General features: G+C 42.1%; 1 protein-coding gene across 1 annotated transcript; it reads left to right on the plus strand.

Annotated features, from left to right (window-relative positions):
- The first annotated feature begins 88,074 nt into the window (after positions 1–88,074).
- Positions 88,075–214,935, plus strand: SGCD (sarcoglycan delta). The gene is made up of 8 exons (XM_088536964.1): positions 88,075–88,168; positions 98,030–98,215; positions 147,318–147,419; positions 166,034–166,121; positions 168,858–168,977; positions 182,297–182,369; positions 213,173–213,296; positions 214,749–214,935. The coding sequence occupies exons 2-8, from the start codon at positions 98,030–98,032 to the stop codon at positions 214,920–214,922; spliced, it is 867 nt and encodes a 288-aa protein (XP_088393090.1). The 5' UTR covers positions 88,075–88,168; the 3' UTR covers positions 214,923–214,935.
- The last annotated feature ends 49,101 nt before the right edge of the window (positions 214,936–264,036 follow it).

Consider the following 264,036-nt stretch of genomic DNA (forward strand, 5'->3'; position numbering starts at 1 on the left):
AATGCTGAAAGTCAGCTCTGTAACATAAGTTTTATTATAGCTTGTATCTGTGGCTTGACTTCACTAAAACAATTCACATTTTGAAAATAAAGTGTGTACCTGAGCTGGTTACTGGATACAAGCTGCACAGTTTCTGAGCATGTGAGGTGCTGATTTTTAATGGTCGTGCTTGTGAAGCCAGGTAAAATCCCAGTCTATGTGGGAGGCATTAAAAGGGTTTATATGGCTGTCCAAACAGAACATTTATGCAGGGAATGAATGAAAAGGAAAAATAAAAAAGAGCACTTCAGGACAGGACCCAAAGCTGACACTGAAGTGAGAAGTGAGGATCTTGAGAACAAGACAAATGAAAATCTCAGTAAAGACCTACATTCCTCCTCTTTTGTTTTTTTGGTCAAAAACCTCAGTTTTGGACCAATTATGAGCTTGATTTAGTTGATTAGTGCTATTATATTATACGCTAGCAATTTTCCTTTCTGTTGTGATGGCCAAAAGCGTGTATGTGCTGTTGATTCCTCTCTCACAACTGGAAGGGATGGTGCTCATGGCGCACACTGCTCAAGTGCTGTTCTGCTGCTGCCCCGTCACCAGGAGGTGTTTCCTTTCCTATAGAAATGCAGAGCTGCCCTCAGGTGCACACGGACGTGCTCATGCTCTTAGTCCCGCAGGTCCTAGCTAGTATAAATCCGTATAGTTCCATTACTATCAGGGGATTACAAAATCTGTATCAGCTGAGATCTAGCCCTTAAGGTCATCTTAAAATGGTAAAATAATCTGAGTGTAACTTTCTACCCAATGACAGGTAATGTCAAAATTCAGTTGTTTTTCTCTGTTTTATTCCCATATTCTTGAAATTCAATTGTATGTGAGTAAACATATCAGAATGAATCCCACAATGTTGATCCTTTTCAGAAAGGGATGCTATAACTTGTCTGAAAGAAAATAATTATTAAATAGCTTCATAAATACAGTAAAACTCAGAATAAAATTAATAGAGCCGCAAACACAATTCTTAAAACAAGGCTAATACCTGAGATTCATAAGTGGAATGGAAACTGAAATTATGTAGAAGCGTATGAGGCTATGGAAGGCTGATGTGTGATGAGCCCCCTTGGTGAAGTCACCAGGATGGGTTTTTCTTTTTATGGGGCTGATTTGTTGTCTCGCTCCGACCTTTTGCACAAGCGAAAACCGAAAATGCATTTTGAACACCATTTGTGGAATAGCTTTCTAGCTGGTAAAGACAAGCCAAAGAGAGGTTTATATATATATAATGTATATATTATATACACACTATATATACATATATATTTTAAGAAGGGGCCAGAGAAGCTTATAGAAACAGTGTATGTTACAGGTAGCAAGTGACAGGGGTTTGGAGGGTCGTTGTGTCTCTTACTGCATGTGGCATTGGGCTTTGTGCTGGTTGTGTGTCCCGTGGTGCCTCGGGTCCTTTGCTGGTTTTCTTGCATTAATGCGTAGCTCTGATTCAGCCTGTTCTGTAACGTGATTTGGAATCATCATGTCTTTAACAAGAGCACCTGGCAAGATGATGCCTTATATTTGGAACTGCTCCTGGTTCTGCTGGAGATCTTAGCTGCCTGGCAAAGGCTGCGCTGGGAGGTTACCCAGAATTAATTTATTTGCCAGATTTTAGGAGAGGAAGGAATTTTTCTTCAAGGTCAGAGTCAGGAACTGTTCATGGATTTTTCTTGGCATTCCTCTCCTGAGTAGGATCTGCTGCCAGTCTGGGATCATCTGAGTATCTTCATCCAACTTTTTCCTTCTGTATGCTCATGTCTGTCCCTGTCCTCTTTGGGCCCATTCTGTACTTTGGTCCTTGGTACTTGCTTGCAACCTGTTGTTGGGAATGTTACGTGGCTGGGAAATGGGCAATAAATAGTGCGTGTTCTGGGACTGCTGCGTGACTTTTTGTTTTGTAGTTGCTTGGGGTTGCAGGGGACCCGCTGGAGTCCGTTCCGGTCTTGTGTTTCTGCATTTACCTTTAAGCATGGTAAGGTGCAATTGACAGCTAAGTTATTTTAAAAACATGACTCTATCCTATCTCTCACCATGAAATTTGGTGGCTGGCATAATTATATTAAAATGTAGGAATTTGATGGTGGGAATAGCATCTATAAATTTTTATTTCTCTGACAGGAGCATTGAAAAGGCTTGACAGTGCAATGGTAATCATCATATACATTTAATAAAAGCAGTTGTATGCTAAGTGTCGACTGAGTATTAAAATCATATTATTAAATACAGGTCAGAATGTAATCTTTGGGTGACTGCTAAATGTTCTTTTGATCGCTTTGTATAAACATAATACATCTCAGTTGTATTGATGCAAATCAGTTTAACAGTTAATCTCCACGTAATTAAAGGGCAGTTCTGCGAGCTCCCCTTGAGCGGTTTCTGCAGGTGCTGCGGTTACTCGCGGTGTGCAGGGCTGACCGGGACACGGATCTCCCTGCTCAGAACCGGGGCGCTCTGTCCTGCCGGCCCCTCCGCTCACGGGGTGTCCCTGTCCCGGGGCCCTCGGGGTCGGGTCTGTGGTTGCTGCTGGCACTGGGTCCCCCCAGGTGGCTCTGGGCACTGGGGTTCAGCTGTCGGGTTTGAAGTTTTATGTGTGCTAATTAGATGATATTTAAAGATGCTGCAGATGCAGGTGCTGGTGCTTAGTGAGTTTTTTGAGGATGTTTTTAAGGGAAGCACCTGTTCAGGTGAAAGCTGAAGAAATTGCTGTTTGAAGTATGCGTAGGTACAACATTGACCCCAACAGCTGATCTGTTTTTGAAAGCATTCTGCTGAGTCCCAAGTACATATGTATCTTTAATTTCACTCTTTGAAATTCATTATTATGTGGTTAATGGGGGCTGTGTGACAAACATGCATATTCATAATGCCTAGAGAATACGTACTGAGCTACAGAGATGAAGAAAGCTTTATTAATCCCATGTGTTAGCCCTTCAGTCTAATTGATTTTTGACATGGCTACTGGAAAACCACTAGCTTTTCCCAAAGGAACATTCCTTTTTTTCTAAAGCAATGCACAGAGCACTGAAAGTGCGAGCTGCTTTTATGTGAGAGACTAAGACCGTAACTCTGCAGGAGGAATTTAGTGAGCATTAAAGAAACAGTCATTTAAATTATGGAGAAGAGGCAGTAAATCACTGTGCCCTGCATTCGTTCTGAACTTCATCTCATTTAGAGACTTTTTCTGTGTTGACAGAATTAAAATATTAATTTGGTTTTCAGTGAATCTCTTTCAGCTTCACTTTATGTTTCTGCCTGAGGTTTTTATGGATTTTGTCACTTTTAAAAATGTATTACTAAAGGCAGGATTTTAATTATCTGATTTCCTTTTCCATTTTAACTTCCAAACTGAGTTCCACTGAAAGATAGTATCTGCAAAGTATTTGATTATTGGATGCAGATCAGTCATCTGGAAATATCTATATCATCTATATCATCCGTCACGTATGTTGGAGAACGAAGTTCAGAAATGAATTGCTACTGCCACTCATTTTGAGCTCTTCCATTTGAATGCAGTAAAACTCAAGCAAGCAGATCGTGTCTGGGTGCAGCACTGCATGTGCAAGGTGCTCCCGCACGGAGCAGAGAGCGGCTGGAGCTCCAGCACTGCCGGGCAGAATCGGCTCCCGTGGATTTAAGAAAGACTAAACAGGGTGAAACATTTCCAACTCTGGAGTCTCCAAAAACAAAATGTACACCCCTAAGTACATGCTGCACTGCAGTAGGAAAGGAAGCAGGATTTCACTTCGCAAAGAGCTTGCCCAAACCATTGCTCGTTCGGTACTTGATGTTTGTTTCCTTGTAAGCTATAAAATGACGAAATATTTTCAGCGCAGTCAGAGAAACGGCAAGGTTTGATGGGAAATAAAGACTGACGTGGTCTTTCCTGTGCAGATCATTGACATGCCTTTGGTCTTGTATAGCTGTGAGTAACCTCTTTGTAGAAATGGGATTTTTGAACAGTTGATGCCATTTCTTGCTGGTTGTGAAATTTTCTTGAGCATTTATATGTATATTGCCATTGTCACTGTGGCAATGTATATTGCCACAGAAGTCAGGGTGATCTGATGGGTCAATGCAATGACCTATAGCATGCTATAGAAGTGATTGCAAAATGATGCTAAAATAATTGTCTTCACATTCTAGGCTTGTTCATGCTGTTTTGATAACCTCCAAGGCTTTAATTTCAGCATATGGGGAAACTGGAGCTATGGCCACTTGTGTGTGAAGTAACAGCTGTAGATGATCTCCTTGCAGCTGCTGAGCCTGATGCATTGGAAATGGCAAAAGAGAAGGTTGAGGGGAGGAAGTCCAAGCAGAATCAGTTGAGACAAACTGAAGTTGACAGGTAGAACAGTGAAAACTTTTTTTTTTCTTTTTTTTTCTTTCTTTTTTTTTTTCTGAATATAAATATACAAGCTGCAAATATTTCAGTTGCCACCAGGCTACCCTGCTGTTGAGGACAGTTTATGGTCACATATGGTGCCAGGGTAGAGCAGGGCGCACATGCAGGGTGCATGATCCATGCCCCTCACCCTAATTTCACACATAACAAAAGCCTCTTAATTAGGCCTGTTCCACAGGGGCACTTACTCTCCACTTAGGTAATGAACTTTCTGTAAGTAAAAGTGTAGTGCAGTAATCATGACGCATGATGGGCATGTTTAGATAACCCTCCTATTATTTTAGGAAGTGGAGCACTTCAAAGAAAACTTATCCCAAGGTGTCCCTTAAACTTTTCTTTTGTATTACCCTCTGGATTACTCTCCTATCTACTCTCCTTTGATATGTTAATTCAGTCTTTTCCCCTATCAGGGCTCATTGCTCCTGCATTTTACTTTTCTTTTTTTTATGTAATTTAATTTTGTGGAGAGCTAATGCTTATCAGTCTTGTTTTACTATTGGAAAATTTTGTGACCATTTTTCTTTGAAATGAAGGTCCAGATGCTTTCCTGCCTGATTTCTTTTGTGTTTACTGATACTTCGTATTACCATTTTTTAACAGGCCTTTTCTATTATTCTTCATTCTTCCAAAAACAATGGCACTGATTTTGCTTTACTTAGGGTTGTTTGACTTTTAGAATGTTTTAGCACATTTAAGAAATGGATCTGAAAACTCATTAGCAAGTTTTGTTATACTCTTTTCCAGGCACATACTGTTCACTTTGAAACTTTAACCAACATTAGCCATGTTTAACCCCAAGTCCTGAAGGTTTTACTCTTGAAGGAAAAAAAAGAACTTTTGAAAACGTGAGCATGGTCACAAAAGAAGCACCTAAAGGTGTGCTCATGTCTCTTGGCAAGAGCATCATCCATCAGATTTCACTGACAGTTGCATAGTACATGGGATCTGACTTTTTTTTCTCCTGCATCTCTATAGTGAATGGTAGTTAGTTGATTTATTTAAGCACTTGGAGCAATAGCTTCAAATATCCACCTGCTGTTATTTCAAAGGGTGGATATCCCAGCGTGCGGCCCTGGCACAGGCTGCTGCTTATTCTGCAGGGCTGGGCTGCCTCGTAGTAAGTTATAACAACCTGTCTCCTTTCTTGCTCACCATAAAGCTGATGAAACAGTTTTGTCGCTTGTGCTTCAAATTTTGCAGAAGTCATAGTGGTTTAATGGGAGCTCGATTATATTTACTGTGGAGGTCAGGCAGCTCTTGCCGCTGTCCTCATGGCAGCGCCGCAGCACGCGGGCTGGAAGCTGGAACGCCGCCGCTCAGCTCCGTCCCAGCAGACAGGGCCCTTCGAGGCCTGCGCAGACGCACTAACGTGGCAGAAATTCAGGGACAGAAAAAGGAGGGAGGGAAAGGCCACATTTAGAAGCTCATTGACGTGTGCCCCTTTTTGTCACTGCAGGGACCGCAGGGAGATCTATTAGTGCTATTAGGAGACTCAGAGGGTCGGTTTACACTGTGGTCACAGCAGGGATCGAAGTGCAGCATAGAGAGAGCTACAAAGGACAGGGTTTATGTCAGATTTTGTGGATTCCTGGACCAGCCTGTCGATGCTAACACAAAACTCAGCATGGAGCCGTTTCCCTTGGTTCTTTATGGGGCTGCTGTCACTGCATTGTGGCATTTGTCTTTCTCTCTGCAGAACCGTTGCAGTTAAAAAATATTTTTTTGGTTTGTTAAAAGTGTCCTGCATCTTTGCCTCCGGGTGCTCAAATAGCAATTAACAGTTTCAGTGTGTAATGAGGTGCCATGTAGAGAAGTTGAAAGAGAAAGTCCTTTTTCTCTGTGTCTATCAAACATCAAATGAAATTCAAACCCCTTGAGTTTTTCCATCCTTGAGCTTTGTGTTGGTGTTGTGTTTTCTGTTGATCGTGCCTAGGGATTACCATTCCTACTAGTGGAACCGGGTGTTGTGGTCTGTCAGCACTGGAATTCTCAGCCAAATGTGTCTTTGCATGGGTGGTGCCGAACGAGAAGTCAGAGTTGGGCAAGTTCTGAACTTTGGGGGTTCCTTGACCTGGTTGAACCACATCTCCTTGGTGGCCTGAAGCTAGATCCAAGAGCCAGGTATTCCTGGTAGGTTTGACCCTGGAGATAAGGTTTAGAGCCTTATTTCTTCTCGGCGTGGGTTTCTTGCTTTTGTTTTTTCCTGGCTCCTCCATGAGCGACCCTGTATGTGTGGTTGACAGGCAAGACAGAGATTTTGTAATTAGGAGCCTTCCATCATATGCTGTTCCTGCTGTGCCTCATCCCCAGCTGTCTTCCTGGGGCTGGGGAAGCTCTGCTTTTGCCATGCTTCACACAGCACTAAACTGTGTAGAAAAGGCTAAATATCGTAGGCCAGATGCTGCTTTCCCTTTGCCTTTTATCAGCCTGGAGAGTCATTTCCCGCCTGGGATGGCACTTTGCTGCTGTCAGCTGGTGCATGACTGCAAAGGGCTCCGGTTCCTCCGCGGTCCTGCGCCCGCTGGCGCGCAGAGCGGTGTTCGCGCGGGACCGACTGTGTGGGACCACTTTTCCTTTTTCATTTTAGGATTATTCCGGTGGTTTTCATTCTGGATGCACACTAATTAAGACAGAAGGTGAACTATTTTTTTTTTCTTTTTTAAAGAAACTTTTAAAATGTGAATGAAAACGAGATCTCATTCATCAACATGTTCTTTGAGTGGGTCCAGTCTCCCTAATGATCAATGTGATAAAAGCAGACGTTTTCTGCAGTATGCACAACACCAAGAGGTGGTCTTTGGAGACATCCCCCTACCCAGCTCCTTTCTGCATTTCTGTTTGCAGAGATGCTTCTTACCCCTTCTTTCATCCCACGAGAGAGGAATTTTCTGAGTCTGAAATCAAGCAGCAGCCCCCAAGGGTACTTTAATACGGAGAGGTTACAACTCGGGCAATAATTTGGGTCACTTGAAATGGCATGTGGGTGTGGGTTTAAATAAATAGCTTTAACCTTTAGCTTACTGATGGAACTGAAAATAGATATAGGGTTGGGCGCACTGGAAGAGCTGCTTGGGAAATGTATACCACTGCTGCCAGCATTACTTTGAATAAATAGATCACTCTTCAGGCCCGTCAAGGTAGCGCCTCCACAAGAAGAGGAAATGAGATTTCTTTTTTTTATCCACCAGCCAGATCTGTCTTTTTTTTTCTTTTTCTTTTGTCTTTTTCTTTTTTCTTTTTTTCATTCTAGATGGCTTTGCATTCACCAGGAAGTGCTTAGCAATGTGCTTCTATCAATTAGACTTTTAATAGCATTCACAGGGCTTTCTGATTATGTAACTGCATGGTTAAATCTGTATGCAGGCTCTACCTAACCTATAATGTCCTAAAGGCAAGAATTAAAGTATGTTGATCATTACTGAAATATATTATTAGCTTGTTTTAGCCAGGAGCAGTGTTCATGTACTCTGTGCTCTTTTTTCAATTATTTGTGGCTCAGAAACTAGTGAAAAGCTCTTTTGAAATTACTTGTTTACTTGACAGGGCAAAGCGGCGAGTGTGCCACGGTTCCGTCGTAGTCTTCTCCAGTCTGAGCTCCATCGCTGCAGTTAGTAGATGGTAGGTGTGGGAGAGATGCCCCCCTGTAGGCTGCGTTTTTCTCCAATAGATGCACAGAAGGAGAACCGAGTGTAGGAGGAACAGCAGGAGCCTTGCCCGAGCAGACAAGTGTGTATCTGATGGGATCAGGGAGCTTCCTTGTGAATTCAAGCTCCTGTGAATATGAAAATCCTGTCTAGAGTGACCTAATGAAAAGTGGCTATGTGGTAGCTGCTCAAAATGTTCCAAAAAGGTCTTGATTTAAAGTCATAATTTCCAGTTAGTTGATGGAAGGGGAAGACCAAATCCTCTCTTTTCCGAGAGGAGTGAAAATCAGGTTTAGAAAATATTTTTTTTTAGAAATAATGGCAATATTTTGTTAAGACTTGAAAATGTAGCTGAACCCAAACTCGGTCCTGATTCAGTTGTATCTCCCCATGCCCTGCAGCTTTCAGGCCCCAGTCACCTACTTGGTCAGCAGCCTGCACAGACATCAGAAGCCCTGGTAATAGCCTATGTAATATTGGATTCTACCATTGGATTCTCCTTTCATGTCAGCAAGTATGAAAGCTCTGAGTACTGCAATAGATGATAGATTTTCAGGTCTCTGTTTTGGAAATGGAAAGCTATGATCTGTCTGTCTGCCAAAAACAGCCTGTAATTCCTGGGGCTTCTTGTGTTCTTTGCAGCCCGGTTGATGGGAGTAGCTGGAGCTGGATACAATAACCTGTTGTGTAGCTTGGTGGCAGCCAGCAGCAGGAGGAGAGAGGAGGCAGCCTTGGGTATCAAAGGCGCAGGGAAACACGGTCTCTGGTTCAACCTCTCCTCTTGTACCGGCTGCTTGGAGGCCGAAGGCTGTGTGTGAATGTGAGGAAGGAGCCACATCTGTGGCCTCTGGTTTATGCCGCTGAGTTGAGATGTTGGCACTAAATTGCATGATCTTGTAAACATTCATCAGCACTAAACCAGTGAAACTGCACAGATAATGCCGAGTTTTCTCCCTCTTCAAAGCCAAAGCTGAGTTTTCTTTGCAAAGACGAGTTCAACAGCAGTATACCTAGCCCAACCTTGGGAATGATGGAGCTCCACAGCACAGGAATTGCTTAGATAAATAGGAGATTCTCTTGATAAAGTACTACCAGTTTAAGATTTTGCAGAGGCAAAGAGGATTTCTTGGATGAAAGCAAGGTTATTTTCATCATCTGATTTGTTCCTGTGGCATACATGTAAGTGTGATGAAATATGCAGATAATGTTTCATAGTAACCATCTTCTGACAGATAATAATAGCAAAGAAAAGCAGAACTGCAAGTTTGGCGTGGGCTGCTGTTTGTTTAGTCCCATTTCCTTCTGTAGGTTGTTACTACTGCTATATCTGTTGAATAGCATTTATGTAATTAACAGGCATACCAAGGACAAATAAACTCATTTTCACCCTTCATGCTTGCATAGATCGTTACCTCATTGCAACATGTCACAGTCTTGTGCTCTGTGAAATGTCCTGTAGTCCAGACCCTGTGTGACTGTGTCATACCTTGACAGGATGAAGCTCTGGGGGAAGATGTGCTGGCATGCATTTCCATAATGAAATACCTTAAATTTGCATATGCAAAATGTATTTGAGGTGATTCACTAGCATATGAGCAAATTTTGCAAGGAACCTATTACAAGAACAGCGCGCTGGTGATTTTGTATTTTGTGGGTGTGAGGAGGACTGTGGAATTGTTGGGGCTGGGGAACAGATTGCAATAAGGTGCCACTGTAGGTAAAAGCTCAAGAGTTGAAGTCCAAAGGGTTGGACTTCATTTCACAGCAGTAAGACTGTGCAACATCCTAATGGAAAGAATTAGGAGATGCTTGGGAGACGCAGAGAAATTCTTCAGGGCATCTGCCAGCTCTCTGGTTAATGAAGATCAGAAGGAAAATAGCCTAAGCAGTTAGTTGTTCTGTAACTGTTTGCAGGGTTTTCTCAAACCCTTCCCTGCAGCATTTACATTTTTCTACTGTCAGAAACAGGTTTCTGGTCTAAACAGAGCTCTGGTCTAATCTGTTATGGCAGATTCCAAATTCTAAATAATCGTACAGCATAATCCAAAGGACAGGGAGATATCCCCTATAACGTGTTTATCTTCTGTGCCCTGGGCATTTGTGCGACTTCTCATTCGTCCCTTGGAGGCTTCTGCTCTGCTTGTCAGTGCAGGATTTGGCGATCTGTGCAGCTAATGAATGTCAGCCGCAGCAGGACCCAAGGCAAGTCGGTGTGTTATCTTCATCTGTAATTCTGTAATGAAAAGGGACTATGGTCAGCCCTGGTAGCCGAAATGCTAAGCATGTCCATACATCCCCATGTGTGTGGAGCAGTCAACCATTCCATTCTGTGCGAGTTTGCATGTGCGCATGTGTGTGGACAGATGGAAGGCAGCTCTTCCTGGTATATAACATGGGCGGGTGTGAATTCTTGGTTATTTTCAGGGAATATAAAGCTATGTGCCTGTATGTGTGTGATGATAAAGCACAAATATCACAGAGACAGGTGCTGCAGTATGAGCTGGTGTGGAGTGGGGCACCCTGCACCCCAAGGCCTGTCTGGCCCCGTCCCTTGCTGGAAATCAGAAATCAGAGACCTGCACGGGGGCACCGAGCGCTCCGGCCCAGCAGGTTGTTCGTGTTACAGGTTGCATGAAATGGGCACTCTCTGGTTATTGCTTTTGATCTTCCTAGACATCCTGATTACAGATACATCCTTAACAAGGATGATAAAGGGCCTCAGGGGGTTATAAACTATGAGGAGAGGTTATGAAAATTATGTTTGTAGCCATTAGAATGGAAGAGATTAAGAGGAGTCGTGACCAAGGTGTATGAAATCTAAAAGGTATTGAGGGAAAATTGATGCTACCAGTATATTCAAGAGAGTCAAGTCTCAGAAACTGTACATCTCTCTATGACAAAAGTGGGTTATGCTGATTAGTGGACTAAAGTAAGCTAGCTTAGGACACAATTAAAGCTCAAAAGTGCAGGATACTTTGCGTAACTTGACTTCGAAGTGCCTGGTTTTGGGCAAAGGGTAATGAATTACAAAAGCTTTTCAGCTTATTTTGAACCTAAGTTGAGATGTAAGTTGTCAGGAGGTAGGAGGAAAAAAAAAAACGGATTAAAGAAAAAAAAGCAGCAGCTTGCATGTGGAGGTTATTCCTGCACAAACTTAATCAAGTATCACTGTAAAGCTGGGACAGTTGGGCACTCTGCTGCGTACAGGGTAGGAAGGAAGCAGGTCCACTTCCCAAGCTTCTTTTAATAAATAGCCTATATGTGACTCCCCAGAATTTCATTCCAGATTTAAAGCCAAAACTTTGCTAACCAATAAAATGATGCAACATCTGTAGCATTTTGATTAGTTCAGCTGAACATGAAATGAGTTGCTAGTTCTCAGCTCTGTTAAATGACCGTGGTCCTAGAAGCGAATGCAGTTATTTTCAGACCGTGTGTGTTGAACCTGAAGATCTTTGGTGAAGGAAAGTGCAGTGATCATTTGAGAACATGCATTTAGCTAAGGACCAGGAAATCAGCAAACTCCTGCCAAACTCCTCCTGGCTTTGGAGATTCAGCTTGAGGTTTGCTAGAGTTGGTATCACTAAGCAGTGTGTGGCGGGAGGTTGCAAGTCATCCTGGCCGTGTTTGCAGGGACCTCGGGTCTGTGGGGTCCACCCTGTCCTTTGGTTGTGTGTGCAGTAATTGCCTGGCAGAGCGGATAGCAGCCGTCTGGATCTGCCGCATCCCCTCTGATCCCGGTGTACGGAGAGGACTAGGTCAGCAGTGAAACACGAGGAAGGCTCTTTGTGCCGGCGCTCTGCCTGCGCTGGTTGATGCGGCTCGTTCCCCGTGCGAGGACGCGTTGCCGTAGCAGGACGGCTCCTCTGTGCTCCAGCAGCGCGGGCAGGACACGAGCTGCGGCTTCCAGAGCTGTTCTGCCTGCACATGTAGCCAAGGACCTTGTGAGGTCGGTATTACCTAAACCTACCATCGGCCTGGTACTCAGAGAGTGCCATCAGAAACGAATCCAGCTACATCAGGAGCTTTTCAGCAGCGTGAATCTGCGAAACAGGGAGACAAGACACATGGTAAAGAACATCAAAGAACTGTGCAAACGTAGGGCCAGAATCAGAGACAAAAGCAGTTACAGCTGTAAAGGGTTATAAAAACCTAAAGACTCCCAGACAGAAATACCAAATGCCATTATTCTGTATTGTTCTTCATGGAAATGTTAATAATTGTGCCAGATCCATAACACTGTTTCCTGTAATAAGGGTTATGTGCAAAGGCAAGAGCAAGGTAAGGAGTATTTAGATAAACTTGAGATATTTGGGTCAGCATGGCCTTCTCAAATGTACCCACAAAGACTTAAGTATTTACAATTACTCTCAGAAGCTTATGGCAAATACAGCAACTATCAGAAGTCTAGAGGAAGGCAAACATAGTACCTGTCATTGTACAGGGAGTTACAAGGGAAATAGAGGTTAGTAAATATTCCCAAAGATACCAGAACAAATTACAGAACTGTAGCTGCCTGTGAGCAGAGAATGATATCCAACATATTTTATTAAGCTCAGATTAATCTAATTTTCTTCTTTGACTGGATAACTAATCCAAAACCTATAGAAAACAGAAGCACATTGCCTTTAGCCCAGCATCTGATTCTCTCTTAAGCCTCATCTTCACATAAACAACAGAAAGTTTAGTTCAAGATTTCAGCATTTGGGTTTTTGATCTGTGACTCTACAGAAGCTTTTGCAGACAAGCTCATTTCCAAACAGCAAGGAATTTACTGTCCAATAACTGTTTTTGATTAAAACAAACAAAAAACAAACAACAAAGTTTGTGTCATTTGTTAATTATTAACTCAAAGAACCATGGACATTTTGGCTGTTAGGTCTGAGAAGGATCTGTCTTAATCATTTTCATTGACGGCTTGGATGAGGAATCAGAAAGTGCATTTCCCAAGCGTGCATGAGAGCAGATCTCTAGAGGTTTCAATGTTACAGATGACAGAGCTGGAACTGGAAGAGATCTTAATGAATCAACAAGATGAAACTCACCTGCCACAGGTGCCTATTGCCCTGTTAAAATGAGAAACCAATTGCAGAGATGCAAAACAAGCGCTGCAGAGGGAGCACTGCTTTGGAAATCACCATGGATGTCCCTGTAGCACTAGGGCCATGGGATGGTGGGAGCTGCTGCGAGAGAAGCTTGCACTTTACATTAAAAAATGAGAAAAGGTGTTGTAAATGTAGAATTGTAAACTACCTACTCAGAGAAAATGCTCTTCCTTCCCTGAAGAAGGGAGGTAACGGGGGAATTTTGAGGGGGGGCAGTAGTGATTTGAGACTATATTAGAGCAGCTGCTGGAGTCAGAGCGATGGCCTCTCGTTAGCAAGTTCCAAGTGTTTAAACGAGCATAAGGCTGACCTGGCTAATGGAAGCAAAATCTCAAACCTTGTGCACGTGAATGTGTGAGACAGAGGGATTTCTGCACTCGTAAATCCTGTTATGGTTCTGATTTAGGAAAACACTGAAGCATCTGCTTTACTTTTTCTCAAACAGGTTTTAAGCAGGTGTTAAGCGTTCTTTCCTGAATGAATTGCTCTTCTGAACTGAGACCCAAACAAACATATGCTTGCATTAGGAAAAGATGTGCTGCAGCATAAATTCATGAAAAGGGGGGGAGGGAGTATGTATCAAAATATTTTAAAATTTCTCTTTTCATAAATGCGTTGCCTTTCTCTTAATGGGAATTGCTGTGTAAAGCAGTATTCTCTTCCATCCCTTTTCGCCCGGGTATTTTCCATGAAAGGGTTTTGCCTTGGGCAACAGCCTGTACTGCAGCGGAGCATCACATACAGAAAGCTTATCTAATATCACACAAAATTGCAATAGGTGGGTGGAGGATGGGAATTCAGAGGTAAGCCTTTAAAAAGTTGCCTTAAAGATAGTTCTTTTTAAACATTCTTTTGCAAGCTTTTGCATAAACACTGCAGACTCAGCATTCTAGCATCTTACAGGAGCACTGAATTTATGTTCTGTAATAAACGTACCCACAGGGTGCTGCATTGTTGTGATGATAGTGAATTATAGTAAAATTAGGAGAGTTAATAATGACCCAGCTGGAATAATTTAGTGCTGTGATAACTAAACTCGAACGTAATACTCTGTATCCACGGCTCTATTTATAAAGAGCATTGAATGTGAGTGTCTAAGGGGAATCTTATACAGAAAACAAAATGCAACACTAATCATAAACAAATGCCGTAGCGTATCATTAAGAGGATTAAGTGGCTTGAAATTGATGTCTAAGGCATTTTGGTTGATTGTTGCTAAAAATAACACATGCTTGACAATTCTCTTCTGTTTGCCATCCTCTCTTGTGCTAGTTGTCTGTCATGCCGGTTATCCTGATTCCTAGGACCGCCTCATCCTTGTTGTTTATTTGTGCTGTTTGCTGCTTCGTGCCAGAGCTCATCTGGATTTGGCAGTCTGATGTTTTGGCACCGGTCAGTGCCACGTCAGTCACACCTTCATAACAGCAAGAGAGAGGCCAGGTCAGCAAAACCCAGCCAGAAACCAAACCAGAACAGCGCAAGATTTCTGCAGTTTATTGAAGTTGGTGGCTTTCGAAGTGTTTTAAATTAAAGACATTTTTTTCGAAATAGATTTTAAGAAATTTATTTACGTTATAGTAAAGAAAGTTTTTAAATAGGAAGGCGTTGGAATGTCAATGAAACATGAGACAATTAAATGAGTTTTATATTGGTTTACCTCATAATAGCATAATTAAGAGTTCTGAGACTTTGAATTTTAGTCTACTTAAGAACCTTTAAAGTAACAAATTTTCACAAATTGAAAAATTCCCTGCGTATTCTCCCCTACTTGGTAATTTTTGCTGCTCTTGCACTGGGCTCCGCTTCGCTACAAGCGAGAGGCTGCGGTGGTAGCTCGGGCAGCCGGACGTTTCTGACACGGGGCTTTCGGAGCAGAGTCATCACGTCTCTGTCGCATGCGGATCGCCGACCAGTCTGTTCAGCCTCTCGCTAAAAGCCCATGGAGAAGCGGGTTGCACCAGCCGAGCCAAACGTCTGGGTATACGAGGACACGGACCAAGAGATAGGGCTGCTTCCTGGCCCTTTAACATGCACGAGTTTGCTGTAGCCGCGAGGCAGGACGAGCGCGGCAACGAGGAGTTAAAGCGTTCAGTACCTAGGGGGGAGACTTGCAGTGACGGCAGCGGCCTTCGGATGAGGCTAGATTAGGAAGGTTGCAAACAGCTGCTCTTGCAGGAGGGCGCAGGGAAGCTCTGTGGTGGCAGTGGTGCAAAGGGCAGGGTGACACGTTGGTGGCACCAGCAGTGCCAGCAGCTGGTCCCCGCTGCCCTTCTGCCCCCATGTGCCCAGCCTGTCGGGGACTGCTTGGTGGTTTTGGACGTGAGTCTGCAATAGCTCTAGTTTTGGTTCAGTTTGACATAGTCACTCACTATATCCCCTCTTGTAATTTTTCTGGGTATTTAATTATATGGTCAAAAAAAAAAAAAAAAACCCAAAATGAAAAAAGTATTTAGCGTCACAAGTTGGATTTTGCTGTTAAAGTAATTCTTCTGGCTCTTTCCAGTTCCCAACAGTTCTGTGCAGGAGCTTTTCTTGGGCTAGTGTGGCTGTGATGTGCTGAGCTCCATTACATTAGTATTAAATGTTTGGCCTTGAGAGATGCCATCCGCTCGGGCGCTGGAAGGATCAACGTCCTGCACAACTACAGAAAAGCAAAGCAAGCACAGAGTGAGCCCGTGCTCCTGGCTGGGGGCTGGAAGCGAATGCTTGGACAAAGAACATCCACATCTTCAGTTTAGTTTTTTTTTCTTTTTTTTTTTTTTTAATATCTGTTTTATCATCAAAAAGAAGGCATGCTCTAAATCCAGCTGCTTGGTCATCCTAGGCACTGGTAGCTCAATGCAGATGATTGAGGGGACAGAGGCTTCCCATGGCCTGTTCCACCGCCTGCACTGTTGGGAGCAGGAAGAAACGGGGGACAGGGATGATTCAAAGGGTGATTCTCCCCATTCCTGCTCGCCTGGGTGGTAATGCCACCTCCGCAGGCCTCTGGCTTCTCTTGGTGGAAGCTTCCGTGCTTCCTCTGAAACACAATTACACCCTGCTGGAAATTTAGACCGTAATTTAGACCTCCCCATTCCGCTGTGAGGACACCCACGTAAATAAGTGTTGGACTTTCTAGCTATGGTCTCGGCAAGGGCTGCCTTTACTCGGTTTATCGTCCGCACCAGGCAGACTGGTTATCCCTGCGCTTCGGTCAGAGATGAATTTCACAGAAACCTAAGCAAAAATGACGCTCTCAGCAGTCCTCTCTGTTTCATGCTGATGGCTGTGTCACCACAGCTTTTTAGTAATCCACTCACCCTCTGGGAAAGTCACATATTTAAGGAACATAAGCAGAAAGAGGAAGGTATCTGCTTTGTGCCAGGCTTACAAGATGTTGCCAAGTGGAACTACAATTTCCTTGTAGAGAGCAATCAAAATAAGCTTTTCTCATGCATTATTACAACCTCAAATTGTTCTGTAACCATTAGTAACTTAATTGTGTTATTTTGAGGGTACATGCATAAATAAGTGTTGAATTTAGTTGTCTTGCAGATAGCAAGTGAAAATAAAATATTACTGAGGATGAAATCCTTGTCTCTTAACAGCCCTGGCATTCTTGCTGTGGGTTATTTTGAGCTTTCTTGGTTAGATTTAACCCACTGTAGTCCTACATTCACTTAGCCTCTAAGTGGCCAGGCAAGATGCAGTATTTGAAAGTTGACGCAGAGAAGTGCACATCACGCTGCATATGGGATTTTGCATATGTATTTTCTAGAACCATAGTTGACATCTTTCTCAAGGAGAAAAAAAAAAAAAAGCTGCATGTAACAGACAAAAAAATGAAAGAAATGTATTTGTGTATCAGTGCAAGCCATTAAACATCCACAACCTTCTGAGAGATATCGCAGTGTCGTTCCAGTATAAATCAGTTCATAAACTCATTTTTAATTTTTTGGCAGACTTATGAAGCCAATTAGCTTAGTCATAAATATTCAACTTTAATGGGCAAGTAAATAATTAATGTTATTGCCTTTGTAAATTTAGCTTTTCAGTTATAAATTAACATAATTAAAAGAGTAATGTTTCACTATGCATTTTACCAGCCAGATCTAAATCAAGCAATTAAACTGTAGGTTTTTCACATCAAATGAGTTGAGTTTATAATGATACAAACTGCAGACATAAATTTGTTTTTCATGGTCAGATTCATTACAAAAACATGAAGGAAAATATTTTGCACTAGATGTAATCAAGTATGTTATCTTTAGCATCATTAATGTATATTTTAACTACTTTTTGGTGCTCTTTCTCCATGCAGTAGGAAGGCCGGGGCGGCACGCTGCCCATTGGCCTTGCAGTGTTGCTGTAATGGTCACTGTAAAGCGCTTATTGCTGGATAATGGTGCTCACACCTCTGTGTTGGTTTGACTGCGAAATCACAATGAGGGAATGGATCTGAAAATATAAAAATTGCCCTCTAGTTGCTACCATCAAAAGCTCCAGACTGATTTACACCAGCTGAGAATTTGATTATGCTTTATTTAATTTTCTTTCCTGCTGCCACTTGCCCCGTGCGTTCTGTGACGCGCCAGCGTCCCACGTCATGCCACGAACGTGGTCGGCGGTCCAAGCTGTGGTGTTTGTCTTGCAGAGAGGCATTAATGGGGATGTGTGACTCTTTCTAACCTGAACGCAAGGCAGAGAGTGCAAAACGTTGACCTTTCAGTAGCTTTTGTGGAAGGGCAGAGCGTGTACCTGTAACTTCAGAACATTACCATTTCCTTGGGTAGCATCAATTTATGCAGTTTGTTGTTGTTGTTTTTATTTTTAATAGTGCTTTCAGGTGAAAACAGAAAGAATCCAAAAGAAGCACTGTAAAGTGTATACATATGTGCAGACACATGCATATATGGATCTGTGAAGACCTGAGGCTTCAAAATGTTCCCTGTGTCAGCCAAGGCTTGAGAGCCCCTACTGAAAAACAAAAAAAACCTGAAGCCATAGACATTTCTAATCTTGTAGACTTCTCAGATTGTTACTTATCATGGACCGAGTAGTCTGTTTATAACACTTCAAAATGTTTCCAAGAGCAGCATTTTGCAACTGCCAAAGGTTTGCAGATCTGTAATGAGCAGAGTTTCCCAATGCACAGGCTTGCCCCCGTCCAAACCTGCTTGCTGACATTTCTGAGAGCTGTGATTTCATAGTCGTTTTCTGTTCCAGAACCCAGTGGGCAAATTTATCCCTGGCAAAAGCCCACTGAAGTCAATGAAGTTATACCAGAGATGAATTCGGGTCAGCGAACTTTATTTTAGTGTTGTTTGAAACGCTTGCCGCGCTATGCGGATAGATAGCTGCAGGCTTTTTTTTGCAGTGTCCAGTTGTTTAAGGGTGAATGAAGAAAATTGCCCTTGAGAGGACTTGGTGCTAATTGACTTAAATACATGCAGAACTACAGCGCAGTTTCAACACTGAGATTATTTCAGGTTTTGGAAAGACTTTAAAAAAAGGCAAAGCTCAATCAACTCTCTCACCTATTAGCTAATGGGTCATATTTTCAAAAGAATTTTTAATTCAGCAGTTACTTGTCCACGTGATGAGCTGTGGGTGCAAGAGAGAGCTCGGGAATCGAACCACCTGATGACACGTAAGTAGCTTAAACTGTGCCTAAAGCTACTGTTAACTGTATATGGAAATGCACATCTAAACGAGGAAAGCTTGTATCGGTGACAAGATTTGGGTCTCAAACATTGTACAGGGATGAATAATTTTTCATCTGTATTTCATAATTATGCACTGGTCATGTCTAAAATTAGATATGGGTTCAGGTGCATTGTATGATTTCTTCGCAGAGAACAGCTTAATAAGTCTCCTCTTCTCATGCCTGGCTCTACCTGGATTTAGTGACATATTTCTGGCTGAAGTCTACTAATCACAGACTTCAAACGGAGTCAGCAGTCTTGAGCTGTGTCTGAAGAAAATTCAGCATATTTTATAACAAGGTTATTTTAAACTCCCCTACATTTGATACTCTACTTTTAGCTGCTTTGGTTTTCAGCACAAATCAAAAGATTGCTCTGAGACTGCTAAGTGCCTAATGAGATTGAGGGTGGTTCAGCTGCTTGCTGCTGGGGATGGCTCAGCCATGCAGTCTCCAGGTGCTGCATTTCTGCTCCATTTGTTAGATTTTCATTGCGCCAAAGAAAGCAGCCTTTATCCACTGAAGCAGCCTGCCACTGCCTCGGTTTATGGGAGAATGAGAGTTTTTCAGATTGTTTGGAGTCTTGTTGTCCATCTAACCTAGTTTGCTGTCTCCAAGAGCATGCAAGAGTAGGTATTTGCATGAGTTAACTCCAAAGATTATTGCTCGTGTGGCGGCTGAGTCAGGGTGTTTCTGCACGAGTACTGGGTTTTCTCCACGGTTGTCAAAACTTTCCTGGAGTTGAATATGCTCAGTCAGAGAGCGTAGACGTGGAAAGGGGAGCAGCCTCGAAGTGATCGCTGCTGTGCGATTGCAAACATGGTGGTGACTGTCCAGGTCTGGAGCCTGGAGCTGCTCCTGCTTCTGTACAGTCCTGCTTATCTTAAATGAACTCGATTCTTGCGCGTCTTCCCCATGAGAGCTCTGCTGCTGTCTAGGACGCTCTGGCCTTGGCTCTCAGGTGCCCCCGGGCACGCCGGCCCCGTAAAGTCTGCCCAAGGATCTGCTCCTTCTTTCCTTGGGCCAGACCTGCTCCTCGCTGCTGTGTGTCCTTCCCGCGCTGTCCTTTTTGTAGCAGTTGCTTTGGGGATTTACTGAGCTTTAATACTGGTTTACCAGCTTCAGTTGAGCTTTCTTTTTTTTCTTTCTTTTTTTTTTTTCCTTATAAATATTTTTTTCCAAATCCACCTCCTCAAAAGCTCCATTTCAGAAGTATGGTGTTTTTCAAGTACCAGTGAGTTTGGTATCCTTTTCAGATCTGTGCACTGAGCAAGGCCAACCTTGTGTGTTGTTCATGGACTTGGTTGACTCTTACCTTTCCCCTGGGCTGCAACATAAAACTGCAGCAATAGGTGGGACTTCAGAGTGACAGTGTATTGTATATAACTAATTTAGCAGACAAAACTTTTTAGAGTTTGAAATATGATTTAAAAACTTTTTTTTTGATAATACAACTATATGAGGTTTAGTATACCAAAGGAGAGCCACATCTTAGATTCTTGACAAATGCATCAGATGTTCATGTTATGTGTGCTTTTTAATATCAAACCATTGAGAACAGTAATCTGAATTAATAACTGAAAACTCTGCTCAGATTCCATTTTGAAAACTGACAGTTGTGTATGTCCTTTGTGTGCCATAGAATCCAATATACTTCTATTTTCTGTAACATTTGGCATACCAGCTTATTCCAATATGTTTCACAGAGATAAACAATGTAGTTAGTTATTTATATGACTTCAGAGATAAGTAACCTTAGCAAGGGACAAAAGGTTTGCTTAGCACTGACATTTAACAGTAGATGGAGATATGCATTTATTTATTTATTCATTTTCCAACAAAAAACCAGGAAAGAAATGGCAATAACAAGATGCAGAAATCTCTGAAGACTGACATATTTGGAGTACAGCAGAGACAGTATTTTCTTATGAACACCCTTAGTGTGGGTCTGTAATAAATCTCCCCAATTTCAGTGAGAGCAGAAGCTAGTGCCAGAATTATTGAGAAATTTCATCTGCAGCATGTAAAATGGAGCTCCCAGACCAGAAAATGGAAAAAAGAAAGCAAAAGAAAAGGGAAAATGTGTCTGAATGAGATGTAGAAATAATTTGTCAATTTTGTGTGGCAAAATGCAACCGCATCGAGTTCAAATGCGAGTAAAGTTAATAGTGGTCAAGCTAATACCTTTGATAAAGAGAAAGAGAAATGCAGTATGTTTATAAAAGGCTTATGCTTTAATGCCCTGATCCTGTAATACCATCCACTTATTATGGTATCAGCTGTGGTAAAGAGATCCAAGGTATTGAACGTTCTCGTAATAAACATGTTCCTCTTCCTGGCATATAACTGCATTACAGAATAGAAAAGACAAGAGCGTGTTTCTGTCTCTCTGAAATCACTATTTGCCAGGGCATGTGCACTGCCATCACTTTATCCTTGCTTTCAACTGAACAGACAGAAGAAGCAACAGTCTCACCAAAGAGCTGCAGAACAAGGGCAGATGTTCATGTCTGTGGCTGCAAGAACTTTCCTGCGTTGGGGGCCCAAGAGAACTTACTTTGTATGTGACCAGACTGTAGTAGTAATAGTAAGAACAGTGATACTAGCTAGGCAGGTCAACCGCGTAGCAACTTGGTATGTTTGGACTTGAGAAGCAGCCCTCGTTAATGTAAGTTCTTGTCTTTGAGATGTATATTTTATTTCAAACTGGAAATATTTCCACTGTGTGAGTTGGGTTCCATTTTCAGAAATTGTTTACTGTTAGGCAGCGACAAGACACGTGCCGTGCGTTAGCATTTCGTCGTCTAAGGCATTGATCGTACTTTTGTGCTGTGTAACATTCGGTTAACACTTCTGTGACGGGAACAGTGCACAAGACAAGCATGGTTACCTCCTGCGCTCACGCTCCTTTTCCTGGATACTCTTGGGTTGCTCTTAAGACACCCCCTCCCCCCAAAAAAAAGAAAAAAAAAAAGAAAAAAAAGGAAGCGTTATTGTTCAACGATGTCATAGTATTCCATTATATTCCTATTAGGTGACATATTCTCCATTTTGTTATTACCTTGCATTATTTAATTGAATATGTTTCCTGGGTGAGTTCATCAGACCCTAGCTCCACCAAATTCATCAGACTTGCAGTGCTGCTTCCACTATTTGTTTTGTTGGCAGGGAAGGAGAAAAGTCTCAAAACAGCTGAGTGTCAGTATTGCTGGTGACTTCTGCTTTATTTATATTTTTTACTCAGCTATTGTGAATGACAAAGTATGCCTGGGACACAGTTGTGGGCAATGCTGTAAGTGTTACAGTTGGAAAGGTGCCAAAGTTCAATCGCTACCAATTTTTTAACATTAGCTTCCTGGAAGGAGGCATTCAAAGTCTCATTTTATTTTCCTGTTCCATGGTGTCACCTTTACACTAAATTGATGTAAAATCTTTAAGAGAGATGAAACTGGCAGGATGAGCTGTTGATCCTGCAGCTTCCTCGACGCAGCAGGAGCAGAGGAAAAAAAAATCCTGTAAAATGTAGAAGCCAATTGCCTTTAGGATTTGAGCCATCAAGAGTCAGGAGCGTCCCCAGAGGTAGCTGAATATGTTTGCTTTTGCCTGAAACTGTTGGGTGTGATGGGACCCTTTTAAGCACCACTATCCTGAAGACCTCTCTCTCTCGCTCTCCTTTTTTTTAAAAAAAAAAACTCAATCCTGAGTGTTATGGTAAAATGTAGCGGTTTACTTGCTATGAGGAGTATGAGGACTAGAGTATGAGGACTCATGCACAAGGTCTAATTTGAGATATGTTCACTAATCCCTTACTGTGTTCAGAGCATGTTCCAGGATCCCTGTCTCGTTCTTGCACTGTAAGTTGTGCTTGTCTGCATGTTTGCACCACAGAGTTTTGAATTCTTAGTGGCTATACTCGCAGTAAAATTAAAAGAACTTTAATATTTAGGCAAGAGATATTGTTTCTGTTATTTCTAAGCCACCAGACCCCTTAAATAATGAATCCTTTCTATGCCCAACTCTCTTCTCCACTTGCAGTTAGATAGGTTTAATTTTTCACAAGGCTGATACTCATGTGCGTTCCCACTATTTGCAATGTGTGCTTGCAAGTTGAATGTTCGGTTTCCAGATAGGTCTTTTCATCTAGTATGAATTCACAAATACTCACTGATGTGGTCATTACTAGCCACAAGGACCAAGCTGCGTCTTGAGCTCTGGACAGCAGGACGCAAACTGGCTGCACGGGCTCAGGTAGGGATGCAGCTGGGTGGTGGTCTTTGCCTGTCAGTCGTCAACAGCAGATGCCTAAGGAAGAATGTAGGAGCAGGGCAAAGGCATGACAAGGCTTCCTTTGAGATATTCTCCTTGTCTTCATAGATTTGTGGTTTGGGGACATCTTGAGATGGAAGTGGTGTCTTTGAACTTAATCTTTGATTGGTTTGGTTATGTATAATGTGTATAGTTACTTTGGACAGCTCATACTTGCTCTTAGAGTAAGCTTGTGCATTCTCCACTGGAAATACTGAAATTGTGGGATTTCTAGTTCACGGGACATTTCTGTATGTCCAGTTTGGGGTTTGTTTCAAATAGGAGCAATGCCAAGTTTTCCCTAATCTCCTCCGAGTCACTTACCAGCCGCTCTGCCTATAGACATTTACATGCATGTTTGTGTGATGCGCATGCTCTGAGGAGAGAGGAGGCAGGTTGAATTCAGGCTGGAGCTTTTGCATATTGCTGCTTACAGGAACCCTGCTCACAGGTTGTACTTAATTACCGTGTACCTGGAGTTGAATGACGTCTGCAACGAGCACTTGCACTGGAGCAGGGATGTGCTGCCCAGTCATTCAATTTTCTTGCTTTACCCTGCATGTCCACACGTCCCCCTGCACCTGGGTAGGATGACATCAGGGAGGGAAGGATTGCTCGGCTATTCTGAGCCTGGCTCAGGCAGCTGCTTGTGTGGGATTTGCAGCAACCTCCTCCAGCTCTCTGATGCTGTGCTCACATTCCCGTAATGGTAGTGGTTAGTAGTGAGGGAAGCTTTATTCTGTCTTTGCCAAGAGCTGGAAGTGCACTCTTCTGCCTGCACTGTAATTTATGATCCACCCAGTGCAGGAATTCAGACGCTGCAGGAACTCGAAGTGCATGCATAGCAGTGTATTAAGGCAATGTGCCTACTTCTCCTCACTAAAGAGATTTGCTTCAGAGAAGCACAGACAAGCTGTGCTAAATAAAAGCTTTCAAAAACATATCTCTTCCAACCTTAGACCAGATTCCTACACTAAGCTTGAAATGATGGTCTAGTCTCATTACTGTTCCTTCTGCTCTTCAGTTCAATTGATACTGCAGCTAATACACAAAAATGTACAACTGATTTTCTTCCTCACTTTTTTTTTTCTTTTGCATTGCAACCTTAAGAGGAAAATGGAAAAAGTAATTGTAACTCTGGTCCCCAGAGATAGAAATCCCTTAAAAGCAGTAGAGTTAGGTTGCTTTTGCCTGCAAACTACTGCAGCATCAGCCATTCCTCTACCCATAAGTCACTCAGCAGCCATTTCAGTTGGCAGTCTGATTTTTCATCTGCTATTTGAAATGAAGGACATTATCATTAGGATGGAGGAGGGTACCAACTATAAAGGTCTACTTTTGTCCTTCATGACTGAGTCTGAGAGATGCAGGCAGTCTGAAATACGAAAAATGTGGTCTCAACACTTTTTCAGGTCACTTCCATGCAAGCAAATGTGTGCCAAGAAACGTAAGCGTGGGCTCTGCCATCCTGATGCTCCTGTACGTATCTCACAAGCAATTCCACTTGTGGAGCCTTTAGGCATGATAGATAGCATAAACCACTTATGCAAGGCCCGGTGAAGTGATTTGGGTAGTGATTCACTGAAAAGAGTGAATACAGTTGGTTATTCTGGTTTGTGGTGACTGATTGCTATTGCAGACTTTTGGTAAAAACAGAGGAAAAAATGGAAGTAATATAACTTGTGATGTGAATGGTTTCACTCACTGATTGCTGAAGTCTTCCTTCTTTCAAGCCCAAAAGGTAACCAGGTTTTCCTGGTACTGTCAATCTGCGCATGGATTTGGGACTTTGTAAAGCCATAGTGGGATTTTGTGGTATTTAGACCTGCCATTGACTTTTTCCTGCATAGGAGACCTCTGAGGAATAAATATATCTGTGTATTCTGTTTTTGTGTTTCTAGACAAAATCAGAATCCTTCTGTGCACAATTCATTACACAAGGGCGCATGAGAGGAGGCACAAGGACAGTGTCTGCCTCGCGCCGTCTCCGTGGTGCCGGCCGGTGCGCGGCCGCGCGGCTGGTTCCATGAGGCGCCATGAGGCCCTGAGGCGCCTCTGCCTGTGCTGCGGCAGCTGAGGAGAAACACGAGCTTGAAGCGTGGTGGTGCGCGCCTCCCAGCCTCCCCGAAAGCCTCAGGCCATTTACCTGTCTCTAACGATTGATTTAGGGACAGAACTTCAGGAACCTGTCGTTGAATATCGGGTAGCAGTCAACACTTGCCATTAGCCATAACGCCTAATGTAATTGCTTACTTAGGAGCTTTGAACTCCCTGAATGAGGGATGCTTTAAGAGTGCAAAGTATTAAGACTGAGGCTATGTCTGTGCTTTTAATATGAAAGCCCTGTTATTTTGCAGGAATGTCGTAATGAATTAAAATATTCCCTGTGGAGAAGTGTACTACTTACTTTTTTAGTATGATCTCAGACTGGAATAAAATGCATCCAGGCTGGCATTCATTTTCTGGTGCTGGGACACTATTAAAGCATTGTAAAACAGGAATAGCTTTGGACCACAGTTCTTGAATTCAAAGATTGCCCTCAGAAGGTGCCACATATGATGGATTGTCACAGACTCTGTGTCCTGGTTTGACATTTCATTCCTATCAGATGTCGCCTTATGTTCTGCTCCAAGTCTGCCAAATAACTGACCCTAGAATTTAATGCCACACCTTCTTCTCTTTTCATTTTTTCAACAGCATCTTTTGCAGCTGAGGCTCTAAAGTGCTGGAGGACTCTGCATCTTCCTCAGGGACAAGGGTGAGCTGGAGCCTCTGGAGAGCTTAGAAAGGAATTGCCTTTGGTGGTCACCTGAGGAACTTACTGTCACACCAATGTTACTCTGAAACGAGCTGTCCAACATAACTATCAGGTTTGGTAAGGTGTGTGATTTTGCCTCTGCTTTTGTCTTTTTCTATTTTTTTAGTATCTGAATATGGGGAAAATAGAATAACTACCAGCCTTGATGTTTGTTGTAATGTACATGCCGTACTCATGCTGCCTCGGTAAATAGTCTTTACTCTTTCTGGGTTTGCATAATATTCATCAAGTATGATGTGTTTTCAAAGTCTCAGGCTTTTTATCTAGGGTTTTATTGAATAAAATGCTCATTGATGGTGTTGTTTTGCTGCTGTTGATGTAGACTTGTTGATAGACATCTGCATTTTGAAAGTCTAACTTGTTGCATTTCACTAATGACCGCATTTCAGCGGGCCAGAGAGGAAAGAAAAACAAAGCAACTGATTTGTAATAGAGCCTTGTGTTTTCCCTAATGATTTGTATAGTCTTGTTATTTGCCAAGGATAGGAAAAATACCAGTTTCTGCGTTATCTTACATGCTCCCTTTGCTGTGTGGCACTTAACATTTTTGCATGCATGGAGGCTCTTATACAGAAATACTTCCTTGCTTTTGTGTAAGAAAATATACAATGCTACTTTAGCAAGAAGTTGAGGCTCAGGATTTGAGAAATGCCCTGTGGAAAGAGCCTCTGCTGTGAGGAGCATTTACAGTAATGTTGCCTTTGGTACTATGGCTTCTTTTATATAGGCCAATTGTTTCTTTCAAGGGAAAGTTTGCTTTTAAAGAAATGAATTTTAAAGTATTACTTCTTAGGTCTCAGTAGAATGATGTCAGATGATGCTATACGTATTTTAACACATGTGTATTGGCTTCTTCTCATTACTGAACCAGCAGTAGAGTCTTGTTGAGGAAAGTGCAGCAACAATATAACACTCATGCACGGTGTTGGGGGAGGAAACAAACGAGACAAAAACCAACAAACAAAATTCCCGTGCTTCAGCACAGCGCTGCAGGAGGCTCTGGGCACAGCGTACTGTTGCACAGTGCCATAGCGGATAGGAACTTTCCAACTTAAATTAGCCATCTGTGTTTTAGGTATTAATTGTGCTCCATAGGTAGTCAGTGAGGCATTTCTAGGAGGAGGCTTGGGCCGGACATCTCATGGGTCTCCTGCACAATGGTTTCTGGAGGCACCTGCCCATCCCCTTGGCTGCAGGGGAAGTTGGTGGAAATAACTTCAGTGACCTGCTCAGCTTGGAGATGGTGAGGGTCAGGACAAGTTTGTTCCAGCCATGTCATAGGTTATTAATTTTTCCAGACATTTTAAAAGAAAAGAAGGCCTGTGTCAGGGACTGGAGAGTCCTACCATTGCTAGCACTGCAGTACTTCTTCCTTATCTATCCGCTTCAGCAGCATCTGTTTTATAAACAGAGCAGTTAAACATCACTCAGGATTTTGTTGCCATCTTCCAGGCTACTGCTCTTGTGGTTGTAATACCTAGAGGGGGAAGGCTGTAGGAGGAGTATTTCATACTCAAGAGGACTTCTTGGCTCATGTGCAGAAATACTTTTGCTCTGTTATGAGGTAGAAATACTAACAGCTTGTTTTGTTCTGTGTTTCTGTTTGAGATTTAGGAGCAAAAGGATGTAAATTTTCCTTCTACTCCTTCTGAGTGTGTGTGTTTTGCTTGTTGCCTTGCCATTTGCAAGTGATGGGGGCTCTTACCAGATTTGGGTGACTGCTGGATGATTTTTGTGCTGTTGCAGCTTGAAGGGAGGGGGGGACAAACTAAGGAGAGCTGTAGTGTCCTAGCTACAGTGAGCGTTAATCTGAGTTGGAGGTTGCACAGAACGGTGCAGAACTTCCCAGCTGCATTTCCTCCATTTTTGGCTTACTCAATATTTAGGCATCAGACTCTAGGTCGAGCTTTGGTTCCATTTTCTTACTTTTAGTGACCATTTGGGCTAAAAACTTGCTGTTAATGACCTTATTTCAGGTATTTATGGCAACTCTTGATCTTTAAGAAAAATATTGCAGACTGTGAAGCTCTCGCTGACATTTCAAGAGTTGGCAATGCCTCTGTTGTTCAGTAGATGAGTTAAGATCCGTTTTCATTCTTCCTCTCTGTCTTTGGAGCTCCTGCAAACTTACTGGCATCACTGACCACCAGTGTCTTTAATTTGTCTGTTTTCATGACACTGTTCTATCAGAGAGAAGTGCTGCTTGTCCCCATTTTAAAGAGAGACACTAAGGACGCAGTCACTTTTGGGTCACGTCTAAGGAGCCAGCATCGATATCTCTGAAATGTGTGTGGTAGCCTAAGTGCAATGTGTGCGTTGGGATGCCCACAGCTGGACCTTGGCTGAGTTGCTGGAGAGCCTGCGGGACAGAGCACGGAGTTGGACATGGATCTCCTTGACTGAGGCCACCAGTCTGATCCAGATCAGTTCTTGGTGTCTTTTTGTCATAGGGGAGTTTTAGTTCAGTGATTGCAGCAGCACCAGAAGACAGAGACCCGCATTTTCAGCACAACACCTCTGACTGTGCATTTCTGCTGGAAATGGCAAGCTGGGTCCAAATAACACTTGTCTAAGCACATTCGTCTTTGCAACATAATGTTGTTTGCTTATGTGAAATAAGGTGTTTCTCTTTTAACAGCACTTATGCGATTGTGGTGATGGTAATCTTACTGTGTAAGGCATTATTTTTAACTGAATTGGAGATAACATGAATGGTAGTATTTTTTCTTAAATTGCTCGTTTTTAGATTAGTAGAATCCTGTTACTAAAACTCAATGTCCTGCTGAAAAAGCACATTTAATAGATATATCAGAAAAAAATTATAAGTAGCATTAAACATAGTTAATAAATTTTTTCGTATAAGTAGAAGTGAAAAAAGAAATCTTCGCTTGTTTAATGTGTTTTATAGATCTCATAGCAATTAATTGTCTTTATTACATGGGTATAAATTCCCAAGATACTTTACCTTTTTCCTGTGAGTTGCTTTGAGACTTTTTCCTTTGCTTTGTTTAAACTGTGATTTTATTTGTATTTTCGGAAAGCTTAATCGCAGTCTCACTTTTTTCTTTTCTTTTTTTTTTCTTTTTTTTTTCTTTTTTTTTAATTTCCTATTCCTAACTTGGGAATCCTCCTGAGTTAAAAAGATCCCCTTGTGTAACTGCGGTGTAACTGGTCCCATATCCACAAAGCAAGGTTTCTATGAGGAGAGGATATCACCTGTCAAAGCAAACCCTTCTTGCCCTAAAGCAGGGCAGGGTACAAGTGTCCTTTTGTCACTCCCTATATTAGATGATTCTCTCTTCATATCTTTCTTGCTTTTTATCTGACTTATTAAATGATTTTACATGCCTTACAGTTTGGGTGGCAAAAATAAGACCTTAATGTGACTTTCCACTGCCTTGAAAAGAGGTGTAGGTCTATTCTTGTATTTGAAAAATCTATTAATAAGATTCTCCTCCTGCATTAGAAAGTAAAAGTTTAATTGGAGTGTCCAGGGATATCTGCTTGATTCACATTGTAAACCTTTTACTGAATTAACTCTATATTCTTCTTGACTGAATTTTTGCATACCAGAATCCTAGGAAAATTCGACTGTGTGTAGGATCACTTCTTACATATGTTTTTCATCAGTGAGTGCATGGTACATCAGTAAAGCAGACTGAGCTTGTTTGTATGACTAATATTCTAGTGTTTTTCTGACCTATTTTGCCAAGGTGAGGAAATGTAATGGCTATTGTTTTGCATATTTTGTTGCAAGATCAGCAGTCTCGCTTTTAAGCTACAAGTTATGTTGATGACAGCACTTCTGCAACCCTGTACACCCGACTTCCCTTGATAGCATTTTTATTGAATTTATAAACCTGGCATATATCAAAGTACAATTTCTGATAGCAAGCATCTTGATACAGAGTGAATTAAAAACTGTTATCACTATCAGAACTGAATTGAATTTCTCAAAGAAAATAAGGAACTCCAAACCTGGAGCTCTTAAGATATCAGTACTGAAACAGTAGTAAAGTAGTCCTATACTCTTGAAATACTGAGAAGTCAATGGATCTGCCCAAAGTCATACAGATAGGTTCATTCCTCAGCTGTCAGCTTGGTACTTTGCCTCCCAGCCTGTGAAGTTTGAGTGCTGCTTCAGAGAGCAATGTTGAGGAGGGTTTATTTTCTTTTGGCGAACTTTCTTCTGCAGGGGCTGAATATCTTCTTGTCATTACTTAGTACTCCAGTAATAGAGAAGAAGTGATAAACACTAAACAAAGTCTGACCAAGTAGAGCTTCTTCCTCTGAGAGATGAAGCAGTTACCTGCCAGGGCTTGTTGTCCTCCCAAAAGCCGTTGCTGCTGGACATCCCATGGAGGCAGGCTCATGCTGGGGTGGAGAAGGGGGGTTTCTTTGGGGTCGGGTCTGCAGACATTTTGAAATTGCCTGGCTCTCAATCCAGGAGGGTTCCACCTTCTGCGAGATGCTTTCATCATCCTCATCTTGTTTTTGTCTCCCTTTCATTTTTGCACTTCTTGGATGATAAGCAGCTTCAGGCAGGGCTGTCTTCGCTTTGGTACTGCTCTCCTTGCACCTCAGCTTCGTTGCATCTTATTTTTGGCTAGTTTATTACTGTAAAGTATTAAATAATAATCCAATGCTTCTTGCTCTGTGCCATGCTTACTCTTGGAGAAGTGTCCCCGGGCAATTTGTAGCTTAGCAGAGAGGAAGAGGAGGATGGCCAGCAGTTCATATGGAAAATTAATTGTGAATTACCATTCTTCTGCCATGCAGTTAAGGCACTCTTTATTTTCCAAACTTAGAACATCACATAAAAAGATGAGAATACTGCATTTCCTTTTGGGAATAGTGGGAATTTTACCAGGACAAAGTCTCGGAGGGAAGGACACACCTGGGATGCTCTAGGGCCTTCACTACTCTGTCTGCAGCTGTGACCCTGTCCAGGGTGATGGTTAGATTAAGCACACATCCCAGCTGATAAAGGTCAATGTTTATGACAGGGAAGTCACACGTGAGCAGTAAGAAGTCAGTGTGAAATCTCTTTTGTTTCTTTGTAGTGATAACTAGCTCATGTTCAAGTTCAGACAAGCTACAGCTTGTTATGTTTTCTGCATTTGAGAGTGACTAAGGAAACTGCCATCAGGATGACATATTTATTTCATAATGATCCACAAAGCTGACCTATGAGGTAGAGGTTGAAAACAAAGTTTTGACAAGCACCATGTAGCCCTGGGGATATAATTACCCAAAGGACAGCTCTGTCCCTGAACAATCTCTGTCTTAATGGTCACAGAAATAATTGCTGGAAACCTCAATGCCATGTGTGTTTTGGGTGCTATTCTGGTGTCACATTTGCTTGCTGGGTCCTGGTGGCTTGAATTGAGCACTGCAGAACCAACACGGCACACTTCAAATAAAGTGCAAAGATGTCTTTTCCTACCTAAGTCTGTGGAATCCAAGAAAGAGCCTAAAAGAGTAAAAGAGTTAGTATTTGGGGAATCCCTGACAACTTCTGTAAATGCCTGTTTGGGGCTTAGCTAAAAAAAAAAAAAAAAAGAACGTTTGTTGTAACTTTCTTCAATGAAGTCTATGCTTAGCCTGGAAGGATTCTGGTGTGTATGATGGCAACAGCCTTGTAAAGCTGCAATGTTAGCTGGTGTGAAGTGTTATGAAACTATTTTGCTGTGTTAAGAGTCTCTTTTTAGACCAGAATGATTCTTCAGACTGTTCAAGCTTTCATTTCAGGCTGCCCGAAAGCTTTTGCAGATTTTTATGGCAAGAAATGCTTATGGCTCTTGACTAACTTGGCTGTTCACTAAGGAATATTATGCCCTAAGAAATACCTAGGATTTTGCAAGAGATCAAATCCTTACATAGTAAAAGTCATTAGCTTAAATCATCATGATGTGGCTTTGAGATTTGCCTTCCTGAGCTCTACCTGCACATCAACAGAAACTTGTTTCTAGTGCTATGATGCTGATTTTTAAAAATTTTTATTTTTTAAGTGCTTTTTCAGCCTGGGTCCTGTTTTTGGAAGTGCAACATATTGCATCAATTCTTCAGATATACAGTAAATAATTACAAATACGTTTAATGAAGGGAAGCTGAAACATCCTGAGAACATTTGGAAATAAGAGGGAATGCTGCAGCTGAGCATTAGCTGTGAATGGAGAGTTCTCCTTGGCATCACTTAATGGGAGCTATCCAGCTTGTTGTTTCTGCATTGAATGTGTAGAGAAAGATAAATCAATAAAAAGCAAAGAGACAGACTCTCTGGAGGTGAATGGGAAGAGGAATGGCTGAGGTTGCTTCTCCTACTTGGGAGAAGCAAGAAGATCCAAAGGGAACACCGTGTTTCTGCTTCTCTGCATAGTGCACAGGCAGGCCACCAGGCACAAGAACCCCCAAAGCAAGACATCTTTTTTTTCCTTCTTCACAACAAATCTGGTCTATAATCCTCTCCTGCCTAGTCATCGGATGAGAGAGAAGTTCCTTTTTTTGTTTCTTTGTAAGTTGCCTAATAGCTCCTTTTGTATCACAGCAGACAAGCTTAGGGGCTGTGGGTGTTAGTGGGCCTTTGCCTTTTCCCCAACTTGAGGAGCTGGTCCCCAACTTCTTAGGATACTTGTACCTTTCTTACAAATGCTCTTGTGTTTTCTTCCTTTAATGTCACATGGGAAGGGACTCATAATTTTGCATGAGATGTCATGCAAGATGTCATGTCATCAGATGCATGCTGCTCCAGCTGTGTCACGGTGAGCCCATAGTCCACGCAGATGGCAAAGTTAATGCCAGGAACATTCATGGTAAAGGCTGAAGAGGGCAAATAATGCAAGGCCTGCGAGCACGCCGTTACCTGGCGGACGTGATGCCCCTCTCGGCACAGGAGGTTTTCAGCTTCTGTCCTTCGCCTGGCAAAACCCTGGAGGGGCTGTGTCAGCATACCGGAATAGAGTAAATATAAGTAAAATATAGAGAATTCAGGATGTCTCTCACAGCTTTCTCTTTTTTTCTTCCTTGCAGAGTTGAGTGTGGAAAGTGATGCTCACTGCCACTGCAGCTTTGAGGACCTTCCCAAGTGTTACCGTGTTTACGCCTGAAGTAAGGAGGTTGTAAATGATTCTGCACACGGTTGTACCTTGCTGGGGTGCCGTGACCAGAGAGGAGGCCTGTCCTGGGCCTGTGCTTGGGCTTGGGCCTCGGTCCTTGCTGGCTTCTTTCCTGAGATTTTGACTCTCTCTTGTGCTGTGTATCAGTGTGGCCCGCTGCCCTGTGAGCAGTGACAGCCGCCGAGGGAGCTCAGCGAGCTGCTTGCCAGCTGGATGTGGCCCTCATTTCCCTTGCCGGGTGGTCCAAGTGGGGGCTGCTCCTTGCGTAGTTTAGTACTAAAAAAAGCTCCTCCGGTTTGGGATGAGTCCATGTGAGCGTGTAGCGATAGCGGCCAGGCCGGGCACGCTGCGTAGCGGCTGCTGAGGATGGGGCCATTGCCCAGCAGAGCAGGGTGGGAGAGCTGCGTGCTGGACCTGTCCTTCTGGGGAAGGCAGATCCCGTGGGAGGCTTTAATTGGGACTAGGGAAGCTCCGTAGCGTCAGTGATGGAGTCTGTGCTCATGCATGACCCCGGCCACCCACCCGGCGTGGAGGCAGATAGCTCCTGGTGGAGCTGGTGCCGGGAAGGACGGTCAGGGAGGCTGGGGGGAACGGGGTCATACGCACACGGCAGCCTGCACCAGCTAGTGTGTGTGTGCCGCTCCTTTGGGGAGCACTCCAAGTCTCCCTCGCGATGCTCTTAAAAGAAAAGGTGGCAGCTCTGAACAAGCTGCTCGTGAGGAAGCTGGCGGCTCCCTCTCCACGGCACCGGAGCGGGTGGACGGGGAAGCACACGCCTGCTCCTTGCTGCCTGGGAGGAACTTCTCCTTGTCCATGATTAATTCCAATGTTGCCTGTCAGGAGTGCGGTGTGCGCAGTGATAAATCTGTGCCGGGTTAGAGGTTGGGCTGGCTCAGTGCTGACAATTAGTTGGAGCCACGGGCTTTGCTTTCATTGGCATTTTCACAGCATTAACCCAGACCTTGTCAATTAAAATCCAGACACGTTTTGATGAGACACATCTTCTAACGATAATTGTAATAATATCAGTTTTATTCATTTAAGACCTGTCAGGCAGACCGTGTTTCCTGGAAAATAACTGCCCAAGTTTCCCATTGCCAAAATAATGAGGAAGTACCTTTGAGTTTCTAAGGTGACATTTCATTAAAATAAGTAATAGAAAATGATGCTGTAACTGCTCATCAGTGAATATTTACCAACTTCAGTCAGGGTAATCTGGTTTTACTTACTTGTTTTCTCCACTTTGGAGGCTAATAAGCATTTGATGATGGGGGTTTATGCTGTCTATTAGCGGCTTTCCAGCATAGCCCCAGAGAGTGACCTAGGTGCCTAGCTGTTTATGCACTTGTTCATTGGGTGGAGGAGGAGAGCTGGGTAAGGATTGAATAACTTGTCTGAGTGCACACAAAAAGTCTTCAGGAGAACAAAATCCAGAGATCTTGTCTCTGTTCTAGTACATTAACCAGAGGTGGGTTTGTGCCTGCAAATATGGTTATGTTTAGAATAACCATAAAAATGAATGTTTAATAGTTGGAATGGGAGCTATGTAGCTGATATCAATCAAAAAACCCATTGAGAATTTATTTTAGCATAACATGAAAAATAACAAAATGAAAATCATGCTTAATTTTGCTTAGAAAAATACTTTTCATTTCTCTGAGAGGTGTTTCGTAAGTGAAACTCGTTATGAAAAGCTGGGGTAAGGAAACAAGAACTTGTACCAGGTAAGACTGCGCACGAGTCTCCCTGTGTGTTAGGTCTGTGCGTGTCTGCGTGGGTGGAGAATGCTGCAACTCTTAGATATTCTCTTATTTCCCTGCTAAGCAGTGGATCGCTGGTCTTCAGCCTCATCATGTATTTTTATTTCCTGTATTTGTCATCCCATTCCTTTAAAGCCTGGCTTCTTCAAAGAGTGCTTCTTTATTTAATAACCTCATCGGTGTTACAGATCTCATGGTCCCTCTCTGAAAGGTGTAGGAGAAGGAACTCTGCTTAATTGAGAGCAGTTTACATGATGCCGTAACAACTAGAATAATGTCACCAGCAGTTCAAAATTCAGGGCAAAGCATGAACTCTGAGTAGGAAATCCAGTCACAAAATACTGCAGTAAGAAAAAGAGTTGTGGAATAATAACTAAGAAGTAAATGGGCTTGTATGTTGTGAATGTATTCTGGAAGTTAATATTTGTCCACAAATACTAATCCACCTCCATCCTGGTAAAGTGGTGATGGTCTCTATTTATTTATTTATTTCTAAAATGAATTGGCGAGCATATGCAATCCAGTGAATATATAAGTTGCACAAAGAACAGTGTAGATTGAAGGCTGTAAATGTTGTCACATTTTTTTTTTTTTTTAGTGAGCCTTTACAAACTGTGCTGTGTATTTATGTCTCTCATTATTCTCAGTTTAAGAGCACTTTTACAAGCATTAGAGGTGATCAATAAAACCTGACCTACTTTTGCAAGTTAAATAAGCTTGATTTGAAACTACCAGACATAGGGATTCAGATTTACTAATGGTGATTTAAGAGCAAGCGTGGTCCATTTGCATGCTATTTTTTTTTCCTGATCATGCCAATAAGGGAACTGCCTTATTACCTTGCAATTTGCTACAAATCTTACTGTGGAAGTAATATAATTAGTAGATATGAAACATACCTAACTGTTCAGGGCACATTCTCCTTAACATTTGACTCTAAGAAATACTGTCTTTTGGTGGCTTTTGGTCTGAGAAGCATCAAAGGAAAAAAACAATGAGTATAAAATTTAGAAAACAACAATAATAAATACATTGAAGACTTTGAGAAGAGCTGAATTCCAGCCAGCAAATTCCAGTGTTATTGCTCACATATTGATGGATAACTCCAAGATCTGACACTTTTTTGTATTTGGTAATTCTAGGTCCAGTCCTGTGTGCATGTAGGCATACTCTGTTGAGCAGCTTATTAAGAAACATCATTATGAAGAAGCCATTTTATTATCTTTACGTGTGTGTGTGTGTATATATATATAGGTGCACACATTATGTATTTGATATTATATATATATATATATATATATATAAAAGTATAATTTATCTGCCTGTAAGACCAATTTGCACATTACTCCGCTGGGTGCTGCAGAGAGAGGTCAGGCCTGTTGATCCTTGGCCGTTTGGTGTCTGCATGCTAAAAGCAACGATGCACAAGTGGGTGAAGGGGGCAGTTTTCCAGGCAGCGGTCGGTGCCCGCGGCAGGAGCTGCAGGGCCGGGGGCAGCGCGGCCACCCCGGGCGCCGCTCGTCCTCGTCCTCGTCCTCGTCGCGGTGCCTGTACCGGGCTGGGTTTGCTGAGACTCACTCTGCCTTGTTAACTAGCACTTCTTGATTATTTCTGTCTCTATCCATCTGCTGCCTCTATTCTGCTACGGCAGCAAATTCCTTAGGGTTCTGATAGCTTGTTGTCTTGTGTTTGTGCAGTACCTAAATTCAGCGGAGTCCTGGTCCGGTCGTTAGCAGTGGCATTGAAACATGAAAATAAGGCTTTGAGAGAGCAACTATTTGCACACTCTGTTTATACTTATTAGCATTCTGATATCAGCTGAATTTTTCAGGGAGAAAAATTAAGTAAATTGTATGTGATTAAAACGATTCTAATAACCTTCTTTAGCACAAAAGGTTTCTTGCAAATACTGCATTCGTGTGGTTACTTATAAATGCAAGAGTTTGCTTGGTAAATAGATAATATCCCGCAGCATGCTGGCTGTCGCTGTTCTAGGGAGTTATTCATATTTAATATAACTCTCTCACATATTTGCGTACACAAATACACAGTTGTGTTTAACACCTGTTGGCATCCTTTAATTGCATACTGACCTCGCGGCTGTTGGCGCGGGGCTGCGCAGCGTTCCAGACCGCGGCGCGTTCCGTGCTGCGCTTCGTGCTCCCGAGACTGTTCCGCGCTGCCCTGCCGGCCGAAACGCGCCCTGCCGGCACCGCGCCGCAGCTCGGGGCCTTGCAGTGAGTTCCCAGCTATCATCCCGAGCTGATTTCTCGGATGCAATTCACTGGCACGCTTATCATATCAAAAGGGAGTGATTTACATTTCCTGCACGTCTCGGTGTTGCCGGCCCCTGAGAATGCTGAAGAGAGAAAGTTAACACAATTTGATAAAATAACTCAAATGAGCCTATTTACAGTGTTGCATCTTGCACTGTGGAGGAATTTAATGCAGACACAAGCCTGGCACTAGATACAAATTTAGGCTGTGCACTGAGGCTGATTTTAGAACTGTTTTGGCTCCTAGAAAAAAATGGGAAGCTTGTTCTTGAAGGCTGAATGTGAAGAGCGCTGTGTGTTTTCCTTTGTGTGCCTTCCCTCCTCATTTCGCATCTTGTGTCCCTTACGTCTCTTTTCTCTAGATTTTCAGCCAGAGTACTGTTTATATAGTATCTATTATCTTTGTTTTTATCCAATCCCCTTTGCTCTCTGCAGCTTTTTCCCAGGAGTGACATTAACAGTCATGCCAGCATCACTTATGCAGTGTGAAAAACTTTATATTGTGATATTTAAAGCACGTCCATATTGGAGACGCCATGGGAATGTCTGAGCTGCAGTATTTGCTGCTGGTTCTCGTGCAGCTGCCTGTGTTTGTATGTGAAGCCAAAGTGACTGAAAGCTCCCCGTTCATTTCCCATGCATCAGTTACTTATCAGGTATATGCAAACACAGTTAAAAAATCCAAGGCAGATCCGGCTCTACCTGGTGTCTCCAAGGGTACGTAGTGCTATATCAAGTCAAAAGATCCCTTTTCAAAGTTTGCATGGGCTAGGCTAACTGCCAGTGTTGCTTGTCTCAGAGCCAGATTCCTGCAGGCTTCTGTAACTTCAGCTTCATTTTATCTGAGTTTTGCGAGCATCTTTTTTGCTCCAGCTTAGTATTTGTGTCACAAACAGTGTTTGTGTAAAAGGGAAATTCAAAGAAATCATACTATGCAGAGATCTCATTTTAATTTATCCTTCCATGTGAGGTTTTGATGTTACTCATTTGCAACTGCAATTGTGAAAACATCTGTTGATATCATAAGACCCTCGTGCCTGGCAGCTACTCTGCAGGGTTTTCTGTCCTCCCAAGTAGGATTTTTGAGGCATTTGGGAGTAGAGGTGACATACCACCAAAACTTCCTTTTGGACCTCTTTAGAAGAGGTGTTATTTCCTCTCCCGTTCTGATTCTCCTCTTTGGAAGATCTACATTCTTGACTGCATTTTACCTGGTGGTGAATAAGCATGAGGCTTTTCTCAGTTCACTCTTTAAATTTAGCAGATCCTTTGAAAGGAGATGAGAGGTTGGCCGCATAAGGAAATCCCACTGTCACACTCAGGTTTGAGTGCCCAACCTTCTTTTCCTTCCAACTTTGACTACTGCTTTTTGTCATGTTTGATTTCATTTTTTCTTCTCTGCTTTTCCTTTACTGTCTATGAAGATTTGTACTGCCTGAAAGGATCATCTCATCACGCTGCTTGAATCTTAATGCAAGTGCCCTGGGAAGGGATTGCACTTACCCCTTCAAATCGGTATGTCTCTCTTAATGTATGATATCCAAAAGAGAAGACCCTTTCTAATTCTGGATCCTGGAAATTGAAGGCAATGTGCTTGCATGTGGCTTTATTCTGAGGCAGTGTAAACTTAGTGGAACCAACAGCAGCAGTGGTACTCTCATCTTGCCTGGCATACAGCTAGCTCATAAAGGCACTTTTCTGCATAACCTCACCCCTGATGAAAAGGGATGCTCTGCATCTTTCTTCTTCACTTTCTCTTTTGTTCCTTTGCTTTCTTTTTTTCTTCTTTGCTTTCTTTTCTATGTTTTTTAAGAAGTGATTTCCTTAGGGAGTTGTTTATGTTCAGGACTTTTTTTTTTCATGACATTTTGGACAATGATGTGACAACACAAGTGCATCTATTACTCTTCTGCTGGAAGCTGACTAAAGCAAAGGAGTTGATGGATAATGGCCACATTTTCCAGCAGCGCCTGGTGTACATGTGAGAAGAATGACTGAGTGACCTGCATATAAAACCAGCCTATGTTGCACATAAGGTCTGTGTGCAGAACTGGGAGGGGAAGGTGTGGAAAGGCAGCCTTTCATCCCGAATTCCTCAGTTTGCTTCTCTCCCCTCTCGCTGTTGGTGGAAGGCCAGCACCTTCTGTGTAACGTGGGAATGTAGCATCTCTTTCATGGGAAGAGACACGGGTCAATACGCTGGCTCGGACGCTGCGGCTCCAGGGCTGCCCTGCTCTGCGGCGGGGCAGCCGTTTCTGCCCGGGTTGGGACGGGTTTTTCTTCACATTCTGCAGTGTAGACAGGCTAGAGTTATTGTGGGCTTCTCGTGCAGCCAGAGGGAGCAGGAAGGAGGGGATCGCCAAGAGGAGGGAGCTCCCTTCTTGTCCCCCAGCACGCAGCTCCATGACCACCAGCGTATGTCCCGTTCTGCTTCCTCTCTCCACTCACCCATTGTGAGGAATGATCCAGGAATCTGAGTCCTCAGCCTGGAGATGGAAAAGCTGAAGAGCACTCGCATTAGAAGTGTAGGAAAGACTAGCTGTATTTTGCAAGTAGAGAATCAAGACATAGGGAAATGTTTGGTGGCAAATCTAGCCTCAGTTGTATCTTTCTTGCAGGTGAGGACATAAGCAGTTTCTGGCAGCACAAGCATTCCCAACTCTTTTTTTTTTTTTTTTGAATTACTTTTGGAATACCCTGAAAATGCACATTTTTTACAATGAGTTATTAGGTGAGCTTTAGGATCAAGGCATAACTGACAGGGGCAACTTTCCCCTAAACTGCAGACTTTGCATTTGGAGAAAAAGGTGCCCTGAGCAGACCTTAAATGTTCAAATTTCACAAGGAAGCACTTAAAAATGTTTGTGAACAAATGGGGAATTATGGTGTACTTTATAAGTAAGTAACAGAATGGAAAAACAGAGCCCAGGGTCAGTACTGGTTTCTGGAACACATTTTCTGTGAAAAATTGAGCTGTCTTCTCTGCACTTTGCATTTTCCATCTTTCCCTAACCCTTACCGGAGATTTTATGAAGATGAGTAACTGGCCTGATGTGAAGTGGCCAGGTGCTACCCTGCATATTCCTAAATCAGGCATGGATGTACCTGGAAAAATCAAATGCCCTCTGTAAGCACTACCTGATGTCATGCTTGTTCTTCAGGTTGTATAAAACAGCAATGGCAGCAAAACTTCCCTTTCCCTAGCTGTAACCATTGTAACCATAATGATGTTTACTCTGGCTGAACAGGGTGCTGTACTTGTGAGTGGTGCCACAAATCTACAAGTAATTCCTTGCATGGTGTCAAAAAAACAAAAAAATCCCCCAAAATACCTGCAAGGAAACAATGATGTCTCTTTGCCTTATTATAAAACATTTTACTGAGAAACTAGGGGCCGTAACTAGGAGATTGGTCTCATCCCCACTGTCACAGCATTAAAACCTAATTGCCCCCAGCTTTCTTGATCATCTCCAGCACAGCTGTCCTGTTGTCACTTTCAAAGAACAAGCGGACATCACATGCCCAAACTTCAAAAAGTGTGTGTTTTTTTTTTTCTGTAGACAGGCAAAATTGTTATCAAGCTGTCTCTAGTGTGTTTACCAAACTTACCGGAATATCACACTGAATTGGGCCCCTGTTGCTTCTCTGTCCCAAGCTAGGGTATTGCTCGGGTTTCCTGTCACCCTTGTGCATTGCTGCGCTGCAGCCGCTTCCAGGATTTTGCGCTCGTGGCCTGCGGGAGTTAAGGGGATTATTTAACCGTGGAGGCTGGAATAGGGTCCACAGCCGTGTTCTTGTCTGGTACTGCACGAGGGGTGTCATCAGAGCCCTCAGTGCCTCCCGTTGTGCCACCTGAGAAATGGGAATGGTAATGCCGTCCTTTTCGTATTATACCTGCTGATCGTTCAAAATAGGCCCATTTTCCAGGGCCGGAGAAAAAGTAATTCAAGAATTGTGCAAACAGCTTATTTTTCTAGCATCTTACAGAGAGGAGCTCTCTTCCTAAATAACCAAATCTAGTTTTCCCTTTAATTGGAGGTATTTCCAACCCATCTTGTTCCTTAGAATAGCCCCTGATTGATGAGGAGGATTTTCAACACTGTTAAGCACCCAACTCCCCATGGCTTTCGGTAGGGGTTTAGCAGCTGATTTCCCTTTGTGGCTTAACTATTAATCTCCCGGTGGCCTCATCTCCGGAGCAGACACAGCCCGTGCACATGGAGGCTCCTCCTGGCTCCAGAGGCGTCTTTATGCGACACCCTGCGTAGCCCCAGTCAGGCACCAGGGCAGTTTTGTGGCTCAGTGAATCGTGCTGGGCTGAGCAGGACTGTTAGGCTTGAGCTTTTGTAGTGGCCCAGGGAGAAAACGACTTGATTTTAGGTTCCAGTTTTCAGCTTACACTCCTGTGAGTATTAAAAACTGATTTTTGCAATGGCCAAAACACATGTGAAGAAAGAAAAAAGGAAATTCAGAATGTTGGAAAAGCTTTGCAAGGCCGTGCGGTTGGCCAAATGCTTTCTGGGCTACCTTATGCTTTAGCATGAAGGGGGTGCTGCTGTCGGGATGGGATCAGCACAGGGCTGGGGGTGGCACTGGAGGGGCCTCCTCCTTCCTGGCCTGTCCCAGCGCGGGTGGAGATGAGGGCCTGGGGGAACATTTCCCCTCTTTCAGAGCAGAAAGCCAAGCAAGCAGCCAAACCCAGCGCAGCAAGCACAGGCAGCGATGCCCAGCCTGCTCCAGAGGGCTCCGAGCACAGAGCAGCAAGTGGTTTTGTTTAGGTAAATGAATTATTAAAAAAGAAATAAAGCTCGTACGCTTTTCAAAGTCATGCCGAGGCTTGAAGCAGCCAAGGAGGCATGGAGAAAAGTACCTCCAGAGTCATTAGCATGAAAATAGTGCAGTATTCCTTATCTTTTCAGGAGTTGTCTGGAGTAGAGGGCATTAGTCACTGCTGCAATGAATTAATGGCCTCTTTTGTGCATGGTGTGGAGGTGGAGGGGATGGCACTGCTGTGAGGGCAGAATGCACCAGGCTGGCTGCTGGAAGCTGTGCTTTAGAATGGCTGGAATTCTGTAAATGCAAATGCTGGCGAGCAAGAAAAGATGCAAGTGTGTATGTGCTTGTAGGATCCTCGTATCGTGTTATCTTGGATCATTAGGGACTCATGCACGCAGAGTAAACACACACACACTATGTACAAATAATGTGTGACAGAGGGCCTTGTGAATGTAATTTCCATCTTTAGCTAAAAACCTGCTACTTAGGCAAATTATTATGATTCCAATGACACTGACTAATCTGCCAGTAATTAGGTTGGGAAATGGGAATATATTGCATGAAAATGATCTTGGTATTTCACTAGTCTAATTGTACCGTAGTCTTCTCAAAGAATGAACTGTCATTTGCCCAGAGTTTTTTGGGAGGTTATAATTTAACTGATTTAAAAAATCCCTTAGAGAACACCATATTGGGTTGGCAGCACTGCTATTAAGAACACTGTGAACTAAGTTTAGAATAATATAATTAGCAATGTTTCAGCTGCAGTATCTTGTCTTAGTATTGCTGATTATGTAAATAGTCGTAATAATTCCCTCTTTTGCTAGTATCTGTGGCGTCCTGTTGCTTCAGCCCTTCTCAAGGCTCAGTGAAACCACGTGGCCTATAAATTACCATATGTTATTTTGCTGCTCATTTGAAGAGCTCTTCTCTCTCAAGGCACAGGCATTTCTTGGATTTTAAAGAGAGAATATTTAGCAGATAGCTAATAGCAGACAGTGTGCAGCCTGCTTCTGTATGCTCATACATGTTGGACAAATGCACTGTTTTGAGAAGAAAAACACATTTGAATGTATTTCTACTTTATTTCACAAGTGGTGGCAATACACTTGAATTAAAAAATACCCTCACTTATGTAATTAAAAATAATACTTAGACAATATCCTCATATTTTTCTCATTAAAATAGTCCTTTGAGCCTTATGGTGTTGAGTCTGTTAGAACAACCCGAAGAGTAAACCTTTAAATTACACTTGTGCAAATACTGAGGTGCTGCACTTGGAATATAAAGTCACCGGTGGTGTCCCAGAATACCCTGAATCTGTGGCTTTAAGTATATATGATTTGGCAAAACATCAATGAAGGCGTGTTAAGAGAAATGGCTTGGAGATGAATAGATGGCTCAGAAGGGTTGAAATGAAATGCATTGATTAAAACTAAGCAAGGTAGGAAAAGAACAGGAAAAACAAAATCAGAGAATAACAGCGAGGAGCAAGATCTAGAAGCAGCACATGAGAAAAGAAGTGGCCTTCCAGATGCTGGGAGGGTTTAACTTTGCCCCAGCCCGATCTGCTGACCCTCTACCTGGGACTGTTAATTATTTATCTGTTTCTAAAAATGCTAGGGAAAGTCTAGGGAAATGCACTTCACAAGGCCAGGATCAGCATTTTGAACGGAACCTGCTAATCGAGTCAGCCTGTTCCTTGTCTTTGCTCCCTGCAGGGAGTAAATTAAATTCCCCAGACATATTTCACTTGTAGCCCAAAACAGATCTGAGTATCGTTTTTGGAGGAGTAAGGCAAATACAATTCCTGTGTTACATGGTGTGTCCCATTGAGGCTGGCCATTGCCACTGAAAAAATTTCTTGCTAACCTTTAAAAATGTTTTTTCTTTATTTCCAGTTCTGCTGAAGGGTAAAGCTGTGCACAGTAATTGAATCAGTGGTGCATGCAGACTGAAATTTTGCAGGATTAAATTATGGGGCTATAATGGCTTGTCTCCGTATTTCTTTCTTATTTTTTCTTTTTCTTCTCTTCTGTGTGCTTTGCTTTTCTTGTTTCTTTCTTTTTTTCCCTCTTTCCCTTCATGCCTGCGCTGGAGTGTCCAGAGGAGTCATCAGCCGTGCGCGCAGCGGAGCCGCCGACCCCGACGGCGCGGGGGCTTCGCCGGTGGTGCTGTCGGCAGCAAGGACAAATTCTCCTGTTTAAAAATCAGGAGCGAGAATGTGCACGGCCACTTGTTCCTGCCCAGATTTCAAAAATGTGTGCTTTGGACTGCTATAATGTACAGGTTGTTCAGGCTCTCATTTTAAGATGCATTCAGTCTTGATAAGGTTCCCAATTACAACATCGGTTTCAGCAGCCAAAACTGGTTGACAGTTTTAGCTTTAATTCAGGGAAGTTTGCTAAAGGATCCAAGCTGGGCCTGTAGCAGATGTTGTCTCAGTCAGATTTCCCTTACTAGAGTATGGGAATGTCTCCTAGAGCTTTTTAGCTTTTACATGAATTATTTCAAATGAGCTGTTCAAAGATTCCCCTTGATAGGACCTCAGGGAAAAGTGCCATTGAACAAAGCTGTTTGTTCCTTTTTATTTGGCTGTTTATTCAGGTATTTCAAAACTCTGACATTCACACAAGCCAACCCCCCACCCAACTGTGTTGCGCCAGACCTGATGTTACTGCCCAAGAGAGTCCCCACGAAACTCATGGGCATGGGGGCTAGTTCCCAGGCAGCACAGAATTAACTCCTCATTTATTTAACAACTGTTAAAACAATGGAAAATGCTTTCTAAATGCTGGAGGAACTGTGAAGGCTAGAATAGGAAATGGAGCTGTATGTTGGCTTGTCTGGGGGAAATGAGAATCCCGGCACCAACAACGTAGAGTCCTCAAACAGAGCAGCATTCAAGAAAGCCCTGGAAAAAACTCCTTTTGGCAGAGCCCAGAGAGCGTGGCTTAGGAGTGTGAGCAAGGCAACAACTTTCTGTCAAGTATTCTTTGTATTTTCAGAAAAAATAAATCTACACTATATTTATTGATCGTAAACCAACAGGATTATACTAAAAACATCTAATTCTGACATCATATCTTCTGATAGAGGACATAACACAGAAAAGCCCTGAATATTGGCTAACTGTGCGAAGGAAGAGAGGAAGCAATAGCACTTGTTTGTTCCCTGTTGATACTCACTGAACTGCATCTCTTGACATTTTGACTTCTCACAACGCTCACTTGGCACCCTCTGAAATCTCTTGTCTGCATGCTTGGAGAAATGTTCTGCATCAGCCCCTTTTGCCATCGGTCTACTTGCCATTGCACTGAATTGAACCAGTCTTTCCACAGTTGATCTTTTGCTGACACTTAATAATATCTCCCAGTGTATTGGCCAGAAAAGTTGCTGCTTACACAGGGCTTAAATTCAATTCTGTTATGAAAAGCAAATTTAGCCAAGAAATCTTTGTTTCCAGTATGTGCTTGTAGACTGAAATAGGAATTAGATGTAAAGCTGGAAGTCTTGGATCCAGATGACTGGCTATCTTTCCTTTTGTTAGCAGATATCTTTAAAATATATAAATAAATAAATGATCCCTCCTGTTAGTGTTTCTGCCTCATATGCCTATGTCATAGTCTTTTTTCCTTGTAATTAATCAACCTATATCTCACATGCAGCTCTGCTTGTCACCAGGATTAAAGTCTGACAGTATTTAATCATCTTGTTAGTTCATAGGACACTAACCATCTCCCTTCGCTTTCTCTTCCCTCCTTTCCCTTTCTTTTCCTCGTCTTTTTGGGGATGTAGCAGAGCGTCTGCTCTGATTTTCTAAGTTATTGTACAGGGAGTGACTGCTATAAAATGCCTTTCTTGGCTCTTTCCTTCTGCGACCCATGTCACGAGATCACTAGCTGTGACATTGTGGGTGTACCGTGGCCTGCCCTGTTAGCACAGAGCTCCACCATGAGCTGGGTCTGTAGCAGTATGGACTGAATCATGTTTTACTGTATCATTTGCAGCAAATACCCTACAGCTGATGCCACGTGGATTGAATAACTAGACCAATTAGGCTGTTTTGTGTTCTGGGGCTATTTAACAGCTTCGATTGTTTGTAATATACGTGATTGACTTTGACGCCAGGAATGGGATTCATTTTATCCTGATTTAGAAGTCTCATATGCGTATGCGTCTCTTCCTCTGATGTGCTCATTGAGATCCCCTGCATAATCAAGGGGGAGAAACAGATTCTTACTTGAAGCTCAAACTTTCTATTAAAGATGTACAACTAAATGGGTCGGATGATTCATATCCTAGAAGGGCTTCTTTGTCTCCATCACCTGCAAAGGAAATTTGGATAATTCATTCAAATAGCGATATTTTCGTTACGGATGTAAAGCGGGATGAATCCCACATGCGTTGACAGCTTCGTGCGTGGCTGGTGCCACCAAGCCATTTCCCTGCACTGCACTGTGGTGCGTCGTAGGGGGCTTGGGGAGCAGCAGGAGCTGGGGCTGAACGAGGCTGAGCTTCTGCAGGAGGTGTGCGGCATCCTGCACGCGCCGGCAGACGGGCACACGGTGTCCGGGGGAGCCGTGGCTGCTTCCTAGCCAGGCTCCATCCTCAAGCCAGGCCTTTCCTGTTGTTGAAGATAGAATTTTCAGGGAAAGATTGAAGACTGAAAATTGAGATTGAAGATGAGTCTGTAATCTAGGTGGTGGTTGCTTCATCCGATACAGGATTAATCCTCTGTCTTTTAGCTTTCATTGTCGTTTTTACAGAGAGTATAGATTGCTAATTTTTCAAAGTTAAGCCAAAGCAATCACTATCTTAATTAAATTAGACACCCTTATTAGCATAGATGATGTCAGATGCTGTAAGGTCTGCAGATCGAAGGGATCGAATGTGTTCGGTTTTGTTTGAATTTGTAGGTTAAGTAGTGTCAACCGTGTCTAGCTTTTACAGGGGAGCTTGCCAAGAAATCACTGGTACTGTAGATGCACACGGGGAGTTCTGCTCATCTCTGGCCCTACCAAATATCACACTCTTAAAATGCATTTGCTATCATCCGTTTTGCCGTCATTGCAGTATTAATGGATGAAAATTGAGAGAAGGAAAGGAAAAGGAGAACAAACTTGAACAAAATTTGCTTTTTTATTGTTTTATGTTCTGGGCACATGTTTTCTTCCTGCAGAGCTGGATAGCCCCATTTGTAACAGGGTTACAGTGGTGAGATAAGGTGCAGTTAATATATAACTTTGGATCTTATTGAACTTATTCCTTCTTCATTTAAGAATACTTAAACTTAGTAACTTGTGCTGTATGAGGCAATTTACTGTCTTTGGCCCCATTTAAAACTAGACATTGGATGAAGCTTTTGGTTACAGTTCTGGTAACAAAAGGAAAACCATCCACAGGCATTGCTTTATGTAATGTGATAATAATAAAAAGAATAAAGCAGGAAACATTGAATCAATAATATTTGTTTGTTAAAATTTGTGTTAATTCCAACACAGAAAAATTCAGATCAGTCTTAAGACTGCAGATGGAAAATGCATGTCTAAAAGCAGAAAGTAGCTCTTAAATGAAATCAGCACCTGCAGGATTTCTAGAAAGAAGCATTTGCTTAGGGCTGTACAAGGTGTCAAACTAAATGATCAGAACAGAACTTTTTGGTCTCGGAGTTGTTGTTTTTTATCAATAGAATAACCTTCATTTTCATTCAGGAGCTGAACTGAATGCATGTTTGCATTTTCTGGGAAGTAACAAAACCTGCAGGTTAAGGTCCGCACGAGGAAGATGAAATGAAAGGCTGATGCTTTTTTTACAAAGGAGGATTCACTGTGTTTAAGTGTTGGTTTGTAAAATAAATAGCAAGAGTGGTGGGTTTGGAGGCTGTTTGCCAAGCACAAAGAGCTAGAAAGATGTGAAATAAAAATTAGGAAATGAGGAATGCAGAGATCGCTTAATTAGAACATGAATTCTACAGACAAAGTGACAAAGAAAGGGAACATCCATTTCCTAGGAAGGGGCAGTGCGGCTAAGGACATTTGTCAACTCAGATGACAATTAGACGCATTTCCAAACAGCAGGAACAGAGCAGGGCGAAGCAGGTAAAAATATATGAGAAGAAAATGAAGCAAAAAAAAAAAAGGAAGGAATATAGAGCAGGCTATTACAGGTCAGTTGACCTGGTTTATACTTTCATGCCCTTCTTAGCATCCAAACATCCCTGAAATGGAGAGGTGGTTTTGCTCTCATTATTGCACCGTGCTCGGAGCACCGTGTTAGGTAAAACCTCTCGTAAGCAGAACATGAAACCAGCTGTGTCCAGGGCAAAGGTGCTTGGGCAGCCGAAAGGTGAAGCTGCCTGTCCCCTGCCGTCCCCTGCCGTCCCCTGCTGTCCCCTGCCGTCCCCTGCCGCTGTCCGGAGGGCTGCAGAGCAGGGGGACAGGGCTGCACGGAGTCTGCTCCGCTTGGAGCTCGGGGTTCATGCACCCTACTGAGGTCTGTAGTGCAAAACTTGTTGGTTTCCCCCATAGCTCCTGCTGATCCGTTCACTGCGATTTGCCCTAAGGATTGAGGCTCTTAAACAGACATGTGGATGAAGATAAGTAAATAATCCTCAATTAATATTGCTTCTGCTAGGGGCAGTTCTTTCTTAACTATTTCCTCCCTTTTGCAGAAGTCATGTTTGGTAATACACACTGTGGTACAGTGTGGCAGGTTTTGTATTTTCCCCAAAGGTCCAAGGGTATTGGCTGCTGTAATTTAAGTTTGGGCTAAATTGTTTTTGGCTTTATGGGTTTACAGGTCACAAGGAATTGGCCCTGTGCTTTGCGTTTGTGATTTATTCCTTCTAGCCTGAGTGTTCTGTCAACCATCAGCTGACACGGCTATTTGAAACCAAAGGTTTGGGCAGGTTATGCAGATTGTCTGTTGATGCAGCTCAGATGCTCATGGTGGATCTACCCATTAAAGGGCCTTTATAAGTCTCTGCTTCCATCATGCCTTGAGTATGAAGCCACTGTATCGTGCCTTGGCCCCGGGAAAGGGGAGAGGGCGGTTGCTGCCTCTCATGGTGGTGGTTTCCAGCCTTCTGTGTCAGCAACCAGGTAATTTCCTTTCCGGTGGCTGGGCTCTAAGGACTAGCCCACACCAGCAGCTCTTCTGCATACAGCTCCCATGCTGGAAATTTTCTGGACTTTTGTTAGTAAAGAGTAATTCAAGCCCATTCTGGGGTGGGAGCTCCCGTTTCAGTGAGAACCTGCCAGCCAGTCTCCATTGCCGCTCGGAGGAGCGTCTGGCCGGTGATCAGAAACCCGAGCCAGACCCGCGGAGCTCTGTGCGTCACGGACGCGGGCAGCACGGCAGGTACGATGAGCCGGGAGCGGAAGGGGTCCCGGCGCTCCCGTTCCGTCAGCGGCACCGCGCTGGGGCGGTCCAGGAGCTGGTGGTGCAGCGCGAGGTCTTGCAGAACCTTCGATGCCTGCGGCTCGGGGGGAAGGTGGTGAGAAGTGCCGAAATGCCCCGCGGTTCCCAGTCCTTTCGTTGCTGCCGAGGGGGTGTCCGGGGTGCTCCCCGTTAGGGGTGGTAGTTCATTCTCTGCACCCTCGGGGGCTGGGGACCCACTCAAAGCACTCATACTACTAACTACTCAATGTACTAGTCTGTGCACATACTGAAAGTACTAATTGGGATGCATTATACTTCAGGCTACCCCCACTCCTCTAAAAGTTCCCAAAAGTAAGTCTTTAGGTGGCCTGTAGAAAATAGGGATTGCCTGATCAAGCAGTTCTGTTTTCTAGAATCTCAGTCTTCTTGAAGGTTTTACTAGTGCAAGTAAGCAACCTTGGAATTGGAATTTTCCTTTTTGTTTTGTTTTGTTGGGTTTTTTTTTGTTTTGTTTCATAAAGAGAGTAACCTGCTAATGAGTCACTCATTTAGAACCCTTTCAGTTGGCAAAATCTGGCAGAAGCTGAATGCTCTGCAAGCCTTGTAAAGCCCTCAGTACTGCAAGTCGTGGAATTTCCCCTTGTTCTAGTATTAATGTGGTTATGTTTGTGATGTTGGAAAGAGTTGTTCAGTGTTTAGTTCTTTTCCTTTTCTTTTATTGTATTCATGTTATATATTAAAAAAAAATTGCCTTAGAGATATAAAATAGTAGGGCACATTCAGCAGTGTAGTCAGGAAATGCCTGTTGTGATTATATTGTCTATGCAGGTTACACAGAAGACGTGTGTAGTGAAGTCCATTTTTTCTGCTGTGAGAGCTTGGGAGCACGTGAGAACTTCATGGTCTTGGCTCTGCCTAATGAATGTCATAAAGAGTCTGCTTTTTTATCCATTATGCTAGGTGATCTCTCTGTGATGCACACCAGAGGTAACAATTTTATGGTCTGTGGCTCTGCTCTTTCAATCCTGTTTATACATCATTTATTTCAAATTAGTGAGACTTAGTGGGGGTCCAGAAACTTGCATCTGTACCAGGATCAGGGCCAGCATACACAAAAATGTTGAAGAAGCACAAGGGCTGCTAATGATCTGGATAGGACTGCTGTTCTTAAAATGCTAAATGACAATTCTGCACTTATGTAATACTTCTGTCTCTGCTTTTCTATTAGCCATATCAAGCCATACAATAAGACATACAGAACATGCAGTTAGAATGTGTTAACATGGAATTTACTTTAATTTGGGGCAGAGGAGAGAACACTTTGCTGCGCATGGCTGTATCTGTCTGGAGCTGTGCTGGGTTACACCACCCAAGGATCTCCTTACTGCTGTTGTGTGTCATGCCAAGGACAGCCTGAACACTGGTAACTGTATTTTCCTGTGCATTTCTGATTCAGATGGACACGTTAGCTTAATCTTTCCATTTGATTATGAAATTTGCTAAATGAAATACTGCATGCACTTGATCCACTTGTCCTTAATGTCCGTCCTGACTGTCTAGTGCATCGATAAATGCTACAAGCAAAATTATGTTGCCTAGTTAAAGTCTTACTTTGTATTTGTATTTATTCTAATTGCCAGTGTTGCTATTTCAAAAGTTGCTAACCCTTTGGTTAATATTGTGTTTTAATCCTTTTTGTTGTTCCCTAGCAAGCACCAAGTTGTCTGTTTTACAAACGTATTAACAGTGTCTCTATAGAAGAAACGATTCATTAGGGCTGGCACGTGCTTCCATATGGTGCACATTGATCATTATTAAGCTATGTAAACAAACAGAAAAGCGTTTTATTCTACATACAGTTGCCGAGTTTAGATTGAATGAAGGATTTCATTTAATTCATACAAACACACCTGAGGCTGTGAAAACAATGTAATGTGGTTCTCTTCTATAGAATGCATCAGTTTGCTAATTAAAAGTCTGTTCTCATGTGTAATGATCGTTACTTTTTATAAAGCCCTGGAATGCTATTAAGCATGTTTGGGATGGTGGTGTGTGGTTGATGGTTTTTTTAAATTGTTTCTTGCCTATTTTGTCTGTGATTTTATTGTTAGTCTGTGCTTTTCCGTTATGGTTTTCATAGAGCAAATCTGCAAATATTGTTTATAGTTGAAATGTTCTCTATTGCGTATTTTTGAACAGCTTGGATTTAATAGCTGTTTTGTGTTTGAAATGAGCAAGGAAAAAAGTAAAGGGCTATGAATCAACAAAAGAAAAATAAAAACTGAAGTCCTTAGTGAAATAAGTAGCAAGACTGTATAATACCCAGCAACTTCAAGCCGCTCCTGTCCATGTATATGTTACTGGTGCTATTTTGCTTTGATTCGCATGTGCTTCAGGGATTCTGTCATGCTAACTCTAGATAATAATTTTCAACAGAGACTATTAAAGTAAGAGAGATGAAACACTGCCAGGACTCAAAATACTGTATTTTTATATATATATATATATATATATATATACAGTATCACAAATAGTGTTTTTGAGAGCTGTGCATGTCACTTGAGCCATAAAGTTGTCCACATTCAAGAAAAGCTGGGTACTAATATACACTAAAAGAACATCCAGGGTTACAAAGATTTAATATATAAACAGCAACCTAGAAAAGTGAGAAGAGTAGAAGTCTTCCGGATGGGGAGAATTACACAACCTTTAATAGTGGGAGTTCGGAGGAGGCTTTCCCAGTGCTTTGATCCCCTTTGGCTACCTGCTGCAGCCTTTCCTGCATCGGTGTCTGACCCGGGGCTCTTGTAGCTGGCTGGGATGCTCATGCACTCGCTCGATCCTGCCGTGGGGTTTTGTGCTTCTCTGTGGCAGAAAACAACAACTGACAGGTCTTTCTATACTCAAATGTTTTATGCAGTTTGCCATAACCAAGGGAGACTCCTTTATACTATATTCTCAATTTCCTAAACTCTCTTTTTTCCCCTCCAGTCACTTAATAACAATTCTTAAGTGCAATCATACAAGAAGCCTGGTTTTGATCAATAGTTTTTATGGCAAAATCCATAAAACAAAGCAGTCTCTTCACAGAACTCAGAACAAATAATATAGCCTACAAGCCCTGGTGCCACTTGTGTTGAGGTGGGCTGGAAGATGTTGCTCTCATGTGTAGAGTTGTGTCATGTTGACATTTAACTGTAATCATTGGAGTAGATGGTTGAGAGCCCAAAATGAGGAAAAGGGAGAAAAAATAAAGTCACAGGAAACGGGGAAGATTCCTGGCAGCAGAGGAAGGGCTGCAGCATTTGCAAATGAGACCTGTCCGGGCGCTAATGTGATTAGTGTTTCTAAGAGCAAAGCACGTTGCAGAAAGCAGGTGAAGCCGGGAGTGGGGGCAGGGGAATCCCGTCATTTTTCAGTTTCCTCGGCTTGTGCTGGGGGTGTGTGAGGGTTATTATGAGGTTTGAAAGAAAGCTGGAATTTTGATCTTGGCACAATGGAAGTGCTTTACCAAGGTCAGAGCTGGCGCGTGGCAGGCTGGGCCGCTGCTCCGCTGCATTGCTCAGGTCCAGGCAGCGCAGCCGCGGGTGCACGGGCTGCAGAGCGCCAAGAGGGTTATGCAGAATGTTTAGTGGCAAACAACCTTAAAATAACATTATTTTGCACTGCTTTAACATTTGGGAGTCTCCATCAGCTGCCTTTGACAGGTAGAAGTTGTGCATTGTTGAGTGGAGAGATGGAAGGTTGCCCATTGGTGTCTTTCTCCAGAGGTGCTGCACATGGTGTGTCCAGACTTCTCCAGGGTTGGATTAAGACCCCAAAAGTGCTTTGCAAGGGCCGTGGCCATGTGGACAGTGCTCCTGGGCTGCTCACTTGGTGTTGTGAACAGTTTCCACCAAGATAAGCCAAGTGAACAACATTGCATCAGGAGATGTCTCACTGGAGAAGTCAAGCATCTGAAGTCAGATGAGATGAGTTTTTTTTCCACCTCTTTTTTTTGGAAGTCTCGCAGACAGATGCAACTTTTTAACTTCTCACTAAGCTGTGTGCTCTTTTAAAAACAGCATCTATGAATTTTCACAATCTGTTTAGGAAGAACAGAAGACTTGTTAGAGGAGACTGTGTGAGCTGCCGGGCACTTGCTTGAGTAACTGGTTTATGTGGCAAAGCTAGTCTGCAAAACTATTTGTTGAGGACTGTAACTTTTTTCTATGTAGCCAAGTATTAATGACTCATTTTGAAATTCGAGATTGGAAGACAGAAAAGCCACCAGGAGTAGCCTGATCTAGCCGAGTCCTGGAGGCCGTATCTTGGAAGACAAATGGTCTATCAGAGTTCAGAAAAACTGTCCATGTGCTTTTTATCTGTATAATGGATGGTGTGCTGAGGTATGTCCAGTGACTACATCCCTGTAAGGAGGACAGGGCATTACTCAAACCTCTGCTAGGTTTTACTGCCTAACTCTAGTTTTCCTGATTTTGAGCTCAGAAGAAAACACCTGTATGTGAAGGGAAAATAAAGGGGCTTTGGATACTGAAAATTCAGATTTATAGTGTACATAAGGCTGCACCATCTGGACCTGGAAGGTTAAATAGTATGGTTAAATAGTGTGTTAAAGTAGATGGGGTAGCTTTGAGGTCTGCCAATGTATTAGTGCAATACAGGTGGCACAATTTGCTTTTTATTTCTGATCTTCAGATTAGGATAAGATTTTTTTTTTCTAAAGCACCCTGATGATCAGAATGGCCCCTTTCCTGCTTGGAAATTGAATGCTCACGTTCCTTGAGGGGTCTTTGGAAATGGCATAGACCAAACAGAAGCTTTATTAGCAGTATGTAGAAAACTCTCTTACTAAGCTGCATTTTCCTCCAAGAGAAAATAGGACTTTGTAAAGTGCTTGCTGTGCAAGGTAGAGGGGTATTTGCTGTATTTTCAAAATGGAGTTTTTTTGTTTTGTTTTGTTTTAAGGAAAAAGCAACACAAAATGGTTGAAAGACTCCTGTAGGAACTTGGGGAAGTGATGGTGGCCGTGTAATGTCTTGGTCTATTCAGAAATTGAGAGAGCTGAAAGGGATTCAATCACTGTCCCTGTCTTGTATGTTTATAGGTAAAGGAGCATGAAAGCAATGCTGTGTGATTTATTTTTCACTACAAAATGGATCTTTGATCCAAAGGAATAAATAGTAAGAGAGGAAGCAGCAAAGAATCAAAAATTGCAGTAGCCTATGTTAAAACAAAATTTGAGATTTCTGTTGGGAATTTTTGTATAAAGAATCTCAGATGCATCAAATACTTGCAGCGTGATATTCTTAACAATTGTAAGTCCAAATTGTGCAATTACTGACAGCAGGACTTCTGTCAAGAATGATTGCACCAACTTTAATTTAATGTACTCAGCCTTGTAATTGGTGTTTTTTTTTTCTTTTTATCTTTCTATGCCAATGAAAGCATTTTCTCTGCATAGATTTTATGTTTTATTTCTTCCACAAATCACAAATTTAAGGCAGTTTTGTTTTGCGACATCTCATAAAACTGGCTTATTAGCAAATAAGTCCATGCCAAATCATTTTAATATTGATAGACTATATCAACAGCTGAGAAAGAAAGATACATTCTGTGTGCTATTTTGTCAAGATTTAGTCGAACTAAATCACAAAACACTTCTGTGTTTGGAAATTGAATCAAAGAAGGACCATCTACTGTAAGATTACTTGTTTAGGGAGAGCTCTTTCAAAATTTGGAAGGTTTTGGTTGGTTTCCCTTGTAGTTTGGGTTCTGGAACAGTGCTGGACAAACTTGACATGATTCAGTGCTCACAGTCCTCAGTGCTTTGCTGAACTGAGATTTTCTCTTTTTTTTAATAATGGTTTCATCTTCAGTTCCCAAAACTCTGTCTTGGTCATAGAGAGGTGAGAGTAAGCCAAGTTTGAATTCAGAGGTGTATGTAAAATTAATTTCCTATATAAAATAACCAGGAACTTTTAGATCTGCTGATGACAAATGAAGCCTGTGTCTATATGTCCTTTCAGCCTGTACATGATTATAAGGAGTAGTCTTACAAATAGTTTTTTTGCCTTTCTTTTGTTTTGTCCTCAAATACTTGCATGTGTATTCATAGTATTGCTTCTTTCTGGCATTTTTAATATGAAACTTGCCAGACTTTTATCCTGGGTTTGATAAATGGTTATGTATGGGGAATATACAGGCAACGTGCCGTGTTTCTGGGTTTTGTGCTGAAAGTGTCTTTAAACCTGTTTAAACCTGTTTTACCTAGATCTCCAGCAGCTCCTGTATTCCTGTGTTTTCCCTGTATTTCTAGTCTCTATAAAAACCAGCAGAATAAAAAAGGGGTGAAGAGTCGGTTTTACTGTGATGAAAAATGCAATAACATCTCATGGAATCTGGAATAAGAAGAAATATAGTTTGTCATTCCTCGTAGGTTGTCTTTCAGAATTTAGGAAGAAAATGGTTCATTGTTTTTCATGCTATATCAAACTTCTCGTAGTTAGTCCTTAATATCTCCTGGCAATATTTCACATTCAAGAAGGCCTGTATGCCTAGGGGAAAAAAATGCAGTGATATAGGTTAAACTAATAAGGGCTATGATTTAGAGAAGGTGTGCAGGTGTATTTACTTTTCCCATGGTTTAGTGATTGTTGTCTGGATTGTGGCCAACTGGATCAATTTTTCAGCGGTTTTCCAGGAGCACATCCCTGGATCTGCAGGCACTATCTCTACCTGATGTGTGCACGTAGATGTTGAAACATCCTGCAGATGCTGTCTTGGTGTAACTGCCAGGAAAACCTGTGATCTGCTCAGATCTGTTGGATCTGTTGGCAAACACATGTATTTTTAAGCTACCTGTGACTGAAGCCAATACTTTGGATTTCTCCCCCAACCCTGCTCTTTCTAAGGGTATAAACTGTTGGGTGCCTTGCCACAGCTTCACCTTCAATATGGAAAACCCCCGTGTGCTTGCTCTGTGCCATCCCCATGCAGCAGGTCCCCATGCAGCAGGTCCCCATGCAGCAACCAGCAGGTAATACCCACAAACTGTGGAGACCTCGTGCTCCAAAGCAGGTTGTTCAGTATATCCAGCCTGGATGCTGCCTCCTTGCAGCTCCAGGTGCTGCTCAGGTGGGCACGAACAGGTCAGTCCTTGCCTGAAACTCCCTGCAAAGGGTTTGCGCCTTCCTTTCTGTTTTCCTAGAGGTCTGTTTTTAAATCCTGGATTTCTTGGACGAAACCTGCTGGATAAAGTTCTGTCCTCTTTTTCCTTTCCCTTTAAGCCAGGTAGGCTAGTGTGCTTTCTAGCTCATCAGCTCGTCCGCGCTTCATTTGGAGTCAAGCACTAAAGTTAATGATGCTCCTTCGTCTATTGAGTGCTTGCTGGGCCTGAGCCTGGTTTGAGGGTGGTGGGATTCATATGTTTATGAAGAAATATAAATTCATATGTTTACTAGAGCTGTATTCAGAGGACTGATCTTAAACACTAGAATTTGTTGGATGATAACAACAGGAGAATATCAAAAACTTCAGAGTTTGGCCATCTGTTCTTTTAAAAATTGTCTATTTTTGGCAAAAGCAAAGTGTTTTTATCATAAGAAAAATGTTAGCAGTCTTATAGTAATTACAGTGTTAAAGCACATGCATTGATTTCATAAATGTAGACAATGTCTAACTTGATTGATTCCCTCCATTGGGAATGGAAATTGTAAATGGACAGATTTTTGGAATCTACAGAGTCAGATTGTGTTTTGGCTGTATCCAGTCGTGGTGTTTGCTTTCAGAGTTAGGACTTAGCTGCTACCAGTTCTTAGTTATTATGTGTCCTTGTTATTATAGTGAGAGAAGAGCAGCCTTTTACACTCAGATAGGAAACTCTCCGAGAAACACTGTTGTACTTTTTATAAGCTGTGAGTGTCCCTTGTACCTCCCCATACATGAGCTACAATAAAAAAGGTAGGAATTCTTTGTGCTTTGCTACCTTTTGCTGACAGCCTTTGACTTTTTCACAAATATTTTAGCTTCACACGTACTGTAGCTGTCAGTGTGATTCAAAGTCTTTGGAAAGGGAGCCTCCTCTCTTGTTTGTTATTTGCTTAGCAAAGCTTTGACTTTATGGCCACGTATTTCAGAATCTCTTCTGCTATGGAATCATTTATATTTCAGAGATATGGGAAGGCACCTTGGAGTTTGCTACAGGTCTTGATTGTTTTTTTTTAACCTTAACCCAGCGTGCTATTCATGCTAAAGAATATTCTCCTTTAATCCTGTAGGGAAGGATAAAGACAACACAGTTGCCTGGCATTAATACCGTAAATCAGAAGTACATATTGGCATGTTTGAGAGATGTACTAAAAATAGTAAGGCAGGATTGTTTCTGAGGAGTAAATACTATTAAATTCTGCTTTGGGTGTTGAAATCCATCCGAAATCTGTACCTGCTACCCACAGCTGTGTGTCAAGGGCCTACTTGTTTTGTACTTCAGAAGAAGGGGCTTCATTTTACACCCTAGTCCAGTTCTCCTTGGAGAAGTTGGTAAATCATGGTCAGGCTATGGGAAGGTCTTCCAAGAACCTGAAGGGAAACGATATGGAGAACGTGGCCTGTGCTGCCATGGGTAGAAAAGCAGTGACAGGGAGGAGCGTGGCCCTTCTCACAAGGCCGTCACAGGCTCGAAGCGGTCAGGAATGTCCCCTCCAACACGGCTGCTGTGCAGGGAGGCTGCGCCAGGCCTCGCTGTGCTCCAGGGCGCTGGAGGAGGGAAATGTGGGCCCGATTGGTGGGGCCTGATTCACTTTTCTGTTCACAGGCTTGGAAGAGGAAATGTTTCCATTAAGAGCTTTTAAAAGTTTGGAACTTATTGGGTTGAGAAGTTGCCCAGGAAATCTCATAATCTCATTAAAAAGCTGTCCTGGGATTGTTGGACTGGTAACCAGAAGTTCACTTCAGGGAACCGTGGCCGCGTTCCCCTAACCTTCCTGTGCAGGACACTGCGGCCTGGCAGCTGCCCCGAGCCCGCACACCGTCCTGCAGCACCGCAGCTGCCCCGAGCCCGCACACCGTCCTGCAGCACCGCAGCTGCCCCGAACCCGCACACCGTCCTGCAGCACCGCAGCTGCCCCGAGCCCACACACCGTCCTGCAGCACCGCAGCTGCCCCGAGCCCGCGCACCGTCCTGCAGCACCGCAGCTGCCCCGAACCCGCACACCGTCCTGCAGCACCGCAGCTGCCCCGCGGCGCGCGCGGGCTCGGCCGTGGCGGGCAGGGGATGGCGGCTGCCGCGGGGCCCTGGCAGCCTGCGAGCGGCACAGCTGGAGATGGCATCTGCTGCAGAAAGCTGCCGTAAACTCGTCGGACGGGATGAAGCCGCGTGGGGCAGACAGAATCCGACGGGGGTCGTCTGGCTCGTCGCAGCCGTGTGGAGAAAGCTGCTGCAGAGTAATCACTTGGAGCATCTCAGATGTTGTGTCAGATGGGTAGTTAGGTGTGCAAGTGTCAGGTCTGCTTTCCTCTTCCTCAGGCTGCTGGGGAGGAAAGCTGCTCCAGCACATGTCAGAGCCGGGCTAACCTGGCTTCAGCCCAGGCTTAACCCAGGCCTTTGACCACCAACCTATTCATCTGGCTCTTCCAAGTCACCCTGCAAGCGGTGATGGCTTAACAAATGTTTCTGAAGTATCTGCCTGTCTATTTTAGCATCTGGCTTTATGGTCTGATGGACTGAAACCTGGAGGCAGGGTGGGGTGGACTTGTAGGGGTGGCAGGTCCATGCGTGAATCTGGTCTGTGGATGCAGGTGCCACAGGTGCTGCAGAGCCTGGACAGCCTGTGCGGCCCTGGCTCGCGGACGGTTTCTGGTGGCTAATGCACCTTATTTCCACATGAACATTATTAGAAGATGGGCACAAAAGGTGAATTGCCTTAGTTCACCCAGGAAATGGGGTAGCAAATGCTGAGTACTGAACAGTTCGTGCACGGGCTGCTGGAGAGGGGCTTCCCGACAGAGCTGCTTGGGGCATGGAGGCTGTAGTTGCCAGCTCAGAGCTGATGATTCACGGGCTCCTCTCTTTCCTTTCCCCTTTCTTCTACAGATTTGTGCTTCTTTCTGAATGTCCTGTTGACACCTGAAGCTCAACAGCTCATAAAGTGAGCTCTTTAGCTATCCTTGAAAATCCACCCAGACCCTCCTTTTCTTACTCCTGTTGACCCCTGCGCTGCCGCCCAGTGTCCTACCGACTCGCTACTCTGGTGTCACCTGTCACTCCTTCCCCATCTACAAGTTTTCCTGAAATCCTTCTCCTTTTCTCCATGCAACATTACCTGGGTGTATCTTCTTTCCTCCATTTCTGCCAATTGCATTTGTTTGTGTCCTTGCACTCACTGTAGTATCCATCTTTGGGGCGTTTCTAACTTTTTCCACCATCTCTCCATACATAAACTCAGCAGGAGCTGCTACACTACTCTAGCATTTTTCCCTGCTTTCCACGCTCGTGCCTGCACACACGTTCAGCAATGCTCTGGTTTCGGAGAAGGGTCAAAAAAAGAAATAAGAAAGTGATTTTAACTTTGGAGGGCCACAATGGTCTTGTTTTTATGCTCAGCAGCAACTAGTCTTTCATATTAATCCAAACCTAAAATTTCTTGAGTTCATACTTCTCTACAATGACATATACCAGTAATTTTTTTAGTACAATACAGGTGAACTAGGAGTCACATGTGTCACTGAATTCCACAAATGTATATTACCGTCTGCTCAAAATTATCTCATTAGGGGAATGAAAATTTTGTAGGAAGTAATTAATCTTTAGATACTTAAGTAAAAGAAAAAAATACTGGGAATATTTTTGCCCTCAGTTGTGTGTATGAGGCTTATTCAAATAGTTTTAGCATAATCAAATTCCACCTTATTCCTTCAGCCTTAGGCCACTGTATTTATGTGAAGGATTTCCCAGAGCGGAATATGCAGCCACGCTCAGTGTAATGTATGCAGAGGAAAGGCAGTGTTTCTGGGAAGCATTTATTTGCAACCTTTGGTCAACCATAATTTGCATAATGGCAACAGTATTACACTCTTTCATTGTTTTTTCATTAGATACCAGGTGTTGTTTATTTAGAAGTATACAAATACATTTCTTCACATAAAAGAAAGGCACAGAGAAAAGCTCTTTGTATTTCATAGTGTTGCCAGGGTAGCAGTAGCAAAATATAGCAAATCAGCAGTGAGATCTGCAGGAATGAATAGAGGCTCTGCCCAGAGGCTATGGAAGGCACCAAGACATATTTCAGGGTTTATCGGGAATGAGGGAAACATTTGCATGGCCCTGAAAGAGCTTCTGGCTTCACAATGAATTGCTATAAAATGGCATAATTAAAAGTTACATCCTGTTTGAGGCTTTTCGAACATTCAGTAATCAAACATCGTAATCAAAATATGTTGTATTTCTGTTCTGCCGTCCAGTGAGAAAGAGGCATTGCTTAGTTTACAGCATCATCTTGATTTATTAGGGCTAATATCAGAGATTGTCATAAAACGGAAATCAGATTTCCAAGGAACCTGTTGAATATCTGCAGTGGTACCTTTAGCATACAGGATTTTTTCAAATGCCTGCAGCACGAAGGTTGTTTTTTAAATCTGGTTTGTGTGTGCGGACAAATTGAAGGTTAAGCCCACAAAAGGTTGATCAAGATGCAGAAATGCACATCTAATGGAGCTGCCAGCCTCACCTCTGGCTGTGACCTCAGGTGCTGTGAATGAAACCACAGCATTAGAAAGAAGGCACATGCTGTGCTGCCCGGTGTAACAAGAGGGAGAAGTGGAAGCAGCATTCCTACTCAGGGTGTCAAAATGGACCCTCGAAGGATAGCATTGCTTGTTGATTGCAAATAGTGGAGTTACAAGTCTGCATGGGAACATATTGTTTGGCTGTATTGAGAACTGTGTTCCTTATCAATTTCAGCATACATCTGGGATGTGATGGCCATGAATTATTTAACTTGGTATAGGTGTAAGTTCTCTGCGAAACAAACAAACAAACAAAAGCATAAAACAGAAATAGAAATCTAAAGCTAATATTTTGATTAAATATTGTGACTTACAAGAAAAAATATGATGTGTCTCATCTAGCAAACTTCTGCTGCCCCATCAGTCCAACTGTGCCCTTTCTGAAGGACGGGCTGTGATGTGAACTGGCACTCATCAGTATTCAGAAGATGTACGAAGGTGGAGGCAGTGGTCTGTTTCCCTGAGCTTTTCAGTAGATACGTGACATTCAAATTCAAATTGAAATAAACCATTTGGAAAAGTAGAAATGTGCTGCAACTCCTGGAAATGTGTGGCAGTAATAGTCTACAGCATGCAATTCAAATAGTTGTCAAACTTAACTTAATATCAGGCTATTACTGGTGCTTTGATGCCTGACAGTTGCCAAGTTCTTTGAGCAAGGGTCCATTTTCCACCAAAGTCAGCAACAACTTTGGGAAGGTTGTTCAATTCGATCCTGAATTTTCTTAAAGCAGCATGGAAGATGAAATTCGTACCTCAAAATCTAAAACCTGAGATTGGATCCAAGTATTGGGACCCCTGTAGAGAAAAGGGAGACTTTAAAGCGGATATAGAGCCATTACTTTGGATGGATCTTCCCTCTCCATATTCCTCCCTCGGGACCAGGAGCAGCCAGGCCGTGGTCTTTGTCTGCAGCTCCATGCAGGGCGCTGTGGCCGTGCCTGCTTCTCGGACCAGATTAGCACACTAGATTCCTCCTGCATTTAGAAATGGGCACCCGCCTGGCTTCTGCTGCTGCCTCCTGTGCAGGCGGCGCTGCTCGTTCTGCTGAGGTCCTTCCTCGCCTCCCCTGCCCGCTCTGCCTCGTGCAGCCGGACGCCCAGGGTCCCCTGGGGAGTTTTAGCCGTGCAGGCCGTTTCGAGGAGCTTCAGAGGAGAGCTGCTGTATGCCTCATCCCAGGGGACTGTGACTCATTTACAGCCAAGTTTCTATCAACTGGAAAATTCCTTAACTCTTCCCACCTCGTTCAGTGCCCATGTAGCTGGTCCCCTGCCAACACTTCAAACACTGGAGCCTGGCGAGCACATCCCACTTCTTAAAGTGCAGGCCTTAGAGGCAAAAGTTTTTGAAACTAGCAGGTGCCTCTGAAGTTTCATTTAAACTCTTGAATGTAACCTGGGCTTTGACAGATGGGTAATGTAATACCAACCTGGTAGGAGCTTTTCAAGATGTGCTGCTATTAGCATTTACTCTGAGCACGTTTTAAAGAGAACACAAGACTAACAATTTAATGTCTGTTAGTCATCTCACACCAGAGAACTCCTGCCAAAAGAGGTAAAATGCCTGACTAAATTTATGAGGCAGAGGATTGGTAATAAGGAAAAAGCAAAGGGAGAAGTACCAAAGATGAGCAATAGTTTTGGACAGAGGAAAAAGTGAGTCAGTGCCCCAGACAAGAAAGAGTAGAAGCAAAAAGAGAGATTGGCAAAGTCAGAATTCATTGACATGGGGTACTTCAATCAAAGCTACCCTTCTTAAGGCACGAGCTGGGATAAAACACATGTAACATCAACTTTACAGGCTGTTGCATTAGCTTAAGGTGTATAGCATATGGTGAAGTGAAGGGAATTACATTTCTTAAAGTGACTTTTAAAGTTGCCGGGGCAGATGCACACAGTGCATCCTGCCCCTGGATGGCAGCTTAAGTTATACTGGAACTGAATTTTACATATTCTTCAATATAGTATTTTTACAAGGGCTCAGAGTGCAATACTTCAGCGTGCTCTTGTACCCTTATTCCATAATTAATGAAATGTCAATGAAGTCTAAGGCCTTGTCTTGCAGGGGGGAGCCTTTCCACAAGGCGGGATGTTCTAGTTCTGTTGAACTGCACTGTATTTACCGTCCGTGGCAGCTGTTAAAATCTGGCCTGAAACAAGCCATGTAACGTCTCTTGTGCCAATCTGTGTATATCAGTGATAACATAAAGCTCCTTGTGCCACAGAGAGCTGTGCCCAGGTATGTGTGAGGGAACAAGCCAACAGATTTATACTGTTTCATGTCCTCTTTTCCCCCCCCCCCCCTTGAAAAACTTGTGTTGCCTGTTTTCCACAGGAAATGGAAGGGAAGAGGTTGTCTTAGAGGGATGTTCAATGCTAAATTGTTTGCTCCTTTTTTCCCCAAACTGCCAAAGATCTGTCAGCAAACCCTTCAAGAATTGGTGCTGCTCAAAGCACCGTTGGCTCTCACTGCCCGCTCCGTGATTATCCCTCCCGTGCGGCTCCGGAGGTGCCTGTGCAGCTCGTGGTGCTGCCGCTGGCTCGGGGCAAGGCTGGAGCACGAAGGGGAGCTCTGAGCGGCGGGGACGCGAAAACAGAAACATCCTCTGGGTTTAGTTCAGCCTCTGACTGCTCATGAATGACCATCTGGGTCCTCGGTCCCCAGCTTAGTGAATAAGCACACAGGCTGAATTTCCTTCCCCCAACCCTGCCCCAAACAGGCTTTTTTGCCCTTAAGGAAATCCAAAGAAAGAATCAACTAAAATAATTCTGAACAAGATGCACACGCACTTCAATTCATTTCTCCCTTAGTTTTTCCTGACAGCTAACAGTGTATTTTCCAACAGCCTGTCTGTCAAAAAATAATAGCTCAACATGCGGAAACCTTTGTGACCTGGGAGAAGCTTTGAAGGTCGCAGAGTTGGACTTTTTGTGGATATCAGCATAATTCAAAACCACTGACATCAACAGATTAATTGCCCTTTTATTGATTCTGAATTGGCTTCCTTAATTAAGGAGAGTGTCAGTTGGTTGCATGGTTGGTTTTGCCATTTTTCAGATTATTAAAGCAAAAGCTTGGGGTTGAAATCCTTTGTCATATATAGAACCTTATTTGCAAAATATTTTAATGCATTTAACCGATTGCCCTATCTACTATTTAAATTTCTCTACGCAATAGGTTAATTAACGTGATTATTCTGGTATAGAAAGCAATGAGGATTGAGGAAATGCAGTTATTGGGGTCTGAAAGGCAGCAAGGGGTTCCATCTGTGTGTGTAGCCACACCGTGGCAGAGATGCCTTCTTCAAGTGGACCAACATAACTGACAACTTGAAGAGAAATATTCCCTTTTCACACAGCTTTTCCATATATTAAGTGCTCAGGAGATGGGGCTTTTGTGATTCTGCAGCAATCATCTTATGCACTTTAAGAGCTGCAACAGTCCTGTTTTCAGATGTTTTAGGCAGTGGTCATACTTTAGATGGTGAACCCGGTGTTGATTGGATAATGCCAAAGCATTTTCCTTGGTTAACCAACCAAGGGTCAGCCCTCCCTTCAAACTGTTCTTTGTTATGTAGTTGCGTTTTTGTTTAGATTGTAGACATAGAGACTTTGGGAGGAGAAGACTAAATCCAAAAGTGAAGATTAAAAAAATTCCAACATAATTTCTCCCTGTTCAATGCTATTTTGCACATTGAATTCGAGGTGGTAATTTGGTGTGCTTCATGTGATAAGATTTACCGCTTTCCCACTTGATCTAGCACACGAGGAAATGAGTGACACCAAAAGGAGCGCTGTGGAACACAACATGCCCATGTGGTCGTTTGTTCCTTTGAAAGATTTTGATAGAAATGGAAGAGGGAAAATAGGAATATTCCTGGAATGCTGTCATTTACTGACTTTTCTCCTGCTAATTTAATCATGTTATTGAAATGGCTGTTTTGTCATCTGTGTAGGGCATGTTCCTGGGGAAAGGCTTCATTCTTTGGGGAAGTAACAGCCTGCCCAAAACCCAATGAAAATGCAGTCACTGCATTTCCCTTCCTGGCATTCCTGAGCATGTGGTTTCCCCAGCATCTCTGGTTCATGTGGGGTAAAACTTTCTTTTGCTTCTTTTGCTCTTGTGCTTCTTTGACCGTGATGCTCAGATGGGCTGGCACTACTCGATATAAATTAAAGGTATTGGAATAATGTGTAGTAGAATAAAGCTGACCGGCATCACCTTCCAATATATTCTGGTTGCCTTAGATACTGTAACTAGGGAGAGTGGGTTGTGGTTATGCACTTAGCTTAAGTTGCTGCCTGCACTGAATGTAGGACAACATAGGACAAGTTGGACATACGAGTTAACCGGTAAGTTTTAGGGGGACCATCACCACAGATGAGGTGAAATTGGCTGTTTTATTTGTTCTTCTCATCTGCAGGTTTAAGACAGAACAGTGATTTACTCTCTGGAGGCTGGTCAGGTGCAATCATGGCTCCTTATTCTCAGTCCAAAATGTAATACACCATTCCCACCATTGACCCAGCTTTTAAAATAAAAAACAGCCTGCAAATGCATTATTCATTTTTGAGATAAATGTTAGAGCTAGGGAAATAATTGTAGTCTAAAGAGTTTCAAGTACATTTCCCTACATAATAGCTTCTTGAGTTAATATATATGCTACAGTTAATATATATTACATTTTAAAATAGTTTTGTTTAGTTATATGTATTTAAGCATTTAAAAGTGGCAAACAGATTACTTTCATTATTGAAGCCATGATGGAAAGAAGCAATGCAATCACAATGTGCATTGGAGAAAGGGAGCAGAACAGGTTTTTCCAAACTTTCTTCCAAAACCCCAGTAGTTCACACAAACACTAGTTTTAGTGGGAGCTGTGCAAACCCCAGCAGATCTGGTTCGCACCAGTCTAAAATCAAATGTAGTGGAGTTTGATGAAAGGAGAGGTTGATTTACATTGAAACAACAGTAATTAAACTAGAGGTACAATTTACTCTATAACGAGACTGAGCCAAGGCCTCATGTCAGCACGTTAGACTTCTAGTTCACATGTAACCATAAATCTACAGTATGAAGGTTATAAAACTCTTTTCACCAATATTTGTCTGCCTGAAAAATCTATGAAGCATTAGCAGCAGCTTGAAGCTATGAAGAGGAACCATTCAGCTTAATTTACATGTAAAATATATACAGTACAAGCCACAAAAAAATTATCTCTCGATGCTTTCCCAAGATATAAGTATTTGATGTTGTTTAGATTTTTTCCTGTTCTCTTATGGAAGGTTTTCTAGTCAATTAGAGGTGGGTGGAAACACGTTTTCTGCCCAGCACTATACCAGAGCCGTAGAAAGTGATCAAGTTGAACAGATTTAAAAACTAAATTTATTATTGAAAATGAGATTTATAGACATTTTTTGTTAGAGTAATATGTTGTGTTATTGATTTCCTCAAAATAGAATATACTGGTATGGACTATTAGAAGCTGTAAGGATGTAAATTCCTGAAGATTTTATTATTCCATCACTTTGAAAGGGATTTATTCAGCTAATTCATGCTTATGCTGATTGGAAGGAAATATGAAAGTCTCTGTATGCTGATAGGGAGAACTGACCTCTTAATTCTTTGCACTATAGCATTATAGGCTGATATTCTCTGGTACGAAATGCTCTCTGGGGATTTTTTTTTTTAAATGGAAAAGCTATCTTGGATCTACCTGATTCTTCAATATTGAAAAACAACCCTGCTGGGTCCAACAATGTGGCTCTCTTTAGACCTTCCTTTAGACCTTCCATAGTTGATGCAGTGCTTTTGGGCCCAACTGTGTAGACGTATCTCCTGTAAGACTATATCTGATTTTATTTCATATGGGAGCCAGTCAAGAGAATGAAACTCAGTGAACTCAGTGACAATATACCTTGCCATGAAATTCAGTCGAAAAAGAACTGAAGGGCTGTGTGGTGCAATCCTGCTCACCTTGCTCATGCCAGAATTGCAGAGCTCGACAGAAGTACTCGTATAACTTCAGTGAGTAAAATTGTCTGGTTTATTGCAATTAAGTTGAAGTATTTTTATCTTTTAATGGAGGTAGAATTGCATAATCATTGCCTGATAAAAACCCCTACATCCCTTAGTCATGATCATAACTTGACAAAATTTTAGAGATGTTGTATTTACATAAGGTAAGGACGAAAGAAATTCTTAGATACATGGTGCAGTCAAAATCATCTATGCGACAGAGCCGTTCACGTTAGCAAAAGCTTCTGAATGTTCTTGTGATTTTTTTCAGTAGACTCCAGAAAAAAATCCCATTGCGAAGAAATGCAAATACAAACAGGAACCATGGAAATCACCAGGGTCTACCACGTATACTTAATAGTGTCGTTCTCATAGCAAACACATAACTAAACTTCTGGCACCAGCATTTTAACTTATGCAAAGTAAAATTTTAATAGCCCTTGTAGTCAGTATATGCAGCAGAACAGAAATTCAGCTTAGTACTACTTAACATGATTTTCTTTTTGCTTACAGTGATTCATAAATAACTTTAGGAAGTGAATCTGATGATGATAATAATTATACTAGTGCTGTATTGCATCTAAAGACTTCTTCCAGAATAACAAATAACCTGCTAGAAAATCTCTGAGAGCTCTCTATGCCTGCCTACACTAATAATACAGTGCAGCTTTGTGTATACATAGCGTTTTTAAAGGTACTTTTATGTTAATTATCTAATTAAGCCTTACAGTTCTCTTTGGAAGTAAGTAGGTATTATTATACCATTTTATGGAGGTGGAAACTGAAAAGTAGACCTTGATGTCATGACATCTAATGTTACGCGTTTTGCTGGAGTGTTAGGTGGGAGCACAGGCACCCTAAATACCCTTTAGAAAGCAGAGGGAAGGTCGACTGTCATTGCAGGTGACTTTTAGGGATTTAGAAATTCTCCTGTGCTCAGCGTAGTACCCAAGATTTTCCACAGTCTTGCGGCAGAGATCCACTGGGTTTGGCTACCGCATTCTGAGATGAGTCCTTACATACAGAGTAAATAAAATATGGTGGGGGAAAAAAAAATGAAGATTTCTTTATCTTGTGCTTGTGAGAGTTTCAGCAGCTCAGTGTTCATCCCTTCCCTGCAGGATCTGACTGCGGATTAAAAGGAATCCGTCCAAAGGGCACAGGGCATGTTTGTGCTGCAGCCAGGACAGGCAGTGCTAATTGTCATCTCAGCCAGTGCTCCCGTACAAACTTGGCAGGGTGAACAATCTTACCTTCCTCCTCTCAGCGGCCTTCACCTTCACGGTGAGCCACATCCAACCTAGCGAGCTTGCTGCATTGCTTGCAGCGTTTGCAACAACTCTGTGCAAACATCTCTGAAACTGCTAGCAGACATGTTTAACATAGGAAAGGGAATTTATTTTGTGGGAGTCGGCTGGTATTGATGGCTCTCTAATGGAGTGATCCTCCTGTGGAGAAAAGACATGATACTTAATGAGCAGCACGCTGCAGGCTGTGTCAGTCTTTGCTCTGCTTACTCGTTTTGGTTGTAACTTTTTAATTTCCCATGGCTGCAAGCAGCACTGGAAGATCTTAACAGGCAAATGCTGCTCATAAGGCACAGGTTAGGGGTTGCTGCTTTAATATATCTTATTTCTTCTGACTTTCCTGCACAAATTCAATAAATAATTCATTACATGATTTGGCTGATAGAGAGGGCTTTCTTCTGTGCTTGCAATGATTCAGTCATCGCTTTTATCTTTCCTTAGTCCTTATGCAGAGTTACTGAGTGACTTTGCTTGCCCAACGGGAGCCATAGTGCTGGAAATATAAGGCCTGGCTACTTTAGAAAAAATTATAATCAACTTAATTATGCTGTGATTAGCACAAGAAAATGCTATGATAAAGGAGATTAAGAGCTACATCCATGCTCAGCCACTGTAACTGGAAATAATTCCCCCTGCATTGAAAAGTGGGGCTGTGAGCCAGCTCCATGGGGCTGTCCCTGCCAGGGCAGCTAAACCCACCTGCGCGATGGATCCGCGCCCTGGCTTGGACCCGCTGCTCCAGCGGTGCCGCAGCGCGGCGGGTCGCCTGCTCAGGCGCATTATAGCAGGAAACGGGTCACTTAATGGCACCACTTGAACCTGCCAAGAAACCTCTTTTTCCTCACATTGACATATTTCCAATAGAGAAAGAGAGAACATTATCATGCTCCTATTTTTCAGGAAAAAAAACAGGTGGATCTTAAAGGACAGACCTGTTACCGTGGTTGTGAGTATTTGTCATTCCCCTGAAGACTTCAAGGAAAGTATGTGCAAGGCTGAAAAGATAGTAGAGCATTTCTGCTTCCTTTCAAGTGCTTGCTGCAGGGGAAACCACGTGCACTTCCTTCTCATGTTCACTGCCGTAATGATGTGTCATGGCATTGAGCTTCCAGGCCTGGCTGACATGGATCAATTATTGGAATTTGGTGGGCCACCTGCTCAGGATACTTTTGTAGTATTTCTGAAAGAGCTGTCCCTGATGTGCTGACAGGAGATACTTTTATTTTTCCTCCTATGGAAGTGTCGTCCACGTTGAATTATAAAATGAAACATTGCCATGCTGGCAATGGGATATCAGGTGTGTTTTTGAATAGCACAGGATGCCTCTCAGTGTGAGAAGTACAGAGTAAATAGTTTGGCTCAAAGTATATGCTGAAACATGAGAACAAAGTTATATTTTCACATATAAGGGCTCCTTTGTGCTTGAAACAATCACGTATGTGCAAATAAGGGCTAATTCACATAGCTTACTGCAGGTCTCGTAGAGTTTAGGGGTGATGGGCCGCTGCAAGTGGCATTAGTGTCTTTGCAATGTCTCCACAGCACATTCCCACCCGCAGCGCTGTTGCTGCTTCTCAGCAGCGGGTTAATTTGCTCCTGGGTTGATTTGCAAGGGGGAAGCGCTGGGCTCGTGTAGCTGCCCTGCACGGTGGCAGGTTTTCCTCTGCCAGAAGGGAAACGTCAGGAAGGGCTGTACGTTGAAGATGTATTAACTTCTCCCACCCCGGAATTCTCCAGCACTGTTCTCATTATGGGGAGGGCTTGTTTGTCATCCTTTTCCCACTGGATGCAGTTTTACTGACAGTGACATGCTGATATTTTAAATATCGCTTTAGAAACATCTGGCTATTTCAACCAAGACATCCACTAGGGATTCATTTCATTAATTCAAATAGCAGCTATTGGTATTTTTTCTTCTTCTAGCCTTTTTCTTCTGCCTAGGAAAATTGTCTTAAGATATACAATCATGTTTTCTTGAATATATCAACTCTGCTCTTCATGTCCTTTCAATATTCAGCCATACAAAAGACTGTTTTCATTCATCCAAGCAGCCTTATGTGGCGAACACCCTCTTTTGCTTGGTGTTTTTCTGCACAAGGCTTAGTGGTAGTTGGGGAAAAAAGTCCTGAATGCTTCAGTTGTCTCTCATATGGGGTATTTGTACTTACAAAGTTGTGATGTGTGTAGATCAGGCTCCTTTAAAGCACAGAAAAAGTGCAACTATTTATATGGATGACTTCTTGCAGCTTGTTCAGTTCCACTTCAGACGAACTGAAGAAGTGTATATAAATGTATATATTGCTGGTTACTTGTCATTTTCCTGGGGGGAACTAAGCGTGACCAGACTGCATTTTGTCTGAGCAATGCTCAGTCAATGCAGACCTGCAACCAGGTTTGTATTCCTAACACTCCATCAAAGTACCGATTTGGCAGCTCCTGACACTTGGATCAGTGACTAAACTTGTTTCCCTGTTGATAACAAGTCATCCAGAGTTACAGCAAAACATGGCTGCTAGACCTGACAGATCTTCCTTTGCATTGAAAATAAAATACTAACCTTGCAAGGTCGTTTGAGAGCTGTCACTGAGGAAAGGGTTTTGCTCTGAACCCTTATCTGGGTCAGAACTTCTTAACATTTCTATGGTATTTATTTGAGGATCTGAAAGTGCTTTATAAATATTACGTAATATTAGATAATCTCTCTGCTCTGCTGAGATTGGTAAAATAGGATTTTTCTCATTTTGTATTTTAAAAGTTAAGTAACTTGTCTAAAGAAATCTATGGTAGGGCTAGGGATAAAAGCTGATTCCAAGTTGAAATGTGAGATAATTCCACATCGTAAACAAGCTGGAACTGACAGGAGGAGGGAAATATTATTTAAGTTGGAGAGTAGTACATTATTTTTGCCAGGATAGAGCAGAAAGGGTTAGACCTTTCAGTCGCTTCTGTTGCCGTTCTAACACTGGGGACCGAAGGGAGTCATTAGCCTGATTCTGTTCCTTAAAGGCCATTAAGGTCTATTATAATCTCTGTATAGCCAAGTTGCATCTTGCTGCACGGTGCCTGGGCCTGCCTACCTCAGACTTCTTTTGGGGAGCCTGAAGAATGACATTTCATGATTACCCTAAGCTCCTTCTATTGTACAGAGGCAGCAAAAAGATCCCGAAACATTGAACTCTGTTAACCGTGTGGTTCTAGTCTCATGTACAATCGTACCTGGCGTTACCTGTTCTCTGTTCTTCCGGCGTCCCCTTGCCCACCGTCCCCGTTGACGCCTGGTTGCCGTTCCTGTGGTGTCACGTGGGAGCTGCCTTGGTGGTCACGTGCGGACCTGAGCTGGTTTCTCCCGGGTGATGTTTTTTTGGTTGTCATGTATCCCTTTCACGTCAGTCATTCTCTACATGACCTTCTTGCTTTTGATTTCCTATTTGCAGTATCAGCTTTTTCAAGCAAAATCGATGCTGAGATGAATAATTAATTTTTACATATTTAATTAAGTTTTCAGCTGCTCCAATACTTTTCATTATCTTAGCATGGTCTCTTGCTGAAACCAAACAGTACAATGAAAAAAGCTGTGATTAAATAAAATATAGCTTAAGAAGTCCCCTACAAGTTCTTAGAGTAATTGGAAGTTCAAGGATGCAAAGCTAAGACACCCAGGTATTACACACAGAAAATAGGCTGTAAGTATGAAAGAGCTGAGAGGTTATTTTCAGAGCTGCTTTTTAGTACTGGAAATGTTTAAGAGCCAATTTTGAAGGGCTCGGGAGACTCCAACATCCTGGGCCAGGCTACATCATTGCTACGATTCCTCTTGTTTCATCTCATCCTGCTGCCGTCGCTCTGCAAGGTGGCACAGTGGGAGGGATAGAGGATGCCCGGGTGCAAGCCCGGGTTCTGAGGTAGGAGACAGATACTGCTTAACCGTTGCCTGCTTATTTATGTCCTGCAGTTCTGAGTGGCAGTGGACTGTGCATTTGAAAGATAACTGGAAATGTCTGTCAGCTGGCTTAGAAACAGGAAGAATGTCTGTCTCATGCAGTAGCTGCTTGCTATGCTGCACCTAGCCCAAGGGAAAGGCGGGGAGACGGATGGAGGGGGAAGCCGGGAGACTTTGCCCAGGTTGGGTCAGAAATGAAATGGCTAAATGTGCTCCAGCTACCCATGGCAGAGTGTGTTCCTGCTCCAGATCTGGGAGTCAGGTATGAGCAGCAGTTGTCTTATTGAAGGCATTAATTGGGATTCCTGTCGGCGTGAGTGTGTGCAAAGATTTGAGGAGGCTTTTGCTGTGTGAACTCAAGGTTCTTCTAGTGCATGTTTGGCTTTTATGTGTGGATTTCGTAACTTATGCTCAGTATTTCAGCAAATTGTGCGAGACTCCAAATCATGAAGGTAAAGGCACTTTCAGTGACTTCTTAAAAAATATAAGCAACAGTGAACACATTAAGTGGAAAGCTGAGAGCTGTAAAAAGAAAACTATTGAACATTAGTGATACTGTGTGAAGTAAGAAGCCATTAAAAATGGCCGGGAGATGATCTGTGCGGAGACGAGCCGGCGCGTGCGGAGCCGGCGTTTGCCTCCTCCTTCCGCCAGCCTCCCGGGCCGGGATGGGCCGGGATGGGCTGGGATGGGCTCAGATGGCCGGGATGGGCTCAGATGGCCGGGATGGGCCGGGATGGGCTGGGATGGGCCGGGATGGGCTCAGATGGCCGGGATGGGCCGGGATGGGCTGGGATGGGCTCAGATGGCCGGGATGGGCCGGGATGGGCTCAGATGGCCGGGATGGGCCGGGATGGGCCAGGATGTGCTGGGATGGGCCGGGATGGGCTGGGATGTGCTGGCTGCTTCCTCCCAGCGCTCGCTCTGTCTGCTCTTCACAACACCGGTGCTGTGGGGAAAAAAGCGAACAAAAAGACCAGGGTAGTGTCAACACTATAATCTTTTTGCCCGCAGTGATACATCACCACTGTTTCCTTGGCCTGGGAATTTCATCCATGTAGTTTCTGCCTGGGTGGGAGCTGGAGGTTTCTACAGTTTTCCTTCTTTTCTGGGGAGCCACCAGCCAGTGCCTGGAGAGGGAATCCCCAGAGACTGATTGGTGTGAAAACCCATGGAAATGGTGCGGGAGAGAAGGGGGAGCGCGAGCTACGGGGAGGGATGGCGCTGAGGACAGTGCCATGATGTGCAGACCAAATTACAGCTCCAGCTTTGGCTTCTTTAAATGGGTATAAAGTCCCATGTTCTTCACTCAAAAACAGGGGTTGTAGCTTGCAAAGTGATTTAAATAGCTTTCCTTTTAGAAATATCTGTGTAGCATGACTTGGGTGATTTACTTTATAATGGCTCAAAGCCAAGAGCATAATGAAATTGTGAGCAGAAAAATTACTCTAGTGCTTTTTCCATTTTGCTATCTGCTGATTTATTAGAATTGTCTTTCCTTCAAATAATTGTCCCGTTAACCCATCTGTTGCCAGTATCTTGGGAAGAGAAATAGACGGGTGAGATGGAGAAGCAGGGAGCACCATTCCGCACGGGAGCGGAGAGCCAGCAGGATTAGGCTTGGCTGCAGTTCGTATTTGCAGGAGGAAAAAAGTCAGTTTATGGAGTCTAAGGCATACCCGTTTCTATGGGGACTTGGCAAGTTAAAAGCCCAAGGGGTAGAAAAAAAAAAGAATATATCATTTTGTGGTGGCATATCTCCTACTCTGACACGGGATGTTGAACCTGTAGGCTTATAAGAATGCAGGTATTCAACCCTCATAGGGATCCACTGCCCCGTGAGGTCGTGCCTGTGAGTAAAGCGAGTCGTCCTGCCGTGGTTCGGGAACGCAGTTCTGGGTCTCCCTGCCCGGGTTTCATCAGTGGCCACATCGAGCTAGCGCAGTGCGTGTGCTCACAGTGGTGTAGAGATAATGAGATAAAATATGGGGAACCGGTGACATGTTAATATGCCCCTTGTGGTGCCTTACAGCTCTAATCTCCCAGATAGCAAAAGATAAAAGGAGGAGAGGAACTTGGTCTTGCTAGGGAGGCGTTGTGGTAAAGTCCTTGTTCCTGATCCTGCTACAAAAACCTTGCTACCTGCAGCCTTTTTTTATAGCAGGCAGAAAAAAAAATCACTGCTGTTGAACGTTGTATTTGCATTTGCAGAATATTCATCTAGGGAACAAAGAAAGCACCAGAGGAATGTGATTAAGGCTCGTTTTTCTTAATGAGCCAGTAGGAAATAATACCACAATCAGAAAAAGCGCAGGGTTTTTGACAACGTGGAAATTCCTCTTCGTGCATTGCTAGCGAACTCCAGCCTTAGGCAATTTCTCACCTTGACTCAACAGCAGCTCCTAGCTCTGCTGCAATTTCTTAATCAGTGGCTATTCAGAACGGCTTCATCTTCCCAACCTTTCCATTGTAGGGACAGAGTAAGAGCAGTCATTAAATATTTCCTGTGTCTGTCCTTCTAAAATGTCAGAGTAGGGGAGAGAGAAATAATGGGGGAGTTTGGGGGAATTTCTGGTTTAGTGTCTGGCAAGCTGCTTAACAGCAATAAAAAAATAAATAAATAAAATAGTGAAGTTGATGCAAAGAAATGTCATTGATCTGAACACATTTTTACAGCAAATTAGAGTTTCTGGAAGATTTTCCTAAAGAGAGATTACAAAATAGCAGTTTAATGTGTTATGAGAAAGATTTGGATGAGGTTACTTACCAGCGGAAACAGGCTGGTGTCTGAGATAGCAGACACGTAGATAACTGATATTGCTTTTAAAACGGAGGTGTTTTCTGTTCTCTGGAAATAGTTCAGGGCCGCCTTGTGCTCGGCAGCTTCCCGGCAGGGCTCTGGGATGTGTGCGCCCGCGGACGCATCCGCGCGCGTGTCCGTGGCACAGCGGGGCACGTTTGTTGTTGGAGCTGTTTCTTCCATTCCCACCGCTCAGGGATGGAACAGGCCCCTGCTGGGCACTACTGGTGGGTGTCCAAAAGGAAAGTTTCAGAAGACCAAAAAAAATCTGCATCACGTTCTGAAAAGTACACGGGCTATAGACAGTGTCACAGGCGGTGTTTCGTCTCAGCCACACAGGTTTTAGGGTTTTACTGTCCGTTGCTGTTTATGGTTTTCTGCAGAATAATTTGTACCTGCTGTACATTTTTTTTTTTTGGCCTTAATTATACAAAGAGTGCAGCACAAGTAGAATTTCAGTTCTCTTGCCTTCCTGTCTGCTTCCTCATATTTAAGAATCCAAAAATGTTTACATAAAATAAGTCCCAAAAGAAGACCATAAGCCTTCACAAATAGAGTTAAAATAATATTCCAACAGGGAGGAAACTTTGCAAAAGGAAGTGAATACTAAGAGAAGAGCTAGTGATTGCAGGAAGGATCCTAGTGTGAGTTAAGGTTGATCTGAAGGCAGATACCAAGTGAAGGTTTTGAAATTTTGAAAATATTTGCCACACAAGAGTGAGAAGGGGTGAGAGAGAAGCCCGACTGCCTTGGACTCGCTAACGAAGGACCTGCCAAGAAACAGACAGTGAGAAGAAGCCCAAGTACCGCCTGCAGCAAAATAGCTGTCTTTGTGCGCCTGGATTCTGTGCATTTTCTAGCACCCCTGCAAGTTACAGACAATCAGAATATGCAGATGTTCGTGCATCCTCTACAGTAATATGGGAATGCTCCCAAGAACGATGCTGCCTTTGGGGGTCGTTTGCTTTGGCTTCCTCTCTGGGCACAAATGGAGTGGCTGAGGAGGCAGCCGAGGAGGTCTATTGGAGTAACCAAAGCGGCTTCATCTTCAAAGATGGATCTCGTTTGGTGGATCTCATTTGGTGCATCTGATTCCTTGAGAAGTGACTGCTTTGATAAGGTTTGGCACAAGTCCTTGAAATGCGGTTTGAAGCCAGCTATAAATCTTAAGGCTTAAGATGAACAGAAGTAGCAACCTCTTTGGAAACTGGTGTCTGTATTCAAGTAAGCGCCGAGATCGGCTGACAGGGTAGACACAGGGTACGTTGCGCTTGGACTTGCTGGTCAAGACAGAGAAAGTAGATCTGCAAGGCGCCGAGAAAACGTGCAATTGTCACAGAAGAAGTTTTTCTTCTTTGCAACAGAGTCGCAGCTTGCGGGAGAAGAACGTCGATCATTTCAAGTCCTGTAAATACAGGTTATGCCTCAAAGTTGTATTGGTTTGAAAGTGTAAACATTCTTCCTGATATCTTGACTATTAGAAGTGAGAATACTTGCCTGTGTACTGATATTTGGTATTCCTTGCTCTGAGCGGAGCGTAAAAAAAAAAGACAGATCAAGCTTTTGGGTTTGTTGCTGGCTAAAACAGACTTGGGCCTTTGAGCCATATCTTAATTATTTCTTACCATATTCTGTTTCATCTGTTTTTTTTCTTGCTGCTTCCATTGATGCCTGGTAGATGGCATTAGCGTATTACAGATTTCTTAGCTCCATTTCTTATTGGAGGGGTTTTATTTTTCATCCATTTCACATAAGATAATGCTGTCTTATGCTGGCAAAGAATTTTTAAATCATTTTTTTCTGAATGTTTCAGTTATGTTTTGACTAAATACTCGCATCATTCAACATGTCTCGTTTCCTCCTCATTGTGCTGTGTAATTATACCACTTCTACAGGACATCAATCATCTAGAAAGAAAACAAACTTGGTATCTTAGGGCAACTTTAGATTTAGAAGCTACATTATATTGTACGTTATATTGTACACTGCTTATGTGCAGTACGTTTTATTTCGTATTCTTCAGGCTTAGGCAGAAGATAAATTTCTGAGCAAAAAGATGATCAGATACTCCGTGGTAAATGGAGGTGTTTGTGCAGTTGAAGATGCATTGGACTGCGCTGGAGAGACAGCAGAAAGGAGCTCCACAAATGTCTTTTGTCGTACAGATAAGCTTTCTTAACTAGTTCTAATGATAACTTTGTACTCCCCTGTGAAACTTGATGGCACTTCCATGGCACAAGGGCCGTTTTGCATGGGGGAAGAGGCAGCTCTTTCTGTCTCTCACCTGCTAGGGGTTTTCTGTGGCTGGACCAAGAGAGGGGACGTTGCATCCCCAGGTGAATTACAGCAGTCAGGTTTATGAGACCGCCCGGAGCTTTTGCATCGCCAGCGCTTCCTAGATAAAATGTCATTTGGGCCAAGGTGTACGTATCAATTCTTGTTTTTCACCTTCAAGAAGCAGCTAACATTTTGAACAAACTTTTTAAGTACTGACTGAAAGAAGTTGGAGTGGTGGGGCCACAATATTACTATATATTTTTATTACTATTATGTTATATGATTATATTTTTTTCCTCCATGGAAACAAGACCTCTTATTTTCTTCATAAGTAACCAGGCTTCCAACAAAAATGCCCAATTCTGTAGTGATTTTCTTCTCAAAACAGGACTAAGCCCATAATTCTCCAAGTTTTGTGTCACCATAGCAGGAGGGAAAACTGCAGGGCTAGGGACCTACTTTGAGGACAGAGCAATTATTTTAAATACTCCGTAAGAGCAATGTATGTGTTTATGAGACCATCCCTGTCAAATCAGCTGTGTTTATTAGCAGAGGAGTAAAAAAGAGAATAGATCTTTGAGGTTAATTTCGCATTAATAGTATACAGATGTTAAACATGCTAAGCACAAGGTTTTATTGAATCTTTCTAATTATGAGCAAATGAGCAGCCTAATTTTCTTGCATTTTCATTTTCTTGAGAGTGAAGTAGTTAATTATAAGGAAATGCCAGCACATAATTGTGACAAAATTTGTATTTAAGGACTCCGTGTGTTGCCAGTTCCTCTTCATATGGATTTGCAAGTAATTTAGGATGGATAAGGCTAAACTCTGACTGGAACCTGGTGTAAGGGTGTTAATTGCAGAGCTGCCAGCCCTTGCGCTTCGAGACGGATCTCAGCCTTTGTGCCTGGAGGGACGGGTGGTGTCACTGCTGCCCTCGTGCAAGGACTTCTCCTCCAGCGGGGCAGTTTGGCCCTTACCCTTCAACAGCCTTAACATGGGAAGGAAATCAGAAATCTAGGCAAACTGACTCAATTTATGAAGGAGATGATAAGATGCGGAAAGCATGATGCTGGCGGGTATCTGGTGCTTGTTTACAGGAGTCATCGGAGCAGTGTTTTCTGCACGGAGCTCGAGTCATGCCGAGCCCCTCTCGGGACACGCGCTGACACGGTGCTGCCTGGTCCTGCTGGACACGTCCAGCACCCGGGAGCCTCCCGGTGCCACCTGAGCAGTGTGGCCACCCGGGGCCCCAAGCAGAGCCGCGCTGGCCGTGCACGTGGTGCGGGTTTTGCCTCTTGGCGAGGATGAAGTATTGCTCAGGCCAGGGAGGCTGCTTAGCAGGCGCCCTTGCTCCGCTCTGTGGGCGAGCTCAGGGCGGAGGAACTGATGTGGCCTGATTTTGGACCGGTGTTTCTCCATAAGGTGCTTAGAAATCCTGTACTGGAAAGTGCAAGGCTTAAGTGTGGCTTAGGGGTTTGCTCTTCACTGCATTGCAGTAGACACAGTGCGTGTATTTTGGTAGTCATTTTTTTAAACATGTTGGTTTAAAACCATGTGCCCCAGAGAGGTCTCGGTGCATGCAAGTATTCCTTGTGGCAAAATATACAGGCAGCTTGCATGTACAGTGGATACAGAAAGTGTGGGGGTGTATTTTTATCCTTTTGCCTGCAACAACCTGTACCTTTCAGCAAAAAGATGTCATTTCTCTTAGGGAGACAGCAACAGGGCTTTCTCAAACGTATCCACAAAAGATTGACTAATTTCACATGGGGACCACCATCTGCCTGGAACACTCTCAGACCAGCTGTGCAAGACCGTACAATTTCAGAGCTTGTGACAGGATCACAAAATTTGCTCGCTGTGTAGAGGCAGCGGACGGAGGTGCCTTTGCTGGCGTTTCTCTGGATCTCCCCTGGTGTTTTTTCCCGCTCTCTCTGATCTTCCACCTTTCTGGTGATCTTCTACTGTTGTTTGCAGGCTGGCTGTCGCGCAACCATTATTGTTTCCTTTCCTTGGCCTCTGTCATATGTTACAGAGATACTGAAATACTGCTGATTGTGGATTGCTATCAGGTATAAAAATAGCCCACTTGTTGTAATGTAGAGCATTAAAATTCTTAGGCTGTAGCCGGGCTGGTTCTTGTGCTTTGTGGACAGGCCTGTTAACCTTTGAGAGATTTGCGGTGGAGGTTCCAGCTGTAGAATAATGAAAGCAGGTAAGTGAAAAAGAGCCCGACTGGGAGGCAGTTCATGGTTGGGGATGACAAACCCGTTCCAGAACACGCTCGCAGCCACATTCCCTGCAAGCAGCACATCCTGCTGCTCCTCAAAAACTGGTGGAGCCAAGGGAAATGCACTTGCCTCGCTGCTCCCTTGCAGTGAGGTTGGTTTAACCTCTGTGTGGCAGCAGGGACGGGGACATCGTTGCTCCTGATTTGCTGTGATGATGATAAATGTGGAAGGGGTGAAAAGGGAAGCTTTGCTCAGCAAGGCCACAGGAGGGTAGCGCAGTGCTGCCTCGTGCAGGGGGGTCAGCTGCTCACTTAGTAAAGAGAAACACTTAACCTTGTCACAGAGGATCTGCTGCTGCTGCAGCATTTGTGTGTAACCTCAGTGCAACAATACATGCTTGTTACTTAAATGCCATTGTATTTAAATATAAATTTCTATTTTCACACATAATGGGGAATAAATGCTCTGCACTTACTGCTCTTTTGTTGATCTTCTGTAAGGCAAGGAGGTTACAAAAGCATTAAACTGTTTATTAGATTATCTTTGTGTTTGGAAACAGATTTTGTGGAAAAAGGGTTTAATTTTTTATTTTGCACATTTCCTGACTTAGTGGAGGGAAAGTTTTTTGCAGCTGGAGCTACCTTCAGTCACAGCAGTGGAGAGGGCAGGAGATTTCTGAGTGGCCAATAAACCATGTGGGTACCTGAGGAGAAAAACAACAAGATCAAATAATCTTTTTTAACTAGTAGTTGATGATTTCATAGTTAGACTCCACTTGTAAATATAGCTCTGAGTGAGTAATAGATTGAAAACTCCGGTATTCTTTGACAAACATCTGGAGAAACTTTTGGGATGAAATCCGGGGAGGCAAAGCCCCCGGCTTTGGAGAGGATGGGCTCTGCCGCCCTCCCGGCAGCTCCTGTGCTCCAGACGTGTGCCGGGGTGTAGGGCACCCATCTCCTTGTCCTCCTGCCCCTCGTTGTTCTCTTGGGACACCGTCAGGAAGCCCAGGAGGGTATTTTTAGCCTGAAAGAATGGGGAATTTAGGGCAGGCATGATGTTAACAGTGATGAAATTTCATTCCAAAATATCCAAATGAGACAAGATTTCCCCTGTGTCCCACTAATAATAATAATTAAAAAAAAAAATGTTGTTGCTGCCAAACTGTAGGGAACGTTTGCTGCGTCGCACAGTGAATGGCTCGTTTGTTAACTGTATAGACATAAGTGTTACAAAAGGAAGGTTCTCCTGTTCCTCCAGCTGCGCGGTGGGGATTTTGCCATGTGGCGCTGCGCCGGGTTGCCCTGGGCTCACAGGTGACGTCAGGAGGCAGTTTTGATGCTGGCCCTTGGCTCTGCAGCGGAGGCCGCTGGGTCGTTTCGCTGCCCCGTGCACGTTGTTACGCGCTGCACGAGGAGGAGGCTCTGCCTCCCGCACGAGTGGAGGCTGCAGCAGCTCTTCAGGACGCTGGTGCGAGGGCCGAGCCTTCGCAGCTGGAGAGTTACATAGATACTGGCAAAAGAGCAGAGCAAGTGCAAATGGCCCCGTCAACCTTCTCAGACTTTGCAGCCATATCTGATCACATTTGTTGTACTGCCCAAGCTTCAGGGAATCAGCCAGGTACAGGAAAGCACAAGGGATCCTCTCAGAAATTGAAAAGTAGCTACAGTAATGGAAAAGAAAGGTGTTTCCCTGTTAAATGGCTTCTCCCCTTGTGGCATCTTCCCAATAACCAAACTGGAGCTGCTGCGATGAGGGGCTGTGGGCCAGATCTGTGTGGATAAGTCCGAGTCTGGAAATGGTAAACTACACCCCTACCATATTGAATTCTCTGGCAGTGTTTAAGGTCAAGCGTGATTACTCCTATGCAAACCTGTATTTATTTCTCAGGCTGTTATACCAGTTTTTTCTTCCCTCTGGCCCATACATTCCGTGCAATCTCCATTTATGTTCCTATCAACTTCCTTTTTTAAACCTTCCTCCTCATTTTCTGCTAAAACTCAAGCTATGTGAGAGTGTTTGCCTGTGTGCATTTATTTATAAGCATAGTAATTTTTCACTCTATTACATCTCCAAGTATCTCTATACTGTTATGAGCTGCTTTATGAGCAGTAAGTATCTTATTGCCTCTTGCAGGATATAGACAGAGAAAAAGAATTTGCAAAATTTGGCCAAGGTTGGATCATAATTCAGTTGCTGGGACTTGCTTTGAGTTCTGTGGGTTCTAGAGAAGCTTGGACTTGAGTTTGAGCCTGATGGCAAGTGCCCCATGGTGTCAAGAGGATGTGAAGAGTCCGCCTTTGGATCGGGTGTTCTGCTGCTTGTGTCAGGAGCCTTGTGCTCTCTCATGAAAGCCTTAGTGCCCCAGAAGACGAGGCTCAGCTCATTAAAACAGACCGTGTCCAGGGCTGCTTGGGACTGGCAGCCTGCCTTGCTAGTGTCCTGCAAGAATCTTGCTAATTGCTCTGCAAGAATACAGAGATGCTGCCTGCAAAAATTGTTCTGGAGAGCCAAATTGGAGTGCATCAGGTGGTGTGAAGCTCTCTGATGTAATAAAAGAGAAAGGACAAGCAAAGCTGCTTTCTTGACAGAATCAAAACAGGGAGGGAAAAGGAAAAGGCTGTGATTTGCACAGACTGCTAAACAGCTCTGCTTGACCAGTGGCTGCTCCCTGCATTAAATATGGGCAGCAGGACATATCTGTACTCCAAAAAAATCACAGAAGACTTGGCAGACAAACCGAACTCCCCCAGAAGAGGATTATTGCAGACCAAGGTGAAGATTTGTTTTCATTGGGGCATATATCTAAATGAAGCTTACAGAGCATCTGCGTGCCTAGAGCCTTATTTCTGAATTAACCCAGGTTGAGGCTGCTCAGATAAGAATAATAAATTTGGATACCATTAAGACTTTCATAGAAGAATAATTATTCATCTGGCAAACTGAATATTTGCTCTTACATCTGTATAAAATTGATCTTCGTTTTTTTCCCTCTCTTTCTTGTGTTTGTTGTGCCAATCCTGCAGAAAAGGGAGAGCCCAGGGGAGATGTGTCCCTTTGTGTGGGGACACTCACGCTGTTCCCTTGTCATGCTGGAAATGAAGAGGCTCCATCGTTTGTAAATGAAGACCTCTCTGATTATTGATAAATAACTCCTGCATAGGGAGAATGATACATGCTGGCTGGAAAAGCAGGATTCTGCAACTGTAGTATTGCTTTGAAATTACAGCCCACGTAGTTTGAGAATGATTCAGGATAATTGCAGTAATGTTGCCAGAGAAATGAAAAGGAAGAGTTTCCATTTTACCTATTAACAAGCTCTACTGGCCTTAAATTATTTCTGAGAAGAATCTGAAAATGGCTGAAATGATCAGAATAATTGCAGAGCAGTGGCCAGAGCTGGGAGGATGGTTGCGTGTGGCCCAGCCGGGGCTCTTTGGCTGGGTAAATGCTGCTTTCGTGGAAGTGGGAGCAGAGCACAGAGCTTTTGGCTCAGGTGAGCTGCAATCTGCAGGTGAGCTCAGGGAGTCTGTGGATCTTGGACCCTACGGACAAAATAGCTGTCAGGAATAGGTTGCTCTCGATACCCCTGTTTCAGATCAACCTGTGCAATGCAGAGCACTGGCCTGATGTTATTGTGGCACATTGAGCGCTTGAACTGAGTTTCCCTGAGCATGTGGAAGGAAAGATTGCTGCTTTCCCTGCTTTTTGTCGCCTCGGTCCTTGTCTCACAGCAGCAGCAGCAGAGACACAGAGGGGTCTTCTCCAGGCACCAACTGCGGGGACTGCGGCAGCCTCTTGAGCCTGGAGAGACAGTTTGGCCTCAATCCCTTGGCTCCTTGAACCCTCCAGCTGCACTTCTGTGGCGTTACGAGCAGGAGACCTGCCTGCTACCCGACCTAGTGTCCTCCAGACCCCCTGCAGAATGCTCCCAGAGCCGCCTTGTCTATCCTGGTCCTCTTTTAGCTGTGATGCTGTTGCTTGCTAACTCCAGGTGAGTGGAAGGGGGAAAAAATAGTTCCCAGTTCTAACCAGCTCCAAGTGCAGGTTGTATAAAGCAGGGACTCCACTTCAGGGACATCTGTGCTGTCACCAGAATTTCTCATTTGCCAGAAATTCAGCGCATCCTTGAATGCCCTGTCGGCTAGAGTGGGACCATGAAGACATTAGTTCTATGGCCTTGTCCTTCTCTTCATGCTTAGTTTAAAGAAATTAGAAGATCTTACATATTATAACCAGTCCCAGATTTTGCAATATTTGTCTTATCTGAGGAAACTAGAGCAGTAGATGGTAATGCAGACTTTGAAGGTCTCATGGATTCCAGCTCACTGTTGCACACTCAGAGTATGTTGGTTTCCAAGATCCATCTGTAATAGAGTCTTATAGCTGCACACACACACACGCACACACAGAGGTGGATTTTCACCCTCTGATGAAGCTTCTTCCCTTCTGGTGATCCTGCTAAGATCCATTCCTCTTGTGTGAGTGTTGCCATTGGCTAAATGACTTTGGGGATCCTCTTTCTCCCCTCGCTTTCTGATTGCAGCCCCCTCCTTCATGTCTGAACACAAGTAGAGGGCTGGGAGAGACCTTCTGGAGTGCTAATCCGCAGCCTCCTTTCCATTCCTGGCTCAGAACAGCTACCTTGCTGCTCCATTAGCTACCTGAGCTCTGCATTTAGGAAGTGGAACTCTGAAAAGTCTCAGCTTCTCTCTTTACACATGCATATTCAATAGATCTGTGACAAGAGTCCAGAGCTGCTGCTGATTTAAAAAACAGCAACAAATAAAAATTAGGCAGATTCCTTTCAAATTAGAGTTTTAAAAAGTTTGTGCATTTATACTGACTCCGTTGTCATATTTCAAAAGACTTAATGGAATGAAAATGCCATTTGGAGGAAAAGCTAAAGCAAGAGATTTCTTAATTATCTTACTCAGATACTAAAAAATTCATTTTGACTTCACTCTCCATTCCAGATGCTTCCGCACCTGGGCTTAAATGCAAATACTTTCTTTGTAGTTGTTTAACTCTGATTTTCTTGGGGAGAATTTGGGAATGTTTCAGGAAGTCCCCAGAAATCTGCACAGTTTGAAATTACTGTGAGCTTTTTTTATATGGTTATAGATATTATTAGTTAAACGAAATTGATTATGTATATAAGCCAAAAATAAATTCTAAGCAATCGTTTTCAACTATTTCTAGAAGATGGTGTGAGACAAAAACAGGTCAGGTATAAAAGGCAGGGCAGAAGGAAATCTCCTGCCTCCCTTATCCGGCGGGGTGGATTTCCTGCCCGATGTGACAGTCCCTACCCCTGTAACCTCTGTCTGCCAAGATGCTGAAGCTCAGGGTGTTAATTCATTCTTCTCTTTCCAAGGAGCTTTAGTTTAAAAATATATATACTTTTTTTTTATCCTCACCTTTTTTTAGCCTTGTAATCCTGCCAATACAGAGCAGTAGTAGCAGTTATGCAAGTAGTTATGTTGACATCAGCTTAAGTTTTATGTTTGCAAAATTCATATATTTTGGTAGTGTTGGCAGTAGTGCAATAATAGAAAAAAGAAGGGTCACGAAGCCACTGTTCTGTTGCTCAAAACATCTTTAAAGCCTGTACCCAAATGAGAAAGAGATAAAAACAACTTAGTCAAAATGGCTTAGCTCTAAGGAGCATTTTCTGTGTTAACTTGATGACAAAATAGTTAGACATTAATGCAGTTTACAGTAAGACACACTTAAGTTACCAGTGAGGTTGGTGTGATGCCTGACAGATTTAATGTAAATATTTATAGACTTGGCCTACTAATTATGCTAGTGGAAAAAAATGCAGTTTTAATACTGTCACCTCACCATGTCCCTACCTGCCAGGATGCGGCTAACTCGCAGAAAAATTCAGAAGTTAGAAAGTATGGCACATGGAAGAGATCATTTACATTTTTAATAGGGATTATCTCCAGCAATAGCTTCCAGTCTGTGATCTACAGATGTATTGGAGGCCTGTGGACTATTCCCAAGGGAGCTGTGAAAAATGACAGAGAGATTTGTGTAGGGTGTATGGAAATCTCTCACTGTGAAATTACTAAAGGGCTATGGTGAAATTATTAAAGGGCTATTCACCACCTTTGGCAAAGGGTTAGGAGTCCAAACAATGAGAAAAATTTGAAATCCTCTGATTTTTCATTTTGTATAAAGAACTGTGGATGATTTCCAAGTACTATGCTTCCCCACAGTCTGACTGCTAGTCCTGCCAGAGCCAGGCTGCCGTAAAAAACCACGGACCCACAAAGCACTGAAGGATGAGCTTAACTCAGAACATCCATCTATCCATTGAAGTTACAGCCTGTCACCATACTTCACTGGTTTCCTCTAAAGACCTGTGGGAAATTTAAAACAGAAGGCAAGGGCTCCTATAACACTGCATACAGCTTTGCAGATGCCAGATCATCCCCTGTGACTGAAGATCTAATTGCATGAATCTGCAGTTTCTGTTTTTCTATTTCAGTTTATTTATGGGAACAGCCTGTAACAGTTTGAGGTGCTGGTGGTCGCTGTTATTATTGACTGCAAACAAGGATGTTGTCTCTGCCGTTATAGCCTGTTTAGGAGACTTGATTTTGGTTGCATTGATGGCTCTCCTGGTCTGGGAGCCGGGAGACTGTGGTTCTTGTTCTGGCGCCAAGTGAATCCTCACAAGCTGTGCAAACAGACCCGAAATGCTGTCACCAGTGGTCACATTTATGCGGCTTGTGTGCATGCCTTTTGCTTGGCTCACTGCTTAGCAAACTGAAAACAAGGTGCTCAGGAGCTTTCCCATGGTCTTTCCTTCTGTAAAATAGCATCCCACTCCACATGTGTTTACCGAAGTCAAGGTGCTAGTCTGTGCACAGTGACAAGGTGCCTCGGTGATGTTGGCTGCTGAGTGGCTGCTTGCAGGGGTTCAAAATGGGTGTTGAGGTACCGGGACAGAGCACTCCGGTTCCCCTGGCAGCTCTCAAAGCAGGATGGACTAAGTGCTGCGGGCCCCGCGGACCTGGGAAGATCTCCCCTTCCCGCTGGCTGAGGGAGTCCTCGCTATGGACTTAATCCAAAATCCATGGAGGACAACCCGGTCTCTGCAGCCTTTGATGCACACCGGACCGGACCATACGTAAGGCTCTCAGTTATTTTTAGTTCCCAGCTGCATTTGTCTTGTGCAAACGCATCCTCTGGACTCATTGCCTTGGTAAATCACAGCCCAAAATAACCCTCTGCAAATAGGGTGCATGGTTTTGGGAAAGAGTATTAAGGGGGAAAAATGCAACTCTCTCTCTTTAAACTTTCTCTTTTCTACGTTGTTACCTTGACAACTCTGCTGCTGTGCTTCATGTTTGGTGGGACTTGGCTGTGGTGGAGTAAGGGGGACATCCACGTGCGTTTGCACGTCTGCTCCGGTTCCGCTGCGTGGACACATGTCTGGAGCAGGGCACCTCCCGCCACAGAGCCCATGTTCCTTTCCTTGACCTGAGCTGTTATTCGGAAATGATCACAGACACTAAGAACTGGGACCCATTCTGATAAAAGGTATACAACATTATGTCTTCTATTTCTTTTCCTTAAGCCAACACCAAAGCTATGTTAATTTTCTTTAAAAGCAGATATGTGGTGCCTAAAATATTTTTAAAGGTTAGGACAGCTGAAAAGCAGAGAAGGATGAAAGTATTCAAAAATAGTTGTATTATTTTTAGTATAAGCAGATACAGGAGTGTGTGTCAAGATTAGGCTACCATTCTGATGTGCTGAACTGAGCCTAGAAATGCTAAAAATATGCTTCCTTTTCCTCGCAATTTTTTAAAAGAGGCAGCAGCAAAGGTAAGAGGAGAGTGGCGGTGAACTGAAATTTTAATTGCGACATTTCGTTGCCTTTTGAGGTCGGGCTGGGCTCACTGTTAACCTCAGCGACCGCTGGCACTGGCACAACCTGAAGAGGCAGAGCCGAGGTGGTGTGTGTGGGAATGGCATCCCTCCCACCCCCTTTTCCTCTTCCCAAATGAAATCCCTACCAAAAAAAAAAAAAAAGTGTGTGTGTGTATATATATATATATATATGCATATATTTTACAGACACGGCCAGCTCTGTAGCTGCAAACGCAAGACATGCAGCCTCACAGGCTCAGTGCGGAGGGGGTTGGATGTGGCTGAATGGGTGTGCAGAGAAGGGGGCTTTTGGTGCAGAACACATGTGTTTTCAATCACTCTCTGGAGCCAGACCAGTAGCTGTAGCTTGGCCTGACAAAGCCTCATTGAAGCACAGACAGTGCGGTTTCAAAGCAGTTAGAAAAAGAAGGGGAATGCTGCTCAGGAAATTCTTCAGGCATGGGCAGGGACTTGGCTGCCGTTCTGCTGCTGGAAAATCTGACGGGGGCAGCTCGGAGCGCGGGCTGGGCCTGGTGCCGCTCGGCAAGCAGCCCCGCTCCGTCCCCGGCACGCGGCGCCGCGTCCCGTCCGGCCACCGAAAGGGAGGTAGGAGCTGGCCGCCCCGTCCCAGCCCTTGGCTTCACCGTCCCCGGGCGCAGGAGGCTCCGCGTGGTTTGCGGGAGGAACGCTGAGGGTGTCCTGCTCCTTGTGTGTGTTTGCGGGAGGAACGCTGAGGGCGTCCTGCTCCTCACTTGTGTTTGCGGGAGGAACCCTGAGGGTGTCCTGCTCCTCACTTGTGTTTGCGGGAGGAACCCTGAGGGTGCCCTGCTCCTCACGGTGTTTGCAGGAGGAACCCTGAGGGTGCCCTGCTCCTCATGGTGTTTGCGGGAGGAACCCTGAGGGTGCCCTGCTCCTCACGGTGTTTGCGGGAGGAACCCTGAGGGTGCCCTGCTCCTCACTTGTGTTTGCGGGAGGAACCCTGAGGGTGTCCTGCTCCTTGTGTGTGTTTGCGGGAGGAACCCTGAGGGTGCCCTGCTCCTCATGGTGTTTGCGGGAGGAACCCTGAGGGTGTCCTGCTCCTCACGTGTGTTTGCGGGAGGAACGCTGAGGGTGTCCTGCTCCTCACGGTGTTTGCGGGAGGAACCCTGAGGGTGCCCTGCTCCTTGTGTGTGTTTGCGGGAGGAACCCTGAGGGTGTCCTGCTCCTTGTGTGTGTTTGCGGGAGGAACCCTGAGGGTGCCCTGCTCCTCGCGTGTGTTTGCGGGAGGAACCCTGAGGGTGCCCTGCTCCTCACGCGTGTGTTTGCGGGAGGAACCCTGAGGGTGCCCTGCTCCTCGCGTGTGTTTGCGGGAGGAACCCTGAGGGTGTCCTGCTCCTCACGGTGTTTGCGGGAGGAACGCTGAGGGTGTCCTGCTCCTCACGGCGTTTGCGGGAGGAACGCTGAGGGTGCCCTGCTCCTCACGTGTGTGTTTGCGGGAGGAACCCTGAGGGTGTCCTGCTCCTCACAGTGTTTGCGGGAGGAACCCTGAGGGTGCCCTGCTCCTCACGGTGTTTGCGGGAGGAACCCTGAGGGTGTCCTGCTCCTCACGTGTGTTTGCGGGAGGAACGCTGAGGGTGTCCTGCTCCTCACGTGTGTTTGCGGGAGGAACGCTGAGGGTGTCCTGCTCCTCACGGTGTTTGCGGGAGGAACCCTGAGGGTGCCCTGCTCCTCACGTGTGTGTTTGCGGGAGGAACCCTGAGGGTGCCCTGCTCCTCACGGTGTTTGCGGGAGGAACCCTGAGGGTGCCCTGCTCCTCATGTGTGTTTGCGGGAGGAACCCTGAGGGTGCCCTGCTCCTCACTTGTGTTTGCGGGAGGAACCCTGAGGGTGTCCTGCTCCTTGTGTGTGTTTGCGGGAGGAACCCTGAGGGTGCCCTGCTCCTCATGGTGTTTGCGGGAGGAACGCTGAGGGTGTCCTGCTCGCGCGGTTTGCGGGAGGAACCCTGAGGGTGCCCTGCTCCTCATGTGTGTTTGCGGGAGGAACGCTGAGGGTGCCCTGCTCCTCACGGTGTTTGCGGGAGGAACGCTGAGGGTGTCCTGCTCCTCACGGTGTTTGCGGGAGGAACCCTGAGGGTGTCCTGCTCCTCACGGTGTTTGTGGGAGGAACGCTGAGGGTGCCCTGCTCCTCACGGTGTTTGTGGGAGGAACGCTGAGGGTGTCCTGCTCCTCACGGTGTTTGCGGGAGGAACGCTGAGGGTGCCCTGCTCCTCACGGTGTTTGTGGGAGGAACCCTGAGGGCGCCCTGCTCCTCACGGTGTTTGCGGGAGGAACGCTGAGGGTGTCCTGCTCCTCACGGTGTTTGCGGGAGGAACCCTGAGGGTGTCCTGCTCCTCACGGTGTTTGCGGGAGGAACGCTGAGGGTGTCCTGCTCCTCACGGTGTTTGCGGGAGGAACCCTGAGGGTGTCCTGCTCCTCACGGTGTTTGTGGGAGGAACGCTGAGGGTGCCCTGCTCCTCACGGTGTTTGTGGGAGGAACGCTGAGGGTGTCCTGCTCCTCACGGTGTTTGCGGGAGGAACGCTGAGGGTGTCCTGCTCCTCACGGTGTTTGCGGGAGGAACGCTGAGGGTGTCCTGCTCGCGCGGTTTGCGGGAGGGCCGGGGAAGGCTGAGGCCAGTGCAGGTCTCTGGCCAACTCCTGCTCAGCAGGAATTCCGCAGCGTGTGCTCGTGGCAGCCGACTCGTGCCCGACTCCCTCCTTCTCGGACGAAGTCTGAGTGCACTGAAAGGTTTGCTCTGGGCAGTGTGGCACATGCAGATTTTTGGAAGAATGCTATTCAGTCATAACAAATACATATATACGCAGAAATATATGCATATGGATCATTATAGTTGCTTAAGAAGTTGGAAATGTATTTGTCTGGGGGATTATTTGGGTGTTACTAATTATTTCTGCCACCTGGTACGGCTAAAGTGTTCGGGGAGGCAGGAGTTCAGTAATAATCATTGCCTTGTGATTCTCTGCATACTTTTTTTTTTTTTTCTATATTGTGTAAAGCACTGGCAAACTGCAGCAGACGGCACAGTCAGGAACCAAGTAGAGTAGATTAGAAGGAAAAATTAATTTAGTGACTGTTCTATCTGCAACTTCTGATTTGCTCTTCTTTCTCCAAATAACTTAAGATACATTTATGATAAAAAGCTCCTCTCCCTTTAGGAGCCTGCCAATTTAGGCAGTGCTCTCTCATCCTTTTCCTTGCAGCCTTTGCAGAGATATCAGCACCTTATAAGGCAGGCTGGTGTCTGGGAGTTCGGGTACAGCGTGTTTGTCAGGGCTCATGGGGTGTCAGGAGGAGCTTGCCGCTCAGAGCTTCAGAAAGTTCCCTATCTCTGCTAGTGCCTCGTCCTCAGATTCTCACAGCAGTGATATTTGATGTGTTGAAAATGCTTTTAATCTGTGTTTTCTGTTTTTTTTTTTATTCTGTTTTTTCTTTTCTAAGACGAGGAAGGATTTAAGATTGCCAAATTGTACATTGGGTCAGCACTAAACACTTCTGGCTGAACTCACCGCAGGAGCTAAACCCTGAAGTTTGCCTTGCCTCCGGCAAGATCTGTGCGCAGGACCCGAATGCTCAAGGTCTCTTTCACTTTGTGATTCGAAGCATTCGGTGACGGGGCCAGGTTGGCCGCCAAGGTTGGTTGACTCCACTATGGGACAGGGCCAGAGCTTCTCGCAGTGCTGCTAGTGAAACACGTGTGTAGGCAGCTCTGGGGGATGCTATCAGGATCAGGCAGTGAGGAAACCCGAGCTGGACACAGCAGGATTCAGTGGATTTGATGTTTACTGGAAATATTAGTGCTAGGGAGCTGAAATGGCTGGACCAAGTCAGGATTTCGTGGGTTTGGAGTGCATGAAAAGCATTCTCCCCAGGTGAGGAATGTATTGGAGTGTCTTCAGGGATGATTGGGAAAAAGGAAATAAGAGAAAGGACAGAGATGAGCTGTGGAAGAGAGAGAAGTATGGTGAAATGATGAGGATTTATAAGCTCAAAGTTTTCTTCTTGCAGAAATCGCAGCCGTGGTGAAAATGCTCAGTTAAATCTGAGTGATCTGGACTGCTTGAGCCTTTGTAGGCTGCCATCCGACCCTGCAGACTTGTAGCTGTATTGCTTGTTTCAGTAGTTGTTAAATTTAGACTCTGAGTCAACCCTCGGTGTTTTCACAGCCAGTTATGTGCTCGCAGGGGCGTGGGGGATGAAGAGCCGACGTCACGTTCCTACCGCGGAGCATGGAGCGCCCCAGCTCCCGCGCGAGGTCGCGGGTGCTGCAGACCGGGGGCACGGGCAGCCGGGAGCGCGTCGCTCCGAGCAGCAGACAGGACTCAGCCGTTCCTACCGGCTCCGGGCGCTGTCCTGCCCGAGCTCCTGGTGTGACACGAGTGTCACAAGTGTCACCAGTGTGAAACTGCCTGAGTTTCACAGCAAGCTGGAGGTCGGCGTGGGTTGCTGCAATCCTGCCTGCCCCGCCGGGACAGTGTGCGCAGGGTTATTCGGCATGCTGGCCCTGGCGGGCCCTGCACAAGGGACTCCAGGTTTATATCTATGCAGTGAAACCGGCCATTCTCATGATCTTGCAAGCATGTAGACGTGAGAACTGTAAAACCACCTTAATATGCATATGCCTCCTCATGGTCCTGCCCAAAAACGAACTGGAAACCAAGTGTGTCTGTGCAGCTGAAAAAGTGGGTAAGCACAGTATATGCACATATAAGGAAGATGGAGAGGGAGATGCAGCAAAACGAGTTTTAACTTGTGCTAGATCCAGGATGACTGTAGAGACTGTGCTCTCACTGCTGGCACGTGCTCAAGGCCCTAGCTCTCAATATTTGTCATACTTGTTGGATTATAGCCATGCTAATCCATGTTATGAATCCTCTTTGGCACATTCACACAAGCCATACTCTCTTCTGTGGTACTGTGGGACAACACGATGCCGTTTGGGGTAGAAGTCTGAAAAGTGGTGCCTTTCATAGATGGCTTTCTGATTCAAACTGCTCGTTATAGACCTCTTGCTGCTAGTGCAGCCTTCTCTAGTCAGACCTGCTGCTGGCTGTTTTATTCTAGCTCTCCTGTTTGGTCATCCCGCTTTGAGACGCTCCAGTGGGAGAGAGCATTGATAAACCTGGTACAAATGGCTGCATGATTGCTTCACATCATCTGAGGGGTGCAGAGAAACCTGTGCACAAATGCAGCACATTCGATATGTTTGCATGCACCGTGAATATATTGCAACAAATTACAGAGCATTTTGCCAAATAAATTCTTTTCAGGTTAGTTTCATGCTTAAGAGAATCCACTTTCAGAAACATTTTCTCCCTCCTTAACTTTTCTTTTGAATTCCTGCATAATTGTAGCAAAGAAAAATATCAAGACAAAGTAACTTTAAGAAAGCCATCTAAAAGTTAGAAGAAACACTTAGAAATCATTTAAGAAAACAAACCTGTTTCTCTCCTCCAGAGAGAGAAGTATGAGAGAAGTAATTTTTTTTTCTTCTCCGCATTGCCCACAGGCTCTTACAGCATGTTAGAATAAAATACCACTTTTGTTTTAGGAGATACTATTTGCAGATGGAACTGCCTGTTCTTTCATTTCATTCTAGCAAACTCTAATGTTTAGAGTTTTTGCCATAAGGGCTCCTCGAATGCAGAGCAGCAACTGGGAGAGCGGAAGTCCTGTGCTGAGCTTTCCATTTGGATCCTTGTTTATAAACAAAGACCTTTGCAATACCTGAAAGATTTTTATGGAAATTTCTTATCAGTGAGGGTGATGGAGCCCTGGCACAGGCTGCCCAGAGAGGTTGTGGAGTCTCCTTCTCTGGAGATCTTCAAACCCGTTGGACGCAGTCCTGTGCCATGTGCTCTAGGTGACCCTGCGTGTGCAGGGGGTTGGACTGGATGATCCCTAGAGGTCCCTTCCAATCTTAAGGATTCTCTGATTCTATGAAATGCTGTCATCCATAGCTTCTCAGGGAATTACATGACATCTCAAGATATTGGAGTTAGGAGGCAGCTCAAGTTGCTGGAGTTAGAGGACAGCCCTGGAGCATTCAGGGATCTGGATAAGAGATATCTACACAAAATCAGGGTGGGTGTCTGTGAACACTCTACATGTGATGGAACCAAGTCAGAAAGAACAACACATCCCATTGGAGGATGACACTTGTCTGTCCGGGCGCTTACACTTACGACATGCTGGCACACACCAGAGCAGAAGAGTGAGCTCAAGGCTTAGACCATAGAAGAGGGTTGTAAGGTTTAACTACCGCACCGAGGAGCTCACCCTTCTGTCCGGTCCCCGCTTCCCAGACCTTGCTGGCCAATCCGCGGGTCAAAAGGCATTTCGCAGGGATGGATCCTTTTATGGATGCACAAGCTGAGGTCTGACCCATGTGCGGTTCCATAAATCACTTCTGGGTCACGAAGCTGGTAGATTAACAGGCCCGGAGGTGTCAAGCTTGAAGGAGAGTTTTACAGGGATTGGAAAGGCAGCGTCTGTTGATAGATGGCTCAAAACTGTGCTTGTTCTTCATGCCGAATTTTGTTCTCAGTTGTTCTCCCAAAATGTCTGTTCTTTTGGACCTGGCAGATAATGCACACTTTAAAGTCAGAGAAATTAAAGCACGTGAATGTGCAGAGCGTCTGGAGCCCGCAGAGACCTTGCCGGGGGCGGCTGCAGCACGCTCCTCGTTTCAGCCCGCAGGGAAAGGACCTCTCAAAAAGCAAAGGGAGAAAGAGACGAGGGTGACGGTGGCCCCAGCACCCAGGGCAGGCTCAGGGAACATGGAAGTAAATGCTGCCATCCCCAGAGCTGTTGCCTTCCCACACCTGTAGCCCCAAAGGCTGTTTCTTTTTGGAAATTCAGAGCTGGTCTTGATTTGTGATGCTTTTCAGCTGACTCTGGCTGCAGCTTTACTAAAAGAAATCACCAGAGCTTTGAGCCAAAAACACTTGGTGAGCAGCCTGTGTTGGATGGAGTATGTAGGGATGTGACTCTTCAGTGACCTTAAAAAAGCAAGTAATTTCTTTTTTTTTTTTTTTTTAAATGGGCCAAATTAAAGGTGTGGTGAAGTGAAAAGATGGAAAGCTTTTCAGGCTGACTAGTTTTTGTATCAGGTCTGGTTTGCAGTGTTGAAGTATAAGGATTCTGTGTACAGCTATTGCTCAAAAACTTTATTACTTTTTTTTTTTTTTTTTCCAGCAAGAATTCCTTGGAGAATTACTGGGGTTTCAGGCTATGCTTTCCTACTCATGGTAGTGTCATGTGTGGCTAGACTCAGAAGATTTGTCATGCAGCTGAAGCATTTTTCTATTACAAATGGGCTGGTAAATGTGCTAATGGCAGTCAATGCTGTGCACATGTGTATTTAAGCCATCTCCTGGACGGCAGGCACTTTCACATCTGACTTGTGGAGGAAGTGCTTCTCTTCCAATATCTACAGGTTTTGTTTCAGTATTTTTTTTTCACCAGTCTTATGGAATTGGGTGGATATTCCTAGTGTAAAAAAGCTGTTTTTTTTTTTTTTTTTTTTTTAAAAAAGTGTTTGTGTGTATTAATATATATCCAGTATAGCAACTATTTGTCCTTTGCTTAACTTTCTGCAGTGATTGAAGAGGAAGGTACCTTGCATTGGACATACTTCCACAGTAATATATATATATTTTTTTCCTGTTGTCTAATTTGCTGCTTATTTCTTTTCCAATATTTGAGCTGGAAGAAATTTCCAAAATGTAAATTATCTTGCTTCTCCCTCCCACGCACAGACACGTATTGGAATTGGATGTAGCTTGTTCCTTTTGAAGTTGCCCAACAGACCCCCTTGTTTAACAGAGCTTAGCACTTCATGTCCATCATTCTTTCTTCCCTTCTGAGAGAACTACAGACATGAGCATTTTTTCTTTGGTATTTGCAATGCAGCAGAAAAATACTAGCTAGAAATCATATATAGATACAAGTGTAACTGTGTGAGCATGCATATATATATATATGTATAATATATATAAAGCATCCCATCTATCAATTCCACATTATTTTCTTGCTACAAATTTATGCTGTGTTACTATATTGTGTTCCCCATACATTCTGTGGTGTTTCGGTTGCTCTAGCTCTTTTACAACAACTCTCAGCTAAATATTTTATCTAAGCCAGAGAAATTCACAAAATGAGGCTGTTGTGCGGATTCAAGTTGCTTTCCGTGGTTATATCCTGCTCCTCCATAAATCATTTGGTGTCTGCAAAATTTTTGCCCTGGTTGGATATGCTGTTTTCTCCATCTTGCAAGTGCAAGTGGGAAAAAAAAATAAATGTGAGGAGGCAAAGAGAAAAAATGTGTTGTGGTTTTTTTTTTTTTTTTTTTTTTTTTTTTTTTTTTTTTCAATAAGGCGATGTTTTGAACTGGCTGTTTCAAATTGGTTCTCGATATCAGTCCTGCTTCATGATTCAAGAGCCTTGGAGATAAAGTTACTTGTCTTTGCCAGGGGAGTGACTGCATTTTATACGTGCTCTCCAAGATCCTGTTAAAATATTAGGCAATAAAATCCTTGACTGTGCACGGTAGTTGCTGTTATAATTTCCCTCAGGTAGTGGAAACCCTGTAATTTACTGTTGTTTAAGATGTCCCTTTGCAGAGTGGTTGGAGCCACACAAGGGCCTGGTCTCTCCAACTGGGCGCATTTGCTGGTGACCTGGCTCCTGTCCCCCACCACGCTCCGCACTGCAAAACCCTCCGTGGATTAAAGTTCTGACCTAACAGCTGTGAGTGAAAATACCAGTGAAGACCCAGTTGTTGTGAGCAACTTGTTTTGCTCTCGCTAGCATAAGCTAAGGGTCTGTTGGAGTTTTGGGTTGTCTTGCAGCACAGAGATACTCTAGGTTGCAGAGACGACGTGCTCCGTGGTGCTCCGCTCTGCGTGCTGCGATCTGCTCCGTGCTGCAGGCGCGCTTTCCTTCGCTCCTGCACTGCTGATTAGTTAGCTCTGTTGTGGGGACGACCCACGGCAGGAACACCCGTGTGTGCAGCGCGGCGGCTGGCTCTCGCCGGCTCGGACGGGCTGTTTTTACTAATTGGCATTGCAGATCCACACAGCCTTATCTTTAGCTGGCATAGGCTGAGGTTGCAAATGAGGCATAGTTTATGGGGGGAGGTAATATCCTTTTTTTAGACCAGCTGAGAAAACTGAAATAAATAAATAAATACCCAACATGCGAGCTTGGTAGCACACAGGGGCCTGTAATATGAAGCTGTTGGCAAATTTCTCTAAAAGCAAGAAGGGAAAAACAAAACAACAACAACAAAAATTGCAAGAAACTAACGATAAACAAACAAAAGCCACTATCGGTGACTGTCTTATTTCTATCATTTCATTGCTGCCCTTGCAGACCAGTCTCCCATGGAGAGGAACTTGCCTTGTTTCATCCTGTGATGTGAATTTGGTAACTCGCTGAGTATGAGGGCTGAGGCCGGGCGCTTGGAGGAGGAAGCCTGAATTGCAAAACATTCAGGAAACTACTTGTTATTAGACGTATTCCTGGGGAAATTCTGGTGAAATTGTTGCAAAATGAATCTGGACATTTTTGGCCAGCAGATGTTTGGATCAGCTGGTGTTTTTTCCAGTTACAGAGGGCAACCACATGGTGCACAAAATGCCCACACAAATGCAAGCCCAAGTCTGCACAACTGTTGCCCACAGCAAGGGCCCCTGGGGCCTTCTGTGCCCTGGCTCAGTGCCTTGTCCCCAGCAGCTGCAGATCTAAGGGCCTCAGGTTTCCTTGGCTAAGAAAAAATAGGGAGAATGGGGAGGAAAAGAGAAAAAAAAAAAAAAGATGCACATTTCCCCTTTGCCTTCTTTGTTTGACTGGAAGGAATGATTTTATTTGAGGGTTTTTTGTTTGTTTGTTTGTTTGTTTGTTTGAATTAAAGCCTCAGAGAAGTAACATTGCATCTTCAACACAAAGTGCTGAACTCAACTTCTTTTACCAATTGCATACAAAAATTCCCGCTTAGGATTCTTGGAGGCCCTGGAGTGCCTGCCTTGCAAAAACCTGGAGCAGAAAAGGGAGTCACAAGGGAGTGATCTCCACAGGATGCCTTAAGACAGTTTAGACAATGTGCTTATGCCTATTTATATATATATATATACATACACACACGCACACACATACAGAGAGTGAGAGAGAAAGACAGTTTGTTTTATATATATATGTGTGTGTGTGTGTGTGCATACATGCACAATTTGCTTATGGTAGGTTATAGAATATAGTAAGCAGCAAGAAAAATAATACAGAGCGAAGATATGAAATACTGCCCAGCTGGTAAATTCTGAAGTTAAAAAAAAAAAAAACACCTCCGAGAAGAATCAACAGAAGCCATTAGCAGTTCTTAGCATAGGATTTGTCTTGCCTCTTAATTCACATGGCTATTTTTATGTGATTGTTTCAGATGCCTCAGGAACAGTACGCACACAGGAGCACCATGCAGACCTCGGAAGGACCCCAGGTATACAAAGTGGGGATTTATGGCTGGAGGAAGAGATGCCTCTATTTCTTTGTGCTGCTCCTAATGATTTTAATCCTGGTGAACCTTGCTATGACCATCTGGATTCTGAAGGTCATGAACTTCACAATTGTAAGTAAAGGCTACCTGAAAAGGTGTGGGGAAGATGAGGGAGGGTGATGGGTGTTCCATTGAGCAGGTTCAGAAATTCAGATATAACTTCAATAACAGAGTGCTTTAGTTACCCTTGATAGTAGTTATTACAGGGAAGAAAAAGAAAAAAAAAATCATTCACCTAATGTTGCTCTTTTCCTCCTGGAGAAGGAGAGGAGCATAAATTCAGCACAGTCCCATGCCTTCTGCTGTTTGATGAAGGTCAGTCTCTACATGCGTGCTTGGGAAGCCAGCTCTCTGCTTCGTATCCCATACAACTTGCTCCTGATCCAATGTGTTTTGCAGCCATCTGCAGAAGTGTTATCTCCCAGGGATGCTTGCAGAAACCTCCCACTACCAGGAGCTCTCTCCTCCCCATTGGGATGTACACTGGCTTTCTGGGGGATGAGCTGATCATCTAGCTGTGGTCTGACTCAGTTTCCTTAAATAGTCACTTACCATCAATGACTCACTGGGGATTAGTAGAGGTTAAAATATATTTGTGTATGTTTTTAGTTAATTCATATGTCTTAATGTTAGCAGTGATGAACAGCTCTTGGTGATAAAGGTATTATTTATTAATACTGAATCCTGTCATGGGAACTGCTTTGTAGTTGTGGGAATAACCATACGTTTAGGATGTATTCTGTCTCTGACACAGACAATGGAAAATGAATGTAAAAACAGAGCATGAGCATGTAAACTATCATCCTTGCCCCGGTATCATCATCTGGGTCTGAAGAGTGTTCTGGTTTGTAAAGTACCATCCCAGATTTAAGGAGACTGTCACGATTCTTGCTGTGAAATTAGCTCTCTGTGTATGAACTACCTGGACTGTGCCACAGGGGTAATTAGAGAAAGGTGCAATGCAATTAATATGAGGTAATTGGGTGTTTCAGCTGACACAAGGCTTTTATTTTTATTTTTGTGATCACTCCAGAGTTGATACCTTCTGTGAGGTTTCTGGCCCAAGATAAGCCATTTTTCACCTCTCATTTTCTCTTGATTTAGGGATGAGTGATATTGAAGAGTCACATTGCATGTGTCAGGTCCTGAACTATAACACAAAAGAAATCGATTCTCATAAAATGAAAGGCTGTCTGAAGGCAGGCGTGGACCTTCCTCCTCTGCCGTGTGATCTGCTTGTCTCACTGAACGTGGAACAATACCGTGCAGCACCCAGAAGATAGATCCGCGGTGTTTTGTCTCAAGTAGAGATTTCTCATTCATGTCATACCTGGTAAAAAAGGCGATAGAGGAGATCTTTTATTAAGTGAGTTGGAATTACTTGTTTTTTGGTGGCAGGGAGCTGATGAATTTATCTCTCTAAGCACAGTCGGTCTTTGAGTAGCACGCAGCTTTGGAGTAAGCTCTGTGCCCCGCAGAGGAAGCCCTAGAGTTACCTGTTAGTGGCTGTTGTCTCTTCCAGGTGGCTGTTTTCTGATGATTGCTGGTTCCTCTAAGCTGGCATAGTAGAAAACAACCAAGTTGTACAATCAAACAACTTGTTTGGGTTTGGAACTGGTAAGACCCCACTGAAAGAGAAGGGTTCAGACAGACTCGGTGGGAGCCCAACAGGCTTGTTTAAGGCTCCTAGCTTCAAAGTTATGGCCCAATTTACTCAACTCTATTGAGCCCTAATGACCCAACCAAATGGTCAAAAGAGACAAATCAGCTCTTTCCTCAGCAGCTGGCTGGAGCGTGGTCCTACAGGGAGGAGGCAACTGAGGAGGCTGCTTTTCCATGAACTTGGCTTAGGTCTGTTGGCCGTAGAGCGTCTGGTGGCATAGCTGTGCCACGTGCATCATGAACCCCAGCCCCTAGACCAGCTTTGCATGTGAGAGAACCAGGAGAACCCATGGCTGAAATGCACATCCAGTCCAGCTGGTGCCCACAGGTGTGCAGGTCGGGTTGAGGTTGAGTTCAGGTCACTTGGACCTCTGCCTGGTCAAGCCTGGCCACGTGCAGCATTTGACTAGTGCGTACTGTGGTTTTGGCCTTTTCCCTGCAGTGTGGCCAGTTCTTTTGGATCTCTGCTCTGCGATCTATCCTGCAACTTTCCCTGAGGCTGAGAAAATCACATCAGTACGTGAATTTTGAGAGGCAGGCTTTTATCTTTAAATAACAAATATATTAAAATTCTCAAATGAGGAGATGCAAATGTGCAAAATCTTTAGTTCGTTCCTGTTTTGATAAGAGGAGCAGAGAGGCCTTTTGGGATGGGAAAATGATTTGAGTAGTAAATAACCTATAGCCAGTGCTTAACAGGTCTGACCTACCCCACCCCGTGCTTGCAGAGCAGAGGAGCAGCTTGTTCTCAGGCTGCAGCCATTCTAAAAAGGAGGAGAACGTTTTTAAATCTATTTTAGAAAATATTTTTTCCAGTATCCTCCCATCCCTGAGCTCTCCTCCAGGAACCTGAATCTGCTCAGTACAACCACACAATCCTGGCACTTAGCAGAATTTAATGAGGACTCATTATGGCCAATAAGTGCTCACTGTGCTTTAATGAACACACCAAACCTGCTCAGGAGAACCCAGGGGTTTTTTAAATGTTGATAATGGGGTTCACCGAAAGGGAGGAGTAGAGAAAGCAAAACAATCTCAGGGGGAAAAAGTCTTCTGTGAGAAATGCAGCATCTGTGACAGATTGTAGCAATATCAATGTACTCTCTTCCGCTTCAAGCCCTGAACCCCTTTCCCTCTCCATGGTACTCCCCGCTGACTCACGTCGGGAAGACAATCTCCTGTAAAATCAAAGCATAAGCTTCCTATGCATGGCTTTTGATAAGCAAATCATAACCAATTTATTTTAGGTTCCCCTTTAATACGAACATTCAAGGCTTAAGCAAATTAGCATGGGGCTATTCCTTTTTGCAAAGAGCTTTCAAACAGCAGTGTCATGTTCCAGTGGGGCCAGTTGGTGACTCTCTGGTGCAGCCCTTCAGCCCTGCTGGAGTATTTGATCCTCTGTTTTAAGAAGCTTAACAACACCCAGGCAACATGAAAAACATGGAGGGGACCTCAAGAAATTGCATCTCTCTCCTGTGGCTGATTCAGCTAATCAGGTCCATTTTAGCCTATTCATTTACGTCAGAGTGGTGCTACTCTTGGACTGTGGGAAACGCTACGAGCGCCGCTACCTCTAAACCCTACTGTGACTTTTAAGCCAAACCACAGAATGAATCTGGACCAAAGCCAGAAATTTGGGGTTGAAACCCAAATGCACCCTGAAAGTGGCTTAACCTAATTGAGGTAGAAACCACCATCTGGCGCTAAGCGTTCCAATGATCTATAGGTAAAAGGAGCTCCAGTTCATTCAGGTTTTGGACAAGCCTGGTGAAAATATGTGGTCTGTATATGCTGGGTGTGGGGAGAAAGCAGCAATGCCTGTGGGCTGCCCGGGTGGTTCAGGCTTTGCAGAGCCTGAGCGTTTCGGGCTGCATCCTGCAGCTGCATCTGTGCAGGCGCCAGATGTTGAGCTGTGCAGAGATGGACCGAGGCCAAGGCAGCCCCTCCAGGGCTCGTTTGTGGCTGTCTAATTACGAGGCTGGAACTTGCACTCTGTGACCTTCCTCTTTTTGGTCTACCTGCATTAACATCCAGCGATGTAGCTCTCTAGCAGCCCTTGCCCATGGCTGTGTATGAGCACGCACAGCTTTCATGCAGGAGAGCACTCGTTTACAATGTGCTGGGGATCCTCATTTCAGCTATTAGTAGCAAACTTAAACCATTTTTGAAAAGCTTCCCCTTGCATTAGTTTCTGAATATAACGACAGAGATGTGCTTATATAAACACACAGGAACGAATGCATTGATTTCAAGCACGTGCAGCTCCTAGCTGGCCGTGGCAGCGCGCTGACCTCGTCCCCCAGGGCTCACAAAGCGCGCGGTGCCGCCGGCAGCGTTAGCTGTGCACAGCAGTGTCCCTTAGCGCCCCTTTTGTGGAGTCTCTTGTGTAGCGGGAGGACCTCAGAACAGGAGAGCTGCACTTAAATGGCAAATGTGCACTCACTTGTCTGCTCATAAAGCCACTGAGGTCCCTTTGCAGTTTCTTTGCCCTTCCATGGTGTTTCTATCACGTCAGGTGTTTGCATGCTGGGGTTTATGCCATCTGCAGCAGATGTTGCATGTTCTAGCCTGCAGTCCTGTATGCTGGCAGGTGCTGTCAGACTATAATAATAAATTGTATTTCTTCCCTAAATCATCGTGCAAGGCTTGAAATTTCCAAAGAGATGGCTTAAACATCCCAAGCAAAAGTTCCAGAAAAGTCTTTGTAAGGATAATATCCCCCATCTTTGGTATTCAAGAGGCCTGTCAAGCCAAAATTAACATCCTGCTCTGAGCAGAGAGCCCGTGTTGCCCCCAGGGCTGTGCAAGTCCATGCAGATTCTGTGCTGAGGCATCCGTGTGCACCTCTGGAGAAAGGCAGTATAGAAATAGCCAGGCAGGGGGAAATGAGGAACCCATCTCCTCCCAAATCCCTTAGGACGTGGAGGAAAGGGGATCTCGCCTTCTTGGTATTGCCTTCCTCCCATCACCCTGGTGTATCCAACCGCAGTATGTACAAACTTGGCTTTCCCCTTCCAGAACCATGCGGTGTTTTTTGAAGGCTTGGGTCCTTTAGCTGAACTTCATCCATCTTTTATCATTTAAATGCAACATGAACAAATGGCTGCGATTAAGATTTCTCTCTCTCTCTTTTTTCTTCCTAACTGAAAGGGTTTATTTTAGCATTATTGAATGAAATGTTAGCAATTTAGAGAGACAAAATGCTCTTGTAGGTGACACAGATACTAAATATCATTATTCTCTTGGCTTGTTTATTAAAAGTTGATGAGAAAAGTGAGCTTTTAAAATTTAGTTATGAACAGTTATTTCCAATGCAATTACTCCCTCTTGTGTGTAAGCTACCTGCCACATTTTAATTACAGGAAAACAGTAGGGTAATAACACAAAAGTAAAGATGGATTAGCATTAGGAAAGCTCATCTCCCCAATAGGCAGATTTCTTTTTTTTTTTTTTTTCAATGTTTGAAAGGAATAGAGTTTGTTCTACTTTTGTATTCGAAAATTGCAGAATGAAATGACTTTGCAGTTTGTATGCTCTTTCCAAGATTTCTCTGGGGTCTTCTGGGGTATAGAAAAGAAAAAGAAAAATAGGAAAGAGATCTGGGCTGCTTTTCTGCTTTGTGGTGCAACTGTGATCAGTTAAATCAGCTGCAATTGTTAGAGTTAGATTTAACAGTGCTATATTCTCAGTGATGAAAGAGCAAAACTGCTCCCTCTCTCTTTCTTTTTCTTCCCCCCTCACACAGACACGCATACAAAATTGTACACTTTTCCATTTTAAGTCATGTTGCTCTTTTTATAAAACAAGTAATTGTTTCGAGGCTGCCTGCAGGACTCAAGAGCTTTGTGCATTTGCCAAGTTTCCTCATTGACATGAACTCCATCGCAGATGTGAAGATGTTGATCCTTGTAGGGGGTTGACAGCACCAGCAACCCTGTGAGTGAAGGGGGTATCTCTATGCCCTACAGTTCAATAGCAATTTTGGCATAGACATCATCTTCAACATAAGGGGTTTTATTTGCCACTTTTTACATTAAATTCTAATTTACTTCCTGGTTGATAGAGGGGAAAAATATTGTGCATTTCTTATGCTCTCTTTTGGAGATTTGAATTTCATTTCTACAGAGTTTCATGTTGTGATGTGTTTCAAAAGCAATCAGGATTACTTACCTTTCTAAAGACACATATAGTGCTCGTTTGCCTGCACTCCTTTGGAGCTTAGGATAAAATAGCGTTAATAGGATATTGCATGTTGTTACTACAAGGTTGATCCCTCCGTTGTTGTAAGACATTCTGTCCTGATGACTTGCTGAGTTATGGTGTACAGGTTTCTTCTAGCGCTGTGCCTTTGAAAGCTCAATCTCTGATAATATCTCATTTTTATTACCTGAATAGCACATCTTCTTGGCCAACATAAGCACATAAGGCCTTCATCTTCCTTGTTACCAAAAGCTGCTGGAAGGACTCCATATTTTTACTTTACCATCTTTACTCTGTAATGGACCCCAGGCCACAAGACATAACAGAGTCTTTCAGAGACCTGCCATGACATTAGATATACTTACATGTATGTCTTGAAAACAAACTAAATAGCAAAATAGCAAGCCTTCCTCTAAACTCACCTGGGTGTGCTACCCTGCAACCAGTTAGATAATTCTTTGTTGCACATTTTTACTCTTTGATTATTAACCAAGAAGGTCTAGGGTGTAAACGGTGTTACAGAGGCAGATGACCTTTCCCCTCAAGTATTTTGAGATGGGTTTCCTAGAGAAAGGAGGTTTAGAAACCTTTCTCACTGTGCAGGTTTACAGCTCTTGCTGTTCAATTTTTTTTAAGCCGCTGGCCACTTTTAACCTAGCTGAACAGAATTATGTGTCCAAGAGGCAGGTGTTTCTCAAACATATTTTGTTTCTGTGGGTCTCAGACTGCAGAAGGCAATCTTGTTAGCGTCCCTGCTGTGGAGGAAGCTGCTGCATGAGCTCTGCACCTACCAGCTGCCAGAAGTGGGAGATACTGTAAGTGTCCCCCTGCCAGGAAACGCTTTTGTTGGTGCTATTTTCTTATCAGACATCAGAGAATTTAGCCATGAGACCCAGAAACCCTGAAAATCCAGTGTCATATTCTTTTCCTCTTAGTACGACTTCTGATTTGAAAGAAGCTGTTTAAAAACAAATAAAAAAAGCAAAACTTTTTCTCCTCATAGATGGTTAGCATATGTACATGGCCCTAACATCACCCCCCAGACCTGCTGCATGGGCTGCGCTGTCAAGCTTGGAGAGCCAGCCCCGTGCATCTCCACAGCAAGAAAATATACTTATGGATTAAAAATGCATTATGGCTTTGTTCCCTCCAACAACAAAGGGATGAAAATGAGGTTTAGAAATCTTTCTCACTGTACAGATTTCCAGGTTCTCCGACTGTGCCAGTCGGAGAAGGGGAGGCAGAGGGATTTGGGCAGTTTGTAATGTGAGGCTGGTCTCTGGCTTAGCGCGTCATTCCCAGGCGTTTCAGCAGTGATCAGCATGAGTTCTTGCCCATGAACAGTGCTGCGGCCTGCGGCAACAAGCAGGCTCTGCTGGGCTACCTGTAGCCCTTGGCAAGCTGCATCCGCATGGTAAACATTGTTCTTCTGGGGAGCTTCCAGCAGCTGTGGCAAGATCCCACGTTAGGGATGGTGCATGTGGGCTCCCACCAGGACTCTGGGACACTGCAGGTGTGTGAACACCCCGTGCACCAGCAGCACCCCTTGTGGCCTGGCCTCACCAAGCTTGTTGGAGAACAGCTGTAGAGCGTGTCTGGTCCAGCAGTGCTTCGGAGGAGGTGCTGGGTGCTCGATCAGATGGGCAGGGGCCGCTCCGTGGAGCAGCGGGCGCGAGCTGCGCAGGGATGAGCGAGCAGGGCCCGGCTGGGCTGTGCAGGGGACGGGAGTCGTGAGCTCCACTCCAGGTCCCACCTTCTGCCGCTGCTCATGGATGTTGTTGCTCACAGCCTCTCTTTAATCAGAAGAAATAGGATGTTTCACCTTAGGATACTTGTCAGTGCCAGCAGAAGATCTTCTGACTAGCAGTTCAGAAACAGAGATTTGTCTCTGAGAGAACCCGTAAGAGGTATTATAAATGTGCAAGAGAACAAAAGCAAGAGCTGCTAAAATGCTGCTTCTCTGAATAGCTTACAGTCTGATCCCCCCTCACACTCTCAGAGTACATTAGGAGCAACCATTTAATTTGGGAATCTACACAGAAGTGATGTGCTCAGCCGATCTGTAGAATAATTTTTTGTTGCTTCTTCTGCTGTTGCTTGAGCTTCTTTTCCCTCTGAGCTTGTTGACATCCCTCCTGAACTCCTTGCATGTCAGAAAGCAATGACCTCAGTCTGAAAACGTAGCAGCCGTTGCTACAAGCAAGCTATGAGTCTTTTGAAGCATCTCTTCTGTGTAGCTGCCTCAAGGCCGAGATTCTTCTTGGAGGAGCCTCCATGCTTCTTTCAAGCTGTCCCGAAAGTGCAAAGCTGTGAGATTTTTCAGAAGGCTTCTTAAAATATTTCTTGGCAGCTGCTTTGCGGCTCGTGCTGTTACATAATCCAGGCAAAGGGGATGGAGGTGGCTTTTATTCAAGAATGTAAATTACTGTGCAAAATGCAAAGTAGTGAGCAGCAGCAAACTAGGCTCTTTGAGTGAAACACCAGGTTGTTGGCTAACTGCTGGTACTGAGCTATGATAAGCTTTTATTTGACGATGCCAGTGGAGTAGAGGAGTAAGAAAAAAGTGTCATATTCTATTTACATTTGTATTTATTTACATTTTTTTTACTTTACATAATCTTCAGAATCTGTTCTTAAGACTTACAAGAGCTCTGAGAACAAAACTACAAGCCTGTGGTTGTGTGGACTGCTGCTTTTCCCTTTCCTCCTGCAGATGCTGTTCTTTCTTCTCTACCTATATGCTACCATACCTGCTTTGATAGGTGCGTTGAAAACACTTACAGGATCTTCCAGAGATGAGTGCGTTTACACCGCTGGAATACCTCATGTTCCTTAGGTTTGGTTCACATTTTGCTGTGAGTTATTTCCACTTCAAATACATTTTTCCCATCACCCTTCCTGCCTCCACTGCAGTGGTCACCAGTAAAATGGAATGAGGTAATTATTTGTGTTGAAGCCAGAGTTTCCCTGGGATTACACTCCAGTGCACTCGCATGAAGTGCGAGTCCTGTTAACACTGGAATTATATGGTTGCCAACAGATTTATAGGAGAGGAATAGATTTATGCAGGTAGTTCAGCCTTGACCTCTTGAGTTCTCATTACTTCTCATCTGCCCACTACTACTGCTGCCCACCTCTTTCCTCTTTAAATGAGAACCAGTAACTGATAGTGAAATTACAGCAATCTGCTATATGAAATTTGTGATTATTTGCATTTAATTAAAGGCTTCTCCTGAGAAAATGAAGGACAGCTTAACCTCAGAGAAGTCTCTACGTCTCCAGTAATTGCTCCTAATTGAAGTCTTTAGATTTTCCACCCCACCACAAAAAGGAAGGGAAAAAAAAAGTCACTCCCACACATGGGTCTCTGAAAATTATTTTATTCTTAGGTAATTAAGGTGACCAAGGATGCTCATAAAAATTTCTTCAGTGTAGCTAAAATTAAAGTTTAATGAGTCAATATCAGGTTTGTGGTGTGTGCATGAAAAGTTCATGAGCGCAGTCTTCTGGTGTCAGGCATCTGGCAATGCTGTCTGCTAGTGCCCCTTCCCAAATGCAAGTCTACCCCCCTTGCCTCATGGTCATTTCATTTCTCTGAGTTCTGGTTGGTGCCATTCCTCTTGACATCCACCTGCATTGTGGCTGTTTGTTCCAGAAAAAATAGAAGTAAGAATAGAGCGTAGTGTGTCTGCAGAACTCCCAGGAGAATTGCTCCTCAAAATCCTCCAGTTGGTGTCGGTATGGTCTGTATGGACTTGGTCAAACTTTGCAAGACGCTTACCAGTGCCCTAAATCCCTGTTTTGCTCCAGTAATCCCAGTGGCATTTGCAAAGTCCCCGGGAGCTCTCCCCATCCGTGGCACGTGATGAAGGGAGGGCGCAGGGCTGCTGCTCCCTCTGAAGTGTCACCGTACAGTCTGGCAGAGTGGGGTGAGCTGGGCCTGTTGTCTGGAAAGGGCTTGATTCCAGTTTGAGGAGAGCTGGATGTGGTGAGGAACTAACATGCTTTGTGTAAATCACCACTGCAGACTCAAGCACGTTGCTCGTGAATTACGCGTTCTTCCTATTACAGCTACCAGCATTTTCGTGCCGCTTCTGGCAGCAGAGTCATTTTAATTGCACCCTTTGGCTCTATTAAAATCCCTCCTTGTATTAAGGGTCTGAAAACAGGCATGACAAAAACAAAAGTGTGTACGTTGTAGCAGGAGATATGGCCATTTTCCCGTGTGTATTCTGTGCGCTGCAGATGCGGATGTTTAGAAACATTGAGGGCGTTCTGCTTTCCTCTGGTCTTGCGTTGTTCATTAACACCGTGGATCACAGAAGTCAGCAGGAATGCACTTCTGGTTTTTTTGTTTGTTTGATTTTTTTTTTTTTTAATCATGTTGAAGGTTCTTTTTAATGTATTCTGAAATACATAATGTGTCTAGGTGGACTGAAGTCTTTCAGAGTGACCTCTGAGAAGGCTGCAAGTGAATCAGAGATGGAAAAGTCATTGTCAGCTGTAGATTTGTCTTTTTTTGTTTATTTTTGAAGTCGCAGTTACAGTTAAAACATGAAAACGTATGTGACCTTCTGCTGATATTTCTGAGGAAGCAGGTATGCTTGACAGAGTACTGCTCTTCATTTTAAAAAGCATTGCCTTAGTTCTTCACACAGTCCTGAAATACTTGAATTTAGTGTAGGTGCTTCATATAGAGGTGCATAGTGCTAATTTTGATTCAGATTGTTTTGTAGGGTGGTATTGTTTTTGACAACAAATATTTAATCTTTCAGACAAGACATTAAAATATTTTTTTCTGGGAAACTGAGAAAGCCCCTTTTGCTTTCTGAATGCCTCCTGCATGTTAGAAAGTCTGTTCCTGCTAATTATGTATTTGTGCACACATACCACTTCTGAATCAAGCAGATGTCATCAAATGAGACATGATAGGTTTGCAGCAATGCCTTAAATCTTGTGAAGTGGACAAACTTCAGCACAAGCAGCTGTTGGCAGAAATACAGGGCAATGGCTGGATCATAGCAATTGTTCTGTGGTTTTGCAGAAAGCGTTGCCTGAATAGCAGAATGATCAGCTCACCAGCACGTATAGTTTGTAAGGCAAATTTCATCTTTATTTCAAGTTACTTGTCAAGACCTATTGACCAAAGGTCTGTGTTAGTGTTATAAATGATTCAGCCTTGTGCATTGCCTAAGAAAAATCCTATATGCTAGAAGGCAGGTGTGTTTTCTTTCTTTCTTCTTCCCAATGGAGTTATTTATTGCCATTAGACCTTTCTTCTACTAAGAAGGTCTCCTGCAGAGTAGTTTGCCATGTCATTCTGTTTTTATTTTAGCTGAGAATGACAATGTTATACGTACCCAAGGCTGAAAACAGCAGATCGGGGTCGGGGCGGACTGCAGAGACCCTGCTCTGTTGAGGCAGGTAGAGCACCTTGCTGTGCTGGGTACCCTGGGCGCTCAGCAGCGCGGGCAGGAGCCTGAGCCCGTCCCAGCGGAGCGGGCGAGGGGAGGCTTCGCTCTCCGTGCGCAGCCCGTTCTGCAGCCCGTGCCCGAGCGCGGCGCTCGCAGTTAATTCTCCCTCGCCTGCGGAGTGTGCTAAACAAACACGGAGGAACCAGTTGTTTGACGAATGACTCGTTTCTCCTCTTACAGAGGTGTAAATCAGAGGCTTTGCTGCTGGCTTGCACAGGTATAAATGAGAAAGGAGTAGGCTGGCGGCGTACAGCTCTGGCAGGCAGCCTGCAAACAAAAGAGTTTTAAGCTTTGAAATATAGACGCTATCTGGGCAATTGAAAAGAGGAGTGTATCCTGTTTTTTTTTCTTTTTTTCCATAGGGAACAAAAGAGACCATTGCTTTGGGTTAGTAATAATCTATAAGGTGACATGTTAAATGGATTTCACTCACCTATTAAGTTTGTCAGCTTAGAACAAATACATAGACGCTGTGGGAATTTATGCAGCACAGACAAGGACTTGTGAGAGCTCGGTGCCCAGAAAGGGCTGAAAAAACTGCAATCTGTATTCAGAAATCCCAGAGAAGCAAGCTCCCAACAAACAGGTTTGGAAAACGTGTGTCACAGGAATCTGTAACTAACTGCTGGATAATAATGCATGAATCCCAATAAATGAGAGTAAATTCATACACTTTACTAACTTCCTCGTTATTTTTTGGTTCTTAAAAGTAATCCATTCAATAAGGGTTTTGAAGTTAAATGGCTACAGTCACTGCTTTATCTTAAAGTTTTCACTGATGCTCATTTTGGAGGAGTTGGCTAAAATGCTTGCTGAAAGCAAGAGTAGACAGATGATGAGATGCGTGAGGGGGAAATGGCCACCATTCATCCAAAATGTTTTCAGTAGTAGTACCAGGAAGGGAATACACTGGTGCAATCTGTGGTGGTTGTTTTTGTTTTAAAGGTCTCTAACGAACCATGTGTGCAATCCATTTCGCTCTGGGAAATCCCACTGAAATCTGGCACTCAGATTTCATTTCTTATGCTGCTATATTTAGTGCGGGAAGCGCATCTCCCAGCATGACTCCTTCTGGCTTTTAGAATTGTCTTAGTAATAGATGCTAATCACTTTACCAAGGCTGCCAGGCCTCATGAAAATCTTTTAGAATGTTAGAAACTGGGAGCAGCGTAGTTGCATCTAATTTCAGTCACTTGGGAGTACGTGGCTGTCGTGCCTGGACCAGAGTTGACTGACAGTTGAACGTGGTGCCATCTTCATTGCCATGGCCTGTTGCTGGATCAGTAATTTTTGTGCGTCACCTTTTAATCCTTTTTAAACCACCATTTCTAGCGGCCTCCATTGAATCTTAATGACTAGATTAAATGTTTGCAATGTTTGCTGTTGACTGTAGTCTCAGAATGTTCACCTCCTCTTCCCTTCCTCATAGTCCAGCATCGCATGGTAGTAAAAGTAGCAGGCGGACTATTTATTTTTAAGAGGCTCCCATTGTTGAACTTCCTTCTATTAAAAATAATAGCTGTGACAAGTCATTGAGGCCGCATCTGGAGTATTGTGTCCAGTTCTGGGCTCCACAGCACAAGAGGGATGTGGAGCTGCTGGAGAGAGTCCAGCGCAGGGCTACGAGGATGATCAGGGGCCTGGAACATCTGCCCTATGAGGAGAGGCTGAGGGAGCTGGGCCTGTTCAGCCTGGAGAAGAGAAGGCTGAGAGGGGACCTGAGCAGTGTCTAGAAGTACCTCAAGGGAGGCAGTGAGGAGGATGGTGCTGGCCTCTTTTCAGTGGTGGCCACCGACAGGACTAGAGGAAACAGCCGGAAACTGAAACATCAAAAATTCCACAGGAACTTAAGGAAAAATTTCTTCCCAGTGAGGGTGCCAGAGCACTGGAACAGGCTGCCCAGAGAGGTTGTGGAGTCTCCTTCTCTGGAGATCTTCCAAACCCGCTTGGACGCAGTCCTGTGCCACGTGCTCTAGGTGACCCTGCGTGTGCAGGGGTTGGACTAGATGATCTCTAGAGGTCCCTTCCAACCCTAAGCATTCTGTGATTCTATGATTAAGCACAGTCTGAACCTTCCTACCTCAGTGGAGTATTTTTCCCCAACTAGATGTCAGCATGGCCGTGACACAGCCCACTGGAAGGCAGTGCCAAGGTAACCCATGCGTTGTGTTGCAGAACCTTTGTGGCATGGGTGATTGTAAATTGTGGGAAGGGGAGAGAGCTGATACATATCCATGTTTACAGTGCGATGCGGGAATATTTGGGGTGTTTTCATGCCTAGTGCAGGCTGTTTGGATGGATAGCAAAATAATCTTTCAAACTTAAGAGCAATGAAGCCATAAGGCTCAGTAGAAATGGCATTCAAGATGTACTAAAATAAGGACAGAACATGTCTATCTGAGTGCCTTTCTGTTATCTTTCACAGTTCTTTGATAGGAATGTAATTTTCTGTAATCATTCAGGAAGATGGCTGAATATTTTTTTCTATTAAAATCTGAAGGACATAAACCTTTACTGCCTTACCTTTGTTATTTTTCATGTTTATATATGGCAGTATAATGCATCAGCATTTTATGTGTTTCAGATATAAAAGTGAGCTGTGTCTATAAAGACTGTCAGACTTTCTATTCCACAAAATAACTGGGGTGTCCTTATAAGCTGACACCAGCCTAAAAAATCACATATAGTTGCAGAATTGTCTTATTTTATGGCTGCATTGTTATTCAAAACTAAGCTGTGCCCTCTCTTAATTTACTATCCCCAGCTACAAGAGCCTCTGTGTGCAGGGATGCTGCTGCCTCCGCCGCAGGGTATTTCCTCTGCCATCGAGGTGACCTGGTTGCCCCGACTTGGGCAAAGCTGGCCCCGCTACGCTGCTCAACTAGTGAATTAGAAATGGGAAGATCAGTCTGCAGTGCTTTAAACTTCTTTCGGCAGGTCTTGCCTGCCAGGGATTGGGATATAAAATGATTACTTTTTGCTTCCTTCTCTATATTTATCCTCAGGAGGTTTCTGATAGGTTTTGGCTATTAAAGATAGCAGTAAATGCCTAACTGGAAGCTATCTGGCATTCATAACCTTAAACTATTTAGGAAACCAGAAAGGCTGAATGGATTTCTTTTCTTTTCTTTTTTTTTTTTTTTTTTTTTTTTTTTTTTTTTTTTTGAGCTACAAGAGCAAAAGGAGCTGCCTGCCTTTCAGGTGAATTCCACTCAGGATGATAAATTATGTCTGAACTGAACCAAAATGTTCCTAATGGCCCTAGTCAAAAGGCCTATTACAAGATGTCTAGCTCAGTTAAATTCCTTTCTGCTTTAAATCATTAATGATTAAGTATTTTAGGGCTAAAGTGATATGCACTTAAAGGGCACTTTTCTTAAAGGTTAGCCAAACTTAAAAATGAACACCTGAACTGAGGGATACAGGCTCCCTGGAGTGACCTTGTTCTGGCAGTGAAATCGGGATACTGTCTCCACAGGTGGATAATTTTACAAGGATGTTTTTAAGACACCAAGAAGGTTTATAGAAAAGGAAGTGGATAAACATTTTGGAGCAGAGACTAAAACACAGTGTTGGCTTTCTTCTGTGGATTGTAAATCACAGTTCTGATGCTGCAGTGATAAAGTTTTTGTTTTGCATTATGACATTTGGAAAAGTAAAGCATATGGTGACATAAGGAACATTTTCCCAAAGAAATGGCTGGTAAGCTGTAAGCCACCAGTTCTGTAATGACTTATGGCAGAAACTTGCTTTTAAGCACAAAAGTTAGCAGTCTGTGGATGCTAAGTGAGCCTGGTAATCACAAAGGTCTGGGTTCCTGTCCAGGTCTGTGCTGCTCCCTGCTCCTGCTGATGCCCTGTTAGTGTTGCTGCTTGCTCTATAAGCATGTGCATATCTTTAGCAGATAACCTGCTTATGTGGATATCAATGCCTGGAGATCCGTTTTTGCTTTTATCCAGGTTGTGCGTGAATTTATTGGCACTGGGGATTGTCATTATTAGACAACAATCCTCTAACCCTCTCGCATGAACCTGCAGAGAGAGTTGGAAGAAAAGACTGTGTATCTCAAAATATCTAAAGAGTTCCTTGTGTTGTACAAACATGTTTGCTTCATCTGGGTCTGTAACATTGCCATTTTTCATCCTCTTTATTGGGAATTAATCTTTATAAATTTCAAAGCACCCTTTTCCTTCCTTTCTTTAGCTCTTGGTGATACAAATCCGTAGTGGGGATTTTAAGCAAACATTGTCAAAGCTTGTTTGGGATGCCATTAATGTGAATTCCTGGCCTAGTGCTCTGCAAAATGTCTTGCTCCTTCAGCATATTTTTATTCCCTGCTGTGTCACATTTCCTTTGATATCTCATTGGTCAGCATGTCTTTAATTACTGTTCCTCTTAGCTGGGAGTTTTTTCTGTCAATGTATTAAATATTTGATTGTCCCAGCTCTCTAGATACAGCAGGGCCCTCATCCGAATGAATAAATGCTTGATCCAAAACTTGTTACCCCTCCAGACAGTAAAGTTGGAAGCCTGGCCCTAGGCTGTGCATGTTGCAATGCACTGTGCTCTCCACTGGGCCTTTCTGCTCTTTTTGGAAGAAACAAGGTAGATAGACCCATTGGGTTACCCTTTGCTTGGTGGGTTATGGCGTGCCTTGAGGGGCCTGGTAAGATGCTGTATAATGGCCAAAAAAACCAGCTAAAGTTAGGGTTTGCTAACTGTAAACACCTCTACTCTGGGAACCTTCCTGCTGGGGCTGTGTAGTAGCATGTAGGCTGTCACATCTTGGCACTGTATGAGCAGTCCTTCGGAAAAGCCTGAAGGACAAGGAATCTTACCAGAAGTATACAAAGGAAAACTGAGTGCACTGTGCACTTGGTGCGTGTTGCAGTTTAGTCACTTGTAGGTGGGCTCAGGAGAAGAGCCTGATCGTCACAGCAGTAGAAAAAGGATGCTGAAAGTGCCCTGCAGCCTCACTTTGTTAATCTGATTATCCTTCTCCTAATGGAAGAGAAGGTAATGCTGTAATGCAAACTGTCAAGAAATGGCATAAAAAAATCACAGACGTCTCCCTCCCACTGAGTTGAAGAGAAGCAATCTTGCTCCCATTGAAAGGATGAAATAAATGTAATAGTTGTTAGAGCAGAGCATGAACACCAGAACTATCATTTTGTAGAGCAGATCTCCTAAGCAGATCTTTAGTTTAAGAAAAATAGGTGCAGAACGAGATTCTGTCCTGAAGCAAACTTGGCAAAGCTGCAGCAGTGAAGCAGAGGAATCATATGAGTAGATAAGTGGCATTTTCCCACATTTTTCACAGTGCCCACTTGCTAAGCAACTAGAGCAGAAAGTTTCCTGTGCATGAAAAATCGTGAGAGAACATCCATCCATAAGAAGCCTTGACTTCCACCAGACCATTTATATCAGGGATGTTTATGACCTTCCACTCAGGCAAAGGAAAAAGACTTATCAGCAGTCAGGTTTTATCCAGCTAACGTTTCCAAGATTAAAGTTGTACTTGCAAACTGGCTCTGATTGCCACTTTTATGGTGAACCCTTTCTGCTGTGGCAGAATTTTCAGTGTTCAGACCACTGCTGGCTTCAAGCTCCCTATTGTAAGTTATGGCACTATAGGCAAAGAGAAAGCAAGAAATGTGAGAGAGCTGAAGTGCCTTCCTTTGGTTCAAACATAGGTTATTTATATTATGAACTATTTTCAGTAGCATGCTACTTACAAGTTTGGCCAACGTCTTCAGGAATGGAAATCATCTGCATTGTCCACTTCTGCCCGCAGTAAAAGAGGGAGCAAGAAAGCTGAGTGGCTGATGACTTTAAATACAGGCCAAAACTGCAGGCTGTTTCAGTGCTAATAGCTGCTGTTCTAGATTGGAATATAAGGGAAGGATTTTTTTTCTGTGCACAAACATCTGAGCTCTCCAGGATGGATTTGTACTGGATGTGGCTTCCAGTCACCAACTCAATGCCTATGTTACTGAAGATTTCTACAGAGGCAGTTTATCTGTCTCCTGTTGATAAAAATAATTGGAATTATTGGACCTTCAAAGCTGTAGGGAAAGTAATGAATGACCAGTTGCACTTCAAATGAAAAAGTAATCTATGGAGGAATAATTACTGCCAGTCAACCTGAGCCCAGCTGTGAAATATGAATGGGTTGCATGATCAGTCTATATAGAGTTCTCAATCATTTTCCTGAAGAGCAGCACAAATCCAGCAAATGGCTCACAGTTTGTAGTCAAGCCAGTTTACTGACAGGAACAGAATAAGATGTTGTGGTGTGATACTTAGGAGAAGTACCTGTTATTGGATCCTAAGGGTTTTTTTTTTTTTTTCCTTAATAACAAGAAAGTTCAGAGATGATCTGTCTTGCACTTCCCTTCAGGCACGCACGAGCCCAGCATGGATAAGCAGTGGCAGCCTGGTGCTCTGCAGAGCTGTGCACAGGACTGCTCTAAAAGTCAACAACGTGCAACAGTCTTGGAGAAAAAGAAAAAAAAGAACAGAGGGCTTTCTGTCCTTAACACTAACCGACCTGCCTTGGAAAACGTCTCACCAGAATGCAGGGAGCTAGGAAGGACTGACGAGAAGTGAGCTGCCGCCCCGCTCCAGCAAAGGACTTCGCTTCAGCATGTGAACAAGTCCTCTGTGCTTCAGAGAGACTTTGCATAAGCTTAAGCGCTCTGCTCAATTGAAGTCTAGCGAGGAGGAATTCTTAAGTAAAAAGAGAGCTCTGAACCAAGCTGTCTGCCTGTGCCCTTGAACGCACGGGAAGTTCAGCTTCAAAATGTGGATCTAACCAGGGAAAGACTGCAGGCTGCTTTGATTAGGAGTGCTGCGTGGATTGATCATGCCAGAAGACATGGGCCTCATGCTGCCTTTGGTCATGGGAGCGTTGGTTTCTCTGGTGCCTCTGCTCCACCTGCCTGCCCCAGGCCTCACAGCCGGGGCCTCCTCGGCCAGAACTGCCTCCATGTGTGGGGAACTTGGCAGTGCTAGACCTCAGTGAGAGGCATGGCTCGTCTGTAAAGGAAATTTCAGCTTTGGGAATGGGGTCAGCTCCCCTTTTGCCTCCCTGTTTGCCTTGTCTCAACTTGATCACCCGCTTTTGACATCTGATTTCAGACTGTTGGGGGGGACTAAGTTGTTTTCTAAGTAGTTAAAGGACAGAGAGGCTTCTTCAGAAGACAATGCAGAGTATATGTGATGCCTATGCATTGAATTGCACTTGGATGAGTCTCTCTATGTAGGAAGACCAGCCACTTAACTCAGGCGCATAAGTTAAGTCCTAAATATAGTTAGCATGAACATTCCCAATGCATCAGCTTCAGAAACTTCTTCTTAAAACTAGGGAATTCTAAACCTAAAGTTGACTCCTTTCACTGCAAGAGTTGAAGAATTTTGGTCCCTTTTGTCAGCCCATAAAGATGATTTTTGGCTACCTGAGAAGCAGCTGGTCCAGTCAGACTGAGTAATGCTGGGGTCTCCCTTCAGCTCCACCACTGACCTACTGTGGAACCTTGCATCATTTCTCTAACCATTTTATTCTCCTTCCTAATCCTTTGCTTAATGCCATTATGATTTTTTTTTTGGGGGGGGCGGGGGTTAACTTCTATATAATAATCTCGATATTTATTCTTATTCTTAGGTTTACAATTATTATTTTTGACTGTGCACATCATAAGAAAGTCAGACTTAGATTTCAGTTTTAATCAGTAGTGTCCAGCCTTATTGGTCCATTTGGTGGAGCATGGAGCAAGTAATATAGTGCATGCAGAAGCTAAGTTTGCTGTTTTGGGCAATGTGAACTCGAGGAGCAGAGTCTTCCAGTATCTTCAGGCAATGTCAGAAAGCCTGTTGAGCCGCATGTTTGAGATAGCTGCTCTAGGTATTATTGCATTATAAGTAGCAGCTAATAATAGTACCATAACAGCAAGGTTCTCAGCTGATGTAAATTGGAAACTGTAATTCCGTAGAAGCTAATGGAGCTCAACTGATTTACACTAGTTGGTTGTCTGGCCCCTGGCAAATGATTCTAAATCTGATAAAATTAAATGAGATTCACAGCTTCCTCATATAAAGAATATTAAACCCTTGCTCCGCTATCAGACTTCTGTGTGACTGTCATGCTTGGTAGCTATGGCTTTAAGATCCTCTTGTAAATTCCTGTTTTTACTATTTGATGTTTTTAACTTCTCTCTCTCTCTCTCTCTCTTTTTTTTAAAGTTCAATTAGTTACACCTTAACTTCCCAAAAAGAAAAATTACAAAAATCACCCATTTTGATGGATCATTAGGTGCCATTTGTTAGAATGTGCAAGTTGTTGACAGAAATCTTAAAGCCCCTGAGATTTGTGCCCTTTAATTTCAGTTCAGAATGCAAATAGACATGTAAAACATCTGTTCAGCATCCGCATTGGAGCAGTCTGCAGCCTCAGTGCTCTCTGGCTCTCAATAAAGTAGCGCAAATTTTACTTAATACAGCCACATCTGGCCCATATATTAAGAAGCAAGTCTTCCTGCCTGGAATTAGTTTGTAAGTTGTTTTACATGTTCGATGCAAATTGTCTTTCCTGTACTGCGTGCTCTGGGCTGGTGTGTAACGTTGGTGAATGGAGAGGATCAGGCTGTGCTCCGAGGTGCTGGGCTGGTGTAGGAGAGAATCTCCCTTCAAGGGGGTTTTCCCGGCCTCATAGCAACTAGCAGAACTGCACAAATGGTTGTTCCCTCTCATGATTCTGCCACAATGATCCAAACGGGCTTCAACACGTTTAATAACAGCAACACCTCTTAGAAAACCAGCCTGTTTTGGCAGAACTGTGTTACGGGACCGGGGGAGCTGTGCCCTGCGCAGAGGTGGGCTGAGGAGCAGCGTGGAGGGGGTGTAAAGTGGCAGGTATTTTTCCAATTCTGGTAGTGAGCTCAGAAAGATCAAAATTCTTTGAAAATATTGAGAGAATGTTGGATTTTCTGTGGCTTAAAAATACCCTCTGTGCGTCGTGCCGTAAATCAGACGTGGCCTTGCTGTGCCAGAGCGGTGCGGAAGCCGGTGCAGGAGGAGTCGAGTCCCTCTCAAGATCCTCCTAATGCTGCGGTTTGTGGTCAGCTAGGCTCATAACTGCTGCAAGGAAACCAAGAATAAGCAACAATAAAATGTGCGTCTATATAACAGAAAATTACACGCATGAGTCTAATGGAGGGTGAACTCTGTAGGGGTGTTCTGGAATTTATACATTGCTCATTTTTGTAAGGCTAAGCAAAAATGCAGCGGCACTTTGTGCTAAGATTGTTGAATTGCTTTGTATGAATTAGGGTAAAAAGATTTGGACAATCCACATCTTGAAGATGGGAGGCAGGGAAATTAATTTTCCTGGTGTGCTGCCCATAACTTCCAAACAATTCTGGGAGACTCCTGATAAGGGCCAGCGAGAGCTGTTCCGTGAGCAAAGTGATGTTAACCAATCTGCGAGTAAACTCCACTTGTCATTATTCAATCTGTCCTGAAGAATAACACAGATAAAAGGATACTCTAGTCCCCTGATGCAGGGAACTGATACACACGATGAATCATAATCAAGGTGCAGATTCATTTTTCCTTTCTCTTTTTTCAGGCAAGCAAGGCAGTTACCAGCTTTTAAAAGAAATAATACATTCTTTGCTCTCTTTTGGCAAAAATGCTCAGCTGCTTCTCGTAAAGGAAATCATTTGGGCTTTTGAAAAAAAAATATTTAAGTTTTGGTTTAGTGCTTTCTTGTTTTTTTAGTCAACCTCTAGGCCAAATGTAATTTATCTGATATTAAATCAAGGCAGACCAAAACTGTGAAATGAGTCCAAAAGCAGCCAAACTGCTTTTGCGCTAAATTATCCAATTTCTTAAAAAGTCTCTACAAACCCACAAATTTTTCTCTCTCATACTATGCTTGAGATCATGGTAAATCCAGTGTTTTGCTCTGTAAAGTAACATTTCCTTAGTCCTAAATATGCTGAATATATTCCTAAGACATTACATATACTTCCCCCATATATTTTGAGAGGTGCTTTTGTTAGATTTGCATGCAATAAAGCTATTCAGAAGAATATTTTCAGGACTTGTGTCCCTAAAGAATTTCCCCTTTTCGGAGCTGCAGGACGCAGGCTCCTTCCCCACCTACCTGGAGAGCTAAAGGAAAGGCGTAAGAGAAGCAGTAATACTTCGGGCATTATAAATCTCCTGAATACCTTTTCTTAATTTCGTTTATGAGTAAGTTTTCATGGAGAATTACTTAACTTTGTAGTCCCCTTGAACAGAGGCACCATTTAGCTTCCTTAAGTAATGGAGCTGGGCACCAGTGTGGCCTCGATCAGCAGCTCTTGCTGGTCCTCACTAGCCCTTGCCCTGAACTCATGCAGCCCGCAGATTTCTGTGCTAAACCCTAGGGAAATAAGAAACTCTGTTAAATAGAGACACTCATTAAGGAAGGCATTGCCTTCTTTTTCCTGTGATAGAGAAATTGTATATTAATTCGTCTAGACCAAAGACATCAATATTTAATTTTCTTGGAGTCACAATATCATTAACAAAAAGTATGTAGAGTTCACTTTTGTTTCATTAGTAGGAATAAGCTAACACAAGCTCAGTTCATAAATACAGTTTCTGATTCTATTGGCACAGCTTTAAAATACATTAAAACCCTAGTTACTTGAGGTCTGTAAACAAAATATATTTCTTTTATCTAATTTATGGTGTTAAGAGCAAAGTAATTTATGTAAGAGGTTTGATAGGCTATCAGGAATGGCTATACTTCTATAGAGAAAAGCCGATTAGATCTTAATCCATCTAGTAAGCATATTACTTCCACCAAAGCCAAACTGCTTTCGTATTCTGTATAAATAATTCCATTTAGTGTAATTGATTATTTTATGGCAGGAACCAAGATAGATATTGTTGGAGGAGAATCAGCCCATCAGTCATGTTTTGGAGGTTGTTCTGGAGAAGATGGATTTTGATAAGCCCAACCCGGTGCGCACGGTTTGCAGAGCAGATCACTCGCCAACTTGTCATCGTGCAGCTGCAGTTTGTGCTCACATATCCGCGGAGCTGTTGCAAGTCAGTAACAGACAACAGCCGTAGCTGCATGCAGAAATTGGCCACAGAGGGATGAGCCATACTGTCACTGCCTGCTCTGGGGCTGTGCTGGAGCTTGGAAATTGTTGGGCACTCACTGCAAAAACTCTGCAAGGGGAAGGTTGTTCTTTTCTCCCCCTGTCACACAAGCAGAATTCGTAGGTAGTGCAAAGCCCAGAATATGTCCCAGGTGTTTGCTTTTTGGTCTGCAGAGACCTGGTGGGACCCTTGGGAGCCAGCTGTTCATGTGGGGTAAAGCTGAAAGCGTTTTGGGAGGAGCTGACCAGCTCAAACGTGAGTTGGAACAGCCTTGCTGCAGTGCAGCAGAACTTCTTTTCCTTAATTTTCTTGACATAGGGAAAATGTGTGAAATATCTTTGCCTGTTTCTGACTTGCTTTTTCCTGCATATCCCTGCTTCTCTTTTTTGTTATCTGGGTATTACTTTTTTCCCTATCTTTATGATTACGTGTTGGCCTCTGCTTTCCTGCAGCAAATGGATTCACATGCTTTGTGGTGAAATGTGTCATCACCAAAGAGCGTGAAACCATGTTTTGCATGGGAAGACTCCTAAAGGTTCTGTTTAAAAGAGCATACTGTATTTGAGCCTAAGTATAATCCATGTGTGGTGACATTTCAAGGTTATGGAAGTCCAGAGTCACCTTCCCCACTCAGTATTTAAATTGGATATGGGAACCACCGTTGTCCGTGTTGTGGTGTCTGCGGCAGCAGATTCATACACCTTTAGCAAAAATAGTTGGAAAGGGTGGTGCCTTGAGGGAATGCTAAGCATGTTTTTAATTGCAGTATAACTATGCCATTGCCTTTCCAATTCAAGTTATATATGCATGGGAGGTTACAAAGTGCCAAACGGCCTGCAGGGCCTGATATATTGCACCTTGAGGCGTAGCCGAAGTGTAGATGTAACCTGCTGAAGTTACAAAGTCTGCTAACTCTGTCTTAGCAGGTGAAACATCAGAAGTTGATGCATGATGCTTCTTTATTAAAATAGTTTTTGTTTGCATAAACTTCAAATAGTTCCCAGGGTAGAATGAAAACAAATGTAGTGTCTCAAGACAATATAGGCAGAATAAAAGAAAAAAATATAATGTGGTTGAACGGTTTAAAAGAGGGTGCTTTTTTTTTTCATGTTAGTGCAGGGGGTTGTGCTGCCCACAGGCTAAACAGTGGTTGAGACTGAAATTCACACTCCAGCTGTATCCAGGTATTGGAAAGATACTCAATATGCTTCACCTGTTTCTGTAGCAGCGGTAGCTCAAAGCCTTCTTAGGAGCAAAAAGGGATTCTGGAGAAATACTCCTAAATGGCATTCATAAATACTCATTTGAATGCTAACCAGGGGTTATCTCATGAGCAGCCCTTTGGCTGTTTGCAGAACATTTTGTCAAGCCATTAGTGATGCCAAGTACGTTCATTAAAAAAGAACAAATTGTTCTCATATTTCTTGGAGAGAATTTGTCCCCCTTCCTCTTTATAGAGCATGCTGCAGACTGTGTTTTGCCATTTGAGATGCTGGCACGTGCTGAATTGTGGCAGGCTGGGCTTGAGCTGGGGCCGTGGGTTGTTCTCCACTGGAGCACAGTTGAATTGCTGGGCTGGCTTCCCACAAACCCTGGTTCCTGCTCAAATGCGGCTTGTGAAGGTTAGAAGTCCTTACTGAATTCATCACTGCTGTCTCCAAAATGCATTTGTTTGTTTTCTTTCTAAACAGAGAGAGTTAAACATCAGATATTAAAAAGAAATATAAATTCAGACCTTCAGCTAGGGAAACTGATGTGATGCTTTCTCAGTTTGTATCAGCAGCTCCAAAACATCAAGAGTTGTCTAACTATTGTTAAAATGCTTGAATGAAGGCAAATGCAATACTTTTTTGAAACTTTTTTTTTTGGATATTGCACCTAAATTTATAAAAGTTTCCTTACAGTACATCGCTAAGAAAGAAGGTAAAATTCCTCTGTGGTCAGTGTTATGTACAGCCTGTCAGTTGCACAGGCATACTTATGGCCGAAACTGAGTTTTCATGTTTCTTGGATCTTGACCTGAGACTTCCCAGAAGGGGGCAAGTTTTGCTCATTTAAGCTAAGGCTCTAATTACAGATGTGTTTTTGTATAGATGTACACATTCTTTTGCGAAATCTTAAGAAAAAAGGACCTTCATTCAATAAGAAAGGGAAGCATAGCCTGTTGGGCAGGTCAATGTAGCAGTGACTGGTTGGTAGGATGCCATAGATTGAAGTGACTTTTCCTTGACATGTTTTGGGCACCATCCTGAAGCAAAGTGAAGACCTGCCCAAGTGAAGCTGATAAACACCTGCTGTTTTATTTGAGGACACCTAACATGGATGAATTTGATTGTGGTGAATATTGACTCAGAAAGAGGGTATTGACTGACTATTGCTTCTTCTGCAAATAGATTTGTGATTTTGGCAGCTGTCAGAAGAAGTTCTGCCAGGATCAATGAGCTTACGATGTTAAAAGTCAGATATCAGCTAATTAGTCTTCATCTTTTGATATAGTCTGAAATGGTTGAGTTAAAAATGAAGAAGAAAACACAGCTTTGCCATCTTGTGTGCATGTTTACTTTTGTCATATCTTTTATTTTTACCTTCCATCCTCTTTTTTTATGATTTGTTAAAATGGATTATATGGTTTTAAATGCGGATCTCTGTCCTTATTTATTCACAGTCAGTATGTTTACTGGCTCATCCCCCTGCATGAATTGCAAAAGGATGATTTATCAGATTCCAAAAATAAGTGCAGTTTTATTATATGCAGCCTGTCATCATGCTGAGGAAGGCTTAGTCACAGAAATGGCCTGATCTCTCTGAGTAAAGTGGAGAGGACAAAAGTGAGAGGCTTGAACGGGTTAGCAGTGCAATGAGGGTCAGGTCGCAGAGGCCCTGAAGGCATTCTGCAAACTTTCAATCATTTCTGCAACTCGGAGTGCTGAAAATCCTCTGTGAATCTGCAGATGAGATCTTTTATACGCTGAGAGATGAATACACTTAATTCTAAAGGGATTAATGACTCTGGTGTGCTGAAAAGAAAGAAAGTAAAAATATTTACTTTTGGAAGTATGGGAACTTAGAAGTAGCATCACTAGGAAAGTAAAGTTCAGCAGAGGAGCTCTTTGTGAGATGAGAACATGTAAATATTATCCAGCAGCTTTATAAATGAGGGGAGTTAAACATGCCTTTGGAGATGGTAATTGTAAAATATGTTAAACTGCTTTATGAAAACCGTAGAAGGATATATTTTATTTATTTATTTATTTTTAGGAAGGAAGAAAGGATGGGAGATTTCAGAAAACTGCTTAAAAGCAAGAACTGTAGCTTCTTGTACAACTCTGCTATTTATGTGCATTAGGAAATCTTGCTTATTGCATAAGACAAAGTTTAGCCTGGGAAAACTGTCATTCTAACTAAATATGCCTATAGCCGGACTGACTAAGTTCTCAAATTTTTACACTCTAAAAGGTTGTGTTAAGCAGAGACATGGATTAATTTTTGCAGTATGTTAAATTTTTGGAATGTGAGCAAAGCTAGAGCATTTGCTCGTGCTTGCAAGCTCAGAACTGAAATGAGCATTTATTGCTCTTGGGGCCCTCCATGGGGAGCTGCCCACGTGTAGGGCTGCCCGCCCCGAAGAGCTGCCGCGCGTGGCCCCTTCGGCGTGTCTGGGGGGTCACCGTGTCTGTCACCCCCCGGTGCCAGTGACAACAAGCACTCGTTTTGGGGAGTGTTCAGCATTTAGGCACCCACGCTGATTTTCTCAAGAAATTTTGACTACAACTTCTGAACAGGAGTGGTCAGAGCTATCAATTACCTGATAAAGATAAGATTTTTGGGACAGGGAAAAAATAAAAGTAACTTCTAATGGAGTCTTGGCAGATTAAATGGACTCTGCTGATGAAATGAGATACTACACAGGAAAGAACTGTATGGGTAGCAAAAGACTTGGATGCCCTTTGTGGAGTTAGATGTCAGGCTTTCATTTTTATTTTCCATATAGTCATTCACCTCAAGCAGGCTATGAATAAGAAACCCCCAAAAAAGAATCTAATTTAAAAGTCCGAGCTATATTCTTGCTGTGACCTCAGGGTTTTCACTGCGTGTTTAAGACCTCACCACCCTTACTTAATATATTCTGGATGTAAAACTCCTCTCATAACATATTAAAAAAAAAGTTTGGAGCATTAACTCTAACCGTAGTCACTTCTAAAAGCTCATTTTTCACTAACTTTCCTTGCTACGGTCACATACATTACGCAAGTGTGAAATGAAAGTTTTTGCCCTGTGGCAGCAAAATATTGCTTTTCCTACTCTGACTCCAGAAGCCATCTACTGAGGTTAAGGGTATGGAAAAAATGCCTGCCATTTCTGTGGGCGCACAGAGCAGCCAAAATAATATTGAAGTTCTTTTTCAACATTACATATCCAACAGATATTTTGATTGCTGTGGAGCCAGCTCCTCCACAGCACACATGAGAAGTTGTGTTGACCTTAAGCTCAGCTGCTTATTGCCTATGAAAATATATATTAAAGCTTTGGGAAAAGCATGTGGGGGAGTGTGAAGATAGAGCTGACCAGCCTGGATTTATGGCATATAACCACTGTGGCCAGCAAATGTGACATTTGGCTTTGTCACCATGTGTGGCCACAGCTGGGTCCTCGTTTGCCAGCATCCTGGGCATTGGGGCCAGCCTGTCTTGGTGCGTGTCACCAGGGATTGCTCTGCTCGTCAGTGAGGAGATGTTGTCCAAGGGCCACTGGAGAGAAGAGGGCACAAAGGATTTCTGCTGACTTCATAGTATGAGAAGGAGCCTGAGTGTGAAGAAAGGCTGTGTTAAATGTGATGGCATTATTGTATTTACACTAGCACATGTAATATTTAAACTACAAGTTCTCTTTTCATATTGAATGTATTTGTTGACCTTTTTACCTTCTGTTCCTCATGTTCAAGTGAAGATAACCCCATTTCCTCTTTTGTCCCTTGCTGTTTTATGGAGTAGCTTTCTCTGCCTCTGGTAACATCTCCTGAAAGGGCAGCTAAGCCAACTCCTGTAGGGCAGGCCCTTTCGTATAGGTTTTCTAGGTGGTATTTAAAATACTTTTTGCTCTTTGGGCACTCCTCCTCAGTCATGGCAGCTATCAACACTAAGGCCAAGAGCCTGGCAGCAAGCTTGCTTTCTCAGCTGTGGTAATGTGGGAGCTCTGCTCAGTGCCACTACTTGTGCAGCTTCCCACACCCCTCCTTGCTTCGGTAGCTCTCTAGTGTGTGGCAGTTTTCTCCATAATTCATCGTTTTTTCTCTGTGGAAGATCTCCATAGCTCACGAGGACCTTGCAGGAGGACCCGGCCTGGGCCGCGGTTGGTGTCTCGTGGCTGCGTGGGCTCGGTGTGAAGGTGGACAGTGTCTGTGCGGCGGTGCGGGGCGAAGGGGAGGCTGCATGGAGGGAGGCCTCGTCCTTTTTTTAATGACACTTCCTTCATTATATGATCCATTTCTTTTGCCCTTATGCCTCATCTTATCTTACATTGATAATTTGATCATATTGATAACTAAAATCATATATTGGTCTTATATTGATAACTTCTCTTGACTTCTTGACCATAGTCATTTGTCATCTTCTGTTTTCCTGCCCAGTTGTTTAGCATGTCATTTAATTGCACCTTGTCAACTCTGCTTGCTTTTCATGTTGCTGTCCCTCCTTTTTTTCATCTTTTTCTTGTCCATTCATTAACTCTTTTCCATTGCTTCCAGTTCTTTCTTCCAGTTTTAACATCTGCATGTACATCAGGGGGTATTTAATACATGTTTCTTCCTTATTTTCAATTAGTATTTTGATATAAGAGATGCAACATCTATTTTTTTTTTTGTTTAGAGAGATTTGCATAAAATCTCCTTAAAGCTACTGCATACTTTCATCAAATTTTGGGAAACAATTTTTGCCCAATAAAATATATGTGGTATATATTACCACCTAAAAATGCTGCCCAAAACACACAGACCATAAATATAGTCAGCCTCAGCCAGTCACCTCCTTGTCTGTCAGCTTATCTATCCGAAAAGTATTCTGCCAAGTTCCCAATAAGACTAGCAAGAACCTCTGCTGTTACATTGGGGTAGATTTATAGTGCTAATGTTCTAGTTTACAATAGTCATAAACCTACAGATCTACATTGTCACTGAATTTTCTCAAACTTCACTGGTATTTGGATATTTGGTGTTACCTCACTAGGGACAAACAGAAAGGTTAAATCTAGATCCAGCCTGTTTCATAGTTTAGGAATATTTGCATCTGTAACTTTGATCACATAAAGAAGGAAAAAAAATACTGGGTAATTAGAAAGTTCAAAAGATTTAAGTGGGTTTAAGTTGTTTAAAAGGTTTAAGTTGTCAGCTGGGATTTGGTGGGCTCTTTTGAAAATCACAAGGGTAGCTACTCTTGGCTGTTTATACCACTAGAAATTTCATACGTTAGTTTCTTTGGATATTAATTCCATACTAAGGGGTTCGCTGTTGATATTGGATGAAAATCACCAGTTTATAACTAACCAGTAAGTTCATTGCAGGCTCTCAGCAAGCAGCACTGAGAAATGAAATGCAGTTTTGCCAGTTGTTCTTTCAGAGCGCAGAAAGGCATGGAGAATAGCCGTGTGAATATTATGATCCAGAAACTGTTATCGTTTTGGTGCATCTGTATCGATAAGTGGTTATTATTCTGTTCTAGCTGGCTGACATTTATGGTTCTTAGGATTTAGATTGAGATTTTTAGTTCAGTTAAATTGCATATCTGCAAATAAGCATCTGTTATGTTTAAGTTTACCAGTGCCTTTCTTTCAAACCTGTTATTTTCTCTGAGTCAAATGCTTAGTTCAGCAGAGCCTGAAAATGAAAACAAATCCTGAATGGTCTCGACCAGATATTTTGGAAAAATGTATTGGAGAAGATATGAACAAACTGAATAGAATAAAATGTATGTATCAATGTTTGTTTAGAAAAAAAAAAAAGTGATTAAGGGCTGCTAAATTATCCTGCAAACTTTAGTTCAGATTCTTCGGTAGGTAGGAGGACAAATAGTCTGAGGTAGAACCATGCTGTCACGCTTGCACATCTCCAGGTTTTTCTCACCTTGGGCTGGAGCGCCCGTCTGCAGCAGCCGTGTGGGCAAGGGGAGGCCGTCGGTCACCCTGGCGCCTGGGATCCCCTCTCAGCCCTGGTGTGCCTGCTGTTATCAAAACAGCTCATTTTCTCTTCATCTAGGAGCGTTCATGTTGCCCTCTCTCCAAAGAAAACCTTGTTAATTTTTTTTTAAGTTCACACCTTCTTTCTCCAAAGCTCTCCAGAGCTGGACTCTCTTTTCTGCTGCTGTCTTTTGGCCTCAGCAGTCCCCAATGGACTTCTTCCTGCTCATGGGAGCATCCTGTCTTGGTATATTCAGCAAAGGTCTTGGAAAAAAAAAGAAGCTGTAACCTTTTCATCTCAGTTCTACCTTGTATTGATTCAACAACTGGGATTTGGAAAAACAATAGTCCATAGTGACTCCAAAAAAAGCAAAAGGACCTTTAATAAAATGCAAAGAGGCACTCTCTCACATCCAGCTACAGGTTTGAGATCTTATAATGTCACATGTAAAATAATGTGAACATTTCTTAATATTTTGAATAGCTTCTAGAAGATGTTAAAAGGAGAGGTCTTATCATTGCAGAATGATATTTAATGATCCAAGAGTTTAGGGTCTGTGGTATTGAAACAACAAAGCAGGTAAAAGCAAGAACCCAAAAAATTCAGAGAATTTGTGATGAATATTACTCCATAGCAGCTTCACTGACAAAGGTTTTCCCAGGCCTTGCATGCCTAATTTGCAGTGCAGATGTTAATAACTCTCAGTACAAATTTATGCCGTAGCTTTTGCCCCTGCTTTTTCAGCAACCATTTGGCTTCAGCAGCATTTTTACACATTGGATGCAATGCCTGATGATCAATCAATGAGCAATCCCAGCATGTTCACTGAGCTGTTGATACTCATTCACTGTTTTTAATCTAGTTTAATCTAAAGTATATAAAATTATTATTTTAGAGATGGATGGGCATTGTTTATATGAGAAGCCAATCGTGAAAAGAGCAATCTGGTTGCACCATGCAAATAATAATCGATAAGGGTTTCTGCATTAGCAGAGTTTATTGAATTGCTTTCTCTAATTTTCTTTGCAAACTGAATTAGCAGGGTGGCTTCCCTAACTTTTTTTTAGTGGCGACTGCCTACCCAATTACATATATTCGTCAGTTCTGGTATGATTTGATTAACTAATGTGCATTAAGGGCCTATTAAGCGACTCATACTCATGTTCCTAGACAAGCAGCGATGCATCTTCTGGTGACTGTACTTACTACCTCACTGGTCTGAACAAACTGTTTTTTCTTTATATTTTCAATTTGCCATTACTGGTGAACTGTACCAGCTGAGGGCTGAATGTAAAATAGTAATTAAGCTGGTTAGGTTTAATTATTTTTTGTTTCAACTCCCTCAGAACCACAAACCTGACCAACCAGGCAAATGAGCGCTAATGAATGAAGCCACATGATTAAAACATCTGTCACTGTCCTACCGGGTCGATTAAAAGCTTGGATTGTCTGTTTGCTCCAAGTGTGGTGATTGCTGTGGAAAGCCAAATAAGCCAGAGTTAATGCTCTTCTAGTCCTTAGCCTGTTGAGTTGACAGTGATGGGTAGCAAACATGCACCAATGATCAGTAATGAAGTCACTTTTAGATTGGTTCAGCACAGGTTTTTCAGGCTAATTAGATGTTAATTTAATCAAAAGAACATGTATTCATTAAAGAAGGTATGTAAGATAAGGGAAGGAGAGAATTAACTCAGTCAAGAAGTCAGTTACAGCAGCTGACTAAATTGTCCAGATTATAAAAGAAATCATTAGTGCATATTAAAAAAATAAATAAATAAAGTACAGATGTGTGCCTTTGGGTGTGGGAGTCGCAGAGCAAACCTGTTTGTGGTTGTGCGTGGTAGCTGGGGGAGCAAGTACTCGTTGAGAGAAGCAGAGGGGGAACTAGACGCTCGTTCTGTTTTCCAGATGGCAGAATCCACATTACCACATTATTGCTCAGATGGGTCCATTAGCTCTTTACTTCATGGAACTTTACTTAGCACTAGTGTAGCACAGTTATTTGTCTGATTTTGCTCTGACTTCCTTGGAACATGACTGATGTGTGAGTCACAAATGGAACAATTTTTAGTGCTATAATCCTAATGGCGATATTTTGAATGTTTTTCTGGGGCAGATCAGGAAAAAGCAAGAAATGAAGATTTTTCGACCTTAAAACCTAAATATATAGATAGATAGATAGATAGATTTCTTGCACAATTTCTATTTTGGTGTTATACTAGAAACAAAGTCTGTTTATTTACTTACTTTTTAGTATTCTAGCTGATTGAGAGGTCTCTGCAAATAACAGTGTCTGTTAGCAGAGCTGAACCTTTTTGATGCATTCTGAATATGCTCGTGATCCTGATTCCCATGGTCTGCATTGAGATGCAAAGATGCATGCAGGCCCATAAGAAAAACAAGTGGGAATGACAGATGTAGATCTCTCAGCATCCCACGTATTGAGTTCTGTGGTACTGGCCAGGATAAATATTATTTAAACATAACTAGATTAATATATCTATTGATCTGCACAGTATTTTAAATGGAAGAATTAATATCATTTACTACTGTTGTAAGTACGTTCGTAGTGTTTGTGACACAGGCTGCGAGTTAATAGTTTTATTCCTTCTGAGAGGATGTTCAGTATCATTGGTTGGACCCCGTTTGTATATATTTCTCTATAGAATGTCTGGTTGGTTGTTTGGGAAGATGGCTGGAGAGAAGGAATATTGGTGTGTTTGGGCATACATGGATTAGTTTGTTTTATAACATAATTATCAGTGTTATGGTTAATGGGACCATTTTAAATCCTCTAATGTTTGTTGTATTTTGAAGCAAAGTTAACAATTATCCTTTTTATTGTTTGTTTGTTTTTAATCCGTGTTTTTTGGGATGGGTCTTGTAGGTTGGCAGATGGTGGAAAGGAGATAGGGGTAGAAATTAAGGTTTCTTGTTACAACTAACAGTTTTTATGATTTGTAATAGAGGTTTCATTTCTGTGGTTAAACAGTGTAAACAGTTTTCATTAGCATCTAAATTTAACATAATTTTCAGGAAGACGCAAGTTCTGGTAGCTGAAGATGATGATTGATATTGATCTAACAATGAAGGAAGAAACAATTAAAATACTGAAAGTTAAATTTGGGAGAGAGATGAAGATGAAGGTTTTTAATTTGGGGTAAATGAATCAGCAGCATGCGTGACTTTGTTTGGAAATGTACTTCTTTTTTCAACTGCTTATGAATAAATTATCATGCAGCTGTATCATGAGGTGTCAATGAAACCCGTGTAATTGAAACACCTGGGCAAGGCAGTTTGTCTGGTGGAATTCCAAGCGGGTTCTTGCTTAATGCAGTGAAATATATAGCTCTTTCCAATGGACTGTGGTATGAGGTCTTCTTGCGTTTGCCTGGTCAAGGTCAGCCATTAGGGCCTGGCTTTCAGAAGATGAGTTTTAGTGTGTTCTAAGAAACTTAAATTCTGTAAATTTTTCTTGTATGCAACTTCAGCATTTGCAGTAACGAGTCTCTGGTCATTTTTGGAAATCTTTTCAGACTAAACAACAAGAAACAGAAGTGTCATACAATGAATATCAGCTGGTAACTTGAATTTTAGTTAAAGGTACCTGCGGTAATTTTGTAAACCTGGGTGCTAGCTCCTGAGACTTTGGAAATCGATCTACATAGGCTGCATGTCGGAGTTGAACCTGGGTTTTTAGGACAACCCTCTGGTGCCTCAGTTGGGGAAGTCCATGGAAAGTTTTCCCACTAATTGCTGCACAGCGAGGCCTTTTACACTGCAGGAAAGCTGTGTTCAGCTTGGCTTTTGTGCTGTGGGAGAGGGGATTTCCACCCCCCAATTCTTTCTCAGAGTTGTAGAGACACTGGGAAGATTTTCAAGAGAAACATTTTGGGCAGTACCTGCTTCCCAAGGTGTTTTCATGGAGCACAGTGCTGCTCAGGGGGCTGTTAAAGCCTTTGAAATTTTTCAGATCTGTTATTCTGATATTAAGATCAGTGAGAACCGATCCTGATGGGAGTCTTGTGTAAAATTCATTGCGAGTTGCTGTTGCTTTTTGGCTGCTTTAGCAGTGCTAAGCATATGGTATTCAGCCCAGCACAGCTCTGATGTGGCCTCTTGTTGGCTTGGCCTTCTGGCTCGGCGCTGTGGGTTTGGAATTCGTTAGTGCACCGCGGAGGAGGAAGGGAGGAGAGAAGGCATGTGGGCGAGGAGGGAGATCAAGGATGCCAGGAAATCCGCAGGGACAGGGGATGGAGCACGCGACTCTGTCCAGCCAGCAGCTAATGCTTATCCCAGCCCTCCGGACAAAGACTTCTCCCCATCGCTGCTGTGCTGCTGCCTCCTGCAAAGCAACGTCTCTGCTGAGGAGGTGGAATAAATAGCAGCACTTCCTTCTGGGTGCAGGTTCATAACTCCCACCTAAGTGCCTAAATCTCCTTAATGTCAGCAGGAATTTAAGGAGTAGGACATATAAAGGTCTCCGTGGGTCCCTGTTCTCAGGGTTTCCCTTTTACAGTGTTTCGGTAGCACTGAACGAGCAGTGGAGCCGTTCTAACACAAAATGCCCCAAACTGAAGTTGTTTGGAAGCTCTGCCCCCTTCCCCACGGTTCCCCATGGGTGAGGGAGGACAAGGTCTGTGCACAACTGGTGATTTCTGGGTGCTCCAGTGGTGTACAGTGAGTGTTACCAGCTAGTTCCCTTTCGCATGATTTAATGAGTATTAGCAAAACAATTGACCTGCAAAAATAATAATAATAATAAATGCCATTAGTGTTCCTATATTGTTTATCTCAAATATCTTGCTATCAAAACTATCCATTTTAATGCTTTCCTTGGTGAAGATCCTATTCCTTCACTTGTTTTCTGTTCTTCCACTTCTTGTGTTGCTATTACCTGTCAAGCAGTCATTACTATGTGGAGGGACATCCAGAACTGATAATGCCACCTCTGCCTCTTTCCCAGTAACTGACACCAAGAATAGGATGTTGCTGTTTTTCTCCGACTGACAAGCTCCGTAACTAGGATAACTATGACTAGCATAACTAGTCAGGTGGGCTTCCACACACATATACGTCCAGTGAACAGTTTCTGTTTTTAAGCGAGGACTTTTTAACAGGTTTGAAGAGCTTCTCTGCTGGGATGGATGGAAAAATCCATAGGAACAAATGAGTGCATATGTTTGCTTCATTAATGCAAAGATAAAATTTTCCCCCAAAAGAGCTTTTCATGAGGTAATTGTTAGACAGGAACTGCTGGGATGGGTTTCCATCCACCCATTCCCACATTGGAAAAAAACTGTTGAGGGCATGTTGGATGTAGCAGCATTGAGAGTTCTTAATTATTCTCAGTTTTTATTCATTTGGTGTGAATGCCCAAGAGGGACTACATTAGTTTCAGGAGAACTTGGTGAATAGAAATTTATTAAAATATAATCCACCTATTTTAAATACATTTATTGATACTGCTTTGTGTTTGGTCTTAGCTTTGCCATTTTTTTTCTACATTTAATGGGGGCATTGTGTTAAATTAAAAACAATTCATTTTACATTTCTTCCTTTTTTTAAAGAAGTTACACTTTAAGGTCATTGCCTTAGCTTCTGTGCCTCCTTTTTAAATACTGTACAGTACATTTATTGATCACTTTTATTCTTTTAAATACTTTTCAATAATGAAGAGAGATGCTAGTGTATTATTCATTCTCTCCTGTGCTTTCCTATTAAAAAACTTTAGTTTCTTGCTCTGATGACTGTCTCAGATGTTTATTAATTGTTGCTAGCTACTGTTTATCAAAATTGTGGTAGTTTGTGAAAAGAAAATCTTTGTCCATGATGTTTTTCAGTTAGTGGAAACTAAAAAATCAAAAGAAGTGTTAAGTAGTAAGGTATCTTTTTGATATTTATACATTTTTTGTGGGAAAATCTGAGAAAATATTTGAAAGGAAAGAGGAAAGAAAACTAAGATTAAAAAAAAACTCTACTGTCATATATATTTCATATTCTTTTTTTCTGCAAAAAATCAGATCAAAGATACACTGTTCTTTCCATCTAACGAAAGGAGTTATACCAAAAAAAAGATGGAAGGGAATATCTTTGGCCAAGTGTAGTCATAATATTATTAATGCAAAGAGGAAATATTGTTACTCCAACTACCTATAAAGGAGATTTGGAAAAAAATCAATAGGAAACAATTTTAGTGCAAAGTTAGTATTTTAAAACTAGATATAATCAGTTGCTGACAATACAGGATATGACTTAATTAGCATTAAAAATAAATGAAATCTCTAGAGGGTCTGTATGCGCAAGTGTTTAGGGACGTACTATAACTCAAGGTAATTGAATAGCAATTAACTTGTGTTAATGAACGTGCATTCTTGGGAAGGCACACAATAGTTAATGGGTCCGCCTAGAATGACCACAATTAAGAAGACACCAGTTTATTTCACAGAACAAGCATCTCTAGGATGTCCATACTAGAATGTGCAAGGACGTTAATTAACTCGAGTTAATTCGTCTCTACTCCCCTTCCAAACAAAGTATATGCTGTAGATAATCCTAGGACAGCTGTTGATTTTTTGTGGCTAAGGCAATTACGGATATTACCTCTATTAGCCATGGCACAAGCTTCTGTCAGCTACAGAGCTTAGAGCCCTTTAAAACAACACGTGCAACGAGCAGGAATCTGAAGTATATGAACTCAAATTGAAGTTGTGTTAGTGCACTAATGTGGGCACCAGCTTTCTCCAGAATTTCAGGCAGTACAGAGGAGACAACCCACTTCAGCAATATCCTGTATACAGTCCCCTTCTGCAAAGTGTCAGATTATTGTAGAGGTAAACATAAATATATCAACATATGGTACAGTTAAGCAGTGAGTCAGGGACTTAATTTATCACCTTAAAAAGAACCTGATGGTCAAATATTTTCTTTCTATTCAGAAAATTAAAAAGCTCTCCCATGCCAAAATCCCTTGATGGATTGTAGGGACAGATAAAATGGTTCTTGGAACTTCAAGAACACAAATATTTGAACAAAGTCCCAAATCCAGCTAGAAGGCAGAACACGGAGGGCTTACGGTTTTAGATGATCCCTTTTGAAAGCACTCTCTTTCATGCCACACTGTATAAAGCAGCTGGTAGATGAAAAAGACGATGGTTTAAGGTCACTTGGCTTGTCTTTGGGATGCCCTTGACATGTCACCCTGTCCCGATAGAGCAGGAGTAAATGGCATGAAGGTAATAAATGTCCCTTGTTTTGGTTACTTGCCTGTCATTCAGGGAGCTGTCTCCAAAGAGACAAATTAATGGCTATTAAGAGTTTCATACCCTACTATTTGCTCTGGTTTTGGATGTTACTTTCCATCTCTTCTGCAGAAATACTCAGTCCAGTGTTTAACAAGTGTAGCTGTTATTATCCTAAATTACATAAGATTTTTCTTACCCTGTGACAGCAGTTTAGGAGGAAAAAAAAAAAAAAGCCCTTAAAAAAAAGAAATGCCTGTGGCAGGACTTTAACAAGCTCCCAGCACAGTTTCAGAGTGCATTTGCAAGCAGTGTGTCTATATGAACAGTGCAGGGCTGAAATGTTGTTGCTGTTGCTGATGGCTGAATTTAAATAAAACAGGTGACCGGTCCGAAGCAAAATGAAACTGTTAAGATCAGAGAAATGCTGAATGAGAGGTGGTTTGGAATCTGAGAGATCTTTTTAGCTTTCCATGGAAATATCAGTATTTCCATTGTTGAAATAATGGCCTTAAAAATACTGACAGACTTTGAAAATGCAAGTTGCTAATGAGTTTGCAGCAGAAGCCCATTTTCCTTTCTGTTTATTTTCTGGTGGTAGAAATACTCCTGGTATCTATGTAATTAGTGTTTTAATGTTTGTTTTCCTTCAGTCAAGCCAGCCTTTATACATACTCCTTTAGTTCTTTCATTGTTTTGCAGAAATTAAAATTCTGCCCAAAATAATTTTAACCTTCCTTAAGCTACATATGAAGGATTTTCAGCTCCTAAAGAGATCTCTTCAAGCTTATTTGTAAACAAAAAAGTCTTTAAAGTTGTAAAGTATCCTATTGTTATTTCTTAAGAACTGCAGAACTGCAGGCTTATTTATTTATTTATTTAGAAAGGATATAGTTGACCATTAGCACAAACTAAAATACTTTTTCATGTAATAGAAATATTCTTTCCGAGGCAACATCTTATATCTTACCAAATTCCAGGCTTGGTCTTGCAAATTTATTTATTTATTTATTTATTATTTTTCCCTATTCAGATAGTAATCATGTAAGGAATCAACATCTGTAGCATTTTCTGCTTACATTTGGTTGTAAATATTGAAGGTAAAGGTGGCAGTTGAATTTGTGCAAACTTTAAAGAATCTTTTAAGCTTACTGAAAGAATAAACATGTTTTTCTAGGGCATCTCCTACAGCCTACAGTAGTTTTGATCACAAATTGAAGTAAAACGTTCTGCCAAATTTTTCAACTAAGCAGTAAACATTCAATAGGAGTGTCTTTTCAAGAACTGGTCACCTTCCCCATACCAGGAATAATAGATACTCTAGGTTTCTAAGGGAAAGTGGAGTGTTTTGAATGGGTTATCAAGACTGTTAAGTCTTTAAGGCTCCACGCATCACTGAAAAACACAACTTTGGTGTAGCGAGGAGGTGTACATGATACATGATATAGTTTATAGGGATAAACCAGACATTTCTTGTAGAATCAGTAAAGGCAGACGTGAAATGACCAATTATAGTAATAGACTGTAACAGTTGAGTTGATAACTGTATCAGTAGCAAGGTTACCCACCGCATTTACTGTGGTCATTCTCACAAATAGCCTCCTCCTCCTCCTCCTCCTCATCCTCGTCCTCCTCCTCCGGGGCGAGAAGGGGAGAAGCAGCAGTACAGCCTGACAACAGGGTCTGCCTACAGGAATACAGCTGCTGGCCTCTGCATTTTGTTCTATGTCTCGTGTTGTTTTACGAGATAAAAATTCTTTTTCCAGTATTTTTGGTCTGTAACCAAATGCAGCACTAAGCAATTATGTGTCATTATCCTCCCGTGGTTCTTGTGGAAAGAAAAGTCATATCCAGGCGGTAACAAGCACACCAAAATGGCTGGAAATCCAGTAGGAAAACATGGGTTGCCCTCAGCGGTCTGCCTGGACAGTGGTCAGAGCTGCTGTGTCCCACTGCCTCGGAGCCAGCCCGGCTCTGGGGTCCTGATGGCTCCACACGGCACCTGGGGACCTTGGGCCTCCTGCCATGTCCCCTCCGCACGTGGTGCATCGGCCACGTGTGACTCGGTGCCCGAAGCAGCCATGTCCTGAGGAAGTTGGTGCCACCCGTCCCGCAAAGGCCGCCTTCCCCATCAGCCATGCACCAAACTTGCAGCAATTCACACGCGGGGCTTCTCATCGTGCTCCTTTTCTTTAAAAGGTGACTCAGGTTTCTACCAGAGGCCACTTCTAAATTCACAGCATCGTGCGCCGCGCGGTGCTCGCTCCTCGTCGTCCCGCCGCCCGGAGAGCGGGCGCCGCGGAGAAACAGCAGCCCAGAGCAGCCCTCCTGCTAATGCGTCCTGCCCTGGCAGGTCAGACACGCTGCACGGTGAGAGAAAGCCAGGTCTGAATCATTTACTATTTATTTTGGAAGATTTCATTATTTAGCTGACCTTGGCACTGGCTAAATAAATAAATAAATAAATAAAGCTGAGCTTACAAACCTCAGATAAATGAATAAATGAAATGCACAGATTGCAACTCAGTTTCTTCCTGTGGGTGTCATGCTTTAAGTAGGAGTCGGGCTGAAAAAGGAAGAAATGCTAATATCCCTAAATAATACTTATTTTTATACTGGAGTGACATGCACGGTTATATTCTCTAAAGGCCAATGCTCAGTAGAAACAGTCACTTTCCTATGACTTTAAGAATGTCTTTTAAAAAAGTATTAAGAGGAGGAGCTGTGTATTGCTCTTTTGTGGTTTGAATCAGAACTGATGCCAATTGTATATTTTTTGCATGTGATTCTTGGCTATTTCATGTAACCGCCTGATTTTCACGCACATAATACTGTACTCCTGACTTCCAAGAGACTTTCTTGGCTTCTGGCAAAAGTCCCTTATGACTCACTAAGAGCCCGCTCTATAAATAATTTGAAATTAAAAGACTCTACACATGGGTTTTTGATAAGAAAGGATTTTTGCCTTTATTTTCCTAAAAAAAAGTAAACAGTAGGAAAATCATCTCAGTGTCTTCCAATTACTTCACAGCTGAAAGAGTATAAACTACTGTAACGATAATTTCCAAAATTATGTCTGGCAGCATTATCTTGCAGAATGCTTTTGGACTCAGGTTGACTAGTAAGTTCCTGGTTCCCGTGGTGTGTGACAATCATTATTTTCACCCTGCTGAACATTTTGGAATGCTCACTAAAAAGCTGCTAAAAGGAGCATTGAGCATAGTGCATCTTTTAGAAATGCTATACAGATACAGGCCATGGTGGAAAAGAGAGAGTGTCTGGTGTTGGAATTGTTGGCACTTGAAAGTTAACCTGTTGTTTCTTAGAAAGATTATGTACAGGTAGTTTCTTTGAAAAGAGGTTTTATATGTACAGTTTCTTAGCCGCAGCACTGTGGTACACAGTGCTGGAAGAAGGATTCCAGCTTGTTGTGGCTGCAGGTTGATCCCTAACTGAGAAGGGACCATTTGGGGATCAGTTTCTCCGTTAGTGCTTCGGTTACTCGGTGGCTGCGGCATCCGCCAGCTCCGGCTCTGGAAAACTGCCCACGTCGGGGCAGCGACTGCCTGAGCCGCTGCAGCCCCCGCTCAGAGAGAGTTTGGCAAAACCCCTGATTTCCTTCCTCCTTGAACAGAGTGCAGACACCAGGGTGGTGTAAATTGGTCGAGTTATTTGACATTGGTGGATGAACCTCATAGATCTGATATCATTCTTTGTCCACCATATACAGTGGCAACGGACCCTAAACATACCCATATATTGTCCTCTATGAATTATTCTCTGGTATCTGTTCAAAAAGCAACAGAAGCAATATCCTTATTGCTGACTTTTGGGAGAAGCTCTTACAGTTCTGTCATTTCTCCACTGTCCCCAGAGCCTTCTTGCTAACGACAATGTTATATATACAGTGAAGATAAGTCTGGAAGGCAATTTAAATTATTTTTCAATATATTCTGATAGTGGAAGAGCTAAATCATGTATTTTTTTTCATGGCAAATACAGCTATAAAGATGCTGCAGTGGTTCCTTAGCCATAAAGGCAGCATCCTAACTAGGGGAATATGGGTTCCTCTTAATACACTGAATTTGATTTTTAAAGCAAATTTCTCTATAGTTACCTGTGCAAATAAATTGAATTTGCCCTCTCCCAGCTCTTATTGTTAGTATGAGTCTTGATTAAAAGATAGATATATATATATATATATATATATATATATATATATATATATATATATATCAGTAAAATAATCCCTGAGGCAAGTCTACTTAATTATAGTTAGAATCACATTTGGGAAGTATTTTTTCATTTCATGATATGCATTTATTATTTTGCTTGGCAACCCGTATGTTTTCTGGTTCAATGCTGTTGTACATTGCTGAAGTCTGGGTTTATCCCAGTTATCCGTCAGCACCTAAAGTGTCACCGAGGTCACCTTGGAGGAGCTCTGCGGCAAGTGGCTTGGGGGTCTTGGTGGACTGAAACGCCCCTTCCCATGGGAATGGAATGCTGTTTTCTCCTGGCAAATGAATGAGTAAATGAATGAGTAAATGAGTAAGTGAAGCAATTCAAAATGTGGATTTGCACTGTGGTTGTCCAGCCTTTGGCGGCGGATGTTTCCGTGGCAGCCAGCACGTGGTGCGGCGCTTTGGAGAAGGTCGGTGAGACGGCGACTTCCCCGCCGCGCTGGCAAATGTGTCTTGCAGGAAAGGCCACCGCGCTGCTCCGGGGGTCTTGCATTTCCGATAACCTGGATGTTGGCGTAGCTCTTGGACAGGGCGTAGAAAGCAGCGTGTGTTTGCATTAGCCTCAGCTCTTGGAGTGGGGTGGGTATTAGCTCTCGTGATGGGCAGAAGTGGTCCAGCCATTGGCCTCCTCTTCAAGAGCTCGTCTTCAGGAACTCCTCTCGAGACCTGTTACCTCTCTTCACGTTGTCACTCCTAATCTAGCTGCATCATTGCAGGTCAGTGGGAATTGCTAAACACTGGGTTACTCAGAAAATTGTATTCTAGAATGTAAATCCAAAATACAAGATGGAAAGAAAAGGACTTTCCCTTTGGAAACTCCCTCAGCAAGGTAAAAATTAGTTGGTTCAGTTTAGCCTTGGGGGAGTGATGCCAGAAAGGGTGTTTTGTCCAAGATTCTCATAGTTTTTTTGTTTGTTTTTGTTTTTTTTTCTTTCTCTTTTTCAGTAATTGATAGGTTATCATAATTCAGGAATATTAGAGCACAATATATGAAATCTGTTTCTGCAATCCCTTGGACTGTACAGGGGAAGTATGTGCTGCTTTTGTTGTTAAATTGCTGCATTATAAAAAGACTGCTTGTTCCTACTAAAATAAGAATCTTTTTTCCCCTTTGGAGTGAGCATGAATTTCTGCAAGATGGGACTTTTCCCTTCAAATTAGCATAGTTATTCTAATAAGCCCAACTAAAAAAAAAAAGGAGAGGATTCAAAGAACACATTTAGAACTTACATTGAATATAAGACGTGAAACCTCAAAATTCATGTTGGAACAAAAAAAAGGAAAAATATTAGAGAAAAAAATGGGTCATTTTGTAATGTTTCAGTGCCAAAGTGTTCTGTAACATGTGTGAATAGTAAATTTTGAACTCTTCCCTACTGTACCCATCAAAAAGGAAAGTATAACCCTAGAGAGGAATTCTGCATGTGATGGCTGTGTGTAGTAACAATGTGGGGATTCATAATTATTTTCCCAATAGGTCTGCTAATCTTTTTCCCTGTAAAAATTTTCTCTCTATTGGGGTGGCTTATTTCATAGGAGTCATGATTTTGTGGTGTTACACACCATCACACTTCGATCAAACTCATTAGGAATTTCATTTGAAAAGAGATACCCTCTGCCCAAAGGATTTATTGCATGTTTACTGCAATATGAGCTGAGTTTTCTTCGAGCACTGGCTGAATAACTTGTTTGAGAATTGTTCCAGCACTAATTTGGAATTTCTTTTAGGGATGGGATTTGGTTGTAGCCAGTTGTAGTCAGTTGTAACTTGTTATAAACAATAAATTAAAAAATCATGTTTTATCCTGACCTTCCTGCATTTTAAAACCTTTTTTTTTTTTTAACCACCTCCCATTAAAGTCAATGCGTAAGTTTCTTTTGTCTTAAGTGGAAGCTGCATAAGGATCTTAAACTCTTTCTAATAAATGGCGTAGACATCACTGAACAGTCAGTCAGTATGGAAGGACTGACAGAGGGGAGAGGTGCTACACGAGCATGACACATGTCCCTGATACCACTGTGGCATGCAGAGATGTCATGTTGTCTGGGCACTCACGATCATGTCTGTTTTCTGTCCTGTTGTATCGTTTTTTTCCTCTGTGAGTTGCTAGGGACGAGCTGATTACTGTGACACTGAGGTAGAGGGATAGACACATGTCTTACCAACCGCATGTTAATATGTGTCATATATTCCAATTTGGAGTAAGCTAGGGGAGTTATTTTAGGCGAGAGTTTCTGCGGTGGTGCTGGCAGCTCTTCGTTCCTACCCCATGCCCCATTCACATCACTGGCATGGTTTTCTTTAAGGTCTTGGAGGACATTTCCTCACTGCCCGCCCCAGTTTGCCTTGGCAAGCAGCGCGGTCTGAGTGTTGCCTTGTGAGTCTGCCGGGAATAAAGTCAAGTTCAGTGCTGGAAACTAAACATTGGAAATATTTGTTTGTTTTTGCATCCCTTGTCTTTACGCCTTTGAGCATATAGTGATTTGCTACAAGCTGGCAGGTGTTTGATATCTCTTACTCCTGTAGGGAAATTCTGCTGATGATTCATAGCTAGAGTCCTGCATTTCTGTAGATCACATCTAACAAGAAGAAACTGAGGGGAAGGGGGGTGAGCAGATCCCATTAGAGCAAGATGATGTTTGATACTATGAGGAACTGATGGTGATCCTTATCAGTATAGACCTTCCTTAAATCTGTGGAATATGGAAAACTGTCTCAAGTCAGAGATAGAAGAATGGTACAGAAATTTTCCTGGTAGAGGAAAATAAACAGAAAAAGGAAAGAGCACTTTTTTTTCCTGTTTCTTCCTTCTTCCCTAACTTTGGATGTATTGAGCAGTATAATAACTTGCCCATATCTGTGAGCAATGCAGAGCACAGCAATCAATAACAGATGCAATGACGAGCAGGTGTTGGAGCTAACTGACATGAACAGTCTCCAAAGGTAATTCTGTCACTCAGGACATTAACAAACATAAGCTCAGTTTGTTCCTGGTGAAAAAGTGAATGCTTGCTTTCCATACAGCTACAAACTCTGCCAGCAGTTCTGGTCCTGTAAATTGGAAGGGAGTGGAGGTCAAGGATGAGGGAAGGGCCCTCTGCCTTTCACAAAGCAACCCAGATCTTTGGCAGGTGAAGAAGGATGGTGATGGTCAGCAGGCGGCTGTGTTCCCCACCACCAGTGTCCCTGAAATGCCCAGTAAACTGCAAATTTGCCTTCTATGTTCAGAAACGCCACGACAAACAAGTGCAGAGCAGCTGCGAGACTGAATTTATAGCTGGTAAAGAACTGTGCATCCTGGCATGAAAGGCCACATCAGATAACTAGTGTTATCTCCACTTTTTTTTTTTTTTTTTTTCTGATTAGCTGAAGCTGTGGCACAAGCCAGCCTGGCTTTGTGCAGCGCAGTGGATGGCAGATCGCTCCCCAGCAGCAGCAGTGCCGGGCCGGAGCTGTCGCCCGTGCGTGAGCCGCAGCGCTGCGGTCGTCGCAGGGTTGTGCCTCAAGCTCTGCCCTCCCTCCGTGTGTCAGTTGGACAGTAGTCTGGGTGAGTGGGATGGTTCAGCGCTGCAGTGAGAACCTGTGGATTTACTCCTGGCTCCACCAGTGGAGAATTCTCTCGGACTCCTCTAGCACCCTCCTTGCCATCCTTATTGATGGAGCTCTGCACTGTCGCAGGAGCTAAGAGACTCACTTCCACCCTCAAGCACTTGAGGATCCGGGGGGAAAAGGTGCAGAAAAGGGGAGATCTCGTGTGCTCACATTCCTAGAAGAGTTTCTAAGAGCAGTTATTCCTGCTCTTACAGCAGGAATACATGTCTCTAGCTAGGTTGGACCTATATTACCGCGGTGTAATATTTTCTTACTCTACTAACTGAATCTCTCTGCTACTAGCTGTATAATACAAAGCAAAGTATAAAATAACAAATAGCTTTTAAAAAGGGAGGCAAAAAAGAAGATTTTCCTATGCATCCAGCTGCAATGCTAACCACAGAAGGCAGAGAGGAACCTTCGCGTTGGGATTGCAGCTCTATTGAGCTGTTCCCCTAACACTAACACCACCATTTGTACTTGGATTTTAAACTGAGTTCCTTTTCAAAAAAAAAAAAAAAAATCCTTCCTCCACTAGCTACCCCAAAATGACATTTATGTTATTGAGGGTTTTACCATTGCTGTCCCATTTTATCACAGAGCAGTCAGCAATAGCACATAAATTTTTATGCTCACCCCATTACAAGGTGTTGTATAAAAAGAAAGGTGGCTTGGATGATAAAAATTATGTGAAATTTTTCACCATGTTCTACCAAAGAGCTGAATAATTCAAAGCAGGTGGTAGTGGGAAGTTCGCTTCTATTTCTCTTTACTATGTGTGTATTTTGTTATCTTTGTATGATTCTGTGAGAAGCTGGATTCTTTTCTAATGCAAAACAATATATGAGTATGTGTTAATATTGATTGTACACCAAGGATTCCCTTTAACTTTACACTCCAGTAACAACCTTTGCATGTTTTTGCCCTGATGGCCCAGAATGTCACTACAAAAGGCTGTCATTTTTAATCAGGAGTAACACGAGCAGCAGAGAGCTAATCGTGGTCAGAGCGCATGCTAAGCATTGCCTCCTGATCTAAACACCCGGGAAGACAAGAGGTACTACCTGGTGGGCACAGGTTTTGTTGGGTTTGGCAGCCACTAGAGGAGGGAGTCAGATTATCAGAGGTTCAGATGAAGGACATGGTCAGGCATCCCTTTTTTTCTGGCCCAGTGGTTTTGTAAGAGCAAACACCTGCTCTTAAGATCACATCAAATGTTTTCCTCATGTTATGGTTGTAGAACATTATGTCTGTGTATATCATTTCAGAGACATAGGTTTTGCTGTATATGCATGATCTTTTGTATCTAAAAATTATATAGGGGCCACATGGGAGGCAGAGGATGAAAAAGAGAAAGGAAGAGAAACATGTAAGAGAAAAGTGAAGTACCATATCTATGCTGATAATCAGGATAGAAGATAATTAGGAGCCATTGAATTTGATGGCTGGTTAGCCACAGCTTCAGTGGCAACTTGGGGCACCCCGTTATGCATTGCTGCCTGTGTTACTAGTGCTTCAGCTCTGGAGTCACTCCTGGAAATCTTTAGGATTTTGTGACCCTGGAGATGGCTGCTCTTGCTGCTGTACGTTGCATATACCAGCTCCCATGACCTGCAACTATTCCTAATGAAGCCAGAGATGAATCTGCAGTGTGAAACCCCTGAGGGCTTGTAACCTTACTGAAATGTCTATTTTGGGAATGATTTTGTAGAGTTTTTTTTTAAGCTGTATAAAAGCCACGTTTTCAACATGCGAGGCTCTGCAAATAGCTGCAATAATTCCTGCTTACTCAAAATAGCAAAGCATGCCACTATCAAAATGTAATCTGAGCTCTTTGGTGCATAATCATATTTTGCTCATTTTTCTTCATGGTGTTGCTTGAAATAAATGAACCCCCTAACTGTGCCACCACCAACCCAGAATTAATAAGCCAGTATTTCATACCTGGGACAAGGAATGTAGCGACTAGCACTTCATGACCCATCTCTCATTGCTCTCCCTTCAACATTCAATAGCATTCTCAGCATATGTCTCTGTTTAAAGTTTAGCTACAGATCTCATTTCAAAATGATATGACAGCATTCATTTCATCGTCCAAAATTCCCGAGCCTGCCTTTGTTCATAAGAGGCCATAGTCTGGCAAACATTGGCAGAATCCAATACTGGGAGTGATATTTCTTGGGACTGAGACACCTTCAGTCTGTTCAGCAGCTGAGCGCTGTCACTGCTGCTGTGTGCTGTTCCTTGATTTTTGTCCCCCAGAAGTGTGTCTTTCACCACACCTTTTGGCAGTAATGCATACAAATATGCCTGGGTTACCATTCCCTGTTAGTGGCAGGGATTCTTCTTCCAGTGCTGCTTGTGCACCCATAAAGGGAGGAGGGAGCAGACAGCCACACTTAGCTTTTTGCAGTTGGATTAGAAAAATCTGAGATGTATTTCCAAATACACATGGCCTTGATGGGTTTTCTAGATCTGATCTTTATCTCTCTAGGCTTTTATCCAAGCTCAGATCTTTTTCTTCTTAAACCTCTTAAATTACTGCTGTTTAGGCTCTGAAACAGCTTCTTTGATGTGGACCTCTGTATTTAAGGACATGTGTAGCAGCACTGAGAAGGAGGCAGTGCAGAACCTCTCAGGGATCCCTAAGTTGCACAGTGAGGACCGTCTGCCATCTCCATGTCTATAGATCAATTGGTCTCCAAATTGCCATCCTGGGGCCTCAAAGCCCCTTAGTTTTGGTGTCTGTCCTGACTGCAGCTTGAATCCCGTTGCCATCAGTGCTCACGTGCATTGCTCCTCACTCACAACCCTTCTCGCGCTGAGCTTCGGCTGTTGTCAGTTCTGCGATCACTGCATCCAGCCCTGTCTTGGAAGCCCGAGGTATCATATAGCATCATCCTTCTGCCTTTGCTAGCCTAGAAGAATGGGACAAAGACAAGGATCTCGTGGGAGGGTGACATGATTACCCAATGGCTGGCCATTTCCCAGTCTTAATTTATATACATGGAGACATAGATCTTGTTAATGTCAGTCTCTGTAGTCCTGACGACTTCAATCAAACTTATGCTAAAAGGTATTCTCCAGACCTCCTGCTTTTTGGCAAACAAAGCAACCTACCTCACTCCTTGCAGCCTTTCAGAGTCATTCTGAATGTTAGATGTAACACCTTGCATTTTAATGTGTTTATTGACAATACATTTATCTTTCGCAACTTCTCCTCTAGCTTTTCTCTTCCACACGCATGCCTTTCTAAGTAATTACAGCTTAAACAAGCCTAAACCCTCATCTTAGTAAAAGTTATGACTTTCTCTCACAAGCTAAAGGTGAAATAATTTTAGTTGAGTCCTATTCTACTCTGTGCCAATGTATCCATATACCTGTCTTGTTGCATAAAGACCAAAAGAAAAATGCGTGCAAAATTTTGACATATATTTTGTTTGTTATTATAGTTTCTCAGATGTTTCATTACACCTTGGACACACATAGCTAAACAATTTCTGAAGAAAATGGACTATTTGCAGTCATCTACTGGCAGCCTGCAGCCAACACTTTGCACTATTTGTCAGAAAGATTTTTCACAGCACCATGCGGAGAGCAGGGGCACCGCGCATGTGCCCATGGAATGGGTCTGCCAAATGCAGGCGGAATGTGCCACCCTCGTGGCCAGCCGTGCTGTGCCGTGGGGCGAGGAGCAAGGCCCCGCTCCTGAGCTGCTCATCCCTGGACTTAGCCCGAGATAGAGAGCAGTCAATTGAAAGCATATTCCTACCACTTAGGTACTTACCCTACAGCAAATATTTCTTTAAACGTGGCTTCTGGTAGAGCTGTGCTGAGAACTGCAACTGCTCAGCAGTTGTCTGCATCTTTTTGCCTGCCCTATTCTTGGTGCTGGCTGATAACCCCAAAGAAGCGCCCCCGGAGTGTCCCTGTCCCTCGACTGGGCAGATTCCCCAAGGGCAGGGGTCCACTCCATGCCACATTTTATTGCAATACTCCTATTCCTTATACTCCTAACCACAGCTTTTTCTTTTTTTCTTTTTTTTTTCTTTTTTTTTTGTCAGTTCAGTAGAATTAATCACATATTCTCTATATAGATTTGTTAATATACAGCATTAATATACAGCCACACGGTGAGTATTACAGTGAATGGTTTCCTGTTAATGCAGAACATCGCTGTGTCTCTTTCAGCAGTGATGACTAGCATCTTTCATCTATGTAAATGGTTTACTGGGGGTATTGCAGATTGCTCTCAAAAGAATTTTCTCATGGATACAGAGCTAAAAGGATAACACAAGTAATTGCATTCCCTAGTGCCTCCCAGTGCTTTACATGTTCTTCTTTGCAGAGGGAAGAATCTTTCTGTTGTGAGAAGCCTGGTGTGTTCAGTAATTGTGGCTAATGGGGGTCACTTGTTTTTGTCTGTGTTTCAGGATGGAATGGGGAACCTGAGAATCACGGACAAAGGTCTAAAGCTGGAAGGAGATTCAGAATTCTTGAAACCTCTCTACGCCAAAGAAATCCGGTCCAGACCAGTGAGTTACGGGGAAAGGGGAAAGAATAATCACATTTTTTTTGTAGTCCTAATAATATTTAAATTAAAAAAAAAGAAAAAGAAAAGTTAAGTGGCAGGGTGATATGGATTTGGATAAATTATGTCATTGACTATGTACAAATGTAGCGTGGGGGACAGTGGGTGTCCTTGGGTACTTCATGTGGGTGCTATGTCCTCTGGGCAGCTGTGAGGTGGATATATGTGGGTTGTGCCTTTGTAAACCGTGGATAAAATACTTCAAAGGTGTTTGGATCCTTTCAAGATAAATCACAAATAATCGTCATTCAAAATTAGTGCTTTTTTGTGGGCATGGGAGTTGTGAAATCCAGCATGCATTTTAGTGGTGCTCTGTTTTGCAGAGAGCAGACAGGTGATATCTTACCACGATGCGCTGATCTCTCTGTTCGCACAGTAAACCCATATTTTGTTCTCACTCTTACTTCATGTTGTGTTTTAACATTATGTGCAGTTAAAATTCAAATCTGCTAGAAGGGACTGCTTGACAAGACTGGCAAGAACATTAACAACTGAAAATGAGAAGGAACCCAAGTGTGATTGAAATAGCATATTCATAGTAATACTTAATTGACTGTCAGTGCCTTTTGTTCTTTCTAATGCAATCCTGTTTGTCCTGAGCAGCTTTAAAATAGCTGAAGAAATTGCATATAGTATCCAGGATCCTTCACAGAATATTTCATCTATCTTATTTCTTGATCTGAAGTGTTAATTTGAGTCAGATACCAACCCTCCCTGTTGATAACAATGGTTTATAGCTAATTAAATAAAGTTAACATCCCTTTATCTCAGCATTTCAGTGGTCTTGAAGAAATTGGAACTTGTAGCATAATCAACACAATATCCAATATGATATCTGATTTAATTATTGAAGGTTGTAACCTCTGTAAGATCGCTATGAATTGATTTGAACAAGCATAATCATTTAGGAGGAAAAGTTAATGCGAAAGTGTTCCTATCTATAAATATTTTTATCCCTGAATTCAAAGCGAACTGTAGAACCTGGTGTGGCATATACTTTGTGGCATAAGGTGTGTGAAAAAGTGCAACCCATAGTTTGATAAATAGACTGAAGAATTGCTATTAACATTTCTTTTCTCCAGTTAGATTGTTGTAAATGATATTTAATTGCTAAGAGAACAGAGAGCTCCTTTTGTTACTGGGGTGTTTACTTCTTACGTATGGTCTTACATATTATCATCTCAATCTATGTTTTAAAATGGCGAGGTGAACAAAGCCTTTTCGCAGCTATGAAACTAGTTTCAACACAAGTGACAGTTTAACATGAACCGCAAAGTAAGGCCTGTTTTGGGCTCCTTGCTTTATCCTTCCTCTGGAGCTAGTATTATTTTCACTGTTACCCAGAAAAGGATCTAGTTGCAGGCAAGAAGGACCAAATTACAGCCTTAGGAGGCAGAGTTTCTGTTGACTTCAGTAGATGGGCCTCAAGACTGTGCTGAACTGTTTGCCTTGCATATGGATTCTCCAGCCTCTCAGTGGACTAGGGGACTGGTAGCTACATGTGCAATCCTATCAATTTTGGTGAATTTTTACTTTCTTCTTCTCTGCACAAAGTAGCTGCAGTCAGTCAAAGGGTGATGCCTGTGGAATATTGGCAAATACTATGGAATAATCAAAGCTATATTTGATTACATTTATTATAGATTTGATTGCTTTATTATAAATGATTTGATTGATTTATTATTGATTAGCAGCCTATTTGTAAGCCTCAGAGCTTGCAAATAAAAGTGACCTTGTTAGTGCAGGAGCCCTAAATGTTATCTAGAGAGTAATGAATACTAGCTAGTGGTAGCAGAGTTTGCAGCTTGTGCTCTTGTTTCAAACAAATGTGATAGTTGTGTCTACTTCTCCAAAAGCAATGAGAGCATCTTAAACTTCCAGCTGAACATATTGCACACTAAACATTATTTTCTATGCCACTTGCATGGAACATGAGCATCTTGCTGCCTTTAATTAAGAAGTTAACTGGACCATGAAGTATTGCTTGCGTAAATAAAAGTGATTTGTACTTAGTCAAGAAGGTGCATTAGGAATCCTTGCACTTCTTTACTTTGCACATAAATTATGGAGATTATTAAAAATTGGAAGGGTCATCCATAAGCCCATCTGTAGCTCAGCTGCACTGTCACTCTCAAAATGTAACTGTCTTTCTAACTGTTGTAATTTATTGTGGACAGTCCTGTGAACCATCTGCTTGCTTATAAATCAGACAAACTTTCACTGAAAGTTGCGTGCAGCAGCACAAATTGTTAATTTGATGTGCTGGAAAGCAATAGTAACAGTTTTGTGCTCTTCAGTCTTCATTGACTTAATTTGAATGGAGATTTAAAAATGGAAATTTTGCTGCCTCTGTTGAGAATAGCTTCTAACAAGTAGGCCCCTTCAAATTTACTCTAAGCACAGGTTTAGCTTTTTTCTGTGCAATTGCTTTTTGCCACATCCAAGTCTATAAGCAACATAGAAAGTAAAGAGAAGAAAAGGAACTATGTATGTTTTCTGTTCTGATAGCAATAGAAATAAAATCATGAGGTGAGCTTATACAGTAATATTATAGGAATTATTCTGTTGAGTAAGTGGGCAAAAACTGGTGAGGTGATAGTCTCAGCATTAGGACATAGAGAAAGATATTGCCTTGATAGCATCAGGATATTTTTGACCTTTCAATGTTCGTTTCAAGTGAATAGATAGGAATTAAAGCCTCAGTTTAAACATGTTTACACCTGGGCCTAAATTTTCTTACCTTATATCCTTTTAAAGCTGATGTGATCGTTCTTTAGCAAAGTAGATCTGCCCAATCAAGATACTTTGCGGTAGAAAGCTCTGGACTGGGACCGTGCCCGTCCGTCCCTTGGCAGACCACCGTAACAGTGGGCGCATCTGGGAACACCCGTTGCGTTGTGGGCACAAACCTTTCTTGCCTCTCTGAAGGATGGCAAATAGGTATAAATGATGGCAGAAGTCACTGTGCAGATTGCCCTCTAAAAAAGGAGAGATTTATTAGTTTATTGTGCCAGTTTTATCTTGAAGTTCTGCTGCTTCTTGTTTTTAGTCAACAAAAACAATTTAAAAGAGGAGTGCTGTATGTCCAAAAATCCCGTGAGGCAAAATACGGTGTCTTTTTTATTTTCCTTTTTTGGGGGTGATGTTAGAGGTCCCAGTTCTGCTCACTGTGGGAAACATGTTGGCGCTGGGTCCCGCGTGCGCCCCTGTGCTCGTTGGCTGCGCCGCTCATCTGCAGCGAGGGAAAGGGCTGGGAGTGTGGGGAGAAGGGACCGGGCCCGTCCCAGCACTCGACTGTGGTTCCACAGGGACATGCGTTCGACGTAAAAACTTCACCCTTGTAGATCAGGGCTGATATCTGCTATTGCTTTCACTGTTGTTTATTAAGTTCTCATCAGCACAAAAGCTAGACTATCTAGCATAAGATATGCTTTTCTATACTTTCCATTTTTCCCAGTCAATGTTTGAATGATGGAAAATAGAAAGGAAGGTTTTAGGACTGATAAATAATTATTTTGCTGATGTAATTGTCTCACAATGCTCAAATTTGGAAGAAGAGGGTATAATTTTAAAGCACAGAAGGAATTCTGTAATGTGGGTATTCTTCCATATTAATTGCTCTATGAGCCTACCTGCCCCAGAGCCAAAAATACATACTGAAAAACAATAAACCATGTATTTGGATTAAATAATGACATGTGCCCACATGGGGGCTACCTGCCTCATTGCCATAAATACACGTCTATAAATAATACAATACTAATTTAGATTAAAAAGCAACATTCACCCATGAAAAGAGGTAGTACAGATGGCAAGATAATTGCAACTTCATGTTATGCTCAGGCTGTGTAGTAAAAATTCAGCCGTCAGTAGAGGCTCAGCTGACACAAAAGAAGCATGGTATTTTTTGAGGAAAGGGACAGGACAATTCCTTTGCTTCCTTTGTCAGAGTTTATAGGGCAATAAAAGGATATTGAATTAATTCCTGATGATTTGGTCCAGCAAAGTGCCTAAGGATTTGAGCGCTCTCACTGAAAGCATCACAGAATGGAAGTGAAGTTCACCTCTCCCTGCTATTGTCACTTAGAAGTCCCTATGCACTTACTCTCACCAGCAATTTGGGCATTAGTCTTCCAGCATTTAGCCTCTCCTTAATCATGGACTCTCCAAAGAAGGGAGGAATCTTCTTTTATGCTCGCTGTGATATGAATGCTCTGTAAAAGCTGGCTGGGCACTCATGGTCATGGTTTCATGTTGGTGTCCTAACATTTGCGTCTGGGGTCAGCTGAGTTGCCACTTCAGGGCTGAGGCAAACTCACACTATCAGTGCTCAGCTTGTGAAGCACAGACAAAAGGATATTGAATTATTCTTTCCTCTAACAATGTTTCCATACCTTATTCATAGTTTATTCCTTCTTTTGGGACATTTTTGCCAACATACGTGAAAATGTTATTTAAAAACTCCCTCTCTCTTTTTTTTTTTTTTTTTTTTTTAAGAGCAGGGTTACTAATGATCCCATTCTAAAGGAATTCCTTCTAAAAGGAAGCTTCCTTGTCACCGTGTCTGGTTGTCTTGTGTTCCTTCTATAAAGATTACTAAGCATGCACTATGGCACCAGTTCAAACAGCTTGTCATTAGAGTTTGTGCCTCTGCTTGTTTGCAATAAAGTCTCTCCCTCTTTGATCACTTTGAGTTTTGTTTGCCCAGTAGCTATCGACGGAGAGGAGAGCTGGCAGTCAGAGGGCCAAGCAGTAAAAATACAAAGCAGCAGCAGAGCAAGTCACTAAAAAGGGCATCATTTTGGCATAAGCACTCTCAGTTGATGAGCAGATCTTATTATTATCACCATCCAGAGCAGATTCGAGTCTTTATGACAGTATGCTATGAGCATCCAGTGGGATTTATAAAATTGATATGCTCTTCTCTTAATAAATTTAATTCTCCAGTAATAAATTCCAAAAAACTTACTTCAGCCTGAACTTTGGTTGCCCCAGAGCTTTGGGGGCAGTTAGTGGCTCTGTGACATTTCCAGTTTACTGGAGAGATTTAAGTAAATTTTACAACTGTGAAAACATTTCCCTCTACCTTCATAATAACATTGGCCAGAAGTTCCTGAAGTTTGAGTTTTCAAGGAAATTTTGTAGGCTAGAACTAGGTCTTGCTTTTCATGTTCCCAATTGCTTGTCTAAGAGCTGGTGCTCTCCCTGGGAGTTGTGTGCTGCACTCTGAGCAAAACAGGCCATTTCACTGTTCTACCTGTGCAAGGTCTGTTTGCATGCCAAAAGAAAGAGAGGAAGCTCTGCAGTAAACAAACTTTCTGAAATAACTCCACAAGTTAGATTCCAAAGCAGAATCTCATTGAGGCTGCCTATGGCATTTTGAAAAGGATTTCATTAAATGTTGCTAACATGTCATAAGCTGTCTTAAATGGAAAGGTAATGGCTCATAACATTTGTAAGCTTTTTAATTTCATGCAATATGAGCAGCGTAATCAACAGCTATTAAAGTCAATCAGCTATGCCCAGTGGGCTACCTACCTCTGTTTTTGCCTATATTTTCATCATGGGCTCACCCCTAAGATAATTCTGGGAGCAATGTGTTTGCACTTCCTAATCCTAACATCAGTGGAGGTTTGGTGTCCAGAAAGCCCAGTATGGTCACTGCAGAAGTATCTGAACCCCTAAGCTAATAAATATGTGTTTTTGTTTTCTAGGAAGGGGCTTTGGGCCACTGTATTAGTGCAGGCTAGTTAACAGCCCTAAATCCAAACATCAAGGAGAAAGAGAACTTCTCCAATCATCTGCCAGTTTTGTTGACTTTTTTTACTTCCACAGATAAAAATTGTCTGCTTGAGTTGTATAAGGAAAAGGGAGGAGTTTAGATCATGAGTTTGTTCTGTTGTTTTGATCTGATTCGCTTCTTTCCATTTCAAATATTTGCAACTGAATTTTTATGGTGATAAAACAGGTGATGTGCATCACAGCTCAACGTGAGTGTCTAGGTAAGGCTGGGTGATCTCTGATCTCTCTCAGCTTTTGTATAGCATTTTACCATGCTTGCTTGCTTGCTTGCTGCTGCTACTAGTGTTTTATCTGTGGAGAAGATGATAGTAGGGCTGAGTGGTGGGTGGTTCCATGGTTGCATGTGGTTCCATGGAAGTGTTGCACATCAGTTCATAGTGTTTTCTCAAATGAGCTGTGAGCCTTGAGACAGAAGAGCAAGCATTAGAACCAAAACGGAATGAACAGTGGATTTATTTCCCTGAAAGAAAAAAGAAAAAAAAAGGAAAAGATGGGTAGTAATTGATTGAAAAGTTGGATGTAAAAATAGTTGACCTGAATGCGATTTGCAGGCAGTTTGTTGACTTCTTGGAATGTGCCCCATATTCTGGTGTCTCCTCTTTCAACTTAGGTTTGGCTTCTGGAATTAATGTGCTTTCCTTCTTTAGGATATAACTGGGAAGTTGCTGTGAAGCTCAGTTGTTTTGCTTTTCTTAATTAGTTGTATGTTATAGTCTGTCAGTATTCCTGCAGGCTTGTATGAGCTGTACATTGTCCTTTTATTTGACTGGTTAAGCTTTTATATATATATATATATTTTTTTTTTTTAAAAAAAAGGGAGGTTTACTGGGGGTGTCATGAGTGTGGGAGACACCAGTCACACATACTAATTACAGGTTTTCTGTGGCTAACTTATTTTGCCAGACAAGTATTGCTGTTAAAAGAAGCTCTGCTGGTAGTTGACTTCAGCTGACCTGAAGCAACCCATTACATTGAATGCATTTGTGCAGTAGACTTAAATTCTCAGTCCAAAACTTGATCCAAACTTAATTTTAACAAGCTGTAGGCTCAGAAAGAAATAAGTCTTATAAAGCACCTGACACTGCTCAGGGAGCAACGTGTGCAATTGTATACTGCTACATTGCCCTCTCTTGAGGGCAAAGACCTTGAGTTTAAGGATTTGCTATGTCTAGACATCACTACTGGCAGTCAGAATTCAGGTTGCTTTAGAAACACTGAAATGTAAGAACAGCTTCTTAATTCTGAATGTGAAAATGGAGCTTTGCAGTATGGCTAGACAAAAAGAAATGCTACGACATATAACAAGATCCAATTACAAAGAAACAGAATACTTTTATTTTCAGGAAGTTTCAATAACAGACTTTGATGGACAGAGCTCTGTCCATCAGAGGACAGCATTCACTTCTACAGCTCTTCTGCTGATCAAAACTATTTTGGAACCATTTTGTGATTTTTTTGTGTGTGTCGGGGGAGGAAGGTGTTGCTTTTTTGTTTGTTTTGCTTTCTGTGGTGTTGTGTTGTTTTAACAAGCAAGTATTGCTTGACAAGACAAGCTGTGCTGTCATTAGGAAGTGCAGACACATGCAACTAGAACTAGTTTACAGACAGTTTGGTTTGTGTGTTCTTTGCTTTGCAACAGGAAAGGAAAAATCAGACCTTCTAGGTTTCATTTATGAACAACATTGCCGGTGATAAGAGTTTCTCTGGTTGTTTTGTTCCTAAATGACATATTTCAGATTTGGAGAAAGAAGAATGCAGTGTAAAACAAGAACCACTTTGAACTTGCTCCTGTTTTCTTAGCGCAAATTGGTTGAAGCTCTTGGGAAAAGTAACTTGCTTCTTTTGAAAGTAAAATTTCTTTGGCCATTAACATCTCCCTGTCTGAAACATCTTTATTTTTGGCCTGTATCTGCCTAAGGCCGTGCCTGGCCATCTATTCCCATGTATACCAGCATTATTTTTAGGAAAAATACAGTTCAAGCCTAGCCAGCTTTTGTGGCATAGTGCTGGAGTGCAGCTTGCTATTGCATGCATGGGTGTTGTTTATGAATTGTGTGATTAAAAACATCTATAAATCCCATCAGAGGAGAGAGGCATCCTGACTTTTTAGTGAATCATTCATATAGGCCTTGGTGAAACCAGATATATTATTAATTTGTTCAGAGAACATAAGTTACTTTATTAATGTCAGTAAGGCCATTCACATGCATAAAGTTAGGCATACATTTGTGTTCTTTGCTGGATTAAGTCCTATAACCTCCACCTGTATTGCACATACGTAGCAGAATGAAGCCATCACCGAGAATCCATCCTGCTGGACTCAGTACAAGTATGAAGAAGGGCGCATCCCTTTCCCAAAAGGGTTTTACAGTGGAAAAAAAAAAAAAAAAAAAGTAAACAACGAGTGGAATAGGAGGTAGGAATGAGGGTAAGCCAGGCGGCTTGCTGATTTGCTCCTCCAGCAGGTAAGAAGTGATGTGAGGAGTCCTGTATTCATGTGTGGTTCTTTTTAGTGCATTACATGCCCTAAGTGTAAAGGAGCATGTTGTTAAGAGTGGGCCTGTATTTTCAAATAAAGGCTGACTTGGTTAGAAAGTATGCTGTTGTGTGTATCTGGCCACAGAGCTGAGATGCAGCTGTAAAGGCAGAGCAAGCCAGTGCGAGTGAGGAAGCTGGTCTGCCCTGGAAGGGAGTGAGCACGAGAGCAGCTTCCCTCTGAAACAGGGGCTGCTGCACGGGACACCAGGCTGGAGGCTGAGGGTGTCGTCCTTTGGAACGCACTCCAGCATGGTCTTGTTGCAAGGGAAAGTTTTCTTTAATGTGTCTATTTCAAATGCATCCATGCTAAGTTTGATTTATAAATTGCTGCCTGTTTGTAGAATGGTGAGTAATTGTGTACCAGGATTTGCATAGCATCCTGTCAGTGCAGGACATTTCACTAGATTCTTAACTTGTAGTCTACAACTGCAGGAATAAAAATGGCTTTTAAGTCACAGACTTTTTTGCTTTCTCTCTTTTTTCCTCCTACAGCTTGATTTTGTACTTCTGATTCTTTTTCTCCTTTAGCCAAACAATACACTGTTCCACAGGTTTGGCCCTTGATTTAAGCAGTGGGGATTTGTCATGGGACATTTAATGAATAAAAGTGGTTAACATTTGAGTTCTGCTTCTCTGCTAAGAAACCAGTAGCAGCTTCAGAAGGTGCCCGTGGTGCTGCGAATGTGTGGCCGCTGATAGAAGAGCGTGCTGTTCACTGGATCATCCCTGTCATTGTCTGCAGTGCCTGCAAAGGCTTCCTTTCCAAGTACTAATACAAGCTGAGCCTTCCTCTTGAATGAGATCTGACAGGACTGCAGCCCAGAGCACTACAACTGAAGAATAAGATGTGTTTCTCCAATGAGAAGTCTTCTACAGCATCTATATTTAAAAGCAGAGAAACAGAATTACAGACAATTGAGTTGACTGGGGAGACATCATCTTTCCGATAGAACAAGCATCCCTGTCCAGCTAGGCTTTCAGTTCCCTTAGCTGTTTTCTTTCTTTCAGTTAGGTTGATCTGGAAGAGTGTGAACAACTCAATACTTTTCTTAACATCATTATTTTTATAGGTATATTTTGCAATTTAGAGGTATAAAGAGGGTAAAGCTGTTCATCACCACCCAACTATTGATACTTCTCTTTCACTGATGTATGGTACATACAAGTGAAGCCACAAAGTGGATGACCACATAATCCATAATGTAAATATACAGTGGCTGCTATATAAAGTGAAGAGATTCTTTCAGATTAAGAACAGCTGTTGTATGTGATCAATCTGTGTGATCTCTCCAGAGCTGTTGTACTGATGTTGTCTCCAAAGAGCTATGGCTGTAAGTTGATGGGATGACCCTGAAGATGTTTCCTATGATGCTTCCTATGGGGTAATATCCAGGGCCTGCGTCTGTTCTCTGGTTTTGGCAGACCATCTTTGACTACTGAGGTGAAGGTCAGGGCAGGCATTGGTCACAGGAGAGTGGCAATTAGATTGTCATGTTATGTTACCAGTGCTGTTGACTTGAGGAGCACCTTTTCAATTTTAATTTTATTTCATGTGTACTCTTGCTTCAAGCCAAAATATTGTATATCTATTTGTGCTACATTCTTGGAATCCCCCGCTACTGCTGCAAGCTGACTTTGGCTGTGTGCATTTCCTTCGGATCCCAACTGTTATTATAAGTGATAAGCCTTGATGATGGTACGCAGTTGGGAAGGCAGCAGGCTTTTGTTTCTCTCCACAACATGATGTATTATGCAACAGTGTAGGAAATAGAGTAGAAGAGATGGTAACATGCAGACATGACCATTTCTGCACTTTTTTCCTGGTTGGTGCCACTGACTGGGTGTCTTCACCAATCAATTTTGTCCCCCTAGGATTTTAAAAGAATTCAAGGAATAAAATCAGCTGGCAGCAGATTTTCCTGTCTAAAAGAGGAGACAACCAAACAGACTGAGCCAACTGGTTGTGATCCACACATCTTCGGCTTTTCTATATCTTGCTGTGCTCCATTTTACCTTCGCACATCCTAATCCCTTTGGCTGCCTTTGCCATTATTCACCATTTCCCCAGACAGCATTTACTACTTCTGCCATGCATAGAAAAGCATCTGCTGATCTTCCTGCAAGTCTGATGTCTCTTGAAGCGCCACTGCCCAGGCTCACGGTGCTGTTGGTTGGGAGGTTGTTCCTGTTCATGAGCCCTGTACCATGGCAATATCTGCAGTTACCCCTGAATGTCAGTTGGATGGCAGTCACAAGATGCAGTCAGTTCTTAACACAAAACACCCTATTTTGTTCCACTGATCAGAGATTTGCTACCATTTTATTTTGGTAGGTATGCACGTTTTGTGCATCAGCATCCAGCGGGATTTAGGATCTTTCCTTTAGATCAATCCAATCTCCTGGTCATGTGTTCAGCTGCATCTGTTGTTCTGCTTTCCCAAATGTGTCACTGTGGCTGGTAGACGATCTGCCTCTCCTGGGATGAGGGTTTGGTCACTTATTTTTACTCCTTTGGGGAAGTCTGTGACTAAGGGTGAAGACTGACAAAGCATCCTTCTAAAAGCAGAATATTGATCATTTTAGCAAGAAAAAAAAGCAATTACATAAAAGGAATTCACAAGCAATCTGTCTAACCGTTTAGCATGGCCTAATAGCCCTGTACCATAACTAAATTAGTCCCAATTACTTGGTATCCTAGGCTGTGCCCATGACTGTGTCTTTCATCCATTCGGTTTTCCCAAATATGCCTCTAAAGAGTTAATTCAGTATATTTCTACAATAAATATTCCCACAACAAGCCCAAAATATGTTTTTCATCAATCATTTTGTAGCTACTTCAAACCTGTCACGCCAGCCTATTTGCTTACAGCAGCTTAGAAGAAAACAAACCACAAATAAAGGCAAGACTTTGAATGGAAAACCTGAATTTTAGATCACCAGGAATGGTCAGATCATCTTTATTTATGTCTTGTACAATGGCAAGTGCACAGACACCAATGAATAAATAATTGCAGTTCCAGAAAATCAGATTATTTTTCCCTTGAAGTTATTGAAAAGGGGTTTACCCCTTCAAACTTATTTTCTGATGCACAGACCCATACTTGCCTATGGAGCACAACAAGCTGAAGGAGACCTGTCGTAACGAAGTGCCTAATAATTGCACTAGAAACCCAGAGACAGAACTGCTTTGACTGCAGGAACATGTCAGGGCCGAACCTTGTCATTTCACGGGCTGGAGGTATCCGAGAGAGCTCCACTAGGTAATCACAGAAGTGAGGATGGCCTTCTGTGTTCCCTGCCTTCCAGCCGTAACCGTGCTGTAATATAGTTGCTTTTGCGGTGTAATTGGTTTCTCTCCAGGGCTTCTTCCTATTGATTCTGCTTGTGTGGATTTAAATTGTTTGCGGGTTGGAGCTAGACTCAAGTTGGTCGGCATTTCAGTTTTCTCATGTCCGACAGCACACGTGATATTTCTATCTAAGACTTTAATGATGTTCAGATCGCATCATTTCCTGGCCTGCACATACATACTTGATTTGAGAAGAGAGGCTGGATCAGATAAGTTCAGAACATCAATAAATACGTGCATTTTGTTTGGTGACAATTTGAATCTTTTTTCCCAGGAAGCAGCTTGTGTTGTGTCATTTTTTTCAGCATGCCGTGTAAATGCTCTACATCTGCAACTGTCGAGGATGGTGCCATCCCATAGCAATGCCATCTGCTCGTTCACAAAGTGCTTTTTGCGTAGATTAAAAAAAGAGAGGTGTTATTCATAATTAGGCAAATCACATGCTGTGATCTGTGATGGATTTGATTTCTGTTGCTGGCTACCTTGCATATGTCTATGTGTCCATAAGCATTGTCTATTTACTGGCATATGGATGCAGATGAATCAGAGACTCATGAATTCCTTTTCCCAATTTAGACAGATGGAAATGTTTTCTGTTCTTCTTATTAGCAACAGTTACGCCAGGGGCATCAGCAAGGATCTTTACTGTGTTTAGTGCTGTACATATAGGCACAAGTTGGCATGGCCAACTCTAATCTAATACGAGAAGTTAACTCAAGGCCAAGGAGAGTTATGATTCCAAAGCAGTGGTCAGAGACAGCCATGTTAGTAGAGTTCTTGGAGAAAAATATCTGGATATATAACTTGGTGTTATGCCTCACAGTAACAAAATTTCTAAAAGGTGCTGTGAACACTGGAGAAACCAAGTCTCTCGGTGAGTCAGACTTTTGGAAAGTATTACTGTTCTTTTCATAGTAATAGCAATATTTACTCTTAAATGTGTATTCAGCTGACTAACTGACTGAGATCCTACTTGTATCTGGTGTACTGTACTCCAAGTAATAGAAAATGAGTCTGAGATCACTAGTTCTCTATAATTTTAATATCATCTTCGATTGCCTTTTATTCATAGCAAACTATGATTTACCAGTAGTTCTAAAAGATGCCTAAGCCAGGCAGTAGGCATACCTGGAAGGCTATAAAATGAAAATGAATTAAAGGAGGCTGCACACCCGTCTGGAGTACAAGTTATGAGCAGTGCATAGCTATGCAGTTGGATGATTTAGAATATTTTAAACCTCAGCACCATTTTCTCCTTCTCTATCCTGTGTTCAGCAGGAGATCCGTCACCGCTGGAGTCTGACTGTAACTAGCATAACCCAAGGCGGGGACAGGCTGTAACTTAGCAGAAATCCATAGTCCTGTTGCTACAATAGCTCCTCTGTACAAGGATCAGCTACCTCTCAGTCTCCTTAGAAGCAGCTGCTGCAGTTAGTTATTTCTGAGGGAGAATATGGAATAGATTGAAAAGAACTGTAAATACCTGGTTGATATCTGCTGGAAGCTGGTGATGAACGCTCTGAGGATCTACGACTGCTAAGGAGAGTTACGGTTCCTCGAGTGCTGGTGTGAGGAAGAGCTCTTCCCTGGTGACACAAAGTTAATCATCATTACACATTTGATCGACCCTGGTACAACACCTTCATGTGAATTCTGAGTGCAGTGAAGTGCTTGAAGCATGTGCAGCATTATTTGATCCTTTTATGAGTTCTGAAGCTCTGTTCCCTTGGCTGCACATGGTGTCTACAGGTGCCTTACCAGAGGACTCCTTGGTGCTAAGCATGTTTAATGCATCTAACCCTTTAGGTTGCAGCCCAGGAAGGCAGTTAAGGCTCAGTTCAGTTCTCAGAAAGTTTAGTCAATGTGAAGCAGCTTTCAGAAGTTTCCCAACCAACTTTTGCCAGCCCTATGGATACTGCACAGAGAGCCAGCACACACTGGTTTTCGTTGCATTCTGGTTTCCTGTCTTATCAGTTTTTTTCAGGTCATCAGTTGTCATAAGCCAATTATATTATAGGTCAATTAAAATAAAAATGGCAAAGTAATGAGGCAGATGCGGTGCTGTGGAGTTTTTTTTCAGTTTTGTTTTTCATGTCGGTAGACATGTAATTTAATTTTCAGAAAAATCTCAGCTGGAAAGGAGCTGATTAGGCATCTTGAGGAGCAGCCACCCTCTCTAAGCAGTGTTCATGAAGTTACTACAGGTATTCTTCTAAATGTGGAAGCTCCTAGACTGCCAAGAATAAACCACTTTGAAGAATACAGAATCCCTCAGATAACCATTCAAAAGCAGAACCCAGTCATTTAGACCTTCCATCACAGATCTGCCTTATTTGCCCTTTTTAAAAAGCGAAGTCAGAAATGTAATGGCTTTAATGCAGCAGTGGGAAATTTTGCTTTCATTTGTTCCTAAAATAAACTTCAAGAAATTCCATGAAAGAGATTTTTGTGATAACAGACATAAAACTCCAAAATATGTTCTATCTATGCAATTCCAGTGTCAAAAGGGGTGAGAAAGCAATATTTTTACATAAGTACTCTGAGCATCATGGTACTGCAAAATGTATCTGTGTACAAAGACAGCTGCAGCTATGAACTGTTGTTTGCACAGAAGGGCCTTGTGTTTTTTGTTTTTAAGCATTTGAATACTTGACATTGAAAATAACAAATGTCAGAAGTTAGCATGTAGCCTGTTGAGTCAGCTTGTGATGTTCTGTGCTTGTGGAGCTGCTGGAGAGAGTCCAGCGCAGGGCTACGAGGATGACCAGGGGCCTGGAACATCTGCCCTATGAGGAGAGGCTGAGGTATCTAATCAGTGGCTGAGGATCTAATCAGTGTCTGTAAGTACCTCAAGGGAGGCAGTGAGGAGGATGGTGCTGGTCTCTGTTCACTGGTGGCCACTGACAGAACTAGAGGAAACGGCCACAAACTGAAGCATCAAAAGTTCCACAGGAACTTAAGGAAAAATTTCTTCCCAGTGAGGGTGCCAGAGCACTGGAACAGGCTGCCCAGAGAGGTTGTGGAGTCTCCTTCTCTGGAGATCTTCAAAACCCGCTTGGACGCAGTCCTGTGCCACGTGCTCTAGGTGACCCTGCGTGTGCAGGGGTTGGACTGGATGATCTCTAGAGGTCCCTTCCAACCTTAACGGTTCTGTGATTCTATGATTCTATGGCTTTGAGTGTTAGTTGCTGGACAGAGCTGTACCAGCTCCATTTCTGATCCACGTTACATGACTTGGGTGTGTTAAGCTTGTGGAAAGAAAAAAGGTTGTTTCCAGGAAGAAAAGGATAAAGACTACATTTTATTACCTCTTCATTGAACCTCATCACCTTCTTAAAAACAGTTGTGTTTAGACTTAAATAGACATGGACAGGGGCACTGCGTAGCATTGTTTTAATCTGGTTTTTGTCATCAATTCTGTTCACTACTTGCTTTCATTCTGCTGTGAAAAGCTTACCTTGTCAAATTAGAGTTCTGCAAGAAAAGGAACTTAGTTACATGAGCATCATATTCAACTGTCTGAAGGACGAAGTCAAGATCAGAAGAGACTTAGTGATTAAACAACAAATAATATGTTCAAATAACATTAAGGGATGTTTACAATCTAACACCTAGGAATTTAGCTGCATGACTTAAATTTGTGTGCCAGAAGGCTTATGGGCAAAATCCTGTTCTTGTTGGGAACTTTATCAGAAATAGAAGGAGGATCTATTGAATTTTTTTCTTTTGTAGAAACATTAACATTTGGCATACATGTTTGGCCTTAAGTCTGTGATTTCTTTTGTCATCAGTGAAATCCAGAGGAGATCTTAGGGACAAAGTTCACCAGATTTTCCTAAGTTTGTCTTCACAGATATGAATAGAGTGCTTTCCAGTCATGCCTATGTGCTGCCCTGCTGAGCTTTGCATTGATTCATTGCTGTGCCAGTTGGTTGATCTGCAATATCTGTAACCAGTTCTGATTGTTTTTATTTTACTTGATTGTTTCCCCATATCTTTGTGTTCTATGGGAACTGCCCTGGACTTTTCAGAGCTTCAAACAGGAAATTGCCATTTCCCCTCTTTCCATCATCTCTACTTGCATTCAATGTGCAGCATCATTAAATCCATATAGGATCCATAGGATCAGATCAAAGTGACTCCTTTCGACCTTGTGAAGTATAAAAATGTTGAGTGTGATGCATTATTTTTAAATTGCCTGTTAAAATTTAAAAAGATTCCCAAATGTATTTAATAATTCTCAAAAGCAGTCTATGGACATCTTTTAAAGCGTTAAATTTCCTTAAAGATGGCACTGGTTGAAATTGCTTCAGCTGCACATTAAGGTTGTCAGTCAAAATGTTTTTACTGTAATAGTCTTTCATCTAGGATTTTTTAGCGTTTTTTCAGGAGTGAGCCAGGGAAAGATGCCTAGTGATCTGTTAGGGTTTGTTTTGCCATGTGTTTAGCCTCGTGAACAATCAGTCGATACGTTTTGCAAAACCTCCTAAGTCCTAGCGAGTAACTGGGTGCTTAGTGAGGAAACAAACTGTTTTGACATATTTTTTCCCTTTTCAAAGGTAGCTGTGGCAGCCTTTTGTGTGTCTGTGAACATTTGCATTAGTGTTTGGCCATTAGGCTTATTAATGAAGGGCTGGAGTAACAGGCAGAATTTAGTGTTTACTAGATGGGATTTTCTACATGGGTATGGCGAACTTGTAGTGAGGTGGAAATGGATAACTAGCCTAACCAGGCCATAAACTGCCCCAGAGCTGTAACTGAAGCCCAGTGCAGAGTGGAGTGCTCAGCACATGGTCTGCCAGGAAATCATGTAGAAGGCGGAAAATTTCATCCCACTCCCACTGGTGTCTCTGCCTGAGTCTCTCCAGCAGCCCGATCAACGTAACAGTGGGAAAAAAACAATAATGTAAAATTAGAATTGGAAGGGAGGTGAACGCTGAGGGCGTTAGCAAAGTTGCATAGGAATTTTAGTGAGCGGCAGTGACTGAAGGACGTGCTATGGGATGGTTAGGTTATGTGGACTGGTAACACCACGTCATACTGAAGTTGGCCAACAGCCCTTGTGAAGTGGGCAAAGTTATAACGGTTGTGTCTGGGCACGAAGATCAAACCAACACCAACATCGGAGAAAGGTGTGGGAATACTGATGATGGAGGGGAGAAGAACAAAGATTTCACAGCACCTGGGAAAGTGAAATATGTAGGAGTAATCAGTGATTGGCAATATCAGATGAATTTTGTTTTAAACGTAATTCCAGAAGAGTTCCTGAACATTTCAGAGAGGAAGAGGTAAACAAACAGAAAAAGACTAGATTCCCAAATCCAAAAGAATACCTAATCCTGGTTTTGTTTCACTTTAGTTTTCTTTGCATCAAGTCCAAGAATGAAATGTGTTTCATGTCTTTAATATTATTTTCCTAGAAAGAATCAGAACTGGATTGCGGCATATTATACTATTATAAATATGGATATGTCTCATACAGTATTATAATTAGAGTGGATTATTTATTGCGTGGTGCCAGTATTCTGACTCCAGATCTGTTGACTTATATGATAGCTTGTTGATAATATGAGAATATTACTGTACATAATTATTTTTATTGTGGTGATGATGCCATATTGATCTAAATTTTCATTTACTCTAGTGCATCAGAATAATTAATTTTGTAATCTGATAGCAGGAAGTAGTCACAAAAGTGAAACATTTCCCCTTTCCAGTAATCACTTCTAACTTAAGATATGTTTTAAGATTTTTTTCCTTTTTTTGTGTGTGATTGAATGAAGCTGGCAGCATCACTAAGCCTGTAATGCTATGTGCGAGGTGTCTCTTTTATTACCTTTGTAAACAGAAGATGATAGATACCAAATCTACAGAATTTTCAGCAAAAGGGATTTTTTTTTTGCAGCTCTTCTTCATTTCTTAATGGAATAAGAATTATGGAAATGAGAACAGGCATTGCATTAAGTGCTTGAAATGTTCTTTCCCTGCAGACCAATAAAAACATAATTCTTCCATTAGGGAAATTCTGATTTTTTTAAAAGCTGTATGAATAAGAGCTCTGAATCAATGAATGAGATGACTCTGCTGGGGTAAATGTTTCAGCGTTTGATTATGTATTTTAAGACTTTTGTAGTTTGCTCCCACCTCTTGGCTTGTCTTGTAAAACTTCTGTAGTGCAACTTTTTCTGCAACTCTTTTTAGATTAATTGCTTGGCTTATCTTGTGGTAAAGTATCATCTTTTATTATAGATCAGTTATGTAGTTCATAAACCATCTAGACATGTAGATTTAACTTCCTTCCTTAACCTGGAGCAGAAGACTTCCTAGCCCTTTCAAAAGTTAACCCATAAAGGTGGATTACCTGAAAAGGATGATGCCAGGGTGATTCCTGTATTTTAATTGCTGCTCTAGCTTTTGTTTCTCAGAGCTATATTTTAAATATATCAATGGGTAGAAATCTGTGTGACAAAATGGGGAGTGGGGAAGACTTGATGTCTTGTGGATCTCTGTGGAGCCTGATGGGATGGGTCTGGCCTAAGGTGGTGCACACTGGCATCCCAGTTTGGATGGTGGCTGTGGTATGTGCCAGATGGTTCACTGAGAAGTATGCTGAGATGAAAAGCACTTCCTCTGTGTTTACAAGGTGTTCTTGTTTGCCTGTATTGGTGTATTGGAACCTGTATTTGTAGCCTGCTCCTTCCAGACAGGCTCATTTCTGCTCTGGATTACATCAATAACGTGCAGGGGGTAGACATGCAAAAATCAACACATAATGGCACAAAGCTCGTAGTCTCCTGCGACAGGTTTCTCACACGTATGGCTGTCATACATCCTGACACCCTTCTCATGGTCTTGTGTTCTTGTTCCAGGGCAATCCACTGTACTTCCAGTCTGCCAGAAACGTTACAGTGAACATCCTCAATGACAAGACTAAGGTCCTGACTCGTCTTGTAACAGGTAAGGAGGAGGAAAGACCGTGGGAAAGAATTAAGGAGACATGAAAGACAGTGATATATGGGGTGCTGTGCAAGCTTGAGACAGCACACAGAGGAGATCCCAGATGTCTGTAGAAGTACAAATGAAAACTTCACTCCACTTGGTCGAAACAAAGCAAGGTACATGAAAGCCACACTCCAGAGGCAGACACTGTACTTTAGAGCTTTCTAAGCCCAAAGTCCTTTTGCTGATAAAGAACTCTCTCATTCTCCCAAGTGTTAGTGTGTTTGATGGGAAAATTGGTGTTTCATAAATCCCCAGTGCACGGAGACCTTTGAATTAATGCATTCGTAATTTGAGTTGAAAGGGCCTAATGCATTATATATGTTAATATATAATGTATGTATATGAACTTTGATATATATTTATTTATTTAGGTTTACGTGGGAACTGTGAGTAGTACTGCTATGTGGATAAGCTAGTAATCCATAAACGTTGTTTCTATATGAGACTGGGTTGTCTGTCTTGCTTATATAACATCTTGGCCTCTTGTCACAGTGTTAAATAATTAAATATGCAGCTTCAGTAAGCACAATTTAAGCGGCATGCATGAAGATTGCCTTGAGGAAGGAAATAAATTCAACCCCAAGCACCCAGATTCTCGCATTCAAAATGAACTTGTTTAGTTTGTTCGTTTGCCGTATATTTTCAGCAGGATATTTGGTGTGTTTAAGAGCCTCCATTTCATGAGAGCTTGAGACAACTTAGTCTGTGGAAAAAATAACAGCACTGTATTGTGTGCACACACATGATTATATAAAGCATGTTCAGGATGAAGCACAGCCCAAGGCAGTAGTGAGATGACAAATGGCACAGCAAGTGAGTTGCTAGTGCTTTAGACCTAAATAAAGGACTTCAGGTCTCATTTTTGGAGAAGACTATATCTTTCCTGTTTTCCAGCTGCCTGTTTTGGGATTACAGGATTTCATTTAGGATGCAGTTGCCTGTAGCATGAGTGCCCAGCTGTGCTTCCCCAGAGCCATGAAAATTGCCATAAGTGCCTATTGCCTTTATTGCACTGATAAATTATGTGACATCACATAGTAAAATGGGGCGATCTTCCCTAAGAAAGAAAAAGATGACAAAACATAATGATGTCACTAATGAATGTAGTAATCCCCTGTTCACCTTTCGTCCTGCTTCTTTGTAAGCGCCTCAGACAAATAGAAAGTAAAATAGATTCCCAGGTGCATGGTCAGCACTGCAGAGTGGGAAGATGAGCTCTCCAGCCCAAGAGAAAACTCCCTGAGGGAAACCTTCCTCATCCGCAACACCTAGTCATTCCAGGTCCAATGTATTCATGGGTAATGGATAGCTTATTTTCATCTCTGCCTCTCTAGTGTTAAAACCCATGCTAAAAACTGTCTGTTTGTGTCTGCATAACATCATTGTTATTAAGCTCATTTTTGCATTCTGCAGCAGCTGTGGTTTTGGAGTGGAGTTCAGATGTAGTCCCAAGTAGAGTATACTGCAGTGGTGAGCAGGGAGGCAGTTAATTAACGAGATATAGATCAAACTTAAAAGTGTGGGATTTTCTTGGAATGGCTGCAGGATATTTAGGTGTTTAGCAGAATTAAGCATACAGAGGTCTCAGAATAGCCTTATTTTTCTGTAATTCAAACCATACACACAATTCTGCCCGGGCCCTAATGGTAATGCAGTTGACCTGTGCAGGGAAATACTGAGTGTAGAGTTAGAAACTGCCTGTAAGAAAATGCTGACTTTCATGTCCCATTTCTCTAACCTTTTGAGAAATGAGACTAGTCAGGAAGATGACAGGAATAACGTTAAGTCCAATCACCTTTCTCATGTGGTAGCATATTCCAGGGAGGCTTAGGTTTGGAATAGGCTACATAGGTCTGTTGCATGGTGATTTGTATGAAGTTTAGGCTAGATCAGGTAACAGAAGAACCCACTCTTTGTAGCCTCAGAACCACAGACCTGACAGAATTGCCATCCAGGCAGCTAATGATTATCAGGCTTTGCAACAAAATGTATTGCCAGAGGCTTTTCAACACTGGACTACTGAACAACCTGCAGGAGAAGCATAGAATTAAAATAAGAGCTAAGAAGGAGAGGTTTCCTTGATTAAAAACATTATGAAACATGAGAGACCTTGCCGTTGGCTTGTGCAGGAAAGAGGCCCATTCCCCTGTGGTGGGGAAACTTTTATCAGTGCCAAGATGAAAACCTTCAGCATTTTCCAGGGATTTCCTTCCTGGTGATGTAGGATGAGGCTTTTAAACTTGCAGTTTGGATGTAAACACTGCACCGTAAACACTAGCAAAATATGTTTAGGAAGTGGTCTGAATTCCTTTTACAGCTGTGCTAGTACTCTGAAGGCACGATGATGCCTTCACTGTTATTTCACATGTGGGTCTTTCTTTTTATCAAAAAAAAATCCATAAATATACAAAATTTAATGGTAAGGTAACAGCATACCTAGGTAAGTGTTAACAAAAATATAAGTAAAAATAGTTGAGGTGTTATTTGGGTAGGAAATACTGTCCTTTCTGAAGCAGAGATCACCCTTGAGGTGTACAGACCTCCCTGTTTGATGTGTCAGATGTAGGTTTTATCTGCACACTTATTGGACAGGATAATCTCTGCAGATGGGCTTATTAAATATACAAAGATACTTTGTGATTTTCATATACTTTTCACTAAGACTTTGTGCTAATCTCTTCTTCTCTCTAGGTCCCCAAGCAGTGGAAGCACACAGCCAAAAATTTGAGGTGAAAACCCTCTCTGGGAAATTGCTGTTTTCTGCAGATGACAACGAAGTGGTAGTTGGAGCAGAGAGGTTGAGAGTTTTAGGTAACTAAATCACTATTTTAATATGTCTCGTCAAATTTTAGAATAATTTTTGTCCAACTTTCCGTTGTGCTTATGGAAAAAATCTTTTGGTAGTAAAGCCCTTCATTGTCTTTATTGCTTTGATTCTTCTCCAAACAGTTAAGGCCAAGAATTTCTACCTAAGGGTTTTCTTAGCCTGCACTACATGTTATTTCCCCTGCAGAGAAAACTGCTCTAGAAATGGTTTGTCTAGCTCATAAAGCAGCATTAAAAACAGCTTTGGAAACTAAACTGCTTCATCACATGGTTCTGGGATGAAGGGCAGTGACAGATCACTCTAAGGGTGCTCCTATGGCTGCACATGTAGGGAAATCTTAGGGAAATATTAGGCTTCATAATTTTCATCTCAGCTCTTTCATGAGCTCTACTTTAATTCTAAAGTGAACACCTAGGAGGAGAACTGCAATGAAAAGTCAGTATGAACACATTAATTCTCTGGGCAGTTGGGTGGCCTTTATATCAGCTAATCTCTCCGTAGCCACATGTGAGAACATGCTTTGCATCTCTTGAGCCATGTCCAGCTGTTCTGTAGGTATTATCAGTGCCACTGCCACCACTCCCTGTCTTCCTTTAAAGGCAGATGGGGGCCTGGAGCTTTCCCGTGACACAGACCATTAAAGGAATTGTAGTGTCTTTCCTAATTGCATGAAGTTACCTCTTAGCGGCTCTAATTCTCTTGCTCTCCAATTCAATCCATTCTCTGTGTTTATTTTAAGCTTAGCTTGTGAATGTTTTCATGTAGGACTAGACTGAGTAGCGTTATATTGTTAATATTTAATCACATAACAGTACCAGTGGTCTCAGTGGATGTACTGATGCCTCTCTTCCAGCGGCTTGATTTGGATGCCCCTATTTGTTCCAAATGGCCCTTGCTTTTCCAGTAAACACCTAAAAACAGAAGTAAATGAAAGAGTTGAGAAGAATATATTATTATATATAGTGTATTATATATCATATATACTCTCTTTTATATTGTAAATAACATTAATACAAATAATATTACACATATATGCAATATTTTATAGTATACATGTAGTATGTAGCTTATTTTTATAATATATGACATAAAGTAGCTCAGAATTAGGGCCTCAGAATCTAATCCATCATGAATGGGACTTCAAATTCAGCCCTTAATACTTTTTGTTACCTGATGTCTTGTTTGTAGTGAGACCAACTGTAGCTCTTTTAAGTGGCCAGTTGATGTTGACATATCCTGGACAAGTTCAGTCATCGCCTATACTAAAGTTAGGGAGTTCTATAGGATAAATGTTGGACTCCACAAAATTAACAGCATCTCTTTTATTAGAAAACTTTGAAAGGGACCATTCAAAATACATGCACTGTTTCAGAGCTGAGGAGCGTTTGTCGCTACAAATCTCCCTTCACACTGCACTTTCAGAGTGATTTAACTATCTATTGTCTTTATAGGGCAGGTGATTTCAGGAGTCAAGGATTTTAGATGTTTTCCAGGAGACCTTAAATGAGAAATTTTTAGATCACTTGTTTTTTCACAAAATACAGAAACATTTTTTTCCAAGTTGTAGGTACTCCTTTTAGGATTGCATACAAAAATATTGCATGTTATTTACATTGTGCTTTGGAGAAACTAGCAATTATTTTTGATAGTTATTTTGAGATTCTGCTTTTTTTTAGTCTCCTGTGTAAATGCCCTGGAAATACTACTTACCACGAGTAGTGCACCTTTGTTTTTATTTGCAGTTGAGTGTTTCTCAGGGTTTATCAGGCTTATGCAGAACTATCAGAAAAGTCACAATGTTATCACAGATGATCTTATGTGGCAAATATTTAAACGACCTTGAGCTGAAATGCTTTCAGAGTTCATGCTTGGCTATGTTTTTTCAAGCTTTGCTCCCCCAATCTAATTATATCTCCAAAAGTAGTTGCCATGGCTGTTTGCCATGCTGGGAAGTGTGATGCCATATGTTCCTTTCAGGTTTTGTTTTCGTCTGTGCTTGAGGCTAGTCCAGCTTGTAGTGCACAGGCAAATTCTTTTGATCATTTTTCCTGTACTTGGGATCTCAGGTGCTGCTGGTACGTGTCTGCTAACACCTATCTGTGCTATGTTAAATAATCTCAACTTGTTCTTGTTATTGCTGAACACGTACTTGTTACTGAAGGAAGTGTATGTCTACAATCTGGCATGAAAGTAATATTACGTAAGTTAGAGCAGTAGATATTGGCTAGCTTTTAATCTTGTTAATGGTAATTGCTGTACACTCTTCAAAGTTGAATTTGAAAGTTGGTTCTACAAAGTAATGTTGAATCCTTCATATGAGAAAATATGTGCTTTCTTTTTTGAAATGCATTCTATGCTTTGTGCAGCTAAAGGCTTTTCCAGCATTAGGAAGGTATTTTTAAAAAAAAGGGGCGGGGGAAGGTGCACTGAATTATGAAACTGAAAAAATGGGTGCAGGTATGTTGCATTTAGTAGGGCTTCAAAAATTACACTGCCTATGTTCTGCGGATTACAGAATGAATATATGTTTTATTTCAATTGTATTTTAAGAGTCTGGTTCTGGTTTTTAACCACTAAAGGACAAAAAAAGATTGAGTTGTTCCTTTCTGCTTTTCATGCGTTGTGTAATGTGGAGTACTTCTGTGATTTTATTTGATTTAACGAATTCCATCAAGCTTAGACCTCTGAAGCAGGGCAGCGCTTTCTCCTGTTGCTGCCCTTGCGCCAGGCTCCTGCGTTACTACCATAAACCTTGAACTGTTTCCCTTTCCTCTGAACTGGGGCTCCTTTAGTTTGCTGGGACTCGATTTGCAAGGCCACCTTTTCTCCCCCTGACGAGCCCGGCCTGGCAGAGCTGTTCCGTGTGGCCCGGAGCACCGGAGCCAGCGTTCCCAGCACTTCCCTGCGCACTGTATGTTGGCAAACCCCAAGTGGATGCAAACTCATGCCTAGCAGGATACCCCCCACACGCTCATAAACTCATGTGTGCTGCCTTGTGGGAGAAGAGCGAACTGGTCTTCGTTGAATTCGCGTATTGCACATTATAGAGCAGATCCCCTTCCCCACCCCCTTCCAGGAATAAAACATGTCCCGATCATCTGAGAAATGGTGTATAAGAAATAATCCTTAGTTAAAAGAGCATTAAAAATAACTTTGATATACATTGATTACCAATCTTATTTAATGGCATGTTGAATGTTGCAACATTTATAAACAAAGGACAATCATAAAGCTTTATTCTGACTGTTAATTACTTCTATTTATTCTCCAGATTAGTTTTTAAATATGCCCTCTAGATGCTACTTGATACTAATTAGAGGAGTTATATTATTGTCTCTATACAAAAGCGTTTTTAATTAAATCTAAAGCAATTTAAATTAGCATGAATTTTTACAGCAATTAAACTCTGGTCAGATGCTTAATACAGCCCTATAAGACAACATCTGATGACATGCCAGTGTCAGTTCTCCCAAGAGCCTTGACATCTCTTTGGAGATTATATTTTGAAGCTAGTTTTCAGGGAAACTTGCCAGAATACTCTGGAAATTAATATTTATGGTGGATTTATGAACTTTTTTTTTAAGATTAAATATTGGTGAGAATCCAGATGCATCACAATGAGCTAAGATTTAAAAAGAAAAAGGAAAAAAAAAAGATGTATTTCTATAGCTTCCAAGAATTCCCTGTTTTTTGAATAGTAGAGGAAAGTTTTTGTGGGAGTTACGATTGGACGGACTGGAGGTTGTAAGCTCAATCATACTCCTTACCCACTCTTATGATTGCCACCTTTCTGAAAGACCACAAGGCCTCTTTTCTATAATAGGAGGATACAGGGATTTATTCCTAGTAAATGGCTCCCACGCTGGACTGAGTCCTTGGAAAATGTGGCTCTCACTTCGGCATATGTAGCATCAGTTCTTCTTTTGATATGACCTTAGGACTTGGCTAAAGCTTTTCTCTGTTGCAAACCCTAGCTAATGCAGTGGTATTTAGAGGGTGATAGGATGGCTTTCATCTTCCAGTACAAAGGCTACAGTAGCTATTTTGGAAGTGGTTTTTGTTCTGGTTTCTCTTCAGGAAGGTGCCTGGGAATGCACCTCAAAAGAGGAGTCAGCTGTTGAAATGTTACTGCAAATTTATTATTAAGTTTGGAGAAATTAATTTCTAGGCATATTTCTAGCATTTTGTTTAGGAAAGAAATATAGTAAGGCCTATGAAGTTTTTAGGAACAACACCAATTAAAGCAACATAGTCCAAGGTTATAATTGAAGAGATAACCTCAAAACTGATTAGTACAAAGACCTTTTTAAAAAAGTTTGGATTTTCAGTAGTTCTTGGTTGTTATCGTTGTTTCTTTAATATGTTCTGTATTTGCTACAGCTTTAGTTCACAAGTGCAAGATGTCACTACCCATGGAAGGGTGAGAAAAGTGTTTGCAGTGCCCTCAGCACTGACTCTGGGCAGGTAAAAGAGCTAATACATCTTTGTAAGCTGTACCAGCTTCTCAAAAACCTCATATCCACAAGCATTTTCAGTGAGCCTTGTGTTCACCTGATTTGGAAGGAATAAAAGAAACGTGGAAGTTTCAACCTGAAAATGAAGTTTCAATACCGGCCTGGTTAACCTACTCTGTTCACATTTCCTTAACGTTGCAATTTTAGAAGATTTCTTGGCATGTCATTTTTATCTTGTTTTGGCTGAAATATTCACAGCAGAGTAACTTTAATGAGTGTAAGACTAGTTGTAGTTAATGGAAATAACACAGACCTGTTCTATTTGACTAGAACAGACCATTTTAGAAGGTGGTATAATCCAGAAATAATAATAAAAAAAAACTTCCAGGAATTGCTGCCCATATTTGTTGCATGTATCCTTCCTCAAAAGCTATTATTTATGGTCAGGGACATGCACACTTGCCCTTTACAGCAGCCGTTACAGCTCCAAAATGGCACTTTGCTGATTTGTGTATGGCAGCCTGCATAGGTTCTGTAGCCAAGTGTTGAAGTCAGATGTGACCCAAAGACCTTTCAGGCCTTATCCTTGTGGCTGCTGCAACTTGATTCCTGGGGGTAAATGGCAAACCTGAATCTTTGTGCTGCAGATGTTATATGTGCTCCTGAAACAGTGTATGCTTACTGCAGCTGTGTATAGCTTTCTCAAAGGAGAAATGGTGCCACCAGACTCATTTTTATAGCAAATGGAAGCATTTTCTTATAATGATGCTTCTCCTATGTAAAACTAGATTAAGAGAAATTTCCATCTCACTAAAAAAATCCCATCTAACTAAAAGAGTCGGTGCTGCAGGAACATTGACCGTAGCACCTTGCTGTGTTTCTGGAAGCAAACGTTGTACCTCCAGCTTTGCACCTCATACCATTCTCAGTTTATGCTCAGGCTACTCCCAAGGCATCCGGACCTAGAAGTTGCTCCAGAGCTCCCTTCTGTGCTCTTGGAAAGAGAAACTCGTGTGTCACAACTGCATTAGCCATGCTGCTCACAGGGCTTGGACAGGTACTTGACCTTTGGTTGAAGATGTATGAACTTCTTCAGGAAGCAGCTACCGACCTTCGCTTCTCACACTCTGTGGGTGATTAAGCGGTGGTGCTAATGCAGTCCCAGAGCCATGGCCATGCTGTCATGTACTCAAAGGTCTTATGGAAGAGGGACCGGAAATGAGATAAACTAGTGAAAAGCTCTGACAAGTGTAGCTAAAAGACTTTATCACTGCCACCACCAAGACTGGAAACAGTCTCTTTTCTCTGTAGCATTCAGTCACATGACTGAAGTTTTATCAAGTTTCTTTGCAGTCTTTGCATAGATGTAGTGCTAAGAAGCATCACATTTAGCTGAAGTAAAAAGCAATGGAAAAAAAAATTCCATTTCCTGTCAAAGATTAAAGTCACAAGAAAAGGAAATTCATTTGCACTCATATATGAATTGTGCTATTGCCATATCAAACTAAGAGTCAGACATGAAGAAGTGATTTGATCAATAATCAGTAGTAATAGAGTAAGAATTCAAAAACTGTGTATGTTTGGTTTGGCTGAGGTGGGTAGGTTTTTTCCTAAAGCTTTGTTTTTTGTTTTTTTTTCTTGAATGCTTTCCTCCAAATGAAGTCTTTCGTCCGTTCTGTTAGAGCAAGCATATTATTCTTGAGTGAATGCTTCTGATTGCTTTGCTGCTTTTGAGCAGGTAGATCTAGACACTGCTCCTCATTCCTTTTAGTGGAAAATTCAAATAACTGCCCTCCTTTTTCAAAATCTGCTCACCCGGGTTGTAAACCTGTCTCAGAGAGAACAGTGGAGGGGGTGTTGCAGAAAAGATTTTCTTGTGTTCACTTTTACTTCAGAGTGCATTTCAGACAAAAGGGACAGCACTTGTGTAAAGTGTATTGGCTTCTAGTGTAAGCTGGAATATGTGTTCAGATTGTGTTTCCTTAATCCTGTTTAAGGAAAAAAAGGATCAACCAACATCAGACTAACATTGATTAAATGTCAGAAGGATTTCAATGAAACATACTTACATTTACCAAACACTGAAGTGAAGTTTTAAAGTGTTGTAGATTTTTTTTTATTAGTATTTATTTCCTAACTGCCTTCTCCCGCAACATGGTCTCTTTGAAGGCTAACGAACATTCTCCTTGATAAACCTCCTCTGTCTATTCCTATTTGAAGTGCTCTTCCCAGTTTCTCTGCAATACTAGCACTGTACACAGGAATGCCAAGAGTAACTTCAGATGGATTTAGTGATGACTTTGCTTTCGTGGAGGGGCAGAAGTTGTGTCCAAGGACCACTAACTCAGTCAAGAGGGAAATATCTAGAGGTCAGCATAAGTTGGGGCCATTTTTCTTTTTATGCCTTCTCAGTCTGGATACAAACCTTTCTATTCTTTCTGTTATTTCCTTTACATTTCACAGACATTCAGCCATTGAAGCTAGGCTGAAGTTCAACATGTGTCTATGGGCACACTTGTTAATGCCTCCCGTGCTCCTGGATGAGGCATGTCCTGTATGCAGAGGAGCCCTGACAAAAAGGGCACAGAGAGGCCAGTTCACTTTACAAGGCAGCTGTCTGCGCGGTAGGGATCCTGATGCTGAAGGATGCAGCAGAAGCGGCTATTATAGCATATCATGGCTGTCAAAGTCCTGCCAAGGGCAGGTGAGTGTGGCGGTGGATAGCAGAATCTGTCACCTTCACTGGGGATGTGCCAGCACATACGTGAAGCTCAGGTACTCGAGGGATTTTCTTGCTGGGTTGCAGAAAGGATTGGGGAGCAGTAGAAGAGTCAAATAATGCCCTGTAATGTAATGTAGGATGAGAAGAAAGAAAGGAGAGTCATATTAAGCTGGTATATTGTCTGTAGCCCAGTGAGTTTTCCCAAGTGCAAGGGCAGACTGACAAATACCTATTTCCCAGGGGGTGTAATACACTGCTAGCATTTAAGAATCTGTTCTGTACATACTGGTTATAAAAGCAAAAGTTCGTTCTATTGTCAGTAAATCATATGAGGACAGACGTGAAAGAGTAAGAGATTTTTGCTAAAAGATGTTAAATAATATATATTGAATATTTAGTTTTTCTGATTATGTATGTGCTTTTATTCAGTAAAATCATTCTAAAAGAACAGCCCTCTAACATTTTGATGACAAAGGTGTGCCTACAAAGCAATGAAACATTTTTGCACTATCCTAGAAACAAACCTAGCTTTTGTTCAGTAAACTAGTTTAACCTAGCCATGTTATTGCTGTTGGACCCTGAAATGGAACTCTTATTGATTTCAGATTCAAGGGGAGCAGTAGCAATTACTATGTTCATCCATTTAAAAATATAAATTAAGGGTGAATAAAGCTTTTAAAGCTGCGAATTAAAAGAAGCAAGCACAAATCATTGCTGACTGCATTGTACTGGATTTACTTCCTGGGAATCTGTTTGCACAGACACCTTTCTGAGACTGTCATATATTACCCTGATGAGACCTACAGAGAGGAGGACTTCTTCAGATAAGTATTTTAGCGAACAAACTGCTGAGTGAACCCTGATCAATACAGTGGGAATGGAGGAAATTTCTGGAGATCAGAACACTATGCATTGTCTCTCTATTTTATCTGGAAAGAAATCACAGCAAATCCTTCTGTTTCTCTCCTCCTTTGCACAGTACTGTACTAAAGCAGTGTGCTAAATAGAAGATACACTTTGGCCACCGGATTTCTTTAAGGGTTCTGTGCCCCCAATCTTATTATAAAGCAGTGGTGATATGCAACATTAAAGGGGTTCTACGGATCTGAATTTGTTGATTAAAGAACCTGAAGACAGGAAATAAATTGTTGTCTTAAAAGGAAAAGAAGTGGGCAATAGTTAACCAGGAGCATTTTCACCTGAACAGAGACCTGATTTCTCTCCCTTGTAGTTGTGTTCAGCCCCAAGTACTGTTCAGCTGATTGCCACCTTCTCTGGACAGCAGGAGCTTCAATCATTAGTCTCAAATAACTCTCATTGTGTGGGATTTGAGTACCTCTATCCATTCAAGCTGATAGCAATGGAAGTGTAGAGCAAGGGTTAGTGCAGAGGCACTGATCAGTGTCTCTTCACAACAGCTAGAGACTATTTATGGACAGAGGGAGAAAGGATGGTCCTTCTTGCATTAGGCATGGCAATGATGCACTATCGCACAGCTCAGACACTTTTGCATGGCACAGTGAAAGGAACAAGCAACTTGGAGAACAGAGCTGTACATGCCTATTTCCTCTGGTTGGACTTTTCACCAGTTGAGTAAATGTGTGTTCTAATTGAGATTGAGATTCTTGGGACACTCATAACTTCTTTTTTCCATACAGAATTGCTGGTGTCCAGCTAGCATTGAGATCACACCAGAGCCTTTCCCAGGGTGCATCACTAACAATCTCCTGATCTTCCTGCACAAAGCTGATGAGATTGATCAGAGAGTTTCAGCTTTAGGTGAAGAGGCTGTAGGTTCAGAGTTTGCTCTTTAATGGGAGACTAGAAGACCAACAGGCAAACACAATATGTGATACTTTTACTTTGTTTCAATGGAAAATGGAATTAAAAAGCGGCTTTGTTTTATGCTACATTTTGGGTTCATATCATGGAGCTAGGCGATGCCCAAAGCCAAGCCTGTTAGTTCTTTTTGCTGCTTCCACACTGGAAACAGTGAGAGAAGCTTGCTGGGCCAGGCACATGTTCTGCAGCCGATGAAGAACAAAATCTTCACCTGCCAGAGCAGGATCTGTTCAGAAGAGATGGAGCACCCATGGGACACTGGACTGTCCTACTGTGGGGGCTGAACGGGAAGAGAGAGGCAGGGTGCACCTCCAGCAAGTCAACCAGTCTGTCTGCTGTATGGGGCGGTAGGCCTTCAGGAAAATGCCAGTGGAAGCAAAGATGCAAACAAATTGCAATTATCTGACAAATCAGTTCTCATGCAGTCTTTTTGGGTCTCAAACAACAGAAGAAAAAGACCCTCCCCTCCCAAATTAAACAGTAAATGTTCCCTTGCCACACGACTCCTGCTTTTTGTTCTTGCATGAAGTGAACATATGCAGGGGTCCTCAACAACTGGGCTGCTGCACCTGGTGCACTAGAGGGGAAAAATAAGCTATTGAGTGAATTTTTATGGTGATTCAAAACACTTTCGGTAGATCCTGTCATATGCTCTCTAAGTTCCTGACTGATTGTCTGGAATTAAGTTATTGGTCAGAGACTCAGCTAATGGAAACACATTGATGAAATCATCTTTGAGGGACATTAAATGGAACTTAAAATAAAGCTGAAATGGCTTTATGGATTTTTCAGTCAAACTGTTTATGAACATTTATCGGCGGTAAATTACACAGTGTCAGAAGAGGTTATCAGTAGGTATGGCTTCTAATAGAAGGCTCCCTGATACAATACTATGGGAAAGAGTAATTTATTATCTAGAAGTGGACAGTACAATATGTTTAAATATAAATTATATGATTGTTTTCTCTTAACTGTCTTTGGCTGCTCATAGGTAAGCTAGCTTTAGCAGCAGCAGAGAGTCTCACAAGGTGAAAAAACGTGTTCAGCACTCTGCATTGAAATAGAAGTTTTATATTATGCATTGTAAATGTTTTAATAACAGAGCTCAGGATGCAGAAGCTATGTTATTTAATAGTAAATTTAATTTACATTTGCTTTTGCTTCATTTTCAGTAAAGGGAGAAGAGGTACTCAGTAGCTTTGACTGGGAAACAAGGCTGTAAAACCTAAGTCTTTAGCTATTGGAGTTGCACATTACTATTCTCTGACAAAAGCCCGTATTCCTAGAGAACAGTGAAAATAAGACATAGGGAGTCCCAGATTGGAAGGTAACTTTTGGTCTAGCAAATTTTGTCCTCTGTTTTTAGCAACCCAACATCTGATAGTTGTGAACTTGTCAAGTCAGCTAGGTTGCCTGTCTCATTTACTATAATGGGAAAGCAGCTCCCATCTTTGGTCTTCTGGTGGCTATAATTCATGTACTGTCCTTCCTAGATATATTTGGGACCAATGTTAACCACTTGTTCTCCTGCCAACATTGGCCGAGAGCCAGAAATTCCTTTTCCTTCGTGTTACTTATCCACCCGAAGTATTTGTACCAACATTAATATTCCTCACCTCCAATAACCACCCTAGCAATCATATTGCTAGGCTAAAAACCCAAGTCCTTCCAGGCTTCTATGTGCTAGGCTTTCTGTTGCTACAGTCATCCACTGGTTCCTCTCTGCATCTGTTTCTGTAACAAGGATTAGCTGGCAGCTGTGTGGTAGTTCAAGGATTCTCTTCTTAAAATAATGTTTGCCTTCCCTATGGCTCTGCTGGCATGAACCACGCTTAGGCCTTTTTCCACTGACATTCCCTTCCAGGTTTCCAACACAGAGCAGAAATTCTTACTCCTTTCTAAGCCCACTTTGTATTTTTAAATTTCACCTTCTGTTTGTTCTACTCTCTAAGGTCACTCAGTTACTCCTCCTTTGCATCCCAGTCTGCATCTGCATAAGTGAGCAGCCAAATTCACTATCAACGGCACATTTCCTTCTAGCTTTCCTTCCTTTTGTACCAAGGCCCTTAATGAAAATAGTGAAGGAGGTCACTTGCACCAAACTTGTGGCTTCATTTTGACCGTAGTTCAGTGTCGATGTTACTGAACTCTGGCCATGGAATCCCATAAACGATGAGGGTCAAATTTTGACCCAACTGCTTGGTGTAGTCGAATATACCCAAAACAATTGTTTTAATAATGATGCAATTCCATACAGCAGAGGTCAAGATGGATTATTCAGCATGACAGAGAGAGAGTATGAATAGGTCTGGACACATTTAAGGTATATAAAATTTTAAGTAGTGTAAAATAAAGTTTTAGAGTAGTGTAAAGGGAAAGGAAAATAAGGAGATGGATGAAAGGAATATCAGGCTTTTTTTTAGCCTTCGCAAAAACACTGCATTGGCATCATCAGTGGCTTTGTTCCCGAAATTGCTTCCTGCATTTAAATTAAGTAACAAAAGCTTCTAAAACTCCAAGTCATTAGAAATACACAGAAGTTTTTCCTTATTCTGCGGTCATTTCTTGTTACTTACAGCTTGTTATTTTGGTCTTTGCATAATACAGCTAAAATGTTCGAAAAATGAATTACAAATGCCAGCATAAACAAAGTCCCATTTTAAGCAATAAAAGTGTAAGAGGAGCAAGAATATTTATGTGTACCTCTGCAGCTGCTTTTTCTCATCTTCCTCACCTCAGAAATCATTGTTTTATTATGCAGATGTGTGCAGGCTGCTTTTTTTTGCTAAGTTTCATAGCAAAGCTAATAACCAGGGCAGTTGTGTGGATAAGCAGAGACTTAAATCATTTGGAAACCATTCAGAGAGGACAGATCAGATAATAATAACCTTCATGGTTGGCAAGTTACAGCTGCTTTTTACAACTTGTAACGATGAAAGCTTATAGTAAAGATAAGAGCTAAATATCTATATTGAGCTAGAGGATCAATTTCAATTCCCAAACTTTACACTGCTTTTATCATCTTTGAAGTAACTTTGTTTTTCTCTAGGTTGAAAAACAGGAGTTATTTTTGTGCCGTTTTTGTTAGAGTGTTTATTTTCATTCTGCATTTTTCTTAGTGCAGTAGGACAGCTTGGTTCATTTACCTGAGCGCGAACAAAGCAGAGTTTTGTTGAAGTCACAGTGTTTCTCCATTATAGCATGAATTATATAAGAGGAATGTTGTGTTTGTATGCTGTACATCATCTCAAAATACTTTCTCTTCTATACTAGTGACTTCTAGAGTGCACACAGGTAAAAAATATAATAGCACATATAAAGAGCTGTCTCAAGTAGGATAAGTAGAAGGTTCTGAGGCAATAAAAAGTCCAGAAAATCTGCCTCTCAGTGAATGATTCAGAAACCTGTTACTATTCAGCAAATCAGAGAGAAAGTTGACATGATTTGGTCACAGTCTGTAAATATTCAGAGGGTGCAGGTTTGTGTTCATGCAGGGTCTATTGTCTCGCACTCAGTGACATGGGAATACTTAGCAGATGAATTAGACAAATTCCCATTAGTTGCACATTTTTAAATTAAAACAATCAGACATTTTAAATCAGAAAGGCTTACCAGAAATTGTCATGGACTGTCTTTTGCTTAAAACAATTAAACTGGTAGAGTGTATCTTTCTGAAAAGACACAGCTTGGCTCCATCACAGTATGCACAGGACCTGGTGCAGGGATGGCTGGGTGGAAGTGCCCAGCCTGTGCTATGCGGGATTGTAGTGGCCTGGACCTCAGGGAAGCTTAGTAGTTTTGTTTGTGCAGTATTTTACAGCTAGAGATCTAACAATACTTGGCAAATGAGGGTAGTGCTGTTTCCCCACTATCTCTAAAAGAACAGCAAAATGAGGAGAAATTAAATGACTTCTGGTCACGCATCAAATCTGGCTGAGTCCAGGTTCATAAATGAGGGATATAGCCGGGTTCGGTGGATGCTTACCAAGGCGGATTTTTTGCAAGCTCCTGACATCAATTGTGTCAGCCACAACTTCCCACACAGAAAACAAGCAGCTGCTTTTACAGCCGGAGGTGTGTGCAGTTTACAGGCAAATCCCAGTTGTGATCAAGGCAGCCAATTTCAAGTGAACGAGGTCTGGCTTTTCTTGGGGACAGAAGTGGTGTGTACAAGACAGAAATGGGTCAGGTGATGGGTTAAATTGTGCCTAAGTATGATTTGACAATCACTCCCCTGATAACAGCTTATAATGTTGACAGTTTGTCTTTTGTTTTGTGATTTCAGGAGCAGAAGGCACAGTGTTCCCTAAATCTATAGAAACTCCCAATGTCAGGGCAGACCCCTTCAAGGAACTAAGGTAAACTTTGGAATATGATTTAAAGGTAACTTGGTGGCACCTTGTTGAAATTGTGCTGGAAGTCATTTCTGCATATAATATGACTGAGAAAATCATGTGTTATGAGAGCATCATTTCTCCTCTGTAACATACTCAACTTAACCTTGGGCTCAGCCTTTGAAAAGAAATAGAGAAATGTTCTGGGATCTGTGCTAAATCACAGGGAGTAGCAGCAGATGTAGGGCTAATATTCTGGCAGAATTACCTGTCTCGTGGAAATAAAACCTGTCCAGACATACACAGGGTCTAGCTGTGCATGAATGCCAGTGTGGACACTCAGAGAAATATTACTTGCTGACAGCAATGTATCAGAAGGAATAAACAGCACAGCTCTTGAGAATCAGCTTTGCTCTCAAGCTGGGCATTATATGTTTACATATATATATGTATAAATGCATATGTGTAAAACATCTTAAGTGTGGCCCTGCAAGCTGGTTTGGCTGGATAGCCTCTCAAAAAGTGAGCAGTTGCCAGTGGCCTGATAGCATGGCCTAAAATGTTATTGACTAACTGTTCTGAAATCTTCTGTCCTCAGGGTTGTAGCAGTTGCCACCAATGCTCAAATTATCCTTGCTTGAAAAGAGATGAAAGGGGGAAATGTCTCTGAAAGGACATTTTGTCACTAGGTCTTTGGTTGCAAAGACCTCTTCCTTGGAGACTGCTGAGGATGAATGTCTTAAGTCAGCTCAAGTTGTGTCTGAATGCCGCAAGTTTGCAATAGATGGACTGGGTAGGAGAGGTCCTCTCTGTTCTGGTCCTGGGGATAGTTATGGCCCAGAAAGATCATAGTGTAAAATAAAGAATGTCCTACTTGCCTTCTCTTGAGTCTGTTACTATCTCTCACTTTCTGTCCAGAAACACTCTAATCGTTTCAGTTTTGTACTCCAGGGGATCACGTTAGATAAGAAGTGGAAAGGTGTTGTGATTCAGTTTGTTATGAAAGTTTGTTCTGTTCCTGTGTGCAGTGATATTAACACCACCTTGTCTTTTTTACTGTCTTGGTATACTTTCTTTTTTTAAAAAAAAAGAAAAAAGAAAAACAGTCGTTGCTCAGCCTGCCACACGTCGTCTTATGTAGCTTCAGTTTCTCCTGTGGTGGAAAAGTCCCCCAAAAGGGAAGAGTAGAGAAGTGCAGGGCACATGCAGTCTCGTCCATACATGGCAGGCAAATGAAAAAGATTTTCAGTGGACTTGGAGATGTGGTTTGGGAGACAAAGGCTCTCTGATACAGCCCATCTTGGCTGCCAATTTAATCCAAAAAAATCTAAGTTGTGGTTAAAATATGCAATAGCATCTAATTAATTAAAAAAAAAAACAGATTCCATATTCAATAATGGTTTAAGTCCAAGTTTGAATTTACTTAGATCTTCTTTAAACATGGGTGGGGAGTTAATCCAAATAAATGTAGTGTCACATTAAAGGGGACAAATGTGAATTAAAGTGGCCTTAATGTGATTGAGTATACTTCTGTTCCAAAGAGAATTAAGCTAAATGAAATTGAGATCAATTAAAGGCAGTATCCGTACAAGAATTTTATTTGGAGTATTTAATCTGCTTTAAATTCATACTATTATTTCACTTGTTCTGTTAGAGAACTACTAGATAAATTACTTCCTCTGAAAATAGTGGACTATTTAAAAAAAAAAGCATTAAGGAATCTGGTGAGATTTTTATTCTTTTCTAAGGAGAAAGACAGTGAAAATAAATAGGATTTACTTTGCAAAAAAGGGTCTAGAAAGTCCTGAAACATTTGATGTGCTTTTGAAAACATTATCTCTTGACAAAAATAAAACGTGTCCTCCACCGTCCTGAAGAGGAAAAAAAGCACTGGTAGTACTGTGTAGAGAAAGCCAAGTTTGCCAGGAACAGCATGCTCTACTGCTCCCCAAACCAGGCAGCGTTCAACCCTGGCACTCCACACACACGCAGGTTTATTGGAGCACTGACTGCTTCTTAAGAGTGAAATGATGGTGGAATGATACCTTTTTGATGCAGTACAGAGTTCACAGAGGAAATAGTCCTACTCTGGGGAGGCATTTTCTGGCACTGTCCTGTCTTGATAGCAGTGTGTGCACATAAGGTGTCATTTTAGCCTACTTAAAAAGTTACTGCGGTAACATGGGACTGAATGAGATGACAGTTTGTGGGTCCTGAACTGCTGTGCACAAGCAGCACTATAAACATGTGCTTGGTAGCCGATTTGACTCTGAACGGTGTTTTCTGTAATAAGCCTTTCTTTTCTCTTTAGGTTGAAACTCCTACAGTGGAAAATGCACAGTCAGCTATTGCAGGCTATGGCAAGGCGCTTCCACCTTCCATCACTCTTCCTAGAACAAACGGTTGAGATTAGTTATGTGGTTTATCCATTTGCTCTTTTCAGTATCATATTGACTCTCACTTTTGCTTCAGGAGACTCAAAAAAGAGGTGACAGCAACTGTCACTACCAAAAAGAGAAGAGGCAAAACTGCTCCTGTCACCACTGGGAGTCAGACCATCTGTACGTCTTCTTTCCCTTCCTCCTCTACTTACCAGACAAGCTGATTTTCCCCTTCAAGATAGGCAATGTGCTCTAGTGCCAGCCATCTCTGTTTCTTTGCTGCTGCTTCTCCCATCTCCCAAATGCTTTCAGCCTTGCCCACGTCTCCTGAACACTGCTGTGTCCCAAGTGACAGCTCACACCGTCTCTCAGCAGATTTTCTGTCCCCTTCTAGCTGATGAATGGTCTCCAGTTCATATAGCCTAATTCATTTATTAGTAGCTGACTGCTTTACAAGTTAGTCACCTCTCTAAGGAACAGACAGGTAGCTGTCCTCTGTAGTTATCAGCAAGCTCTGTGTGGTCCTCTTTTCTGAGTGTTCTTTCTAAAAAAAAAAAAATGTGTCTGCAATCCTTAGGGGGAAAAAAAGGGGGGAAAAGTGTACCTAAGCTTTTCGTCTTAAGCACTAACCTCATCAAAAAGCCATAATGCTGCAAGAATTGGTTTGATGCTTGTTTGACACCAGTCTGGACTTTCCTGTTTATATTTTTCAAGAAGTTTTCAATGATTCTCTCCCATGCTATGCAAAGGCGTATGAGGTGCATAACTGGGCTGAAAAGAATTTTAATTATAATAAGAATGTGGAAAGGTCATTGCTGTTTTCTGTTTCGGATCTAGGATGTTCCTTACTAATGACCTATGAGCAGAAGTGGTTGAAAACCTATTTGATATGTTTTTGTGAACATGTTCAAGTTTTTACTCTTTCAAAGTAATTTCAGAGTCCTGAGAGTTTTGACAGTTTTTTACTGGGTGGGAGATTGGTCAAAAACAGCAAAACGGCAAACAAACTCAAATTATCTACAATTTTTCTTTAATTGTGTAACATTGCCATTCAGTAACATCCCAAAATAGTTCAGAGGCAGAGCTTGAGAGATGGGATAAGTTTTAAAAAATATGTGGTGATCCTCATTGACTCTTCGCAATTCTGGCTGTTGTTGTGACATAGCTTACAGTGAGTGCAAGGTGTAAAGGTAGGATCCAAGATACCCTCTTCTCTGTGTGTTCCTTTATTTTAATAGTGCCCAAGTATTTTAGTAAGTGTCTGTCTTGCAAGGCTTCCCTTCCCTTGATCCCTACAGCAATCGATGATGTGCTTTCTTCTTTTTATCTTCTTTCAAAAGGCAAGCATAGGCCAAGGAAGCTAAGAGATGCTGTCTCTCTGCCACACGCCCAGTCTCTCTTTGCTATTGACACATACATCAATGCCAGGGATAAGGGCTGGACTTGCTGAGGATGAGTGAGAAAGAAGTAAAATAATTTGGGGGGAAAAAAATAGAAAATGGGTCCAATATGAGAAATATGAGTGGGTCCTTTGCTTGCCACGTGGATATGACTTTGTGAGGTCTCAAAAACTTCAGGGCCTCTCCTGACTCCGTGGTGGTGCCGCGGGGTTCAGCTTGGACACGGAGTCGTTGGGACACAGGCTGCCTCCTTCCTCTGCTCCTACGTGCAGAGCTAGGGAAGGTACGTCCCCAGTGTCCCCTGTGCCAGGCACCATATAGATGGAAAGCTGTTTCCCTCCAAATGGGTATCTCTACAATTGCACAGTAGACTGTGTAACAATTAGCTGAATGGGTCTGGTTTAGGGCATCTGTGTCCCCAGAGTTACATAAAAAGAGATCAGATAGATAGAATGAAATTCCTTCTGTGAGGAGCAAGCACAGACTGGAAAACATTCACAATTACTGTAGGTTAAAAGAATCCAGTAGACGGCTCATCTAATGCCAAGAGACTGAGGAATGACTGTTTTTCCTGTAACATGAAAATATAGTTAAGGGAGAATTAATCTCTTGGGTTTGAAGGGGTAATTTTTGTCCAAAGTTAATTATGGAGCACTGAAAGTACCAAATGGCAGATGAAATGCACTTGCTGTTTGATTTTTATTAGTGCAATTCTATCTTACCATGTACCATACTGAACTACCCAAATAGTCCAAGTGAGACCCATTGTAGCTAAAAGCAGTTTAAATACAACGCTCAGCTAATATAACAATTCTCATTTTGTAAAATAATAACTTTTATGGAATTAAGGTTTCTTTCAATTGTGTTTCACAAGTCAGCAGAGACATTTTCAGTAAGTAGGAACATAAATAATGTTTTTATCTAAAACCCATTGCATTAATAAAGATTAACAGAACAAAAATTAGAGGAAATGCAAAAAAAGAAGGTACTGAAGAGGAAGTAATTGGTTGGTTAAGGAAGTCATTATTAAAGGTTATTTTACAATATTGAAACATAGTTTAGTTTACACTAAACACATGAGGATTCCTGTCAAGTGCCAGCAATGGGAAAATGATATGTACAGCCTTGTATCTAGCTGATGTTATTCTCTGATTGATCTGCCAGAAAAGATGTGATTCTTTTTTTGTATTGTTCCATTCGATCCCCAAAATCTTCATAGAGTCGTCCCAGCTTAAAAAATAACAGACTTTTGCCTTGAAATAAGTTTTACTTTTCACATTATAACAAACATTTGATAATTATTTTTATATGACACACACTTGGGTAGGATTTTTAGAACTATCTCCACTAAAGTCAACACAGATCAGCATAGTCAATATGGGAAAACAGGTTTCTGATTTCTAAAGTTCAAGCTAATTTAAATGGACTTTGATGAGCTGCTTTGGAATTTTCATTGTTATCTGACCATTCAAACTGAAATATAACATTTCAACAGAGATGCTAAATTCTCCAGCCCTAGGAGGGCTCTGCTTGCAGCGTCCGGGTTAGTGCAGGACAGAGCCACTCACCTCTGAGCTAGCCAGATTTCCATCCATGGAGCTGACCTCGCCGTTGGCTAAATGTTCACTCCAGTGCTGTGGGACGTGACCACTCACTATTTTGGTGTCTTTCACTCTTTCTTACAACAGCCACCACAGGACCAGACAGGCAGAGCTCCCTACTCACTGTTTTGACTAGTTCTGGATGAAAGGGAGTCTTTCCATAGGCTTCTTGTGGACAGTGTACTCAGAGTTCCTCCGACAATGTGCCAGAGAAGAGGCTTTGATTGACAAAGGAAGTTTCTTGCTGGGACTTCCCATGTATTAAAATATTCCTTTTGCAAAGGGGGATTGTTGCTCCATCTCGTTGTCATAGCAAATCTTCTCTCAATGTCCTTCACCTCTTTAACAACTCATACCCGGAAAGCGGGGGAGGATTCGCTCTTGGCTTCCTTTCTGTCCCCATTTTAGCATCCTCGATATGGATCAGATCGTTGGGTTGTCCATACCTGGCAAACAGCAGAGGCATTGGCAGAGCTTTGGTGATTTATCCTAGCTGTATAAATCATGGCACCGTCCTGTTCCCGGGGCTGCTAATGGGATCTGCACACAGACATGCAGATCCTCTTTAAGGGGAGCTAATGGACAGTGAAAGCAGGCTTGGCAGGAACAATAACTTGGCAAAGAGGTGTACTGAGTGCAGTATATTGATGGTGTAAAAAAAATAGATGGGCTCAAAATAGGAAGAAAAAAAGGCGAAAATGTGCAGTTGAGCAGCCGTCAGTCTGGTGGGTCAGTCTAGCTTTCTTCAGATGTGAGGTGTCCCCTGTGCAGCAGCAATGCGTGGGTGCATGTTCATGGATGTGAGAGCAGGCATCTTGCATCAGAGCCACGTGGACCTTCCGTGGAAGTGGAAGAGAGGCAGTAGGTAATGGGGACATTTCTAAATAAGTAAATTGCTATCAAGTGGTATAGCATATGGGATAGAGAGCAGTGAAAATCTCTCTGTTATTTGGGAGTTGGTGGGAGCATCCACGAGACTTCTTTCCTTTTGCGTACAATTAAGCAGCATAACCACAACAACTGTGTGTTTATTGCAACATTTCTCTAGAGAGGGAATAGTTTTAACTTTTCTGGGCTCCAAATCAAATACAGCAACCTGATTCTTCACTCTCTTCATTTATTCTGTAGTGGTTTCCTATTATGCAAACAAAGCCTGTTTCTGAGACGATATTAATCATCAATACGGAATATTATCTCAGTTTGAGCATCTTTCTTGTACTTGAGATCTGTTTTCTGCCTAGATGTGTTGTGCCCATGGTAGTCATTAGCTTTCAACAGCCAGGTATCACTTGGTCCATGGTCAGGGCATTCTTCTAACTATCTAGTGCAGCACACAGAGGTGTACAAGCAACAGATTCTTTGGAACTTGAGAGAAGACCTGTCCATATCAGCAATCCATGCAGGCAGGTATACACATAGATCCATTTGAGTAACACAAAGATGTAGACTTTCTGACTCTTTTTTTTCTTTTCTTTTTTTTTTTTTCACTCTCTGTGTGGCACACCACTAACCTTGAGTAGAAAATGGATGTTAATAAATGCAGGGTCTTAAAATTGTGAGTTATAGCTATTTCACACTTCATGGCAGACTTATACTGGTGAAAAGGCTTAATACTTAATTACAATACTTATCCTTCTCTGAAGTGCAGATGACATTCCTTAGATAGATTTTGCAATGACATCTGTGGAAATAAGTTGGGAAACTAATTAGTTATTCATATAATACGGTATATTGACTGTGCACTGATTAAAAGGATGTGGTGACACCCATTCTAACATGATGTATATGTCTATTAGTTTAGTCTGTTCCCTGAGGTGGTGTTTTTTGGAAGTTCTTGCATAAAATGATAAAAATAGCCTCTAGCCTCTAGAATGCAGATGTTTACAGAGTACTGCCTTTCATTTACATTTTGCTAATGATTAAGCGGGGCTACTATGTTCAGGAGTAGAATATTTTATTGCCTGTGCTCCAGGGGAATATCTGCTCTGCAGTCTCTCAGGACTATTTCTGTGGTGTTGACTATAATGGGATCTGCAGGTTAGGAGTCCTGAAATGCTGGAGGATGCTGATCCTAGCGTCCTGCTGTCCTAAAAGCAATCTTTAGACAACTACCCAGAGAGAAGGAGAGCAAACCAGCATGCTTGTTTCAGTGCCAGGTGGGCAACATGTTTCTCTTGCTGCACAGCCTTGCTAGTGATATCTTTATGTGGAGTAGTTTTGTGCTGATGCACTGTAAATCAGTTTGTGTACTGGTGTGGGAGGTGGCATTTGTAATCATCTGTGTAAGAGCTTCAGTAACAATAATTTTATCAAAATATTTGTACTTGAAAATATTTGTACCAAAGATACCAGGCATGAAATAAAGAAGTAAAAAGGGAAGCAAGGAAAACATCTTACCCACATATCACCAAGGTCCCCATCTTGTCTTTAATTCCTATGCAAATTCTGTGATATTTAGGATGTGATCATGTTCAAAATGACTGAGTAGGTTGAAAGAGAAGGACGGCATCTTTTGAATGCTGTCCCTATCTTAAAGAAATGAAAGGAATGTAATCCCCTGAGCACTGGGTTTGCTTTTAGTAGAAGAATGTGTGGTTTTCTTTAAAGTCTCTAAATCATATTTTTATCAATAAATTAGCCATGCTACTTTGTAAGAGTTGAGCCATCCCTGGAGGCTTATTTTCCCTACTGCGGATGCACATGTGGATAGGTTAAGTGGTGAGATTTGCCATGCACAGTCTCACAGGGGCCTGGCCAGCACAGGGGACATGCCATGTGGCCCAGGTGTCCTCTCAGGTGCTTCTCACCAAGCCCAGGAAATAACAGGGAAGGGGAGTATGGCAAGAGTATAGTCCTCTCCAGCCATATATCCAGTGCTTCTAAACACTGGAGTACAGATGAAAACAGGTAAAATAAAATGCCATACTCGGCATTAAGTGCTGCTTTTAAAGAAGTAAATATATCCCAGCTGAAGCTTTGCATCCCAGCCTTGGAGCACTTTCTCCGAGAGCTCTCCCGCTACCCGCAGCCATGCAAAGCTCAGCCCAGCAACTCTGGGAAGCAGCTGCCTTCCTTAAAATGGACTATTTAACACTGACTGCTCATGAACTCAGCACAAAATAGGGAAGGTCAGTTTAGACACTTTCTTGCCCAAGTTAGGAGTTTCTTGGTGTTTCATTTCCTACCACTTTCTTCATGTGTCTGAGGGCTAAACTGTATCAAGGCAATCATACTTAATATTTAGCTTGAGTGAGGTACACTGAGCTGTACAAATGCACTGTGATTAAAAAGGACACTTTTACAGACATACTAATTGTACTTTGGACTAGCCAGGAATCAATAGCTGTTGTATAACTATATTAAAGCCAGAAGAAAAATGTACCTATATCTATAATGGGATTTTTTTCTTTTGAAAGCAGTGTTTTGTATAGCATTGAGAAGAATCATAAATATTCAGCATGCCTACAGAATCATTATTCTGAATTTGTATATAACAAAGTTGTTTTCTCCAGATCAAAGGGGAGTAGCTATGTCACTTTTCATGATTTGATTTTATCCTTTTTCACACATGGTTGTTGCTGCTGTCCTTCTTTTCAGGAATATTTTGTAGTATAGATTTATCCCACCGATTCTTGTGGCACTTATATGTCTCACCTTAAGTCTGGATCCTCATACAACTCTCAGTCTCCTGCTCTCTTCTTCATCTAGGAGGATAATCAATATAGCTCGTGCATGAGCAATATTTAGACTCGGCAACAAGTGGCATCACTGGCCCAGAGATAACCAGTGCCCGACCCTGCCCCTGCTCTGTGCTTGTCTGGCATGGAGCCGGGCATGGGAGATGCAGCAGCTCCTGGAGCCCGCAGCAGCAGCCAGCTCTGCTGGGCAGAAGGCGCTGCGTGCTTCCCCTTTCATATGCCAGCCTTAGAGAAGTTGACAGACCTCAGATATATGGTTTGCAGCCATGCTGAGACTTTACATGTGACTAGCTGAAAAAATAAAAAAGAGGCGAATTTTTGTCTTGCCAAACATGGAAACCATAATACAAAAGTTGGATCATGGCCAATTTGAAATGCAAAGTTGCAGCCCCCATTTCTTCCATCACCTGAGGCGGCTGTTGTATATGACTGTTATAAGCGTGTTGCTTGGCTGTAGGGCCATGCAGGAGATCAGGAAGCAGATATTTGATTACAACGTGGTAATAGGCAAAGGAGGGCGACAGGCCCCACGAAGCCTGGGGCACCCACGCGCCACGGTCGGGCTCGTGGGACCCGGCAGCCGTTTCACCAGCCGAGACTTTCCGCCGCCTCTCGTGATGAGCTGACCTCAGTCCGTGAGTTCTCTCTTGCCTTTCACAATATAACAAGAGAAACATGTTCTCACCCTCCTCTTCCTCTGGCTTCATGTCATTAAGGAGAGTCGTGGGAAGGCTGGCTGAGGAGATGATATAAAGTGACGCTGGGGAATCATGCAGGAAGGTGAACACAAATCTCCCCCCTGCCAAACCCAGACTTAGGTCATCTAGTATCACAAAAGAGCTTGTAAAGCAGAGAGGAAACAGCTTCCTGGTGGGTTGCAGCACAGCTGAGAGGGCCAGTAATGAGGGGATGTGCTGCCGAAAGGAGATGTTCCCTGCCAGTGAACTCGATGAAAATCGGCTTATAATTGATATAATAAGGGCAGAAAGCAAGACACAACAGGCTTATGCTGCTAGTGCCAAACTGTGTGGCAATGATAAAAATATGTCACATCATTCCCGATCATGTCATGTGAAGTATTAACATTTTATAAGACAGAGTAAGAAGTAACATAATATGTCAATTTAATTTTTTTCTTAAGGATTTCTTAACTTTAATGAAGTAGTAATAAATATAAATGGATATTAATAGAAGATTATTAGAACTGTTCGTTTTCATAGAAAATATACTATATCTTCTCGTGCAGTGTCAGAGGTTAAAGATTATTACTGCTTCCTGAGGCTTCTGAAATTAAATTCTCTCTCTTACGACCCACAAGTTATGATTAAAAAAGTGCTCATGTGGATTGGAAGTCTCTGAAGAAAAACAGAGTAGCTTACATGGATTAGCTGATATCTATCTGTAAAGATGGCAGCTTTTTATAAATATGAAGAATTTCATTTTGAACCCCTAAGTAAGTGCTGCCAGGAGGATCACCTGGAAAGCACAGAGAAACTTCTGAGAAGACCCTGAGATTTCAGTCATCTGCAAAGTTTCTTGCTTAAAAAATGCTTGAATTTAACAGACCATAAGCTTTTATCTGGTTTAACACTTCTAATTAATTAAAAATAACGTTTCTGACAGATCCTTTTAGGGTATAAAAAGGAAGTCCTACATAACTGCTGTTCATTTCTAGCTAAAGCCTCCAAACCACTCAGTGCTGGATTATCAACTCTGGTTCCCATGGGGCAGAAGGAATTGTGTTGGGAACACGGCGGGGAAGGTGAATCTCAGCAATACTGTGGCAGGCAAGTTCAGGCAATACATATCTACTCTTAACCAAATCTGAAGCTACAGTTTTATGTGGGCATGGATTTAATTCACTGATACTTTCTGAAGTATGGAAATTTTAGTAATATGGGATTAACTATGTGTTTTTGGTGCTAGTATTATTAGGCTAAATCCTGCAGCAATATTTTACCTTTATTCAAAAACAATTCCCATTTGGAGTCCTCTCACAAAGATGCACTTGCAGTGCACTTTACCTCTCTCTTGATTACTTCTGTTTAATTCACTTAATGAGACCTTTTGTAAATACGCTGTATGCATTTCTGGGGGAGCTGACATCTGGATAAAACACCGGTCCTGAATTCAGGGCTTTATCTCATAGTTGCCTTATCATGAGACTCGTGAGTGTTGCAAACTTGTATAAATGCTCAGCTGTTTCTATATAGATTCAAGTTGATTGTATCTAGAGTCATTGTCCATCGATGCAGGCTGTGTTCCTGCATTTACCTGCCACAATCAGTGTCAGTTCAATGCTTAGTATTTTGCAAAAAATACCTTGCTTAAAGCACCAAGGACAGTACTGGGAACAGTACTGAGAAGGGACAATGGAACACGGACTCTGCTACTCCTTCCTTCCTCCCTTATGCCTAGCATGTCACAAATTTTCTAAAGTGCCCACTAAATATGTTGATTTTATGTGTTCTCAGATCAGCCGTGGGTTATCCTTTAATCTGTCTATCCATTAGCATTGTTCTGAGCAGGGAGAGAGGACTAAGCAATGACTTTGCCAGAATATTTTGCAGAGCTCAAATGCGTGGTATTCAAGGAACATCACGCTAGGAGTCTAAAACTATGAGTCTAGAGGCTAGTTACAGATAGAAGGAATAAATCAAGTAATAAAGGTTGCCAGTAAAAAAAAAGATGCAGTCTTTGAAATGAAGACGCTTTAGAGTTCATCATAAACCTCTGACATATATTCAGTCACTCTGCGTGCTGTCAGCTTGAAATATATTTCAAGGTGCTTGCATATTTTATGCTATGACCTCTAATGAATAGATACACATATTCAGTGATGTTACATTATACCTTGTGAATTGATGTGGCATGAAAGAGAAAGCCGTGTCAATGTAATAGAGTTTGTAGGCAAAGGTGCTCGAATACACATTAAAACGGCTTCTCTGACTTGGGCAGTATGTCAAAATGTCGGTGCCATACCAAAGGGAGTGTTGTTTTCATAAACATCTCCTTGAGGAAGCTGTCCTGTTGCTGGATGTCAGTTCCTTGTTTCTGAGTGAAGCCAAGAGCATAATGTTTCCTTGCTCTTGGCTTTCCTTGTCTAGTTTATTACAGGTTATTACAGGCTGCCAATGGGACTAAAAGATTCTACAACAATGAAAGGCTTTTTGTTTGGCATTTATTAAAGAAAAATATATATTTGGTATAAACCGAATTAACATCTTTGATTCAGTTATCTTTTCTTTAGAGCGACAAGTAGCAAAATTAATCTTTGATACTGAAATTTCAACAGAGACCACTGAATACATATATATAAGGGTTCTTTCATTCTCCAAATGGAGTGTATGACTCTTGTGAAAGACTGATTACAAGAGTTTTGTAGGACCAACCCTTAAAGCTGACAATCCTTTAATTTTCAGTAGCTGTGAGGAATTAGCAGTACAGCATTAATTTATGGAGATATCTAGGCCACTGCTGCAGAGTGTCCTTCTTTTCAGAAGTATTCCGAGTGGCTGCTGGTGCACATGTTATTCCTCAAGATCCGTCAGCCACTCTCTGTATGTTTTGCTGCAGCCAGAAAAATGCAAAATTCTTCTAAAAAGTGTCATTTGCTAGAGTGCAAGAAGTGCACTTCTGGAAAGTATGAAGAGAGATTAACGGTGAAGTAGAGCAGAACACCTAATTTGAAAAAATCTTTTTTAGAGAGGCTTGATTTTACAGATATTGATGGTTCATACTTTATAAATATCAGGGGGATCACAAGCTGGTCATTTAAAAAAGAGAATTCTGGCATTTCTTACTTTATTTAGGAAAAAAGGAACCAAACTTAGGGGAAAAAAATCTGATATTTTACATACTTGTGGGCTCTACAAGAATGTGCAGACTTTGCAACTTAATTCCTTGAAAAATTAGGGGATTTTATTTCAGTGAAAGGCTAGAGAAACAGAGGAGACACCAAAATAGTCTGTTGCTGTGTGCAAATAGTACAGTATATCCCTGTGACATACAACCAAACTTCATCTCATGAGAGTAATCTTGAAGTCAAAACTTGTCAGAATTACTCTGTTCTTTCCCAAAACTGTTTGTATCTCTAAAAGTCATGAGATGGGATAGTAATAGAGAAGAAGTGATGCGTTCTGATTCTTGTTTTATTGGTTTATCTGTTTTGGGTTTTTTTTTAGAATTAACGTAAAAATACCAGTGTCTGAAGAGTTTAGTACGTGTGAATTGGAGTCTTTGGGTAGTGTGAGAGGTGGTATACAAGGTGTGCACACAAATAGCTTCAACATTGCTTCTCATCCAAATGATTGCTGCTTTATCTTGCATGTTGAACAGCTCCAGCAGTGAACCATATTTCCAGTTGTGAGTCTTAATATGGTCATGGAGACGATAAGGATGTAGTATTTTTCAAGGTTATAACTTTGAGTGATATATGGGTAATGCAAGGTTTGACCTTGTGTAAATTTCATTCTTCCATGATATATAGGCCCCAATTGCTATGGAATTAATGAATCTGTAGAGTGCAGAACAGCAGCATGGTGTAGATCAGCAGAGTGAGCCCACCACTCCGTGCTGTTAAGCCAGTCACTCAGAAATACCCTGGCAGCTTTGCCATTAGATAGCTCAACTTTTCTTGCTGTGCACTCTACTAATATAAATAATCTGAACTGCTTTTATATGCATTCAGATCACGAGCATATATCTTTATTTTTTTCTGAAACTCTGACTTTTTTAATATTGAAATAGATGAATTGAGCTGTTTGCATTCTGTTTTCTGTATGCTCAGTACAAAACACGGTGAGAACAAAAGACTGATGTCACAGTCATAGGAAAAGCTTCCTTTCTGTCGCCAAGCGTACCACAAATTAACCAAGCATTGAGCCTTTCAGGGTGGGATGCTGAAAATCTCCCATTCCTATACCAAGTTGAAGGCATTTGTTGCCCTAAGCAGAGCATTACAAAAATACCTGAGCTAGCATTGGCATGGAAAGAAGGATGACTACAAGCAAGCCTTGCACAGGACAATTTAGCTTCCCACACTGCCTTACTCTGTGTAGAAAAGTTCTCTACCCAGACTCAGTAAGTCTAACCAAGCTCAAGAAATTGTGGTACTGTTTCTGGACAGGAAATGAACATACCACAAAAAATCACCAGTTCTAGTAGCTTTGGCATCTCTGGCAGTAAAAAGGAATGGTAAAGGTTCGTCATAAGAGCTCACGGGATATTTTTGCCAAGCCAATTGCCTAGTGTAGTCTGGTTCACTCTCTTAGTGGAAAGCAAATACATAAAAAAAAAAAAAAAAAGTCTTGCAGTGTCCAGCAATGTTTGTCTTCCAGGTGGGCATGATTGTGGTGACATTTGTGTCCCCAGAGCTTCTGAACTGAATGATTTTCCAGTTGCTGCTTGCCTGCTTGAGGCAGTCCTGGGCCATCCTCCGGTGTGTTCTTCCTGTCAGTCGCTATGGGAACCGCAATCAAAGCTCGTATTTATGGCACTGTAAACGTCCAAGGTCACAGAGCACAGGTCTAGTGGGAACAATTAAAACAAGCCTGTCCAGTCATACCTCTTTTAGCTCTCCCCACATTATAACTCTAACCAGAGCAGTGAAGTTAAAGCAGCATGACTGTCAGAATGTGACTGCTTTATAAAAGATATCCTTTATCGAAGATGATGATGCTGAGTGTAGTGTTATCTATGGAAATACGTTAGGAATATAGGCAGTATAGGTAATATTGGGAGAAGCCTTAAATCCTGACTCAGGTTTGGATTCTGCACTCCTCAATGCTGTGTAATGCTGAGCCACATTAGGCAAAAACCATCCCTGCATTTCCAGCTGCCCCCAGAATGGTACTAGCTGTATGCAGGCATCAGTATGGCAGGGGACACTTCAGCCAGCATAACATCTTCTTGGATGAAGTCGTTTGAACTCTTCTGAAGTGAAGGAGTAAGTTTATCCTGGCTTGAGGTTTTGTGTTGGATTCAGTGTTTTTGACCTAGGTAATCGACGATTTTTACTATATCTAAAAACCATGACTCCAAAATAGTCACACTTGTGCAAAAAGCTCCGTAAACCAGACCCAATGCTGCATCTGCCCCAGTGATCCTGGTAAAATGATCATTCTTATTTTCATCACCTATTAACTAAAGACTTCAGATACTCTTTTGTTCTGTTTATAGCTGATGACTTTAAAAGTTACATGTAGGAAAAAAAGAGAGGACTGTGGGAATCATTGGGATAAGAAGTAGGGGAGAGCAGTGACCTTAATAGAGCCTGAGGGACTGGAAAGTAATTGTTTGGCAGTTTCCGATTTTTAAAGGGCCAGCTGTCCTGTTCTTCCCTTCTGTTTAAGCTGCAGTCCAGTTCTGTGTGGCAGGACTCATGTTCCCATTGTCAGTGTTTTATTGAGTTTGGGGATGATATGGCTTCCTTCCCTTGTGCATTCATATGGTATCTTACACGAGAATGAAAATCATTTAGGTCAGGAGACAGGGCAGCAGATACTACATCAAAATAAGATATTTTTACTGCTTTCACATGGAATGGACACAAAAGGATGCAACACCAGAATTTTAAAAATAAGCTAGCAGATGTGTAAACATCTCCACAGTGTTTTCTAATGGTCCAGTTATTTCAAATATTTTCCCTTCCAAGTCACAGCTTATTAAGTTTGGCTGAGCAGAGCATGTTTGGCCAATGTTTACTTATGCCAGATTAGTTCCTAGGTGCTGCAAATGAAACTAGGGTTTGTACTGTACTTACTGCTCTTAGGAGTCTTTGCCCCTAGCATGTCCTGAACGTACAAGTGAAGCCAAAATCAGGCCCAGGCACAAAGAGGTAAAATGTCTTTTCTGGTGGTGTGTAGCAGTACAGGGGTAGAAGACAGGTTAACTCCCAGGATATTGCTTCTCTATTACTTCTAATTATGGTCCTAAATTGCATCGAAAACAACAAATCTTCACTGCTACAGTGGACTGGGACCCTGGGATGATGCATAGGCACAAAAATGTGCTTCACACGGCAGACCAAAAGACATGAAAGCAAGTTTCATTTCTGAAGCCATCTCGGCATAGGAGGCAATTAAAGACAGGTTTTGACTAATGCATCATCTAAGAGTGTCTGATACTGTGCCAACCATCTGTCCAGCTGGTGCTGGGGTGCTGTCATCTGCTTATACTGACAAAGATCATGCTGGTAAAGACCTCACTGGCAGCTGTCCTGAATCAGCCTGGCCACAGTGCTGTCTGCCATGTGCCCTCCTGTCATCACTCTTGACATGGGACAGTGCTGTACATAGCTCTTTCTAAACAACAGAAAGCCACAGGACTTCAAATAATTATGGTAAACTGAGGTAAGCCATCAGAGGGTCTCAGCATGAACACAAAACCCCTTGGCTAAGAAATGGATCAGTGGGTATTTATTTATTTATTTATATTTCGTAGTTAAAGACTAAGAGAGAAGAGGAGAGTCCTACCATACAGGTCAAGTGCCAGCCTAGGACCTGTGACTTCTGATAGGGTCAGTGGGCCTGCAGAGTACCTGTGCTGGGAAGATTTAGTCGTCAAAGTGCTCTGACTCTCCTGCTGAGGCACCAATGATATATAGGAAAATAAGAATCTTAATTCACATAGCTTGATGTTGGTTAAAGTTAGAGCAGAAATAATGAGTGAAAAAAAAAACAAACCAAGATGGACAAATGACACATCATATCAGAGTAGGCTCAACTCTTCTGTTTAGGCAGCAGATTTGAGATTACTTCTCATAGCCATCATGTTCAAACAGATTGTCTTAGCTCTGTAGCCATTGCAAAGAAATATTCAACTCCAGAGGGTTAATCACTCTGTCCTAAGACAACTTTTTAAACAAGATTTTGGGCTCTTATCATACCAGCCTCTCTTCCTCAAATTAGATACCTAACATTTGTCAGAGCAAGGAAACATCTAGCATGGATTGAATGTAATCTGCCTGTACCTTCCAAAACCCATGAAATTGAGGCTCTTTATTCAAATCAGAACTATTCTGTAGTCTTCACAAGAGGCATCACTTCATGATTAAATTGAAGCCTCTCCCCATAAGTAACTTATTTCATTGTCTAAAAGTTTTGACCATTACAATGTAATAATGAATGTCGTTTGTCATCAGTCATGGAAGGAAACTTCTGGCACAAATTAAAGGTTTTCATGCTTATAATATTGTGGTAAACTCCAAGGCTCATTCAAAGAGACTGAATCCCCAGAACTGAGATTCAAATGGCGAATGGAAGAATAAAATTATTTCTGTCTAAACAAGGCTGCATAACCACTAGTTTTCAAATCCCTACTCAAAGAAATCGCTGTAAGAGCTGCTTTAAGGCTGAAGTCTAGATATGCTCCTGAATGATTAGAAATGAACTTCAGGAATATGGTGCTCTGCTTTATAGACAATCAATGGCCTTTGAATGTGTCCGTGGCAGGCTGTGATTCAGAGTTAAGCATACAAGAAGGTGATATTAGAACCTGCCCTTATTTTCTTTCTTGTAACCTATCTGCATAACCAAACATGAAACAGAAGAATTTGGCACTTGGTGAGAGGGCAGCGGACTGTCTGTAAATAAGTCAGCTCTTTTCTCAAAGCAGTTTTGGGCTCATTAATTACTACTCTGCAATACTGGTGTCCTGTCATGGATTTGGGGTTGTTTTTGTTTTAACTGCGTCATAAATTGCAGCAATCTCTTGATGAATGATGGGATGCTGTCTGCTTTTTAAAAGTTGCATTTTGACATTTGGGTAACCTTGAAGTTTAATCCTGTGAAATAAAAGGAAACATTGGGAAAATCCATGACTCATTAATGCTGAGAATTTTATTAAATGTCTTGGAAAGGCTGATAAGGAGGTAACCAACTTCTAGTACCTAATCCCTCCTAAGGAAGGTTTTCTTCTAAAAGACTTTTGCATAAAGCAATTTGGTACTTGCATGAATTCCTCCATGGACAATCAGCTATGGTAATTTCTGCCGGAGCTTTTGCTGAAACTGAGGAGAGTAAACAGCTCACTTGTTTCTGTGTAGAAACTTGGGAAGGTCTCCGAAATAATGAAGTTGGCATGTCCAATGCAGTTCCCTTACGAGTGATGTACCCTTGTCCCCCTCTGATTGCCAGCTCTGTAACATATCGGTACTATAGGCATCCCGAGCTCCTTCTCAAACACGGGAATGCAAATTGTAAGTTTCATTCTGCCCTCTATTTCAGGCCAGCCCTTACCCTCAGTTAGCATTCAGGTCTGTGTATTAGAGAAAGAAATTTATATGGCAGGCTTGATATTCAATATGAAAACAAGCAGCCTGTTAGGTTGACTAAATTCCATGCTTTATCCCTTCTTTTTGCTGCAGCGCAGTCACCTGGGTGACCTGTGCGTGGGTCACAGTAGCAGTTTTGATTGGAAGATCCAGTATTGAACATAGCTCCTCTCCTGCGATGTATGGGTGTGCCAAAAATGCCCTCATTTCCAAGTGAACACTGGATTTACTAAACTGGAACAGGAATGAATTCCTTTCTCTCCTAGGAAATGGAGGGGTTTTGCAGTGAATCCTGAATTTCTTCATTCCTTGTGCTAGGAGTGAAGTAACTTGGCATGTAGCATTTCTGCTGGTTATGGAAAGCATGTGGCATTTGGAAACTTGTAGAATTACACCTTCAGAGTAGTGGAAATCAGGACTTCTCATGTACTTTTTGCTTGGAAGAACAGAAGCAAAGCAACATTTTAAATGTGAGGGAAGAAACATGCCCTAACTTTTGTCCTGTCTGGCTCGGCTGTGCCTGCTGACTGACTTCAGCTACTGACAAGGCTGATAATTTTCACTGTGAAGGTTTAAGCAGCGTGGTGGCTATACACAGGGGCTGGTAAGGATTCCACATGTGCTCAGGGAACCTGAACAGATTTTAAGTTCTTGCCTGTTTTATTTTCCCTCCTGCTGCTGCCAATCAGACAATCAATATATAGTATTAATGTGGCTGCTGAGAGACAACATGAGAGTACCTTCAATTTGGAAAAAGCAAGGAATTCAGGGGGGGAAAATACCTTACAGCTTTGATTTGTGTTGTTTTTGACAGCAGTAAAATAAGCAGAATAATTATTTTTCCTGCAACATTTCTTCATTAGATCTTTTTTGGCTAGGGAAAGGAGGAATTGAGGTTGATTTTAAGGTCTGGAATCCAATTTCTTTTCTCATGGCATGTTTCCAAGGTAACTCTATTGACTTCCTCTCCAGGCAGCACTCGGGGAGCCGGCAGGCTTCCCTCTGCCTACCTGAGGGCTTTCCCACCACGCGAGACCATACGTGAAGCTGCTGGTGGAGTTAATGGCTCAGCTGAGCGGACAGTTTCAGAGTGTTGGTGCGGGCGCTGGGGGGAATCGGCGCGGGGAGCTGCCCCTGCTCCTTCGGTGCGTTGTGGAGGTCGCGCTGCTCGTGGTCGGTGCAGAGCCATCCACAGCGCTGCCATCCCGCTGTAACCCGGGGAACGCTGAGTCCACCCACAGCCACAACAGCCATCAGCCCGGGGCTGCGAGATGAATTCCAGTGCTTTGTCTTCAAAACCCTTTCTTCTAACCTGCCTCTCTGTTTCAGAACAAAATAGAGTAAGAGGAAATGAAATCTGCAGCTAAAAATATTCTAAAGGAGTATTTGTGCTGCTGAGGGTAGCAAAACTTTTCTGACTTTTCTATTATTATTATCCTTTTCACCTCCATGTGAGGAGACTCTGTTAGTATTTGAGGAGTGTCTCTAATCAGGGAACAAGGAGGGTTAAAATACGTGCCTAGTTCTGAGAGGGAGGTCAGCAGGTTTGAAAACAGGACTGTCTGGGACTTGTTGCACAATAACGGATGGGATTTGATGAGTTAGCATCATTGCTTTGGCCATGTGCATGCTACAGTGTAACTATTGCTAGTGTAATCTGCAACTGTGAATTTGACCACAACTTTGGCATATGCATCCCTTTAGATTTACAAATTACACATATTTACCATTTTGTAAAGTATAATGGGGACAACAAATGGTGTTTCTTCTGCATTAAAATGAAAATGAAAAATGAAAAATGAAAAGTAAAACCTGTTATGTGCTCTGTATAGCTCTGATCAGAGGGAAAAAATGACTGCAGATTTGTGGTTGACAAGCTTCAGAAAAGGTTCAGCAGAGTGTGAAAATTGACATTTAGTAAATAGCAATTCAGCCTTCATTTTTTTGAAGTTGTTTGAAATAAACTGCAGGTTTAAAACAAAATGTTTGGTCAGTTGTTCTACTGGATATTGCTTGTCTTGTTACTACAGTTAATTAAAATGAGGACAAAAAGGCCAAAGCCAGAGTCAATAAGATTGTTAATAAAGATTTAATTTGGTAGAGTTACCAATTGACTGTACAATGAATGGATATGCCACAGGAGCATCAGTGTCTGAAGGTCTATAAATGGGTTTTCAGAAATAGCCATCAGATTGTAGCCGATTTGTCATGCTAAATAAGCTCTTCAAATCCACTTAGGGAAGTCTGTACATGTTTCCAAAGGTTATCACCACCAAGTGTATAATGCAGGCAGACATGCCTTTCTTGCAGCAGGTTTTACACTCTAGTATATTGAATCCTTTTTATTTCTGATATTTCTATGCTTCTCATTGTAAGTGATTGCCCATTAAGTTGATTTTTTTAGAAGAGAACAGAATAAATTACTGAAGAAGAGAAAAAGCAAAATATCACTTCAGAAAGGGCTGTACAATGAAGTTGTGTGCTAGCCACATGAGATTTTAATCTTCCAGCCCTTTTTCTTTGTTTCTGCTCAAGTGACACCTAAGAATCTCAGGATGGATAGACTTCAAAAAGAACTTAAAAATGGAAATCTAGTCAGCACTTTTTCTCTTCATAAAGTAGCTCTGATGTAGAAGCCTACATGCAAACTACTGGTGATAACCACTGCAGTATTTGCACATCACTGCACCCCCAGTAGTCCTCCCATTTGAGTTCTTTGCATTAGCACAGGCAAAGCCATTTTGCTGTCAGTGACAGCATTCTGGTTTGTTCAGTGAGGTTGTTCAACAATATGAAAAGCGGAATAGGAAGATAAGAAATTTGCATCCTACAGTGTTCAATCAAAACAGGGCAGAAGATCAAGCCTTGAAAACAGTGGAGAGCTGGCCCAAACTGCCCCCATGGTTGCTGTGTGCAGAGATGTGATTGAGCTGAGGCCAGCAAGTCATTACGCTTTCTTTGTGAGCAGAGGCAGCAAGTGGAAGTCACCCTACTATGGGCACCGTATCAGGTCTAGATGCCCTTTATATCCCATCCGTGCAGCCTGGCAGAGATTCTCAGCAGGAAAGCAAGGACTTGCGGTGGGAACTGCATCACTTTTCTAGCGTCTCAGTTTGAGACACAGATTGAGGAAACCCCAGGAGTGTTCTGGCCTCCACATGCACCACACGAGTAGAGGTGCTTGGAGCCTGTTGCCTTGGACAGTGGCTCATACACCGTGTGGCCAGGGTATGTCCAGCAATACCAAAATTCTGGCTTTAATGCTCCTAGGACCAGAGCAGTCAAACAACGTGCTGAGCCATGCAGAACTCACTTTGCTGGTTCAAATGTGGTAACAATTATTTTATGGGTTAATCTAGCAAAGTTTTATGCTAACTCAGTTAACATCTTTCCATCATGTTTTCTAATTTCCTGCCAGCTCAGGTGGCATTTGTCCTCCAGAAAGCATCTGAAAGCCAGTATAAACTTCATAACATGTGCTCTAAAAGCTAATGCAATGGGCTTGTGCTTGTACGCATAAAGCTAGCCCATCCTATGGTAACGCCCTGCTATAGCGGGGCAGATCAGCTCTCTGACATGCAGGTAATGTCTCCAAGGCTATGGAAGACATCTCAGCCTTTGTGCACTCTGCTTTCCAGCTCCCTGCGTTGGGCTGTGTTTTGCCAGCCACTCATGCTTTGCTCCCTGAGGACTCTTTGAAATAGCCCAGCCTAAATAATAAGCCTTACGTGGCTTAACTCAATGCCCTTCTATGTCACTTCTGTACAGGGAAAATTTCACTAATTTTCCGTAAGGAAAAATCAGTATCAGCTACTACATCCAGACACCTATATAACTGTCTGCCTCCCCACTCGCCTATCTCAAGGTTACTGTGAAATTTGGTGGCTCCCCAGATCTAGAGGAGCCCTAGGGATATGCTCACCTTTGCTGCACGCTTGGCGGCAGTGGTTTGTTATAAATTAGGTAGCGAAAGGTGTCAGTGGCACCATTAGCGAGCTGGAATGCTTTGTTTCTGTTGCTTTGTCTCCTTCCTGGCTTGGTGACAGTGTGTTAAAATAATACTCAATCTTAGCAGTCTCTTTTGTAATTCCAGTTGAAAAGGTTTCTTCCAAATTATGCCTTTTAATTAGAAGCTTTCAACCTGCAATTAGAAACTTACACCAGCCCAACCTTTGTTTCTAAAAAAAAAATGCATTTATGGTTGAGGCAATTATGGTAACATAAAAAGTAATTATTTTTCTCCATGTGTGAAATGAGTGCGCTCATTAATGTATCCAACAGGAGGAGGATTTTATTTTGTTTCAGTTTGTTTTATTGTACTGCAGTGAGTTACGTAGAAAGGTATAGCAGTCAAACTAAAGAATGTGTAGTAGATGGAGCACATCTAAGTACTTAATCTGTTACTTTGCCATACTGTCAGCCCAGAGAGCCTAAGGTCAGTGGGAGCAAAGGAGTGGTTGTTTGGTAATGCTGAGTCCTTGGGTCAGCACACCCAGACATGAAGGAATTTCCATTCTGAGACCATTAATTGACTGGTTTGGACCCAGAGTACAAGTTTAACTTATGATGAGAAATGCTTGATGGGTTTTGTAATAAAAACAATTACAGGCTCTTAACTTCTAGATGGTGGTATCAGTAACTTACTTACGAGCTCCTCCTGAGCCTACTGTGTGACAAATCCCTGCTCTGGACATGCCACAGGAGTGGACATCTCTCTCTTGTGTTTCCACCAGCCAAAGTGGACAGTGCTGTTGTATTTCCGCGTTCTTTCACATAGCATCTACTATGGCTAATGAACAGCACAATTATATTTAGGGCTTCATTTTCAGCTGTGAGGTTGCTGTGAGGTTGCTGTGAGGTTGTTACTCATCCCTGTGTTGCCCCCTGATAACACACTACCAAATGGGCAAGTTGGCACTGAGCTCCCAAGGGGAGCTGGACCCACAGAGGATCTGACCCTGAGCATTAGGCCTCTCCTGGCCACAGCCAGGCTACTTTGCATAAAGCTTTCCTGTTGCTTGACATTGGAATGACTGTGGATGGTAGAGCTTCTCAGTGAGGGCTGGACACGGGAGCCCCGTGGAGTGGGAGACCCTTCGGACAGGTCTCTGCTCGGAGCCATCAGGTGCTGTGGGGTCAAGAGCAGGACCAGTCTGCTCCCAACCCAGTGGGTGCAGAGTAGTCATCTGTAGGCTTAAAATGAGAATAATTCACTCTGCATCTCTGAATCCCTCCCCTGGCCACTTAAACAGATCATCTTCTTAAACCACATCTGTATTTACTGCACATCACTTCAGACTATCTTCCAATTTCTGTGATAATTTTCTTCTGTGATTTATAAGCAACAGAATTTTTAATTATCCAGATGATTTTAATTTTCTCAGCCATGCCTCCATTTCGTTAAACATTAATCTCATACTTTTTTCTTTGACAATCTCTGCCCTTCACCACTTTTCCAGTTCATAATGAAAGTAGATCTCAATAGTATTACACAGAACATTTTTGCCTAGATTAATTTGATATCTTCTGTTTGATCTTCCCTTTTGTCCTCTAATTACTATATTTGGCTTCTTGTAAACCATTTCAGAGATTACTTATAAAGTCAAAGGAAAACCTAAAACATTTAGGACAACTTTGTGTAATTACATCTCATTCAGCTACTCCCATGCTGCAACCTTGCAACCTGGTAGACAGTAGCAAGGAATATACAATTATATTTTGTTTTTTGCATAGCTTTCTTCTTTTTTAGTGCCTCTGAATAAGCTACATTACAGACATGGAAAGTATCCTGGAAGACTAAAATGGGAGATTTGCAGTGTGTTTGGAGGAAGTGCGTACGCCAACTTGTCCTCTTGCTGTGGGATGACTTCTGAGATGATAATGGAAGTGGTTCTCTCATGCTTAGTGCTGCTAGCAGAGGGTTCCTGCAAGCTGGTTTCTTATTTGTAGAGAATCTTTGTTCAGGTTTAGCCAAGCACCCTTCTAATGCTGATTTTGACCTGTTCTTTAGTGCTTGCAAACTGCTGCTGATACTGAATTACTCTTCCTCACATAGTCTGAGTCTCTGAATTTAAGATATTTCCATTACCTGGTCAGAAGAGTGTTATTTTAGCATGGACAGTGTTTGGAAAAGTCCCCTAGTTGCAGAACCTGCAGCTCAAGTTAGAGGGAAAAATAAATAAAATGATTCTTTGGGTCTTAAGCTTAATTTAGCAAAGCCAGCAGCAGATTTATCATGCTTCATGTGATTATTTCCTTTTGTATTGTAGCTGAAAGAGCTCTATTAAAATAAAAAGGCAAAAGAGAAAAGGGGAGTTGTAAAATGAGATTTAAAGCATTAGCATGAGATTGAAATAGCAGGTCTGAAACATGGGAAAATGGTCAGAGCAGGAAGGGTGCAGCACAGTGGGAGGGGAGAATGGAACAAGCACACAGGGATGCTCACACACATGTGTACACACACGCATGCACATTGCTATCCATTCCTCCATCCAGCAGGATGACGCGAGGAGGATGGGCGGAAGAACCTGCCAGCAAGATTAGAGGGCATGGAAATGGTGCACCAACAATAAGACATGGAAGGCATTTCCGCAAGCACCTGGTTTGATATGTTATTTGGATATGTGGTTTCACACAGACTCAGGTAATAAATTCTCTAAGCTCCCTAACCAGGCAAATCTATAGGCTTGTGCACGATTTTAAGTGCGAGGGGATATTCCTATGATTTTCTCAATTCTTAGTCGTCTTCTCTTCACTCAGCTTGGTATAAAAATCTCTCTAGTGTCTGTGTTATCCAGATAGAAGCGAAGTTGTTGCACCTTTTGCCATTTGAACTGCACTTCTTTATGGCTCAATTAGGAAACTGATATCCAAAAAAACACCCCTGTGATTAGACCTCTGCCACTGTCTTTAAGTGTACTTTTCTTTGGAGTTAACCATGATTTGTGGATGATAGTTGAAAGAATTTTCATTCATTGTCCTTGAGGTCATATTAGGGATTATGTGTGACTTTAGACCACAGTCTATCGCAACGCATTTTAGAATATGACTCGATGGCAATTGTCACATAATAGCTGCAGCATAAGCACTGGAAACCGTATGGTGATGCTTGCTCTCAAGCTAAAGAGTGTTTACAGCAATAGCCAGGATTTACAGTTGACTCCAATGATAATAATATATCCTTGTTTACCTCTGTAATTAATGTTCTTAAAGAAAATGCCCTGGAAACCTCACTAAAGCAAGATTTATTTTTGATTATTTAAACTGTAATCAGATGTCAGTATTCAAATAGTAATTGGTGCACTTCATTAAAATGTAATTGAAAACAGGATTTATGTCAATGCCAGGTAGTAAATAACAATGATACATCTTTTCTTGTTAGCCATAGTATCTACTGTAAGCTTTCAGAGTACCTGCCACTTTTGTGCAATGCTATATACAACATCAGATTACACCAGAATTGTGCTATCTTGATTAGGAATGAGAGAGAGATGTGTATTTTTCCCTCCTGGTGTTAATCTTTCCCTGTGGTATACCAAGGTCAACTTCCTTTTTTGCCCTTTTCCTATTTTATATTAAGCTCGCTGTAGTTGACATATTTTAGTTCACAGTGATTCTAAACGTAGTTTAGAAATGCTAGTATCTTCCATTACAAAGGAACAAGAGGGAAATCTAGTGAGGGTTAGGGCTCAGGTCAGAGCCTTTTGCTACTTGGGAGATTACAAGGTTGTAGTTGAACTTACCATCGGTTGAGGTTTTTCACCAGGTGAGTCCCAGACCAAACCCTTGTTTCTTCTTGCAAACTTTTTTTTGTTCCACTACAAGCAGATATAAAGCAATTAAAAGAAAAGGCAAGAAAGCCTTCTAGAAGTGGAAATTAACTAGTGGCTTCTTTATAATCCAGTAAAATCTAATTACCTTTGAATTAATGGAGAGGCAACTACTGTGTTTCTTTCTATGAGAAAATACATATATAGGATAACACAGACATAATGGTGTCATGAGTGTAAGTCACCGTGAATGCGTGATCCCATTGATTTCATTGAAACAAGAGAGTTAAAAACTGAAAACAAATTTCAGTCTGAGACACTGGTTCATTACGGGCAAATTGATAGACTTGCTAGCATAATTTACCAATTGTATGAGATGTAAACAGGCACAGTGGTAACACAGGCTAATTTTATGCTCAATGTGAAATCTTATAGTTGGTCAGATGGATACCATAAGAAATAATTAGAGTCATTAGAAATAATGGGCTACAGCTGCAGTAATACATGCTCTATTCTCAGTCCAGAGGTTTCTAAGCGAAATTAAATTACCTCATGTTACCACACTGCTGCATCATATGTTTCTGATCTCCTGAGAGTAAACTACTCTTTCAGTTTCTTTACTGCAATCAGAATTTGTGCCCCATGCAGAAAAATCCCATGCTGAGGACTAAAAAAGTCTGAGGTTTGGGCCATTTGTTGAAGAGGAAGAAAATTTTAAAAATGGCAGCAATAGGCTGCCATGTGTATCCCCTAAGATTAGTTCTGAGCCCACATTAATCTTTTTCTCATGTTCTGTGCAGTCCTCCTGCAGCCTTCATTGCTGCCCACTGCCTCAGCAGCAGGGCAGACATCTATCTTTGGCTATGGTACTTATCTGGCTTCAGTTACTACAAGATGTAATTGGTTCACAACCACTAATATATTTATTTTTTCCTCCTCTGTGAAGTTGGGAAGTGCTCTATGTTGCACAACTAAGAAGTGAGTTTAAGAGTCAAGTTACAGCATTTAGGTGCTCAGTGGGATTTTCAAAAATACATACACCTGTTGTATGAAGAGTATCGTGGGCTCTTTGGTATTTTTGAAAGTCCCGTTGCTTGTCTCTTTTCTTTTAATTTTTTTGGTTTATGCAATAGTCTGGGATCTGTAAGAAAACTGGGAACTAAGCAGAGGTTTCCATATCTAAGATTGTCAGCCAGACCAGGGGACCAGCTGTTCAAGCACCTCTTAGGGTACTGGGACAGGAGCAACTTCATCTCAGTAGAAGGAAGTAACATATCTAAGTTCTGAAATCATCAACAGCATCTTAAAATCAGTGTAACTCTAAGGGTCACAGCAATGTTGCCCTCCCTTTACACCTCTGTAAGAGCAGTCAGAATCAGGTCCTGGAGCAAAATAAAGCACCAATGTGGTCAATAAAAAGGGCTTATATGCCAATTGCTGGGGTGGAAAATTCAAGAGCAGGAGCAAATAATGAAACAATCTCTATTCATCCTGCCACCTTTCTAGCCTACTGCTATAAATACAGGATTACACCTAGCTTGGAGATGTGAATCCTACTGACAGCTCCAGAGTACCATACTGGAAAACAAATGTTGATTTTGAACAAATTATCTGTTCATCACTAAATCATTTTCTTTCAGTATTAGTCTACAAATTGGTTCTGCTCTGGAAGACAGAGTTAGGTTTAAAAGCAGAGTGTCTCTTAAACACTTGCTAAAAATAAAAAAGTATTTGGTAAACATTACTCAAACTCCCTAGAGCATAAACTCCTCAACTGCTTTCTCTGGCTTTGCAGCTCCCGGTTTTAGACAAGTGTCTCAGGGATTCATTCAGGAAATCAAAAAAAAAAATTAAAATAAATCTCTTGCAGTCATATGTTCCTCAAATGCCAAGGAAATTTTTATTAAGACCTTTCTGTCTTCACTTATACGGAAGTCCTATGTGAACTGATGGAGCTACACCAACATCAGACCACTGTAAGAGAGAGAAGAATCAGCTCTAAGCCCAGAACTTAACTACAAAACCATGCAGGCACAAGTTTCTCATCACTGAAAAAGCTGCACTTTGCAGTTATAGCACTTGCAGTCATTTCCATAATTTTAAGGTTCTAAAAAAACTTGGGGCTTTAAAATGATATTTTTAGCATTAAAGGGATGATGTTTGGTTAATTCAGCGTGTCAGTAAAATTGCAGATGTCTAAGCTAGTGATATAGAATGACAGAAGGGGGTTCAGCTCATCCAACATTCCAAAAATGCACATGCTGCTGCAGGGAGCACACTTGATTACAGAGTGGCAACAAAACCCTGGGCATGTGCAGCTGTCCCATGTTACACTTTTGACTGCTAGGAGATGCTCGAGATGGACATTTGTGTCTCCTTGAGACAGAAGTCTCTGAAGGGATTAGGATGTGTCTAAAAATGCATGGATTTCCAACAGCATTTTGAAGATGCTGTTATCTTCCCTGTAGGTTTCAGCTGGGAGGAGGAGGGAGAACAATGTAGTCACTTTGTAGGTATGAACAAAGACTAAAACTTTGGGGAAAATGTTATCTAATCAACTCCCAGCTACTTGGTAGCTTGTTCATAGGATGAATATAATTTTGTTATAATGGGGTTCTGTGAGCACAGGGGAAAGTATACAAGTAGGAGATCCTCTTCTATGTGATACACCTGCTTTTGGAAAAAAATCTTGTTTTCCCTTGTTCTCTACCCTCACCTCTAAAGTCCTGTTGTGAGAGTGGGGCGGGCAGGGATTGACTGCTGCTGCAAATGAGCGTATTTGCACTGTGGTGTCTGAATGCTGTTTTTCAGTTAAATAAAGGATTTATTTCTCCTTGGGGAGACTAGCTACAAGATTAACAGATGAACAAACGTATTGAGACAGCCACGACATCAAAGAAATGGAAGATTCATTAAGATGTAGGAGAGTTGAAGAGTCACCTGGCCATAGTCCCCAGGAATTATTTTATCTTGCAGATTAGCTCAGCTGTCTTGAGGTTCTGGCACATCTCTGGTGAATTCATCTATAGTGACTGAAGGCATTGCTTTTTTTTTAAATTCTCTCTCAGCCATTACTGTGCAGATCCTTGGGACTTCAGTGCAAGCGGAGTGTCTTTAGTGGTTCAGAGTGGACACCAGCTTGTGCGCTGCACCCCCTAAGCATGAGAATGCATCGCACCCCTGGGCAGAAATCTCCCTTGGCGTGGTGGGGCAGACAGTGCATCAGGTCACCATAACTATTGCTCATGACTATTTTTGCTGTAAGGAAATTCTAACAGATGTTGATAAGGCAGTCATTGCAACTGGAAGGTCAGAGGGAATCATAGCACTGTTTGCTGTGAGTCATGCTTAGCAGGATTTCTCTCCTCCATGCAAGTGAAAATTCAATTAGGGGAAAAAAAAAAAAAGAGAGAGAGGAGGGATGCTACTAACCATGAGACCATGCTCACTGTTTGTGCTGCATATTCCTTAGTTCCTCCCTGGAGATTATATTTATTTGGGTCAGCCAGGAAATTACAAATGAGTTTGGGATCTTGAGGGAAGGTGTTTGAAAAAACAGTGATATGAAGAGACCAACAAGTGGCAAAGTCATAACTTGAAAAGTGCTACATAGAAGGAACTGTGCCTCTGCTTTATTGAACTGTTGGCTACAATAAATACAGATGAATTCCCTCAGTTCCCCTATAATGTTGTCTCAGTACCAGCAGGACTCCATTCCAGAATACACGTGCTTGCACCTGCACAAATTATATAAAGAGTAGAGAAATAGATGAAATGCCACTGCAGTAACACAAGCAAACCCAAAGAGATACCCAAGCATGCTTTGTCATGTGCTGCCCTTGTGCTTTAGTTTTGTCCATATGCTTGCTTCTGTCTGCCCAAGCCTTTCCTGTGATGCAGAGGATTTTCCATTAAAGTTCTCCTGTCCTTTTCATCTGGTGAGAGCATAACATAGTTTCTGCAATAGTACTGCAAATAAGTTGTGATGTATCAACTAGAAAGACAATTCTGAGAACTTTATTATAAAAAACTTAAGAGACTCACCTTCAGAGACTTTATGATGAAGGATATGGATGTTGTGACACTTATGAATGGATAATCAGCACCAAAGAGTGAGCCTTGCATGTTGAGATCTTAAAGCATTAACCTCAACTGTGCCTGAACTGAAAGGATCAGCTGTGTTGGCCAGTGCTGTGCTGTCAGATTTCTGTATGGCTGTTCACCACTAGAAGGGGGTCAAAGGCCTGCACAGAGGGCCTGCATGTGAGTAGTGTGATGTGAGCATTGGATTGGAAGCCAGCAAACATTGGGTCTTAATCTTTCTACTCTTCGGTTTGCTTAGATGTCATTAATGATCTCTGTGTGTAAGTGTACTGCTTTGGTAAGATCTCTAGTAGTATTGGCTAGTTAGAAATCTGAACTTGTATATGGGCCAGTTAATTATAGGAGAAACTCATTGCATTTGGCACCTCGTTCCAGCATTTACAGCAAAGCAAAGCTGCTGTGCAATGCAGATTGGATTAGTGATGTGTTTTATCCATTGCACATGAATTCTTTCCATTGACTTAAAACAGGCTTGGATCGAAAATTCAGTAGGTGCCTAAGGTGCCTTGCAGCATGCACTCAGACTGTGCAAGAAGGCAGTCTAAAATTCAGCATGAGTTTTAAAGCCACCAGGATCTGTGATTCTGTCTTCTGTTGCAGACTTGAATCGCCTACACGTGCACTGGTGATGGAAGCTCCAAAAGGCATCGAGATCAACGCCGAGGCTGGCAGCTTGAAAGCCACGTGCAGGACGGAGCTCAGGCTCGAATCCAAAGATGGAGAGGTAGGCAAAGTCCTACAGCAAAACAAACCCAGCCCCACACCTGCAGATTTATAACCTCTTGATTCACTTAAGAGTTCTATATGAAACACTGATTTCAGAACAGTGGTGAAGCAGGCCTTCATAGCTTAGTTTCTGCCAGTAGTGATTGCACATATCATCGGATGCAAACACATCTCTCTCTGTGGAGAAGACTGATTCATTATTTCTAAAGTGCTTGGATAATAGCATCTGATGTTTAAGGAGATTTATGCAGTTTTCTGTAAGAGCATAAATCAGCTGTATTGATCTGAAAGCTTTTGTAGCTGATGCTTTCATTCTGGAAGGAAAGGCAGCATTAGGAAACATAGGTCATTGTACTGAGGAAGCTTCCAAAAGGAAGAGAAAATAACTAAAAATTATATCACAGAACGAAAGTAAAATAATGTCTGATAAATAGTTTATTTTAGTGTCTCAAAAATTTGCGTGCATACAGTTCTTATCCCCTTTTCTCTCTGCAATGATGGAAGACTGACGAAGGATGTGGCTGAGAAATGCACTGGGGAACCTAGCAAAAGCATTTGGCAGAAAGAACTTATGTTGAATATGAGCCTCCCAGCAGCAGGGGCCCAAGATTTCCTAAGCATTGCCCATCTTTATATGTGATACATAAAATAGGAGTTGCCATTCTCTTTATTGGTATGTGTATATATTCCAAACTCAGATGGAGAGAGGGGAAATGGGTGACAGACTGCAATTGAAATCCAGGGCATTTCCCTACTGCAAAAATTGCCTTTATGTTTTTAACACTAATTTCCTTTGGAAATGCATATATTGACCTGTCTCTTCAAGGAGATTAGATGGTTGGTTACTAAAACTGAAGAAGTGGCTCTTATTGTAATTGCAAGACATGAGCATATTCTGCAGATTATCACACTGTGCTGTTCTCTGCACTGGAGCACTTGTAGGGCAGGGGCCATATATTCATTTTAGCATTCTGTTCTGTAAAGGAAAGTTCAGGCAATGGATGGGCTAAAAGTGCTCACTAGAGTCGGTGCTGCGAGCCTGCAAGTGAGAATGTAAAAGCGATCCCAATGCCAGAAGTGCCAGCAGAAGAGAGGAGTTGTTATGTGGATGTGACCTGGATACAACAACACTTCCCCACTGGCAATGGGGTGCTCACAGCCCACTGCTAGGCACTGTGTGAGGAGAGTTAATCCAAACACCAAGGTGCTTCAGGAAGTTATGATCCAAGAAAACACATGGATAGATTAGCAGATAAAAAATGGAGGTCTTGGGAGGCTCATGGTAAAGGCAGATTTACATCAGGTTTTTCCCCTTCATCTGCCTTTAATACATTTGCTTGCACAGTTCAGTTTTCCAGTGAAGTTTCTTTCTTTAAACACAAGGTCAAAAATAACATCTGTCCACTAATGTGCTCTTTCTCTTTCTCTCTCTCTCTCCTTCCAACTTCAGATAACGTTGAATTCTGCAAAAATCAAACTACCTAACTTGCCTCAAGGATCTTCCTCTTCTGCAGGGTCCAGGCAAAAAATCTACGAGCTCTGTGTGTGTCCCAATGGGAGGTTATTTCTGTCTCAGGCAGGCACTAGCTCGACCTGCCAGATAAATACAAGCGTCTGCCTTTGAGAGACAATTTGCAGTGGGGCATCGCGGGCAGCGCAAAAGCCAATTCTGGTCTCACAGATTGCAGCTGCCAACTATTTTTACTAGAACACAGAAAGCCTATCAAAGACTTTTTTTGTGTGTGCGCGCGCGTGTGTGTGTGAATATATATATATATATAAAAAAATATATATATTAAATATATATATCCTCTGTGTAAAATGATGTTTCAGTACAAGGAATCCCAGGGTGACCCTGTTACATTTGTGTAGCATTTTTCTTTCCTTCCCATGCCAAAATTTACTGATACAATATTCTAAATTGGACTAGATGCTCCCCTAGACCCTTCTCTTATATATTCTGATGATCATCCCTCCTTACTGATCATGTTCTCAGAGCAATGGGATTGCTGACTGATCAAGGCCATAGAACCAGTGTAGACCTAGCACAAAGGGGAGAGCAGCCTCTCTGATTACTTTTGCGTCATTAAATCAGTGACTTGGAAAAAAAAAAAAAAAAAAAACAGCCAGACATTCTGTACTGATGGCCCAGAGGGAGCCAAGATACCTAAGGTTAAATTAAATTATTTAATTTTCACCTAGAGTAGGACTCCCTGCTGGGAAAAAATAATTTTATTCCCTTGTTCTTCCCAGTCCTTGGCCAGGAGAAGAGTCTAGATCTTCTCACTGGTATAAATGGTTTATCTGAAAGGGATCTACATGAGCCTGTGCATGGCCAAGGATGTCTTAGGCTATTCGGACAGGACACACTCAAGCTGTGAAGGACTGATATTTAATAGTCTCTTAAGGGAGACCTTTTCACTCCCAAGTTGGAATTTAGCAAACCAAGGGAAGTTAACAAACATGTGAAGGTTAGTGTAACTAACTGGGAGAAGAAATAAAGCCAATGTTGTTATCTTCGCTAAATCTTACAATGAGGATCTCTGGAGATGTTATGCTGTTATCTAGCATCAGTTGGAGCACTAACCTAAAGATATCTCCAAATTAAGAAAACATTTTATGTATGTTGCAAATATCAGAGACGCTGATAATGAAACAGATTTTTCTCTTTGTTTTTTAGAATTTATAAAGGTTATGACAAAGATTACAAGAAAGCAAGGGCTTTGGATAGCGGTTCATCTAGAACATTAACCCCCAAAGCTCTGTGGCTGAATCTTTTCATGGATGCTTTTTTACATATTTAAGTCTAGGAGTCACTTATGGACAGGATAAAATATGAGATCTGATCTGGTAGCATTATTTTTTCTGTTCAAGTCATGAAAAGTAATGAGAAGCCCATAACATTGAATTCTGACCCCTAACTACACAAAAAAATCCCCGAGAAACTAATGTGATAATTATCTCGAAAATGTCTAGGTCACAGTAAATCTCATGAGGGCAGCAAGCTTTCTAAGTCACTGAGATGCTTTTGAAAATATCACCTCATGTGCAAATCTGACAGATTTGTGCCCATCCTAATGATATCTAAGAAAAGCTGGTATTTAAGAATACCAATTTTCAGCAATTTTCAAGATAAAAATAGCCAACAGAGAATCTTTAAAAAAAAAATTAAAAAAAACTTTTTTTTTATTTTAACATATTTCCTTGTATTTTTTTGTGGTCTACCATTTTTTTCTTTATTTTTTTTAAGAACATTTCTGGCCTAATCCAAAGCTGCGTGGGCTCAATGGAAAGTTTTCCTTTGACTTTCATGAACTTTGGTTTAGATGTTGCTTCCCAACAAAGCAACAATCCTGTAAAATTTACACCTGATAGAGGATTCATTTCAGTAATGCTGTCAGATTAATTAACGAGTTCAAACAGTTTGTTAATTAATGATTCCTGTAATTATTATGTCTTGAATCAATGTTTGAATGCAAAGGGTCACCCAGGGTAAAAATTGTATTGGGACACAGGACTATACCATCTCTGTTCAAAGAGGGGAATTGTGCCTATGCCTTAAGTCAATGCACTCAGCAAGGAGAAGCACATCATGTTTATCTTGTTATTAAAACTAGTTTATTTGGGGGGAGGGACAGGAGGGTCTTGTCACCAGGTGTCCTAGGAAGTGGTTGTGCAACATAAAACAGATATTAAGATTGGAGGGGCACTTAGTGAGATACAGATGTTTTTTACCATGTTAAATATAGCAAAATACTGTGTACGTTACCTCTGGGACCACGACTGAAGTCCCATTCATAGTCCTACATTTACTGTAGAGATTTTTTCATTTACTGTAGAGTTTTTTTGTGTCATTTTATGTTGATCACAAACCCCGTGTGCAGAAGCGCGTGAGCGTTGGGAAGCAACGTGCTGCAGGAAGAGTCCTGGGTGCAGAGAAGTGGTTGCATTAGCCTTCCCATCCCATTTTGATGCTAGATTTAGAGTTTTGATGCTAGTGGGAAACACTGGTTTGAGCACATGAACTGCCTCAGGAAGGACAGTGCTCCTGCAGTCCCATGTTGCAACCAAGAGATAGACTCAGTCTCTCCATCCCCTTGCTCTCTATCTGTTCTGCTGAGGATTTCTATTCCAAGAGCTGCATTTTCAGTGGCCAGTCTTGTCAGTTTGGGTCTTAGATGAGATTATCACCTTCTTATTTCATAAAGGCTGTGAAACTGCTTAAGGATGTTTGGCCGTATGCCTTTTTTTAATGGATTTCAATGGGAGAGCTGTTAAGGAAGAACCTTAATGTGTCTGTGCTGTCACTATAAAAGACTAGCTTTTGCAGAAAGATTCACTGAGGTGAAAAAAAGAGTACTTTAAAGGAATTCCAATTGCTTCAATATATTTTACAAGCCTGTTTCCACCTTAAAAACCCTGTATAGAAAGACAAGGTCTGTGTTACAGAGATTGAACCTGGATGAAGCCTGGTAAATCATTTGAGCCCCACTTGAATTTTAAGGCCACAGTTTAGATGATACTATATGCTCTTGGGTTAGCTACAGGGCTAATCCCATGCTGTTCAGCAAGTGACAAACCAGAGCAAACAGGACTGTGTGCCTGAGGGTCCAAGGAAAAAAAGTCATTTTGTTTGAAAAGTAGCATGCAGATATATCCAGCTATCTCATACTTCATTGCTTGTTGTACGGGGGCCACTGTGGAGACACTAACTTCCCTGGGGAAAGGCAGATGCATGAGACTCCCTCTTCCTCCTGCCTTGTTGGCGGTCCGATCAGCAGACATTTAATAAAGAGGATGTCTGTGCAGAGCTGCACTTCTTATTATCCATATGATGTGACCTTTGCCATGTTTGAGTTGCCTATGCATTACTCAGAATTGCTTTACCTGTGAGAGTTGTTTTTCCCCAAATCCATGCAAATTAGAATCTTTCTGGATGGAGTTTTGCACATATGCTCTCCCTACCCCAGTTAAAATACTAAAAAAATGCACAAAGTTTTGCATGTTTCATTATGAATTGGGCCTGTAATTTAGGTCAGCATTTGCTGATAGGGAGAACGCATTTATCTTGGAGTTTCTACCTCCCAATGCAAAGGCAAGGCTGAGGTGGATTGTGAATTTGCTTCTATTGAAATCAGTAGAAGAGATGTCAACAGCTTTGCTGCTTGAGCTAGGACAAGATCTTTACAAGCAAAAAATCAGGGCACTGAGGCTGGTGGAAACACTGCCACTTAATTTCAGTGGCTGCAGGGCCGAGCCCTGACTGCGCTGCATGCGATTCTGCATTGCAGTTATGTGCATTAAAAACACATTGAAATGCTAATCAAGCAACTGTGGTACTAATGTCAGCATACCTTAGGCAACCATGAATACTGCAGTTAAATGCTTTTATGTATTTTAACTCTTAACTTTATAGGGCTTTGGGACCTTATTATGTTTGCTTTGAATGCCACACTTTAGTAAGCAGTCAAAAAAAATGATTGACATTGCTTACTTGTACACCAGGACCTTATCCACATGTAATGTATGGGCCTTCTGCTGTAATAAGTGAGTTAGAGTGTTTTGTTTTGTTTTTTAACCAAAAAAACATTGTCATTAGCAAAAGCAGGGATCCTAATAATAATTATATGGCTGTATCCATTGTCCAAGTTTCTATAATTTTTTTTTGCTTTGTACACTTTTTTTGAAGTGTAAATTTCCCAGCAGTCAGTGAAATGGTGCACTTGACAGTACAAAGAAAATGCTGACAGTAAAGGAAGACAGGGGAAACCAGCAACTTTGAAAAAAGTGTGAGGCATCTCCCAGGTATATGCTGTTAGAAAACTAAATGTGGAGAAATGACTTATACTTCTTTCTTTCAGTAATGCTGTCAAACAGCTGTATTTTGAAAAGGATTTTTTTGTTCATTTAATCACAAATACCACAATATATGAAAAAAACAGTTTAAGATAAAAGCCTAAAATAGTATCTGTGTGTTATAGCGATAGAATGATGTCTAAAACAGGAAAAAGCTCCTTAGAAATTGCTCCAACGGTAAAGACAGATTTCTATCGATCTTGTGAAGGTGTTAAGTCAGTTAGTGTCATATCTAGTTTCTAATTACAGGTATTCTTAAAGGAAATTAGCTTTTGTTGTCATAAAATGCTCACATGTACTCATATATATACATGTTCATATACACTTGTTTACAAAAAAAAATTCTTCATATGCATATATATATATATATTTACTGTTACAGCTTTAAGTTTCATATTGCAAAGAAGAGTGAGGCAAAGACCAAAGACTTAGAGAAATTCACCCCTTACCTAGGTGCCCTCACCCCCGAAAAGCACTACCTTTACTGGTGCTTTTTGGATTTGGGCAGAAAGAATGCAGGTTTATTGCATGGCTGCATTTGAATGAAGAAAGCGTCGAGAAGATTCTTAATTTTGTTAATGAGGAGAAAAGGAATTATTTAAATGCACACAGAAGGCAGGAATATCTGAAATTTGAAAGCTATAGAAATGTGGTAGAGTTTAAGAATTTTAAAAGGTTCTGTCTTAGGCTAAAAGTATAAATAAACCAAGTAAGTGTATGGCTTTTTACTTAACTGCATTCAAGCTGTAACAGATGAGGAACTGTGGCAGGGTTAATGAGACAGTGGTGGAGTTATCGAGAAGAGGCATGGTGCACTCATGCTCCATTTCAGTGGCACTAGAAAACCAGAGGGGATCCTGTACTAAGACCATCTGAATCTTTAGTCGTAAGAATTCATAATTACCCTGCTCAGTCATAATCCTTTCATTTTTGAAGTACATACAGTACATACAGTGAAAACAAAAAAGTTAGCAGCTCTGCTCTTTTATTTTTATGGTTGACATTTTAAATTTCAAAATGTCATCATCCAAACTGCACCTGAGCAAACGTAGGGAGCAGTTCGGTGAAGCACTAGCAATCAGCAGGTCAGTACTTTTCAAATGTGAAAACAGCAGCGTTTTTGCCGTCATTGTCGTCGTTGTAGAGGTGTGCAATCACCGTAACATTTAGGTTTTCCACATTTTAACCTTTTCCATCAATTCTAAAACTGCTGTGTAATATTTTGGTAGCCAGTGTTCTGCCCACACGCTGGGCCATTTTCAGGTGCCCTTGTACTCATTCTCTCATACTTCTGCAGAGCAAAACCAACAAGTAGGAAGCATGAGGCAGTGTCACTTAAGCTGTAGGGAAACTTAAGCAGAAATTAGGCCTCTGCACAGAAGTTGCAGTATTTTCACAGCTCCAGGTCTATGGCTGTGATTGAGTTAAGCACTGATGTGGCACCAATGAATAGATTATTCAAGCAAGAGCAGAGTGAATTGAATAAGGCAGGTAGAAGGGAGAAGAAGAGGTGACAAATACCCCCTATCACAGTAAAGGAATAAACAAAAATGCTTACACTATTACATTTTAAATTAATATTGGCCATTTTACTAAATATGGTAGCAACTACGTTTGGTCTTGCATGGTTCATAGTGAAATTATTGTCACTGAAACCACTCAGAGCTTGGGCTGTTTCTTAAGATTTTTAGGGTGTTGCGTTCATTCACAACAGCCACAGTGGTTTGGGGCTTGGATAGAAATTATAGCCTGTGTTTAGAAAACTACTGAGGTTGAGGTGCAGATAATTTTTAAGCACACACAGCCCTGAGGCTTTATCATTTAAGAATTTCTTGTGCTACCATTTGAATTGCATTGTGCCCTTGTGAACAGTGACACACTTTCTTTGTACGGGAAAAGATGGATATTTAAAGCTGCAGGATTTTTATCTAAAATGAAGAAGCAAATGCAATCATTGCATACCACTGAGACTTCCTATCCAAGTCACTTTAAGCTAGAATTGCGAGTCACTTAAAAATTAATTTGCTACAAGTGTAATTCCTGCTGGAAAGCTATCACTGTTGTTGCTCTGAGGAAATGTCTCACCTTATCACAACCCAAAGCGCTGTGGTGGCTCTGAGCGGCTGTCACAAGCCCATTGGCAGGTCAGGAGCTGGGGGCTGCTTGGTTGGAGCAAGCAGGAACTCCTTTGAAGCAACTCATCATCACAGATAGTGTGAGTTATTAGGTTTTTATCAATATTAAAAGTGGGGATGGTATATCTACTATGAAACTATACATAAATCTATGCTTGTCTTGCATTTAATTTGTTCAATTTTTCTGCCATAAAAGAGAAAGCAGAAAAGGGAGAGATTTCTGCAGAAATGCTACATTTGTGGTGTGTCCTGCTACAAAAAGCTTACAATAAACTGCAGCTGTAGGGAAAAAAGAAAAAAAAAAAAAAAGGTCCTTTTTTTTCTAAAGTAGAAAAGATACTTTGGAGCCTTTCATCAGCTCCTTCCCAAATGGAAAGTCTCACCATTTCTAACACATTTGCCCATTTGCCATTATAGGAATAGACCCATTGCGAAGCATGGGTCATGTGCATCTTTGCACATAACAGGAATTTAAAATTGCATTGTACTCTCACATTTTTTGCTCCATTCAAAAGGCTTAAATGCTGATAAGAGATAAAGCTTTCTGAAGCCTGCTACTGCTAAATGCATTATCGCTTTCTAAAGCAATGCAGTTTCTTTGGTCTTTTAAAGATTTCCTCATAACGGAGTCCTTGAAACATCTTGAGGCAGGCTTATACTGGAGAGCAAGAGAATAATTATTTGTGGGCGGATCTATTTTTATCAGACTGGATTATAGCTGAAGAAACGTTGCTGTTACAATTCTTCGCACACTTAGTTACCTCCAAAAACTACCCCACCAACACTGTAACTAGCTCTCTTCCAGAATCGAGGAAGGATTTTTCACTGAAAAAGAGCCAATTATGCCATTTCTGGGCCTTTTTCTAGGTGTGTGCAGCTAACAGCTCTTGTGATGGAACGGATAATAAAATACTTTCGCAGTATTAATGATTTGACAGGTTGCATGTCTGTGCAGTCTAAGTGGTGTAAATAATGGTAAAAACTACTGGCTGCTGTCCTAAAAAGCCTCTGAACACCTTGCGAGCCACAGTAGCCATGCCAGAAGGTGCAAGGGGTTAGCTCTTGGAGCCAGTTGAGCTCCTGCACCTCTGGGAGGGCATCCTGAGTGTTTTGCCTCAGGTGGGGAGGTTGGTGGTGGCTTTGCCCTTTCTCCCTGGTCTCGAGGATAGGCCCTCCAAGCCAGGAGCAGGGCTGAGGGTGCGTGAGCCCGGCTGGAGCAGCGCTGAGGGCCTCGCGCCATGCGGCCATTTCACTCTATGGCCAGTGTGGGCGTGAGGGAGGATGTGGCCCCGTCCATGGCCAAGGGTTTGGACAGGAGGTTTTCAGCCTTTTGCGTGCCTGGCAGGAGGATCCCGGTCGCCCTGTGGAGAGCCCAGCCTGGACTCTCCTCAAGGCAGCATGGAAGGACCACCATGGCAAGGGCCTGGGCACGGCGGTGGCAGGTCTCCACGTGGGGGCCAGCTCGGCTGCTGCTAGGCCTGAGCGGGGCCTGTGGTGCGGCTCTCCTCGCGCTACCCTCTCTGGGTGCAGAGCTTGGCCGGCTCTGAGTTGCTGGTGCTGCTGGAGGGTTTTGCTGTCGGGTGTCTTTTCACATGGAAGGAGCATGGAAGAAAAGATTGACAGATCCTGCCCTTGCTCAGCACAGCACAAGCTGGCCAGGAGCCTCCTAAGGAGCAGATGTGAGCAGTCACCACACACAACGTTAGGATGGGTGGCTGCTGGGTTTCACATAGGGGTTTCCTTCTGGGGAGAGCTTTCCTGAGCTGGACCTGAGGTGTGCATAGTTTGGGAGCGGGACTGGGGTCGACTTGCTGGATCCAATTTAGCTCCTGTTCTTTTTTTTCTTTTTATCTTTCTTTCTTTTTGCCTAGACCTTATTTTAATTCTTTGCCTTGTGTGAGTGGTGGTGCTCAAATGCCGATAAGAGTTGTTGATGTTAACCCGATATATGCTCCGCGTAGGCAAAACCGACAGCAAAACAACTTTCGGTGAGACTTGAAGCGAAACCCCATTCATCTACAACTGTATCATATAGGCATGACCCATATGCTATAGCAGTTTTCATCTGTGATGATAAAATACCTTGTCTGACCTCTACTCTGATAACCACCAATGACTTTGATAGTGTAAAGAGGGCAAAATGAAGTTGAAGTCTTATCACAGTTCTCATCATGAAATTCAGATTGGTTTGGCTTTTTTTTCTTTTTAATTTATGTATGTGTGTGGTTGTGTGGGAAAATATACAGCTTTTTTGTATCAAACAACATCAATCCTTGCACACTCTATGCAAAATTTTGTAAGCATTGCAATAATGCTATGAATTACACAAGGAACTATTTTAACTTTATTACACTTTCTGTATAAAAATAAATTTGTATTTAAATGATTTCAACTTCAATCTTGTAAAATATATTAATAAAATAATGATTGATTGTTAAGAAGGAAAGAAGTGTTATTCTTTTTTTTTCTGAGAGTAGCAAATGTGAATGAGAGCTCAAACCAACATCGATCTGGCAGAGCTGCCTGACCAGACCATCGCAGTGAGCTATTCTGCAGCATCAAAGCCCTCAGTATTGTCAGTAAAGGCAAGTGTTAATTGATGCTGCTCATCTCAATAAATCGCACAAATTCAATCCAGCCAAAAACCTCTGCTTACCTTCAAATGCAAGTCCAGTCATCACAGCTGTTACATTGCCAAAATGCAATGCAAGTTCAGGATACTTTGTAGAAAGCACTGTTTACCAGGCTGTGGATTTTGGATTGTTTGCCCTTAAAAAAAAATAGAGAGTTAAAAAATCATACAATTTATGAGCCAATCCCAGTATAGAACCGCGTTGCTGTGGATGCCACTGAAACAGCGTATAAGAAACAACTCTTTGTAGCTGAATAGCTAGAAACATTATGAGTGGTACCTGTTAGCAGCTGTATCTGTAGACATTTTTGAAAGCCTGGGAAGTTGTGGTAAAAACAGAATTTTATGTTTCATAGTTGAGTCCCTGGAAAAATCATCAAAAATTCAGTTTCTGCCTTTGTACATTTTAAAATGTATCTTCTAGTTTCTGCTTGTTTTCCTTTTTCTCTCTTTAAGTGAGCAATTTAGGTTGGCTTTTAGTCCTAAATAGCAAATAAAAAAGGCCAAACGAATAAAAACAGAATTATAAAGGCAGAAAATAATCAGTAAAACCAAATGAGTTGATTTCAAACTCTGCAGAATGATATCAACTTTAACATTTTAAAATTGTATGTGCAATTGTTTTCTTGTGCTTTTCATCTAAGTCTACTATGGACAAGTTGTTGCTGCTGAAGTTGAGTTGTTAAATCAGAGTGATTGCTTTTAGGACCAGTCTCCAAAATCAGTGATGACAAGCGTATGTTTTTAACAGTTTTTCTCTCTGGTACTGTGACCTTGATTCATCTGTCCTTAAATTGAATGGAAAAATCCTCTTGAATTTAGTGATGAGGACTAAGACCTAAATAGCCCCAGTGCCAAATGTCTCCCTAGGGGAAATTATATGCCCTCATTTAATAGAGAGAAAGCAAGAAATCTGGCCAACAGATAGAGCTTGGCTGTTCTTTTGCAATCATTTCAGAACAAAAAGCAGTGTTTAAGTAGTTTTTAAATATATCTCACACTGTCAGGGTATTGTAATAGACATTACTGACAAGATCTGCAGTTTTTATAATTGGGGATCGTGAATAGCCCTTCACATAGCCACTCTGCTTCAGCCTAGCTAAGCTTGTGCTGCATTGACTGTAGCATTTTCCCTTTCACACCTACAGAGACATATTTTTCCTACTTGTAGCCTTTGTTTTCAGCCTCATAAGAAACACAGCAATGCAGACAGAAAACATGCCCACTGCCTCCTTGCTTGGCAGTGCTTGTTGCCATCTGCATTGCTCCATTCATTGCATGCGTGTAGGGAGGGAAAAAACACAAAACCCCTCTTAAATCTCTCTGATAACCTCCTTGGACCTGGCTTTCTGCTGCTGCCCCTGCGTCAGGCGGCTCATGCTGGCACTGGAGCTCTGGGGACAGCCGAGTCAGGGCTGTCCTAAAGCCGGTGCTCCTCTTCCTCCTGTGTCAGCCCTGTTTCTGAGCCATGGTCTGACCCTCAGACTATACAGCAAAATGTTTTAAATGACAACATAACCCACAGGTAGCCAGAAGACAATGAAACCTCAGTGCTGCTCAGTACCTATTCCAACAAGGAGACAAAAAAAGTCACTTTACCTGGCCTAAACTCCACCCCCAACGTAAGCACAAGGCCCAAGCTTTCAAGCCAGCCATAGGCATACTACATCTGCTTGAGTATTTCCAGTTGCTTGGCCAGACCGGGGAATATCTATAAGAAGAGGCAAGAAACAAAACACATGCACATGCTGAAAAGGGCTGCTGTCGCTGCACGGCTGCCACTCTTGGCCTGAGCCTCCCTCTTTCAGCCACCACATACCTGATCTGGCCTTCAGCATGGCATATTTATATTTACAGGGAGTCTGGGTTCTCATGGGAGCAAACCAAGGAGCACCCAGGGCTGTAGTACGCAGAGGCAGAGCTTACCCTCGTCCCAGAGAGCACCACCTGCATTAGTCTTAATGGGAGAGACTACAGCACAAGCTCTTGCAAACCATCTGAGCAGGAACGGATCGCCCAGCCCTGGTGAGCACCAGCACAGCTTTTACTGCTCCCTGGGGCTAGTGGGCTTGGACAGTAATGCTTAGTGAGGTGTGGAGTCGAGGCATTCCTTAATAACAGTTACCTTCCTCTAGCTGGAGCTACTTTCAAAAGCATTTGGGTATTTAAATAAACACAAATTTCAAAAGAGAGTTTTTACAGCACGAGCAGCTTGAACGGTAATAATCCGATTTAAATGTAACTATTGCCTGCTATAAAGATGCTAATAGAAAAGCATCTATAGTGGAAGCAGGAGCTGTGAATAGTACAGGAGCCATGCACACACTAACAAAGACAAAAGAAAGGAGAGAAGCAGTGTCACTTCCAAGCGAAAAACACAACCCACCACCTAACCGTAGTCTTTTAAGAACAGAGTACAACATCTGATGAATTATTTATGAATTAATTTGCAATGACCAGCTAGCAGTCGTAGGAAATGTAAACTGGCAATGTGGCCTTGCCTGGGATGCAAGCACTCAATAGTTACTGTGGGGATAAGTCACTGAACAGCACCCAGGGCAAACAGCACAGTAAGAACATTTGGGAGCAAAAATTCAGTTCCTACCAAACCCTTACCTGATCTAATAGTACCCCAAGTGCCCTGTGGTCACTCGTCGCTCATCTTAGGCCAGGTGATTATACCCAGGTGCTTCTGGACTGCAGGTACCTGATTCAGAGCCAGGGGTCTAGCTGCTCTGGTGGGAGGGTTTACTGGCTCTCACCTTTTCCCTTACCACATTATTTATATGCTGCACTAAAACCCAAGTACATCAAGCTGTGGGAGCTAAAGGGAGTGAAGGGAACAAAGAAATCAAGAGATATAAAGGCCACACACTGCTTTTAGACTGATTTCTTGATAGCCTCCTGGCTATCAAAACGAAAGGGGCTGTCGCTGCCCTGCACTGGGACACTGAGCAGAGGCATGAGAGCTGGCAGTGCCGTGCAGGGGCCTCCAGAGTCCACATGAGCAATGGCCTCTAGCATGACATTAGGTTAATGCTTGTCTTTCCCCTTCAGCTTGGTGCCCTGCTTTGACTGTGCCGCTGCAGCCAAGAGCCGGCAGCTGTGGCCGCTGTTGGGCTATCCGGCTGCTCCATGGCTCATCGCTCCAGCACGATCATGGATTGGAGGCACCAACCAACCCAGCTGGGTTCCTGGCAGCACAGAAGCTCATTCGATCACTGCAGGGGCAGGAGCGATCTGGGAGCTAGGAGGGGGACATAGGAAAAAGAGACATAAAAGAAACCAGCATTTCAAGGCATCGTGAGTGCTAGTTCACACTCCCTTGGGCAAATAGGTGGCAGGACACTTCCCACTATCATTCCTGTCTGCTCTAGCTTGCCCGTAGGAAATACTGTGAACTGTTTACTTTTGAACTGTTCAACGCTTTTGAATTTTATTTATTTTCAGAGCTATAATAGAGTCTTCCTGGTTCTACTGGGGAGAGGACTGAAATTGTTGTTCTCCTTAAACCATGGGCTGGGACCAGGCCAGGACTGCAATGCCATGTCCTGAGAGACAGCATTTCTCTGTACAGACAAAGACTAACATTGCTATTCATGTGTATGTAACTTCTGAATGATGAAATCATGTTATTCCTCAAAAGCAAATGGGAAGCTGGCTTTGCATGATTTCTTCTGCCAGCAAAGAATCAAGGCAGGCACAGAAAGTTGCTACCATAGTTTAAAGAAGTTATCTGCAGTTGATGGCAGGAACCTCCTCTGCAAGATGAAAAGACTTATTTAAGACGCCTTTGCAGTTCAAGCCATGCTCAGACCTGGGCTTTGGAAGGATGCTAGATGCTTTCCTTCCCAAAGAGAGCGGACCAGGCAGAATAGCAGAGAATAACAGAGCCAGAATAACAGATTTACCTGTTTTTCTTGGTCTTCTCCCTTTCTGCTTTCTCCCTTGACTTCTGGACCTGAAGACATCTCAGGTGTTTCAAGGTCTCAGAATCCATGAAATGAAATGCTTGTGTTGGACAAAACCTGATAAGCACCACATGCTGAGGAGAGACTTGCTTTTTGGCAGTTCTGCAGCACAAGGATGTTGCATATCCAGCTTGTATCAGGTAAAATCCCTGGGAGGCAGATAGCAGCTGTGGGGCACATGGGGCTGCAAGGTGAGAAGGGCCACACAGCAGCAGGTCTGGACCCAGATTCATCCAAACTGTAGCCTCTTCAGGCTCAGGAGTCAGCCATTGACTTTCTGAGAATACAAGAATAAAACTAAGCCATTAGGGCTAAGACAAGAATATGAGAAGACTAAAAATAAAGATACACAATGAAAAAAGTTGCAGCATGGTTTGGGGAAGACAGTGAAAAGATGGTGCTTTTTTTTATTTTTCCCCTCCAACGTTGACATTCAGGCCCTGATAAGCCCTGTTTGCCCTGTATATCTCCATCATCTGCTCCTACAGTGCACCCTAGCTCTCTATAGACACAGTTTCTTCCTGGAACTTTGGAGAAGCCAGTTTCCCAGAGAAAGGGCATTGCGGAGTCGGAAGAGAGAGCCTTGCTGCAAGGATAGTTTAAGTAACCCTGAGACATTCTGCTACTGCCCTCAGAAGATTATTTTGCTCCTTGTTTTGCATGGTGACTACAAGGAGGACTTTGATAGCCCTAAGGAAGGTGCAAGAATGAGCATGGCAGGCAAGGCAATTCAAGATAACCAAGACATTCAATATATTACAATGAATTATTTGCAATTAAAAAACAGTTTTAAGCTGCTAAATTCCATTAACATTTCATAGCCCATATAATTGCATATTAAAAAAGGACCTCTCTTTCTATTTTTTTTTTTCATCTCAACAAATAAAAAGTAATTAGGTGAGAAGCACATTGCCCAGACCAGCCCATCATCTGGCTAGCAGGCAGTAAACTGAGAGCTGTAATGCAGACATTATAGCACTTTTGGCCATAGCTGAATTCTGGATGCAACAAGAATAAGATGCAACCTGCTTGGCTCCTCTGCAGAGGGGTCCAGCGTCACGGCAGCTGAGCTGATCTGGTGCTGTAATGGTCTTGCTGTTGTACATGCCACAGGTCACTGCCAGGCAGCTGTAAAGTTACATGGACTGCAGAAAATAGCTCCATCTGACCTGTCTGCAATTACTCACATAATTTATGAGTGTGGCTGGGACTTGGGGATGTTGTTATTTTAATGCCTAAAGGATGAAGGGCGCACATGCTTCATCACACATACATGGACCATGGGACAACACAGTCGGTTTAGGAGGGCCTGAAAACAAGCCAGGAATGCTACATTCACCTCCTACCACCCCAAAGAAATGGATCATTACCAGTCTCTGAGTACATCTCAGCCAAACTCCCATCAGTCTGCTGCTGACCAGCCACATGGTCCTGGACCTGAACGAGCTGGTTAAAAGCCACCACAAAAGAATACCTCAGTTGAAAAATCCAGAAACCCTGGCAAATCTATGAGGAATTGCTTTTCAGCTAGCTGAATGTGGAAACAAACACACTGAGCGGATCTCAGCAGTGTGCCTAGAACTGCCCGGGCTCTTTGGGATTTGCTCTATGCCAAGATTAAGTCATATATAACGCTCTTGGAAAATACTTAGTTGATTGCAGTTAGACAAATGGGCAATTCTAAATGTTCCTACCTGAACTGCCGAACCAATTAGGCAATGATTTCTCACCCTGTATTTTTCTGCACTCCTCAAGATGTCTCACTTCTAGAAATTATGTATCACATCCACAAGAAATCAAACATGGCTGCATTTCAGTGCTATTTGTAATTTCTCAGATTCTCCTCAAAAAAAAGAAGCCAGCTAGAACCTCCAAGAGTAGTTTACTTTTACAGAGAGAAACACTTAAAAGCTGTCGGTTTTCACTGCAAAAAAAGGGGGGGGATGAAGATAAACATGGAATTCAGATAAAATGCATACAATAAATGCACTGTAATGCAGTAAACTCAGTCATCCTCCACACAAACAGCAGCAGACTTCTTGCTTGGCTTGAGCCAGTCCGTGCCTGCAAACTGCAGTGGTTCACAGCCCTGCCCACAGGCTCTGGGCTTGTTTTCATCAACAGGAGACAGATGTGGAGGGGGATTTTTTTGCTTATTGCAAGGAGAGGAATTTCTGGAGGAATAGAAGCCTTTTCCTTTCTGGTGCTGGAGGAAATGTTCACCTAACATTTACACAGGAGATGGCTCTGCCCACAGCGAGCATTTAAAACCTTCATAAGAAAAAGCAGGTCCATTCACCTGTCTCAGATTAAATACGCAGAGAAAGCGCAAAGGATCCTGAAGACTGTGGGAACACATGACAGCCAGTGACGAAACTGGGAAAGGTGCTTCCTTGCATTGCAGTTCAGAGGATCAAGAGCACACTACGGCACTTCAATTATTGGTTGGGAAATGGCTGCAGGAATCAGAGAGGAGGTGCTGGCTTTTCCCCCTCTGGAGCTCAAGCTCTGCCAATGGCATCCTTTGGATGTTTAAAGCCATTGGCTCTAATTGTAGTATGGCCGTGCTTGCATAAACAGTGCTAGTATTACAGCCATTGTGCAAAATGGGATGGATTACGTCCCAGTCTGCTGGAAACGGGAAGCTAGTGCTGCCTCAGCAGGGAGGGGGAAGTTGGCACCGAAAGCTTTTGACATCCTGACATCTCTCCACAATGATTTCCCTCAAGATGAAAGGGCTGATTAGGTGCAGAGAGGCTAAAGCAGATTGAAACCTCCCTTACGCAGATGCTCCATTTAGATCTGTGTGCGGCCTAAGATGATGGGCCAGCAGCCACTTTGGCAATCAGTGCTGCAGAGGACACGATGTCAAGGGCGCCTCTTGTCCCCATAGAAGTGAGCGAGACTCCTGTGACCAGGAACAGCTCTGTGCAAAGCAATCCAGTCCTCAGTCAAAGCACCGTCTGGGAGTGCGGCTAGCGAGGATTGTGCTGCCAAGATGCTCTTCCTTCTAGTGCAACTTATTTTTACTCTGCAATATTTTCAGGCTTAAATAAGGTATTTAATGAACCCCAGGTGGACAGCTGAATATATGAGCCCATGCTGTGGCCTAGCTCTCCCTTTCATTATCTATGTAGAAGAGCAAATGTCAAGTCTTTGGAAGAAATGATGTGACTACTGTTAATTATTGATCACTGAAGCCAAGCTTTAATGCCCTGGACATCTGCTACTGCATGGCAGATGTCAAGATGGTGTCAAAATAGGATTTTGATCATTCAGAAGCAGAAAGATAAATGATACACACGACTCCATAACTGCTGCTGAAATCCCTGTTTCCTAAATCCAGTGCAGGAGTCCATGGTTGGGGATGAATTTCAGTGCAGTAGATGAAGCTAAGGCTGTGCCTGCCTCATCCCTCTGCCAAAGACCCCCTTTCTGGCCACGAGCTGGGCTGGTGATAGTACCGACCCGCTCCTCAGCTGCACATTTTGCAGCCTGGTATGCAAAGCAGGAAGCACAGGGGTTTGCTGGATGGACACTGGGTTATGCACAGCAGCACCTGGGGCAAACACACCCCATTCAGCTGTGGGGAGACAGGTGAGAGGAGGATCTGGGGTCCCTAGTGCTGCCAAGCGTCGCTGAACCAGCTTTAGCAAGTACGTGTGGCAAAATTGCATGGGGGCATGACAGGGCAGAGGACAGGCAGATCAGTCTGACAGGATGTTCAGCAGATACAGCAAGTCTGATGATCTCTGGTTTGCATCTCTTAGTTTGGATAACACTGGGATAGAATAAAGAGCCATAAGAAGAAAAGAGCATGGCAAAAAAAAAAAAAACCCTCCTCCTGTGTGACTACAGCCACCAAGTCCTCTCAGAGACTCCTGAAGAGAGGAGAGGTTCACACTTGCCTAATCCCACAGGAAGGGAAATGACAGCATAGCTAACGAAAAGCAAAAAAAAAAAAAAAAAAAAAAGAAAAGAAAAGAAAACCCAGCAATTTTTAGTATCAACCTTGGAGGGTGAGAGGAAGATATGAAGACAGGTTTGAACTTAGCCCTGCCTCCAAGAAACTAGGAACTTGCCACAGAAGGATGATAGCAGCTGGGGACATGAGTCCCAGATCATGGGGACAGAAGATGCTCCACCCAAGACTGCTCGGTTTGCTCTTTCCTTTTGAAATGCCACAGTGTGACCTGCGGTTCTTCTGTGCCGTGTGTCCCAAGGCGGTTGTCCCAGCCTGTCACTGAGCAACAAACACATCCGTGAATTGTAATTAAGATAATAAGATGCCAGGCACATGGGTGGGCAATATTCTCAACTCTTCTGTTAATCACCAAATAGCTGTTATTTGCCTCAGGGCACCAACTTTTCTGGGGACACTTTGTATTTTGCAGGCATTCACCTGGCAAAAGATTGGCAGGGGCCTTCCTCTGATTATTTTTCCTTTAAGTGGCAGAAGATTGAAAATGCCTGTTTGATATCCCCTACTGGAGATGCTAGTCAGACTCTTCTGAGCTGAAAAAAGTTTCCCCCCACAAATGGTAAAGGCAAACAAGTGACATGGATTTAACATGGAAATTCTCTCTGGCTAGATATGAAAGCAAGATGAACTGTCAGACTGCACATTACTGAACTAGAGGCTGGTTTGGGTGAATTCATTTCTAGTCCAGGAACTTAGAAGGATTTGAGCTACCTCTGAGGTGGAATGAACCTGTGACAAATAGCTAAGACAAAAGAGTTCAGCATTTCCATTCAGGGCCCTAAAACTTCCTGTTTGGTTACACCAGTATCTGCTACTCTGTTCAGGAGGAACGGCTGGTTGCAGAGTACCCAAGGCTGTCACGGACTTGGAAGCGCTTCTTTGCAGGGGGAAACATCAGTATTCAGCTAAATGCAGGCTTCTACCTGCAAAATGGAGCTTGGGAAAGATTTGTGGTTTTTCTTTTCAGTGTGATGATAGATGAGAGAGGCCAACTGCTTGGAGGAAGACTGACTTTGTGACTAATGCAAGAGCCTAGGGTCCAGGCAGCTATGTGCTTAGAACAATTCCACATTTGTCATCTAGTATCTCTGCCTCTCTGTTCTGAGATTAATTGTCCTGGGGAGAAACTCTCTAATAGAGAGACACAGTGAAATACTTAGCACAAAAAGGCTTCAGATACCTTGAATGCAAAACTCCCTACCTGGTTCTGCTCGCATATCTGAGAGGGTCAAAAGAAAAGCGCATTTGCCACTGTCTTGCAGGGGTCAGTGCAGCCTCTTCCCTTTGCAGTGTACCTGTGCAATAAGTAATGCAGAAGCAAAGTTTCAAACAAAACCAAGAAAAAGTAGAAGTTGAGGAGAAGATATGAAACAAGGCCAAACAAGGACAGATCCACCTGACTGCATAAAAAGATATGTGTAGCAGGCATCTTCCCTGAAGCCTTGTACTGAATAAGTTCTGAGACATCTCTGAAGAAACAAGCTGCTCCTCACCATGTCTGATGTAAAGGCTTTTATACTGAAGTCCTGAATGAAATGTCTAGTTGGAGCTTGTTCTGCAATGTGCTGACTGACTAGGGTAAAAGAAGCCTATATTTACTCAGAACAATTATAGAAGGAATGATTTCTGATACTGTAGAATTTGACCTTCTAATGGAGGCAGGAAGGCTGTCAGATCATATCGTTTTAGTTGTCAGCTACAACACATCAAACAGTGACTTTAACACCATAGCCCACTAAAAAAAGAGAAAAAGAAAAAAAAAGAATTTTGAAGATATCCCCCTTCTAAATCTAAACTCTGACTTCTAAAAATACATGCATGTTGTTTTTATATATAGGTCAGCAGTTCCATTTTCTGGGTGAGTATCAGTACTTCTGCAGCAAAAGGAATTTAGATTCAGCTCGTTGAAATCTAGGCACTTCATTATTTTCTCTGAAGGTTTACAAACAAAAGTAGCTGAAGATCATTACAATTCAACACACTGTTGCATTTCAGTGCAAGTGACCTGTTAATGGATGAACAGATCAATCAGTGCTTACAAGCAATTTCAAGCAAATACTCTCACTAGCATCAGGCTTGTAGGTGCTACTCTCGCATCTGTTAGTGAAAGGCAAAACTCTGTCAAGAGTTGCACCTTTGCTAATACACATCTTATTGAGTAAATACTCTGTGGAAGAGGCATCCGTTCTTAGGGTAGACAGGAGGGTGAAAGAAGAGCAGGGGCTGTCCTGGAGGGTTGCACAACCCTATCCATCTTGCCATGATGGGCAGTGAGGATAGCACACTGCACATATATGCAATATATACTGCACATATACTCAATACACACCTCCAGCCATGACTATTAGCCCTAACTGGTCTGCTGTAAGAGATTTCTAATTGGCCTCCTGAGCTCCTCCTTTTTTTTTGGAGAACACCAGTGAAGAAATCATGAAGTTCAAGCTCCCCTTAAACTGCCTAGAGAGATTTCCTACAAACTCTGTGGGAATACTGTGTGTAAGGTCTCCCTTTAGCTGCTTATCTAGGTTTCAGTAGGCTTACAGTGGCCTGCATGTAAACCAGTTTGATTTTTGCTCTGAGCATTTCAAGGCACTTCATGATTTATCCCTCCAGAGACCTGGGATACGGTTCAGAGAGTAAAGTTCATCTCCACAAGGCACAGAATTATCACAAGTTTAATCATTTAAATCCATAGAATTATCACAAGTTTAATCATTTAAACTCCCTAATGGCTGGTTCCCCGTTCTTTGGGGAAAGAAAAGGAAAGTCAAAATTTCAGAAGTTTTGTTAATCTTATTTGAATGTTAGCAGGAAAAAAAATATAAAAGGGAATTTAAAAAATCAATTTTGGTCCTCTGTAGTTAGTTCCCAGGGAACAGATCTTCAGTAAATATTTACAGCAATGAAATACTTGTACACATGCTGGTTAGGTTTACCTACAGATTTTCTTGCCACGTTACAGTCCTAGCATCCAGATATCATGTGCATAATTGAGAACTCATGACTTGCACATCTCTAAAAGTACCACATTAAAAATTCTTTTAATGATATAGCAGATGTCATAAAAATGTAAGTGAGAATTCGTAACTGAGATCGCAGTTTATGATTGTAAATTTTTGTTAGCTTTGAGGAAAACAAAATCTGTGTCTTTGAGACATTAATATAGTAAACTTAAAATTCCTGTGAATGAACATGTGTAGGTAGAATACTTCTTAAGCTGTTTTGGTGACTGATTCAGAACAAAGCGCAGGTGGATATCTTTCTGACTTTTGAAATACATTTATCTGAGACCAACTGTCATATATGCATCTTGGTGTATCGAGCAGGTCTCGCTATTAGCACTCATTGCCATGGAATCCGAACTTCTTCTGCTGGAGGTATTATTCCAATTACTTTAGTGCAGTTGCAGACATGTAACTGAGATCAAAATGTGAGCTTCTGTTAGGAAAATAATGCTCCAATTAGTTGTTCTCTCTTTGACTAACAAGGTAGAACGTCACACTGTGAAGGATTATTTCCAGAGCTTGCTCTCTGTGGTAGTCTCTCCTCCTTTCTTTTTTATCTTTGCCAGTGAAATGTTGACACAAAAGTTGTTTAACAATTTCCCATCTGAATCACATATTGCAGCTAAAGCTATTTATAAGAGTCAATACAAATCAAATATCTCCTATGTACATTAGCCCCTGCTCAGCAGTGTTTCCTTACTTTTCTTGAGCTGACCCAAATATATGCAAAAGACACATATAGAAGCTTTCCTAGGCACCCTGACACCTAATTCAAATAGACAAACTCCTAAAGGGAGGAGCTGTAAATATACAGCAAGTTTGAAGAAGCTATTCTTTCATGATGACCTACAAACTGTTTCTTTCTCAATAATTCTCTGGGACTTAAAACAGACTTCATGACTGACAAAATATATCACCCAATCATAGCAAAAGAAAAAAATACAAAGAAATTGGAAGACAGTTTGCAAGCTGAATCTTTGTGTCTTGACCTTCTAGCTTAAAAATTGGATACTTTGCTCAAGAGTGGGGTAATCAATACTTGAAGACTTTCACTGTGGACTCACCTTTCCCAACAACAGTCGCTGTTCGTCAAGATTGAAAATATGTCCTGGAAACCACCCCATTCAGCTTTTACCTTCCAAAATAAAAAAGGAACATTGAGACACCTGGAAGCACCTCAAAAGGATCTGACTATGAAGACAATACTTAAAGGCTCTAAAGCTCAGTGCCAAGCAATCTCCATCATGTACCCATCTTCACTACAGGAAACTATAGTTATAAAATCACATATTGGACCATGTTACTTTAGTGCTCCTTAATGCATGGAAACACAGACTTCCACTCCAGGTGACAACTTACCTGGATGTTGCTATGGGGAGACACACATACAGATCCCAATTCCCATTGAAGATCCAATACTCTTCACCATTTTTGATCATAGGAGGCAGCCAGCAGTTTCCAGTCTCAGGGCCCAGGTGTAGGGAAGTTTGCAGCACCTATCAAACCAGGAATATTTTGCTTGCTAAAAGAGTTTTCATAAACTTCTCCAGCAAGCAGCAGTTCATCTTTACATGATCTTATGGCAGAGTTTGCAAATGAATAAATGGAAAAAATTAGTGAATGAAATGAATATTCCCTATGTTTTTTGGTTATGTTTTTCAAAAAGCATTTCATTTTCTAAGCAGGTTAAAATGCCCTTTAGGCAAGTATATACACACATCTGAAACAGCTCTCGATCCTTCAAGCTCTCAGTGGACTCTTTGGGCCACCATCTGGCAGTAGCCCCCTGCCATCACCACTTATATAATGTCACACAGAAGCTGGTAAAGAGGACCTTAGTAAAAAGAGTTGGATCGTCTTCAGAAGCTGAACACTTTTTCAGCTCTACATCTTCCTCAGTACTGTCAAGTGCCAGGCAATAAAAGGCGACTTGTGAAGATGGTGGAGCTGCTAGAATTCTGTGCCACAAATAGACTCTGGGTTCCTGCTCCCTGCCCATTTCTGACATTGGACTTGCTACAACTTTCCCTCATGTAGAAGAGGATTCAACAGTACGGCAGCTCGAGGTGATCCTTCCATCTGTCACTGTGTAGGGAGACAGCTGAAATCAGACTCTTCCGTAGGCTGCTGAGCTAAACCTGAGAACTCACAGAGACTAACTGATCAGAGTACTGATCTTCACTATAATTGAAACTTTGCCTGGGAAAATAAGAAATCATAACTAGTATACATCCAACATCTTTGATTTCCAAGAATTCACCAAGCTGAGCAAAAACAAAAACTCCTTTTATTTTGATTTTGTGTTTTGATTTTCAGAAAAAAGAAAGCCTGCAGAAAAAGATCTGAGTGTAACTATCATCTAAGATGAAATAGACCCAGAAGCACAAAGCCAACAGAGTCTGTAACTCCCCTTGCCAAGGCCTATCCAGTTTTAATGAGCACCTTTTTTTAGATATTATTAAGAGTTGGAAGACAGCTTGGAAAACAGGAAATATTACATGTTTGCAAGACTCATTTGCAAGTAAATGAAATTTGGAAAGTAATGCAAAAAAGGTACTAGGTGCCAAGACCTAACTTTCTTAACACATCTGTTAAAAGAGTCATGTCATAATCAGAGGGAGTTCCTGAGAGAAAAAAGGGAAAATTATGACACAGCCAGAAGTCTTCTCCCTCCTGCCTGTGGCCCAGCCTGGACACATTCCCAGATGGGAATCATCAAATGCATCACCTTGTGGGCATGGTTCAACGACTCCTTGTGAAGAGAGACATGCCTGTGAGTTACGATATGATTCTCTAGCACCCCTGATTTTTGCTTGCTGCTAATTAGTAAGAAAAGGAGTGAACTGCTAAGGGCAGGCTGATAGGAAGGTATGAACAGAGAAGAATGCCTGGATATGTCAAGGGTTGTTTGACCTCTTCTCCTTCTCCCCAAAATGTTTTGTACCCATCTGCAGAGAGAGCAGCAGTGTGTTAAGCAGCCCCTGCTGTTCATAGCCCCTGGATAAGGGATAACCACTGCACGTTCTCCCTAAATCAGATGAATGCAGAGGCTCAGATGAAGAAACTCTTTAGATAGCCTGAGCTGAATGAAGAGCATTTTCAAACTCCTATGCAAGGGACTGCACTATAGCCAGCTATAAAGAGTCTTCACAGTTAAAAGTGACAGAAACTCTGTGCTGAGAGCAAAAGGAAAATAGAGAAGAGCATGAATAGAGCCAGTCTTAAAACCTCTTTCAAAGCATGTCTCAAATAAGAAGTTAGCACCCTTATTTATTGCTAACTCCAGTGAGAACGGGTGCAATCCTGTATCAGAAATGCATTTAGAGTCTTTCTAAGGCCATGATCAACTCAGAGCAGTGAAACCCCCAAAGGAAACACAACCACAACAACAGAGATCCACTGAAGACTTCTTTTCTTCCTACTTTATAATCCAAAGTCTTTTAATGGTCAGTAATTTGCCAAAGATGCCTAAGGCAAAGAAACCCTCTAGACAACTCTGGATGCAGAAATCTTTGTCCAAATACAATTTAGCTAGCAGGAAAAGGTCCTTTCCAAACTTTTGCTTTAAGACTGTTCCAAAAGAGGGGTGGGGAAAGATCCTAGGGTCAGCAGGAAATGCCACAGCACATGTATGTTAGCAGATCTGAGCAATAGTTTAATGCTGAAGTTCACCTTAGCCATGCAGCTAGTAGCACACACTGTACTTGCAAAGCCTAAAGCCTTAGCTACAACAGTCATGGAGATAAGGGGAGATAGCCAACAAAAATGACACCCCATGGTTGTTATATTTGCATCCCACTTATTGCCTTTTCTTGTTTTAACATGACTGTTTCTGCTGAGTGGTAAGGCATTCACAGCAGAACCCATTCAGTCTAATGTGCCATCTGAAAACAAAACTGCTTCCTTATAGCTTTGTATATCACCACAACCAGTACTAGGGATTAGCTGATCATTTTGAGTGAGATATATTAGAAGATGTGATAGAATACCACTTCACTTCCTTGCAACAGTCTGTGCATTGGAATCACTATTTTTTGCCTTTTTTAAAAAAATTGGAATACATAAGGGGCTAAATCCTGATTTAAGAATTTAAACCCTGTCATCACAGATGACAGCATAAGTCTCTTAAACTTAATTCTGTCCTTGTACTGCAGAACCTGTCCAGAGCAGCACAACATGGGGTTGTTACTTCCTTTGCTGGTAACAACAGCACTAGGCGTTAGTACTCAGATTGTGTATCAAAAAGAAATAACAACTCCCTCTTCTGTAGTGAGATTCAGCCCATGACCTTGCAACATACAATGTTCCGGAGAAATTTTGAGATTGACTAAAACTTTTATGGTTCATTAGTAATGTCTCTCTCCAATGGCTGTTCATGGAAGTAGAAAGGTGAACGACCTGTCAAATTTATTTATACGACTGATCCTGTGGAGGAATTTCATCTCTATATTCAACTGTCTGAAACTATTTCCTAGAGTATAAGTAAAGGTATTGGGCATTGACTTCCAGAACCATGTTAATATTGATGAAATGTCCTTGACTCCTCAAGCCAGATAAACTAATAACATTCTTCTCAGGACTGGGTTTTTGCAGTCCAAGCTGTGAAGGTTCTTACAGACATATCAGGCAAGGTTCAGCCTACTGAAGGCAAGAGCTTGTTCTATTAAAAGAGTTGCTACTTGAAAAACTTTTATCACAAAATAGGTCAAATATCTATCTGGGCATAAGCACGAAGTTTCTCAGATAACTAACGAGCAGGAAAAAGTGGCAATATCTTCTAAAAGTAGCTGTAAAACCAGAATGAGGGAACAGAAGTCTTCCTAATCAGAATCCAACAGCCTCTTCATTCTTCTAGTAAAAACAAGCCTGATTGACCTTGTAACCCATCTTAAGAAAGTCTCTACTTTGAGAAATCACCTTTTAATTGGCAAGCACTGAAGCACAGCGTTAGTGTTCTGGTAGTAACATCCCCGCTCCGCAAACGTTAGGAATTCAGATTAAACTTAAATGTCTTTGAGTACAATGATATATTTGGGATAGTTTCAGCTTTGAGCATGTGGGATGGCTTATTATGGAAACTATTGAGATATAGATTTTTCACAGACAGGGAGAAGCATGAATGGCATTGCATATTTGCAAAGATTTCAGTGTTACCACAGGTGCGTTAATACAAGTGGAACAGGTACACAATAATTTCCAGACAAGCTTAGCCCTGCAATTAGTTCAGCCTTAGTGAAAGGTGTAGGGGGGAAGTTCTAGTTTCTCTCCATGACCATTACTTGCTTTGTCCTGCTGAGTCCTGTTGCAGAGACAAGGCCAAAGCATCCAGCAGCACAGGCTGATCGTGAGGGAACCTCTGCCAGGACATTACCTGGGACTTACCCGGCATTGATATTCTAAGAGCATCTTCAGACAGCTGAGATGTATTTGGCCATTTTGGAAAAGGCGGTTGTTACCTGGAAATGACTGAAAAACGTGAAGAAAAAAAAAAAAAAAAAAAGGACTCCTATTTAGCAGGGACTCCTCACATTTTTTTTTTGTCACAAAACAGGACTCCTGCACAGCAGATAAGCTATTCCCAACAATAAGAAAGAGATTACAAACTCTGAAATTTGCTTTATTATATTGGATTGCTATATAAGCAGATTTACAGAATATGAAACCTGTACCTTTATTTATTTATTGGTAAGCACCAAGGGATAAGGAGTTTTTCTTTTGGGTAGGTTGTGGGAGTTTTTCCTACAGCCTCTGTGTCTTGTACACTTGTACCATATTTAAAGTAGACAAAAGTACAAATATTTTGCATAATTACATGCATGTTAACATTCATAGTGCCTGTGGCACCAGTTCTAATTTAGTAAAGTGAATCAGTGCTTTTTTCCATGACAATTCATCAGTACTGTGCCAAAAAGAAAGGCTGCAATGTGCATGGCTGTTCCCACCCTTGAACATTAGCATCTTTAATTGCAAAACTCCTTTAAATGTTGCTCTACTGGAAAAATCAACTTTTAAAAAATAAAGAATTATGCAGATGCTCATGTTCTCTGTCCCCAGGTGCAGTCCAGCTGTTTACTTACAACTTCCCATCAGGAATGGGAAAAAAGGCTCATTCTCTACAGACTGCTGTGGTAACGCTTGAAGGGAATGTCCACAGGGGGCAATGCAGGAAGAATTATAAAAATCAGTTAGTGAATTGCCAGAAAGAAGCAAGAAAAATCCCTAGAAAGCAGCAGGTGATATATTGGAAAGCAGTAGAAAGATGCCTACAAAGGAGTCAGAAAATTCCTAAAGCACAGGTAAAATTCCTGGAAATGAGAAAATTGCCTAGAAAGCACAGCATGAATTCCTAGAAAACATCACTGAAAATTCCTGGAGAGCAACCAATGAACTCCTTGAAGGTGGTAAAGGTAGTTCCTAGAATGGGAAAAGGGAGGGGTGGAGGGAATTCCTAGAAAACAACACACAAATTCCTAAAAAGCAGAGGGTGGATTTCTGAAAAGCTCTCTGTGAATTCCTACGAAGCAGTAGGAAAAAATCCTAACTTCTGGAAAACAGTTGATGAATTCTGAGAAAGCAGTTGTCAATCCTAAAAAGTAACAAAGAATTCTTGGAAAGTAAAAGACAAATTCCTGGAGGGCACCAAGGGAGTTCCTAGAAAGTCATGGGAAAACTCCTGGGAAGCAGCAAAAGAATTCCTAGAAAATAGTAGGATAATTCACAGATGACACAGAGTAAACTTACAGAAAATAATGGAAATATTTCTAGAAACAAGCTTCAAAATCCACAAAATAACAGTGGAAGAGTTGCCTGGAAAGCATTTGATGAATTCCTAGAAAGCAGTGTGTGAATTCTGAGAAAAATCACTGGGGAAAAAAAAAAAAAAAAAAAAAGAAAGAAGGAAAATTGCTTGAAAAGACCCCTGGAAAAAAATTCTAAAAGCCGCTAGAAATAAAATCCCAAGAAGTAGCAGGAAATTGCCTAGACAGAAGCTTCTAGCCTGAGGACTTCCTAGGAAGCAGTGGGTAAACTTCTAAGAGTGGAGAGTGAGATATGCCCCAAAAGCTGAGGAAATTCCTCCAAATCTTCTAACTCTCAGATTTCCTGGAAAGCAGCTCTTGAAAGCCATGGGAAAGTCCTAGTTCTGGATAGAGCTATCCTTGGAAAGCTGTATGAAACTCCTAGAAACCACCTGGTAGAAATGATCCAAACTGAGATATTGCTAGAAACTCACCAGGAGCCTTAGAGAGGTTCTAGATTGGGAAACTACTGGGAAGCCATGGGGAATTCCTAGTCCATTTTCCTTACATATATATTTCTCTAAGAATGGAACAACCTTAGCTGCTCAGGATATTATAGGCACCTCTATCAAGGGAGCAACTGGTGTGGAGCCTGCACGGTCTCTTCTAGCCCAAGGAGAGCTCATGATGTGCAGGACTGGCTAAAAAAGGCATATAGAAAATAGGCATCTAGCAGGAAGAGACAACAGCTGCAGAGGGTGCTGCTGGTAAATGGTATGCTGGTAAATATTTTTTAATTCTGCACTGAAAAACATAGGCAGAACAGTGAAATCCTTATAAACAGCCACGTGGGAAAGGAGAGCACAGCCTGACCTGGCTTTTGTTGCTGCTCAGATCAAATTAATTCAAGAAGCCCTTACAGTAGCTCAAGCAGAAGAGAAAAGACCCACTCATCAGAACTTATCCTTTATGGAGAGCTGGTCTTATTCCTAATGAGGTTTCACTAACTTGTGCAGCTAAGCAACTTCCAAAAAAGCCTTGGCAGAGGGGAGGTCCCCGCAAAGCCAGTGTGACTCCCCGCTCCAGGGCGCCAGGAGCTGCATGGCTTGGTTGTCCCAGTGGTTAATGAGGTTGTGTTGCACACGGCTGGGTGTCCTGGGAGTCTGGCAGGTTATTATCAGGAGCACAGAGATTTCTTTGCTTCCTCCCCTGCTCTAGTCCTCTGTGAGCAGCTTCTCCTCTCTTCTCCTCTCCTTCTTTTTTTCTGCTTCCTTTCCCTCTTCTTTCTCTCTCTCTTTCTCCTTTTGCTTTTCTTTCCCTTGAACCCGCTCTCTTTCTGGGTCATTTGCTGTGCCCCAGCAAGCCAAAGCCTGGCTTGTGGCCCTGGTGTGCCTTAAGTGAGCAGGATCTAAGCTGAGCCTGGTGCAATACCAAACCATTTTGATATAGCCTGGAAGGCCACCGAGCACCCAGGAAGTGTTGGATTTCCCCGGTTCGAATCCAACATGCAAATTGTTGCTGATGACAGTGCTACAGACTGCTGCAGAGCAGCACAAAGACCAAGAGTTTCTGCCTGGCAGCTGCTGAGCAAGTCAGATACGTCTGCTGTGGAGATGGACTGAAGGTCCTGATCTACCACACCAACTGACATCTCCTGCCCTCTGCCACAAAAATCTCCCTCTCTTGCTCTGGCTCAAGCACTCCACATAGCTTTGATTTTACACGTCCCATGTTATACTCTGTGGCTAGGTGTTGGTTTGTGCAAGGGGAACTGTGTCTGTGCTCATCATATAAATTGAAAATGCATTAAACCTGTCAGTTATTCTGCTTTATGTACATATTTTATTTCTGCTTCATATTCAACTCTTTCACAGCCACAATATTTTGTGTTCTTTATATTAAAATTAATAAAAAAGGGGATCATCATGAAGGACTTCATTTCCTTAAGCTAGCAGTGGTGAGAAAAAAAAAATCCATCTGCTTTATGTCACCTCAGTTTCAATCAGGCTAAAGTAAATTTCCATCAACTCAATCCATATTCTATTCCCTCTATTTACTCTTCCTGTACTGCACGGAGTCAAGCTAAATTGCAGGAAGATTTTTATGGGCTTTTTAGATTAGTGCATAGTGTTGCACATAAAAGAAGTCTGTTTTGCTTGTGCCCTCCTGTTACCTGCCCAGGGTAACTACTGGATAGGGTTTCACATGCAGTATACTCTTTCCCTTAGATTAAAAATAAACTGTTCTGCCTGCTGTTGCTACTTATAGGCTGTGACTAAGTCACCTCTTCACCTTCCCTTGGATAAAGTAAGTATTTTTAGCTTTAGTTCCTCACATTGCGCCTTCCAATTCATATTTTTTTCTTTCTTGAACTCTTTATGATTTGTTATACTGTCCTGGATATGGGGAACCAAACATGGTGTTTCCTTCATGACTTCTCTGGGATGATAGGCAGAAGTCCAACCACCTCCCTGCTCCAATTTGAATACATATTTGATAACTACATTTTCTTCTGTAACTACTAATGACTTCTTCCCCAACACTGATAAAAGGAAAAACAAAGCTTCATTTGAACAGATTTTTAAGAAATAGAACTAAGCACTTTTCAAACTGGCTGTGGAAAACTGTCCTTGACTATCCTGTAGCCATCACCCACGCGTGTAGTAGCCCAAGTGATGGGTCCAAACAACATTCTGCATCATCCCTCCAGAGCATCAGCCTGATGCAAGCGCACCAATTCTCATTACAGCATTGCAGAAGTTAGGACAAACCTGCTGGGATGTATTATAAGGGACAAATTGCAAAGTGAGTATTAAATGCAACGTCAGGCTGCAGCTGCTCACAGCTGCAAGGCCAGCTGTGAAGTTCTAAGGCACACAAAGGGTTTGTGCAAACACTGTGAGATTTCATCTTCTTTTTCTGTCTAAATCTCACAGGTTTTGCCAAAGGACTTTTCTGATTCCTCTCCATGCCTCTACCCCTATAGCCATTACATGCAAGTTATTTGCTCTCGGTAATTGAGAAGGGATGGGCAGGGCAAGCAAGTCGCTCACATTTTGTTCAAAATCTTTTCTGTGCCCTTCTGGTTTAGTTAAATTTGATCAGGCTTTTCTGCTGCCCTTTGGACCATAGCAAATAACTCGTCACTTCAGATTTGGGATGCTTAGAAGAAAAGGAACAGTAGTGCCACCTTCAGCAAAAACGATAAAATGTAGGTCCGCTCCAGCCAAAGGGATATGAGTCTGCAGGCTGAGTATGAGAGGCATTTTTATCTGGCCTATACATAGACCTGACCTCCAGAGAAAAAAAATATTTGGAAAGAGAGGTTGTGGAGTCTCCTTCTCTGGAGATCTTCAAAACCCGCTTGGACACAGCCCTGTGCCACGTGCTCTAGGTGACCCTGAGTGTGCAGGGGGGTTGGACTAGATGACCTTTAGAGGTCCCTTCCAACCTTAACCATTCTGTGATTCTATGAAACTTAAAAAGCTCCATGTTTTTTTGGCCATGTTTATATCAGTAAAGAAGCTGCTTGTTGATTTGCAAGCAGGGGAATTTTTGCATTGATATTCCCTGGGAGCATTACACGAATGAAGACAGAATATGGTGCTTGCAACAAATTCCAGGTGAGCTCCAGCCAGCAGAGAGAAGGCTAATTTTGGATGGTGTCCACCCATGCTCAGGCAGGGAGTGCATCACAACATGCCCGGCCCTGGGAGCCCGTAGATGAGCCATGTCGTCAGTGCATGCGGCTCCCTTCATCCCTTTCACAGCAGCCATGGGGAAACAAGTCCCAGGGATGCTGTGAAGACCATTGCTTCTAAATAATTTCACAGTGGAGTGAAAACAAGTAAGACATTGAACAAATCCTCATGCAAGGTGGCCTCATCCATTGGCAGCCTCCTGCTCACTGGTGACCTCCTCTGATGGCATCTTTTTTTTGCTTTGCCCTCTAGGGCTCAGATGGCCTTTTCCACTAAGCTCTTTTCTTTGCTCACCCAGAGAAAGAGTAAGCTAACGACCCAAATCTGCTCCTGCCATAGTGGCATGCAGGTCTGTAACTTCTACCTAGTATTTTCAGAAATGTAAGCAGTGATTACACCTGGAGCTTCATCTGTCTTAACACCTTAGTTATGTTCTCAATGATCAACAGGCCCCCATGAGGGGCAGTTTTCTGCCAGCACTGAACCTGCAACCAAATGAAGTTGAAACATGCAACTCCTATTTTTACAGGCTAGCACAAAATTCTTTGCACCAGTGAAATTTGAGAAAGATTAGACAGATTAGTTCAGCAAAACACTCCTGGGAATGAAGAACAGAGCAAGAGGCAGTGATGTGTTTTGGGGTACTATGTAAGATCAAACACCAGGATGCTCCAATTAAACCATACAAGCAGGATTACAGGCATATCATTCACTGCACAGAAAGAACATGTTATTTAATTGCCAAAAAGGCAAAAGTAAATTTCTGTAAAACTTTTTCTATCTGAAAAAAATGCCCTTTCATTAAAGTCCAGACCTCTTGTGAACATTTATTTGCTAACAATTTTTTATTAAAGAAAAACACAGACTATCCTAGAAACACCTTCCTAACATGTCTCTTCTATTCCAAAAATGTTGAGAAGGAATACTTCAGCTGCTCCATTAGAAGTGTGATATGGCTTTTCTTTTGAAGATTTACTTTACATTATGGAAAAGATCAAATATTTCAACTGATCTTCAAAATAGGATAAACCAAAAATGAGTTTTGTAGGACATTAATCTTGTTTTTTAAAGCTCATTTTGCAATAAAAACAAATATTCCAAGGACAAATTATTTCCCAGGTTTGCCAGTCCTACCTGAGCACATATTACTTGCAAGAGGAAGAACAGCACAACTGGTTACAAGTCTAATTCACATTCATCAGACCTAAGTCTTTATAGACTCCCTGAGGTCACTGAAGTATTGCTGATATTAGCCAGACATGGAGATCAAGACATAAGGAGAAAGTGGGAAGAGATTTCAAGGAGTCATCAAGTCCTTTCCTTATTTTATGGCAGGTACCAATACATCAGCATTTGGTCATCTCCTGTCAAAAGCCTCTGTAATCCTGTTTCAAAGAAGGAAGTTCTCCATAATAAAGAATTAAGAGCTGCTGCAAATCAAACTAATTTCTTCTTTTCTTTCCTGCAAGTTCTGTGTATGTGTATATGTTTTATATATGTGTGTGTATATATATATATATATAAAACATACTGGGAGACTCATGGTACAACTGAATCCCTAAGATGACCCTCTATGTCTTTCAAAGATGCAATTGCCTTTAAATGTGGGATTCCACAGAAGCAATTCAAACGGAAAATTGCCTTGCCCACTTCACACAGCTGCAGAGGAAGACAGAAAAAAATGTACCTTGAGTGTTGCAAAAAAGTGAATATGTGTTTGCCAATGGAATCGAAAACCAACACCAAAGTCATTGGAGCTAAGTGGAACATATCTGCAAAGCTGATTTTTCTCCCAAAACATGTAAGTGAGCTCATAAATACTAGCTAGCATGGAGTGGACTTGTGAATCCTGTTCCACACTAGTCCCACTGTCCTACTGTCAAGAGCCTCCTCTCTGAAAGGAACATATACACACACATAGAACTTGCTAGTTCATGGACCTGTTCCAAAATCTTCTTGGACTGTAACACACAGAGGCTGCAGTAGGAGCATGTGAGACGCCCAGTTCCCTCTCACTTGCAACCAGCAATCTGTCATAAAAGAAAGCACAAACCCGAGCTTCTCTTGTTTTTAGGAACAGCATAATGAGTGGAAAACTCTTAGCAGATGAGCAAATAGACATACTCCCAATCCTGTAAAGAAAAAGAAACACCAGGATGGGTCTGAGAGCCTCCAGTTGGAGGCTTATCCTGTTAGCTTATCCTGTCCTCCCTTCGCAGAGCTGCCTGCTCCTGAAGACCAACATTGTGGTCCAGGTAAATGCTGGAGACCCAGTTTGGCATGCGGCACTCCGTGCTTGCACTCCAGCAGCTTGAAGTTGATCGAACCCTGGTTGCCGTCCAAACTCATTACAGAGAGTTCCTTGGTGCAAGAAAGCTCATGAATTATTCAGGACAGGTGGGCTCTGAAGAAAACAAATAGAGGTAAAAATTAATGACCTCAAGCAGAGGCCCTTTGTCACCTGGGCAAAGGTCACTGAAAGTTCTGTGTTCCTTATACATAGATTTATATGTATAAATAGATTTATATAGATTTATATATATATAAAATCCCCTTTCCACCAGTCTCCTTCAATTTTTAGGCTGACAATTGTCCTCCCAGCAAGGTACAAAGAAGAAAACAGAGACTTTCCATTTGCTGACTACAGCAACAACAAAAGAATCATAGTCTGAAGCAAAAGTCAGGGAGTATTATATCTGAGTGTTATATCTGACTATCCAGAAGCAGCCAGGCTTCTTGCTTTGATACCAGCAGCTGGGCATATGTCCCCTGCCAGCATCTCCATGATGTAGCACAGTGTCTGCATGATCCCCTCCAGTAGCACATGTAAAGAAACTACAGTTAAGTCCCCTTTCCAAACAAATGGTTTCTTTAAAGTAGGATGAAGTCCCTTGGGTTATGATGTGTCACTTTCAGAATCTGTTTTGACTACAATATGCAAACACTATCTAGAAGCATGTGACCACACTCATCTTGTATAACTGAGATATTCTCTCATCCTTGCAAAATTGTTTTTAAATGCATTCCTTGGATGGAGGCCCTACTCCACATCACCATGAGACAGGACTGCTCTCTCACCACCCAGATGTTTTGATTCAATAAGCCAAAGCAGCCCCAACCAAAACTGGGTGTCTGGGGTGATATGGCCTTGAACAAGTCTGCATGATCATGCAGACAAAGCTGCAGGGAAAAGAAGATGTGCCTGTATGTGTATCATGTTTGAGACAGAGCTGCAGAAGCAGCAGGGAGATATTGCCAGCTGAGTAAGGGCTGCATCACTGATGTCGTGCTCTGGGGCTACACGGTTGTCTCTGCCTAGGGGTGCCATTGGACTCAGCACGCTGTTTTGCAGACAAGTCTCTCTGACTTTTTTCTAGCTTGTAACATACTCACAGAACCATGAGGAAGCAAATAATTTTCCACATTCAATTGACAGGTCAGTGGCACAGACAGAAATACAAATAACTCCCCGATTGTTCATCTCTCCTTGGTTTCTTGCATCTTTCTTGGAATGCTTTACTTTCTACAATGCTGAAATATCACCCTCTACACAAATTAAATAGCAACACCCTAGAGCTGATTGAATTATCTCACAAATCCTTCCTAAAGAGGTTTAAACTCAACAAAATGTATTGGTAGTTACTATTTTGAATCCAAGGGTTCTGGTTCCTTCTGGTGTGAATTTTCAATCACATTAAAGTGGAGAATCAAATTAATCAGGAATTGGATGAAGGGGAAGGTTCTTGATCAGTAAATTTGTTGTATAGTTCCCATGTGAATAAAATCTGAAGACTAAAGAAATAATTATGCTTGGCTCACCCAAAGTAAAAGAGTTTGTGCCCGATTAGCCTGCCTCGCCTAAACTTTATCAAGTGTCTTTTTCTCCGTCAAAGAGGAATTAGTTCACATTTGCATTTTATTGGTATTCCAGTACAGTCCTAAAAATCTACAGCCCCACAAATTTACAGCCCCCTTGCTACTACTGGTATGGCAACCTCTCTACATCATCCTTAGGCTTGGAAAGCAAAGCAAGAGGAAGCAAGCACGGGCAGCACTGGCTGCTGGAAACGTGGCAAAACAGTGTCACCTAATGGCCAAACAATCTCTACCTTTTCAATGAATTCTTGTATCCTTTTTTGGTTTGTTTTACACAATACATCCCAAAGACATTGTCTTTGTTTTCATGGATTGCCGCACAAGTGAGTCATAGTTGTTCAAACAGTCACTCAGTGGCTTCTTCTCCCTTCCTCATAAGCACCATCCCCTAACTTATCTGAAATTGTCTGTTCCTAAAATAAAGTCTCCTTAATTGTATAAGCTAACAGATATTTCCCATCCTCATAGCTGTAAAGCAATTGTATGACATTGGCTAGATGTTTCAAAGAAGGGTACAAAAATTCCCCACTAACCAACTACCAGATAACCAGGTTCTGGGTTGGTTTCCTCTAACCTCCAAAAACAAGCGGTTTAAGCGCAGAAATGTAAGGCTTGATGTGGAAGAAAAGGCAGAGTGAATTCAAAGGGATTTTTGGCTGCCTGGGATTTGTTAGCCTGCCTTGAAAGAGCAATGAAGCAAACCATGTGACAAAAACCTAATAACATGTTCCTATTTTCTTGGTGCAGCTTTTGCTGCAGGTAGCTTTTGCAGTGATCTAAATACTAAGTAAGTGCCTCAGTAGCCCATTCCCAGAGGAGGTCAGTTCCAGAGGGGAATGGAGACGCTGAATTTACCCTATCAATATTTTATAACAATGGCAAAACTTGCAAATGTAAGTTCCATAAACAGCTTCTGAAACAACACTGCATTCCTTATTCTATGTCAAGAAATTTTATCTTTTTACAGAAACTGCTTTAGACAGAAAGTAACATTTTTTGTCCTTGCTTGGCGGTCACTAAAACAATGAAATTCATGCAGCCATACTTGCATAATTCAAGAATCTCCCAAATCTCCTAGGAGTTAAGGGATAAATTATGCTAACTTTATTTAACAGGGCTCTGCTCCTGTGAGTAAATTCTTATTAATCTAGCCTCCAATACTGTCATTTTGAACAAGTAAATGCACTTATGTTGGCAAAATCTCCAGGCAAGTATTGTCACTTATTTGCTGGTCTGTGGAACAATCGCTCATTAGGATCAGGGCTTGTTAGCAACACACTGAACAATGGAGAGAAAGGGAAGAGAAAGGAAAGGGCAGGAAGCATGAGAGGCCAAAAGTGGAGTAGAAGACAGGTCCTTTGGGTGTATGCCTTCTGCTCTAATTTGCTTCTTTTTTTTTTTAAAAAAAAAAAAAAAAGGCAGAGTTCTTCCTACCAGATATTCCTGGTGCCCCACTTCCTCCCTGTTTCTGCCCTTGCCAAGTATTACATCTCAAGACCTTTCTATTTTAGTCACTCAGTCCTGTTTTCCAGCACCTGTATCATTTCATAAACAGTAAATGCCTTTCTTACACATAAAAAGCAGCACTAACCTGCCCAAATGGATTTTCTGTAGAATTGACAAGTTTAATTTTTCCCTACTCCAATTTTGTAGCATCTCTACTCAAATCAGCCTTCCTGAACATATTCATAAAATTTGCTGGCCTCAGTAATCTCTAATTAGCTGTATTTGTATGGAATCTCAATTTGCTCATAAAAAAGTAATGTTTAATGTAGTTTAATGTTCACCTGTCTTTCTGTGAAGGAGATGGAAAAATTAATCAAAAGCTATTTCATCTATTAGGTTCGTGTTAATTTGAATCATGAGCAGAGGAGAGAGGAAACGTATTTAAGTGCCCAGTCTGAATGACAAACCAATTCCTGCAAGCTCCCTATCTCTTCAAGTTCCCTGTCTCAGAGTCAACCTATTTTGGGTTTCCAATGGGCCACAGATATAAATATTTTCTTCTTGCTGATCTCTAATGTGGCCCCTAATGGACTGCTCTAACCTTCTTGAGGAGAGCTTGTCTTGCAGTAAGAGACCAAAGACTCTTAGTTTATTTGATTTATCTGGGAGAAGGTTAAGAGGGGAACCAAAGTATTTGGCTCATTTCTACTAAAAAAGAACTATTTAATCTAGCAGACAAAGACAGGAAAAGAATGAATAACTGAAAGCTGAAACTAGATCAATCCAAGCTAAGTATGGGAAGTAATTTTTTTTTCCAAACTAAGGAGAGTAATTAACCATGGGAACATCTTCCATTAGGGCCTGATAGATTTTCTATCACAGGAAGTATTTGAGTTGAACACTAGGGATATATCCAGCTCAACTACACAGGAGAAAACAGGAGTTTTACTCCCAACTATGAGATTGGCAAGACAAATGCAGGATGCTTGTGCAACTCTAGTGCCAATGACTTTTAAAAAACATATTGGAAATTTGAACTGAGTGAAGAAGAGAAGCACTAAACAATTTAAGAACTAGAAAAGAGACTGTGAGGCATTTTAAAGGTCAATTTTGTTTATCAAAAAAATGCCATTGAAAAGGAGTGTTTTCCTAGGGAAGAAACATTGGTGCTAAATCTTGGGTGAAGAAAGGTACAAAGGAAAATATGGCTGTGATCTGAATGCAATCAAACAAGACAGAAGTGAAACAATGAGCCCTCTAACAACAGTGGAGTTCCTTGTTCGTGCTCAGCACCTCCAAAGCATGATGGACTGCATCTCTGGAAGATACGTTAGTCAAGATACCACTCTTGCAAGAGAAGTGAGCCTGAAGTTCATCAAGCCAAAGCAGTGATAGACATGCATCTAATGCCAACCTTAACATGGGAAACAAGAATAGCATTGCTAACGAGGCTAGGCCTTGAGCATGAATCCCTGGATAGCTCTCCCTGACTGCTGTCTTTCTAGAAAGAAGAGGAGCCTAATTTTGAGTGGAGTAGACAGAGATTATCATTCTGGACAATACAACCTCATTACCATTCTGATTAGTGATAATAAAGCTGAGCTATGTGTGATGACCTGGAAAGTAAAAAAGAAATTAAGAACTTGAAGAGTCTTAGTATTCCTAAAAAGATCAGATCAGATTGCTGGCAAGGTTCACATTTTGTCAGATTTAGGAAGCCTGTAGAGGCTGTTAAATGGTGTTACCGGAGCACTGAAGTGAAGGTGTTGCTATACTCTCAGACTGAAAACACCCATGCAGAACAGTGTGTTCCAGCAGAGCATAGAAAGCTCTACAGAGCACAGATTGGCTGTGCTATTCAGCTGTGCTGATCAGATTCTGTTATTACTATTGTGAATCCAGAGGACCTAAGAGGAATAGACAGAGCTCACAGCATTTTCTATTGATGCAGAGCAAAGGTAGAAGTATGGTCATTATTGCTCAGAGTCCAGCACAGGAAGACAGAGAAATCCCAAGTTATTCTGCATTTCAGGAGGGTCCAGTAGAAAGAGAGACACCCTTAAAGGACACAGCTGAGATGGAGAAAGAAGTCTAGTGAGAGGAGTCTCAGCGGTTGTTCTTTTTTTCACAGCGGATAACACGTCTCAGCTGTTAAAAGTCAATTTGAAATTTAGCAGAAGAGCTTTTCAGTCCCTTGAAACACCACTTTTACAAGACTAGGAATACTGAGGAAAGAATTCTTCACTGTTGAAGCTGATATATGTTCTTTGGATATTCAATATTTTAAAATGACATCACAGCTAATGAGAAACAGCAAGTGGGTCATGCTCAGAGAGATGTGGCTCAGTCCTTCCTCAGAGGGACAGGTCTTTGAGAAAGACAAGGGCTGTGTAAGGAGGCAGCTGAAGGACACATGTTACTTGAGGGTCCACTCACATCTACACTCGATCTAAACAGGAACACAGCAGTTGTCTTGCTGTTTCCTACAGTTTCTCTCCTGTCACTAGATAGTGAGAACCACTTGCTATTTTCCTTACAAATTCTTAGAGACAAGTATCTGGGATTCTGGGGGCTTTGGGAAGAGAAAAGTATTCCTGCCAGCATTAAAATATTGCCTAAGACCCCAGTCAGGATAGTAAGTCCAACCTGCAGGGCACTTACTTGAAGGCAGAGGAATCTAACTCAATAATGTTAGTCAAAAAGCATATATCTGAACATAGCACATGGGCAGCAATCTAATCCTAGTATATGAGGCTGGCATGGGACTCCAAGTAGGTAAATATTCTCTTGCAAAATCCCCCAAATCCCCAAAATACTTCACTAAAGAACATCATGAACACATGTCATGGCAAAAGAGCTCTCTCAGTTCTCCATTTTCATATGTAAAGCCACACGGGTCTATCCCATAAACAGCATTTATATCACTCCAAAATTCAGAGGAGACATTGACAGATCCTGATGACATTTTACAGACAAGTAAGGTGGAAAAGGGAAAAAAAATAAAGAAAAAAAAAAAAAGCTTGGAAGAATTGATTTTGGATTCAGGCAGAATGTGACCAACTAATGGACCAGTAAGATGTTGGCATTATTAAGGAAAAAATAGAGGGACCATCAATAAATGAATAGACAAAGGGGAGTCAACCATGCTGAGATGCCACTGAAAATCAAGAAGAGCCAGGAGACAGGTAAATAACATATTGTAATATCAGACACACACTGGTGACCCAATGCTGCAGCATGAAATGGAAATGAATCAATACTAAGTAATGAGAGACAATAATACACAGATTAGTGAGGACAGAGATGGATTTCTGATCCAGTATTTTCCCCAAAAGACTGTTATGTGCTCTAAGAGCTATAAAACTTTAATCAGTTCATTGAATAGCTAACATTTTCCTGTGTGCACACACTTGGGGCAGGATGAAGCTACCTTATGCATCTGAAGTTTTGGTATGGTAATTTCTGAGCTTTCTTAAGGGTGCTTGGCTACTGGAGCAGATCTAGAGCATGGGATAAAGGAGTGTTGAACAGGGATTAACACCTGCCTTGAAAATGATCCAGCCAGATCTGAGCCATCTGAGGGGATGATCCAGCTGCAGTCTTCTTACCAGGCAAACTGGGCTGGGGGTCTGTGTTGATATAGACTAGTTACTAAGACATTCATAGAATCGTTAAAGTTGGAAGGGACCTCTAGAGATCATCTAGTCCAATTCACTCTGCACACACAGGGTCAATTCATGGGACAGGAAGAGGACTTCGTGATCCAGAGTATTTTGTCAAATGGCTGTTGAATGCAAAATGAAATACAGTCCTGGGATAGAGTTTCCCTTTCAGTGGATGCTTCTCACCAGATTCTGCCAGTACTTTCTCTCTGCCACTGCTAAACCCAAACATTTTTTTCCACAACAGCCCAATTCTACACAGAGCTAAGAAAACTGCCAGATTTTGGAGCAGCCAGGGGTTCAGGATATCTACCTCATTTCTGGTTCTTGTTAGGCATGTGTCATTTCTGGATGTTGATAGAGCTCAAAAATGATGCAACAGGATAAAAATTGCTGAGTCTGTTAAGACTGTAGATTTTATTAACCCATAAGCAGAACTGTAAGAAGTACAACCTTTTAACAGCTGGGAAAGTTTAATACGGGAAAAGAGCATTAGTAGCATTTAGTAGCAGCCTGAGTGAGGAAGGAGGCAGAAAGAGCAACTTCGGATCTTTTTCTAGCTTCCTGTAGTCTTACTTTTGCCTCGGCTATGGCAGAAGAGCTCTCTGAAGTTGGGAGAGTTATATCTTATTTCCAAATAGAACAAACTTTACAGAAAATGGCATGGATTTTACCAGGTCAATACCATTTATGGATAAATAGGAGATGTTAAAAATCTACTTCTGCATAAATAGCCCCAGCAGGAAAGTAGTAGAGCCTGCTAAAATAAATGATCAATTTTTAATGAATCTCCATCAGAAAACATAACATCAGCCAAGGAGATCTTGCAGGCTCCACAATTACAGAGCACTTGAAACAAACAACTTCAAGATAGGAGAAAAGAAAAATCAGGTGAATCAGTTCTGCAGTCAGCAACATTTCTCCCAGGCTATTGGCTCTGCAGTTCTGCTCTGAGGAAGAGGCACCATCATTATCAGTGGGCTTTTTGCAGACAGAATGATTATGTTTGGCTTCATATTTCTTCGTATATATAATAGGAATTTCTCCAGACTTAAAATAGTTTGGTAGATACCTTTCTAACATAGGCAATCAAAGAGAAATAAAATATTAATATTTTAAAAGGATAATAATAATATTTAAAGAAGATACTACAGAAATTTCTCCAATTTGTTTCAGGGCAAAAAGATTCTGAAAGGAATAAGTAAAATATAAATGCTTCTGTGAAATCTAGCATTTTCAAGTGATAACCAAATGGAAGGGAGATTCAAAAAAAGCAATGCTTGCTTTTCTAGGAAAAAAATGCTTGCTTTTCCAGGAAGATATTTGAAAGCAAGGGTTTGCCCTACTCCATTTACTGAGACCTCCAAAGAGTTGTTGAGAAATGTAAGGTTTAAAGAGATTCCACATCCCCAGGATTATGAGAAGATAAAAAGCAAATCAGAAAACTTCTGAAAATGTTAAAATTGGATAAATTGTTAAAAGTGTGCTCATGTAGCACACGTTACTGATTTGAAAGCAGAACCTGAAACACAGTAGCTGAGTATAGAGAAAGACTAACTTTGTTTTCAAATAATAAGCTAAATACACACACATTCTATTCATTCTATGTGACCTGACATTCCACTTGAGTTTTTTAGTTCTCTTAGAAAAGCACAAAAGGAACAGATCATGTCTGGCTATCCAAATGAGCAAACTGTATACCTTTTAGGGAAAGAAAGTATACCTGGAATCACTGTTGCCTCTGCAAAAAGACCCTTAAAGCTATGTAGCAACCTTCCAAACCCCAAAACATAAAGGTCAGGTACAGCAGGGATCATAAGGCCCTGTGTTTGTACCTCAGCTTTTCATGAATGTTCCTGTTAGAGAAGACTTCTAACAGGGTTCTCCTCTTGAATTTTGCAATGGTATCACACACAGCTCCAGAGAAAATACTATGAGACAAGATCACACTCCAGGACACAACTTAGGAAAAAGGAAGTCTGAATTTTTAGCAAAGAATATACCCACTTCTTTGTAATTTGTCCCCCTCTGCAGGGTGTTTCCAAAAGTAGAAGCCCTCCCATTGCCTCCGTAACTCCTTGAACACGACATCTCTTACCTGATAAAAGCTGTTCTCTGCATTTTATATAACTTCATTGGTCTGACTTTCCAACTTGTTAACAGCCCTTACCAGCAAATAAAAAGCCTCCTGCAGCAGATGAGCAAAACAATTGAGAAAGCCATAAAAACTGAAAGGAAAAAGCTGTAGTTTAAACAAAGCCTCAGTTTCTGCTCCCCAGCAAACTCCTCCAGTAAATATAAAGAACAGATTTATTATCCTCAATTTGAGTCCACATCTGGAGTACTGTGTCCAGTTCTGGGCTCCACAGGACAAGAGGGATGTGGAGCTGCTGGAAAGAGTCCAGCGCAGGGCTACAAGGATGATCAGGGGCCTGGAACATCTGCCCTATGAGGAGAGGCTGAGGGAGCTGGGCCTGTTCAGCTGGAGAAGAGAAGGCTGAGAGGGGACCTGAGCAGTGTCTAGAAGTACCTCAAGGGAGGCAGTGAGGAGGATGGTGCTGGCCTCTTTTCAGTGGTGGCCACCAACAGAACTAGAGGAAACGGTCATCAAAAGTTCTGCAGGAACTTAAGGAAAAAATTATTATCAGTGAGGGTGACAGAGCACTTGCACAGGCTGCCCAGAGAGGCTGTGGAGTCTCCTTCTCTGGAGATCTTCCAAACCCGCTTGGACGCAGTCCTGTGCCACGTGCTCTAGGTGACCCTGCGTGTCCGGGGGGGTTGGACTAGATGACCTCTAGGGGTCCCTTCCAACCTTACGCATTCTATGATATTATGTCATTATTATAGCATTGCTTTCTCATATAGCAATTCCTTCATTGCTCTCATTTACTTTAACACCATCTTTTAAAAAGAACTCATATTTGTTGTAAAACATGGATTTGGGTTCTTTTTAAAGATTATTAGACACAGCCACCCTTGCACTCTGAACTTGTAAAGTGGTTGAATATTACGCTTGAAATTCCAGATTCAAAGCTCTGAAATTTATCTACTGTGACTGCAAGTAAATTTCCTAAGATGTAAATTACAGTAGGGTTTCGTGGAGGTAAAAAGATTAACAGTGGACTACTGTCACTGTGGCCATAGAGAAATGAGGCTTTTTGAAGGAAAACTCTTCATAAAACAACCTCCTAAAAGCAGTGACCATTTTTGCCTAAAAAACAAGAGAAGAACCTAGAAGTAGTTGAGGCAGCATGCTTAGACATTTTCAAAATGAAACTTGAACTTTGACACCAAGTGATGTCCTGTGATTAAATTCAGCGATGCTCCCTTTCAAAAGCAAATAGGAAGCCCTACCCAAAGCAAATTTTTCCCCACAAGGGGAATGTTTTGCCTTCGTGGGAGCAAACATTGTCCCGGCTTTGGCTGGATGTGGGCAGACTAGAACAGAGTCTGCATGGAGTAAGGATGAAAAAGGAAGACACCAGGGAGCCCAGCGCCGCTCTTTGGTTTTCTGATCACAGGCTGGTGCAGGCTCTCTCGAGACACGAAAGGAGGGAAGAAAAGAAACAAACAAACAAAAAATCCCACATACATGTGCACACACACACCACAGCCTCTAGGAGCTTTCTTGCCAACCTTAAAATGTTTCATTTTGGCTCTAGTTATTATGTCTGCATTTAGTATTTGTTGCTATGCTGATGGTCCTCACAAATTCCTCCCATGTGCATGCGACTCTCTCATCCTTTTCTATCAGCTACTGTAATTTATTATTAGTTAAGAATTAATAGGCACTGGGAAGTACAATGTTACATTTTTCTCTTATCTTCTGAAGCTCAGAAGCATTTCCTGAAGCAGATCAAGCATTAAATCTGTCATGTAAACACATTAGTTTGTCATGTAATGCATTATGATCGCACAGTACCAGGGAAATGAAAAGCACTTAATGGCTTGTGCTTGATGTGTACTGTCAACAAAACTCAGGAAGAATTCGCAAGGTGTTGTAGTTTAATGAGCACCTATTTAATAGAGTTTGCCATATCATTCAAAAACGTGGTTTTACAGAAGATTGTGATAAAATTAATTTCAACATGAATTAAAAAGCCCAATTTAGATCTCTGGCAAAGATCATTAGATCCAGGGAGCTGTTTATAAGCAATGAATCATGCCTTTTTCTTGTTTTCTCTTAGAGCATTCCTCCATCCTTCATCAGGGCTTGTAAAACTGCAGACATCAAATCTGAAGGTGCAGTCCAGTATCTCCACATTATAAAAACCATTTCTTTTGTAGAGTAATTTAACCATGGAAGGGAAATGAATGAACTAGAGAAGAAGGATGGATGAGCTGATAAATGGGAACATTATGAGAGATTCAGCCACTGGCAAACCTAGCAAAGTTTTAAGTTAATAAAGGGCTTGGGAAACCTGCAGTGAGTGACTATTGAATGGAGAATCTCTACCTAGCAGAATCCTCATATAAGGCCCCCATGCCTATGCAGAAGCATCACAACAGCAGCAGAAAAAAGGCAAACATACAAATGCAGCTGGATTTTTTTTCCCTGTCTTCCCACTAGAAGCCTGGAAGCTGCTGGGAATGCCTCCTGCAGAGCTTAACAAATCAAACGGGCTAGAAAATTTGAAGACAAATTCCATCCTGCTTGTCAGGCAGGCAACAGTTTGGCTGCAATAAGAAAGGCATTGTAGGTTCATAGTATCTTGCTTCCCTCCTTAAAACTCATTAATGCTGTATATATTAACAACTTAGCCTCGTAGAATCGTTAAGATTGGAAGGGACCTTTAGAGATCACCTAGTCCAATCCTCCTGCACACGCAGGGTCACCTAGAGCACGTGGCACAGGACTGCATCCAAGCAGGTTTTGAAGATCTCCAGAGAAGGAGACTCCACAACCTCTCTGGGCAGTCTGTTCCAGTGCTCTGTCACCCTCACTGTTAAGAAGAAGTTCCACAAGAACTTAAGGAAAAATTCATGCTTCAGTTTGTTGCTGTTTCTTCTAGTCCTGTCTCTGGCCAACACTGAAAAGAGACTGGTCCCATCCTTCTCACTCTATCCCTTGAGGTATTTATATACACTGATCAGGTCCCCTCTCAGACTTCAGGCTGAACAGGTCCAGCTCTCAGCCCTTCCTCACAGGGCTTGTGTTCCAGGCCTCTGATCATCCTCATAGCCCTGCACTGCACTCTGCCCAGCAGTTCCACGTTCCTCTTGCACTGGGGAACCCAGAACTGGACACAATACTCCAGATGTCACCAGGGCTGAGTAGAGTGGGAGGATCATCTCTCTCAACCTGCTGGAGATGCTCCTCCCAATGTATGCAAGGATCCCATTGGCCTTCTTGGCCACGAGGGCACACTGCTGCCTCATGGTCAACTTGTCCACCATGACACCGAGGTCCTTCTCTGCAGAGCTGCTCTCCCAAATGTCAGCCCCCAGCCTGTAATGATGCATGCTCCATTAGCATTACATTAGCCATGTTCCGCAGAGCTTGTCCAGCTGGGACAAGCATTCATATCTAACAGGGGGGTGAGGTAGCTGGGACTCCAGTGTTTTTTCACCTAGCTGTGCTATGAAATCCAGCTAGCAAATACAAAACCTTGTAATATAACCACCTACGACACAGGTCCAGATCCCCGCACCTAGCCAGCAATACCCAGCTGAGCTCAGAAGCTCTCTCATGAAATGGGCACCACAGATTTTTTCCCTTGGTGGGGCAATTCACTTTATGGACTGTCTTTCGCACTCCCTCTGAAGACTATAAAGGTAATCAAGGGTAGTGACACACTAAACAAATCCAAGTTAGAGTCCCTTGAACTCCTGTCACATAGTTCACAGGATAGAGTCTCCCAAACCTCTCTTCAGAGGGCTTTGGTTAGAATACAGCCAGACTTGATTTAATTTAAAGCTCTAAGTTATTAACAAGATCTACTGCTCTCCCTTTACAAATAATTTGCACGCATTCTTTAAGCACAGATCATCATCTTTTGTTTGTTTTTTGGTATTCATGATGTTTAAATTCATCTATTTCCATAATTACCTCATCATGTTCTCCATTAGATAATGAACCAAGGACATGAAACACCAAGCAATTCTGTGTTTGCTTGGTGTTTCAATGTTTCAAAGGAAGCATTGACTTACCATTACGTCGAGAGATTGATTTCCCCTTGTTCTTGAAGTATAGCTCACAGAAAAGCCCCAAGAAAGAGCTCTATATTGAGCTGAGTCTTGTGGATCAGGTGTAGCATCAGTGCTTGATCACTACAATCTGTGGGACTTGTCCTACTTCGTATGCTAATGTCCATTCTTCAGTCAAGTACTCAGCATTGTTCCTTTGGGCTTAAGGGAGCCAAGCCCCATCACATTAATTAGAAGCTAACCAAGGCATTTCAGCATAATAAATCATAATCATTCCAGTTCCAACCATTTGTAAAGTAGGAGGTGACAAAGACTTGAAGTGTTCATGCAAACACCTTTAACAATCCAGATCTGAGAATAGCTAATCACAGAATTGGAGAACAGCTGGGTTGGAAGGAGACTCAAGATCATCTCTTCCTCCACCACTCCCCTTGTATTCTACCATAGTCAACTAGAGCAAGTTGCCCACATCATCAGGTTTTGAATATCTCCAAGGATGGAGACTATACAACCTCTTTGGGCAACATGTTTCAGCTCTCATTCAAGCTCACAGTCAAGAAGTGTTATGTCATTATGTTCAGCTGGAAGATCCTGAGGACTGCTCACAATCCTCTGGGACCAGCAGTTCAGTCAGTTTTCAATCTACTTCACTGCTTAGGCAGTTGGGCCCATAATTGCTTGGACAAAAAGGCCTCATTTTAGGTCACTGCCACTGCCTTCTCTAAAGAACGGTTTGACCTGATCGAGATTAACTCAGCCCGTACTTCGTGTATGCTGCACTCATGCATTGAAAAGAGAGGGAAGAAGAGGCAGAGATGAATTGCATGTACATAAAAATCTTTTTTGTGTATTTAGAAATGAATACGAACAGATTTAAAATTAACCAGCTTAGTTTACTGCTGGGCAAGTGATCTAAAATGCTATATAAATAAATCATACCAGCAACTGTGTTGCTAGGCCTATGATGCAGACCATATCAGAGGGTCTTGTTTAGTGTAAAAGAGACAACTTAATTCAGTATGAAGTAAATAACCCAAAATGACATAAATGATTCATCACTGGATTAAAAGCTATGGATTTCTCCATAGAAATTCTCTGTGTGACATAAAATATGCATATGATTGTGTGGTGTGTTAACTACCTAATGGCTTAGTTAAGAATGACTCCAGCTCTGGTATTTGATAGTAACTCTGAAGCTACAATCTTCATTAGATGTATATCTAAGCATGAAAAGAGGCTAGCTTCAAGCAGTTGTGTATAGCATTAGTAGTAAAAAAGAAGGTAAACATCATATACATCATTCAGATTTGGCTGAGCAGATTTATGCCCTAGAAAAGGGAGAGAGAGCATTGCCTTCCAGCTACATCTGTACTAACATAGGTTCACTAATGTCACTAGAGGATGAGTTTTAGTTCTCCTCCGCCACGTCTCAAGAAGGAGAGGGGAGAGAAGAAAAAGAAATTCAGTGAAATCTCTTTTCCTTTTAAAGAAAACATGCATTTTTCTAATCACCTCTTCAAAACCCATACTTCCTCTTTTCCTAGATATAAAAAACTTCTTTTGGGGATTTTTGACAAATCTGTAGAACACACCACTTGTTTCTTCATTAGCTGGGGAAAAAAAAAAAAAAAATCTCACATTTGGAAGTGGTTGATTCCCCTTGAAGAAGGGCCAGCATTTCTAAGATTAAAGAAAGTCAATGAGCTTGTATCAGATAATATTTCCCAATGCCCCCCTCGCCAATCCTCTCAGTGCCTTTTTCTGAAAAGATTGCAGCCATCTCTCCAGTATCCTGTGGCCTCTTCCCTCAACTTCAAATCAGTGGGAGCTCTTACACTGAGGTAGGTCACAGGGTAAGAAAACAAAGGATTCTCTGCAGGAAGAATCCACTCTAAATTCAGTACCTTAGGTCTGAGCACTCCCTAAACTGATCATTTTGAGGGTCTCTTGCAAGAGTCACCACCCCCCCTTTTATATATATATATATATATATATACACACACACACACACACACACACACACACACACACTCTAGGTCAAGAGAGAGAGAGAGCAGGTGGAAGTGGGTGTGGGGACAAGAGATGGGTTGGTTAGTGGTTACATTTCCTTTGCTAGGTTACAGTGCTGGCCCATGCACTTACATTAGCAAGGGCACCCAAAGCCACACTACTCCTGGCTGGGATTAGAAACAGGAAGGAAGAGCAAGCCACAGAGTTCATGGGCACAATGTCCTCTGGAGCACAGAGGAGCAAGTGTTACTGAGACCTGCAGGAAGTTATTTAACCACAAGTGCAACAAAAGAGAAGCAAAGAGAAGCAGGATGCCTCAGCCAAACACCAGGCCAAGCCTGTCAAAAATGCCCCGGGACATGCTTCCAGTTCTCAGCCCAGGATCTCTGCCTGCATGGGAAACTTTCTGCATCTATTGTACTCGGTAGCAGTGAATCTGTTTTATATTTTAGAGTCTCTTCTAACTCCAGCGGTTTCTCTGCTTCATCTCTGCAGCTCAATTTTGCCACCTGCTGTCCTATCTGTGGCAATACTTCCCATTTCCTTTCTACTGGGATTTTTTTTTCTACTTTTTCATGCATTCATCTCACACTGTGTGATTATCTGTGTTCCTTCCCCAAGTCCTATGATGCTATTTATTCTTATTTCTAATTTCCTATGTACTCAGCAACATTCTTCTCTTCAGCTTGCTATTTCTTAAACTCCGATTAGATTTCACCTATGAAACTCAGCCATTTATTTATATTAACCTTAAAAAATGCCTAGAAAAGCACATTAAGGCTAAGAAACAAATCCAGAGAAGCAATGAAATGTGCTGCTGAGAGCAAAAGGGACCATCAAAGCAGTTGGCTCCAATAACATCTATTGAGAGGTCTCATTGATCTCAAAATAGTGTTTTAATTCATTCCTCTTGTTTCTCTTTAAAGGATTTATATCCCTATCTCAGCCTCTGCCTATTTCTTTTCCCAGTATCATTCCCCTGTTTTCTCATTGGCAATCCTATGTCCCAAAATGCTCAGACCCCCATTTTTAATTACTTTTCTCTAACATCTCCACACTAATCAGGTGTTTGATTATTATCTCTTCACATCAGACCTCCTTCAATCAGTTTAATCTGTCATTCTGATACAGACAGTTGTCAATCCACAAAGGGCTAGGTTCTACCAGAAACTATTGCTGTGATGAAAAGCTAAGTCCTTCATTAATTAATCACTTTCTTCCATGGAGTCAGACTCCCCAGACGTAACACTATTTAGGCCTAATGCATATTTTGAATAAATTAAAAGCCACTTACATTTAGCTATAAGTGCAAACCAATACTTACAGGTACCAACCAATAAACACTCCAATAGCTTTAGAAGCTTGGAGTATTGGGGAGAGTTAAACTCTGATGATTTCAGGTCTTCATGTTTTGCAGCAGGAGAGGTGGCAAGAGCTGTGATCTTGGTGGATTTGAATTGGGGGAAATGCATGGAAATTTCAAAGCAAATGGCTTTCCTTGTTGGCAGGTCTCTGGAAGCTGCCAAGCCCAGGACGAAGGTATGTGCACAAGGGGAGACATGAGAAGGGACATCCACT

Source organism: Tinamus guttatus, unplaced genomic scaffold (assembly GCF_059628265.1).
Source record: "Tinamus guttatus ecotype Peru unplaced genomic scaffold, ASM5962826v1 Tinamus_guttatus_pri_ptg000710l, whole genome shotgun sequence".
NCBI classification, from domain to species: Eukaryota; Metazoa; Chordata; class Aves; order Tinamiformes; family Tinamidae; genus Tinamus; species Tinamus guttatus.

Coding starts and splice junctions, on each gene's coding strand:
- SGCD (XM_088536964.1), top strand. CDS start 98,030: ATGCCTCAGGAACAGTACGCACACAGGAGCACCATGCAGACCTCGGAA. Junction 168,978..182,296: donor AGAGAGGTTGAGAGTTTTAG/GTAACTAAATCA, acceptor TTGTGATTTCAG/GAGCAGAAGGCACAGTGTTC. Junction 213,297..214,748: donor TCGAATCCAAAGATGGAGAG/GTAGGCAAAGTC, acceptor TTCCAACTTCAG/ATAACGTTGAATTCTGCAAA.